Here is a 288,358-nt window from a genome sequence, read left to right on the forward strand (position 1 = left end):
TTTCATGTCTTGGCAATTGTAAATAATGCTGCTATGAACATTGGGGTGCGTGTATCTTTTTGAACTAATGTTTTTGTTTTTCCAGATACATACATAGGAGTAGAATTGCTAGGTCATATGGTAGTTCTATTTTTAGTTTTTTAAGAAACCTCCATACTGTTTTCCACAGTGGCTGCACCAGTTTGCACCCAGCAACAGTGCACGGGGGTTTCCTTTTCTCCACATCCTCACATTGTGGTTCTGAAATAATAACAGTTTTTGGCTCCTCAGGGAGCCAGACAGAAGTAAGACAGCAGGGCCCATCCAGGACATCTGTAATTGGCCTGAATTTTCAGCTCTGAGTTCAGATCAGCCTTTGGGCCACTAAGTGGTCACCCATTAGCCAGATCTGACCCACAGAAGTGTTTTGTTCGGCCCATGTTGTGTTTCAAGCATTCTGATTTGAATTTCTTTACGGTCTCTAGTCTGTTAGCGCTCCCACTGATCTCTATTGTTTTATACCGCATTGTCTTCACTCTTTTACATTATCATCTGGCTCCTGGGAGTATTTGAGTGTGCACATCCTGCTTCGGATGATGTCTTAGTCATATGGTTAATGTCTGGGCAATTATTAAGTAGAATGTCGTTGCCATCACTCCAAAGCAAATAGTCACGTATCTACACTGCATTGTCAACAAGAAGCAGTAATTAAGCAGATAATTGTGCAACATGCTACGTAGAGAACAATACATAGACGGGACCTGTACCTACTAGGACCTTAGAGACTAAAATAAACCACACTGACACAGACAGACATTCATGTGGCCGACAGAGAATGGAAAAAGACATACAGACCATGAAAATAGACATGATGGAGGTCAGCCCTGGGCCCGACAGCACAGCCAAACCTGTGACAGGGCTCCTGCTTACATGTGCATTCTAAAACCGGATTTCTTTACAAAAGATACTCTTCCCAGATTATTCCTATCACGATTTGAAAGTATTTGCTGGTTATAACTCCATAATATGATTTGCAAGACTTGTGAAATTCCAACACTCTTCAGTAATGCAAGCATGTTTTTTTCTTTCAGAGTTCTCTAATGGCAGGTGTAGCCACTAAAATGATCAGCTGTGTGATTAGAAATGCATTCTGAAGCAAAGTCCTTGCATCCTTAGGTGCTACTGGTGCCCTGACCAGTTCTCCTTACCTGCCGGTGTGCCCATCTCAGGCTGCCATGAGCGTTGGTTACCAAGGGCTCACGCCACACCCTTCTCCAGAGAACTGCCCTCGCCTGAAGGGAGCCTCCTTGCCCAGAGATGCCCAGAATGTTATGCTCCCCCAGGGAGGAAGATGACCTGCGGCTAATGAGTGATTAATGCGGGTTCTAAAAGTCCTGGACTCTTGCCTAAGGAGAGGGCAGTCCTGTCGTGCTATACACACTCCAGCTCCCCAGGCTGAAGCCAGACTTCATGGAGCCTTCATTTTTTCCTGGCTTCTTCCCCTGCACTGTCCTGCTTCCCTTATTCCTACCAGATTTCACTTGAGAGCACTCTGCCCCCAAAAGTCACCTGCATCAGAAACCCCATCTCAGGGTCTGCTTCTAGGAAACCTGATATAAGACCCCCGACCTATCCCACAAAGTTATCCTCATGGAGTCAGATTTTTAAATGGTTGTTAAAGTATAATACACGTGACATTAGGCATGTAATGGTTAAAAAGTAACAGCCCTGAACTGTGGCAGCCAAGGTGACCCTCTAATAGTGTCCTTAAGGCAGCTTTATGGCATTTATGCTTCTGCTCAGTGGAAGAGCGATTTCAATTCATACCCTAATCATAAAATTACTTTTCCATCAAACCAGAGTGCTTATAGCCCCCCCTCCCCTTTTTTTTTACTGAAGTGTGGTTGGAACCCAGAGGGAGAGAGAGAGAGAGTAAGCTATAAAATTATGAAGACAAGTCGTGAATCTAGACTTGCTTTATCGATGTATAAAATTTACATAACATGTGAGCTCTGCATCTTATGGAAAAGTACATTCAAATAAAAAGCACTGCAGTTTTGATGAGGAGAGGTGTGTTACCGTATCACTGTAGCTTCCACCACCCACAGTATACTTAATCTTTTCAACGACTTTGTACAACTCTTTTCCCAGGACCTAAAATGTTTGAGCTGCATGTGTGGCCTCTGTAACAAATGACCACAAACTTGGTGACTTAAAACAGCAGAAGCTTATTCTCTCACAGTTCTAGAGGCCAGAAGTCCAAGTTCAAGGTGTTGACAGGGCTGCATGCCCCCCACTTCTGTAGGGGCGGATCCATTCTTTACCTCTTCCAGCTTCTGATGGCTGTTGGTATTCCTTGGCTTGTGGCAGCATCTCTCTGCTCCATCTTCACATGGCATTTTCCTCTGTACGTGTCTCCTCATCTGTCTGTCTCAAATCTCCCTGTGCTTCTCTTCATAAGGACACTTGCCATCGGATTCAGGGCACAATGGGATAACCCAGGATCATCTTGTTTCAAGATCCTTAATCACATTTGCAAAGACCCTCTTTCCCAATAAGGTCACATGCACAGGTTCATAGGTGGATATATTTTGGGGGGCCATTTTTGGGTCTACCACAGTACGTACATGTGTGTACAGACACAACCACAACAAGATAAAGAGAGACATGCATGTGGGAAGAATCTGATCAGGGCAGTGCTTGCACACTTATATGGAACACCCACAGTCTTTAGAAGCAGTCCAGAAAGTTCTTGACATAGTCCTGGTTCATAATTCTGCCAAGCACAAAAATGCATCACATGTGTGATGTGGTTAGTGCACGACATGGAAATATGCACTTGATCATTGAGTGGCCTAACCAACTACCCAATACCCACATGTCAGTGTGACTTTGGCATTCTCTAATCATGTAGATTATTCTCATTATACTTATTGAATTTTATGGAGTGGCATAACATGCTATAGTAGAATTTGGAGTTTAAGGATTTCGAAAGCTCTTGGGCCTCTTAAAAATGCCAAAGATTGGGAATTCCCTGGCAGTCCAGTGGTTAGGACTTTGTGCTTTCACTGTCAAAGGAGCAAGTTCATCCCTGGTCAGAGAACTAAGGTCCCGAAAGGCATGCAGCCAAAAAAAGGAATGCCAAAGATCAATTACCTATGTGCAATTTTCAGATGGACAGTGGCATAAGGCACATATGAAGGACTGAGTCTGTTGGTGACATTAGGAGACAGACCTGTAATTCCACAGCAAATGCCACTCCTCTTTGAATGATTGACATCTATTTCTAAGTTAAATATTCTTTGGACAATTGCAGCTGAAACAGAAAAATACTAAAGAAGTCTTTGAAACAGTTTTTAAGATACAGATGTTCTGACAGCTTTGAAATATTAAAATTTTTAAAAGCCTCACATATTGCCGGGCATATTTTTCCTTGCATATCTTTAAAGGCACTTAAGGAAAACAAGCAAAGAAGCTTAAAAAATTAATTACCAAGCATAAAATGATATAGAGCCATGATGAAAGAAATAGTGAATTGTGAAATAAATCACTTCACTAAATTGCTTTTTTCTTATATTTACTTAGATAACAAATTAGGCCTTGCACCTTCTTTGAGGATCATCATGGTAAAATATATATACATGTTAGTTATCTCCATGCTATAACCTAGGTACAAAGAAACTTACATTGAAAAATTCATTCTGGTGACAACAGTGGGTTAGTCTGCAGAATTACTTTTTCTGGGATGTTAGAAAAATAGCCCTGGTGCTCATTGTCTCTGTTGTAGCACTTTTCATACTCTACCCTGAAAAATTGGTTATATAAGTAATGTTCTCTCCCACAAAACTTAAGGGCCTTAAGTTCTCTCCCTCTCTCTTTCTAAAAAAATTTCCACATGCTGCCTGGCACTGTGTATTGCACATAATAGGCACTCAATAAATTATGACTGAAATGCAGCCCACATCTCAGGACAATAGGCGGCTAACTCACAGAAGGTAGGCAAGTTACAGCTTTTGTTTCTAAAGAGCATCAGCTATTTCTCTAAGTCCTTGTTATTCAAAGGATGGTCTGCAGACCAGCAACAGGGGCATCTCCTGGAAGCCTGCTGGAAATGCAGAATCTCAGGTCCTGTTCTGCAAATGCCCACATCCAGGTTTGAGAAGCCCTGTTGTCATTCATGTGTACTAATCTTGCCTCTCCAACTAGATTCTATTCACTGAAGGAATAGTTTCCATACTGCCTTCTTCATCTTTGTAATCCTTCATTCTTTTCCTTACTCTGTGCCCAGAACCTAACACAGGGTTCCATACATAATAGGTGCTTCATAAATGCTCACTGAACATTACCCCCAAGTTGGACCCCTTCCTGTTGCAGTTTCCTAGCATTGTTCAGCCATTTGCCATCCAGTTCAATTTGCCACAGGTTAGGGGCAGAAATATCCTGATTCTGTTCACCTATGGTATACAGCCTGTCCAGGACCCTAGGGTGAAGCATACTTTATTGGTCACAAAGTGAACTTGCTATCTTCTGGGATTTCATTGCTAACGACTTGGTCTTACCATTTAGTGTTGAGAATGTTTTATAAGAGATGTCGCTAGAAGGGTCTAGAACTGGGATCAAAAAGTACAGCCTGTAGACCAAGTACAGCCTGCTGCCTATTTTCTTGTAAATGAAGGTTTATTGGAACACAGCCATGCCCATTGGTTTATGTATTGTTTATGGCTACTTTTCATCCACGAAGACAAAGTTGAATAGTTTCAACAGGCACACAGAGCCTAAAATATTTACTATCTGACCCATTACAGAAAAAGTTGGCCAATTCCTGGTCTAGAAGCTATATTTGATGTGTGTGTGTGGCAAGTGCAGTCCCCCTGGATCACCAGAAGTTGCAACAACCCTGTGATAGGCACTTTTCAAAGGTGGCCTGCAAGATCCCTGCCTTCTGGTATTCATGCCCTTGTGTCATCCCCTCCCCTTGAATGTGGGCTGGACCTAGTGACTTACTCTGAACAAACAGATTATGGCAAAAGTGATGGGACGTCACTTCTGTGATGCGGTTACAAAAGACTGTGACTTCTGTTCCGCTGCTGGTGCTTTCTTGGCCTGCACATTTTGATGAAGCAAGCTGCCATGTTGGAGAGGCCTATGTGGCAAAGAACTGAGGGCCACTTCCGGCCAATAGCCAGCAAGGAACCAAGGCCCTGAGACCACTGGTCTCCAGAAAGAGAATCCAATCCTCCAGAAACAACCACGTAAGTGAGCTTAGAGGTGGATCCTTCCTCAGTCGAGTCTGGAGCTAACTTTAGCCCCAGCTGACACCTTGAATGCCCATGAGGTTTCTGAGTCACAGAAACTATATGATAATAAATGTTGTTATTTTAAACCACTTAGTTTGGGGGTAATTTGTTCAGCAGCAATGGATAACTAATACAGACCCTAAAGCAGTACTACAGACAGCACACTCTGCCATCCCATTTTCCAGTACCTAGAAGGATACTGTCATGGACACCTACTGAAACTGGCTGGCCAGTGTCTGAGCCTCTTTCCTAGTACTGGAAAATCCTTGACTGTGGGCGTCAGTGGCCACTGTCCCATTAGGGCAGTGTGTTCTAACATTTTCATGTCATGCCAAGCATAGAAAATGCACGAGACGTGTAAAGTACTCTGTGAACGCACGGGGCTGCTCACTGCCAGAAGGGACCACAGGTTCTAGCCACTCCAGGCCCAACCTGAGTTGAAGGTCTCAATAACTCAGTACCTCTATAAGCTGGGGATATCTGCTCACTGGCAGCCCCTGGCATGAACATGCAACCTAGGCTTGGCCAACTTCGAAACTTGAGTGAGTGATAAAAAGACTGGGGGTCAGAAAGGTGACAGTCTAGATGGTGGAGGTGGCATCTGATGGTGGCTGATGTGACCAGAGGTGGAGCCAGTCTATTTGTGCTGCCTGAACCCTCTTGGTCTTTGTTTTAGGCCTGGTTGTCTAGCCTTCTGGTCAATTCTGAGACCCACCAAATATCATTCCAATAAGTTGCTTCTGCTTAAGAGAGCCAGAATTGGCTCCTAACTGTTCACTACTGAGAACCTCAGCAGATATGTGTGTATCAATAGTACAGCAATACGTGGGAAGGACTGAAAATATAGGTGCAAAAATGTTGTGGACAAGTTCAAGGCTGGTGGATTTTTATCATTTAGATCTCTATGTAAAAGTCTAATATTTTGGTAATAAAATTTTAATTACGTATTATAATTGCCCATTATAGAAACATTTTGTGATTTTCCTTCATGCCTTTTGCTAACAGCTTTGGCAGTGTAAATTATTGTATAGCCTTTTTCCATTTAGAACATCAGAATCATTTTTCCACGTCTTCATTTTTAAGAGGGTATATAATATTTATTTCAGGCTGTGCTTGTGCAGGAGACCTGGAAGGAGTGGGTAAGAAACTGGGCCCAATACCCACTAAGTCAAGAGAAAGGAGTGCCTTTTCTCTAAATAGTTGGCCCTGTCTTTTGGCGATTCCACTGTCCAGAGGGGATGCATTTAAAAAAAATTCAAACAAATTTCCCCTATGTGCTCCTGATTCCACTGAGTGGAATTTCGTCAACTAGTCCCTTCATGCTGGGCAGTTAGTTTGCTTCTATATTTCATCTATCAGTAGTATCTGTTGAAGCTTTTTACGCCTAAATTTCTTCGACACTTCAGATTTTGTTACTCGGTTTTGATTTTTTGGTGGGAATAAGTCAAAAGGCATGAACACCTTTATGTCTCTTTATAAATATCATCATTTATGTGGCTTTCTAAAATGAAGTTGATGTTCTCTGCAACCTTCAAGTATGAGGAAGTGCCCGTTTTACAGAATCCTCCTCCACAACTGAAATCATTAATTTCTTGAGGTTGCTTGTTTGGAGAGCAACTAGTCACTCCTACAAAAAGCTTCCAACAAAATATCAGAATTTTTTTTTTTGAAGAAGGCATTGGGTCTTTTTTTTTTTTTTTTTTTAATTTATTTTTGGCTGCGTTGGGTCTTCGTTGCTGTGCGTGGGCTTTCTCTAGTTGTGGCGAGCAGGGGCTACTCTTCGTTGTGGTGCGCAGGCTTCTCGTTGCAGTGGCTTCTCTTGCTGTGGAGCACGGGCTCTAGGCACGCGGGCTTCAGTAGTTGTGGCACGTGGGCTCAGTAGTTGTGGCTCGTGGGCTCTAGAGCACAGGCTCGGTAGTTGTGGCATACCGACAGCTTAGTTGCTCCGCGGCATGTGGGATCTTCCCGGATTAGGGCTCGAACCCGTGTCCCCTGCATTGGCAGGCGGATTCTAAACCACTGCGCCACCAGGGAAGCCCAATGTCAAGATACTTTTATTCTCTCTGCCTTTCCTAGGATATGTAAAGTTCTAAATGGTTTTTCGGTGTGCTGACAGAAGAAAGTACACCGTCATAAATAAAACCTTGGTGACTATTTCAAGAAAGTTTGATGAGACTTGGAGCCCATTTATTCTACCTTGGCTAGCCAACATTTAAATAGAGCTTGGTTTACATTTAACTCGTTACTGTAATATAAATGACAGTCTTAGAACAATTTAAATACAATGACATCATGTAATTTAAAGTGCAGTGGCTTGAAAAAAGTCATCAAACAGCAGGTTAGAATTATCGGATATTTTTATTAAAGAACAACAGGGCATCTAGTTGCTGGGTAATTGAGGGAGAAATTAGACTAAATGACTATTAGCTCTGGCCAGCCGTTGAGGGCCTTCAATTAAATCACCATTTACCTACCCTCTTCAAGACAAAATAATTCTCTATTCAGCAAAGAACGCTCCTTGCTTATTTGGCCAAACAATTAGCACCATAATATCTTTGGAAGCAAACAAAATACCAGAATTTATATGGTGTAGATTACACGTGTAAAGCTCGATTTCGCCAGCTAAGGAAATGATAACCTAAACAAAGAGATGTGATGAAAACAAAATAGTAATGTTAGGACGGGTCAGAGAGCAACACTTGGCGAGTTGTGCCCAATTAGTCGACCAAGCAAAGCACTGTTGGGAATTGCAAAGTAGGAAGTCCTATTTTTGACTCTGCTGACCTCAGTGAATATTTCCTTGTTTTAAAAATGGGCATAATTCTTTGCTACGTAACAAAGAGGCCTGTTATGAAAACTAAGGAGTCTCTAAAATGTTTTGACGCCTCCAGAAGCCCTGCGTAAATACACCTTGTATTCGTACGGTTCGTGTTCCTGCCCTTTGATGAGATGCCAGTCTTTATTAGCATTCCTAATAAATTAGTGACACCTTCTGCCACCCTGGGTTCACTTTAAGTCCTCATAAAATTAATTATCAAAATGCTCCCTGTTTTAAGTGGGAGACTTTCCCTTCAGAAATGGTTATGAAGTATGCAGAGCAGTTGGTTCCTTAAGAGGGAGGCGGCAAACAGGGACCTGTACTGGTGCACGAGCTGGAGCCCGAGCAGCCCGTGGGCGCCCCCCGGACGGCTCTTCCCGGGGACCCGATCTGGGATCCGGGAGCCGGAGCCGCCCCGCTCGTCCCTGGGGCCCGCAGACCGGACTCGCGGCGGCCCCAGCGGGGCTCGATTACTTTCGCCTGGGCGAGAAGCGGCCCCGCCGCGCCAGCGGGAACCCTACGGTTGGGGAGGTGGGGCGACGACAACAAAAAGAAGTAAAGTAGGAGGAGATTCTCCCGGGGAGGGCCCGGGCGAGCGGGGCGAGGCGGCGGGCTCCCGGCAGAGGCGGGACCCCAGCGCCCGGCGCGCGAGCGGCTGGCGGACCCCGGCAAAGGCGGAGTCCGCGCCTGGCCACCCGCCTCCCTAGTGCGGTCTCCCGGCGCCGGGACCCCCGCGGGCCCGCCCTCCGCCGCCCGCGCGGCCACGCCCCCCGTGCGACCCCGCCCCTCGCGCCGAGCTCGCGCCTCCGGCCCCGCCCCTTCGCCCAGCACCGCCCGCGCGCAGCGTCTCGCGCCGGCCCGGCCCGCCCGCCGGGAAACAGCCGCGAGAGCAGCGGCAGCGGTTGCTGCCACCGCGCCTCCTCCTGCCGCGCCCCCGCCTCGCCCCCGCCGTCGGCGCCTCGTCCCGGGCCCGCGCCCGCCCTCCGGCCAACGTTCTCTCAGGGCTTCCCCGGGCCCGCCGCCCACTCCCCCGGCTCCGAGCCCCCCAACCGTCGCGCTCTCTCCCTCTCGGCGCGCGGCCCGCCGCCTGCTTCCGGGGCGGGCGGACTGGGCGCCTGGTGCCGGCGGCCTCAGCGACAGCGCCCCCGGGAAGCGGAGGAGGAAGGAGAGAAGAAGTGGAGGTGGCCGCAGGCTGAGTCGCGGCCGGGATGTCCGGGCAGCCGCCGCCGCCGCCGCAGCAGCAACAACAGCAGCAGCAGCTGCCGCCGCCACCGCCGGCGGCCGTGGCCCCAGTGTCCGGAGTCGTCCTGCCGGCGCCCCCGGCCGTCAGCGCCGGCTCCTCTCCGGCCGGCTCGCCCGGCGGCGCGGGCGGCGGTGGCGGCTTAGGGGCCGCGGCGGCCGCCTTGCTCCTCCACCCGCCGCCGCCGCCGCCGCCGCCCCCGGCCACCGCGGCCCCGCCGCCGCCGCCGCCGCCGCCCCCGCAGCCCGCCTCGGCGGCCGCCCCCGCCAGCGCGCCCCCCGCGCCCCCGGGCCTTGCAGCGGGCCCCGGCCCGGCCGGAGGCGCCCCGGCCCCGGCCGTGGCGGCGGGCAGCAGTGCCGCGGCCCCCTTCCCGCACGGGGACTCGGCCCTGAACGAGCAGGAGAAGGAGCTGCAGCGGCGGCTGAAGCGACTCTACCCGGCAGTGGACGAGCAGGAGACGCCGCTGCCTCGGTCCTGGAGTCCGAAGGACAAGTTCAGCTACATCGGCCTGTCTCAGAACAACCTGCGGGTGCACTACAAAGGTACTGGGCGTGTGTCCTGCGGTGAGAGTGGGGCCGCAGACCCTCGGGCCGCCCCCGCCCTCCCGGGGCCGGGTGTCCTCGGAGGGGACTCGCCGCCGGCTCTGCTGCTCCCAGGGTGGGATTGGGGTCGCGGGGAGAGGTGCGAGGGAAAGCGGGCGATTCTGGGAAGGGGAAGGTGAGTATAATGGTCCTGGGTAGAATGGAGCTGGTAATCCCAGGCCAGGAGCAGGACACCTCGGGGGAATCCAGGATGACAGGACATAACTCGCTTTCTGATTTCCCTTTGAGATAAATCGTAGGGCTGGGATGGAGGAATCTATGGGCTCGGAGTTGGGTTACATTGTTCTCCAGGTGGTGTTGGGTCAGGCGCTCTCCTCTTACGTGGGGGGAAGAGAGGCACGATTCTGAGGGATAATTTCTAATTAAGGGAGAGCAGGGATGTATAGGGGGAGGAGTAATCAGTGGAGGATTTTGTCCCAAATTAAGCTAGAGATTGTCTAGGGGAACACAAGGGCCGGGGCCCTAAGTTTGCCGTCAGGGTATCTTGCTAAAAGCAACTGGAGGGTGCGAGAGGTGAAACCTCAGGAGTACGTGTTTTCTTAGGGGAGCAGAAACCTACCACGACTGATTGGATATGCCCTATATTTATGTGTTGGCATTATGAAAGTCTCGTTGAAAACAGGGATTTGTTAAAAACGTTATTTAGTATTTTAAAGAAAATTGGCTCCTATTTTCCACCTGCAGTTAAAAAAAAAAAAGCCTTAGGCAAGTGTTTGTTCCCCTCCTCCCTCACCTACCTCTCCTGTGTTAAAACAAAGCTTTAAGCAGATCAGTTGTATATAAAATTATAAATTGCTATGGGAGTTTTTGAAATGTAGCCCACATTAATAGCACGCATCAAGTTTACTTGTCTGGGGGAAAAAAATCAATCCAATGTGTCAGTCTATCTGGAAACAAATCCAGTTTTTTAGGCCCCAAACCTGCTGCTTTTACATTCAGAGCAGCCTCATTTTGATTGGCTTCAAAGGGAGGGTCTTTATCAGATCCTAGTGACATGGATGTAGAGGGTATAAACAACCATTGTGGTGAAATTCTTAAAGTTTACTGGACTGAAATTTGAGAAGAACCTTGATAAATAAGTTACTATTTAATCAGGAAGGAGAATGGCCACAGAAGTCTTCCAAATGATTTGGCTGCAAAGAGTAACGCACAAAAATAGGCCTTGTTGAATATTCCTTCCTTTTATGCATAGATCCAGAGAAGAACTTTCAATTTTAAGTGTTATGGTTCTTAATCTAAATGGCTGAAATTTTCAAAATATTGGACCTTTGGTTTTTCTTAAGTTAGGACATTTTGTGAATACCCTGTGAAGGCTGTTGTTTAATTTTGTGTTTTAATTTGTGTGAACAGTGTGCTGTGCATGACGTGTTTGCTTCTGATCTGGCTACCAGAATGCTGTTTGTTGGACTCCACAAAACTTTACTTTAAATTTTATGGTTGATGGTTGATGGTTAGCTTATAAAATCAGGGGGAGAAGATACAAGAGACTATTGAACAAAGAATTCTAGCTTTCCGAGTCCTGCCATCATTTGTGATTTTAGGCATGTTACCAGACAGGGTCTCAGTTTCTTCCTCTGAGTGATGAGGGAGTTGAGCTGGGTTGGGTGTTGGTAAGGAGATTTCCAGCTCTGAATTTCCATATCTAAGATTTGTGATTATAGTCTGTTTAGCACTGTAACATGCCTTGACTAGTTTTACTAACTACTTTTACATAAAATTGATGATTTGGGTCACGCAAAAGTGCAGCTTATGTGAAATTGGTTGGAGTTTGGAATATTTATGACACTGCTGTCTCAGTTATTTTTCCTCTTGGCCTCTTTATTACTTTCTGTTGTGTAATACTAAGATTCACTTTCTGGAAACTTCACTCTTTTGTAAACATAAACCATTATTTCTGGAAGAACAGATTTTGCTGTTTGTCATTCTTTTTCTTTCCTCTCCCTTTCTTCTATCTCCCCTTTGTCTCTCCCTTCCCCCTTGTCACAAACACGGGCCCTTTTTCCCCTTCTACTGCCTCTTCCTCGTCTTGTTATTTTAATATGTGCCTGTGTGTTTTTCCTGTTGTTTTTCTGTGTGCCTTCAGAGTGGACCACACCAGAAGTTACTGGGCATCTAAGCAAGGGGGAAGTGTCTTAGGTAGTGGTAAGCAAATTTGAAGTCACAAAATAACATTAAAAACTATTGTTCATAAAGTATTTTTGCATATTACAGAATTTCAAAAGATTGATAATTATTTTCCATATGAGGATTTTTCTTACCTTTGAAATATAAATTTCTTTTGCTCTGAACGTATTCTGTTTTCAAGATGTTATTCTTCTAAATTGGAGCTACTCTTTTGGAAACAGTGGGGTTCCTTAAATGATTTGAAGGGATTAATGTTAAACAGTGTCAGCCATACAGACCAAGTTGATTGGATTGCAGAGGAATTGGGTGTGTTTACTACCTGTTAAAATTTTTTAAAAGACTTTTTGCTTAGCAGTCACACACCAACTGTTGAAATCCTCAAGCATGGCCCCTTTTATTTTTGAAATTCTTGTCAGCTTTGAATAAGTATAAATGTGACAAGTTTAGACCTAGTTATAATGATCACTTTATTCCAATTTAAAGCATTTTAATGAATATGACAATGGGTTTGATTAGTCTAAATGTTTCAGTTACAGGTTGCATTTTTATATTTGTGAAGTTACCGTGATTTGTTTACTTTGCAAAGCATTTTGATACATTCACTCAGGAGCATGTTAGTGAATTTGGATAAGATGGTGGAATTCTCATTTAAGATGAGAAAAAGTGGGAGCACCTGGAAGTTAGAGCTTCCCAGTCACAAGTAAGCCAGGATTGGAAACTAATTTTCATTGATTTTAAATTTAGTGTTCTTTCCACCACACTGTATTGCCTATTTCAATTTGTATGAGACTTAATTATCTCAAGTAGTTAAAATCCGGTGATCACATTTATAAGTTTTTGAAGAATAGTTGACTTTGAAGAATAGTTGATGTTGAAAGTACTTCCTCTGGGGAAAGTGCTACCTGGAGCACACTAATGCCATGGAAAAGTCCAGACACTTTGATTATACTGATTTAGGGCAGCTTAGAAGAAATGTAAGATCAGTGAAAGTTGGGAATGATAGGAAGAAATGAATACTGAACTGCACCTTCTAATTGAAGTATTATTAACAGTGACCAAATAGGTTGAACTTTTGGTATGCCCAGCTCCCCTCCCCCTCTGTATCACCAGTCACTAGGCCTTTAACGTGTCCTCAGTTTAATTGCTTATCTAATTTCTTGCACTTCTTTATGTAGAACAAGTATCTCAACACATATTTGCTTGCTTACCAAATCTCTTTAGAGATTTATGGGAGGTGGTATAAAAATGTGCTTCAAAATCAAGGAATTTAAAAACCAGGCTTTTCCCAGGGATCCCTTTGCCAAAATTGAGCTTTAAGAATGCTAGTTGATAACTGCAAGGATTAAGTGATTCTAATAATCATACTTAACAGAAGTAGACAATAGTAATGATGATTTTTTTTTTTGGTAATGATTTATTGAGCAATTGCTGTAGGGCAGATGTTCTTCTAGACAGTTTGTATATATACCTTACTCTCTATTTATTCATTTTGTTTATTCAACAAGCTTTCAGTGAGTGTTTACTTTGTGCCAGGTTCTGGATACTCAAAGATGAATAAGACACTGTCTTTGAATTCGCAGAGCTCAAAGGACATCAGGCAGTGTGGGTAGCAGGGAAGTGTCATAGAGTACTGTGGAAGATGGGGGGGCATCTGCTGCAGGCTGCCCTTGGCAGGGGTGAAGTTGGTGGGTCAGGGAAAGCTTCTTGAAGGGGATGAGGCCAGCGGTCCGTCTTGAAAGATGAGTATGATATAGGGGAGGAGGGGCTGGGCATTACAAGGGAAAAAGCATAAACAAAAGCATAGAGGAGAGAATTATTCTATATGTTTGGATCTACAAGCAATATGGGGTTGTTGGAATTTAAGTGTGTGACAAGGTGCAGCTGGGAAAAGATCGTGCGAGGCCTTATAGAATATTTTATCGAGCTTGGATCTTATTCTGTAGGAGACAAAGAATCATCTAAGGATTTTAAGTAGGAAGTGACTGGCTCATTTTCATCTTTGTCGGATTACACAACTAATTGGGAGGTGGACTCAGGGACACAAGCCTGGAAATAGCAGACTCATTTAGAAGGCTGTTGCAGACCACATAAGAAATAAGGACCTGAACTGGTCAGTGGTGGGGGCAGAGAAGAGCAGACATACCTGTGATCTGTGCTGAAGTAAATCTGACTGGATATGATGGAATGATGGAGAAATCAAGGCTGATGCTGGGTTTCTAGCCCTGTTAGGTTTTTGCAGTGAACCGTGAAGCAAATAATGATCGCAAGGAAGTATTACAGTATACTTTGAGGTAAGTAAAAATGGGAATCTTAGCCATGTGATCTGACTTCATGTAAATCAGAAGAAGACAAAGAAATAGCATTGGAGAAAGAACAGAAAGAGGTCTTCTGGAGTTAAGGTGGCTCTGTGTAATCACCACAGCTGGAGTTCCTGATTTTTCACTTTATTCTAATGTTCAGATGTCTCAGCTACAGTGCTAGTTTCTGGTGGTTTTCTTTTCTTTTGCCTACTAACTGGTTTATCCCTTTTCCTATTTTAAACTCCCAAGAGACTCAGCAGATTGGCGTAGCTAGTTGCCATCTTTCTTAGTTGGGCAGAGCTTTTCATTCTGTGCTGTGGAGTGAATTGGTGGCCTTCTCGTAGATGCTGACCTGTGTTGAATCAGCTGTAGGGGTGTGAGGGTTGTTATGAAATACAAAATGTCCTCCTGGTGGAAGGATAGTGTGGGCCCCACTCCTCTCAGTAGGGACAGTGTGGGGGGCAGTTTCTCCTAGGAGGGGCTGGCACGTACCATCACTGACCTGAACCTGGAGGAGAGGTTGAGGTCATGACTGACCTGGGAGTCGCCTGTAGCTGGTAGTTGAAACTCAGAGTGTGAGAGAGAGTGAGTAAAGTGAGAAGAGCAGTGGGCCAAAGCTGGAACCCTGAGCAAGACCAACATTAAAAGACTGCAGGGAGCCCAAGAAGGAGTAGTTAAGAGGCACCTGGACAGCGGGGAGGGTGGTGTCACAGAAGCTGATTAGAGGAGTGTCAGAAATGAGGAAGTGAACTTGAGTGTCGAATGCAACAGATAGGTTTAGTGAGATCGGCACAGGAAAATTTCCACTGGATTTGGAAAGTAGATCGTTGTGACCTTAGGTAGAGCAGTGTGAACTGAGTGATGGGGGCAGAAATCAGGGTCAGTAGAAGGGACCAAGCAGAAAGTATAGTGAATATAGGTTATTCTTGAGAAATATAGATGAGGAAAGAGATGAGTCAATACCTGGAGGAGAATGGAGGTTAGGGCAGCTGTGGGTTTTTTTTTTTTTTTTTTTAAATGGTTGATATTGGAGTTACGTTGTATCTGGAGATTAGCTTATAACATCAGCATGTAAGATGAAAAATCCACATACTTAAAATTATCCCTAGAAAACCCTTTGGAAGGTACTGTGTTAGAAACTATTGTATCATTTCTAAGTAGGCCTACTTTTAGTTTGGCTGCGTGGGTAAAACTGAAGTGACGTAAGTTAGATGACAGTATGATGTTAGTGCAAGGTATGGAGTTTCAATAAATGTCTACAGAATTTAACGTGTTTTAACAAATGAGATAAATAGTACCAATACCTGGTTTTATTACCTTAAAGTTAAAAAAAAAGCTCATTATACTAACCACCAACCCCAGTGCATTATTGACAATGATTTATAACACAGAGACATATAATTTTATGAAAAGGATATACATTTTTGGGACGCTGTGCCCTTATAGGTCGAAGGGAAGGAGAGTAAAGAGGGAAAGGATGAAAGTACAGGCTTGGGAGGCTGACAGAGTAAGGGCTTGGAGGGAGGAAGGTGCTTCAGAAGCTTGAGATGCTTGCCCTTGAAGAGGAGAGGAGTACCTGCTGTTCCTTTGATAACAGTGGGCGAGGTGGGCGGGTGTAGGCAGACGAGTTAGTAACGCACGAGAGCAGAGTAGAACATAGCCGTGTATAATGGTGGAGTCCCATCTCAGTCCCGTTTTGTGATGAAGGAGGTGAGGTAGTTTGCTCACTGAATTCAAGTGGAGGACTTAAAGCCTAAAGTGAATGATGGAGATGTGGACCATCTTCATCTTTCTGAAGATTGCTGTGTGGTATTGATAACCATGGGGGATCCCAGCTGACATCATTAGTTCACAGTGGTGACTGTTTGCAGGATGGTTGGACTTTATTCCGCAAAGGCCAACTGCCCAGTGCAGGAGTAGGGAAGGTGGATTATAATGTTGATTTAAGGCTGTGGTTTTACTGGCTGGGTATGATGGAAGGATAGGCATATGAGGGAAATCAAGATATTTGGGAGCTTTTAAATAATTACCATGTACACCATCCCGGAAGAGGAAGGAGAAGAACAAACGAACAAGAAAGGGTTCAGTGCATTGGAGTTCCTTGAATTTTGAAGTGCGGAGTGAATTCTTTAGACAGGGGAGAGGATAGGAGGGTGTGTCCTAGGGGAAGATGTCGATATTTCCACTGTAATGCCAAAATTGTGTTGCTGGAAAAACCTCATGTTTGTCACAGAATTGCGCACTAAAAGTAACAGGGCTTATGGGAAAAACAGGGCTGGGGCAGACCACTTAAAACCTATGGAACTTTGTAACCAGAGCACTACAGAAATAACAGTCCTAATAAGATACAGGCCCAGTTAAACTTCCACTCCCGTGTGTGCCCAGTGTCACAGGATGCTGATCCTTCACAGCCTTCAGCCCTGGGGTTTGGTCTTCCTTGTTAGAGATGTAAGTTCTTGGCAGCTGTTTAATCAAACATAAAAATCTGATTCAGGGTTTAGCTCTTTTCACCTTTTTTTTTTTTTTTTTTAAGCCAATTGGAAATTCTTACCTTTAGCTATTAGAATGGCTAAAATCCAAAGAAAACCTGGCCATGACAACTGTTGGTGAGGGTACAGAGAGCAACAGGAACTCTCATACTCTGCTGGTGGGAGTGCAAAATGATACAGCCACTTTGGAAGATGGTTTGGCAGTCTCTACCAAAGCTAAACATAGTTTACCATATGATCCAGCAGTTGAGCTCCTAGGTATTTACCCAACTGGTTTGAAAACTTACGCCCATACAAAAACCTGCATGTAATGTTCATAACGGCTTTTCTCATAATCACCAAAACCAAGAAACAACCAGGATGTCTCTCAGTAGGTGAGTGGATAAACTGCAGTACATCCGTACAATAGAATATTATTCAGAGAGAAAAAAGAAATGAGCCATCTATCCACACAGAGACACATATGGATCTTAAATGCATATTGCTGAGTGAAAGACTCCAATCTGAAAATATTACATACTGTATGATCTCAGTGATATGACATTCTGGAAAAGCAAAACTATAGAGCTAGGAAAAAGATGAGTGGTTGTCAGGGGCTTGAGGGGACGGAGAGAGGGCGAGTGAGGCAAAGAATGGGATTTTTTAGGTCAGTGAAAGTATTCTGTATGATGCTGTAATTGTGGCTACATGACACTGTGTGCGTATCAAACCCGAAGAATTTTAGGACATAAAGAGTGAACCTTAATAGGTACATATTTTTTAGAAAGTAACTTGGTGGGGGGGATCCCAGTATAGAATGTAGAATGTGACAAAACAGTGTAACTATATTACAAATGTATGAAACAGTCTCAGAAGAGGAGGGAAAAGGCACTGACCTAAATAAGTAACTGGAAATCAGTGGAGTCTGTAGAACTAAAGGTAAAAGAAACTACATAAGCACTGAATTCTTGTTGATAAGTTGTATCCCAGGGGGATGTGAGTTAACAATTCTGATACTGCTATCCATGTATACTGGAATTTAACAGTTAAATCAGTGGACGGTGCACAGTGGGAGCTAGGTTTCTCGCCACTGGAGTGGTTAGAATGATCCATGTGGTAATGGATGAGAGTCGGAGACAGTAGTATGAACTCATGTTTAGTTTAATATGTACACAGATGATTAAATAAAAAGTACGGATGTGTGTATATGCAGGGGTTTAGTATACACACATATATTTCTTCGCTCTTGTCAATGAGAGGGCCTAAAAACAATGACACCCCAGTAACTGTGAGCATACCTAGTACCTAGATCTTGGATTCTAATGCCATTTGCCCATAAAAGGAGCCAGGGCTCCTTGGAGAAATGGCTGAGTCTAGGACTAGGGCAGGAAATGCACAAGATGAGCTTCCAGAATCTTGTAGTGCCAGAAAGTAACAAACAAAAACAAAAAACACATAATGCAGGTATGTCAGAGTGCCAACTGAAAAAGCTCCCAATGGCTAAACGGGGAACAGTTTGAGCAACAAAAGAAATGAACTAGTCTTGAATTATAACCCAAAGTATAAAATAAATATGCATGAGATGCACGAGTCCATACTGAATATAAACAAAGAGGAAGTATCTTAGCACTTTTTGATCTGTACTGCACTTGAATTTTCCCCAGATGGGTTAGTACAGTGGCAGGTATAGCAGTTCCTGAAGCCACCAAACACTGGGCACAATGGGAATGCACTTCTGGAGGAATCCCAGCTTTTGACTTAGGGCCTCTGTATATTGCTAACATTTTCTCTTTAATTCATTAATGTACTGGGAAAAGCTGTGTTATGAGCTGAATGACTTCTTTATTATGCTGATATCATTGCCATGTTTATCAAGTGCATGTGGGCTAATTTGTATTCAAGAAATGTGCTTTGTAGCAAAACAGACTTTACTGGAATTTAATATTACTGAGGTGGAGTAGCTTCAGGTGATGTCAGCATCCAGAGTGTGGCTCTAGGAAGAATGATTGAAATTAGAATGGAAGTCAGTGGGAATAAAGAGGTCTGGGAATTAAAATGCAGAAACAATAAAATAATCAAAAATAAGTGCTAACGTGTGTTAATCTTGTGTGGAGGGCATATAAAAAAGGTTAGACCGAGTCATAGAGACTAGAGAAAGAATAATTGAGGAAGTAGAACTTGAACTAAGATGGAAGGGCTGAGTAGGACCCGGCCAGTCTGAGAAGGAAGGGTACACAGCTTTCCAGTTAGAGGGAGTAGCTTGGGCACAGCCTGGCCTGACCAGTGTGGCTGGAGCAGAAAGGAGGAGGTGGAAAATGCAGAGGGAGGGCAAGATCAAACAAGGTTTTCAGCAAGTTTATCTTTTTCTAGGCTGAATGGGAAGGAATGGTAGTTGTCTTGAGGGCTAGTGGTACAAGGAAGGCTGATTTATATTTTCAGAAAGGCACTTGGCTGCAGGTTGGAGAGTGGAGGGGTCTGGGGGAAGGCTTTATTCAAACCCTTTCTGTTTCAGTTAAATGCAGTCAACAGATTGTTTGAATAGGAGGAGCTGACCTTGCTAGCCTTAAGAGTCCTGAAGCAGTACATGTATTGTCTTCTTAAACCATCTAGAAAACACTTAACATTGAAGACTGTGGTTTTAAAAATGTACACTTCAGTAGTGTGAGGGTTGTACTTTGGTCACCACAGAATTTAAGGTAATAAACTTCCTGCTGATGAACATTATTAGAAATAGGCTCTTCACTCTGATATTACTAGTCCCACCTAAAATTAGTAGGAATCCTTTTAATCTTATATCTCAACTTTTTCTTGGGTTTTTACATCTTAAGGTTAATTTTAAAATGGAACAAATCCTTTTTTTTTTTTAAATGGTGTCACAATCACCCCCCCTTTTTTTTTTAAACTTTGGGTTTATTTATTTATTTACTTACTTACTTATTTATGTATGTATGTATGTATGTATGTCTGTGTCGGGTCTTCGTTTCTGTGCGAGGGCTTTCTCTAGTTGCAGTGAGCGGGGGCCACTCTTCATCGCGGTGCGTGGGCCTCTCACTGTCGCGGCCTCTCTTGTTGCGGAGCACAGGCTTCAGATGCGCAGGCTCGGTAGTTGTGGCTCACGGGCCCAGTTGCTCCGCGGCATGTGGGATCTTCCCAGACCAGGGCTTGAACCCGTGTCCCCTGCATTGGCAGGCAGATTCTCAACCACTGCACCACCAGGGAAGCCTGGAACAAATCCTTTTAACATTTACAGAATTTTTCTATAGTGTCTTGGTAGAGCATAATGAATATACTAAAACCTTGAAGATTTATGACTCTGTAGTTCTTTACAGTTATTTTTGCATAATGGTAAGATGTAGGGGATTTTAATTCAGACATGGATTTAATGCACAGTTCTACCAATTTTGGGCAAGTTATATAATCTCTGTAAGAATTTCTCCATTTTTAGAAATGAGGTTAAATTATACCTATTTCACAGATGTCGAATGAGAAAAATCTATACAGAAGCACCTAATACTTTGAGAGATTGTTTACCCTCAAATATTAGTTTTCTTTCTCTTTTCCCACAGAAGTAGCTAGAATAGGAGGTGAGAATACATGTGAAGTGATCCCAGAACGCTCACTGTAACTAAATCCTTCCTGTGGGTTCAGAGCTCGCACTGGATCAAGCTTCTTGAATTTAAATCCCAGCACAAATCCTGGTTTGGGATTCTCACCCAGCAGTACGACCTGAGTTTCTTTATCTGCCCTTGGCTTCCTCAACTGTGAAATGATAATAAATAGTACCTACTTCATAAGTTGTTTTGAATGTGAAATGAGTTAATAAATACAGTGCTTTTATTTATTTATTTACCATTTTAAAAATTGAAGTACAGTTAATTTACAATGTTGTGTTAGTGTCAGATGTACAGCATAGTGATTCAGTTATACATACATACATATGTATTTTTTTCAGGTTCTTTTCCATTGTAGGTTATTACAAGATATTGAATATAGTTTCCTGTGCTATATAGTAGGTCCTTGTTATTTATCTGTTTTATGTATAGTAGTGTGTATATGTTAATCCCAAACTCCTAATTTGTCCACCCTACCCTCCCCCCCCATCACCCTTTGGTAACCATAAGTTTGTTTTCTCTGTCAGTACAGTGCTTTTAGAATGGTGCCTTTCACCTAGTATTAAATGTATGTCAACTGTTATCACTTACTATTATTAAGTATGCTTTGAGATTCCCTTATCCCTAAAAGTTTTGGTCACTTCTCTTCAGAAAAACCAAAACCAAAAATAAGGGCTAGTTGATTTAAGATTCCTGGGTTAATTGGGGTTTTCTTTAGATTTATTTTTAACTGTCTAAATTTTAAAAATGCTTTTAGTTTACATGACCTTTTCCCAGGCAGCTCAATTATTTGAACATAATGTTACTGAAAAATATATTTTGCTGAAACTGTAATTTATTAAATGTCTGTTTTTAAAAAGTGATTAGTGTATCATTCTGCAGATTTATGCCGTTACTTTCTTCTGCTTAGCTCCATGTAAATACTACCTACATATGTTAAAGCAGTTTTATCAGCGTCTATACATTGCTACTTCCATTTTTATCTTCCTAGCCAAGTTTATCACCTCTCAGTGGTCATCCTGCTGAGAACTTCTGCCCATAAGACATATACTTAAGACATCTATGAATGGTAATAGAGTGGCTGAGTTCATTTAGTTTCTTTTAGGCTACGTGAACATGTGCTAATTTGCATTGCAAGTGTAAACTTAACAGTTTAATGGTAGGATACGCATTGATAATTTGACAGAGTGTATGGTAAGGGAAGATGTGATCTCATTGGTGTGTGATGGTTCTTGTATAGACAAGATATAATTTTTGACCTATGAGAGGTGTTTAGTTTTAAAACAGTCATGGTAAATTTGAGAAGGGGAGTTCTGCTACCCATGAAGGTAAGGGTATAGTCTGACTGAAAGATTAATGACATAAGTTCGAATTGGGTGAAGCATGTCTAGCGAGAACACCTGAGTAATGATTTGGAGCACCGTTTCTCATACAGCCCTTTTCGGGGTTGTGGAGCCTGTCGCACTCACTCTCTCTGAATACTCTCTGACACGCTACTTCAGCTTTATTCTTCTGGTGGTTTTATGGGCATATTTTCTCTAGCTCACATGGTTTTGTTCACATGCTAGCTTTCAAGGTAATTTGTGTCTTGGGTGATGGACAGGGGAGGTGATATTAGTGAGTAAAACTCTGGGTTAGATTGAGGAATAGCTAATTTAAAAAGTTTAAAAGCCTTTATCTAACAGATTCCCTAAAGATGTCAGCATTAGTATGGTATTATATTGCTTTCTTAAAAAAGAAAGAAAAGACAATGAGAGGTTAGATATGTTTCTCAGAAGGCTGTAATTGACCAAAGAAATTTTATGGATCAGCCTTTGGATAGAATTAATGATCAAAGATTAATGATTTTTTTTTTTTTTTACATATTAAAATTTTTAATTTTTCTAAACACCAACAATGCAATTTTGCTAAAGTTACAATTTTGGAAAATTGGCCTCAAGACCACTCCCAGGCTTTCTGTCAAGTGTATCTGGGTCTCTACCATCTCAGGGCTGTGTGCATTTCTCCCAGGACTTGGGGTGGGGTAAAGGTGGGTAGAGAAGATTTTCTAAAGGTCTGCTGGAGTATAGAGCCCAGGAGAGTCCTGGGTGAGGCCCTGGGCTCCTTGAATGCTGTGTATAGTAGCCTCTCTCTGCCCTTGTCTCCCAAGCTCTCTTTTGCCTTCCTCAAGTTTGATATCTGGGAGGTTTGATTTTCCAGAGGAAATTAAATATTTTTATATCGAATTATATTACAATAAATATTGCCAAATGCTTTCCTTTTGCGTTGTTCCCCATCTAACTGTTAAGTTCAGGCAGTTGAAATGTGGATGATGAAGTGAGTGAAACCATCAAACTCTATCCAAAGTTTGGATCTAACCAACAAAATTGTAAATTCTTAAAGTAAGAAAGCTGTTTTGCCAGTTCAATCTAATTATAAAATTTCGCTTTAAAAAATAGACTATGAGGGCTTCCCTGGTAGTGCGGTGGTAAAGAATCCATCTGCCAATGCAGTGGACACGGGTTCAAGCCCTGGTCTGGGAAGATCCCACATGCCGCGGAGCAACTAAGCCCGTGCGCCACAACTACTGAGCCTGCGTGCCACAACTACTGAAGCCCCACTCACCGCAACTAGAGAAAGCCTGCGCACAGCAATGAAGACCCAACGCAGCCAAAAACAAAATAAATTAAATAAATTTAAAAAAATAATGTATGATACAGATGCTTCTGGTTTAAAAAATTAGGCCATTTGGCAAAAAAATGTTGTTTAGGAATTTGATAAATTATATGCAAATTTAGATCTAATAAAATTAATCATATTCTCATCTTGTTCTTCAGGTGTATGCTTTTGTCTCTTAAAAATATCGGCTACCTTAAAATACTTTATATAATTTGCATAAAGGACTGCTAGGTTCAGTGTGCTTAGATTCTGAAATTTTATCAAAACTCGTAATAGTGTGAAGAGTTCCATGTTTAACTTGGGCTATTTTGCATATTGGATTAATTGTGATGATAAATGTGTTATTAAGTCTTTGACTATTTGTACTGATGAGCGCAGAAATGTATATCTCATTCAAAAACCATATTGGTTCCTGAATTATTTGTTAAGATTTTCATTTGATTATCTCTCTTGGTTTTTTCCCTTCCTGTCCCTTATGCAGGTCACGGCAAAACCCCAAAAGATGCAGCTTCAGTTCGTGCCACACATCCAATACCAGCAGCCTGTGGGATTTATTATTTTGAAGTAAAAATCGTCAGTAAGGGAAGAGATGGGTAAGTGTACACTTTGATGGGAAAGATCGTTTGCTTATGGGTAATTATTTTTGCTTTGATTCATAACCGTTTATGATGTAATTGGAAAATTGGAATTTTTGGGAAATTTTGGTAATTGGAAAAGTGGAATATGAATATTCTAGTATAGCATGTTGTACCTGGCTCTGCTTAAATACTAGTTGAAGTTAACACTTGAGTTGGTGAAATTACCAGGTTTTTCTGGTAGGTTTGTCGTTAAAGTGGAGAATTGGAATAAAACAATAGAGAGAGAATGACTCATTTTCCACGCCTTTCTTACACTGCCATTTTCTGAATTCTGCTGAGAAGTTAAATCTTCTCAAAGGTAGTTAACCAAAACCAAAAGGTGATTCATAGATATTTTACAGGGATGGGGGCTCAGAATTTTAGGTTTAGATCAGGGAAATGTATGTTTGTACGCTCTCAGTTGGAGGCGATTCCCAAGTATTAGGATGTAGTTTAGAAGCTTCCAAATGAGAACTTCATGTAGATGCTAGAACCAACTTTTATATTATTGCTTTTCAACTTGAGATCACTGGTTGTGTGTGTGTGTGTGTGTGTGTGTGTGTGTGTACACATCAGAGTCACTTAGGGGACTATTAAAAATATAGTAGTTTGGGTCTTACCCCAGAAGTTCCTTAATCAGCATTTTCAGATGTAGAGTTTGGAAGATAGGCATTTTGAGAAAGCTCAACAGGGAATTTCGGTGCATCCCTCTGATTGAGAGCTAATTACATAGAATCATTGGATCTATCCTGTGGTATTTCCTGATAACTTCATTGTGGTATCAGAGATCCTTTAAAGCATCTATAGAGTCATTTGTTCAACTACCAAGGTAAATTTATGGGGCTGTGTAAGTTTACCTGTACTTGAAGCGAGTCATTTAACCCCTCTTGGTGCTTCTTCTTTGTTTAACTGACAAAATAAGTGTGTTCAGTAGATCATTCCTGTTTATTCGCTGAATATTCTCAATGTCAACAATATGGAAAGTACAAAGTGAAACCTTGGGTTCAATGATAACTTTTTAACTACCTCAGTTTTCCCAGGGTGATCAAACCAAAGGTAAAATCAGAGAAGCCAAGGATAAAGTGGTTGAGAGACCCCAAATTGAAATAGGCACATGATTGTAACCATTTCTAACTCTGCTGCTGCATACTCAGTAAGCCAGTTCTTTTATACTTCAAGTTATATCATCAACTCCATAATGCTGGTGTTGCTCAGGATAATTCCCAGGATTCTCTTTACCTTTCACTCTACATATTGTATCTTTGCATGAGCTTGACCTTATATTTTCATGGCTGCAAATTCCCTGACGAGTCTCAAATCTAAAGCTACATCTCAGGTCATTCCCTTGAGGTCTAGATCAATATATCTGCCCAGATGTTTGTATCTGAATGTCCCACAGGCATTTAAATTTAGCTTGTTTAAAATCTTTTTCTCAACCCTAGCTTGGTTAATGGTTTCACTGTTGCTAGAAACTTGAGAATTTCTTGCCTTAAACTTTCTCTGTCCACTTCTACAGTTTCTGCCTGAGTCAGGTCTTGGTAATTTGTCCCCTAAATTACTGAGGTCTCCCAGTTGCTCCCTGTTTTGCCCTCACTCCAGTCTATAACTATTGCTCATCTTCTTTCTAATACAAAACTCAATTGTGTCTGTCCCTTTCTTGAGATTATTTGCTACACCTGTTGCTTTGAGATTAAAATCTAAAGCTTCTTAGCAGGGTCCTTCATGATGTGACCTTTGTAATTTTTCAGTCTCATCTTTTTGTTGCCAGAATCCCTCATTTTTTTTAAATTAGGTATATTTTACATGTAGTAGAACTTACGTTTTTAGTATGCAGGCCTGTGAGTTTTGACAGATGTGTACAGTCTTATAACCATCACCACAGTCAATATATAGAACAGTTCCATCACCCTGCAGAATTCCTCCATACCCCTTTTTGGGCAACCTTTCCCCATCTCCAGCCCCTGGTAACCACTGATTGGTTTTCTTCCTTTATAGTTTTGCTGTTTCTAGGATGGTATATAAATGGAATCATAGAGTATGATGAGTAGAGTAGCCTGTTAAGTCTGGCATCTTTCACTGAGTATAATGCATTTGAGGTTCATCTCTATTTTTGTATGTATTGGTAGTTCATTCCTTGTTATTGCTGATTATGTGGGTGAACCAACCACAGTTTGCTTACTCACTCTTCAGTTGAAGGACATCAGATTATTTCCAGTTTTTGGCAATTAGGAATATGGCCACTCTAAACATTGATGTATAGGTTTTTTTCGTAAGTTTTCATTTAACTCGTAAGTTTTCTTCGTAAGTTTTCATAAAACTCATTTAATGAGTTTTCATTTAACTTGGGTGAATACAAAGGAGTGGGATTGCTGGGTCCTTTGTTAAGTGTATTTTTAACTTTATAAGAAACTGACAAATCGTTTTGCAGCATGGTTGTACTAGCTTACGATCCTACGAGCATCGTGTGAGGTTCCTGTGGCTCTGCCTCCTCAGTAGCACTTGCTGTTGTCAGGGGTTTTGTTTTGTTTTGTTTTAAATTTGTAGCCATTCTAATAGGTATCTAGTGGTTTCTTTTTGTGGTTTTAATTTACTTTTCCCTAATGACTAATGATGTTGAAGACATCATTAATGTCTTCATTAATTCTTATCTGTCCTGTTTTTTTTAAACAAACTCAATAGTTCCTTTATTTCGATTTTATTTTTTTTTAAGATTTTTTTTTTTTTTTAATGTGGGCCATTTTTAAAGTCTTCATTGAATTTGTTACAATATTGCTTCTGTTTTATGTTTTGGTTTTTTGGCCACGAGGCATGTGGGATCTTAGCTCCCCAACCAGGGATCAAACGCCTGCATTGGAAGGTGAAGTCTTTAACCACTGCACTGTCAGGGAAGTCCCCTATTTCGATTTTAAATTAATTACTTGTCAACAACTGTGGACATGGTTAAGAAATGACTTAACAGATACACTTTAAGATACTGAATTGACAGCTCAATTGAACAGAATGCTTCTTAGGACTGTTCTCATTTTGGCATTCACCCTGATTAAATTTAAGGTCCTTATTCCTCATCTCTTTTCTGAGCTATGGGAGCTCTAACTGGGGCATCCAGTTAATCTCCATTTCCATTTTTCTGCCAGCTTAGGCTTGGAGAAATAAGCCCCAGAAAATAGAAAGTAGGATGTTAAACAGAGTTGAATCAACATAAAGTGACCCCAAAGGAGAGGGATGGAACCCCAAAGGAGAGGGGTAGGTTAGAAAATACTACCTAACCAAACTGGGGTCCACTTGCCCCGCACCCAGCAAAGCCAATCTACTGACACTGGGCTGTGGTGAAGTACAGTGTTTATTGCAGGCAGCAAGCAAGGAGGATGGGCAGCCCATGCTAAAAAGACCTGAACTCTCCAGTGGCTTTCTGGGAAGGGTTTTTAAAGGCAGCATTAGGCGTGAGGGTTGTAGGGTGTGTGATCAGCTCGTGGACTTTCTTCTGATGGGTTGGTGGTGAGGAAACAGGGTGATGTTTTGGGAATCTTAATCATCAGCCTCCTGGTTCCATCCTATCCAGGGTCTACATGCTTGTGATCAGCACGAAGTCACCATCCACCTCTTGGGAGGGAGTCTTAGTTTCTGCAGAACTACTCAAAGATATTTGTCGGATTGTTACGTATATGCCTTGAGGAGGAACTAGGACTCTGTTTTGTGGCTGCACTGTTGTTTAAAGCTATCATTACTTTTCTTGCTTGACTGCTTTTCCTTTGTTTCTGCATTCCCTCACTTCCCTAATTAGTAACTGCTTGAGTCTGCTCTTTGGAAATCAGGGAAGGCCTAGGAGACTAAAGCCTTTTTCCTACAAACAAGAAACACGGAGGGGCTTTTGTACCCGGGAAGGTCTCGCAGGGGCCTGCTGGGTTTCAGTCTCCCTTTTTCTTTGATACTCCTCAATCCTGAGGGGAACAAGGGTGGGACAAGAAAGGGAATAAAGTTTTGGATAGAGAGGTTAACCATAAACCTGGTAGGGGGTCTTGGTTTCAAAAATACCCCCATAGACCTTTTACTAATCAGAGTTGGCATCTGTGGAAAGTAGATGGCAGGTATGTAGTGCCGTAAGGTACTCTCTGTAGTTCTCTGATGGTACTTGCTGGCTCATGTTTCTAGTTCTGTGTGCAGGTTCTTTCCTTCCTCCTTATATTCACCTTCTCTTGTCTCTTTCCCCATTTGCCAAGCTTAACTAATTACTCTTCAAGTCGTAGTTTACAGTTACTTTTTTTTGGTGGCACTTTCTCCTCCCCAAAATAAGATTGTGCCTTTATTATGCTTCCTTTGCTTTTTGGGCAGACTGTAATTATAATATTTATACAGCTGATTGTCTGCTTATTGGTAATGTATAACGGTACAGATTCAAGGGTGAGGGACTATTTTATATTTCTGTAATTCCAGTACTTACTTTTTAGCTAGCACTCATATGAATGAACAAATGGTTGGATGAGAAACAGTACCCACCTCCTGTATATTCTTGGAGAAAACTGTTGTGTTTCTTTGGTCTGATTTTGTTTATTTCTGGTAATCTTTTTGAACACAATTTTAGGTCCAACCCAATGCTTTTGGAAGGAAAGAACAAACAGTTCATTTATGGGAGAAAAGCAAGTCATGTAGCTTATTTTGGCCAAGTAATGTCTTTCTGGAGATATATTGAACTGTATCAAGAGATATAAAAATTCCTTCCTAAAATCCTAATGTCGTTGTAGAGACTTGACCAGAAAGCGCAGCTGTTAGTTACCTTCATTTGCAGTGATACATGCTCATCTGAGAGTTTATTACACTTAATTTAAAATGGAATTTTCTTTTAAACAGTGTGTTTATCCAAGATTAGGACAGGTAAATAAATATTTGGATCCAAGATGTCAGTTTTCTCACGAGAAACTGTCATTGTAGCAAGTTTTCTCATGAAATGGCGAGAGTTGGGTATGAATTGCTTCTCAGTTTATTTGTAAAATGCATGATTTCTAGGTCTGCTTTGGAAAACTAGGAATATAACTCTGATGATTGGTACTTGTTTTCTTCATTGCCTAAGAAGTGAGGCTTGGGGGCTTCCCTGGTGGCGCAGTGGTTGAGAATCTTCCTGCCAATGCAGGGGACACGGGTTAGAGCCCTGGTCTGGGAAGATCCCACATGCTGCGGAGCAACTAAGCCCATGAGCCACAATTACTGAGCCTGCGCGTCTGGAGCCTGTGCTCCGCAACAAGAGAGGCCGCGATGAAGAGTGGCCCCTGCTTGCCGCAACTAGAGAAAGCCCTCGCACAGAAACGAAGACCCAACACAGCCATAAATAAATAAATAAATAAAATTTAAAAAAAAAAAAAAAAAAGTGAGGCTTGAAGGAAGTTCCTTTTATTGAACGAAACAAATAATATGTTCTGTTTTCTGCCTTGGATTTTCATTTAAACTAAACATAACTTTTGTGTATGTTCAGCAAAATAAGCTTACTTTATTAGGAGAAAATAGCCTGTCTCAATTTTTTGATTAATTTAAAAATGAATTCCTAACACATTTTGGACCCAAAAAATTAAATCACCTTATCTGCATGAAATCATTTTCTTTAGGAGACATATTTAAAGGGTATATATTTACTTTATGTTCTTGTTAATTCTTGTTGACTGTCAAGATGAATTTCTAAAAGTAGTCTGTGTCTTTTGAATGTACCTTCAGTTCAGGAATTTTATTCAGGTTTTCAATTATGTATACTGATACAGGCAATGGAGATACAGTTCATTATAAATGTGAGAGATAATAAAATTTCTATTTGGACATTTTTAGAATTATAATTTATTATGAGTGTGATATTTTTAGCTCTTCAAACAAAATATTGATGCCATTCTGCCAGTGTGATTCAGGAGAAATCAGCAAGTAATCCAGTCTCTGTTCTGTTCGTAAATTCTGCTGATAATAAAAGCATAGAACATTCCTTCTATGCTTTCTGACTTTCTGGATTCTTTCTTGGGGGAGTGGAAGAGAAATAAAGGCCTTTCTTCCCATCTAGCTATAAAAGGCTTTACAAGGTCTTTCCTTCTAGTTTCTCTTGGTGATAAGCAGTAAGTGGAAACACAGATGGAAAATGTGAACAAAGATATCAAATAAACTATGTATTTATTAACTTAATGAATATATATTGAACAGGTATGGTGTATCTGGCATTGTCAGCAGCTGAGCGAGTATAAGAAATTATTTTATTTATCTCTGTCTTAGCCATAGTTTCTAGTAGAGGACCTGACACTTAGCAGAAACTCAATAAATGCATTGAGTGAACTGAATGTGCGTTCTTGTTCTCAAGGAATATTGAATTCAGTATTTGGAGGGTACAGTGGGGCAGAGCAGGGAGCAGACGTATGCAAATAACTCTAGATTAAGACATAATATACTAAGTACTTAGAATGAGAGAGTATATGGGAGAACTGAGGAGATGATGATTAATTCTAGCTCAAGGAAATAGATTTATAAAGGAAGTAGTGTTTGATAGGCCTTAGAAAATGAGTAAAAATTTGAGACACTTCGTTGGGGAAAAATATTCCAGACTGTGATAAATGGCTGGACTTGTCTCATGGGAGGAATGGAACTGTATGGTGTCTTTGGCTGAGGTAGATGACTCAGTATTGCTGGAGACTTGAGGGCTTATAGTGAAGAGTTTACAGAAGTAAGAGTGGAATTGGAATCATATTAGAGAGCCTTGATGATAGTTCTAAGGGCAAATGCTCTATAGGTAGGAGGGAGCCTTCAGTCTTTTTAAAATTTATTTATTTTTGGCTGTGTTGGGTCTTCGTTTCTGTGCGAGGGCTTTCTCTAGTTGCGGCAAGCGGGGGCCACTCTTCATCGCGGCCTCTCTTGTTGCGGAGCACAGGCTTCAGACGCGCAGGCTCAGCAATTGTGGCTCACGGGCCCAGCCACTCCGCGGCATGTGGGATCTTCCCAGACCAGGGCTCCAACCCGTGTCCCCTGCATTGGCAGGCAGACTCTAAACCACTGTGCCACCAAGGAAGCCCCTTCAGTCTTCTTGAGTAGGGCAGTGATACAGTATCTGTTTTAGGAAAACGGTACTGGGTGGGGGGGGGATGCAGTGTGTGACGGCAGTGTGGAAGATGGCTGGAGACAGGAGTCAGGCTGCGAGGCTGTTGCCTAGGGGTGAATTGTGATAGAGGTTAAAAACATAGAGGAGGAGGAGGTAGTTTAACTTGTTGGGTGGTACCTATTATGTACCAGATACTGTGCTAGGAACCTAGGGTTTACAAGGAGGGATTGGCCAGGACGGGGTCTCTGCCCTCCAGAAGTTTGTAGGTAAGAATAGAAATGAACGTGTCAATAAATAATTAAATATAGCATAAAAAATGTATAGTAATAGCTATATGAACAAAGTAGAGAAGCAGTATGGTGGAGGAAGTGACCAACTCTGTTGGAAGATGGGGTGGCAATCAAGGAAGCCTTTAGAAAGCTTGCATACAGTTATGGCAGAGGAAGAACGTTAAACATAAGTCTCTCTCACTTCCCTGTCCTTCAGCTACCTATTTACCCTCCTTAGACTGATTTCCTAGGAATTCCTCCAGAGATACTCTATGAGCAGAGTTTTCAAAGATGAATAGTTGTTTTTGAAGCTGATTTAGTTACTTTTGCTAAGAAATACAGTGAAGTACTTTGGGACAAGAAAGATGGAGATTTGAATATTGGCTTTGCCACTTACTAGTTCTGTGGCCTTGTACTTTTCGACAAACTCTTTGTTTCCTTTTCTGTAAAATGGAAACAGCAGTGCCAACCTCATAGGATGAGATTAAATAGTTCACTTAAAGCACCCGTTAGAGTGCCTGGTGCACGGCCTTGATGCCGCTGTTGCTGATGGAGAAAGCAGCACAAAGGTTTGTGGCATGAATGGGTCTGGAGGTGGTCATGGAGGGACTTCTAACGGATAATCTTTATCTTTTAGGCACTAGCTTTAAAAGGGAATGATAGCGATTGGATTTGCATTTTGGGGAGGTTACGCTGATACAGAAAAGAGAGGTCTGAGAGACACAAGAGGACCAGTTGGGCTATTATGATTTTGAATTGGCTTAATCTGTGTAGTGGAGTTAGCGAGGAAAGTAGACAGATTTATTAGCTATTTAGGACTTTAAAGAAAAAGAAAAAACTTGACTAGCAGGTGGGAATGGTAAGTGTAGCTGTTGAAAGGGAAAGAATGAAGGGTGACTTTCACTGTTCTGGCTGGGACGGTCGATTATATAGATGGTGCTGTGACTGAACATAATAAAAAATATTGGAGAGAAGTGGAACTTTGAAATTGCAGATGATGGGGGCATTGTTTGAACTGCTGTGAGACATCCAGATGATGAGTTAATAGTAGGGGCTTTGACTGAAAATAAATGGGATTTGGTAGAGAGAAAAGTTGTTAGGTGTATTTTGGAGTCATCAGAATGTAACTTGTTGAAGCCATGAGGATTGATATGATCACCCAAGTGTGTGGTGTAAAAAAAGAAGAGGTCTGAGAATGGACATCTGAAACAGCATATTTACTGGAAATGTAGGAGGGAAGAATCTAGCTAAGGATTCTGAGGAGGAATGGTCCTAGTTAGAAGGAAGATTCTAGAGAGTACTGTGTGTTAGAAGCCAAGGAAGTCAATTAAAAGGAGAACTGAAGTGTCCGCTGGTTTGTCGCTTAGGAGGTTGTTAATCCTTGTTCTGGCAATTTCCTTAAAGTTGGGGTGGGAGTGAGTGCAGTGCATCAGAGAGTTAGAGGTAAGGGGTGGAGGTGGTGGAGCCAGAGGACTGCCTAGCTGTGCTGCACTTGTGGGAAACAGTATTTCTCCATCCATTCAGGAAAATCAGATGAAGAAAATTATATCTTGTATAAATTCTATTAATTCAACTTGTTTCCTTCCAGTTTTTATATGTACACTTTTTATTACACAGCTGTACTCTTCTTACACATTTTTACATCCTGTTTTTATTATTGATTTACCAAGACATATTTATTACTGTGTATTTTTTAACCTAGTTACAGGTATAAGCGCTTTACTATGAGATTAAAAGCTCTGACCATCTTTTTTCTTTTTGTTTTATTTTTTTGCTGCAACATAGTCTGTTGTAAGTGTATTAGGGCACATCCATAGCTATTCTCTTGTTTTATTTAAGTTGTTTCTAACTCTTTTCACTGTTATAAATAATTTTTATGCATGGTGTCTATTTCTTTGGGAAAGATTTCTTTAAGTAGAATTATTGGATCAAAAGAAAAAGTATGTACACTTTTAAGGTGCATGAGGCACTGGCCAAATTACTCTCTAGAAAGATGAGTCCAGCTTCCGTTTGGGCAGGAGAAACTTGGTCATATGTGTAAATTGAGGAGAGGAAATCACTAGGGAATCCAAGGCAAGTTGAGGAGGCTAGTTCCTTTGCTGAGGGAGTGGGGTTGAGGGGTTAAATATAAGTTCGGAATGTGGGCTGGAATATGGAATTGATTAGAACAGAAACATCTCTACTTTGGGAAGCCTGTCTTGACAACCTTTCCACCTCCAAAGTAGGTTAGACTCCTCTGTTACCTACTTTCATAGCACTTTTACTCCCCCTTTATAGCATTTCGTCATATTCATAATTATTTATGTAAGATCTGTCTTCCTTGTTAGAGTGTCAGCTCCACGAGAGCACAGACTTCTATTTTCACAGTTTAGTCTATGTTGGCCAACACATAGTTACTTAGTAAATATTTATTGATCAGAGGAGTAAAAGTATTGAGAACTGCGAGATTTTAAACCATGAATTTGTAGTGACAGCAGTTTACATATGTAAAATAATTTTTCTGTATGTACTCAGCTGGTTGGGGAGGAAAGTTGAATTGTATGATTGATGCAGGATGGGAAATCATAGTTTAGGTAAGTTAGAAGGGCAGTTGTAGTAGTTGAGGTTACTGGTGAGGGAATGTTTAAATGGACAGTTTTTTAGTTCAGGCTGGATTAGGAGGAAATGAAATCAGTAAAGAGCGGGTAAAAGCAGACAAAATGGAGAAATTTGTATGTTGCTGTTTCTAGTGAGGTTTAAGAAGAGGTGTGGTGGGATCTCTGGAGATGCCAGGTAGGATGTACCAGTGAAAGACAGCTTATATGAAGAGAAGCAGGAGGGATTTTGGGTTGATGTTGTTTGCTGCTGTCTCCTCAGTGCATAGAACAATGCCAGGCACAAAACAGGTGCCTGAGTGGAGGCAGTGGGGTAACAGCTTTGCCTCTGCGTACCCCCAGCTCTGTGCCTCGTACAGAGTATAGGTATTGGTGTTTATGGAGTGAACAAAGTGAGCCTTGGATTTTGGATAGTTTTTTACCGACATTTTGAAACCAGCAGAGATGGTTCAGAGCTACATTTCTGTTGGTGAGGAAAATGTTGTTTAACAAAGTACCCAGTGAATGTGGGAAAAGTGCCCTAGAGATATATAACCATCACGTTTCTTAAATTATTCTCGAGTTGGTTGTCCATCTTCATTGTAGTTGAAATCCCAAATCACCCTTGCCCCTTACTCCATCACTTATTCTTTACCCAGTAAATGCATGTGGATTTTTTTAAGAACCTTTTCTCCAGCTGTAAGGTAATGTATTCTTAATGCAAAAGGGAAAATCAAACAGATCCTGTGAAATAGAAAGAAGCATAACTATTTTTAAAAGCATGTGCAGTCCTACCACCCATACTAAAGTACAGTTGACATTTTGGGGTATATTCTCCCTGCCTTTTTTTTCCTCTATTCAAACAAATTTTAACATTAGTCCGAGAAAGAAAAATTGGTTTAAGATGTATGTGAATCACGTAAAAGAGATTTAAAAAATATATTATGCTGATGTGTCCCACTACCTATACTTAATATGAGTTTAATTAAAAATTCAGAGAGAAAAATCCCATTTTAATGATGTCTTGAAGATACCCATAATCTTTCAATATAGTGTTAAGGTTGTATAGCTTTGTCATAATGAATATATTACTTGAAATCGTATTTCAGTTTTGCAGAACCAGAAAAAGTTTGTAACCAATCTATTTATTTTTATCTCAGATACACTGAGTGCTTGCTGTTTGCCTTCTTCTGGAATCACTTATATGAAGTAAATGTTCCAAAATAAGGAGACATGGTCTGTTAGTCCTGGACCTTTTGATTTTCTGTGGATGATTTGGCAGTTGGGTAGGTTTTTCAGGGGGAGTGGCTGAGATGTTTAAAATGATTACAGAGTAGTAACTGTTTTGGAACAGAAACACAGGCTGGTGAGGAGCTGTGCTTCATCCCAGTGCTGCTTTCTCTGTGATTGAGGTGCTGTGGAATCTCAGCAGTTTTCCTCCCCAACGTTTTCAAGCATGAAGAAGAGTTAATACAGTGAGCAGCCACATGCCACCTTGATTTTAGAGTTAGGATTTCGCTCTATTTGCTTTATCGCAGATCTGTCCATCCATGAACACATCTTATTTTTTAATGCATTTCAAAGTCAGAGTTTCCAAATCAGTTTTATTTAAATTCTCTAATTTTACACTTGTATCTCTTTTTTCTTACTCTGAAAATCTTTGTTTCTAATGCTTTTGACATAATTTTTTATTTGCTTTGTCCTAGAACATTACTATACATTTCTAAATTAACATACCAATATTATTACTAAAAATATTGAATACTGTATGATTTTTTTTTTTTACAGTTTTACACCAACTTGACATATTATTAGTTTCACTTATTTAAATTTATCTTCCGTTTATAGGGATTGCTTTTTTCTTTTTGATTTTTGTTTTAATTAAATAAAACATTTGAACATTTACATTGTTCCCAAATTAAAACTGTACAGGAAGGCACTTCACAGAAGGCTCACTTCATCCTCGTCTTCCCCCCATAGGTAACCATTTTTACTAGTTCTTGTTTTTTCTTTGTATTATTTCCTTTTGAAAATATAAATAAATATGCCATAGAAAAGTGCGAACAGATCTCACAAGTAACTGGTGACAGACACTAGTTGCTTCTAGACCGAGGAAGTGGTTAGCTGGAGATAGGAGTGAAAGGAAACTTTAAACATTTTTGTCACTTTTGAATTTTTTTTTTTTTTTAATGATGTGGTCTCTTTGCTTTTTTTTGGGGGGGGGGTTAGTATATTTTTACATTTAGAAAATTATACTAATACCTGTAGTCTCCTCTTTTAAAGATATCCTCTGTTGTGAGCAGTGATGGAATTAGCTACTAACCACTTCTTGACCTTCCCTTCCCTCTTCCCTAGAATCTTTTTTTTTTTTTTTTGGTATTTAAAAAATTGTTATTGATTCACATGCAGTAAAATTCACTTTTTTGAGGGTGGTGGTGTAGGTCTGTGAGTTTTGACAAATGCATAGAATCATGTAACAACCTCCATAATAAGATCTAGAAAAATTCACCTCCCAAAATTCCCTCTTGATATCTCTTTATAATCAAATCCTCCCCCACACCCTAACTCCTGGCAACTGCTGATCTGTTTTCTATTCCTATAGTTTTTCCTTTTGAAACCAGAGTGTATTTTGTCATATAAGTGGAAATGTCATATAAATGTATCCTTTAGAATATGGCTTTTTCCCACTTAGCATGATGCATTTGAGATTCATCTAGGTAGTCTAGTGTATCAGTAGAACATTCCCTTTTTGGTAAACTCTCCCCTTCTCCATTTTGTTACTTAATTGTAATATATATACATTAAAAGTACATAACAGTTGCATATGCAACTCTGTTACCTCATCATTAGTGTTAGTTCTAAATTCAGTATATTTAATACTTACCACCAGATCTTATTTCAAAGCTTCTCTTAGGGTTTTTTGGTTGTCTGAAGCTCATTCTTTACTAGAGAGCTCAGGAAGAGCTCATGGGAACAATATTATTTAAGTCCTTTCTGGTTCATAACTTGTTTGTGACCATTACACCCATTATATTTGAAGGTTTGGTTGGATATAAAATCCCTGGTTTACATTTTCTTGAGCTTTGTGGACTTGGATATGAAGTATCACTGTCAAAGTCTTATGCCGTTTTTTTTCCTTGCAAGAGATTTGGTCTTTTGCTTGGATGCCCAAAAGATTTTTCTTTAAGGAACCAGTATTGAATATGTCTTGGTGTTAACCTTCATGTATGACCTTAAATAATAGGTTCAAGTCTTCTTTTATTTCAGAAATGTTTTCTTCTGTGATAATTTTCAGTATTTGCTCTTTTCAATTACACAGGTTTCGTTTTTGGGGACTCCAATTTTGAGTGTATGTTGGTCTTCTTTGCCTAACTTCTGTATCATTTACTCACAAAATTTTTTTCTTTCCTTCTTTGTTATTTTAAAAATTTCCTCCATTCTGTTCCATCTTTTCTTCTGGTGTCTATTCACTCTTGTGTTCCATTTAGTTTTTCTTCATTTCTGATTTAATTTTTCTTTTTTCCTAATTCTCATATAATGCTAATAAAAACACCATTTTCCTACTTATTTATATTTAAAAATGGAGACTTCCCATGAAAAAGTTAAGTTAGAACACTGGTGGAGAGAAACGTTATTGCTGAAAAACAGTAAAGTACACCCCAATCTCCAGAGTTATATTATAGGTACACCTCACTTGGTATGATGGATAGTATCTGTAAAGTTTATAAAATTGAAGTGAGACAGTTTCTTACTAACTTCTTTTCATGATTTGGAATTACTGCTTTTCATTCTTCATCAATTTTTTAGGGAGATGATGAGAAGTAAGAAGATTTTAAATATGGGTTATAATGTAAAGAATTAATTTTATTAACCAAAAACTTCACTTTATTGGAGTTGTAAATAATTTAGTGCCTATGAGGTGAAAGTAGGATGTGTTTTATACCTATTATGTGATAAATTATTTTCATTATCCTACGTTTAACACTATAACAGGCTACTTTAAAAAATTGATTTGTGGCTGTTGTAATTAACTACAGATCAGATTCTTAGATAGAGAGTTATTAGAGAAACTCTCAAAATAGTGTTCTGCTTTTGTTGATCCTGGAGTTTATTGTCTTAATTATTACTTAAAAGGCCGGATAAATGAATAGGTACTTGAAGTCCATCTTAGGAAACATAGCCAGGCCTTAATTTAAGGTATTTTGTATTTATATAGCTATTTGAGAGGTAGTGGAAGAAATGTGCAACTCAGGGGTTGATGTATATTATTGTGGACTTTCCAAAGGCAAGAAGTAGAGCCTGTTAATTTTTGTTTTCTGTGATCCTTTTGCTTTGGGAGAAATGGGCGAGGGGTAGTATGGTATACTATAGAAAGAAGTAGCTGCTTTACTGTCCGTGTAGAATTAGAATAAAAATTTTTTTACCACAGACAAGAAATCAAAATGCTCTAGGTTTGAATAGTAATATTGAGAAAAAGAATTTCTATTTTCTGTAATTTCAGTTGTAAAATTTTTACCTCCATTCTGTTGGCTCAGATATCATTTAGAGATTACTACTTAATTTGTAGTAGTTTAGATATGCATATTCTTGAATTTTTTTTGTATATTAATAGTGCATATCTAAGAATGTGCATGTTGGATATGGTATGGTAAAGTTGTTGGGACAGCAGAGGCTTGGCAGGAAGTTTATTATACTCACAGGACCCAGAGGGGAGTTATGCGTGCCACGCAGGGTCACAGGAGAAGCACCAGGTTTCAGTCAGGTGACAGAAGATAGTGGGGGAAGGCAAGGCCGAGCCAGGGTAAACAGTTTAGGATTGGCTGTTTTGAATAATATTGGCAGGCCTTGCGCCATAGGGGTGGTCTCTAAGTTGTTTGGGACTTGACCTGAGATGATTTAGGGCAGGAAAAATTGGCTTGTGTGTGAGAGTAAAATAAGGAGATGATGGGGGCTATAGACTCAGAATCAGTTGGTTTGTATATGAGAGGCATATTCCTGGCCAGGCCCTTTTTTATCTCTTAAGAAAAGGCTTGCCTTGGAAGGGGCTGGTCAGAGATGGGGAAGGAGCAGTCTCTGACCAGCAAGCTCTTTAAGATGTCAAAACTTCATATAAGTTACGGGAGATAAAAAACATGACTTGTGCAGCAGCCCAGTGAAGTTTATCTGTTTACTCTGTCATATAATATCTGATATATTCATAATCTTAGCTTTCTAGACAATTGCTTTCTTTTTGTTTGTTTGCTTTTTCATACTTTTTAAACCTTTTGGTTAGTGATTGCTTTTTTTTCTTTTACCCCTGAAATATGCATCTTTTAAAAACTTGATTAATGTATTTTCACAGGAGCATCTGCAACTTTTGATGAAATGATTTTGATTTAATTTTATAGCACTACTGTATGAGTCACCAGTTGGATATATGTCAGCAGTTCACTTTTAATGGTTGAAAGTAGACATATGTTTCTTCTTCTTCTCCATAAAGAAGACATAGGTGTATGTTCATATCTTTTTTAAATGTTTAAGATTGGTAGCTTGTGAGTTGCAGGTAAGTGTCCCTGAATTTCTATGTAGAAATATTACCTAGATATACATACAGCAGTGAATCTTGCAGCAGTACTTATCTTTTGGTGCTCTTATTTGGAGTCTTATTTCATTATATTTATGACGCCATTTGACAGAAATAAAACGTTTTATTTCAAAAGGTATTAAGTAATTTTAAAATCCTGTAAGACAAAAAGATCCCTCTTGTACCTTGAGTAACGTGAAGATACTATTCAGAATTTGAAATTTAAAAATTAAACATCAGGGCTTCCCTGATGGTGCAGTGGTTGAGAGTCTGCCAGCCAATGCAGGGGACACGGGTTCGAGCCCTGGTCTGGGAGGATCCGACATGCCGCGGAGCAACTAGGCCCGTGAGCCACAATTACTGAGTCTGCGCGTCTGGAGCCTGTGCTCCGCAACAAGAGAGGCCGCGATGGTGAGAGGCCCGCGCACCGCGATGAAGAGTGGCCCCCACTTGCCGCAACTAGAGAAAGCCCTCACACAGAAACGAAGACCCAACACAGCCATAAATAAATAAATAAATAAAACCCAAAAGTTTAAAAAAAAACAAAGAACGTCAAGCAAGAAATTTGATAGATGACCATTAGGCCCATTAGAGGAATGCTTACTGAGCAGCTAAGTTATTCAAATTCATATAATTTGAGATTTTCTTTATTTCTGAAATTCCTAAACACTTGTGTTAAGAAGTTACGTTCGTATAATTGCTTTTGAGTTTCAAATAACACACTGATTCAATAAATTACTTTGTAAATTAAAAGCTAACTCCAATCCTATAGGACAGAAACGTCTTTTCACCAGTCTTTTTGACATTGAATTATTTCACTCGAAAGGGCCATATCTACCCCATATTTACCCTTTTGGAAAGCATTGTTTCTTTACACACAGTAGAAGCTGTTTATAACATACTTCCCCCATTATTGTTTAATGTCTTTACATTTTATTAAATACTATTTTTATAACAGCATTTATAGTGACCACATAGTACATTCAAGATTAAAACCATGCTGGTGCTTGAACCAATAGTTCAGTGCTTTTAATTACTGGGTAGTCGTCCATTGTCAAGAGGTACCACGTTTCATCATCCCTTCACCAGTTGAAGGACTTTGGGTTGTTTCCAGGTTATGTCAGTTATGAGTATAGGTGTAGTAAGTATTTGCAAACAGGTTTTTGTGTAGTTTACCTATATTCTTGGTTTACTGAGAGTTTTAATCATGAATGAGTGTGTTACGTTTTGTCAAGTGCTTTTCTATTATCATATGATTTTTCTTCTAAGTTATTGATGAAGGATTATATTAAATTTCAAAGGCTGAACCAGCTTTGCATACCTGGAATAAATTGCACTTGGCTGTAGTGTTTAATTCTTTTGTATACATTGTTGGATTGATATGCTGATATTTTGTTGTGGATTTTTTACATCTATGTTCCTGAGAAATAGGTCTGTGCTTTTCCTTGTAATCTCTATCTGGTTTTCATATTAGGGTAATGCTGGCCTCAAAAAATGACTTAGGAAGTATTCCCTCTGCTTGTATTTTCTGGAAGGGATTTGTAGACAGTTGTATCATTTCTTCCTTAAATGTTTTGTAGGATTCAACAATTAAACTACCTGAGTGTAGTGTTTTCCTTTTTGGAAGGTTGTTAATTATTGATTGAATTTCTTCAATATATAGAAGCATATTCAGATTATCTGTTTCTCCTGTTGTTGGTCTTGGTAGATTATGTCTTTTAAGGAATTGGTCCATTTAATCAAAATTATTAAATTATTATCTAAATTATTAATTATGAATTGGTCCATTTTATCTATATTATTAAGTTATTATTAAATTTTTTTCCTTTTAATGTCCATGAGATCACTAGTGATATTGTTACTGACAACAGTAATTGCTGATTTCTTTCAGTTCTGATATTAATAATTTGTTAGTTTGGCTAGAGGTTTATTCATTTTATTGAGCTTTTCAGAGAACCAGCTTTTAGGTTTCTTTTGGTGGGGGGAATCATTCTGTCCTCCTTTTATTGGTTGATTGAAGTATAGTTGCTTCACAGTATTATGTTGGTTTCAGGTGTACAACGTAGTGATTGAATATTTTTATGGATTATACTCCATTTAAAGTTATTATAAAATACTGGCTATATTTCCTGTGCCGTACAATATATCCACATAGCTTATTTATTTTATACATAGTATATGTATAAAATATGTATTTTATACATAGTAGGTTATACCTCTTAATCCCCTACCCCTATCTTGCCCCTCTCCCGTCTCTCTCCCCACTGGTAAACACTAGTTTGTTCTCTGTATCTGTGAGTCTGTTTCTGTTCTGTTATATTCATTTGTTTTATTTTTTAGATTCCTCATATAAGTGATAACATACAGTATTTGTCTTTCTCTGTCTGACTTACTTCACTAAGCTTAATACCCTTCAGGTCCATCCATGTTGTTGCAAATGGCAGGATTCTTTTTTATGGCTGCATAGCACTCCAGTGTGTGTGAGTGTGTGTGAGTGTGTGTGTGAGTGTGTGAGTGTGTGTGTGAGTGTGTGTGTGAGTGTGTGTGTGTGTGTGTATCACATCTTCTTTATCCATTATCTGTTGATGGACACTTAAGTTGCTTCCATATGTTGACTATTGGAAATAATGTGACTGTGAGCATTGGGGTGCATGTATCTTTTCAAATTAGTGTTTTCATTTTCTTCAGGAGTGGAATTGCTGGATCATATGCTAGTTCTATTTTTAGAACTGTTTTTTAATTGGCTACCCCAAGTTACAGTCCCATGAACAGTGTATAAAGGTTCCCTTTTGTCCACATCTTTGCCAGCATTTGTTATTTGTGGTCTTTTTGATGATAGCCATTCTGACAGGTGTGAGGTGATATCTCATTGTGGTTTTGATTTGCATTTCCCTGATGACTAGCAATATAAAGAACAAGCTTTTAGTTTTGTTGATTTTCTCGGTTTTCCTATTTTCAATTTCATTGATTTCTGCTCTGATTTTTATTATTTCTTTTCTTCCTAAAATCTAAAATATTAAGAAAAATTAATATTTTTCTTAATTACTGGTTTCCTAAGGTAGAAGCTTAAATTATTGATTTTAGATTATTATAATATTCAGTGCTATAAATTTTCCTCTAAGCACCTTTTTTTAAAGCTGCAGCCCACAAATTTGGTAAGTTATGTTTTCATTTTCATTTAATCCAAAATAATTTTAAAATTTCTCCTGAGAATCTTCTTCTGTGACCCATTTATTATTTAGAAGTGTAATGCTTAATCTCTAAATATTTGGGATTTTTCAGCTTTTACTGATTTCTAGTTTAATTTTATTGTGGTCTGAGAGTGTACTTTGTATTCTTTCAGTTTTTAAAATGTGTTAAGGTATGTCTTAACACAGAATCTGGCCCTTTCTTGGTGAATGTTTTTGTGAACTTGAGAAGAACGTGTATTCTGATGTTACTGGATGTAACTGTCGGTGAAATCCAGTTGATTGATAATGCTGTTGACTTTGACTGTATCCTTACTGGTTTTCTGCCTGCTGTGTCTGCCAGTTACTGATGCAGGTTTGTAGATGTCTTCAGTTATACTGGTGGATTTAACTGTTTTTCTTTGCAATTCTATCAGTTTTTGCCTCATATCTTTTGATACTTTGTTATTAGGTGCATAAACATTAAGAATTAATATGCCTTCTTCAAGAATTGACACTTTACATAGTGCTCCTGTTTATCCCTGATAATTTTCCTTGTTCTGAAATCTGCTTTGTTTGGAACTAATACAGCTAGTCCAGCTTTCTTTTGATTAGTATTAGCATGGTATACGTTTCTCCATCCCTTCCTTTTAATCTACCTGTGTCTTTATATTTAAAGTGGGTTTCTTGTAGACAACATATACATGGGCCTTGTTTTCTTATTCAATCTGTCAGTTTCTTTTAATTGGTGTATTTAGACCTTTCACATTGAGAGTGAGTATTGTTATAGTTGGGGTGATATCAACCTTGATTATAACTTTTCTATTCATTGCGTTTGTTCCTTGTTGCTTTCTTAAAAATCTTTTCCCCCGTTTGGTTTTAATTGAGCATTTTTTTATGATTGCATTTTCTCTTCTATCTTAAGATATCAATTACACTTCTTTTAAAAATTTTATTGGTAGAGTTTGCAGTAGACATTTTCAACTGATAAAAGTCCATTTTCAAGTAACACTTTACCACTTTACAGGTAATGCAGGTGCTTTGTAACAGATTGTAACCAATTTCTCCCTCCTGTCCCTTATAATATTGCTGTCGCTCCTTTCACTTATCTATAAAATGTAGTTACATAATTCATTGTTGCTGTTATTATTTTGAACAGTTATCCAAGATCAATTCAAAATCAGAAAAATAAAATATTTTATCTTCATTTATTCCTTCTCTCTCTTTCTTTATGTAAATTTGAGTTTCTTACCTATGTCTTTTCCTTCTTTCTGAAGAACTTCTTGCAAGACAGGTCTATTGGCAATAAATAGTCTCAGTTTTCGTCTGATGAAGTCTATTTGTCCTTAACTTTTTTGAAGGATAAATTTCACTGGATATCAAATTCTAGGTTGGTAGACTTTTTTTCTTTCAGCACTCAAATATTTCACTCCAGTCTCTTCTTGCTTGTATGGTTTCTGAAGTCTGATGTAATTCTTATTTTTCTTTCATATAGGTAACGTGTTTGGTTTTGGTTTGGTTTTTTTTTGTTTTTTGTTTTTGGTTCTTTAGCTTATTTTAATATTTTCTCTTTGACTTTCTGCAATTTGAATATGATAAATTAGGTGTTGATGTTTGGGTATTTGTGCTATTAGTCTTCTCTGAGCTTTCTGGAATTTTGGGTTGGAAAAAATTCTCAGCCAGTATTACTTAAAATACTTAAGTTTCTCACTTCTCCTTGCCATAGCCTCATTATGTGTTACACCTTTTATTGTTGTCCCACAGTTCTTGTATATTCTTTTCTGGTTTTTTCATTCCTTTTTTCTCTTGCCATTTAAGTTTGGGAAGTGTCTGTTGACATACCTTCAAGCTCACAGATTGTTTCCTCAGTTGTGTTTAGTCTAATGATAAGCCTGTTGAAAGCATTCTTCATTTGTGTTAGTGTTTTTGATTTCTAGCATTTGTTTTGATTCTTTTTTGTAGTCCATAGCATGTTAATCACAGTTATCTTAAATTTTTAGTTTGATAACTCCAAAATTCTGCCATATCTGATTTAGTTGTGGTGCTTGCTCTGTCTCTTCAGAATGTAATTTTTCTTTTTAGCATGTAGTGAATTTTTTTGTTGTTGAAAACTACATGATTTATTGGATAGCAGGAACTCAGGTAAATAGGTCTTTAGTGTCAGGTTTTATAATTATCTGGCTAAGAGTTAGGCTGTGTTTAATGTTTGCCAATTTGTTTGTATTATTTGTAGGTGTCAGAAGCTTAATTTACCTCTAGTTTCCTTGCTTTTGTTTTCCCTGCTGTTTTGGGTTTCCCTAGAAACTCCTTAAATAGAGTCTGTGTCTTTCAGCTGTCTCAGTTTTAATTTGTTTTTGTTTTGTTTTGTTTTTTTAAATTTTTTTTTTATTTTTTAAATGCTATTCTTGTCTGCTTACATTCTTTTTATGTATGTATGTATGTATGTATGTATGTATGTATGTATGGCTCTGTTGGGTCTGTTGGGTCTTCATTTCTGTGTGAGGGCTTTCTCTAGTTGTGGCAAGCGGGGGCCACTCTTCATCGCGGTGCGGGGGCCACTCTTCATCGCGGTGCGCGGGCCTCTCACTATCGCGGCTCTTGTTGCAGAGCACAGGCTCCAGACGCGCAGGCTCAGTAATTGTGGCTCACGGGCCGAGTTGCTCCGCGGCATGTGGGATCTTCCCAGACCAGGGCTCGAACCCGCGTCCCCTGCATTGGCAGGCAGATTCTCAACCACTGCGCCACCAGGGAAGCCCTAATTTGTTTTTATACTGGAGCCTTGTTGATGTGGTGATAGGTACTGGGAAGAGAAGTGTTCTGTAACTTATGATTAAATACCAGTTGTAGTTGTTGTAGTTGACCAGAGTTCCTGGGCTGTGATCTTTGGAAGAGTTTTACCCTTTTTTCCTTCTCCCCTTACTTCAATTGGGAAGGCTAGCTGGTACTGGAGTTGTCTAATTACCCTCCCTCTAGGTCAAAAAGGCTCTGGAAAGTAGTTACACTTGAAGGCAGGTCTTTGTTAAAGAGACCAGATTGCTCTGGGCATATCTCAAAATGGTTACTTTTCCTCTCCCCAGCACAAAACTGGAAGGGTTTTGTTTGTTTGTTTAATGATAACATGGTGGAGCTCTTGAAGGTAAAACTCAAGAGTTATGTGGAAACTTCTCTAAGAGCAGGACCCTAAGAGCGGGACCCTAAGAAGTTTAAAGCTCAAGCTAGTTCACACTCCGCCTCCAACAATTCATTCACCTTTAAAAGTATTTCTACCAGTTAAAGTCTCCAGAGACTCCTACTCCTGGTAAGCTCTCATTCTCTGTGTTCACTTGTCTCTTCAATTTTCCTGGAGGCATTTTGTCCTGTGAACTCAGTTTTCTGACGAACCTAAGAGGAGTGGTTGCTTTTCAATTTGATCACCTTTTTTTTTCCTGTTGTGAGGAAGTGACAAATTTCAGTCTCTTTACATATTGGAGCTGAAGCCAGAAGTCCTCTTGTTTATGTTTTAATGAGAGTTTTATGGAGACATAATTCATATACCCTTAAAAATGTACCCTTAAAAGCATGGTTTGGTAGTTTTTAGTATATTTACAGAATTGTGCAACCCGTACCACTGTCTAACTTTAGAACATTCGTATCACCTGAAAAAGAAATCCTATTATATCTGTTAGCAGCCACTCTTCCCAGTCCTAGGCAACCACTTAACTATTTTGTTTTTGTGGATTTGCCTATACTGCACATTTTATATAAATGGAATCATATAATATGTGATCTTTTGTTTCTGGTTTGTCTTAGTATAGTGTTTTCAAGGTTCCTCATGCTGTAGCATTTATCAGTACTCACATTTCTTTTTGAGGTCAAATAATATTCCATTGTAAACATATTACATTTGTTTATCCATTCATTAGTAGGTAGAAACACTTTTTTGGCTATTAGGAAGAATGCTGTTAGGAACATTTGTGTAACGTTTTTTTGAGTCGATATGTTTTCATTTCTCCTGAATAGATACCTAGGAGTTGAATTAATGGTTCATAAGGAAACTATGATTACCATTTCAAGGAACTGCTAAACTGTTTTCCAAAGTGAGTGCACTATTTTACATTGCCACCAACTATGAAAGTTCTAAGTTCTCCACATCCTTGCCAACACATTTTCTTGATTTTAGCCATCCTAATGTGTGTGAAGTGATAGTGGTTTTGATTTGCATTTTCTAATGACTAATGATATTGAGCATCTTTTCATGTGCTTATTGGTCATTTGTATATCTTTTTTGGAGAAATGTCTATTCAGATCCTTTGCCCAGTTTTTTAGTTGGGTTTTCTTTTTATTGTTGAGTTCTAAAAATTGTATATATGTTCTGGATAGAAATCACATATCAGCTATGTAGATTTGTATATATTTTCTCCTGTTCTGTGGTTTGTCTTTTAATTTTCTTGACAGTATCCTTTGAAGCACAAAAGTTTTAAATTTTTATGAAGTCGTTTATTTTTCTTTCATTGCTTGTGCTTTTGCTGTCATATCTGAGAAACCATTGCCTGATCCAGGGTCATGAAGATTTACTCCAGTGTTTTTGTCTAAGAGTATGTGGTTTTAGCTCTCCCTCTTAGTTTTTGATTCCATTTTCAAATTAATTTTTGTATATGGTGTGGGGTATTGATTCACTTTCCTTGGTTTGCATAGATATATCCAGTTGTCCCAGCACAGTTTGTTGTAAAAACTATTTTCTCATCCTTTGAATTGTCTTGTCCAGCTTGTCAAAATCAATTGATCATAAATGTAAGGGATAATTTCTAGATTCTAAATTTTATTGCATTAATATTTATGTCTGTTCTTAAGCCATTAGTAATATACTCTCTTGATTACTGTAACTTTACAGTGAGTTTTAAAATTGTGAACTGTGAGTCCTCCAATTTTGTTCTTTTTCAAGATTGCTTTGGCTCTCCTGGGCCCTATTACATTTCCGTAGGAGTTTCAGGATCAGTTTGTCACTTCCTGCAGAAAGGCAAGTTAGACTTTTGATAGAGACTGCCTTGAATCTCTAGATTAATTAGGGGAATATTGCTATCTTTTTATCTTTATTTTTTTATATATATTGCTATCTTAACAGTATTAATTCTTCCAGTCCATAAACATGGTAGCCTTTCCACTTATTTAGGTGTTCTTTAATTTCTTTCAACAGTGTTTTGTAGTTTTTCATGTTCAAGTCTTGTACTGTCTTGTTAAGTTTATTTGTAGATATTTTATTCTTTTTGATTCTGTTGTAAATGGAATTGTTTTCTTAAATTTATTTTTAAATTGTTTATTGCTCATGTGTAGAAATAAAATTAGATTTTCATATTGAACTTGTATCCTGCAGTCATGCTGATTTTGTTTATTAATTTTTAATAGTATGTTGGTAAGGATTCTTTTGGATTTTTTATATACAAAATTATGTTGTATGTGAATAGAGGATGTTTACTCCTTCCTTAACAAGCTGGTGTCTTTTATTTTTCATGCCTTACTGCCCAAGCTAGAACCTCCAGTACCATGTTGAAAAGAAGTGATAAAAGAGGGTATCTTTTTCTTGTTCATGATTTTAAGGGACAAGCAGTCTCTTACCATTAAGTCTGATGTTAGCTACAGATTTTTTTTTTCATAGGTGCCCTTTATCAGGTTGGGAGTTTCCATTTTATTTCTATTTAGTTGAGTGTCTTTATCAAGAAAGGTGATGAATTTTGCCTAATTCTTTTTCTGTGTCTGTTGAGATGATCTTGTGGTTTTTATCCTTTATTATATTAATATTATATTAATTATATTAATATTACATTGATTTTGTTTCTAAACCAGCCTTTTATTCCTGGCGTAAGTTCCCCTTGGTCATGATGTGTAATCCTTTTTGTGCGTTACTGGGCTTCATTTACTAGTAATTTGTTGAGGATTTGTGTGTCCGTGTTCTTAAAGGATATTTTTCTGTTGTTTTCTTGTGATATCTTTATCTGATTTTGGCAGCAGGGTAACACTGGCCTTGTAGAATTAGTTAGGAAGTGTTTCTAACTTTGGGGAGAAGAAGAGTCTGAGAAGGATTGGTGGTCATTTTTCTCTATATGTTTGGTAGAATTCATCAGGGAAGCCACCTGAGCATGGGCTTTTCTTTGTGGGAAGTATTAAGATTGCTTATCAGTTTTGGTAGTTTATGACTTTCTAGGAATTTGTTCATTTTTAAGTAGGTTATATAATTTGTTGCTATATAGTTCATAGTATTTTCTTATAATCCTTTTAATTTTTTAATCTTTTTTAGTTTGGTATTAATATTTTTTCTTTCATTTCTGATTTTTGATAATTTGAGTCTTTTTTTCTTGCTTAGTGGAACCAATTTTTTGGCTGATTGATTCTGTTGTTTTTCTGGTCTCTTATTTCCGCTCTAATCTTTATTATTTCCTTCCTGTTGCTTGCTTTGGGTTTAATAGTTTGTTGTTCTTTTTCTAGTTTCTTGAGGTTGAGAGTTGGATTATTCATTAGAGATCTTTCTTTTTTTATTTTAGGCAATTGCAGCTATAAACTTCCCTCTAAGAACTACTTTAGCTACATCTTATAAGTTTTGGTGTATTGTGTTTTCATTCTCATTCATTTCTGTTTTAAAATTTCCCCTGTTATTTCTTCTTTTTGTATTGGTTTTTTACGAGCATGTTTAGTATCCATATATTTGTGTACATTCCAAATTTCCTTCTGTTTGTGATTTCTAACTTAATTTTCTTGTAGTTGGAGAGTATACCATGTATGATTTCAATTTTTTTTTTTTAAATTTGTTGAGGCTTGTTTTATGGCCTAATGTGTCTTGGAAAATCTGTGTGCACTTGAGGACCATGTGTATTCTACCATGGTTGGTGGAGTGTTCTGTAAACGACTTAGTTCTGGTTGATTTATAGTTATGTTCAGGTTTTACATTTCTTGTTGATTTCCTGTCAGTTGTTGCATCCATTATTGAAAGTAGGTTATTGAAGTCTCCAACCATTATCATGAATTGTGTATTTCTCCCTAATTCTGTGGGTTTTTGCTTTAAATATTTTAGGGCTCTGTTGTTAGGTTCATATTTGTATATAATTTTTATGTCTTCTTGATGTATTGACCCTTTTTATCATAATAAACGATAAATATATTGTTTTGTTTCTAGTAACAAATTTTGTCTTAAATTCTATTTTGTCTGATGCAAGTATAGCTATTTCAGCTCTCATTTGATTACTGTTTGCATAGTATTTCTTTTTCCTTCCTTTTAATTTCAACCTATTTGTGTGTTCAAATCTGAAATGTCTCTGTAGACAACATCTCTTTGGATCTTTAAAAAAAGAAAAATGTGTTCTGTGAGTCTCTGCCTTTGAATGATTTTATCCATTTGCAGTTATGGCAATTACTGATAAGGGAGGACTTACGTCTGCTATTTTGGTCTCATGTCTTTTTGTTTTTCTGTTCTTCTGTTGCTTTCTTTTGTTTGAAGTAGACTTTTTAGTGTACCTTTTAATAAGTTTATTGTGGTTTCTTTTCTGTAGTTTTTGAGTTATTTTCTTAATGGTTGCTCTGGAAGATTACTCATATAATATCCTAACTCAAAACAATATAAATTGGATTAATATCAACTTAATTCCAACAGTGTGTTAAACCTAGCTTCATAATATTTTCATTGTCTCCCCTCTCCTTTTTGCTATTATTGTCATAAATTATATCTTTATACAGTTTAGGCCCAGAGAGTTATAATTATTGCTTTATGTCTTTTAAGCTAGATAGGAGAAGAAAAGAGTTACAAAGAAAAATACACTTACACTGCCTTTTATGCTTACCTATGCACTTATCTTTACTGATGTTCTTTATTTCTTTGTATACATTTGAGTAACTGACTAGTTTCTTTTCCACCTTATTTCTTATAGCGCAGGTCTGCTAGTGACAGATCCTCTGTTTTTGTTATTTAGGAACGTCTTAATTTCTCTTTTGAAATATAGTTTTAGTGGATATAGAATTCTTGGTTTATATTTTTTTTCTTTCAGCAGTTGCAATATATTATCCCACTGCTTTCAGGCTTCCATGGTTTCTCATGAGAAGTCTGTTGTTGATCTTTCGGGGTTACATAGCATTAGTTATATAAAGCAATAATAGTAACTTGCTTTTGTGGAGTTTGTGACATATAATGAAGCAAAACATGACCACAGTATCAGACCATGTGGGAAGAGGTAAAAAGGTTTTTAAAAGTTGTGTGTTGCATTGCCAGCATTTGATAAATATACTAATTCAATCAAGAATATGACATATTAAACGTGCAGTTTTTTAAACTTATGTGGTACTCAATACAATGCCAAAATATATAGCAAAAAGCTAACAAAGGTCATAAAATACAAAAATACAAAGAACACAGAAAAGGACGAATGGAAAGAACAGATAGGACAAATAACAAGTTAGTAAACTTAAATCTATCTATAATAGGAATTAAACTAAACTAGTCCTCTTGGTCTCTGTTCTTTGATATTTGGCACACTATTATTAACAATGCTAATAATGTATAATTTGAAATTATTTGTATTGATATATTGATCTAAAAAATTTAATGTCCATTTCCCTTTCTAAACACAATAAGTCCCCTACATATGAATGAGTTCCATTCCGAGAGTGCATTTGTAAGCCCAGTTTGTTCATAAGTCCAACAAAGTTAGCCTAGGTGCCCAGCTAGCACAGTCGGCTGGCTATATATTACCATACTGTAATAGGTTTATAATACTTTTCACACAAATAATACATAAAAAACAAAAAATAAAACGTTTTTAATCTTACAGTACAGTACCTTGAAAAGTACAGTACAGCGGCTGGCACACAGGGGCTGGCATCGAGTGAACAGGCAAGAAGGGTTACTGACTGGAGGGGGGAGAGGAGGTGGGAGGTGGTAGAGCTGAAGGATCGTCAGCAATAGGAGATGGAGTGCAAGCTGCAGTTTCACTCACGCCTGACGTTGGTGGCACAGGCTCTGGTTCCTTGCTGGATTCAATTTTATCTGCCCTTTTGAAAAAACGATCCAGTGTTGTCTGGGTAGTAGCTCTTTTTTTCTCATCATAGATGACACGGTGGCACTTGATTACATTCTGAACGGCTGCTTCGTGAACGGTACCTTCGTGTACTGTTCTATGTTTGGGTCCTGTGCCTCAAAAACTAACAGTGCCTCCTCAAATAAAGAAAACCCCCTTGCCATTTCCTGCATTGTGAATCTCTTTGGTTTTTCAGTTACTTTTTCTTCCTCTTGTCTCTCTTCGTCCTTTCTCTGGGCCTCCAGTTCCATCAGGTCTTCATTAGTAAGCTCCTTGTGTTGCACAGCAAGGAGTTCAGTGAAGTCGTCCTCTTGCAGATCTAGCTCCAGCTTCTTGCTGAGCATCACTTGGTTGCTGAAGACCTCTTTGGACTCCGCATCCACCTTCTCAAATCCACGAAAATTGTGAACACACTGGTGGCAAAGGTTCTTCCAAACCCCATTCAGGGTGATGGCCATAACCTCACGCCAAGCAAAGTCAGTGTTTTTTATGGCCTTGTAGATGTTCTAGTCCTTCCAAAATTGTCACAAGGTTGTTCCTGATTAGTCACTCGCCTTTACTGTCTGACGAAAAGTGTGACGTAAATAATACTTCCTGAAAGTCACTATAACTCCGTGGTCCATGGGTTGGATGAGCGACACAGTATTCAGTGGTAGATGCACTACTTTGACATTGGGATGAAAGTTGTCCCCTGAGTGGGAGGGTGGCCCGGAGCACTGTGGAGCAGCAAAAGAATGTTTAATGGGACGTCCTCCTCCAAGCAGTATTTCTCTACCTCTGGGCTAAAGTGGTGGAAAAACCAGTCCTGGAAAATGGCCTTTGTAACACAGGCTTTGGGGTTACTCTTCCACACACCAGGAAGAGAGAGCCCTTGGCTATGTTTTTAAGGGCTCTTGGGTTCTCTGAATGATAAACTAAGAGAGGCTTCAGCTTCATATCACCTGAAGCATTGCCACCAAACAGCTGAGTTAGCCTAACCTTTGCTGCTTTATATATAACCTGGCATCAAATTTTCCTCCTTACTGATGTAACTTCGGTCTGGCATCCTTTTCCAGTACAGTCCTGTCTCATCCACATTAAAAACCTGCTCGGGTAAATACCAGCCTTCATCAATAATTTCTTGAAGCGTTTCAGGAAATTCCTGGGCAGCTACCGTATCTGCCCTTGCTGCCTCACCACTTATTTTTACGTTGTGAAGGTTGGCTCTAGCCTTGAACCAGTGAAACCAGCAATGGCTGGCATTAAAAGATGCGCCCTCTGATTCTTTGCCGTGTTTCTTCTTCAAGTCTTCATAAAGGCTTTTAGCTTTCTCTTGAATCAGCATGAAGCTGAGCAGCTCGACACTGATGCTGATCCTGCATCCACACAAGTTTCTCCGTCTCCTCCATCACTTTCCCACGCTTCTTCGATACTATTGTCGACATCATCGGCACAGCAGACTTCACGTGTTCCATGATCTTGTCCTTATTCTTCAGAATCGTGCTGATGGTTGAACGATTCATGTTATAAGAACGAGTGATGTCTCCCATCTTTTCGCCTCTTTCCACTCTCTCAATTGTTTTCACTTTTGTTTCCATTGTTCTCACTTGGCACTTCTTAGCAGTACCAGCTACATCACCACTGCTTTTACGCTTGCTTCCGGACATCCTGGGCTTGAAGTGAAGATACTGTACTCTGTACAGTACTGTACAGTAAAGTACCAAAAGCACAACCACTCATAGAGGATGCACTCACATGACAGTGTACACCAGACACGTGAACTAACTTACGTGACTGGACATGCGAACGCACGTTGGCATCTTTGAAAGTTCGCAACTTGAAGGTTCATGTGTAGGGGACTTACTGCACATAATACCACAGTAAGTTTCTTGTCCGTCAGATCTTTCCACTCCCTCACTGCTACTGAATTTGAGCGTGTTTCTGTACGTCATGCAACATCTCGAGCACCTGCCAGCTTTCTTGGTTCACTGTTTGTTGGGAGCCACACCCGTCCACATCTGACGTTGCATATTTCCCCTGTCAACCCCTCCCACCGCTTCACAGTAACTCACAAGCTGCAGCCCTGCTTCACCTACTTCCCCAAGTAAACGTCAGGTCTTTTTCAGTGTAAGGTACCATATTTATTGTAGTGTTTATGTATTTCTTGACAATTCAACCTGTGTAAAACCATTTTTATTGAATTTTGGTGGTTTTTATTGGATTCTTATACTTTTTTAAAATATGTTACTAATGAAGTTTTTGACTGTTCTGCTCTTAACCCCACTTCCCCCATAAGCTCTGTGGTTTTTATTGCATGGTGTTGTATAGTGCAGTGATTTTAAGGAACTCAAATGTCATGCTGTGGTAGAACTGACGGTAATTGCTCTATCCCATATCTGCCCATTCCTCTGTCCACCCAGTGATCCATCTTATTTTTTGATGCATTTCAAAGTAAGTAGACTTAACTCCTAATTACTACACCATGCATATCACTAACTAGAATTTGATACTTGCTTATTGTTTTTTTTAATCATCATAAAAGTTACATACAGTGAAGTCTGAAGTATACCATATGATGAGTTTTGCAGATGCATACACCTGTGAAATGCAAGCTCCCATCAAAACATAGAACTATACCATCATCCTTAGAAGTGTTCCCTCATACTCTTTCCCAGTTAGGCCCTGTCCTCACTCTCTCAGAGGTGACTGTTATTTTCATTTTGTCTGTTCGGAACTTCATATACAGGCATACCATGGAGAAATTGCAGGTTCAGTTTCAGACCACCACAATAAAGCAAATACAACAAGAAAGTGAGTCACATGAATTTTTTGGTTTCCCAGTGCATATAAATTATGTTTACATTATACTGTAGTCTGTTAATTGTGCAATAGCATTATGTCAGAAAAAGTATTTACATTAAATACTTTATTGCTAAAAAACGCTAATAATAATGAAAAAGTTTGAAATATTATAAGAATTACTAAAATGTGACAGAGACACGCAGTGAGCAAATGCTCTTGGAAAATTGGTGCTGATGGACTTGCTCGATGCAGGGCCGCCACAGACCTTCACTTTGTAAAAACACACAGCGTCTGTGAAGCTCAGTAGAATGAGGTATGTCTGTAAAAAGAATCATATAAGAAATCTTAGTAAGATTTCTTGGATTCAGGGTAACATTTTTTAGATCATCCATGTTGTGTATGTCGGTAATTCATTTTCCATTTTATTTCTGAGTAGAACATACGACAGTTTGTGTATCCATTCATTTGTTGATAGGTACCCAGGCTGTTTCAGTTTTTCCTCCATTGTGAAGAGCTCTTATGAACGTATTTGTACAAGTCTCTAGGTGCACATAGTGCCTTCATTTCTCTTTTGAGTGGAATTGCTGGGTCTTGGGGTAAGTACATGTTCAGTCTTTTGAGACACTGCCAGCCACAGGTTCCAAAGGAGTTGTCCCGTTTTACATTCCCACCAGCAGTGTATGAAAGCTCTTACTTTGCCAAATCTGTGGCAGTACTGGTGTGGCCAGTCTTACATTTTAACCGTTCTGCGTGCATGGTGGTATCTCAGTGTGGTTCTAATTTGTGTTTCTCTAGTGACTGACTAATGCTGTGTAGCAGTTTCATGTGCTTCTTGGTTATTTGCAGTATTATTTTGTGAAGTGTCTATTCAGATCTTTTGTCCATTTATAAAAAATGGATAGTCTTATGTCTTTTGAGCAGAAGATTTTAATTTTGCTGATGTCTGATTTATGAGTTGGTTATTTTATGGTTCTTGCTTTCTGTGTCCTGATAGGTATTTGCTTTATCCCGAAGTCATTAAGATATTTTTACATGTTTTCTTTTAGAAGCTTTATAGTTTTAACTTTCGTGTTTAGGACTATGATCCGTCTTCAGTTGAGTTTTATATATTGTGTGAGGTAGACATTAATGTTTACTTTTCCAAATAGGTATCAGTTCTATCACTGTTTGTTAGAAAAACTTTACTTACTCTTTTGGATTGTTTTGGCACCCTTGTAAAATATTAAATGATTGTATAAGTGTGGATCTCTTTTTGAGCTCTTTCTGAATCCATTCCATTGATTTATTTGTTGATCCTTAATTCTGGTACCATACTGTCTTGCTTACTCAGGTTTATGGTAAATCTTGAGGTCAGATGGTGTAAGTCCTACATCTGTATTCTTCTTCAAACTTTCTTTGGATATTTTAGATCCTGTTTATTTCTGTATAAACGTTAGCATCAGCCTGTCAGTTTTTAGAAAAGCCTCCTAGCGTGAGTATAATACGGATCGTATTGACTCTAGAGATCAATTTGGAGAGATTTGCAGCCTTAATAGTATTGAGCCTTCTAGTCTGTGAATGTGATATATCTCTCCGTTTATTTACATCTTCTTTAACTCCCCCCGTCAATGTTTGGTAATTTTCAGCAGAGAAATTCTACACGCCTTTTGTTCAGTTCTTAAATGTTTTATGCTTTCTAGTGCTATTGTATACATAATTGTTTTTTAAATGTTATCTTCTTAGTGTTTACTGCCAGTATATACAAATACAATAGATTTTTTGATACAATAACTTTGTATCCTGCAGCCATGTTAAATTCACTTATTCGGATTATTTTATGTTTTTTAAAGATTATCTCTTGTTAAATTAATGTTATCTACAAGTAAAGTCAGATTTATTTCTTCCTTTTTTTTCCCCAAATAGGATGTTTTTATTAGATGAGTATATTTATATGTCTGTATTCAATTTTAACAATAAGCTATGTTGGGACTTCCCTGGGAGCACGGTGGTTGAGAATCCGCCTGCCAGTTCAGGGGACATGGGTTCGATCCCTGACCCAGGAAGATCCTACATGCCTTGGAGCAACTAAGCCCGTGCGCTACAACTACCGAGCCTGCGCGCCACAACTACTGAACCCGCGCGCCACAACTGCTGACACCCACGTGCTCTAGGGCCAGTGCTACGCAACAAGAGAAGCCACTGCAATGAGAAGCCCGCGCACCGCAACGAAGCGTAGCCCCCACTTGCCGCGGTTAGAGAAAGCCCGCGCACAGCAACGAAGACCCAACGCAGCCCAATAGATAAATAAATAAGCAAGTTATGTTAAACTCTAAAAATATGTCATACCATTACTTTATGAGATTTTTTTTTTAGTCAAACTAATCATTCATTTATTCATTCCTTCAAAACTGTGCATTGAGCACCTTCTATGTGCCAGGCCTCCACTGGGTACAGAGAATAAAATGCTAACAGTCACAGTGACACAGTTCTTGTTATAAATTTGGCACACCTCTGAGTTCCTTGCATTTGCAAATATACTTAGCCCTCACAACAAGCCAGTGAGGTAGTTTCCGTTATTATCAGCACATTGTTCAGATGAGTAACTTGCCCAATAAGTTCTGCAACTTATTAGCTGTGTGACATTGGGCAAGTTATTTCTTCCTTTTTTATTTATGCCTTTTATTTCTCTTTATTGCCTTATTGAAACGCTTAGGGTTTTCAGTACAGTGTTGAATAGAAATGATGAGAGCTGGCATTCTTACCTTGTTCTTGATCTCATGGGAATAGCTTTCAATATTTCACTATTACGAATGCTAGCTGTAGGTTTTTTTTAAATGTAGGTTGATGAAGTTCCCTCGTATTTCTGGTTTGCTGAGAGTTTTTATTGTGAATAGGTGTTGAATTTTGTCAAATGTTTTTCTACAACTATTTAAATGATCATAAGAGTTTTCTCCTAATTTGATGAAATATATTGATTGGTGTTTTAAATGTTAAACCAGTGTTGTGTTCCTGGATTAACACCACCTGGTCTTGATATATTATCATTTTGATATATTGCTAGAATTCTGTCTTAATTTACCTATTGGCTTTTTAACTAATATATCTGTAGTTTTTTAGTGGCTACTCTAAAGATTTTAGTATATATCATTATTTTCATAACTTACTAAGAATTAATGTTTTAGTATTTCACATAAAGTACACAAACTTGCAACCATATACGTCCATTTACTGCCTTTTCCTGTACTTTTTGCTGTAGTTACCCATATGTATTACATCTACTTATATTATGAACTGGGCAGTACATGTTATTTTTGCTTTAAGGAGTCATACATGTTTTTAAGGAAATTAAGAGTGAAAACAGTCTTTTATTATGTACCCATGTGTGTGCCATTTGCAGTGCTCTTCTTTCCTTCCTGAAAATCCAGGTATCTCTCTGATATACCTGTATATGTTATATCTGGTATACCTTTATATATATATATATATATATATATCATATATCTATCTGATGCCTTTCAGTTTGGCAGATTTTCTTTAGTACTTAGTGCAGGTGTGCTGGCAACACATTCTTTTTCTCTTATCTGAGAAATGTTTTTATGTCGCTTTCATTCTTGAAGGATATTTCCTTAGTATAACACCCTGTGTTGGCATGGGTTCCCCTTCCCCTTTTCTGCTCTTGTAAATATTTTGTTCAGCCATCTTTTGGCCTTCATATTTTCTTCTGAGAAGTCAGTAGATATTCAGCTTAGTGTTCCTATTGAAAGTAATACATCATATTTTTCTGGCTGCTTTCAGTATTTTCTCTCCATTCTTAGTTTTTAGCTGTTTGACTGTGATTTGTGCCTATGTGTGCTTTTCTTTGTACTTAACCTGCTGAGGTTTCTATGCTTTTTTTTTTTTTTTTTTAATTTTATAGCTACTTTATTTATTTATTTATTTATTTATTTATTTTTGGCTGTGTTGGGTCTTCGGTTCGTGCGAGGGCTTTCTCTAGTTGCGGCAAGCGGGGGCCACTCTTCATCACGGTGCGGGGACCGCTCTTCATCGCGGTGCGCGGGCCTTTCACTATCGCGGCCCCTCCCGTTGCGGAGCACAGGCTCCAGATGCGCAGGCTCAGTAGTTGTGGCTCACGGGCCCAGCTGCTCCGCGGCATGTGGGATCTTCCCAGACCAGGGCTCGAACCCGTGTCCCCTGCATTAGCAGGCAGACTCTCAACCACTGCGCCACCAGGGAAGCCCTATGCTTTTTAAATGTGTAAATTTTTTTCTTTTGCCCAATTTGGGGAATTTTTCTCAATTTTTTTGTTCCATTCTCTTTCTCCTTGTGGGACTTCGGTTACATGTATGTTAGACCTTTTGCTACTGCCCAAGGGACTCTCTTTTTATTCCATCAGTATTTTTTCTCTGTTCTTCAGATCAGTTCTGTCATTGTTTACTTACTCATTTTGCCATTTCCAATGTGCCATTAGGTACATTAGTAAATATTTATTTCAAATATATTTCAGCTCCAGAATTTCATTTTTTTTATTGTTTCTTTTTCTTTGTTGAAATTTCCTATTTCATTCATTACAAGCATATTTCCCTTTACATCCTTGAGCATATAGTAACAGCAGCTGCCTTAAATACTTTAGCTGTTAATTCCAATGACTTGAGGCTCTCAGGGTCATTCTCTTGTTTGTCTTTTCTTTTGAATATGGGTCATGTTTTACTATGTCTTTATATGTCAAGTAATTTTGAATTGTATTCTAGCACATTATAACTGGATTATAGATTTTTAAAATTATTAATAGCATTTTTTTCAGTAATTAATTTTAATTACATTTTATCATTTTCTTTTCTAGTGGTCATTTCTTTGTCCAATGCATTCCTTCTGTTTTCACTTGTCTTCCTCCTAAAGTCTATTCTCATATAGTTCTTTTGTGAACATTTGTGGATAGTAAAGTGTTAGCTTTATTATGCCATAAAATATCTTATTTTGCCCTCATTCTTGGATGATGCTTTACCTGGGAATTAAGTTCTAGGTTGACAGTTCTTTACTTTCAGTACTTCGTGCCATTGTTTACAGTCATCAGCTGTTGCTGGGGAGAAGTCAGCTGTCATATTAATCGTCATTCCTTCTGAGGTTATCTGCCTTTCTTTTTGGAAGCTTTTAGGATTTTGTTTGCATTGATAGTCTGTGATGTGTTTGTGAATTTATTTTTATCTTTCTCTGTTTGTGGTGTGCACTTTCAACTTACCAACATACTTTTCAGTTGTGGACAATCACTAGCTAAATTATCTCAGTAAGTATTGGTGCTCCACTGTATTTTTTTTTTTTTTAATTTATTTATTTTATTTATTTATTTTTGGCTGTGTTGGGTCTTCGTTGCTGGGCGCAAGCTTTCTCTAGTTGCGGCGAGTGGGGGCTACTCTCCGTTGCGGTGCACGGGCTTCTCATTGTGGTGGCTTCTCTTGTTGCGGAGCACGGGCTCTAAGGCACGTGGGCTTCAGTAGTTGTGGCACACGGGCTCAGTAGTTGTGGCTCGCGGGCTCTAGAGCGCAGGCTCAGTAGTTGTGCGCACGGGCTTAGTTGCTCCGCGGCATGTGGGATCTTCCTGGACCAGGGCTCGAACCTGTGTCCCTTGCATTGGCAGGCGGATTCTTAACCACTGCACCACCAAGGAAGCCCTCCACTGTATTTTTTAGTGATGGTGATTCCTTTTTTTTTTTTTTTACATAATCCTAAATGTATTAAAAAAAATTTTTTTTGTCATACTCTCCATTGATTGATGTCATCTAGAATGAATTCATGTTCCAGTGTGTATTTTGTTGGTCTTATAATATATATTTGGTATATTTTAGAATTTTGTTTTTGTGGCCTCACTTTAATTAGAAAGTTTAACATTTTTCTCCATTTTGTTTATCTAGGTCTATACTTGTTTTCCCTTTATTATACTTTATAGTTGCTTTCTAACTCCTGGGTCCCCAATCTAACACCAGGTCTACATTACAGTATCCAGCTTTTTTGTTCAAAGTGGTATTGGGAGTATTGCAGATTCAGTCAGAGATCCATTCAGTAACTTTGTTCAAATCTTGGTTAAGAGGCTATTCCTTCCCCCTTCCCTTCAGCTAGGCAACAATGTCAAATGAATTTTAGTCAAGGCAGCAGGTGGTATCAGTGTTTTCTTCCCCTTCAGGAGGGGAAGCCTATTCCAGCTGTTGGCTTTAAGCAGTGAGCATAGCTAATGATCCCCTTGTGGAGCCTCTTTAGTCTTTGCTTCCTCAGGAGAAACTCCTACCCATTAATGCGTGCTCAAGGACCCAGAGCTTTGCAGGGCCAGAGCTGTACCCCTGCTCAGGTTATCTTGTGACTTACTACTTTTTTAAAAAATAAGTAATTACATTGTATACTGTATTTGGAACAAAGGGGCTGAGTCAGAATACCAACTTGTATGAGTCTTGACTAGACATCCAAAATGCTGTTTCTTAATGTTTTGTTATTCTTGTGTCACTTGACTCTTATTCTTGTTAGTAATATTGTACTTGTGAATTCCATTGTCTGAGTTTTAATATCTAGTAGGACAAACACTAAGTTATTTTTTTAAAATTTTGTCTTGATCAAAATTCTCTTTTTACATATGAACTTTAAAATCACTTTTTCTAGTTTTAAACATTCATTTGGAGTATATCGTGAACCTCATTACATGTTTATATTAATTTTAGAAAGATTGCTATTTTTATGCTGTCAAGTTATCCAGATACCTAGAATACTCATTTATTTACCACTTTTAAGATATTCTGGAGCTTTACTTGAGCTCTTTACTCCTGTTTTATAGTTTCTGTAGTTATTATGACTGATATGTCTATATATTCCACTTCCTTTCTCTAGCTGGTTATTACTAGAAAAGAAGTTAAAATGTTTTTCTTAAATTCAGTCATTTTTCCAAAATAACTAGTTAATTCTAAAAGCTTTTAGTATGTTCCATAGTTTCCTATGTATATAATCAGAGCTACTACAATTAAGATAATTTTATGTCTTGTAATATTTATACTCGTTATTTAGTTCTCTTATTAAGCTTCCTATTTTCTTATTTTATTAAACTAAAACCTTCAAAACAATGTTTAACAGTTGTAGGAATCTCTGTGTTCCTGATTTTAATGGAAATGACTTCAGTGTTTCACTGTTGAATGCCTTGCTTGCTGTATTAGATTTGGAAAAAAGTGTGTCATATTTAGGTAGTTTCCTTTTATTTTTATTTGAGTTTTTATTAGGAGTGGTAGCTGAAATTTGTCAAATACCATTTTAAATCTTGATACAATCACTGACAATTAGCCTTTTAACAAATTGGATTCAGTTTGCTTTTTTATTTAGTTCTTCTTTTTTGCATCGATACTTATAAATATATTTCTTTCTGCTTTCCCCCTTTTGAACTGTCTTTATCAGTTTTGATTAGTATTTTATAAGCTTTTAAAATAAATTGCATACCTTAATAATTACCTTTTCCTCTTGTATTTCTTTTGTGGAGATAATTTTGTTCTGGTGTTTCATAAGTTAATAATTGAGTCTCATATTTAAGTCCATATTGTCAATTTGCCAAAATACTTTTGGAAAACCAATATATAGATACCCCATAGCACATACTTTATAGTATAATTCTGTTAAGTATTTCAGATGTTTTTATATGAATTGGATATTTTTTCAGTATGTCTCCATGTCTTTGTGTGTGTATGTGTGTGGAACTAGATTTTTACTGTATCCTTTTGAAAACACATTTGTTTCTTATTTAGTATTTCGTTTTTCTTCCACAAGTCCCTCTATACTTTTTGTTAGAAGTCTTAATTCTAAATATTTGTGTAGATACGTTGGAAAGATTTTTATAGTTTTTAGAGTATTTAAGTATTAATAATAATACTTTGGGTATATTTATGAATCATTGCTACAGGAATTTACTGTGAATCTGGGTTTTGTTGTTGCTTAATATTGCCCTTTTTGCTATTTCATGAATTCTAGTAACTTTTTTGTAGCTACCCTGTGAGTTTGATCTTGGGCTTGGTTCGATAATGTTTGAGAGTGTTTGGTAATTTATACATATATGACTATAATAACCAGCTTTTCTTCCTTCCTTCCTTTTTTTTTTAAACAGTTACATGGGAATTGGTCTTTCTGCTCAAGGTGTGAACATGAATAGACTACCAGGTACACTTGTAATTGAATTACAGTACAGTCTTATGGCTAACTCTGGCTAAAAATGTCAAGTAATAACTTGGAGATAGTTAAGTACATTAATCTTCTATATTTTTAATCACTTATGAGATCAAAGTCGAGCTGAATGGTTTTAATAAATTTTATGCTATTTTGCAAAACATAACAAGTATACCATGCATTGTTTTGTTTTGTTTTGTTTTGCTTGTTTTTGTTTTGTTTGTTGGTATTTTTAACTTCCAGTACATAGTCATGTCAACTACTTTAAATGTTTTAATGTGGTTGGTTCTGTTTCCCAGCCAACACATTCCTAGCTTTTAAACCATTTTTAGTTGTTTTAATATTCTGGGAATGTAGGCTGATATTAAAAGTAAACTAAGAAAGGTGTGAATTGAGATAGGAGAACTGTTTCCTAAAACCATTAATCATATGGAAGTGATTCTTCGATTATATTTTCTGGTATTCTATTTACTAATGTTAAAAATTAACCTTGGAGGAAATTTTTTGAAAATTGAAAGAAAAATCTTTTGTTATATTAAAGTGTGTGTGTGTGTGTATTTGTGTGTGTGTGCTTAAACTCAATCAAAGCAAAATTCCTTTGGTCTATTAGCAAAGGAAATATGCATGGAAAATGTGTCTTGCTATGTTTGTTTGCATTTTCTGGTAGGAGTCCTCTCTGTTTAAGATATATTTTAGCATTCTGTGTGGCGGATTTATTTTCCTTAATGTGGTAAGCAGTGTTTTATATAGAAATTATGTACTGTAATTGTTGAGAATTTAAATGTACTTTTGGGAATTTTATCTTTGTACTATCTGTTGTACTGTTCTTGCTTAGCTTGTTATAATCTTAGTGAATAGCTCTAGTATAGAGGAACCTTACTTTTCACTGTAAATATACTGGAACTTTCTCTTTAGGCTGGGATAAACATTCATATGGTTATCATGGTGATGATGGACATTCATTTTGTTCTTCTGGAACGGGACAACCTTATGGACCAACTTTTACGACTGGTGATGTCATTGGCTGCTGTGTTAACCTTATCAACAATACCTGCTTCTACACCAAGAATGGACATAGTTTAGGTACTAAGATAATGAATTGCATGTTAAATAACCAGATGTTATGATTATTGTACTTACATCATGGTAGTAATATTTTTGTGTAATTCTCCTTTATGAGTAGATGCCTCTGGAAATTATTTCTTTGCTCCTTCTAGGTGGAAGCTGAGGAAATGGTGACAATTTAAATCCGAAGTATAATGGACACATACTCAACTAAAAACCCTGATTTTTTTACAGTGAAGGCCACATTGTATCACATATATAGGACTAAGTAGAAATAACCTCGTACTAGTAGTAGAAATGCTAAGTGTTTTCTGCTTTGCTTTGAATAAAGCCTGTCACAGTATGATCCAGTTCTCTAGGTAACAGGTGCTTAGAAAAAAGAGCTGTCAGTTTTTAGTATAGTATGGGGGTAACGACAAAGCGAGAAAAAGCTTGATGCCCCCAACCAAATGAAGGGCATTGACATACTGAAAAATCAGACCAACTAACAAAGGTTGATAAAGGATGGTGACTACAAGTTAGTTCTGCAAAAGGGAGCAGAATTAAAATGAGCAAATAACAGCAAAACTTCTAAAAGACAGGTGGCAAATAAGTAGATTAAGGAAAACATGAGGAAATCTGTCCATTGTAAGACTAGTAGGAAATCAGGGGTTTTAGTTGAATACGCATAATACTTCAGATTGAAAATTGTGTATAATTGTTACGCTCCCTTTTCTTAGAAGTTGTTTTTGTTTTGTATTAAAGAAAGTATAAAGGATAGCAAAACTGATGCTTTAGAAGTAAAAAAGTTTCACATTATTTTACTGTTTGAAACATCTTTGATTCATGGCAAATTATTTCTGATGAGGTAAAGTGAAAAAAGGCAAAAACTAAGTAACTCCAGAAGGCAGAAAATTCAGTTTGCTTATAAATAGTATTTAAAAATTAAGCTGCAGATAGTATGTTTAGACATATAGTAAATGTTCTTTAATATAATACAAAAACTATTCTGTAATTTCATAGTAGAAAATTCTAAATTTTTGGCTACATTGGTAATAGTCTTTTTTTTTTTTTTTTTTTTTTTTAGTGTCTCAACATACTCCTTATATAAAGTTACTGTCTTCTTCGTATTTATATTCGGCTTAAAACTTTTCCTTATTATTATTAATATTGATTCTGAAGTCCTGTGCTATCTAACTTAAAGGCTGTCACAAAGATTCTTACGTTCTTTTTGGTACAGGAATGTTGATAAAGGTCACCATGCAGATTATATGTATTTGATTTGATTGCTGTGGCAAACTGGTTTCCAGAAGGATACAGCCATTTTAGTGTATTTGTTGTTAGTGCTCAGCTCTGACTTACCAAAGCAGTTCACTGGCATAGTGTGCATTGGCTTGGCTGCTTAAGATACTTGCGATCTTAAAGTAAACCAGGAGAAATCTGCTTTTAGGTATGACCTTTGGTTCAAAAATGCAAAAGATGACATTTTTAAAACCAAAATTAATCTTTTTACAGTTTTCAAACTTTATTCCAGAGAAGAAATTTTATTTTAGGAGATGAGAAGATCATAGGTGATGTGATACCATTTTTTTCCTATTAGATTTTCACAAGTATTTACATTGAAATTTTCTTTTGAGTAAGGAAGCTGTTTTTAAAATGTGAGGTGCTGTTTAAGAAAAGGGTACCTAATGTTAGGATCACAGTCTAGAATTAAGTCACTTTGAAACATTTGGCATTATTCATTCATAAATTTAGTAAATATTTATTAAGCACATACAGAGGCAGTATAACAGTGGTCAATATGGGTTCTTCAGTTGCCTAGGTTTATCTCCTGGCTTGGCTGTGTGACCTTATGCAAGTTACTTAACATTTCTGTGCCTCAGATCATAAAATCAGATCACTATAATACCTACCTTATTAAAGTTGTTAGAGCAAACCGAAGTAATGCATGTGAAATTCTCAAGTGATTGCCCGACTCATAGTGAGTACTCACTAAAGGTTATTTATTATCATTGGCCAGGTGCTGGGGGTGCAGTGGTAAAACATTGATGAGCAGAAAGTGTTCCACTGGAACAGAGGCCAGCAAGCTGTGGTGGCCCATGGGCCAAATCAGTCTCCTGTCTGTTTTCTAAGTAAAGTTTCATTGGAACACAGCTACACCCATTCATTTATGTACTGCATACGGCTGCTTTCCTGCTACTGTAGCAGAATTGAGTAGTTGAAACAGAGACCACATGGCCTAGAGAGCAGAAAATATTTACTCGCTGGCCCTTTATAGAGTAGTGTGCTTATCTCTGGTCCAGATTCTAGCATCTAGAAGATAAGAAATTACTCAGTTACGCTTCCCTTGTATTTTCCAAAGGGGATAATTTCTGCCCCAAGGCTGATACAGCTTTAGTTTCTGTCTCATGAAGGTTTTCAAAATATATATTTACTTACCATATAAAGAGAAATGGAAAGGTTTTTGAGAAAATAAAGGAGAAACATTTCAGTATGCAAGTTAATTTATTTGAAATTTTAAAATTTTGTTTTATTGATTATCATTCATCAATTGAAGATAACTTTTCAAAAAGCCTCTTGATAATCAGATTAGGAAATTGGGGAAAAATTATTTTCTGTGTAAAATTTAAATAGTTACACAGCTTGTTAAAGTGCCATCTTTGTGGTCTGAATATGTATAGGTTGTGGATGCTGTATTTGGCAATGTTCAAAAGTATTAATCTATAGAATTAAGTTGGGTTTTTCATTAGAGGTTTTGGTAAAGTGAGGATTTCAGTAATTACTGACAGAAGGGAATTTTTGCTAAAGCAATATGGATTTAGACAATCTTTGTCAATAGACATTTTTGAGGAAAATAATTGATTAGACTGCTGTTTTATGAAAAATGGTAGAAATATGTATGGTCATATTTATTCTTGCTGCTTTCTGTGTTCTTTTTAGTTTTCTGAAGTTTTTAGAATAAATTCTCATATTCGTTTGGCCCACAGTCAGTTTGCTTTCTATTTATTAATGAAGCTGAAGGTAATCCAAATGTTTTACGGAGGGTGGGGGGAAATCCAGCTTCGCTTTTTCTTTTGACAAGCTAACATGAGTTCACTAGTTTTTAAAAGTCATAAAAACAGTACTTTAATTACAAAGCACTGTTTTTACCATTTATTTAAAAACATGTACAATAGAGATTTATAGTCACTTTGCCTTTTAACTTTATTACTTTAATAAATAGAGTCAGATAGTTGTGTTTTCTGGAGATACAGCACAATTATAGAGCCATAGACTCTCTAGTGGGAAGAGACCTTGAAGATAATATAACAGAAGGGCCCTCATTTTTTAGATGGTGATCAGCACCACAGAGGTAGTGGTGCTGGCGTGGTTGTATTTTGTTTTAATGTGTGTTTACACTGGAAGAATTTTGATTAGCCGGCTCACCAACACCACCCCCTCCCGTTCTTCTAGAGCTCAATCTTTTTAAACATATGAATGAGGTCCTGCAGAAATATTTGGTTTCCTTATTACCTTATTTTCAGCTAAGTAATATATTTGAATATTTGGAGGGAGATTACACCATCACTTTGGGATGTCAGTAGATTTATTCCAGTGATATTGCCATTGTTCAAGTGTATTTGGTACATGACTGTTGAAACTACTGTCAGCGGACATTTAAGAGACATTCTCAACTGTTTAAATCTTTGTCCTTTGAAGGAGGAATTAAAATTTTTTGTCCAGAGTAGTCAAAGCTTTGAGAATGTACTTTTATAAGATTTTTTTTAAAAAGGAAACAAAAGTACTATATTTTCTATTCACCCCCCCTTTTTAATAGAAAATCTTTCCTTTCCCCTCAAAGTTATTTAAAAGATAAATATAGGTAAGGAAGATTAAATAATAAGGTTGGATAAAGCAGCTTAGGTGTTAGTGAGAAAAAAATTAGTCTTATTATATTTAGCTTTTTAATTTTTTTCTTCCTTTGCTATTTTTTCCCTTCTTTTTAGTTAGAAATTCAGCTTGTCACCATACTCTGCCTTTGAAAACAGCTTCTAATGCCACTTTTTTTTTTCTTTTTAGGTATTGCTTTCACTGACTTACCGGTAAGACATAATTTCTTGTAAAAGTAGTTTTGTATTTTTAATTAAAAGTATATAAGAACTAGTACTAATCATGTTTAAAATGCAGACTTATTGGTAATTAAGTTTATATGCCATGCCATGCATAGGCTAGAGCTCCTTTCTCAAGCTACCATTGGTCTGGACCATCAGAAATTAACCTCCAAATTGCACTGGACACCATTGCCCAAGGGAACTTAGCTGTAGCTAAAAACGAAATGGGAAATGATTATGTAAAATACACTTTTTAGTATCACTGTGGATTCATTCGAAATATGTCTCTTTGGTATTGTTGGACTTTTCAGTAAGTGGCTGTACAGCAGTTCTAGTCATTTACTAATTCAGTGTATATTGCGTGCCACCGTGCTGCAGGCTCTGTGCCTGGGGTACATTATTCAACAAAACAGATGAAGGTCTCTGTCCGCTTGCAGTATTCAATCTGAGGAACTTAGAGAATAAATAATGCATTAAGAATATTTTTAAAGGATTGAAATACTTTTTAAAGAAAGAGAAACAGTAGGGCTTGGGAGTACCAAAGACAGAACACACGTGGTACAATTTGCTCACCTTTGCTCAAGGTAATTCTTGAGCAGAGACTTTTGAGGAAGTGAGGGAGTTAACTAAATGGATACAGAGGACAAGAATGTTCCAGGGAGAGGGAATAGTTAGGGGAATGGTACTAAGGCAGTAGCACATCTGGCGTGTTTGAAGAATAGCATGAAGGGAGGTAGAGAGACGTGAAAGCAGTAGGAGGTGAGTCAGAGATGATGACAGGGAGGATGAGTAGATCATCTAGACCTTGAGGGACATTGTAAGGACTTGGGCATTTACTCTGAATGAAATACAAAGACACTGCAGAGTGTTGGTTATTATGAGACACTGGGATGAAAAATAGACTGCAGGGGGAGTAAGGGTAGAAGCAAGCCGACATGTGAGGGGCTATTGCAGAAATTCAGGCAGGAGATGATGGTGACTCAGCATCACTAGAGATGTAAGAAGTAGTTTGATTCTACATACCTTATTCCCCAAATATAAGGCTCTATCAATTGTAATATGCATCATATATAGCCCTAAGGGCCGGGGCAGGGGCGGGGGTGGTGGTGGAAACGAACAAACTAATGAACTATGATGAAGTGCTTTCTTATCATTTAGAATTTATATTTTATATTCACTGAATGATCTCTTCAGGTATTTAAATTTTTAATCAGTATCACTTATTACACACCTAAAAATGTTGCAGTAAATGATACAAATTGATCAAGGTTTTCCCCAAACTTCTTCATGTTCAGAGTCCACACTTGTTCAGAGTTAATGTCTGTGGTTTTCTACATGATATTGTCTTCTCTGCCATTAAGAACATTTCTTAAGAGTTCTCCATTATGTCTCTGGCACTGTCTTCCAAGCTCCTGACAGCATTGTGCAGGGTTTCACATGCTCACTTTCTTCATGTGACCAGAAGGTATTAACTAAAGCTTTTCTGACACAACCAGGACTCTGACATTCCTTTCTCAGTTGGTCCATAGTGGCTTGTTGACTAAAATGTCTTAGGAATTGCATTTATCCAGCTGTTTGACCAGGAAAAACAATCAAGACTCAAGAGTTTTTGGTGAGCTCATCCTTCAGCAAATTCACACCTATGCAGGTGGTGACCACTGCTGCCTCATGACAGCTGCCGGAACAGACGTAAGGTGCCAGTGATTATAAGATACATTCCAGCTCTAGAAATTTTTTGAGAGGGATGACAGGAGACTCAAAGGCAGAGAATAACACCCTATCTATAGGTTATTAATCTTCCTGAAGAAAATCCTAGAAAAACCAGAAGAAATCCAAGTTATAATAGAAAACAAACCAGGGAAAATTTGGAGTCTTACAGATCAGAATTTTGCTCATCAAGAGGTGTTATTTGATAAGCAGTGATGGAAGAAGTGTTTATCTTTTGAAAAAATATATAGTGTTAGGATTTTGTCTATATACTACAGTAGGTTCCAAATGGATTAAAGAGTTAAACGATTGATAAATAAATAAGATTTTTTAGAAATCTGAGAGCCAAGAGAATTTTCTGATGGATTGGATGTGAAAATGTAAGGAAGAGGATTTGACTTCAAGATTTTTGGCCTGAAGAATTGAAAGAATGGAGATGCCACTTACTGATATGGAGAAGGCTGTATTTTAGGTGGAGCACTTTTTTGAGGGGGGAAATCCGGAGCTCGTTTTGGATAAGTTAAGTGGACTTGTCAAGCATGCGGTTGGCTATACAAGCCTGGAACTCAAGAGAGTGATCTGGGCTGGAGATGAAAATTTGGGAGTCACTGGCATTTCAGTGTTTAAATTTAAAGTCATGAGACTGTTTGAAGTCAACAAGGGAGTGTGTGCAGGTAGAGAAATGGAGCAAGGACTGAGTTCTGGGGCGTGCCATGCTGGGGAGAAGAGAAGGAACCCGCACCAGGAAGGTGAGGAGCAGCGATCAGAGAGGTAGGAGGAAGACTAAGAGTTGCGTGTCCTCAAAGCCAACTGAAGAAAATATTTCCAGAAGGAAGGAGAAATTAACTGTGCCAAATGCCACTGTAACGTATCACATAAGACAGGGCTGTCGATCAGTGGGTTTGGCAGAGTGGAGGTCACTGGTGACCTTGTCGAGAGAGTTTCAGCAGAGTGACAGAGAAATCCTGACTGGGACGGGTTTAAGAGAGAATCGGAAGAGAGAAGCTGTTATAGAGTATGGACGGCTTTGGAGGATTTTGACCACAGTGAGGAGTAAAGAAGTGGGATGTGGTAGCTGGTGGTAGAATGGGGGACAGTAGGAGATTTTTTGTTAGATTCAGCAGGGTGTTTGCTGATGAGAACGATTCAGTAGCCAGAAACACAGTTGATGTTGTATACAGAGAGGAAAAGTAGCAATGATCGTACCCTCGACTGAACAAGGGAAGTGACCCAGTGTGTTAAGTGGAAAGGGGAGGCTTTAGAGAAGAGCGGCTGTGGTGGGGGCAGCGGGGTGTAGGTGTGGGCGCAGGTAGGCAGGTTCACGTGGCTCAGTATTGTTGCAGGGGTTTTGCTAAGGCTCCGTTTCGGTTGGAGTTGGTTAAAGCAGGGGTCCCCAAGCCCTGGGCTGCGGACCGGTGGCGGGCCGTGACCTGTTGCGAACCAGGCCGCAGAACAGGAGGTGAGCGGCAAGCGATCGGCGAAGCTTCATCTGCCGCTCCCCATCGCTCTCCATCACTCCCCACCGCTCCCCACCGCTCCCTGTCACTCCCCACCGCTCCCCGTCGCTCCCCACTGCTCCCCGTCGCTTGCATTACCCCCTGATCCCCCCCCCCAAGTCTGTGAAAAAATTGTCTTCCACAAAACCAGTCCCTGGTGCCAGAAAGGTTGGGGACCGCTGCGTTAAAGGGCCTACGTAGCTGGTTTGCTTTTCTTTCTTCTCCCTCTTTTTGTGGCACTGAGCAAGTAAAAACAACTTGTCAGTTAGCAGATTTTGATCCTCACTGATAGCTAGTGGGGATCATTTGAAAAAGGCTTAGCTAGTTGTAGACGTGTTGACTATTTTTGTGTTGCCTTCTGATTATTTTTTGTCCCGCTTTAGAATCGCCAGTTCTATTTTTTGCCTTGTCTGTGATTAACCAAGGGTGATACTCAGCTCTGTAGCAGTGGGTAAAGTGGTGGTTATGGTGGTAGTTGTAAGTTTTCTTTTAACAATACAGTGGCTCTGAGAGCTCTTTATTTTTATGACTGAGATCTGGGACTTCCACGTGTAACGTATCATTCTTCTACTTAAAAAGGAAAGAAGAAGTTAGTCTTTCTCTTAAAGGCGCCACCAAACAAGTGTTTCTATGTTGTGTACTGTTCACTAGCCAGTCGTAGCATTCAATCCCAGTGGAGAGTATGTTCACAGAAAAAAAGTGTACCTATTATGGAACACAGGGTGCTTCACGTCTCGGAAAACCTTAGATGTTTTCAAAATGATCTTTCTTCCCCAGCTCACCTCACCAGTTTGAGAAATGTCCACCTATAAGCTGACGAATTCAGTTGGGATTAGATAAATTCTTTTGTTATGGAAGCTGTTCACGTTTAAAATGATGCTGCTTTCCAGTTCCTTGGCCTGATTTGAAATCTACCTTTTATAGAAAGCATTATTTGCTTCAATTTTCTTTAGAAAAAAATCTTTTATATATAAAAGAACAAAACTATGATATTGAGGATATAATTTTATTGTGTATACTTAGCTTTTGAATAGCATTTTTAGTAGGTGTTTTCATCTTTCATGGGTTAATAGAAATGAGACCTATGTATTTTTCTATTCTCTTCATAGAGACTTAAATTATTCTCACTTCTAATTCTACATAGGCAGGAGTGCTTTTTTTTTTTAAATTTAAAAACAGTTTCCCTGAAAACATTGTTTTACATGTATCCATAATCTAGATAGACGCTACAGCATGGATGCACCTTGAAAACATTATGTGAAGTGAAAGAAGCCAGACAGAAAAGACCACCTATTGTATAATTACGTTGATACGAAATATCCAGAATAGGCAAATCTGTGGAGTCAGAAAGTAGATTAGTGGTTGTCAGCGGTTAGGAACTGGGGGGATACAGAGAGCGACTGCTAATAGGTATGGAGGTTTTTTCAGAGTGATGCAAATGTTGTAAAATTAGATAATGGTGATGGCTGCACAACTCTGTGACTAAGACCCATTGCATTGTTGTATTCTGCTTTTAGAAATCTATAATTTAGCAATTTAAAAGTCTATTATATTTTTTAAAATTTGTAGTTTAGTCAGTTAAGGGCTGTGTCCTTAATCTCTCCCTCAAGTTTTAAGGTGGAGTAAGTGGTATAAAAGGTACAGTTAGTTACTTTTCATTGAGCCTAAACTGACTTTGTCATTTTTAGTTCTTTATCACTTTATGATTATAGAAGGCAATATAGAGTGTTAAATAGTCAAATAATAAATATTTATAAATACAGGAATGTATAAAAGAGAAGTTCCTTATAATCCCAGCCTCTATAGATACAATGATTGTGTTGAGTGTATACCCTTCTAGATCTGTTTTAAACTTATGTTAGCCAGTATCTCCATGATTAAATGTAGGATGGAAGAAGACAGGGTCATAGTTGAGGCACTATTCTATAGCTTGCTTTCTTCATTTAGTAATGTATCTTGGGCCTCTTTCTGTGTCAGTATACACATTTGTAACTCTTCTTTTTGCTTGTTTTTATAATATCTTATTATATGATATACTACCACAATTTGAAGATGTACATTTTTCCATATTTTAACATTTATGATATGGGATGCATCTTAGAATCCATGGCCTGTCAGAGTTTAATGGGCAGTGTTTTTGCTTAGACATAAAATAATGGTAAATCTTGTAGTTAGTGGGGTCTGAGCTTCAATGATTGTGGTATATAATACCACCTGTGAATAGACATGCTTTTTAATTTTTTATTTGCTATTACAAATCATGCTGTGGGACATATATCTTTGCACATGTTTGTTTTTCTGTGGGATTAATTTCTTACAAGTGAAATTGCCTTGTCAGTTTTAATAGATTTTGCTGAATTTCTTTCTTAAAAGGTTATATGGGTTCACATTGGTGTGTACAGTGGATGAGAGGGCTTATTTTCCCAACGTTCATCAGCACTGGGTATTCTCAGTCTTTAAAATCTTAATCTGATGTGCAAAAATATCTTTATCTTAATATGCATTTTAAAAAGTGCAGTATGTCTCTTCATATTTTTATCATCTTATATTTCTTCAAATTGCCTATCTCTTGCCAATTAAATTTTTTTGAACTAGTAACCTTTGTCCTCCTATACTGTGAGAATATTTTTTAATATTTGGAACATTGATCCTTATATGTGTGGCAGATTGTTTTCTATAAAGTCTAGTTTTCTTGACATAAGAGTCTTTGGCTTTATATATTTTTGTTTTAAAGTATGTCACAATTTTATAATGGGTTTTCATGAAAAGAATACTGTGCTACGAGTAGAGAGCCATGAGTTTTTTCCTTTATGTGTGTCATTAACAAGCTGTGTGCTTTTGGAGACACCCCTTAAGCTCTTTAGGTCTCAGTTTTCTCATTGGTCAAATGAGAAGGTTGTAATAAGTATCTCACTTGTCTTCGGCTTAAAATTCTATTAACTTGCAAGTTTTGTTGATTGTTAAGAATCAGTACATTTGTTCAGTACCTTTGTGTGCATTGTGTTACCATTTATTTCCCTAATCCAGTGTGAGTATATTTCTCAATATTTTGACACAGTACTCCTTCTGTTTGTGATTTTGGTTGCTTGGTTGGTCAACTGATTTTAAAAACACCCTCTTAGCTTTTTGCAGTGAAATCTATCTAAGCACCTTATATGTACACACGAATTATACTCAATCTTTACCTAATTTTGTACTGAAAATACTTGTGATAACCATTAAAGCAAAGAGATAAGGCATAAATACAGAGACTGAAGATGAAGTAGGATTTGGAGTTACAGAAAGAAAAATTGAACTTAGATTTGGTGTTAAATAAACCTGTGTTCTAATCCCACCTCTGCCATAGTGTAGAACAACTGTGAGCAAGTTAATTTACCCGTAATCCTCAGTTTCTGTATCTTTGTAATGCAAATAATAATAATAATGATTTAACAGGATAATTATAATGATTAAACCTGGCCGTTTAGTAGACATTCAGTGACTTATGCTCCCTTTAGATGTAACAACTAGGGATAGAGCCAAAAGAAAGACTCCTGTATTTTTTGTACAAAATTTTTGAAGCTATTAAACTTGATTGTTTTACCTCGAAATCTTAGAGTATATCTTGGAGTAAATGCATTTCTTCATGAATCTGAATATTTAAATCCATCCTTTCCTTTTCTTGAAATATGCGCATTTTATTTTTATGTAAAGAATCTCTATTCTTAATGGCACTGTTTTGCTTATAATTAAGTTCTTATCATGATCCCTTAATAAAGGCATCCCAGATGTACAGATAAGTGAAATTATAAAATAGTACATGCCCAGTTAGGATGTACTTTCATAGTAACTAGCTTTCACGTGCAGTTTCTAGAAATGCATCGCTTATATCATACATAAAAGGATAAACCTGCGTTATACTTGAATCTCTACAACTATTATATGACATATTCTTAAGAGCAAGAATGGTGTCTTCATTTATTAGAAGTATAATGCCACATGGTCTCTGTGTATTTTTTTTGATGATTAGATTACAGGAAGTGATCGTTTTCATCCAGCATATAATGTATTTTAGATGATTTGCTTTAGTCTTCCTCTACTAGTTTTTGGTTGAGATTTTAAAATATTTATGAAGTAAATTTGTAGTTTTGTAGCATTTGAAAGAATGAATAGATGTTTAGTAAAATGTGTTGTCTTACAGCCCAATTTATATCCTACTGTGGGGCTCCAGACACCAGGAGAAGTCGTCGATGCTAATTTTGGGCAACATCCTTTCGTGTTTGATATAGAAGATTACATGAGAGAGTGGAGAACCAAAATACAGGCACAGATAGACCGGTTTCCTGTTGGAGATCGGGAAGGAGAGTGGCAGACCATGATACAAAAGTAAGTGAAGAAATGTGAACTGACATTTTCCAAAGTACCTTTTTTATAAAACATCTCATCCTTTTGGTATGAAAGACTATTTATTGAAGCTTTTTAATCTCTTAATATATATCCTAATGATTTTAATGTATTAATAATGTTTGATTTGGTGACACACATACCAAATTGTATTTTAGTCTGATTTATTAATTTGCTGGAAGACATAAAGTGACAGTAGATCTCTTAGGTTAATGCATTTGCTATCCTTAGTAACAGGATTTAACGGTTTCCGTAGGTTATGTGATTCAACTATTAATAGTGCCAATGCAAAAGATAAATTCAGAAAGATAATTTAGATTGTATAATTCAGCATTGTGGTATTTGGACATGAACTTGGCTATGTTGTTCAGCAGTAATGTCAATATTTATGAAGAAAAAATTATTGCTTAGTAAGAATAAGCATCAAAATAGTGGTGTAGTTTACATACTGGAATACAGACTTGATGTGTACATTTCACGTTTCAGGATTTGGCTGAATTTTTCCAGTGAATGGTTTGCTGTGTAAGAATAATACCAGCTATTTTTGTTTACTAGGATCCCTTTTTTCTTGTCTGACTAAAAGCCTCCAGCTTAAGGAATTTTTAAAACTCCATTTACTTATTGTATATTCTATAATTAGACATTTAAGAGGAGCTAAAGGGAATAAAGACCAAGGGACAGCGAGTGTGGAGTTAGGACTCCTCAGTGCGGGTTAAATACTTAGGAATCGGTAATAACAGTGGTAGAGGACGGGCAGCAGCAGAGCAAACAGTGGGTGTCAGTCAAAGTACCGCTTATCTCAACTCATTTTTACCCAAAATTTTCAACTTGTTTTTTTAGGCAGCTTTTTATGAAAAGGTAGAATTTCAATATGGAAGTCAGCAGGAAAATGTAACTCCTGTGACAGTCAACTTTTTAGACTGTGCCTTTGCTTGAAAGGCTAGCCATGACACGAGAATGTCAGTAATACTGAATAGTAGCTCTTAGAACTTGAAATAGTGCAGACTTTAAAATAAATACCAGTAAGTTTAAATTGTCATTCTTGCTACTGTAATCTAACCTGAGAAAATTAAAGATACCATCAGCTTGACACAGTTCATCTTAAATGTCTGTATAATTGCTTTGAACAGTCTTAAATTTACAAATCTAATAAAACTTTGCATATTTTTTGGAGGAGATAATTTTGGACATGATGATGATTCTGAAAACAAGCTTTTTCCCTAGAGCTGTTATCAGAGCCTCAACACTAGTATTTTGTCCTGCACAGTTGAAAGAATAGTGAAACTGACTCAGAATCCCATAGTTGCCATGAGTTAGAGTTGGAGCTAGGATAGACTGCTGTCTGGGGGGTCACATCTCTTAATGCTTTGAAAATGGTTACTACTGAGCATCATGGCAGGATAGTTGTAGAGGAAGCATTGTTTATCTTAATCCTATAGCCAGAGTTCAGTTGAGGGCACCCTCCCCTACCCCATGCTTCACAAAATTGATACTCACCATGACCTCCTGGGAAGTCCATTTTAAGAGGTTCTCCCCTACCCTCTTAAATTAATTTGAATAATTAGATGAAATAAAATGAAAAAAATCTGGTTCTTAGAGATCCTCCCCTCTGCCACCTCAGTCCCCTTTTCCTGAACCACTACTTTGCACCGTTTTCTCATGGGCCCCTTAGTTGTGCTGGATGGAGGCAGGTTTAAAAGTTGGGTGTTTAGAGAGAGATGAGGTATTTGAGTTAATATCGTTTAGTCAACAGTTTTTCTAACGTTTTGTGGTTAGATGTAAATGCCAACACCACTTGGTAGCTTTTTTAAAAAAGAAACTTTCTCTTTGGCAGTGTCACTTACATGTAAATCATATTTGAGGAATTAATGTCCTGTGCACGACCATACTAACTGATTTAGATTAGAAGGCTGACTCCTCATTGATTAATATTATCACCCTCATAGACTTTGTTCCGGAGGATTCTCTCTCTGGGTTCACCTTAGTATTTTTTGTGTTCACACCTTGTGATCCCATTTTATGTAACTGACGGATAAAGAAAATGGTTCAACTACAGAACACAAAGTTAATCTGTTGTTTTTAAATTGTTTTATTTTACAAAATGGCAACACTTTACTAGGATAAGTCATATGATAAAGGTAAAATAGAAATTATGGTTAGTACGATTCAATAAGGATGGGAAATAATAGGAAAGGACCTGGGGATAATGGAATGCCAAGAATCAAAGTCATTTAATGTCCTTGATTCTCTGGTAATACTTATTTCTAGGGAGAGTAGTCTCACCTCAGCATTTGCATTTATCTTTTTTGAAAATACTACATGAATAAGACAAAATGATTTTTTTTTAACTTATTTTAAAGTTGAGGTACTTAAAGCCTTAATTGTTCCAAGGGCATAGGTTGGTCTTATAATATCAGAGTAGACCTTGTTTATATAAATTGTAGTATGAACCATGTATTCTCTTGACTAAAAGATGTGTGTTTCTTCTTTTTATTTTAAGAATGGTTTCATCTTATTTAGTCCACCATGGGTACTGTGCCACAGCAGAGGCCTTTGCCAGATCTACAGACCAGACCGTTCTAGAAGAATTAGCTTCCATTAAGAATAGACAAAGTAAGGACCCTGTGGTGCATGGCTAACACTTGTTTTCAGATTATAGGTTTGGTTACATTGATTTTTAGAAATTTTATTTTTTAAATTAAAATTTTTTCAAATATATTAACTTGAAATTATGCCTCTGAAATTTATTTTTATTGACATTTTTGAAGATTACATTAAAAATTCACTTATTAGCATTCTGGATGTAGAAAGATACAATTTTGGAGAAATTTTTGTAAAAATGTTTGCCATTTTTTCTTAAAATAAAATATATTTTCTTGAGCTTTCAGGAAGTAAACATTTACTAAACAGTGTTTTTTTAAATTGGTAAAGTAGTCCACGATTAGATGTTAGTGGAGATAACGTGTAAAATAAATTTAAGTATCTTTGCATTTAAATTGCTATCTAAATTTAAGGTAGTATTGATCTTAAGTATTTATTGCTTAGGTGCTGGTGCTTGTGGCCAGAGCTGTGGAGTCTGTTCTGCCCAGGGCAGGTCAGCACAACAGCGGGTCCACAGTAGCCACCCTGAGACTGGTGCGGTTAGGCCATTAGGGAGGGCATGGCTTGATGAAAGTACAGGGATAAAAACAAGACGTTACGGGTGAGATCACGATGGATGAAAACAAATGTTTTATAGGTCAGACTGCTGTGATAGCACGGATGACACTGCGTTGTAGCTAACCGTACGCCTGCCTGTCTTTCTCACGGCGTTGTAAGCCCTGGCAAGCAGGAGGCGACCGCTTACTCTTCGTATCCCCGTCATCTAACCCACAGGGCCTGCTCACTGGGTAGCTACTGGATTCAGGTCTTACTCAAAGGCTAGCATTCGTTTAGTACTGGGTTCGAAAGGTTATAGTATTTGATAAGACACTTGGAATATTATTTCTTTAATGTTTCCTATGGTCTTTTTTTTAAAAAAAAAAAACACTTTTATTGAGGTATGGTTGACATGTTAAAAACTGTACATACTTAGCGTATATACCTGGCTGAGTTTGGAGATAAGTATATATCTATGAAATCATCACCACAATGTATGCCATAACGTACCCATCTTTTTCATTTTAGTGTTCAGTACATCAGTATTGCTTAACAGGTATTTTTCCTGTGCTACTTGTATGTGAGTTTGTGGGGTTTTTTAGTAGTTTATTAAAGTACTTGTTTTTCTAATTTTTTAATTTGTCTGAAAATTTTCGTTGAAGTAGAAACTGAGTTAGAAAAAGAAGTGGAACGTAATCATGATAATTTATTTAAAGATTTTGTACTAAATTTTTTTTGAGGGTCCACTAAGTTTCTGTTTCTATTCTTTTTTTAAAAAATTTATCTTTTGCTTTCTTTTTCTAAATAGGAATTCAGAAATTGGTGTTAGCAGGAAGAATGGGAGAAGCCATTGAAACAACACAACAGTTATACCCAAGTTTACTTGAAAGAAATCCCAATCTCCTTTTCACATTAAAGTGAGTTTAATGAAATGTTATATTAATTATACATGTGCGTATTATATAATCAAAATTATTTTCATGCTTTAGTAGTTTTAATTTTTGTTTTACCTTGTTTCAGATATTTGGATATAATTTTGTAATGTAGCACCTTTAAGTAACAGGTTATAGGATATGCTTGTGTGTTGAGGACTGTAGGCAGAGGGCATCTTTTACTTTGTGTTTTGCTCTCTGTCATTCTATCCCTGTGTTTAAAAACGTGAAAATCTTACTTAGAAGATGGGTGTCTATTTTTCCTCCTGTATAGAACCTTATAGTAAGTTTGGGGCATTTTAAAAAACTGTGGCAAAAATATACATTAAATTTGCCATTTTTACATGTACAGTTTTCTGGTATTCACATTGTTTCTGGTACATTCACATTGTTTTTCAACCATAACCAACCATCCCTTTCTAGAACTTTTTTCATTATCCGAGACTGAAACTTAGTACCCATTAAACACTGACTCCCCATTTCTCTCTCTCCCCACAGCTCCTAGCAACCACCGTTCTACTTTCTGTCTCTATAAATTTGAATTTGACTGCTCTAAATACCTCATATAAATGGAATCATAAAATATTTGTCCTTGGTAACTGCCTTGTCTCACTTAGCATAACGGGTGTACAAATATATGTTAGAGTCCATGCTTTCAGTTCTTTTGCGTATACACTCAGAAGGGGAATTGTTGACCATATGATAACTTTGTGTTTAATTTTTTGAAAATTAGTCCTCACAGTTCCATAGCCCTGCACTATTTTACATTTCCACCAACAGCGTACAAGAGTTCCGTTTCTCCACATCCTCACCAACACTTGTTATTTTCTGTTTCTTTGCTTTTTTTTTTCATAAATAATAGCCATCCTAATTTGGCATTTTTTAATTGGTCGTATGAATCTTCGTTATTTTAAAATTCAGGTGTTATTAGGTTTAAGATTTAAACTCTTTAAGCACCAGAAATTCTAAGCCCAGTGTCAAAATTGTCTTGCTTTAGAATCAAAGTTTAAACGTGGCCTGTTTTGGTTAAGAGGAATGAGGAAACTTGGGGACTTAGGCTCTTATTTTGTATGTAGGTAGGTATGTATATAAAAGTACATGTTTGTAAAGCAATTATACTCCAATAAAGATGTTAAAAAAAAAAGTACATGATGTTCTTATGTACTATTTGGTTTGCTTCCAAGTGCAAATATTATTTTGATTATTTTAGCTAAAAAAAAATGAGGTCCATTTTGGTTTGTTTATTATAGCTACAGATAGATTTTCATTTTCTTAGTAAATCTTGATTAAAGGCGATACAATGTCTTTTGCATTATACTCTCATTTTTCTGGAAAATTTTGAATTCTAAGCAGTACAGTATATGGAACCATGTTTAGTATTTTTAGCATACTATCTAAAGGCCACATTTACTGATAAATACAAGTTCTTAAAATATTTCCTTTCAGAAATCTGTTGCTATTAAATAAACAAACAGTAATTTGAAGATCATGTAAGTAAATTTTTCTTTTCTCTTTTTAGAGTGCGTCAGTTTATAGAAATGGTGAATGGTACAGATAGCGAAGTACGATGTTTGGGAGGCCGAAGTCCAAAATCTCAAGACAGTTACCCTGTGAGTCCTCGACCTTTTAGTAGTCCAAGTATGAGCCCCAGCCACGGAATGAGTGTCCACAGTTTAGCATCAGGCAAAGGAAGTGCTGCACATTTTTCTGGTGAGGTTCAGTCTTACGACATTATCTTAAAATTTTTATCCTTCTTCGTGGTTTTGAACCAAAATAAAATTTTTTAAAAAATCTAGACATTTCTGCTAGGCGTTTGGCACATCTGTATACTTGATCTCAGGATGTTCTGGAGGAAGAATTGTGGGTGGGTCAGATTCATGTGTTCTTAGTACCAGGAAGCAACTTGGAGACGGGCTGTCTCTAAGAACAGGTGATTAACGGATCTCTGGAAATGAAGGGCGGCGTTCAGGTTGTCTCTAGAAGTTAAATCGGAGATGTTCGGTGATGAGAAGGTAATTGTGTGTGTTAGGAAAGGATAACTGTAAAGTCGCTGACATGGCTGTGCTGTCTGAAGCCACCGATCACCACACCCAGCTACCCAATGCCTCTCGCTCATTCTTTCCCAGCCAAGCTGCCGGCAAGAGTCAGCTCTGCCTGTTCATTTCCTCCTATCCTTTTCTGGACTCACCAAGGCCTTTGGTGTTCTCTTAATTAAAATAAAATTCTCTCCTTTCTTGGCTTTTATGACATCACTTCTGCAGGTTTATTTCTGATCCTTCTCAGTCTTTTTTCTTTGCTTGTCTCTTTAATTCTGTTTTTCCCAAGGTATTATCTTTCCTCTGTACATTTAACGTTCTAAAGCAGAAGTCAAATACTGTTTCCTGTCCTTTCCAAGAGTAGAGCAACACCTTTGCTTTTTCTCACTCAACATATACCTTTCTACGTTGCTGCCTCTCAGCCTGTTTACATCACCATCCTGCACAGTGTGCGTGAATCTCATGTTTGTGTCCTTAGTCACCACCCCTCTGACACCACGTGTCACGTCAGGCTTGGACAGATTCTTAGCCTCTGTGTATTCATATGTAAAATGGGGTTATGATAACTCTGGGCTTCATGGGCGGGGGCTGGGGGGTTGTGAGGATTAAATGACACCCATAATTAAGCCTTCAATAAATATAGGAGGAGACCCATAATTAAGCCTTAAATAAATATAGGAGGAGATGACAGCTCACAATTAAGTATCCTTATGTTCTTTCAAAGAAGTTATCCATTTGTTTTCTATTTAAGTAGTCCATTGACTTTCCTGCATTATAAAAGTCTTAAATACATGATCAGAATATGGTACATCTGTTACAACCTTATGTGTTTGTTTCTATTTTTATAAAGTTTTTTTCTTTTTTCCCAGGTTTTGAAAGTTGTAGTAATGGTGTAATATCAAATAAAGCACATCAGTCGTATTGCCATAGTAAACACCAGTCGTCCAGTTTGAATGTACCAGAACTGAACAGTATAAACATGTCAAGGTCACAGCAAGTTAATAACTTCACCAGGTAATGATATCCCTAGCTTTTGCGTTACTATAAATAACCTTAATTATAGGTGTCATCATTTTTAATAATATGCAGAAATTGAGGTAGATGGTCCATAGTGGGGGTCTGAGAGTTCCCAAGCCCCCAGAGGTTAAAAGGGTGGGGAGTAAGTTACCCAAAGCTTTCTGTTCTCCTAGTGTTCATGGAGGCTTCTCCTTCTGTTCCTTCCCCTTCCTCTACGTCACTCTTCCCTCTAGTGGGGTGATAGGGACACATCCAGGGTTCTGCATTTCATCTTCCTGCCACCGCAGACCCGTACAGGTGGTTACATACATGCCACTTGTTATGTTTCCAAGTGAAGTCACAATAGTATATTTAACCTCTGCGGTTAACATATGATACAGTTACAACTATTTTTTTTCTTTGTGTGTGGGTTTTTTGGTGTAAGTGTGTGAAGTGTTTCCTGAGTTCCAGATAACTAACTTTACAAAAAATATTTGATGAGAACCTATCTTTAATTTAAGTAGCTTGCGTATAACAGATGGTTAAGTCATTTAGTGAAAACATACAGTGTGAGGAGAGTATTGAGAACCTGTTGGATGTCAGACACTGCTAGGCATGGTCTCCACTTGAAGAGCTTTGAGAGAAGTCTCTGTCAGCATACTATGACATACTCAGGTTTACTATTCATGAAACCGAAAGGTTTCATTTGAATTGAATGCTAGTGTGTGACAGCAAGTTCTTATGGATTTTATCAATTTGATGTTGGTTTGGTCTTAGAACATGAATTGATTGGTCACACTGCGTTTTGGGGGAATGTTTATCAGTGCAAAATTCTCCCATTGAAGGAGAGAGAACCTAATGTTTACCATGACTCTTAATGGAAATATGACTCTGGAGAAAGAAGTATGTGTAAAAATCTGTTTTCACAAATTTGGAGATTAATCAGAATTTCCAGGTTATCTGTCACAAATGATAAAAATGTACTGAAGTAATGGTATTGTGTGATACAGGTGATAATGAAGTCCACAAAAATGGTATGAGAAGAACAGTAGGAAAACGGACTGTCTTGCTGAGGAGGTCAGGGTAGTCAGTAGAGATGACATAACTAGAAAATATAAGATTAGAATATTGTAGTGAAACTTTTGTATGGAAATTTAAAAGATTAAGCCTTTAGTACATCATTGTACTTTATAGTATATTAGTACTTTATCATTGTTAGAGGGTTCTACCATAGTTTGAGGGTAGGATTGCAGTTTCTTCGTGAGTTTTTCTCTTAAATACTATCCTTCTGGCAGGAAGTTGCTAAAGAGACCTGTTATTACCTGAGTTGAGGGAAGCAAGCTCAACGGAAGGGGCTGATGACACGGCATCCTCTTTTGTGTGCAGTATAGAAGAAAGTAAGCTTCTAAACTGCCTTAAACTGTTAAGCAGTAACAGTTATTTTCTAGTTGGTAATGGCTTTCCTTACCAGCGGTATTGTGAAGTAGGCAAAGATGGTATTAACTGTGAAAACCATTTTACAGATGTAGAGCTGAGTACCAGAGAAGTAAATGACTTTTTTTTTTTAAGGTTAATAATTAGTAACTAGTAAGCTGCAGAACTGCGACTGCTTCCCAGGATGTCTGACTTCTAGACTTGTGCTTTCTCCCTTATACTCCCCCATCAGAAATGCTCTTCTCCCTGCTCTCCTTCTTCTCCTCCATCCTAACTTCTATTCAAGCTGTAAAACTCAACTTCAGATGTTTCCTCTTCCAGGATGTTTTCCTTGATTTATATCCCCGCCAAATGTTGTGTCACTCCTTGTGATGAACTTTCATCACAGTACTGATTCTCTGTACTATAATAACTTTATTAGCTTTTTCTGGGCTGTTCACTCCTGGAGGGCAGGGGCTGTTTCATTATATCCTTAGCACCTAACACAGAGGATGGCCCAGAGGCTCTTAAATGTGTGTTGAATGAAAGTATCCCTCTCAAATATTATATTGGATTATGAAAAATGCACTTTAGTATATTAATAAGATCACTAAAAGCTACGATCTTAACGATTTCCCTTAAACATTATTTTTAAAGTTTGATTTTTCTTATCAATTCTCAAATTTCATCAAGATACCAAACAAGCTTTCTGACTGACAAAAATGTCCTGGGGCCATTGCCCTCTTCTTCCTAGATCTCTGTGTGCCTTTTTACCCTGATAGGTCTTACTGATAGAAGTGTGTATGCACCCACGCGTGCCCACGCGCCCAAGCTAACCATTGGTTACCTTTGCTAGCGTTATGCATAAGGTGCTTTTTGCTTATCTGCATTTGATGTTTTTTTTTTTTCTACAGACATTGCCTTTTTAATGAGAAAAGATCATTTTTATTTAAAAATTTTCTAAATTTTCATCAAGCGTTTCCTTCTGAGCTGTATAATCATAACCTAGATCTTCATAGGAGAAATTTGGATGGTTAGATATTGTTGCTTGGGGTGTGGAAGGACCTGAAGGGCAAATATTGACGAGTTCAGCATGGCCCTGTAGAACTGTCGGCACATGCTATTCGTTCCGTCAACGTGACGTAGGTGAGAATTGGAAATGCCCTAAGTATCTCCAGAACAGCATTTTAAAAATTAAGATTCAGCAATATTTTAGAATCTTCAGCCAATAAGAAAGCCTGTGAGAGAAAAATAGTGTTGGGTGCTGGGAAGGTATGAAGGGATGAGACTGAGTAGTTTTTCAGGTTATTATTTGCCTTTGAGAAAGAGTATATTTTTGAGTAGTGAGGACAAATGCCAAAACATCAAGGCCGTTAATGAAAAAAATAGTCTAGAAGCGACTCGAGTATGAGCGCGGGGAAAGAGGTGAAGAGAGGTGGGTTCCAGGAGTAGTTTGAGAGGGAGGGTTTCCCTTACACGCTGCCAACTGAATGCTTGGGTGAGGGTCAGGGATTCTGGGGCAGGAGTTGATTAACAAAGAATGGAGAGCAGATCTGAGTTTGAAAAATAGCGGGAAATATGTGCTGAAAAATGATTTCTCCATATTGATCGGAAGTCATAAAACCACTACATTTTAGTACATGTACTTTTTTTCCTCCCTTATCTCCAGGAGTACAGATTTGTTAAAGGTCAGCTACAGATTTGGCTTTGAATACATTCAAGATGTAACTAAATACCTTTTTTCCAGATTGCTATTGCCTTATGAAGTCAGTTTATAAGTAGGCTCTGTAGTTGAGTAGTAATTTATTTTAAACTAAGCTGCAAGTATGCTATTTCTAAAATTAGGTTTGTTTTTTCATTTTCAGTAATGATGTAGACATGGAAACAGATCACTACTCCAATGGAGTTGGAGAAACTTCATCCAATGGTTTCCTAAATGGTAGCTCTAAACATGACCACGAAATGGAAGATTGTGACACCGAAATGGGTCTGCAGTGATATTTCTTACATTTTTAATAAAAAATGATGACTACAAGGTTATGTTTTTACTTGTACTGATTCACAGCTGATGAGCATAAATCAAATTTAAAGATGTATGAGCCATTGGATTTTATAGTGATACGTATTACTTCTCGTAAAATTTCTTGTGAGAGTGGGTTGCTAAAGAGAGTAGAGTTTAATTTTTTGGTATCTTCTTTGCTGAACTGTTTCTGCACAACTGTAGTGCTTTCATTAATGTAGGAGTACTAACTTATTAGTGTTAAATATCCTTTAGGATAGCTAAGGTTGGAGATATGAAAAGTTTTTACACCTATTTCAGTATAGCCAATAAAGGCCAGATGGGTAGAGATGATTTTATAAGTTCTAATCAAACTGTCTTAAATTCATTTAATGTGAATATATGTGACTGTGCATAGCCCAGTGCCTGGCAGTAGGTGCCTACATTTGACACCCCCTTGGCTCCTCCCCCCTCAGAACTATGTGGCTGACAGATATATCAGCATGCATAATTTTACTTTGCTGACAACTTGTGTAGTAAATTGTACCAAAAAGTTAAACCATCAGCAAACTTTCCCATCAATTGGAGAGTGAAAATTATTGAAGCTTATAAATTCTTATTAGTCAGAACATTAGATTACTTAGTATTTTGAGATTAAAAGGTACTTATTCAAATTGTTAGAAACTACTTTATAAATGCAAACTTATATTACACAACCACCTTGTTGTTGAGGATTGTGTGTTCCAATGCATAATTCACTCTTTCAAGCAAGGAGTATGATTGAAAAGGCAGCCTAGCTTCACTCTATCAGATATCAGCAAGCAACCTCAACATTCCAAGAGTAATTTGAGCATAGTGATTAAGAGCAGGAGTTCTAGAGCCGGATCACCTGGATTTGAATTCTGCAACTGCCACTTACTAGCTGTGTAACCTTGGTCAAATTACTTAGGAGCTCTTTGCCTCAGTTTCTTCATCTGTAAAATGGGTATAATAATAACGGCCTCATAGCTGATCTGTGAAAAGCTAATAGCACAAAGTAAGTGCTTCGTAAACATTAACTATTATCATCGTCATTAGTGATTTATAATGTTGTTGTTATTAGTGACTTATATTGTTTGTTATTGATCAGTGATTATTGTCAGTCAAGATATACACTGTAAAATTTTTTCCTAAAAGTAGTATTTTTCTAAAAGTAGTATAATTAACCCTTTTGATTAGTATGTGGTGTCTTCTGTGTTTTTACTGGAGTCATTTAGTCTTTCTTACCTTCTATCTCTGTTCTTTGTCAGTTAAAGTAGCCTGAGAAGCATTACTTTTTTCTTTCTTTCTTTTTTTCATGTTGCTGTAGTTTTAGAAAATCGTGCTTATTAACCTTTCATAAAATTTTCCCTGAGACATATGTACATCCTAACACTGAAAGGTTGTCACCTGACTTTCAACTGCAAGCTGGGTATTGGATCCTAGACTCTTGAGGCCTAGATAAAGTATACCTTTTAGCTACAAAGGTCCACATTAAATTAAAAATCTGCATATTTAGGTAAAATATTAGGAAGTAGTTACTAAATGAAACGTCCAAAATGTTGTAAGCAGTTTATGTTCATTTCTCCATTGTACTCCAGATGTAAGGTAGTAAAATACCTGTTTGTTTTGCTTACAGAAGTTGATTCAAGCCAGTTGAGACGCCAGCTGTGTGGAGGAAGTCAAGCCGCCATAGAAAGAATGATTCACTTCGGAAGAGAGCTACAAGCGATGAGTGAGCAGCTGAGGAGAGAGTGTGGCAAGAACACAGCAAATAAAAAAATGCTGAAGGTAAATTTGTTTTCCCTTGAAAACTTATAAATGTGTCAAAGGAACGAAAATGTAGTTTTGTACATTGAGCAACACTGGAACTCTTGTTGGGAAACTTGGACGCGCGCTCCTCCCCGGCGTCCTGCCCGGCCGAGAGTGAGAACGCGTGGCCGGGTTTGGCAGCCCTGCTCTGCTGGAAGGAGCGCTGGACTTCTGTGAAACATACAGATTAAATCTCAGTTCTGCCACTTACCAGTGCTGTGTGCCCCTTGTCAACTTGCTTTCTTAGTTTTCTCGGCTATAAAATTGGCAGAGTTATTAGGAGAAATGTGAGTGTGCTGATAAAACTATAAATTTGAGATATTTTTACTTTAGTAGAGATTGTTCAGGGTTGCAGCAAATTGAATGTGTGGCTTTTATTTTGAGATTGGTGAAGGGTTGGGTCATCTTTCACAGAAGAGATAAAACACGTCTTCAAGTCTCTTCTGGATTGATGCCTGCACTGGATATAGTGAGATGGAGAAAAGGGAAACAGTTCATTAAGTTAGCCACAGTTCTGTGTAGCAGTTAAAGATGGAGCTTTGCCTACCTTAAGTCAGCATTGCAGTTAGTGGTAGAGATGAGATTTTTTTCATGTTCATAGAAGTCCCACCAGCCCTGTACACCTGTGAGACATGAACCTAGCCATTGTGGTTTTTTGTTCTGTTTTGTTTGTCCTGCATGAGGTTGGGCTCAAAGTTGGTTTGTTACAAATATTTTCTCCTGAATGTTTTGAAATAAGCCCAAAAAACGAAGGGGAGATGCATGTAGTGGCCTTGACACTGATGCTTGGGTATAGGAGAGGGCGAGACTCAAGACTCCTGCCATCCCTTCCTGACCTAGACAGAGAGAGGGCCAGCGAGCAACACGTAGTAGTGCTAAATATGGCATAAAATCCGTCCCAAAAAAAAAAAAAAAAAAACCCATCCCAGCTACATGCGCTGTAGCCTCAGTAGAGCACCTGTCTAGTCTAGGATGGGTTAACAAGCCACCTGTATACACCTCCAGAGAAAAAGGCATGCGTAACTGGATTTTTCCAGACTGGGAATTTTCATTATTATACAACTTTGAGAATCTTTTCTGATATCAGCAGTGCTAAGAAACTTCTCAGGCTTTATTATTATTTCACGTATCCAAAGCTATCCCTTTGGGAAACTTCTTTGCTAGGTACTGGGGTTGTTTTAGGGCAGTGGTTCTCAACCTTTTTGGTATCTAAACACTTCAAAAACTATTAAAGATTCCCAAAGGGCTCTTGTTTGTATAAGTTATATTTATTGATTTTACTCTACTAGAAATTAATACTAAAAATTCATTTTAAAATAATGTCATTGTTATTTTTCATAAAAGTGTTATTTTATCTTCCTAAAATAAACAAACAAACATAATGAGAAGAGTGGCCCTGCTTTACATTTTTGTAAATCTCTTTAATGCTAGGTTTAATAAATGATAAGCTGGATTCTCATACCTACTTCTGTATTCAGTCTGTTGTGATATCACACACATGTAGCCTCTGGAAAACCCCACTGTATAGTTGTGAAAGAATGAGAGTGAGAAAAGAGCAAGTAATATCTTAGTATTATTATGAAAATAGTTTTGCCCTCACAAGAGACCCTGAAAGGGTCTTTGACCCAGTTGTCCCTGGATCATGCTTTGAGAACTGATGTTTTAGGAGATATTTGGGGATATGAAATGTTTTTAAAAAAGAATTCATAGGCTTTTTTACACCAGGTCATCTGACTCTGTTTTCTTGTTAATACTTTATGCTAATGGAGTATGATTTTATGTAGCCCCTTTGAAAATTTAACATTCCACTCCATGGCTTATTCTTTGATTCTAATTTGCATGAAGCACAGGAAATGGCATTACATGGCCTATCCTCAAAGATATTCCTTGATTATATATTGAATTAAGTGAAGATGTAATTCATCATCTAAAGAATGTGGATGGCTTTGAGTTTGTCCCTCTGACTTCTAAGCAAATGCCAACTACTTCAAGAGATTGTCTTAACACTCTGAGCTGCTTCTCTCCCATTCCCCAAACGTATCTTGATCCAGGTAAGAGATAAGATGGGTGGCGGATCCGGCTTCTAAGTACCTAAAGAACAATGCTGGAGGATTTGAGGGTAACACAAAGAGAACTTTTTTTTTTGCCCTGGTTGAGAAGGTTTAGAAATTACTGTTTTCTTTTCTTCTTCACTTCAGGTCATGGGTGGTTGAAAGGGGTTTTTTTATCTTTAGTTTTGTTTGAATTTGCACAGACTTCTGAAGCATGCATACACGTGTAGAGAGACAGGATTTGGTTAAGGCTGGCGTGAGACTTAGCGAAGTTGCCGTAAGGTACACGCGTGTTTTGCTTCCCCTCAGTCGTGGAGTAGCACGCGCACTGCAGACCTCGGGGTGGCCCACCTGTGCTCAACACGGGCTGGGGGTCCTGCTGCAGCCGTGGTTCTCCTGACCTTTTTCTGACTTTCTCGGTCTTCCTTTCCTGTTTTCCTGTTGTCTTTGTGTTTGTTGCTTACCTGCCTGAGTCTGCCAGTGGCTCCCAGGAGAGCTACCTGAATTGTTCAACAGCCGTTTACTGCAGTTGCGCAGAGCAGCAGGGCACCTGCTGGAGGACTGGGAGAGTCAGGTTAGAACGAGCAGCCCCAGCTGCAAGTAGCTCTTAATCCAGTAACTCTAGACACACCCTGTGTAGAAACTGCTACAGATTTTAAGCCAAGTGTAAGTACAGTTTGAGAATCCTACCTAAATGTCACATTTCCTCAGAAATTATTCCCACTGAAGTAATGTTTTTTCTAAAATAAAAAGTAACCCATAATGCCATGATATTTAACAGGTATTTTCAGTTTTGTGCCTTAAATCGCATGGGCATATATTTTATCTGATTGGTAATTGTAGTTATCCTATTTGTATTGTTCTTATTATCATAAAAAATGTATTTCCAGTTTCTATACATTATTGACAATTATTTTTAAGTGGCTACATGATATTCTAGTGTGTTGCTATATCAGTTTATTTAAGCATTGCTCTATTTTTATTTATTTATTTATTTTTTTTTTTTTCATTGCTCTATTTTTAGATTTTCTATTTGCCTTTTAAAAAATGCTTTAGTGAACACCTTTATACATGTATCTTTGTTTCTTCCTTAAAATTATTCCACTGGAATAAAGTCCCAGAAATAGAATTATTGAGTCAAAGGATACAATTATTGTGGCTCTTGCTACGTGTTGCTGTGTTGCTTTCCAGAAACGTCTACCAATTTATCAGCAGTAATAAAGGGATGTGCTGGTGGCACTAGTACCTTAATTCTACTTTAGTGGGTTTAACATTATCTCAAAATTGCTTATTTGCATTTCTTTGGTTACTTTCACCAATTAGTCTTACAGCAGAATTTAAAACATTAAGGTTGCTTTGCTGATTTCATTCCCCTTGTAAAGAAAGACCAAGTTCTAGATATTTACTCCTGGGAACTTGATCGTGTAAACCGGTTTTTTTTTTAAAGGGTTTTTTTAGTTTTCTTGCTTAAAGCTTCGCTCTACTTGCAAGCTGTGCTTCATAGTGTTGTTGTGTGATCCATCTAAAATCAAGTCTAATCCATATCACTCCGTTATGTAAAACTCTGTTGCCTTATTGGAACAAATGGAAGCTTTTTAGTGCGATTTTTAGGGTGTTTTAGGATCTAAGCCCTTACCCATGGTTCCAACCATGCCTTTTCTCCTTTCCAGCCTCAGTTTCCATGTAGCTTGAGCCTATTTCTGTGATTGCTTCTTGTGACACAATACACTCTGTTAATAAGCAATAGACGGTACATCATTTACATGTCTGCCTTCCCCATAGGACTGTGTGAGTCCTCAAAACAGTGATGAGGTCCTGGTGGTCCCCGTCTGTGTCCAATAAATATTTGTTCAGCTATACTGAAAATATGGGGGCAAAATTTTAGACTTTTTTCCTCTTAATATTTAGATTGGTAATTAAAAGAAAGAAACTGTATCTTCCTAAAAGAAGTACAGTACTAGCTGTGTGGTGGTAATCTCTCACTGCCTCAGTTTGCGTCTAAGATGGGCATAGTAGTAACCACCTCCAAAGGTTATTGTGAGGATTAAATGAGATGATACACATTAGCGCTTGAAACATTGCCTCACACAATATTAGTGCACAGTAAATTACTACCATCATTATCTTTTTCTGTGAATTTTGTTTTAAATGCTAGAAGGTGTATTTGACAGAATGGTCTTGATTTGACTTTTGGGACTGCAACATTTCACCTTTTTGGTAGCATGTCAGGATGTAGACGCAAGAGGATAGTTTTGTGCTTAAAATTTTATGTAGCAGTTATTCCTTGGACAGATTCTTTAGTCTGTCTTTTAAAATTTATCTGCACTATAGGGATGGTACCTCATTAGATGGTTGTGGGGTGAATTAAGTCTTGAGCAAAGCTCAGTCTTTAGAAATAATGTGATTGATTAGAGTTAGCTTCACAGGATATCAGATATTAATCTTTCTCCATCAATAAATTTGGATTGGGGGGAACCAGAAATAGAATCTAGTAGCTTTGTGAGATGCATAAAATATCTTAAATACTGTTAAGAAGCAGGTCTTGCAATCAGCAGGTATATGAAGCTTTTTTTTTTTTTCTCCTTGTATCTACTAGCACCTGTGAGTAGCTGCAGGGGGTTCAAAATAGTATAAGTTCTTCAAAGAACTTTCATTAATAACTGTGGCAGGAAGTCTAATGTGAATGAGATACTCAGCAGCGTAGGACAGTGGAGGTGCCACGTGTATCCCTGTCTGTAGCCTCAGGCCGCACAGCTCTGCTTTATGGGCGGTTGTTCTCCAGTCGTCACACCGTAGAGGCCAATTCAGATGAGCAAGGGCAAGAACAGGCTTGACCAGGAAGCCTTACCCCCACTAATAAGATTACTAGAGGGGTGCCGGAGCAGCTTCACGTGGGAGATGGTATTCTTTAGGAATTTCAGTCTTCCACCTTTCAGTGACCAACATTTTGAGTGTTACGCTACTGAATTCACTGATTTGGTTTCCTCAGCACTTCTCCATGTATGCCATCTGAACTGGGAAGGTGTCCTGTGTCTAACTGTATCTATATCTGTATCATACTGTTACTCTGGATTAGGGCATTGACTTTTGGCAAAACAATAATTTATCCTTTACTGAAAGATTAGAGTGAGCTGACATTACTCATTTTGTTCAGCTCAGTTAGTCCTCATAAACTGTGAAATAGGACCTCTTATAATCCCCATTATACAAATGATGAAACTGATACTTAGGAAGGTTGTTCTTGCCCAAGGCCACTCTGGTGATGCAGCTTAACTTGAAGCCAATGTCTGGTTTCACTGTAGTTATGTGCTCCCCACAGAAAGACGACAGGAAGACAGAGCCATCGTCTGAGAAGAAGACTGTGTGTCAGTTACTTCAGGAGGGGCGGCTTAGGATGGTTGGAACTACTGAATGTTCCTGAAGGGGAGCCAGTTTAATTTTATTTTGTTGATTACTGAGTTTGAGAAGATGACATCCAGTGAGATATGCCCAGTTCCCACATCTGTTTAAAAAAATACATGGGCTGGTCCTAACCTTTTAATGTCAGATTCATATTAGTGGTCATCAATTGTAAAGCATCCGAATGTTTTCTCTTTCTCTTTACTTTAACCAGTAATATAGCCCATTCCACAGGAATTAAGTTTTTTCCATTTTTTATTTCTGTTCTGCATGTGTTGTAGGGATAAGGGGTAGATGATGAAAATGGCTGTTTACAAGAAAAATGAAAACAAATTAGGCTTTGCTGCATAATCTAGTTATTAAAAAATATATAGCCTCCTAGTCACAGGGGTAAATGGGCTTGTGTTAGTCTAGGGCCTTAAAGCCATATTTTACCTTTCTCTCAACGTGTAACCATGGTGAGCACAGTCGCTGAACTGTTTGAATTAAAAACCAAATTGCTGTTTTCAACAGGATGCATTCAGTTTACTAGCCTATTCAGACCCTTGGAACAGCCCGGTTGGAAATCAGCTTGACCCACTTCAGAGAGAACCTGTGTGCTCTGCTCTGAACAGCGCAATATTAGGTGAGTGAGGCCGGAAAGCACGTCGGCTGGTCTCTTGAGTGTTTGAGATGGTGTTTGTGCTGGCGTTTATATTTTGGCAAAATCATAAGGGAAATGTTTTTTACATTTTAAAAATTAAAATGACCTTAAAGTATAGAAAACTTCCTCTGGTATCTCAGTCCCAGATTAAATAGATTCAGATGGAGTAAAAGCAGTATATTGGGGTGCATCTTGTGATTCTGGAAGACAGAAGTTTTTGTGTCAACGTGTACATAAGCATTTCCGGCCCGAGCCACCGGTGTCGCAGCTCCCACGGGGCTCGAGTGCTGTCAGCATCAACCCTTGGAGACACATGACATTCTCATCAAAGTTCAGCATATTTAACTACATGCCCTTACCAAGTAAAAAAGGGAGGGAAGGGGAGAACAGCGGGCTTAGCCAGGGGGAGCACCAAGTGAGAAACTGGGATGTGCTGCCCCCTGGTTGGTTGCCATTCCTGTGAGCAACTCACTGCAGAGTAGGACTGTGGTATTTATGTACCGAACAACTACTTTTTTTTTTAAACAGAGGACAATTTTTTTTTAATCTTTATTTATTTATGGCTGCGTTGGGTCTTCATTGCTGCATGTGGGCTTTCTCTAGTTGTGGCAAGTGGGGGCTACTCTTCGCTGTGGTGCGCGGGCTTCTCATTGCAGCGGCTTCTCTTGTTGCGGAGCACGGGCTCCAGGCGCACAGGCTTCAATAGTTGTGGCTCGCGGGCTCCAGAGCGCAGGCTCAGTAGCTGTGGCGCATGTGCTTAGTTGCTCCGTGGCATGTGGGATCCTCCCGGACCAGGGATCGAACCCGTGTCCCCTGCATTGGCAGGTGGATTCTTAACCACTGAGCCACCAGGGAAGTCCCCTGAACAAATACTTTTTATATGAATTCGGTAACTGCACATTTTGTGCGTTTATATATAAACTATAGGGTTGATTGTTTACAGAAAACTTTTCATATCTGGGCAATTTTTCTCAGAGGTAGTTTAGATGAGAGCGATTTTTCACCTTTTTAGAATGTAATTCCTCAAGAAAAATGGGGACTACCAGTTTAGAAGTCTGTTCTGTGCTGTTTGGCCCTGTTAGGTTTATGTCTGAAACAATCTTAGATAGATGGGATCAGTGTCACACAGAGAGACTTGGAGTGAAGGCCAAGGCTCATGTGGCTGGAATGTAAAGGAAGCAATTTAAAAGTATTCATGTTTGGGCCTTTATCTGCTTTGTCCTTCTGAAATTCATTATTAATTCATGGTGTTATGGTCTAATACTGAAGTTCTGGAATAGTAGTAGTGTTTTTTTGTGTTAATACTTTTCTTATACAAATTCAATGTGAATTTTCTTTGGGTAATGTGTATTTTCTTTGGTTATACGAAATTCTTTTAGCTTTACTGGTAAAAGTAAGTGTACTTAGTAGCAGTGCTGGGATTGTAGGGCAAATAATGGTTTACTATAATTGTCTTTTTGAAATGACTACATTATAGGTAATCATGAAGCCCTAATTGCTTTGTATCTAGGTAAACACTCAGACTTGGAAGGAATTTTTGAAAAGTGAAAAGTTTTCTTATGACAGTTAAAAATCTTGGGTTCTCCAGGGGAATTAAAATTTTCAGTAGTAAATTGCTTAGGACCATTATCCAGGATGTGTGTGTTCTTACATATTGTGCCATGTATTATGTAGTTCAGCTGTAAACAGCGCTTAAACTATATTAAATGTATATAATTCCTGCAAAAGTAATGAGACTTACTGCTGTGGGTGTATGTGTGCATATTTATAAATACTGTGCTATATTATATAGCTTCATCTCTAAATAGTGCTTAAAGTTATATTGTATGTAATTCCTGTGAGTTTCATATGCTAAAAAAATTTAAAGATGCTTACAGATGTGCCTCCCTTGGCCAAAATAAAACTGTAATGAAGTGCTTACCTCTGAGCAAGGTTACTTCCCTGTGAACCTTCAAGAGAGATTTTTGAAAGGATGGTTTCCTTTTCATTGTTTATTCTGTTATGTTGATTTTGTGTAAAAATTAAATTGTTCTTGATTCTAGTTGAGGCAGAGTTAGTTTATAAAGTCATTCCTGCTTAGAGTTGACAAAAAAATGTATCACAATCAGAATTTAGCTGAATAGCGTCTTGCCAGAGAACAGCTAGTACTTGAATAATCTTAACCCACAGACCACTTTTCACCAGCGTGTGCATCTTTTCTTGCGTATCTGTATTCTAATATTCTTCATCCTGTGTCACCTCCCCTTACACCTTTAAGTCCGGAACCTGCTCCCTTTATTTCTGCCTCATCCCTTCCGGAACTTCTCTTTCTCCCACCGCCATGTGCGGCCTCAGAACCAACCCACATGGAGCCTTAACCAGCCCTGGATCACTGTTCTTGCCCTGTTGCCAGCTGTGCCTACAAGGACTGATTAGTAATTTTACTAACTGGGAATCTGCATAAAATTAAAATTTGGACACCTCCACACAAGGAGGAGTTATCAGCTTCTATGGGTTTGGTCACTTTTATCATTAGTTCAGTTTCTCATTTCTGGCAAAGAATGAATTTTGATGATGGTTAACATTTGTACTACAGCTGTCTGACATGTCTGGTATGTAGGACCCTGAAAACTTTCATTTAATGGTGATTTTTACAAATGTTTATCCTATCAATTGTAAATTAACTCCTCAGATTATAGGGTCGTTTGGCTCAGTGGTCTCTCATGGTCACCCTCACCACCTGCTCCCTTACCAACCCAAATGACATTCACCAACATGCCGTGGAAAGGATTCGGCAGCCTCTGTTGGGTCCTGTTCCCAGAAGGGGAAGAATCCATCAGTGAAACTTGTACCGAAAACCTGGTGCCGTTTTCTTTGGTAATGTCAATTGACCTTGGAAAAATAGAAGGGAAATACTAAATATTCCTTACTCCCCACTGCACACATTAGATAATTACATCGTTTCCATCATAGTACATGTGGAAGTAAAAGTTTTTGAGTGTCTAACACCTTGAAAGTCTAATTCTGCAAGAAATGTTTCTTATTACTTGAACACCCAGTAACCACAGTACCTTGTCAGAGTAGCTGTCCAAGGCAGTCACTGTTTGCTTAAAACCCACCTTTGCTAGTTAGGTAGTTAAGAGCAGCATAGACACTGGTAATTTTGTAAGTAATGCAGTATTTTCCCGATTGAGAGACGTTGTTTAAAATGTATTGCTAATTGCTATTTCCATTTTTAATCATTTTTCCTCAGAAACCCACAATCTGCCAAAGCAACCTCCACTTGCCCTAGCCATGGGACAGGCCACACAGTGTCTAGGACTGATGGCTCGATCAGGAATTGGATCCTGTGCTTTTGCCACAGTGGAAGACTACCTACATTAGCTATGCATTCACGGAGCTCACACTTATATTGTGGCATATAGTCAACATGGAAGTAGACCAGTTCTGCTGATTTGAAATTTAGATTTTTTTAAATTATGTACTGGGGACAGGTTTTTGTCGCTTTACATTGCTTCCTAGTTTACAGCATGATGCAAATGATTTTCTAACTTAGTGTTAGGAGAAATTATTTTCCATCTTTAACCTCTTAGTTGTCTAAGAGTTAAATATTACTGAATTTCAGACGTTCAAATTGATCATCACAAATCCTTTAAAACAATTACCTAAAAGAAACCAAAAAATTCTGCCTTCTTTGTTGGGGGGAGAGAGGGGGGAAGGAAACGGAACAAGTTGTGTTTGTGTTAGCATGTGGGTGATGTAAACTTCAAATTGGGAGGTGTTCTGACCCCCGCTCCCATGTAAGCAATTCAATCAGTGTAACTTGCAAAATGCATAAACATCTGACAGTTTGAATTTATAGTGTTGATGGAAGAAATCATTTTTAATGTGTACTGTAAAACTTGAAATACTCAGGAGCTGAGTGAATATGTTTGTTGCTACTTACAATCCCGACCTGTAAGTCCCAGTAGTTTTGTTTTAACATGGTCTTTTTCAACTTTGTTTCCTGTTTAACTACAGATGACTTCTGTTGTAGACTCACAAGTTTAACTGTTGTATTATAACAGTATTACATGTCAACAGTGTGGTCATGACCTTTATTTATATAAAAACCAAATATTTAGTCAATTTACCGTGTCTTAATTTAATCTTTGTACACCTTCCATTTTTAAGTGCTTAAATGAGTACTATATTGCAATAAAAATGTAGTGATATAATTAACCAGCCATTAAAAATTTACTTCTACAGATACTAGAGTGTCAATTGAGTTTATATATTAGGTACTTGCATACTTCTCATGATTAATATAAAGTTAGAACAACTAAAATGAATGGTTGCTACTATAAATCGGAGTTCTGCAACCTAAGACTGCCTTGAGTTACTGGCCTCCCTGGATTAGGGTCAAAGCTGATACTGTGGGTGATGATACAAAGCAAGCAGGAAATGAATCTTGTTTTCATAATCAATCAGAATATGGCATGTGACTTGCCATTCTTAAAGCAAACTCCCAACTGGTTACAAGTAAAACATAAGCAAGCTCTTCAACAGGATAACAACAAACCACCATATCCTTTGGTTTGGCAAAGGTGATTGATTGCTGGCTGTATTTTGTACACCGAGGCTTAAACCTTCTTTTAAAAAAGAACAGATTACCTGTCTACACTTAGATACTGCACTCTTCCTCGCATTCTGTGACATTCTCATCAATAATAGCACAAAAATATCCGAGAGACTAAAGCATTGGAGAGCTGTAGTGGAAGACTTTTCCTGCCACACACCCTGCAGGGGAGGGCGGAGGGGTAGCAGAGGAGCCCTACTGGCGTGGGCACTGCTTGTGTTCAATAAAACGGGGAAACGATTATAAAAAGAAAGGAAAACAAGTCCTTTTAAACTGCTTTTTCTCCCAGGATGCTCAAAGACGATAAGGCACAATTAATTATACTCCATGGATGAGATGGGACTGGGTACCACCCCAAATAGACTTAAGATTTTTTATAATGACCCTTAAGTAAGTCTTTTATTCATTTTTTCAAAAAAATTAAACGCTCTAAACTAAATATCTATAAGTTCTATACATACAAAGTACTCATTCTTCATTTAGCTTTGATTTACTTCTTAGAAGTTTTCATCTTTCTGACCATCCAACGTCTTCTAAACCTCTTGGCATTTTGTTTTTTCTGGGATCCTAGAATAGAAGGTTTTGTGCAGTTAAGAATAATAAAGAGATAAAATTCCCAAGAAACAATTCCAAATTTTCTAGATAATACATGAGTGTAAATATTAAAATTAATTAGGTATATGTTCATACATACTACACTGACCTATTCTTCAGAAGCAACTTTAAAATAGTAATAGAAGCCATTGTAAGAAAAAAATCGATACTTCATGAGTATTTACTATCCCCTTAAAAAAAGAACATCATTCAGGGACTTCCCTGGTGGTCCAGTGGTTAAGACTCTGTGCTCCCAATGCAGGGGGCCTGGGTTCGATCCCTGGTCAGGGAACTAGATACTACATGCTGCAACTAAAAAAAAACAAAAAGAGATTCCGCATGTTGCAACTAAAGATCCTGCACACTGTCAACTAAGACCTGACGCAGCCAAATAAATAAATAAACTTTTTTTTTTTAAAGAACATTATTCAATATATAAAACTATCAGATTCAGAGAATAAAGCTGAATCTTACCCCAAGCATTATTCAAAAACTGGGCTGCGGCCTTTTTCACCGGTAACCTCTTGCTGTCAAGAGACAGGAACTTGTTCACTAGGAAAGAGAATTATTTATCATTGCTTTGTTTTACTTGCAGTTAAAAGGGAGAAAAATAGTCCATAAAGAAATTACCAGTAGTTCTGTTGGTTCCAGGACCATATAAACAATTTTGTATGAAGGCTTTGGCTGCTTCTTGCCTTGAATCTCTCAAATCTTGGTCTTTTAGCCTTACAGCCAAGTAGCTTTTATTCTGGCTGGTAATCAATACAAAAGGTCAAAATGAGGCAGTGCTTATTTTCAAAATAAAGTATTTGTTAGTTGACTCAAATAGTGGAAAAAAAATCCCACATCCTAATTTTGTATATGCACAGGTAAGATTAATAAAACTAAATTACAGGACTATTTTACAAGTAATGTTTACATCTTAGTAGAGCAAATAAATATTTTTTTTTAATATAAATACCAAAAACTTTCCACAGAGGATCCAATCTGAAACTGCTACTAATTAAGCCAATACTCTCCTCCAAAGGTCACCTTTACATCCTACACACAAAAAAAGAAGACTCTTCTTACCCAACAGTCTGTACTTTTTGCACTTTTTCTTTAGCTTTCTTAGAGTCACTTCCTTTCTCACATTCTTCATTTTTCTTTTGCAAATTAACTAAAAAATTGAGTTATATTTCTAATTAGCATTCGTGTAAAAATAAATCAGGAACACATACTGGAGTTCACTTTAAATACCCACTACACACCAGTGTGTGGTTTTTATTTGTAAGAAATAAGCTAAAACTGGCCAGGCCTGTTCCCATGCTCTTTCTAAGGGTCAGTAACATTTGACTACAAATATCTGCAAATGTAGTTGACACTTAATGAGAAGTTATTTAAATTAGAATAGTTCATACCTTCTTTCAACTTTGCCGGTGATTTCTTCACACTAAGGAAGAACAAGAAAAACACTAACTGGGATAGCAGAGAGCAAACATGACTCAACTTGTTACAGAATTTCATCTAGTTTTACAAATAAGATACCCCTCCCCCCCTTTTACTACCACCATTCTCAGTTTTTACTTAGGATCTTTAGAAAGAAAGAGTCACTCCCCAGTGAACTGCTGACAAGTTTAAAAGGACTTGTTTTCCCAATCAACAAACTGTATACTAGGTTGGGAGTATCTTCTCAGAATTTAAAATCTGGAAATATATTAGCAGGCTTCCAAAGAAGCAGACTGTTGTGGTTAACAGAGTTAAAGTGAAATATTTAAGAATTATATAACACAGTATTTGAAATGCAAAGTGAAAGGTGGTAGGCCTGCCTCACTTTATTTGGAGAGATCTTGAAGGATTAATTGAACAATTTAGACACAGACGAGGACAGAGACAAGAATTTAGCCTCAAGAAGTGCGGTCTAATGGAGAGAAAGGTAAATGGCAAAATACAATGAGATATCTATACAGAAGCACTTGCACACTGGAAAAGCTAGACGGTGGGGGGAGCAATGGGGTGGAGGGAGTGAGAAGAAGACAGGTGACATTTGAACTTGGTTTTGAAAGGTGAAAAGGACTTTGTCACCGTCATGTATTCAGAAACCGAGTAACTCTCTGGAAGAAGTTCTTTTACTGAAAATTTAAGAACCACTGTCCTAAGCCGAAGATGCAGGGCTAAACTTCTGAACTGAAAGCAGTGAGAGAGGAGACAAGGGGGAATAGGAAAAAAAAAAAAAAAGGCAAATATTTAGAAATCTAAATTAAGTACGGTTTGATTGATTCCGTGGCATAGATGAGGAAAAGGAGCTTTAAACATCTGGTGGATGGCAAAGCTGCTAAATGAAATGGGGAATCTAAATGGGATGAGGAGGGAGGACAGGTTGGTGGCAGATTGGGACAAGCTTGAGTTTTAAGGAGCCTATGGATAATTGCCTGCTACTCCACTAAAGGATAAATTTCAAAACACTGTTTTATTCACACCATCTAGTCACACCTGCCCCTAGTACAATGACAGTGGCCCACAACTTATTGAATGAACCCACTTGGATCAGCAACTCAGAAACTAGAGTTACCTATGGGAACAACAACAAACATAATGAAAAACAGAAGACTGGAAAAGAAGTGGAATATTTCCCTCCACCTGTCCCACCAAATTCAAATACTGTGTAGCTTTTTAATTTAGACTTTACAATTTCTTCAGTTATTTGAGTTCAAATAAATGTACCAATTTGTAATTCAAAGACTGTATGTAAGGCAAGTAATAAAACGAGATCCATTACTTACCTAGTTTGTGAAGCTGTAGTTAACTTCTCTAGAATAGTATCTGGAAGAAGTTTTCTTTTCTTAAAGACATTTTAAAAATCAATTAGAAGTGAGGCACATGACAATATGCCCTGGATTGCTTTTGAAAGTTACCATTTTAAGGACGGCCCTACCTCTAGGCAAATAAATGAAATGGGCTGAACACTGCCCTCCACTATCTCTAAGCTGTGGGAAGCCTGGGACCAAGCATCTCAGAACCTATTCCACATTCTTTGGAAGATGTGAAGAGTGGAACCCTCAGGTCACTGTCGTACACTGGAAGCAGTTAATATCGCGTCCATATGGAGTCAGTTCTGTGGCCAATCTGCTAAACAGCAGAGAGCACATCAATCATCCTCTGTGTTGGAACGGCCCTTAGTTTACAAAGCACCTAATGCTCACGGCGACCCAGTTTCAAATAAACTACCTCCGCTGAGCGTCAGAGGTGGGACTGACCCTACGATGTCAGGTTCACACCTCTTCCCACTCCCACTTTCAATCGGTGGAGGGCAAGGAGCACGAGCACCTTGTCACTGTAGTCAGAAGAAAATATTAGCGACTTTGCTCTACCCCACATCCCAGCAACTTTGAATTCTACCCCGAGCCGCGTTGTGAAACGCCGCCCTCCCCTCTAACCTTCTGTTCGATGAACAACTCCTCGCGTCGCTTCCTCTTCTCCTTCAGAAGCGTTTTATCCCTGGGAGAAAAGGCGACAAGTCAGTGCGGGCAGGGACGAGCGGGACGGGAAGGGGCGCTTCTCCCCGCCCGGCCGCGGGCTCCGAACCTGCGCACGGTCTCGCGAACTCGCCGCTCCTCTTCTTTCGCTTCCGCCTGGGCGCTGGCGAAAGTCAGCTCCTCCGGGGCCTCGTCGTCAAGCTCATCGTCCCCTTCCTCGTCTTCCTCCAGCGGCTCGGCAGCCGCGCCGCTGCTCGGCTGCCCGAGCAACAGGCCGTGCTCCGCCTCCTCCTCCGAGGCGGGCTGGCCCTCGTCCACCATCGCCGACGCCGACACCGGGGCGCGGGACGCGCGCGGCCTGAGCTGCACCATGACCCAAGCTACGCCCGACCTCTGACCCGGAATCAGCACGCAAGCGGAGCGTGACGTAAAAGGCAGGCGCCGCGGGTTCTGTCGCCCTCTGCAGGCTCCCAGGCCCCACTGAGCTATGCAGAGGCGCATGCGCAGAGCGGGGAAGGGCGTGGCCTGAGGGAAGCGGGGGGCCTTCCCTTCCGCCCGACTCCGAGGCTGCGCGCAGCAGGCCTCGCGGTCCCTCCTCGCTCACGGCTGCGAGAGCTGGTGGCCGTGGTGCTTGTTTCTAGGCAGGAAAGATACATCCTGCTGCCTCCTTGGCGGGGATGCCGAGAGCAGGGTTGGCTGGGTCCTCGCGCTCCTTGAGGCGGACTCGCAGGTCACGCCATCCGGTGACCACAAGCCCCAGTCGCCCTATCGCCGCCTTTTTTTAGCTCCGAGATCCGCTTGGTCGATCCCGTTAATCAGTATTTGTACAAGAGATTTCGGCTTTCCGCACTCCCCACAGAAGTGCAGTTTCAAAAGGAAGAAGTGCGCTATAGCGGCAGGACCCCATGCCTTTCAGCCCTGTTGTCGCCGACGAGAAACAAAGTCGACAGACTCGGACTTAAATCGATCCTCAGCACCAAACGTGTGCCTGGCGACCTCGGCCGCCCTCTCACGGGCATCCCTGACCACCAGCCCTCGGCCACTGCCTGTTCTGTGTCCATCACTGACTCCTCGCCCTAACAGCTTGTTGTCTGACTCTCCCGTTAGAACGTGAGCTCACTGAGAGCGGGGGCCCCCCTCCCCGGTTCCCTGCTGTAACCCAGGACCTTGCACGGTGTCTGCCCATCCTACCGTCACTTAGTGCCGCAACCCCCGTACTGTGTATATTTATGCCCCTGCCCCCGCCCCAAGTATACTTATTTCATTTCCTAGCATACGTGGCCCTTCATGACCTTTGTGTTTATCTTCTCTCACCCATTATATGATAGCAAATGGTTCATCTTTCTCTGAACAAACCAAGCTATTTCATACTTACCTTGCATTTGGACATGCTCTCGTGATACACACTCCGCCCTTGGAACTCCTATTTATACTTCAAAAACTCCCACCCAGGCTGACTTCTTCTTAAAGACTTCCAAGCACCTTAAGATCGACCCCATCCCCACTCTGCTCATCTCTAATTGCATTCTCTGAATCTTGAACAAATTTCTGTAACTATAGCTTCCACGCTGTTTAACAGCTTATATGACAATCATCCCAACCCAGTCTTTGTGAACTCCTTGAGGGACGGTCCATCGCTCTCTAAGCACTGGATTTCTAATGTCTATCATATGGTAGATGTTCAGTAAATATTAAACTGAATTGAATAATCCTACCTCACATAAATTTTGGAGTATTTTCAATTCTCTTTTCCTCTTCTCTGATTTGGAAGCAATTCCTAGTTTAAAAACAAGACCAAAACATGAACAAAAATGACAAAACAGAAACAAAAACAGCTACCGGTACCAACAACCTAGTAGGAAGGGAGTTGCAAAGAACAGCTCTGAAGTATCTGGATCTTGGTCAGACAGAAATTAACAAATTAAAAATATAGTCCGACTCCCTGAAACAGTGTTCTGACTTCCATCACTGCTAACACTAGGGAATTGTATAGAGTGCACTTTTGAGAAGCCCTACAACAAACCTACTAGAAGTGAATGATGGTATTTTATGTACAAACACTGCATTATAAGTATTCCAAGTCCCCTCAGTGTGCATGCTTTGACCCACCCATGTAAAAGTATATGACAGGAGCCCTCAGGGTGCCTGGCTGATCCTTCAGACTCCCTGTGGGTTATGGGCACCGCTCTTGCCCATGCAAAGGATACTTGGGATTTATTAAAAGGCATGACTTGCAAATGCAGTACAAAGTTTTATGTCACAGTGTCTTGTCATCTACAAACGCCAAGGGTGTAATATTAAATGCAACTTTGTAAGGGGTGGGGATGATGTGGCCCAGCTGCATTATCACCCAGGGAGCCCACGTGATCCAAGGGAGCTAGTTATGTACGACCTTCACGCGCTGTTTACTGAAGGCCGCTCCTCCGTCAGGCCTCTGATGCTTGCCTTGCCCGGCATCCCTGGGTGCTGCATTAGGTGGTGGGACTTGAGGAGAGGGCTGTATTCTTCCTACTTTACGCAGAGGTACTATGAGCATGAAACTTTCAAGTCCCACGGGAAAAACTCCCTTCAAACTTCAGCGTCGGGGGAAGCGTGTGTTTATGATCGTGAGAAACGTCCTTCTGTGTTTATAATATTGAGGAACGACCAACCATCACCTCTCCCTTTCCTCCTTGGCTGCTGGGAAGGCCAGTGCTAAATTTTAGGCAGCTGTGTTTACCCTTGGAGTCCATATATTTGCATTATTCTTTTTTCTCATCCTGATTTTCTACCTTATTGCTCATTTTCTCTTCCTTCCTTGCCTGAATTCTTGTTGTAAGCTAGCCCCCTGGAACTGAGGTTAGGCAGCCAAACAAGATAAACATTGACAAGAAAAAGTCCCCAACAAAGATATCTCTTGGGGTAACATCTTTATACAGTCAATTACCTGCTGTAGAAAGGGATTTTATTTTCCACCAAACCCTGCACAAAAATCAGAAATACCAGGCTTTTACCCCTCTACCCAAATAGCAAAAATAATTACTTTTTTTAGACAATCTAATTACAAAGTTGTTTCCTTCCCGGTAACCAACCAAACACATCAGAGGTATCTTATGTTTAGGTTCAAACCAAATAACGCGAATTGACTTGAGAAGTTCTGTGACTTCTCCTTCTAAACACGTTTACTACTATTTCTTCTAAGTCCCATCACTTATCAGCAGTTTGGATTCCAGAAGATATATTCAGACCTTTCAGTATTCAGCTCACCATCCACAAGACTGTTTCTCCTGTTGGTGGCCTGGTACTTAGATGCGCTGTGATTTCTTCCTTCCTCAGGGCAATTAAGAAACAGTTTCAGTTTCATGAGGTGCAAGGGCTTCAGGAAGCATCGTGCCACACGGCCCCTGGAAATGAAACCTGAAATAGAAGGATGATCACAGCAGAGTTATGAGCAAAATAAACATTCTGCTTCAGCAAGTCAACTTTCTTAGTTACAACCAGAGTAAAATTCACATTCTCACAAATGCGGTCTCATGCGTTTTTGTGCCCAGTTCTTTCATCTACTTTCTGAAAACTCCAAATGCAGACACTTCACTATGGGTTGGCCCCCATCACCAAGGGAATTTGGGAAAGCAATTGCCTAGAATTTAGGTGCTATAAATAAGGATTTTCTTTTAAGGAAGAAGGGGAGACATGGTTGTATTTTGTGATTGCTTTGCCAAACTCATAACTGACATATTGTAGGTTTTACAAAATCTTACTCACAGGTAATAAGGACAAGAGAAAAAGAACCTCATGCACCATACGGACCATACAGATTTTAACTGAGTCAACAGGCCTCTCAAGCCGTCCACTGGAATTCGTGACTAGCCCTGACTTGTAGTCAGAAAGTAGGAAAAAGAGAAAGATGAAGGAAAGAGGAGGGAGAGAAAAGAAGAAAAACCAACGACTTCTGCTTCCTTCAAGGGAAAACATTTAGGACAGGGGGAAAAAATACCCAGCTAATTCTAGTGTATTGTTAATAAGAAAATCAACTAAGCACAATTAAAAACGAAAAAAGCATTTGGTCCTATTACTTATTCTTGATACAACACAAATCATGAATGCCTTAGCCCTTGAATAGTCTGTTCTCTGTGCCACGAACAGACATCCCTGACCAAATGGCCTCTCTGATCCTTCTACCACTGGCAGCGTGTGGGACACTGGCCACTAGAAAGCTCCGCCCAGCACAGTCCCTCGAGGACTTTCCGGGAAGCACAGCCAGGCACGGAGAGCCTCAACTTCCACATGTTCTTCCTAGTGCCCCTTTCCACGTTCACCCTCCTCCATGTTTACCAAAGCAAGCTGCACCTCACCTCACCTCACCATCCCAAATCTTACAATGGCGCCTTATCCCAGAACGTGAAAAGAAAGGGATGTCTGAAATATCGGCGTGGATCTGAGAAAACAAACGGTTTCTAAAGACCGGGTAACACATGCAGGCAGGGCCGTTTCATTCTTGCTTTCAGTAAAACTGAAAGAGGGTCTTATAGATTTGTCAATGAACAGATCACTAAACGTGATTCAAGATTACTATGGGTATTTCAGCATACAACTTGGAAGGAGGTCCAAAATCTGAGTGGCGATGCCATAATGAAATTCCTTTCACGCCCAGGGTTTATGTGGCCCAGGTTTCTCAGTACTTTCATCTATAAAAAGCAAAAACTGGGACTTCCCTGGTGGCGCAGTGGATAAGACTCTGCGCTCCCAATTCATGGGGCCTGGGTTCGATCCCTCATCAGGGAACTAAATCCCACATGCATGCTGCAAATAAGGAGCCCACAAGCTGCAACTAAGGAGCCCGCCTGCCACAACTAAGGAGCCCACGTGCCACAACTAAGGAGCCCGCCTGCTGCAACTAAGGCCCGGTGCAACCAAATAAATAAATATTTTTTTAAAAAAAGCAAAAACAAAGGATTACCATTGACATTGGACATTGAAAAGGTAAAATTTAGCTCGGCCAGTAAAAATCTGCCCTGCCATCCCTCAGACTGGAATTAGAGACACAGATACAGCCAGCTGCAAAGCTAGTAAGAAACACAATTTTTCCCCCCCAGGACAAGCTGCACAATATCATAACAACTCCCTTCTTTGAGCGACCACTGCTTTGTTACTCACTGAGTAGGAATTCTGTCCTCTAAAATCATACATTACCAGTATGATGGCAGTAAAGAATGAAATATCCTCTGTGTCTGGAGGACCTAAGCCACTTTGCCTCCGAGAAGCAGCCTTACTTCCAACCCAGGTGCAGAGCTCCAGGTAAGGGGTGTCTGGGACCAGGGTTCCACATCTACCTTCAAGGAAACAGGACCTTGCGGCCACTTTGCAGCCAGAGCAGATCTGACCCCTCTCCACACCCACAGCCCTGCTAGTTGCTGAGTCTATCAAAAACTGCTTCATTTAAACTTCACCTAAACTCAACCCTCCTTCCAAATCCTATAATAACTCCGTCTTTTCCTTTGTTTGGGGACATGCCCCACGGCTCCTCTGGGGTCTTGCTCACTGCAGTGGGTCAGGAAACCTGATCTTCTCAGAATACAGGTTTGTTTCCTGTGACCACAGGCCAACTGGGCTACAACAACATGAACTCTGTCTCCTTCTAACAATACGTAATACTCAGCCGTGGATACCCGAACTAATTCAAAAAACTCATGCCCCATGCATCTATTAAGAGATGCATTTCCCATAGTTTTACTTTTATGGAATTATTCATCAAAATGTATCATTTGTTGTTTTCAACAACTTAGTACTATAAATTACTGCAGGGATAATTCCATCTACAAGAATTTTTCAATGGAGCAATTTTTTAGTTTTAAAGAACTTGAAAATAGTTAAGTAACTCATATATTTTACAGCAGAATAGGATAGTCAACAAAAGATTTTCAAGCATAAAAATACATTAGTATAAATTTCTACGGTAGAAGTCGGATGGGAATACAAGTTCAAAGAGAAAAAGAAAAAATGTGAAGGTTCTCATTGTTAAAAAGGGCTTGTATATTTATTCTGTAAATGGATGATGTGGGTATCAAGTAGTTGTGACATTTGGATTTGACTGGATACATTTAAATGGCAGTTTAGGATAATGGCAGTTTTATTTTTAAATGTCGGTATTTTATTTCCAATAATTCGGAATCACATCTTTTTCAATGATTTTGATAAATTTTAGACGTCAAGTTTAAAAATGTAAATGCGGTGGTACAAGAACAAAGGTGTTTGAAGACCCCTGTTCTAGCAGCCTGGTGCCTTCCCCTCATCCCTCCCATTGTAGGATAACCAAGACCACTGTGCTTCGCCCAGAATATGTTCATGCCACTTTTATTGGTTAATGTAATGATGCAATTTAATTAAAAATTTAATTAATGCAAAAATATAGCTATTAAAAAAGGGTTATTTCTAGGAAAATTAGCTGAATGCTTTGGAAAGACATAACAAGTTATTAAAAATAATTCTGTCAAATTAGACGTAGGTGGAAAAGATGAGGTGGATTGCTTCACAAGTTTTTTTTTGTATGTTCTTTCTCCACTTAAAAAAAGAAAAAACAGGGAATTCCCTGGTGATCCAGTGGTTAGGACTCTGTGCTTTCACTGCCGAGGGCGTGGGTTCAACCCCTGGTTGGGGAACTAAGTTCCTGCAAGCCTCGCAGCGTGGCCCCCCAAAAACACAAACAAACAGAAAAATATCTAAACCAGGAGTTGTATTCCAGTGTTTTCCAAGATTTCCTGATGATAAGAATCACCTAGGTCACTTGTTAAATATACAAATAAACAGCCCTCTTGCCCTGAATATTCTGACTCAGGAAGTCCAGACTGGGGCCTTGAGATCTGATTTTCTTGGTTATCTGTTTTGTTTTATAAAATAAAGGCTGAGGTGATTTTTCTCTTCAGGGAAATTTGAGGAACACCGGGAGGATTATGCATATGATTTATGCAAGAAAGGTGAGCTCCAATCAGTGGATTCCTACTCAAAGAAAAGGCCTTTGGCTCTACCAGAAAAAAAAAAGGCAAATGAATGCACATTTATGCTTTAAATGAAAATGAAATACTTATGTGTCCTTTTTTTTTTATTATATTCTTGCTTTAAATGACTTTGGTTAACAGACCACAGGGCCCCTTTGCCTGGACTAACAGGGCACCTACCCCCTACCCTGATAATCCAGCCTGGGAGAGCACTGGCCTTCCCTATCAAATGTGATCAACTGTAAATTAAAAGAACTAACCTCTTTATACTCTTGAGGAGTAAATACATAAATAAGACAAGCTATAAAACCATCTTCTAGCTAAGAATTCCTGAGACTTCTAAACTCCACCTGCAGTGAGCTTCCTCTGGGGGCACTTCCCCAGCACAGGTCACTTCCTCACCGTACTGACCTCTCTACCTCTCCTGGAGCTCCTCCCTGCTCCTTCCTCTCCAACCATGCTGGCCTCCCTGCTTTCCCTCAAACCTCCCAGGCTTGCTTTCCCCTTGGGGCCTTTGCTCCAGGTGGTCCCGGCATCTGGAAAGCTCTTAGCCCACATATCTCTTTAGCTAACTCCTTCCCCTCCTCCAAGTCTGCTCAGATCTCTTCTCAGTGAAGCTCCCCGCAACTGCCCACTGAATCCTGCGACCCACCTGCTCTGCCCAGCTCTACCTTTGCTTTTCCCACAGCCTAATCCCCACTTCTCATAGGCCACAGAATTTGCACATTATCCTTATTGTGTACTATTTGCCTCCACCACTAGAATGCCATCTTCACATGGTAGGGTTTGTGTATTGTTTACTAATATATCCTATCCTAAGCACCCAGAGCAGTGCCTAGTACATAGTAGGTACTAAATAAACATTTATGGGCTTTGACTAAATTCCAAAGTTTAGAGAAATGCAAAGATGAGTAACAGGTGGTCACAGGGCGTGGAGGGCCCAGGGTGCTTGGAAAGCCCTGCACACCAGTGTCTCTCGGGAACACAAATCCCATTTCTGCCTCAACAAATGCACGCAGACCCTTACTTGCCAAGGACCTCTGGAATTGAGTAACAGCCAAAACCTTGAAGCCTAAATCTGAAAATGCCTAGTGTAATGGTTTTTCAGAAATCATCTAAGACAACCATCTGGGACAGGGAAAAAAAAAACAAAACTGGAACTAATTAACACCTTGAAAATATTAATGCATTTCAGTGGGAGGTAAATTCTACACGACTTAGTCTCTAAATTAGAATTGGGGCAAAGAATCCAAACAACTTGTACAAGGTCGAAGGAGTCTTGTGAGATGCAAGTTTAAAACAGAGGCAGCATTCCCACTACCTATTTAGATAACGAAGAAAATCAGGTTAAAAGGAGGTATCATTCCAATTTTCATTTTTCTTATTAACCTAGAGCAGGGGTTGGCAATTTGCTTTCTGTAAAGAGCCAGAGAGTAAATATTTTCATTTTTGCAGGCCAGACAGTCTCTGCTGCAACTCCTCACTTCCGTTGTTTAAGTACGAAAGCAGCCACAGGCAATACAGGAACATGTGGCGGTGGCTGGGTTCCAATAAAACTTTATTTACAAACAACACAGTGGGTGCATTTGGCCTACAGGCAGCAGTTTGCTGACCCCTTGACCTAACTAAAGTTCAGCCAACATCCGTTACACATGAGACGTGAGAAATTTCTGCCTTTGTTGAGCCGCATGTTTAAACAAGCCTCTTAATTACTCTGGGCTTGGTTCCCCATTTGAAAAACTGAGTAGGATGAGAAGATGATCACCCATGTCTCTTCTAAATGTCAGCTTTGATGACGCCTAGATAAAAGCATCGCTGGCTTCACTGGTCAGTTATACTCATCTGGGAAAATTCCCAGACTTAGTGGTACAGAGAGTCTCGGCTCCCAAAGAAGCCCACAAGCATCTGTTCTCGTGGTTCTTGCGGTCGGTGCTGTCCAAATCTGATCGAAGTCTCTGACTAGCAAGTAGCCTGTTTGTCTAAACAGAGACACGGCAGGTTTTCAGGACGTGAAGCTGAAGAATTCTGGTTGAAGAAGAGTAGCAGCTGAAGCAGGTCTGCGGCTTTAGGAGGCCCAACTTATGAAGTGATATCATTAGTACATGCCAAGAATCTCTTCTTAACTTGCACGGAAAACCACCAAGTTCCATTTCCTTTCACGTGAAGTCTAACGATGGATGCCCAGTCCTCGCTGGTCAGTCCTGAGCGTGAAAGGCAGAGGCCGACTCTTATCTTGGGTTGTGGAAACACTCGAGTTTTATTTTCTTCTTTTTCCCTATCTGCATTTTACTTTTCTACACTGATGTGTACTTTTCTGTACAGTTATTAGAGATGAGCTGGAGATCAAATGACTGAAAATAAGCCACATTAGAAGAAAAATAGAATTTGGGGATGAACCGCATTTCCTCCTTCAGAAAATTTACCCTGTCCCCACATGGGAGTGTTCTGATGCTCTTTCAAGCAGACAAGAGGCTTGGGTTACCTGGCTGCGATGTTACTTTTGATGATGCTAAGTAGCCCAGGTGCTACACGTAAGTGCCACAATGTACCAATATTTTAGTGGATAAGTTAGAAGACAATAACTTTTTTTTTTTTAATAAATTTGTTTATTTATTTATTTTTGGCTGCGCTGGGTCTTCGCTTCTGTGCAAGGGCTCTCTCCAGTTGCGGCGAGCGGGGGCCACTCCTCATCGCGGTGCGCGGGCCTCTCACCGTCGCGGCCTCTCTTGTTCTGAAGCACAAGCTCCAGACACGCAGGCTCAGCAGTTGTGGCCCACGGGCCCAGCCGCTCCGCGGCATGCGGGATCCTCCCAGACCGGGGCACGAACCCGCGTCCCCTGCATCGGCAGGCGGACTCTCAACCACTGCGCCACCAGGGAAGCCCGACAATAACTTTTTTAATAGAACAACTTTGAGATATAATTCACATACAATCCACTCATTTAAAAGGTATAATTTAACAGGTTTTTTTGTATATTCACAGAACTGTACAACCATCACCACAAGCAACTTTAGAACATTTTCATCATCCCAAAGGAAACCTGTACCCATTAGCAGTTAGTTACTCCCCATTCCTCCCTACCCCAACCCTAGACAACCACTAATCTACCTTCCGTCTCTGTTGATTTGCCTATTCCGGGTATTTCGTACAAAACAGAATCATACAATATTTGATCTTGTGTGCCTGGCTTCTTTCCCTAAATATAATGTTTTCAAGCGTCATCCATGTTGTAGCATGTATCAGTACTTCATTCTTTTTGTGGCTGAATAACGTTCCATTGTATAGATAACAAGTTTTGTTTATCCATTCATCAGTTAAAGGACATGTGGGTTGTTTCCATTTTTTATTATGATCAATGCGACTATAAACATTCATGTACACATTTTTGTGTAGACATATATTTTCATTTCTCTTGACTACATACCTAGGAGTAGAATTGCTGGGTTATATGTTAACTGTGTATGTAATCTTTTGAGGAACCACCATACTGTTTTCCAAAGCAGCTGAATCATTTTACATTCCCACCAGCGGTGTATGAGGGTCCAGTTTCTTCACCAACACTTGTGATTCTCCATTTTTAAAATTATAGCCATGCTAGTGGTTAAGTGGTATCTGGTTGTGGTTTTAGTTTGCATTTCCCTAATGATTAGTGATGCTCAGCATCTTTCCAGTGTGCTTATTGACCATGTATATATATATTTGGAGAAGTGTCTATTCAGATCTTTGGCCCACTTTTTAATTGGGTTATTTGTCTTTTCATTATTGAGTTGTGAGAGTTCTTTATATATTCTGGATACCAGTTCCTTTAAAATGTTAGACTTGCCAATATTTTCTCCCATTCTGTGGATTGCCTTTTTCATTTTAGTGGTGGTGTCCATTGAAGCACAGAAGCTTTAACTTTGATGAAGTTCAATTTATCCATTTTTCTTATGCTACTTGTGCTTTTGATGTCATATCAAGGAGGCTTTGATTAACCTAAGGCCGCAAAGATTTACTCCTATATTTTCTTTTAAGAAATTTATAGTTTTAGCTCTTGCATTTAGGTCTGTGATCCACTTTTGTTTATGGTGTAATTAAGGGGTCCAATTTCATTCTTTTGCAGGTGGCTATCCAGCTGTTCCAGCGCCATTTGTTAAGAAAATTATTCTTTCCCTTACTGATTTGTTTTCACACCCTTTTCAAAAATCAGTTGACTATAAACATGAGGTTTATTTTCTGGACTCTCTTCAGCTGTGTCCTTCCATATACTTAGGTCTTCTGTATTTCTTCCAGCAGGATTCTGTCATTTTCAGAGTATAAGTTTCACATAGAAGGCAATGTTTTAAAAGGTGCCTTCCTAGTTCCCACCACTTATACACAAATGAAGAACTATGGTCTAAGCACATAGGCTGTAGCTGATTAAAAAGACCTGGAGAAGTCTAGGAAGAAAGCCAGCTCACTCACCTGAAGAGGATTATATTTAAGTGTTTCCACACTGTCTGGGACACAATTTTATCCCAATGAAAAAGAGCATTGGTTCTCATCCTGGCTGCACATTAGAATCACCTAGAAAGCTTATATAAGTCATGGGGCTCAGGCTATACCTCACACCAATTACACCAGAATCTCCTGAGTCATCATCAGATTTTTAAAACCTGAGGTAAAAACCACTGACTAAAGTAATGACAAGAAGCTTCAGTGACGTTTTCTTTTATTTATTCATATTTATTTATTAGTTTATAGTCTACCTTATTCTGGAAAGGAATTAAACAGACTGACAAGAATATATAAACTACATTAAAAATGAAGAGAGAAAAGCAGGGGTGAAAAAAAGCAAAACAAAGGTGAAGACATAAAATGGAACCTAGAATGAGACTACAAATGAATACTGCGATAATCTACACTTTCCACACAAATTTGGGAAACAGTATCAGTATGATAATATGGCCACAAGTACAAATATTCTTGACAGTAAGACCAAAGAGGAATTTTCCCAGGGGGCCCCACGGTGAGAACAGTGCATGATGGAGTTCTGCATGGGTATCTCCTGGGCTTACCTGCTGGGTCTTCAGCTGACCTACCTCTAAATGCCATTACTAAATCTAGCTTAAAAATACAAATAAAAGTAAAGTCTAAAGAATCAAGGAAGAACTTTCAAAATGTGAAAAACAAAAGCCCTATGGCAAACTTCCTGTAAAAAGACACAGCTACCTTCATCTAGGTTTGATACTTTGTTTTCTTCCATCAAAGCAACTATAGGCCAAATAAGAAAACACAAACTCCGTGTTTTTAAATTAGAATAGTAAGTAAAATCTGCTTGGATGACCACGTCCAAACCTGCTCAACAGCGTGCATTCCCACCTTGGTAGTCCCGGTACCTGAATCTGTTCGCTGCTGGGGTGACTTCCATGTTAAATTCAGCCACCGGTACCCCCCGGGCAGACACCTGGGGGGCAAACATGGCGGCGGGGTAGACCACCGAGGAAGTTCCCACCTACAGAGCAAACAAACGGAAACGAACAAATGACCACACTATGGAGAAGAAACAGCTTTTCAGAAAACCTATCAGAAACTTGGGCCAGTTTGTGGTGGCACGTGTGAGGACAGCTAAGCTGGATGGGATAAATGGAGAGCGTCTGAGGGACAAACAGGGAGGCAGGAGGCACCCCTCTGGCTGATCCCTAGAACTCGGGAAGGACACGCGCTACGAAGAGAAGAGCTGCGCACGTGGAGAGAATGGCAAAGAAATGACTCGATCGTCACCCAAAGGGGGTTAGTTTTAGTTTTGCTTCTGCTCTTTGAAGAGGTGCAAATAATCCATGTTCCTTTTAAGTTAGAAAATTCAAAGAGAAACACATACATGTCATTCCTAACCCTACTTCTACCAAGATTATCACTGTTCACATTTTGATGTATATTCTTTCAGGTTTTTCTCTACCAATATATATTTATAAACATTCTTTACAAGAGCAGGGAGACCAGACCAAGTTTTATGAGCCAGCTTTCCTTGCTTAACCGTCTATCAAGCACATTGATACCAGATTCAACAGTGGGACGCGCTCAAGAAATACCAGCTGAATGAACACGCACCCACGAGAGGCCGCTTCTGCTTTTAGAGATGTGTTAGGAGAATCTGAAATGTGCATGCCCTTTGTCCCATTAATTCCACTTCTAGGAAACCTGCCCTCAGGAAATACCTTGAAGAGCACGCTAAGAGTTACATCTAAGGACGTTCATCACAGCACTGTTTAAAATATCAAAATCTGAAACAGCCTAAGTGTCCGACAGTGGAGGATTGGTTAACTATGTCCTTTTATATCCATACAACGGAACACCACGCAGCCAGTTAAAAGATGATGTGGATTTGGACGCACTGACATGAAATAGGCTAAGTGAACTGCTATGTGAATAAAGCAGCTTCCAAGCAGAACACATAGTATGAACCCACTTTTGAATTTGAACATGTCTACATCTGCGTAAGAAAAGGTCTAGACCAGGGTGGGTAAACTTTGTGTAAAGGGCCAGACAGTAAAGTTTTTAGGCTTTGCAGGCCATGCAGTCTCTGTCACAAATACTCAACTCTGCTATTATAGTGTGACAGCAGCCATAGGCAGTACAAAGAAGAAAGGGTATGGCTATGCTCCAATACAACTTTGTTCACAAGATAATGTACATTATCATCGTTTGCTCCCCTCTGGTCTAGAAGAGATCACACCAAAATGCTAACAGTGACTATTTTTGGATGGTGGAATTACTGGTGATCTCTAATTTCTTTATAATTTTATACTTTTTTGTATTTTCTCAAATTTAATAACGAGCATGTGTTACTTTCAAAATCAGAACCAATAACATGCTCTTTTCATTATTTCTCTTCCAGGGGGGAAAGGCTTTGAGAAGCCCAAGACATGGTCTTCCATAGTTTCATATTTTGAGATTGTATCTTTTTTTTTTTTTTTGAGATTGTATCTTATTCACTGTTTCTTAGTTTTTCTGTAGGGCACCCCCAGACTCTCAACACACCCTTAAGAAAAGGAAGGAAGGAGGGAGGAGGGGGAGAGAGGGCGAAGGGGGGGAAGAGGGAGGAAGGAAAGGAGGGGGAGGGAGGGGGTAAGCAACACCCACCCCCACCCCCCCGCCTGGTGTTTCAGAGCACCCCGAGGATCAGGGAAGGGCATGACCTACCACTAGACACAAGTCACAGAGGGCCAGCTCCCTGTCAACCTCCTCCAGGATGGCAGGGTCCAGGTTTTCTCCAAACCACACCACGTGAGGTCGCAGCAGGCCCCCGCATGCTGCCTCGTCACACCTGGAAGAGTGTCATCCTTAAGCCAACCCCGAGACCTGCTCTCAGGAAGGCCTGCCCAAGTGCATCAGGGGCAGCCAGGAGCTGCACCAGGTCCCGTCTGTCCGGGTGGGTCACTCTGAGCCTTCCTAGCCCCCATCCCTTCCCTCCAGCCCACATGAGCTTGTCCTGAAGGTGTAGCTTTACCTGCCCTTATAAAGTTTCTATCTTGTCTGGATGCACTGGGTTGACGTGCTGGTGAATGCGTTTCAGCCAGCCTCGATGTCCTCTTTCTAAACGGCTGTCTCTTTCCCAGTTGCTTCCTCACAGTCATGGGCACGGTCGTGCTCACGGTCAGCCAGGCCCAGGAGGAATGTACTGGGCTGAGGTTTGCCTCTAACACGTCAACGGCTTGCTAATTTCATCAGTGACCTCCTTCTTTCTTCTCTCAGATTCACCTCTCTCTTGCCCTGTCTCTAGCCAAGTTCTCCAGTGTCAATTCCTAAAAATCTCTCAACTTTCATTCGCTACTACCCCAGGTCATCTTATAATTACCTTCTAAAATAATCTCCCCCAAACACCATTTTCATCATATTAATCTCCTACTCAAGATTCTTTTAGATCAAAACTTTCAGGTCAAAACTTCGGAATTTAGTAATGAAAACTTATTCTTTTAGAGCGAAACTTTGAATTTAGTAATGGAAACCCTTATTAAGAAAAATGAAAAAGGTTAAGTCAACCAGGGAAATACTGAAATAATCACTTTTTAGAGAGTAACAGTGTGCTTTCACATATTCAGTGCTCTGATTAGTCCTGCAGTAAAGGGAACATACTTTAACTTTGTTCAATCTAGTGTTTCCATATTTATTTGAGCACATGACATCTTTTTTTCAAGTAATGCCTATAACATCACATGGATCTAGTGCTCTCAGAAACACTTTTGGAAGCGCTATTTTAATGTCTAGTTTTGAAAAACTGACATAAGAGTTTTTGTTGTTGTTAATCTACAAAAATTCTATTTGGTCCTATAACTTCACCTTTGCAAGACCTCTTTCTGCCTCCATAACCCTGGATTAATAACTCTGATGACGAGGAGGAGGATGGAGAGGATAGCCGCTGAGGCTTACTGACCAGTTAGTTCCGGGATGCCAGCCGCTATGCTTCATATACACTAACTGGTAAGCGTCTACAACATAACAGCTGCTGAAACTTTCCAGACCTGAAATGATCCCGCCATAACACCGAGGAGAAAGGGATGGGACAGAAGCACTTCTCTTAAGCCTGGCTTGGTTCACCTTTTGTCCTTTCGCCCTTGGCCTCATAGATCAGGGCTGGGTTCGGCATTTGCACATTTAAGAGGCATCTCACCAAATGAACTTAGATTTTGACCCCTAATTTTCTTTTCTTTTGCAATCTGGAACACCAAATACAGATCAAAGATCTTTACCCACCGGGGAAGTTTCTCCACTGGGATTCTGGCATCTTGAGTTTCAGGTTCTGGAGCCCTGAAGTAAATAATATCAGAAAAGAAAGAACGTCACTGGTGTAATCGAAGAACAATGAAATAAGATAACCCAATAAGACTGTCTCTTTGCCTGGCAGTATATGGTACAAAACTCCTAATGAATACACACTGACTTAGAAGGGTACCAGGAGGATGGATACCAAACAATTGATTACCACTGGTTCTACCCCAGGAGAGGGAATTTGTATGTGGGGGGCGGGTGGAGTAGCTGTTGTGCTAAGGAGAGTTTCATGATTTGCACGGTATACGTCATCCTAGTTGGAATCATCTGCAATGACATTATGTTAATAAGTTACGTGTATAATTTATACTGATTTAAAATGGCCAGGTAGAATTTTTCTCAATATTCTGAGTCTACTCTTAATTTTTTGCCCTAATTATAATAATAGTAAATGTTCATCATAGAAATGTTGGAAAATTCAGAAAGATATAAAGAAGAAATCAAAACTGTCCATAATCCTACCACTCCTGTTAATATTTTGTTGTATTTTCTTCTGGACTTTTATCTATATAAAGATACATCAACATGGTGTGTTTGTGTGTGTGTGTGTGTGTGTTTACAAAGTTGGGATCATACTGTATAGAGTTAGATTCTGTTGTTTTCACTTAACATTGTAAATTGTGAGCAAAATACTTCTTTTATCATATAGCTGTACTGTACCCAGTTTTATTTCTCATATATATCCATGGGAATCTTAGATGAATGTTCAATTTCTTCGCATTTATATTCAACTTAGACAAAACGACATACGTCTATTTTGTAGTGCAGTATAATTACCCTTTTCCTGATAAAGCTGGACAAATTGGACTCTTGTAATTCTCAGCCACAACTCCACAAGAGGTACATCGAGTTTTAAATAAGCTACCTGAAAAACGAAAGTTAAACAAGACTGGAATTTAGTATAATCAGGAGCAATTGTCTCCACGTCTAAAAGGGTACGAAATAATTTAGTTTTTATACATCGTTTTAACAAATGGGCCTACGCCAGGTATCACAGGAAACATAAAGGCATGCAGTACTATTGAACAAGCCAGAACATCTGCCCTCCTGGACTGCATAATCTGTAGGAGAGAGAGGCAGATGAAATAACATACTGCATGACTGAGGAGCTCTCTGATTACCCTGATGTTCAGGTGGAACTGAAGTAGTCAATTGGGTAGAAGAAGCCAATCTAAACCTAAGGGCAGCATTCACTAAGTATATGACTGATAAAGGCTCAGTAGCTTGGGATGTGTTTTACAGAATCTTAATTTTGACTTAATAAAGCTTGAATCTTTTCTACAAAAGCAGCTCAATAAATAATCAACTAACAAATGAAGAAAATAACTGTTAAAACTAGCAATGACTTATTGACCTTAACCAATAAAAGGTGATCTCCATTCACTAACCAGTCACCCCATGCCCAGTTTGAGCACGTCACACTGCAGTGGACACACACTGTTCCATTCTGTCCAGGATCCCTTCTTTGGGGAGCCACCTCTCCTCTATCCCATGCCAAGCTGACGGAGCTGTCAGTCACATCCCCAGATACAAGCTAGGGCACGAGTTCCAGACTGGTCCAATCGTAGCAGCCTATCCTTCTAGCAGTAGTGTTTGGTCAAAAGGGAGGTATGGGATCCAAGCAAGGCCATCCAGAGACTTATTTTCTGAGGAGACAGCGAAACTAGAGGGAGCCTGGAGCCCCACTGGGTCACTGCTTCTGGAAATTCCACAATTTGACATGCGTTTCTTGGGATTGAACTTTTGTAGACTATTAAATGCCCTTAGGAAGAAATTCCTGCATACCCATTTATGCTCTTGTATGAATGAATTGATTAGATTTTCGGTGAGAGCAAAAAGGGGAGAGGATTAAGAAGAGGGAAGAGAAGGGTGTCATTAAGCGCAGAGAAGGGAAGCCAGAGGGACCCGAGACAAGCTCCGCGGTGTCACAGACCTGGTGGGCTCGCTGCAGCGAAGGCCACTGAGCTGGCAGCTCCCTAAAGGCTCGAGGGCTGAGCAGAAGCACAGCCTCAGCGGACAGGGCCGATCGGGGACACAGGGAGAGTAAATGGTTCCCCAGGGATGCCAGGCCTTTCCGGGGCTGAACCCTGCTAAAGCCACAGCTGTTCAATGGCCCAAACCTCCTGCTTCCCTCAGCCCAGCTTGGGGGGCTGTCTGGGAACGTGAGGCCCCTCAGCAGGACACCCAGGGAGGGGAGAGCACACAGCGGAGCAGACCGGCCTTCTCCAGGCAAGGTGGTCTGCATTCCAGGCACCTGGGGTCTTGTTAAGATGCAGCGGGCCCAGCTGGGACATGGCAGCACCTGTGTTTTCAGGTCTGGTTCCCCCCTCCCACGGAAGACCGAGGGTCCCTCACCATGGATTTCCAGAAGGTTCTTGGTGCCAGCCTTGCGGTGCAGCTCATCGATGTTCTGCGTGATGACCATGACCCGTCGGCCCTGCCTGCCCAGCCGGGCCTCACACTCAGCGATGGCCAGGTGCCCGGCGTTGGGCTCCTTGCTCTGCACCACCTCCCGCCGGTAGTGGTAGAACTCCCACACCTGGGATGGGTTTCGGGCAAAGGCCTGAGGGGTGGCCAGGTCCTGGGGGGCAGAAAGGAGGCAGGGGTTGGGGAGGGAAAGAAGCTCTGATGCTCCAGAAGCTGGGCGGTGGGACGCTCCCAGGCCCCCTTTGTTCTAAGCAGAGAGGCAGCTTTGGGAGGTGCCCGCAGGAACACGTCCGTGTAGGTACACGTGGCATGGCAGCCGCAGGGCGGGGCCTGGGGCTCACGAGGGACCTTGGAGAAATCGGTTTAACTTCCCCAGTGATGAGGCAGGGAGACTGCAACCTGTCTCATCTTCCACTCAAGTAAGTTACGAATGTGAAGTCGAGTAACAGGCGGGAAGGTAATTTAGTCTGGAATCCACTCTTTCATGGAGCTCCACATTACAGGATGCCAAGCTCATTTAATCCAGGAAGAAAAGTAAAATGCAAAATGCCCAACTGAGGTATAATGGCCACAGTTGAAAAACTCGGTTTTTATAACTATAATGATAGGTACACACACACACACACAACTACACATATAAAAAATAGTATATACATTATAGTAACAGGATATATATAAAATACATATTTTTTAAAGTACGATTCCTCTTCTGGGAGAGGCAAATCTCATCGACGGTGGAAGAGCAGTGTGGTCGGTAGCTGTCTGGGGCTGGAAGCTCGGGGGAAGGGAACCGTCGGCAATGACTGAAATGTTCCATAAATTGATTGAGGCGGGGTTGGGATTATGCATTTTATTTTACTATAAAGGTCACCCTTCAACCTGGTGGTAAAGTCAGCCTGCGTCTGGGGAGTGGACCATCTGTGCCGTGGATCACCCACATCAACCCTGTACTTCCTTCCTTCCCGTCCCCACTTAGACCTCCGTTGGCACGAAGCGGTCACAGGCAGCACATGAAGCTGCAGCCCTGGAACACAGGTGGGGTCAAACAGTCGACTGACTTCTTTGGGTCCCCCCAAACCCTGAGCTGCTCTGACACCACTGACCGCCCCTCTGGAAGCTCCTCCTGATGCCCTCTGAGCAGCCCCGCCTGCCCCTACCCCGCCCCGCTTCTCAGATCCAGGGACTGCTGTCCACAGCTGCTCCTTCTTGTGGGACCCTAAGGGCCCTCTGCTCTTCTTCCTCCCCTCCCTCACCTTTAAGGTGATGATCCCCAGACTCGCCCGGAGGGCAGCAGAGAGGTGACAAGACATCCTAAACATCTGCCAGCCTGAGACATTTAATAGGGGAAGGAAGGGCAGATTCATTAACCCTTCACTCGATAAGAAATTACCTATGAAATTTGGAAGTCATGTATTGAAGTAATTATTCATGATTGCCTTCTTTCGACCAACAGAAATCTATTAAGCATCTACATGTGCCAGAGTTCTGGGAGCTGGGGATAGAGCGATGAAGAAAACAGGCACATTTCCCTGCCCTCCAAAACCAGGGATTTCCTGGGCCAGGGCGAGGGGAGGAGACTGCCTACAGGGGCCTTGAGGGAATATTCTGGGGCACAGAAACGTTCCACACGGTGATCCTGGTGGCGGCTGCACCAGTGTGTACATTTATTAAAACTCACTGAATTGTACACTTGAAACTGGCAAGTTTTATTGCATGTATTGGGTTGGCCAAAAAGTTTGTATGGGTTTTTCCCAATATACCTCAATAAAAACTGAATTAAAAAAACTGCATGCCCCCAGAGAACTTACATCCTAATGACCTTCATATAAAGTTTTGAGCATCAAGGCCTAAGCCTTTAACAATTCAACACTGCTTTTCACATGAAAAGTTCAGAGAAACTTTTAAAAAACGTGTAATTCTTAATCTCAACATCTATAGAAAAGTAATGAATTACGCTAACCAAAGTTTTCTGGTTCCACTTTAGTTACTGGAAGAAATCCAACTGTTATCTGAATAAGTGCAATCAATACATGCCTAGAAAGAAAGGAAAGAGGCTGCTTTGCTTAAATCTGAGATCTTAATCATACGGACTGTGTGTCGATGCCAAAACAAACAGGACAAAAGGGTCATGGTAAATTTCAAAACTTTCCTCTCTGGGTTTCAGGAGTAGGTATAGGTTCCGAGTCAGACACTATTATGGCTTCAGGCAGAAGAGCCTCTCGGTGCTCTGGAGACAGGACTAACCTGAGCTTTCCATTTTCTCCAGTAACCTCCCGCTCCTCTGAAAGTCGGCACCCCACTCTCAGCACTGACGCCAGCCCCTGAAATGATGACGATGTGCTTGGCTTTTGCAAAACACTTCCGGAAGTCAGCCATACCTAAAGAGAGAATAAAATCTTGGTCAATTCAGTGTACCATTTGGACATTTACATCCCAAATCAATTGCCTGTATTTTGAAACTTGACCTTGCGTGAAATTATACTTTAAGATAAGCAAATAAAAATCATTCTCGTACCATGAGGACGCCCCCGTGCACCTGATGTGTGAGCGTACAACGTCTTAAGAAAGAGATGGGGGCTTGGGGCGCACAGCACTGGCCCTGCATCCCACCCCATCTCCCGCAAGCGAGATCTTATGTGAATGACTGACCCTCTGCCATCCTGGGTTTCCTTGGCTGTTTGACGTGCACAATAGTGCCTTCCCTAAAGGGGGGCTACTATGAGGATTAAAAAACGCTAATGGACGGGGATGCAACTTCCTTCTTAAAAGTAAAAACAAGCTTGTGTGTGTGTGAGGGCTGACCTCAGGCCCGCTGCACCCCAAAGCATTCCCTTCCTTTCCAAATTCACTTCCCTTTGAGGATCTTGCTAATTCCAGCTTCCCTCGGCATCACTACCGGGGTGAGGATGAGGGCCCCTCCTCTGTGAATAGATGCTCTGTCCCAATCTGCACCCATGACCTTCTCCTTTACGGCTCGAGTAAGAGTTGGTCTTTACAACAAGACGTCCCCAGAGACTTGGGGTAACAGAAGGGAACTGAACGCAGAGAATAACATGACCGCAGGGAGTCGTGGTCACAGCCTATGGCTTGCGCTCCAGGATCCACGGCCTAATCCTGCACCTCCGGGCACCCTCCCGCCTGATCTCAGACCAACGGGGGCAGCAGCCCTCCTTCCGTGAGGCTCACTGCGCCCAGGCGCTGCACCAAGCACTTGATGGGCATCACAAGGCAGACTCTGGTCCCGAAACGAGTGTCATCATCCCAGGATAAGGACGAGGAGCCAGACTTGGAACTGCCGTTGTTTCTCCAGGTGGCAGAGATTAGGCTGAGAGCAACACCCTCTCTCCCAGGCGCTGCGGCTCTGCAGCCCTCGTGCCTGGGGTGAGGAAATGCCATGGCCCCGGCAGGCCAGGCCTAAGCAGTGCAGCAGAGCCGAGCATGCGCTGTGGGAGAAGAGACTTCCTCCAGCGCCCCTACCCGGAGAAGCGAGTGTGGACCAGCATGGCCTGCGGCTGGCCTGGGCCACCGGGGCAGGGTCTGCCGGGCACGGGTATCTTCCGGGAGTGGCCAGTCTGTGCTGAACCTTCAGTGGAAGCAGGTTCCTTGGCTGATGGAGCAAGCTCTCTGGTCTCCCCCGGGAGGAATGGCAGCCGAGGCTAATCAACCCTTGGACGGATCGAGCGCCCCTGAGACATGGAACCGGCGATGGAGGAAGGGAAGGAAGACAGTTGGGATGGGGGCTCACAGACAACGAAGTGAACGTTAAAGGGAAGGTGACGTCATTGTGTACCCCAAGCTGGTGACATGGATCGTACCAGTTTCTCATGCTTGATGGCTCCTCCAGGCAGGGCAGGGCCCTCCTCACCCTTGTAAGCTCAGAGCTGCCTCTATGGCTAGCCCAGGACAGAGAATCTCAAAAGAGGCTCAAAATCTCTCCTCCCCTTCCCTTCCTCTCTGACGACTGGTAAGAATAAACAAAGAATAAAAGCAGAGCCTCAGAAACAAAAGATGCAGAGGCTCCCGCTCCCTCTCCCGCTTGGCCCTGGAGCTCTGGGACCATGCTTTCAGCAGCATAAGCTCAAAGGAATAAAGACGGTCTAGGCACACTGTTCCCTTGGGTGTAACCAGCCCAGCGACCTGCCAACCGCACTAGCGCTCTGCCGGAATTCGCATCCCTTTCAGAGACAGACCAGTGTGAAAAACAGGGCCCACTAGAGCTGTCCAAGGAAGAATTCGGAAAGAGAAACCCAGTCTGGGTGGGTTAGAGGTTGTAGTCTGATCTAATCTCCTGAAAGAACAAGATGTTTAATAAGAAAATACATCAGTACTTTTCTAGGAACTATTTACATGACTCCTGGATTCAAAACCTACAAACATCCTTAAGGACCTAATGTTCACCCATAGAACTTTCCCCTAAAAGTCTTTTCTATCTCAAATGTAAACTCTGTCATCCTACTGATGAATAGATTCCTAGGTCAGAGTTGACTTGCAGGTTTTTGTCAGGTAGAGATACAAATCATTTGTCTAGTAGAAAATTTAACCCCATAGTACCCCATAGGACGATCACTAGCTTTCTTGCCCTGCCGAGAGGTGAGGGGTTTAAAATACAAATCATGTGTGAAAAGCTTAAATGCAAACATTCTGAAGAAGCAACAGAATGTCTTAAATGGACTTAACTTGGCTATTGAGAGAGAATTCTGACCCTGTCCTAGAAAGGGCTTCCCTAAGGACAACAGGACAGAGTGACTTTCTCCAGCATCCTGCCCCGTACCCACTTCAATACAGACATTCCCCCTCACAGGGCAGGAACATTCAGGTATTTCAAATTCCACTGGAGATGAGATGGCAGGCTACGAAGACCTACTTGAACTTGGACGAGCCATTGTTAGGCAAATCTTGGTTTGCACAGAGGCTGGAGGCTTCAATCCGCAATACAGCTGGGAAAGTAAACGGCTTGGGACAATCCGGAGAGGTGGCATCAGGTTCTCTGTGTCACACTAATTATTGAGATGGGCTTTAGAAAAATTACAAAACAAAGAGAAACAATCAGAAAATACTGGTATTTCTGCAAATATATACATACACACATACATATATATGCAAAAGAATGCCCTTAACAAAAATCCTCCATAGCAATTTTCATGGTGTTCATCCTCTAAACCAGCTGTTTTCATTCTGTGTTCTAAAGCGCTCCTAGGTGCCCAGAATAGTGGTTTACAAAGTATGGTCCCCAGACCAGCATCAGCAGCATTCCCTGAGATCTTGTTAGAAATGCAAAGTCATGAGCTCCACCCCAGATCCACTGAATCAGGAACTTTGGCAGTGGGCCCATATCTCTCTCCGGGTGATTCTGATGAGTGCTCAAGCTTGAGAACCACAGCCTTAGAGGCTTGGGAAGGGGTCAGATGGGAGAACTCATTTGAAACACAGCTTCTGATGCTTTCAAAACGGTATGAAAACCACTGGCTTCTCAACTTTGCGTCAAAATATAGCTTCTAGGGCTTCCCTGGTGGCGCAGTGGTTGAGAATCTGCCTGCCAATGCAGGGGACACGGGTTCGAGCCCTGGTCTGGGAAGATCCCACATGCCGTGGAGCAACTAAGCCCGTGCGCCACAACTACTGAGCCTGCGCGTCTGGAGCCTGTGCTCTGCAACAAGAGAGGCCGCGATAATGAGAGGCCCGCGCACTGCGATGAAGAGTGGCCCCCACTTGCCGCAACTAGAGAAAGCCCGCGCACAGAAACGAAGACCCAACACAGCCAAAAATAAATATAAAAATAAATAAATAAATAAAGATTACTATAAAAAAAATATAGCTTCTGTGAGAATGTAAATTCTGAGAACTGCACTAGGCAGGGAAGATATGCACTATGACAAGAAATAGGGTTAAGATGACATCGTCTCAAAGAAAACTGCAAGTCTTAAAGCGCATTTAGTAAATCTTTACCTATCCCTGAGGAGTTATATAAAAGAAAAACAGACACAGAGAAAGGCCATATTCAGATCCATGACATCAAAAGGGTAACTGACATAGCTGACTTCTATCTAGTGGATCACACTGTTGGCAGAACTCAGGATTAAAGGTCTGTATATACAGGAAAAATAGAAAAATAACACATTTCCCAAAACCTTACAATCCTTTTGGAGGACAACCTATCAAAAACAAATGTATTTTCCCTTTGACTTAGCAATCCCAAGTCTGGATATTTTTACAACAGTGAGACTTGCACACATCCAAAATGACATATCTACAGGGCTGTTCTTTAGACTACTGTGATTAACAGCAAGAGACTAGAAACAACCTACATGTCCTTCTGCAGGCAATGAGTTCAATAAACAATGACACATTCACAGTACGCAACATGGCTGCTATAAAAAAAGAATGCACGTATGACTCTACGTATATGATATTCTGGACTAGATAAAACTATGGGGACAGAAAACATATTAGTGGCTGCCGGAGCAGGGAGGAGTGAATACACAAAAGGGCACGAGAGGATATGGGGGAGTGACAGAATTGTCCTACATCTTGATTGTGGTGGTGGTTACATGATTGTGTTGTCAAAACCCATAGGACTCTGCACTAAAAAAGGGTTAATTTTACTGCATGTAAACTATAAAATAGTTTAAAAATAAAAATAATGGGTTTCAGTTTTGCAAAATAAAAAGAGTTCTGGAGACTGGATGCACAACAATGTGAATGTACTTAACACGACTGAATCGCACCCTGAATAATAGTTAAGGTGGTAAATTTTACATTATATGTATTTTACTACAGTTCAACAACAACGACCCAAATGAACAAAGTCTAATTCAAAGTCTAATTAAATGTGATTTGCTGGTTGACTCAGTATTTATAAGCAGACAGCTCGCTGGCTTCAGAAGTGAGTGTTGATATCAGTAGAGCAGAGGGTATTCAGAGAGGTTAAAAATAAATGTCTGGAAGATGAGCCTCAAAACTCTGTTAGTGTCAAACCAGATTATTTAATTCCATACATCTTTCCAATGTTCAGATTTCACATGTTAAAAAACAGAATGAGTTTTTCCCTCTAATGCGATAGACATCTCCAGAATAGGGACAAAAGTCAGGTGCAAATAGTGTCTTGTAAGAGAAAGGAAGGGGGATACAAGTTATACCATAGTACTTACTTGCATTTGTGTTTTAAAAAAAATGGAAGAATTCCCAAGAAATTAGTAACAAGAATTGGGGTGAGAAGTAGGATGTATGGCGACAAGAGTGGAAGTGAGGCTTTTCAACAGGTGTGTTTATATATTGTTTGCATTGCCAGTGCTCTCCGGCAGAAGTCTAGAACACACCTGCAGCTGAGCAAGTGCCAGGACGGAGCAGCTCACGGTAAGGAGCTGCAGGCGACCTGGTGATGTGTTGGAAAGGATTTATTACAGGATTTGGGCTTGTGCTGGGTAAAGCTGGGGAGGGTCAGGAAGGAGGCTTTGATCTGGATTGGATGCTGTCAGGAAAAAGTATACTTTAATTGGATAATTCAGTGAGTGTGATCTAGGAGGAAGGAGTGAAGTGAGGCTTGAGCTGGGATTGGTCAAGAGGCAACAGCCCTCCTATTAGCCAGGATAGGAGGGTGTTTTGCCATTTCTGTGGTTTAGACAAAGTTCTTATTTATGTCTGGGTTCAGACCTAATTATGGAGTTGTCTTATTTTTGTCCGGATTCATCGCGATCACAGGGTGGCCTTGTCTGATGTTGGTGTTCTGTGAAATTATTTATGTTCAGCAGGCCTATCAGACAGTGCCAGGTCAAAATCTGGAAGCAAACCAAATGTCTATCAAATTTTAAAAGGGTAAACAAATTGTGATTCATCCATACAATGAAATCTTATTCAGCAATAAAAAGAAAAAACTGGTAATACATGCAACATGGATGCATTTTCAAAATATTACACAATAGTAATACGACAGTGGAGAAGCCTGGCAGATACTACCTTAACCAAGTAACCAAAGTTAACATCACCAGTTCTAAGACATACTGACTTCATCTACCTCCTTCATACTACTTCATCTTCATCTATCATATGATGCCATGAGAAGAGCAAAACATCACTTGGGTGGTATTTTTCCCCAAAATGCATTAGCTCAATTTAATTGTAAGAGAACATCAGACAAACCCCAATTGAGCAAGCATTCTATGGCAAAAGTGGCCAGTACTCTTCAACAAAGCTATGAAGGTTATGAAGGATAAAGACTGGGGACATGTCCCAGTTTGTAGACTAAGGAGGCATGACAACTAAATGCACTGTGGGATCCTGGACTGGATTCAAGACATGAAAAGGGACATTAGTGGCAACATCTGAATGAAGCCAGCCAATTAGTTAACCGTACTATATCAATGTAAACGTCCTAGTTTAGATCTAAACTAGTACTAAACTGAGTAAGGTAAGATGTTAACCTTAGGGGAAACTGCGGTAAATGGTATATGGGAACTCTGTATACTATGTCTGCAACATTTCTATTAACCTAAAATTATTTCAAAAATAAAGTTGCGCGGCTTCCCTGGTGGCGCAGTGGTTGAGAATCTGCCTGCCGATGCAGGGGACACGGGTTCGAGCCCTGGTCTGGGAAGATCCCACATGCCGCGAAGCAGCTGGGCCCGTGAGCCACAACTACTGAGCCTGCGCGTCTGAAGCCTGTGCTCCGCAAAAACAGAGCCTGCGATAGTGTGAGGCCCGCGCACCGTGATGAAGAGTGGCCCCACTTGCCACAACTAGAGAAAGCCCTCGCACAGAAACGAAGACCCAACACAGCCATAAATAAATATTTTTAAAAATAAAGTTGCTTTCTTTTGAAAAAAGGAAAGCATTATGCTAAGTGAAGGAAGCCAGACCCAAAAGGCTGCCTACTGTTTGAGACCATTTATATGATATTCTGAAAGGGCAAAACTATAGGTACAGAAATCACCTCCATGGTATCCAGGGACTGACGGAAGGGGAAGGCAGGTAGGGCCGCGGAAAATTCTATGTCTTTATTTTGTGGTGTTTTTACAAAACTCAGACTGTATAACAAAAGGGTGAATTTTACAGTATATAAGTTGCATTTCAATAAACCTCATTTAAAAACAACAAGAAGCAAACAAACTTTCATGCAAACAAAATGTCAACCAATTTTCACTGTAACCTGTCTCTGCTTTAATCAAAAAGACTGGACAAGTAGCTTGGAATTCTGAAAAAGAGAGTAGGTTAGAGAAAAATAGTGTAGTGTTGGTTTCCAGAACAACCTCAGGGGACAAGACCCTCTGGAGTCATGAGGTCAGAGGCAAAGATAGTGCCAAAAGAGGCCCCTGGCTGACAGGCTGCCAGGGGGAGAAGGTAGGCAGGCTCAGATGCCCAGTGGCCAAGGAGGGCCACTCTGGTGGGCAGCCTGCAGACTACAACAATGGGGATGCCTGACTATCCTGAAAAGCCCCCCAGTGCTTTATTTAAAGGAAGCATGAGGAAAACAACTTGGCAGGATTTTCCACCAGCATGGGCGTAAGCTTCTGACAAACTTCAATTGATTTGGAAAAACTAACTACTTGAACACCTCAATAATGGTGTAACTATCTACAGTTTATGTTTTATTTAACTATGGAAAAATTTAAACATATACAAAAATAGAATAGTATTACTAACTCGTATGTATGTTCCCATCACTCAGCTTCAATACTTATCAAGAAAAGGGGTTTTTCTCAGATCCGGCTGAGGCTTTAAGATATTGTCATAGATGATAAATGTTAAACTTGCACATCTTCATGAACACTGTAAAGATTAATGTTCCCAAAACTGCTTCACTTTACTAAAAGCTCCTTATATGTTGCATGAAGTTACTTATGCTATTTTGTGCTTAATATGTTCAGCTATTTCTCTCAAAGATGTTTGATTGCACTGTTGCTTTCTAATATTTAAATCTGGAGACATCAATTTGATCCAGAACATTATTTTCTTCCCCTGTAGGTTTTTAAATGTTAGAAAACATTACCACTTATTTTCAAAGAATTCTAGACCAACTCCTGAGTAAACTGTCATATTTTTTCTTAGACATGAAGGTAGGATTTTTAAAGTCATTAAGAATTTAAAAGGATTTAAGGATTTAAAATCCAATCAACAAAGGCATCAACATAAAGCTATTGACTATACTGCTATATGTACAGCTCTTCTGCATGAGCGTCTAAATGGTGGGTCTTCTGCTGGATAGTTGTGAAATGAAGACAAACCTTCATTCTACTCTGAACTTAAGTATTGAATTTGTTGCTAATTATAAAGAGTTGTCAAAAATTTGAGAATATTAAGAAGGAGTTTTTAATTAGAATTGACAAAATTAAGACTTGTATTATCTGGGTAAACTGTTATTAATTTTTCATCTAAGTTTTTCTATTCAAATGTTCTCATTATTGAGTAATAATAATTACTTTCACCATAATACTGAACTCAAAATAATAAAATGGAAAAAAGTTTTCCTTGCTCATGTTTCAATATTTCCAAAAACCACTAGTATCTAGATTGTTTGTCTAGGAAATGCAATGAGCAAGTACTTTGGGGGAAGACAGCTTTAGCTCTCATCTTATGTGAATTATAATGTCTACTGACATACACTTATATTTTATATATATATAAACATATATATGCATATAAACAAACTCATGAATTGTATACAATTAAAATACTCCTTTTGGGCTTCCCTGGTGGCACAGTAGTTGAGAATCCGCCTGCCAATGCAGGGGACACGGGTTCGAGCCCTGGTCTGGGAAGATCCCACGTGCCGCGGAGCAGCTAGGCCCGTGAGCCACAACTACTGAGCCTGCGCGTCTGGAGCCTGTGCTCCGCAACAAGAGAGGCCGCGATAGTGAGAGGCCCGCGCACCGCGATGAGGAGTGGCCCCCACTTGCCGCAACTAGAGAAAGCCCTTGCACAGAAACGAAGACCCAACGCAGCCATAAATAAATAAATAAATAAACCCATAAATAAATAAACCCAAAGTTAAAAAAAAAAAAAAGTTGTGCCACTTAAAAAAAAAATACTCCTTTTAAATATGTATATTCTTTTTATTTCAAATCTTTTATCATACTAATTTATTAGTGGAGTCTAAGTTTTTCATGTCTATCTGAAGTAATGCATCAGTGAGATAATTTTGGTCTTATGGGTTACAAAAACTAAACAGGTCTACTGCCTGTTTTATTAGTCATCACATGACTTTTTTTTTTTAAATGAATGTAGGAATTGTTTTGCTAAATTTTCCATTAACTTACAAGATGTTCTCCAAGTCTCTCAGTAAATGTGAAAACAAAGGAGAGATTAAGAACAAAACTTTTACGTTTTAGAACAGTGCCACCTGAAGTTTATCTCCATGATTGTAAATGCTCAGAACATAAGTCTATTTTCAAGATGCTACCTCAAAGTATTCATCGGAAGCATCCTCTGTGCCAACATTTATCTGCGATTCTGAGGGATCAGGGTGGGCAGTGGTTCTAGCTTCCACAAGCTCACAACCTGATTCAAGTGCAAAAGCAAACACCTGGGTGGTGCAGTGATAGGGTAGAAGGTCCCCACTGTGCTGAGTCAGAGGAGGAAGAACTCAGGTTATCTGGTCCAAAAGCCCTGAGGGGTGAAAACTGCCCTGGGTGAAGCCCCCAATTATCCTGCCTTGATTTTACCTTCAGGTGGGAAGAAAGGCCTCAGGAGAGAAAAACTCATTCATCACAGTCATTGGGAGCTTTCTGGGTGCAGGATAGGTTCCCAAACACTGATATTACTCTGGGTGAATGGCAGTACCCACTTAACCAGGCTTTCTTGTGAAACTGGAAACTCACCTACCCAATTAGAAAAAAAGAAAAATGCCTCAGGTTCCCTGTTGATAAAGGGGGCACCCCACCAATTCTGAAAAATACAATAAATGTAAGGTTATATTAGGAATTCGAGAGAAAAAATAATTTACAAAACATTAATTTGAAATACATGATAATGGGCTTTCCTGGTGGTGTAGTGGATAAGAATCCGCCTGCCAATGCAGGGGACACGGGTTTGAGCCCTGGTCCGGTAAGATCCCACATGCCGCGGAGCAACTGAGCCCATGCGCCACAACTACTGAGCCTACGCTCTAGAGCCCGCGAGCCACAACTACTGAAGCCCATGCGCCTAGAGCCCATGCTCTGCAACAAGAGAAGCCACCACAGTGAGAAGTCCGCACACCTCAACTAGAGGAAGCCCACGTGGCAGCAATGAAGACCCATCGCAGCCAAAAATAAATAAATAAATTTATAAAAAATAATAAGATACACAGTAAGTACATTGCAAAGGAACTGCAAAAACTTACACAGGTGTTCACTAAATACTTTTTGAACACCTATGAGCTAAATAAATGCAATGCTCTAGCGCCCAGGTATCGACGCTGGCACACTCACTCCCTCTCCCCTACTACCACCTGCTCTTGTCAAGGTCACCAGCCTTGCTAAACCCAAGGCTCCTACTTGATCACGTCCAGCCTCTGACCCATTTGATCACCTCTCCGGGAACCACTTCCTCCTCCCGGCTTCCAGGCGCCATCTTCTCCTGGTTTTTCTCCTACCTCGCTGGATCTCCCAACCTCCCAGGGTTTCAAGATGGCACTCCCCACCTCCAGCGCCCAACACATGGTTCCCACCTCATACAGCCAAGCCCGAACTCCGGAACGTTCCCCAAAACTTCTTCCTACAAAGCCTTAGGGCACCATCCTCCTTGGTGCCCACTTCTCCTCTCCTTCAGCATCTCGCACCCACAGCCCGACAGCTCAGCAAATCCCGAGGGCTGCGGCTTTACACTACCTGCGGATCTGGCCGTTCCTCCCACGCCCACCAGCAGGCCTAGGCCACCTCACATCTGCCACCCGGGCTGCTGCAGTGCCCAGAGTGACTCTACTCCAAGGGGACGTCCTGCCCGGGGCCCCCAGGGGCTCCCCCTTCACAGAGGCCTACCAGGCCCACCTGCCCCGGCCACATGACTTTCCGACCTCGTTTCCGCCCCTCCCTCGTCTCTCGGGCCGCAGCTGCCTGTGCTGTGCCAGGAAAACACCGGGCCTCGGGCCTCCGCACGTGCGGCTGCGGCCGGGGCTGCCTCCCGGGTCCACCCGTGGAAGTTGGGGGCGCTCCCCTCCCCCTCGCGCTCCCCCTCCCCCTCGCGCTCCCCCTCCCCCTCGCGCTCCCCCTCCCCCTTCGCCACCATCCTGGACCCCGGAATCAGCGGGTGCGTTTGAGCCGCGCAGGCGCGCCGCTGGCCGGCTGGCCCCGCCTCCGCGCCCGGCCCGGTGAGCCCCCGGTCTACACCCAGACGCTGAGCTCGGCCCCGCGGGAACGCGTGCTCCGCCGGACCCCAGGCCGGAGCCCAGGAAGGCCGCGCAGACGCCGGCCTGGCCCCAGTGCTGACGCACCTGCAGGAGGCCCGAGCAGCGGCAGCGGCTGCGGCTCTGGCGCGGGGGCGGGACGACGAGGCCGGGGGCGGAGCGGCTTGACCCACGTGTCCGGCCTTCCGCGGCCCCTGCCGGAGACGCGCACCTGGCCGGGTTCCCAAGCCTTGGTGGGCTCTTCCCTGGGCCTGTTCATCGTCGAACAAGATTGTTCTTTTGCATTTCTTTCTTTGGGGGACGGCCGGCCGGGGGGAGGGGACAGGATCTTACTTCGTCTTTGTGAGCTTCCCAGACGTGTTGTGAATGACGAGCTGGTTTCCTCCTTGAGCCTGCAGTTGATCGCACAACTTTGCGACAGAGCACTTGGAATTATAGGTCGGCTTTTTCTGAGACGCTATTTCCAATGATGGTTAGCGGGGCTCCCAGGCCAGCCCACCAAAGCTGAGTGCCGGTGCTGAGATCCTGACCCCATGTCCGAAGGGAACAGTTTCAGGTCCTCGAGGACTCTGTGACTCACGTGGCTCCACGTGTCTGATTGCCCGTAAAATCACTCATCTTTCTTTGTCTTTGATTCAGGGTTACCACCAGCACTAATTTTCTCAGAATAGAATTGCTTCTGGGTGCGCCAGTAATCCTAAAGGCAAGCGGTCTGAGAACTCGGTTGCATAGAACGTTATGGTAACATTTGTTTTCCCAACTCAGACCTCAACCACTTCCCTCGGTTTGGCTGGAAATCCAGCCCACTTCGGAGCCTCTCTTGCTCCTTGCAGGCTGTACCAGCCTTCAGGGCCCTATGGAGTCCAAGAAAATTGGAGAAGGGCCTCACGTCTGGCTGCTGTATTTTCCTAACATGTATATGGCACGTTGCACCAGACACCTCTAAGAACTTCACATGTATTAACCAATTGAAACCTTCCCCCCCACCACTCGATAAAATATATAGGGTTATCCCCACTTTCCCCTCAGTGGGGAAACTGAGACCCAAGGAGGTCAAGTAACTGCCCAAGATGGAAAGGCTGTTGAATAGTAGAACTGGGATTTGTAAGCGCTTTGGCTCCAGACACAAGGGTCCGTGCCACCACATATACTGCTACTCATTAAAGTGTTGTTGTTTCGTCGCTTTTCGTGCTTATGGTGTTAGCCATCAAGTGTTAATCCTTTCCTTCATTCAGACATTGGGGGAGGAGGGAAGGCAGGCTGTGGGGAAGGCCCAGTGCCCCTCGCTGCAACCTTCCGTGGTCCAAGGGCCCAATGTGTAGCCCTCTGCCACCCCCCACAGGTTAGGCCGCCTCTGAGGCATCGCATCCCATCAAGCCCCAGGGGTCACCACCCACAGCTACCCAGCACACATCCCTCAACCACATCCCTTCTTCCAGGCTTACAAAAGCTGACTCTTCCACCAGTGTCAGGCTACTTCCTCTTCTGGAAGCATCAACCACCATCTTTTCCATCCTTAGAGCAACTCCAGCTTAATTTCTTGATGGCCTTGTTCTTCCAAAACAAAGGCTGGTCCCTCTTCCTGGAATGTTCATTTTTCATTCCTTCCATAGTAACTCCTCTCATCCTTCCAGCCTCAGCTCAGTTGTCACTTCCTCAAGGAGCCTTCTCTGACCCCAGCTCCCCCTGCCTCCACTTGGTGAGATGCAGGCTCTTACAGCACCATAGCAGTTAGCCCAATGAAGACTTCAAATAGATTTCTGTTCATGTGATGAAATTTTCTCTCCCCACCAGGCTGTAAGTTTCCCTGAAGATGACCCTTTTGTCTCTGTTTGCTCACCGCGATATTTCCAGTCCCTCACAGTGCCTGATAGGAGATGCTCAATTTATGAATTCATTTAATATGTATTAAATGAATAAATGAACAAGCTCGCAGGAAAAGCAGCCCAGAACTCAGAGGATAATGGCTTGGCTGTCTTTACTAAATTGAAGACGAAGCAAATTACTTTTTCTTTCATGTTGCTTGTGGGTCCCTAGCAGCACAAAACAATTAAAAAATAAATAAGCAAAAACAGTTTATTGATAACTCACTCTATCTACAGAGGTTTTTCTGGGATAACCAGGGAGGTGATGTAAGAGTTTAGGAGCACATATACTGGGAGTTGGTTCTGCCTCCTTCCTTTAGTGAAATTCAGACATGCCAAGCTTTACCTCTGGAAAGACAATCTTCCCCCACCCTGACTTTTACGTCCTCTTGGGGCCATTCACTTTGCTGACTACCATTCTGCCCCTCAGGCGTGGACTGTCCTCTTTAAGCCTCTGGTACAAATATAAACTTGGACATAAACCCCTAGGCTTGGTGTCTTTCACTGATTGATTTTGACACACTAGGAGAAGGCTAAAACTTTCTAAGGGAGAGCAACAAGAAAATAAGCATCAAGATCACAAAACTGCAAGAGACATAAACGCAATCCAGAGATTGTGCAAAATCCCAGCCCCACTCGATTCTATATTTCTCAGCTCCAACCTGCTTCCATGAGATCGTGCCAATGTAACATCAACACCACGAGGCCACTCCCACCCCCGTGTGTGTTGGGTCTTTCGTGGAGGAAGGCAAGAGAGCAAGGCCCTCTCCGCACAGCCCCTCAGGTTCTTTAGGCTCCAGTGTGAGTCCTGAGGGGTGGCTAACACAAAGTGTGACCCTGCCCTAAGAGGGATCCACATACACAGCACCCAAGGCTTGCGGCTCTTACCCCCTGCAGCTGGTCAGTGCATGCGCATAGGATAGGGCTACATGTATTATAGCAACCGCGCACACAGCCCAAGCTGAAGAAGTAACATTGACACGAATAGGTGAACTGAGTGGTGGTGGACAGGAAATGGGGTTGCAGGTGTTTGCGGGATGTGCGGTGAGGAGTGTAAGGTTGTGAGGACAAGGCTACATCAGACAGTCTGGAGCAATGAGAAGGAAACAGTCTTTCAGGGTTGGATGGTGAGGTGTGGAGGAGCCCATACCCGTATTCTTAATGTCTGAGAGCCCTGTCCTCTTCTTTTCATGTTTAAAACATCCAGTTTGTTGTTGGTTTTTTTGGTGGATGCAATACCTTTATCTTTTTAAAGATATTGGAAGAATGACCACACCCCTTCCCAAAGAGAATTTCCCCATTGGGTCTCTTCCATTCCACCTTTATCTGAAGATACAGCTCTCCTTTCATGCCCCCATCCATCTCCAATAAGATGTCTGCGTTCTCCACACTTAACGAGTGTTTACCACCAAATGGAAGGCTGTTCACACTTATTGAGTAGGGGGAGGAGAGGGTTAAGTGGGGAAGGTCCATGCTTGAGGACATCTCTCTTCTGAGACCTCTCCACCCTGCTACCTGGTCTCCAGGGTACTTCAGAGATAAGGATCAAAGTCCCAGGAGCTTCCAAATCCTGATTCATCCTGTTGTGGGCGACCTGTGTAGTTTGGGAGGGTTCGTTTATCCATAGTTCCCTTGACATAGTCCAAGCCCCCTGAACCTCTGCATCTTGGTGTGTTTGAACCTTTTCTGGCTGAGGCCATCTCTACCCTGGCAGAAAGCCTGTGGGACAGGATATTTTCTATGAAAACTACCAGCCAACTCCCCTTCCACGGGGCCACATTCAGCTTACAAAAAACGTCCATGAAAAACCTTTCCCTGCCAAACTCTGGAAATGAAGCCATTCCCAACACGATCCTAACTCTCTTTGCTCTGCCCCTTAGGTCCCTCTAGCTGCATCATCCCACCTTTGGGCTTTTTCAGGTACATGCTGGATATCAATCCCTGAGTCCCTCCAGCTCCAGGGGGACACAGGTCAAGCTCTCTGGGGGGTTTACTGAAGCCCTCCTCACTTGGCTTGAAGTGAGGGCAAAAGCTCCCCTCTGTTCACCCATGAAGGTACAGGAAAGACACCTACATTTTAACAACTATACCCAAAGAATATTTTTCCTTTTATACACCCAAGGGTGGGTGAGGGACTTATGATGCTGTATTCTTAATTGTCAAAACCTAGAAATAACCCAAATGTCCATCAACTGTGAATGGATAATCATATTGTGGTACAGCCTTACAATGAGATACTACTCAGCAATAAAAAAGGACAAATGAATAACATATGCAACAATATGGATGAATGTCAAAAGCCTTATGTTAAGTGAAAAAAGCCAAACTCAAAAGGCAACATACTGTATGATTCTATCTATATCACATTCTGGAAAAAGCAAATCTGTAGACACAAAAATCAGATCAGTTGCTAGGTGATGGGGTGGAGCAAGGGATTGACTACAAATGGTCATGAGAAAATTTGGGGGAGAGAAATAGTCTGTATCTTCACTGTAGTGAGGATTATATGACTACATATATTTGTTTAAACCCATAAGACTGCACATGAAAGAAGGATGAGTTTTAGTGTATATAAATTATAACTCAATAAAACTGACTTTAAAAAATAAGAGCTCTCAGTACTTTATAAGCAAAGAATGAGGACACAGTTTTATATTAGTTATCTATTGCTGTGTAACAAATTATGGCAGAACTTAGCAGCTCTAAACGACATTTATTATCTCACAGTTTCTGTAGGTCAGGAATTTGGGAACAGCTTAGCTGTGTAGTTCTGGCTCGGGGTCTTTCATGAAGTTGCAGCTAATATGTCAGCTGAACTGCTATCATCTGATGGCTGGATTGGGGCTGGGATACAACAACCTTGGGATACTGTAGTTACACAAGCTGTTTGACTAACAAAATAAGTGTCTAACTAGTAAACTGACCTCAGCTTTTTTGTACCCTCAGCTGGTGAGGTCTGGGGACATTCCAGGTATAGAAGAATAGTAGTTTGGCTCTTAATTGCAAGCAATAGAAACCAATTCTGGCTGGTTTAATAAGAAAATTTATCTTATTAAAAAGATATTGCATAAATAACTGTTCCTACAATAATTTGTTAATGGATAGTTTGATATAAATTGTGACATCAAAAACATAAAATGTGTAAGAGGTGCAAATTACTATGTATAAAATAAGCTACAAGGATATATTGTACAGCACAGAGAATATAGCCAATATTTTACATAACTTTAAATGGAGTATAATCTATAAAAAATTTGAATCACTATGTTGTACACCCAAAACTAATATAATATTGTAAATCAACTGTGAAAAAAAAAAAAAACACCATAAGAAAACATAAAATGTGGAGTGGGGAAGTGTAAAAATGTAGAGCTTTAGAATGCATTTGAACAAGTTGTTATTAATTTAAAATAGACTGTTATAAATATAATTTGTTTTATGTAAGCCTCATGGTAACCACAAAGCAAAAACCTATAGTAGATACATAAAAGATAAAGAGAAAGGAATCTAAGCAAACCACTACAGAAAGTCATCACAAAGGAAGAGAGCAAGAGAGGAAGAAAGGAAAAAAGGAATTACAGAACAGGCAGAAAATCCTTAACAAAATTGTAATAAATCTATACCTCTCAATAATTACTTTAAATATAAATGGACTAAATTCTCCAATAAAAAAAAATAGAATGGCTGAATGGATAAAAAAACAAACCCAACTATATGCTGCCTATAAGTGACTTGCTTCAGCTTTAAGGACACACACAAACTGAAAGTGAAGGGAAGGAAAAAGATATTCCATTCAAGAGGAAACCAAAAGAAAGCTATGCTTATAGCAACATATAGAAATCAGTTGCTTCTGCATACACTGAAAACAAAATATCTGAAAATGAAATTTAAAAATCACATTCACAAAAGCATCATAAAGAATAAAATACGTAGGAATAAATTTAACCAAGGAGGTGAAGGACCTGTACACTGATGCAAGAAATTGAGGAAGACACAAATAAATGGAAAGATACTCCATGCTCAGGGACTGGAAGAATATTGTTAAAATGTCCATACTACCCAAAGCAATCTATAGAAACAGTGTAATCCCTATCAAAACTCCAATGGCATTTTTCACAGAACTACAGCAAGCAATCCTAAAATTTGTATGGACCACAAAAGACCCCTAATAGCTAAAGCAATCTTGAGAAAGAACAAAGCTAGGGGCATCACACTTTCTAATTTAAAACTATATTACAAAGCTATAGTAATCAAAATATTATAGTATTGGCATGAGAACAGATACATCAATGGAACAAAATAAAGAGCCCAGAAATAAACCCACACATGTGTGGTCCATTATATACAACAAAGGAATCAAGAATATACAGTTGGGAAAGGATAATCTCTTCAATAAATGGTGCTGGGAAAACTGGACAGCCACATACAAAAGAATGAAACTGGACCCCTATCTTACACTGTACACGAAAATCAACTCAAAATGGATTAACGGCTTGAATGTAAGACCTGGAACCATAAATCTCCTTGAAGAAAACATAGGTGATAAGCTCCTTGACATAGGTCTTGGTGATGATTTTTGAGGCTTACACCTAAAGCAAAGGCAACAAAAGCAAAAATTAAAAAATGGGGCTACATCAAACTAAACAGCTTCTGTACAGCAAAGGAAACCATTAACAAAATGAAAAGGTAATCTATGGAATGAGAGAAAATATTTATGAATCATATTTGTGATAAGGGATTAATATCTAAAATACAAAAAGAACTCATACAACTCACTAGCAAAAGAAAATCTAATTAAAAAATGGGCAGAGGAACTGAATAGACATTTTTCCAAAGAAGATACACAAATGTCCAACTGATACATGAAAAGGTGCTCAATGTCACTAATCATCAGGGAAATGCAAAGCCAAGCCACCATGAGATATCACCTCACACCTGTTAGAATGGCTATTATTTTAGAAAAACACACAAGAAATAACAAGTGCTCTTGCGGGTGTGGAGAAAAGGAGACCCTTGTGCACTGTTGGTGGGAATGTAATTTGGTGCAGCCACTGTGGAAAAGAGTATGGAGATTTCTCAAAAAATTAAAAATAGACCTACATATGATCCAGCAATTGATCCAGCAATGATGTAAGTCATATTTCTCACTGGCAGGCAAGGGAGTCACAGCAAAGGGGAAAAAACTAAAATAAACTCTGTAGTGTTGGTTTGGAATTGGAGGTACTGGTATAAACTAATAATTTTCATTAGATAGATAGGTGATGATAGATGACACAGGAAGGAAGGGAGAGAGAGAGAGAGGAAGAAAGGAAGGAAGGAAGGAAGAAAAGAGAAGAGATAGATGTAATGATGTGTATGTGTATATACGTATATATTTTCCACTGAAAGACTGAGAGCAGCAGTATCCTGATATCAATTAACATGCCTGGCACAAGGAAAGAACAAGATGATCCTGGAACATCTTGTAGGGCCAGAAAGCAAGAACATGCTCCAAGAATGATGGGGACATCAAAGGACACAGGAGCCAGTGTGAAGGGGCTCCCAACTGGCCAAATCTGGGACAATTTGAGCATCAAAATATGCAATGAGAATAAAGGATTATAAACTATTAGGTAAAACAGAAAACCATGGGAATGTAGATACCTGAAAAGATAAACAGTCGGCTCTCCATATCCACAGGTTCTGTATTCTCAGATTCAATCAACAGCAGATTGAAAATATTCTAAACCTGCGCCCCCCCAAATTCCAGAACGTTTCAAAAAACAAAACAAATTCATGCCACTCGTGGGCAACTATTTACATAGCCTTTACATTGTATTCGGTATTCAAAGTAATCTGAAGATGACTTAAAGTATACAGGGAGATGTGCATTGGTTATATATTGGTTATATGCAAATACTACACCATTTTCTATAAGGGATTTGAGCATCTGTAGATTTTGGTATCCATGGGGGTCCTGCAGCCAATCTTCCACGGATACTGTGGGACATCTAGATCAAGATCTAGACCTAGATCTAAACTTTGATGCAGAACAGGATATCTAGATAGTTTACAAGTACCACCTCACAAAATACTTTTTAAGCCTGGTATATACCACCTAAATCAAGGCATCAAAGTGAACATCACCAGTAATGGGACAAAAAAAATGATAGGATACAATCACTTCCAAAAATGATAAAGCTTAATTTAATCAAGAGGAAACATCAGACAAACCCAACTGAAGGATATTCTACAAAAGGACTAGACTGTTGATTTTTAATGTGTCAAGGTCATGAAAGCCACTGAAAGATCGAGGCACTGTTCCACATAGAAGGGGACTAAAGAAACATGACAGCTAAATGCTCCATGTGATTGTGACCTGGATATTTTCGCTATAAAATTCATTATTGTGTCAACTGAATAAACTTGAATGGGTCTGAGGATTAGGTGGTAGTGCCGTATCAAGGTTAATTTTCTGATTTTGATTGTTGTGCTGTGGTTATATAGTAGAATGTTCTCGTGTGTAGAAAATACAGACTAAAGTATTGGGGGATCATGGGACATCAGATTAGCAATTACTCTCAAATTGTTTAGAAAAAAAGTTATTTGTATAGTACTCCCAACTTTTCTGTAAGTTTGTTTCAAAATGAAAAATATTTTTTAGAACATGAAAAAGGATATTGGGTAGCAGCTCTATTCATAATTGTCACCACCCCACGCCAACACCCCACAAACAAAACAAAACAAAATAGAAACAATGCAAATGACCATCAAGAGGTGAATGGATAAACCAGCTGTGGTATATTCATACAACAAAATACTTCTCAATAGAAAGGAGTAGACTATTAACACATGCAGCAGCTTGGCTGACTCTCAGAGGCATTGTGCAAAGACATAAAAGACTACCTATCGTATAATTCCATTTATATGACATTCTTGAAAAGACAAAACTGTAGAGATGGAGAACAGAGCAGTGGTCTCAGAGGTCAGAAGCAGGGAGGGTATAACCATAGATAGCAGAGGGGAGTACTCTGGGGTGATGAAAACTATTCTGTATCCTGAGTGTGGTCATGGCTGAACAAATCTATACATGGGTCAGAACTCCTAAAACTGTATACTAAAACAAAACGAAAATGTCATGAGATGGGGGTGATGGTTATATAGCTCTATACATTTACTAAAACACACTGAGTTATTCAACTACGGTGTTTGAATACTCTAGTAAGTAAATTCTACCAGGAGGAGTAGACAGTGGGCAGATGGAGGATTTGTATATGTTTGGAAATATTCATATTAAAAAGGTAATAACAACAAAGGGGTACTGGGTATCTCACAGTGTCACTGGCACAGGGACCTCCAGGCAGGAGCAAAACTCGAAATCCCACTGCAGATCTGCTGTAGAAAGAATATCTGCAGCCACCACCATCGAGAACCACCTCTGAACGTGGACCATGGACTCTGGTCATTGTGGGTATGTATGCTGCCACAGCACCACTCTCTCTGCTGCCCAAGAACTTGGGCTTCTGCATCCTCTGCCAACGTCAGACAGAGTTACCTCCGATTCTTTCTTTGCGTCACTAGTTCTGTTTTCAGAGTCCGGGGTAGGTACCTCTGCCTGCCAGGCCTCCGTCCTCTGGCTGTGCCTTGGGAAGGCGAGTATCTTGCATTTTCACCTTCTAGAGTGAAAGGCAGACTCTGCCTCTCACCAAAACTCCTCAGGTGGGAGGATTCCCCAACCACGGGGCTGGGTTACAGATGCTGATCAGCCAAAAAGAAGGACACGTCCACTGTGACAGTAGGCACCATCTCTTTCAAGTATTGACTTAAATTGGCCTCTTTTGGTCTAGAAATGCTTCATATGCCAGTACAGTAAATTCTCCAGATTTACTACACAAATGTTTACTACACATTTTCCAAAACACTAAGACGGTTGACAAAGTATCTACTTGTCTGTCCACCTCTCCTTCCACATGCTCCACCACAGTTTCTAGACAGACCCTTACACGCTCCAAACCTCTTAGCATTTTCTGCTCCAACATGTTTAATAACACAAGCTTTGTTTTCTTCATTCTTGGTCAAAAAAAAAAACCAAAGGCAATGAGGAGACCCCAGACTGTTTGACACATAAAGACAACTTTGGGTCACATCAAATCGTTACAGAATAGCCACAGGGAAATAAGTAGAAGTCAAGTTTACAAGCGTCCACTTACTTTGATGTATTTGCCCTTTGGCAAAACCTCTGTGGTGGAAAAGGGCTATCCTCCTTTGCTTAAATTTCACAGAACACCAAAATGGCACCTAAGTGGCTCATTTCCACTCTGGAACTGGCTATCATGCTTTACTTATGCTATCCGTATATTATTGCAGGAAGGATTTTTACAGTGCTTTATAGGTCCTAAGTGCTCTCAAATCATTAATAAGTTATTCGTCCCTGAATCTTCTGGTCAATGTTAACATCTTCTGTTTGAAGTGCAGCCACCTGGACGTAGAGGTTAAGTGCCTGGCCCAAGGTCAGGGGCTGAGGCACTGCCAAACCTGGGATTGCATGATTTTATAGAGAAAGAATCCAACACTATGTCATTCATCGGAAGAAGGCTTCTCTTGACCCAGGCCACTTTAAAAGTCAAAGGAAAGATGAATTAAGTGCTGAGCTGGTTTGTTTCAAAGCTTGCTTAGGGGAGAACCAGCCAAGGACGGGTCAATTACTTTGCTGTGATAGGACTTCTAAATCAATCCATTTCAGCGTCTTGACCACCGAAACTAAAACTGTCACTTGAGATGTCTCTCTCTGTGTTTTTATATATTCACACTCATGTTCTAAAAATGACCTTCTGAGGGATTAATGGAAGAGGTGATTTAGACCCAGAGTCACTAAAATTGATAATGAAAGAATTTTAGCTTAATGTAGTAATTTCTTAAACACGCTCAGTAGCTAATATTCTATTATTCTTTTCTTAATAGTAGGGTCAAGTTAAAATATATTTGGCAAAAAATATGATACTTTTTTTTGTAGGACTCTCCAGCAAGGGAAGGTTAAAAGCACTAAGAGGAATCCTCGGGCATTGCCATGCAAAATCAATGGTTGCTACCTCTGGGCTTCAGCATCAGAAGATTGCCTGTCTTCCAATTCCCCTTCTTACGTTCCTCAGAGAGGCTGAAGAAAAGCTCTAGAAGGGAATTCAAACTCAGTTTCCTTGGCTTTCCAGAGATCCCTATAATTAAGCAATAGTGATTTAATGAGAGAATCTAAGAAAAAGGATTCATTCTTCAGTCTCAGTAGAAAAAGCTTCTGCCTAAACCAACTTCTTTGTTCACTCTTGCATTCTGTTTTCTCAGCACCTACGTATCTTCTCAGCTCTTTGCTGTGAGTTATTTGTGAGGCAGCATGAAGCAGTATTTCTAGAGAAAGCAAGTATATGATTATTTGACCCAGAGCAGGTGGAAACGGAGCCTGATGAGTGAATCACTGGGGCCAGGAGGCTGGAAGATGGTGATTGGCCAGACTTGGGTCACATGCCCTCCTATGGACTAGAGAGGTGGGTCAGCTCCATCTGAGCCACATGTGCTAAATAAGAGCAGAAGAGGATGATCACCCAAGAGAAAATTAAGATGCTATTAGAAGACAAAGGAGAAACAGATGCTGGGCAGGGAAAAGCAACAGGTGGCACTACAGAAGTCCATTTTATATATGAGGAAAATAAGGCTCAGAATGTTTAAGAAACTTAGTTGATGCCATGTAGCTAGCGGTTCAACCAGGCTTCAAACAGCTCTGACCAAAGGTTAAGAGTCTAAGCTTTGGAATCAGACAGGTTTGAGTTTAAATCATGCCCCACTGCTTATTGGCGATGTCGTCTTGGCAAAGTTACTTAATTTCTCAGAGTCTTGGTTTTTTCTAGTCTGTAAAATGGGAATAATAATACCTGTTTCATAAAATTAAATGACACATAAAGCACTTGTCGGAGTGCTTGGTACACAGAAAGCTGGTGGTAATAGTAATAGTAGTAGTTACAAAGTTATTACTAGTATCAATTTTGGCCTAGCTTCAAAGCCCATAACTATCACAAAATATGAGTATAGTTTGGCAAGAATCATTTGTTAAGTTTAGAAATATATAACTAATTGATGTTTTAGGATTTTAAGACTTTAAAAATAAAGGTTAGAAGTTTAATTCTTATTACATGCTTTCTCCTGTTTTCTTGTGACCATCTTCTGGTGGAAATACTACATATCTTTTCCCTGATTCTACTTTTTCACCTTTTTAAAAACTAGGATCTTCCTGTTCTGTCCGTAAGCAGCTGTAACCTCAGGGTTAAGGCACCAATCTGTTTTTGGCTTATGTTGGGAATGGTTTTCACTTGTGAGCAAGGTTTTTTCACAGCTTCTAAGCTCTTCCATTGCTCGTTCTCAATCCGATTTTAGTCACGACTAAGGTTTTCAACATTGAAAAGAGAAACTTCTGACGATTTAAGACTCGAACCACGCACAATCAGTTTTGAAGTAAACAACAGATAGCACTCAAGGCCCCTCCCTTTTCCAGTCTGTAGCTCTTATTCCAAGGTAGCAGGGATGACCTCTACCATCTGATTACCCAGATACAAAATGACACAGAAACAAGGCTTGTGGCACTATTATTTTTATTAGTCTGATTTTTTTTTCCTAAGGATATTTTAAGGACTGGGGAATGCATCCCATTCTCAGAAAATATCTTAATCATTTTGAGAGTTACATACAGTCACTAGGACTCTTTGTTGACTTTATCATCTTGCATCCATGACAAGTATTTTCACTGCTAATGACAATCCGTTATTGTTGAAACTGGCTAAAATTCAATCCAATGTCAGCTTGTGAGCCACAGTTAGTTACTGCTCACACCTAGCATTCCTGGACCTGAGGGCTCAGTTCTGTCCCCAGCCAGCCCTGTCCCTTCTGGCCTTACATCTTTGACTCAGCCTGCATCTATAACAGGGAGAAAGAGATGCTTAAGGACCATCTACACCACATCTCCGGGTGAGCCAAACTGCCGGTGAGGGTGCTAGTGGCTCTCAGCCCACCCCTGAGAGCTCTGGGGCAGGAGTGACCAGAGGACACAGACTTTTCTGTCTCAGCTTGGAGACTATGCTTCAAGAGGGCCAGGAACTCCCGCAAGTAAGTTAGAGAGACACATAGAGATGATCCAAGGGGTTAAAAAAAAAAAAGTAGTTAGCTCATTTAACTTGGAGAAAGGAAGCCTGAGAATAGTTCTGATTAGAGATGTTAAATATCAACTTTATTCAAGACATATTTATCGAGCCCACCGTGCACTGGGCCAGGGCTACCCGCGAGGAATACTTGCCTGGGGAACGATGCCTCGCTGTTCCGTCGCTGCTGAGGATGGAACAAAGGAAATGGATCTGTGTGGCATAAGAAGAGCTTCAAAGTAGCTGTAATGGAGAATTTTCGACATCACATAATGAGAGCCTTTTAAATACAGGGCTGGCTCGCCAGGCGGATGCAGGGGCCCAAAGCGTGCCTGGGGCAGGCTTGCACAAATCAGTTCTGGCTGGTTTGAGATGTGTAGTTTACAGCAATCAATTGTCCACATAGGGCTGGGGTTGAGATAGGATGATGTCGTTTTTCTCTGTGTTATTTTGAACCTTCATTTTAATAAATACTACCAAGAAACTTCTCAGAAGTGTTCAAAACAGGTTACTTGGAGAAAAGAGAAGTGAGTATCTGAACTCTACATGAAGGACGTTACAATGGAAAACACCCAGAGGTTTAAATAAACATTTTCAAATGTTGTCAGGAAAAGCATGCAAACCTTAAAGGAAGATAGCAACCTGAGGGCAATACTGAAACTATGACCATTGACAAAATATTTGCTATCTAATTGTTCATTGCAGTTGGTTAGAAAACATTAAAATCCCAATAGATAACTGGATAAAAAAAAAAAAACTCATAAAAAATTTATATCTGGCCAACAAACGAATGAAACAAAATTTTGACCTGACTACTTATAAAGCAAAATTCAATTTAAACAATGTACTATAAATTCTTTTCTAAAAAAATCAGCTAATTTTTTTTTCAATAATAATTTCCATTGCTGATGAAGACACTGAAAAAGGAGCCTATCTGGATATCAATGTGACTCTTTTATAGGTAAAACTCCTTTAAAAACATTTTTAGTAATTCCATTTTTGTTTTTGGAAATCTATCCCTAAAAATATTTAAATCCAAAAATAGCTTTGCTCAAAAATGCTCATTGCATCAGCCATAATCAAGAATAAAAACGTTTAACATCACCTGCAACCACAAGAGACTGGACGTAACCCAAATGTCCAATGGTAGGTGAATGTTTCCTAAATTATGATGTAACAACTCATAATACTGGACAGCAATTAAAAATTTTTAAAGTTGAGTTATAACATGGAAAAGGTCACAGTCAACGTTAAGTGAAAAAAGTAGGATATGCCTAGCTCTGCTACTTACTAACTCTGTGGCTAGTAAGAGACTCAGTTTCTCATCTGTAAAATGGGGAAGTAACAACAGTATCTTCTTTATCAGGTTGTTTTGACCATTAAGTGGAATTACATACATAAAGTGCTTAGCAGAGGGTCTAGCAAGTAGTAAATGCTCAATAAACGATAGTTTCTATTTTTTGAACATGAGATATAGCCTTGTATTTAAAGAGTCCTCATCACAAGATTTTAAGCCAAAAACTAAGCTTAGAGTGAACCTTGGAAAGAAATATGTCAATGGCAGGGGTTGTCTCTGTGAGTATTCAACTATGGGTCAAATATGGTTCAATTATTATTTTCTCTACTTTTTACTTTTTTTGTATATTCTGAGTTTTTCCCTTGGCTATTTCTACTACTTTTATAATGGATGAAAAGACCAAGTTTTAAAAAAAAATTTAGTTTAATGGAATGCTTATTACTCAACCATAAAAAAGAATGAAATATTGCCATTTGCAGCAACATGGATGGACCTAGAGAATATTACACTAAGTGAAGTAAGTCAGACAAAGACAAATACTATACAGTGTCGCTTACATGTGGAATCTAAAAAATAATACAAATGAATCTATATACAAAACAGAAACAGACTCACAGACGTAGAAAACAAACTTCTGGTTACCAAAGGGGAAAGGGACAGGGGGTGGGATAAATTGGGAGTATGGGATTAACAGATACAAACTACTATACAGAAAATAGATAAGCAACAAGGAACTTGTTGCACAGGGAACTATATTCAATATCTTGTAATGACATATAAAGAAAATAATCTAATATATATGTATATACATACATATATATACATATATAACTGAATCACTTTGCTGTTCACCTAAAACTAACACGATATTGTAAATCAACTATACTTCGATTAAACAAACAGTTTAGTTTAGAATACTTTCCAAAGAGAAATAGAGTAAGTCACTAAAGTTCAGACAGAAATTACAAACATTAAATTTGACAGTAAAGTCAGTGACTTTACTGGACCAAAAGCACGATGTCCTGGTCATCGAGGACAGAGGGGTTGCCTCTGTAAGGCAGAGGAGAGATATCACCTCCCTCCCAGCCCCCATGCCTCACTCTCCCCATTTTGTTGTCTAGGCCGTGCTAGGCCACAGCTGAGCCTAAATGGGGCTTTTCTGGTGTTTATAAAGCTGTCTGCACGGCCCCACTTCTTATGCTTCTTGCATTCTTTTCTCCAGCAAGCAGAGAACTGCAAAGACAGATTTTCCATAAGGAGCCAAGCTTTTATATAACCAAAAGCCTGATTCATCTTGCTTGACTTAAAGAATGCCTGAATGGAGTTTAATTTTTGAATTCTCCAAAACCGTGGTCTCTATCCTTGAGTCAGCAGTTAGTGGCTTTTAAAATAAAGTTTTTATACTTCTTATGCTAAAAATTAATCAAATAAAGGAAAAAACCTACCAGCAATTTTTGTCCTAGGGCCATCAAGTTCTGCAAATTGGGTGGCTAAGGGTGCACGTTCATTCTTTTGCACATACAGCCACACGTGTGACACACGGGTCTGCTGGGAGGGAAGGAAATGGGGGCCGGATGTTGCAGAAAGGAGCGATGACCCCTGAATTCTAATGTTCTGGTATTCATTTCAGGGCCAACTGTGAATAGGGCTTGGGATAAACATCCTCAGATAACCTCCCATGAATTTATGCACATCTCATGACCAGAAAACATTCAGAACCTTCCCTACCCCTGTGCTTCCTTACTCTCTTGTTCTTTTAAAAGTCGTTTGATTAACAGCTGTGTCACGCCATCCCCACCTTCGGCTGCCGGCTTCCCTCCCACCCCAGGGCCTGCGAAGAAAGCGTCTCTTCATGAGAAATGCAGCTGTGCAGCTCACAGCCCTCTCCTCCCAGGCAGGAAGGTGGAAGTCTCGCCTGAATGAGATGGGCCAGGCCCCCTCCATCCCCACCCCCAGCTCTTCAGGGCTGCTTTTCGAAGCTGGCCCTCATGCCCCTGAACTTAACATAAATGCTGTCTTATCTTGGCCAGCTCTTCCTTGGTCTCCTTATTAGCTACAGAAGAAAACTAAGAGGAAAGAGTGCTTGAGTTTTTGCTGTGAACGTGGATAATAGGTCATGCCAAGATTTTAAAACTAAATGAATGTGTCCCACTCTGGGCACAAAATGGCAGGCAGGAGCCTGGAGCTTTATTCTCTGGAGAAGCTGAAAGGAAAAGGCTTTGCCTTAAAGCAGGATTTCTCAGCTTTGGCACAACTGACATTCTGGACCAGATAATTTTTTGTGGTGGGAGACTTTCCTGGGCATTGCAAGACGTTTAAACAGCATCCCTGGCCTCTCCCCACCCCTGGAGTTGTAACAACCAAAAATGTCTCCAGATGTTGCCAACACTATCCCCTGGGTACCAGCAGGTTACCAGATAAAATACAGGATGCCCAGTTAAATGTGAATTTCGGATGAATAATGCAGTATTTGGAACATACTTAAACTGACAAATTATTTGTTGTTTATTTGAAATTCACATTTAACTGGGGACCTTCTGTATTTATTTGCTAAATCTGGCAACCCTACAGGGGGAACAAAATCACCCCCAGTTGAAAGGCACCCCCACTGCCTTGAAGATACCAGAAACTGGAGGGGTAGTCTTGAGGCTTGGGGTTGTCTTCAGGGGATCAATTACCTAATCAATCTGAGAGCCTGGGAAGGGAAGAGAAATTAATTACCATGGCACTCTGTTTACTATGCCAGGAGATAGGGGAGAATTCCACTGTATGTCCAACTCTTTCTTTTCAAGGAGTAGCATTAAAGACATCCTTACATTCTTGCAAAATTAATTTCTCAGTAGAAAGAGTCTCTCAGAGAAACGTAAGTGCACAACTCACAGATTCTAGATAATTGGGATTAACTGGTTTTTCCCTGGCGAGGTTGACATCAAGACTGTCTCTTTCCTCTCTCAACACTCAGCTATCCATCCCTTTGGCAACATCGACGCATTGGTTTCTCAAACATAATTTTTGCCTGGATAGCTGCCCTAAGGACCACAGTTTGGCTTGGTTTTTGTGTGTGTTTGTTTTTGTTTTGCCAATGAGTAGGTATGGGGCCAGGGCCACCCACAGCCTTGCCTCCTGTGGACACTCTGGACTTTCTGAAAAGAGCTGTGATGGATGATGTTTCAGACTTCCTGAAGAAACACAGTCACTCCAGGCTGGCTCTCCTAGATGGAGTCTCTCCATCTACCCAAGGCACCAAGATTCCCTTTGGTTGGAACTGAGTAGAAGAAATTGGGGAAAGACTGTAATTTATTTTAAAATTAACCCAAGGAATTTGGACTTCACACTTAACTTACAAGGGCAAAAATATTCGATTAATTCCTTTGAAACTGAACTTAAAAATTCTGGACTTCAACTTCTTTGGGATTTTAGTCTTTGAACTTTAAATCCGTGGTGGACATCATGATAGGAAAAATGTGTTGTTGGCATTTTATTACCATTATGATACCATTTAAGCTCATGGCAGAACCTCTATAATAGACTACACTGAACAACCTGACTGACGATTTGGGATGGGAAATAGACTAAGGAGAGGATTTTTTAGCTTTCCAGTACTTTGGAGTTAATTGGAAAGGGGAGGAGGGAATGGATTTAGGTTTTACAAGGCCTGATGCTTATACACTACGGTGACCCTTTTAAGAAAAAGAACAAAATTATGAATATGAAATTATATGTGAAAGTATCTATTTAGAATGAGAAAAGAAATCACAACAAATTATAATTTTATAAAGCTGACAGGTACCACAAATATCACAAATCCAGAAAGTAATATTAATATTATTTTAAATAAATTGCTTGATCCTCCTCTACATTTTTTTTTCTGCCTACTCTTTGGTTATCTCTTCACAACAATGATTTCTAATATCATTTTATGTAGAAAGATTAGAAAGATAATCTAGTCCTTCTTCTGGCATGGTTAATTAAATTTTCCTCAATTGCACATTTTTCCTTGGCAGTGAAGGTTCACTTGAAGAAGTAGAGCTTGATCATAAAACGTATCTAAAAAGGTGAGTGCTTTCTGCAGAACTCAGCTTCCCAAAGAGAAAGGCACAAGGGATGACTTCTTCCAAAATCACCAATCTAATGAGTCACTGCTCCTCCCCTGAGGGTGAATGGGTGGATGGGTGAAGACTGTTTAGGGAAAAATCCCTCCTCATAGAACCAGAAAAATGGCGGTGATGTAGTGAGTGTTCTCTCCTTCCTCCCCCAGCTTTTTGTTGCTGTAACCCTTTGGGCTTAACCATTCAATCTGTGGCCAAAAAGAGTGGGGTTGGCCCCCTTCAGGGAGAAGACCTAATTGATCAGGGAAGTCCTGCTCCCACCTTCCTTCAAAACCAATCCCTAGTCTCCCGTAGCTCCTCTGAGAAATGCTGGCGAACAGCATTGATTTTGTCCTCAGAAAAGTTCCCAAGTGCTCAGAAGCCCAGAGGTGGGTTGACCTTGAAGCGAATGAGATCTAAGCTCCAGGGCCTGTCAGTTGTGCAGGCCTCTCCGGGGGCTCACCCACGGTATTCTGCAGAGCCCGCAGTGGGATCTTTATTTGCCTTCTCAAAGACCAACAAAGATCTGGGCCTCAAATTACTCAAGGCATCTTTTTTGCTTGGGGGAAAGTAGAATCTGCTACAGAAGGAATAGAAAGAGAAAGATGATACTCTGTTTCTGACATGCCAAATAGGATTATGCAGCAAGATTTCAGCTCTGGGAGGCAGCCTAGGGTCTTAAGGGGTAACTTTCTAAATTCCTTTATCCACCACCCTCTCCCCTCACCCTGTGTCTTCTTCCTGCTAAATTCCTAGTGCTTCCATGGCTCCTAAGGCACAGCTGGCACTCAGAGTCCAATTGTGCACCAAAAGGGTGTTATCAAGAAAAGGAAAAACAACCCACAAAATGGGAGAAAATATTTGCAAATCATACATCTGATAAGGGACTGGTATCAGAATAGTGTATATAAATAACTTCTGCAACACAAAAGCAAAAATAAAAACAAAACTTCTTTTTTAGATTCTTTTCCCTTATAGGTTATTACAGAACATTGAGTAGAGTTCCCTGTGCTATACAGTAGGTCCTTGTTGGCTATCTATTTTATATATAGTAGTGTGTATATGTTAATCCCAAACTCCTAATTTATCCCTCCCCCTTCCTCTTTGGTAACCATAAGTTTGTTTTCTACAGCATGTCTGTGAGTCTATTTTAGACCATTTTCATAACCTCAAAAAGAAACCCTGTACTCTTTAGCTATCACCTCCTTACCTCCCCCTCTTGCCCTCTCACCCCCAGCCCTAAGCAACCACTAATCTACTTTCTGCCTCTATATGTTTCTCTGTTTGGGGTATTTCATATGAATGGAATTACATAGTATGTGGTCTTTGTGATCTGCTTCTTTCTCTTAGCATAATATTCTCCAGGTTCATCCTTGTAGCCCGTATCAGCAATTCATTCCCTTTTATAGCTGAATAATATTCCATTGTATGGATGTACCGCATTTTATCAATTTGTCCATTGATGGGCATTTGGGTTGTTTCCACCTTTTGGCTATAACAAAAAATACTGCTATAAACATTCGTGTAGAAGTTCCTGCGTGAACATATGTTTTTGTCAACCCCCCAACCCCGGACCTACTGAATCAAAATTCTGGGGGGTCGGGCCCAGCAACTTTTCTAAAACAAGTCCTCCGGGTGCTTCTGATGCACAGCAAGTTGAGACTCTCTGTTTAATAAAGTTTGTGAAGGCAGGAACCATACTTGTCTCCCCACTATTGTGTCCCTAGCACCAAGACAGGTTGGGGTAGTGGTGCCAAGCATGGATTAATGATCAGTGAATATTTGTTGAATAAAGAAATGATGTGACTTGCCCAAGGTCACACAGCCAGGAGGTGAAAGTTTAGAAGTAAGTTACCTCTTTTTGCCCTGGTTGCCTGGTTTATGGTGTGAGGTTGGTAAGAATATCCTAGTCCATTCAACAGCACCTGTTGAGGAATTACTATCTACTCAACATTTTTCAAAATTTGTCCAAATGTTCTAGCTTTGGTAATAATTTGTGAGGCATCAATGGATAGCTTTTTAAGATAATTAGAAGCAGTTAGAGTCCAAAAAGAATTGGGGAAAAGTTGGACTTTATTAAACACCAGGGGGAGCTTTGTGAAGTAAGTAGCAGACCACATTGTAGGGCAAGCCATCTCAACATAAGGCACTTATTATTTTCAAGAATAAATTTGTTCAAAGGTGCCCATAGACTGAATTTTTTATAGATAAACCCTTTTTCCTCACTAGACTTTATTAACTGGATATTTTCATTACTTAGGCATAATAAAATCACTTAAGATCGCTACAAGTCTAAAGAACACATTTACAGAAAAACAATTATATAATTTCCTGAAATAATAAAATTCAGTTAATCACAAAACAAATGCATGGTAGCTAGGGATACTTATGTTTTACACAATAGTTTTAAGTTCTACAGGGAAAAATGAAAGATTAACTAAACAAAGCACATTGTTCTTCCAGAATTTTGAATGGTTGTGTGGAGTTCAAGAATTTCTATTTCAAGAATTATTAGAACAATGATGCTTTTCTGATAAATCCTTGAGAGTATTTAAAGTCTATTCTAAAAAATATTAGGCACAGTAGAAGGAAACCACTCCTGTGAGTTTGATTAGCTTACTTTAAGAAGGCAAAGGTTATCATTCCAGAGTAAATTGAGTTATGCGGAAGGGAGAACACACAGTTTATGGCCAAGTTCAGCATCTACACGTGGAGTCTCATTACCAAGGAAAAGCCTTCCTCAGTCGTCCAAGTTTTATTTGACAATACTGCTTTAGTAGAAGTTCACACTCTTCTGCTTTATCAGAAGTGGATCTAATTCTGGGAAAGTGCCAGTACTTTGTGGGTGTCCAACAAGCAGCAAGTGAATGGACTGAATCAACCACAAGTTTTCCCTTGAACTTCCCAAGACTTCTAGCTGTGCTCAAAGGGGAAGACCTACCGTTTTGTGTGGATTGGCTGCTGGTAAGGCAAGATGGATAATACAAAGTGGATGCAAATTTAAAGCTACAAACCATGGACTCTCAGATCAAAGCCCAGTGTCCAGCCAGTTATTCTGGAAATATTCCACCATTCGATAAGAAAAGGTTATTCTCGGGCTTCCCTGGTGGCGCAGTGGTTGAGAATCTGCCTGCCAATGCAGGGGACACGGGTTCGAGCCCTGGTCTGGGAAGATCCCACATGCCGCGGAGCAACTGGGCCCGTGAGCCACAACTACTGAGCCTGCGCGTCTGGAGCCTGTGCTCCGCAACAAGAGAGGCCCACGCACCGCAATGAAGAGTGGCCCCCGCTTGCCGCAGCTAGAGAAAGCCCTCGCACAGAAACAAAGACCCAACACAGCCATAAATAAATAAATAAATTAATTAATTAAATAAAAAAAAAAGAAGAAGAGCCTAAAGCAGGAGAGAGTCAGATCTGACATGTGGACCCACATTTCCCACCATGCACTGCGTGAAAATACCAGTATTCCCTCAGGAAGAGCCAGAAAGAATATTAAAAAAAAAAAAAAAAAAAAGGTTATTCTCTAAAAATTTAACTATAAGGTTTTAATTAAAACAGGGACTGAACGAATGAATGGACTTAGGTGATTTTAGGCAAGTTACTTAGCCCACCCATGCCTGTTCTCTGATTTTGAGCATGAGAATAGTAATAATACTTATCTTGCAAGGTTATTGTGAGGGTTATGCATGCCCAGAGCTTTTCAGAATGTCTGGCAAATGCTCACTGTTCAGTAATTGTTCGTTATTATGTACATACATTTATTTCCTTTGACGTTCAGCTCCACAATCCCTTATGTGCAACTCTAAAATCCCCCAAAGCTCTGAAAACCCCAAATTTAGTGGTACAACCTTACCTGAATTGGTAAAAGTCTGATCTGAGGCTTCTTGACCCGTTTAGTGAAAATATTAATATGTTTTGTTACAGAAATAATTTCTAAAATCTGAAAATTTCTAAATTCCAAGCCACTCAGGCCCCAGACGGTTCAAGTAACTGATTAGGGGCCTATTTCAACACGATGCCAATACAACTCAGAGAAAAACCAACTAACTTCGGATTCACACACCTGGCTTTGAATCCAGGCCTGGTCATCACTCTGCATCCTCGGGAAAGCTACTTAACTTCTCTAAAGGCTCAAGTGGTTGTTTGATAGATAATTCCTTTTATCTTTTTATATTTATATTTATTTATCTTTTATTGGATTATAGTTGCTTTACAATGTTGTGTTAGTTTCTGCTGTACAGCAAAGTGAATCAGTTATATTTACATATACATATATCCATTCTTTTTTAGATTTACTTCCCATTTAGGTCACCACAGAGCACTGAGTAGAGTTCCCTGTGCTATGTAGTAGGCTCTCACTAGTTATCTGTTTTATATATAGTAATGTATATATGTCAATCCCAGTCTCCCAATTCACCCCCTTCCCCCTCTTCCCCCTTTGGTAACCATAAGTTTGTTTTCCACATCTGTGACTTTATTTCTGCTTTGCAAATAAGTCCACCTGAACCATTTTTCTAGATTCCACATATAAGTGATATTATATGATATTTGTCTTTCTTGTTCTGACTTACTTCACTCTGTATGACAATGTCTAGGTCTACTCCTGTTGCTGCAAATGGCATTATTTCATTCCTTTTTATGGCTGAGTAATATTCCATCGCATATATGTACCACATCTTCTTTATCCATTCCTCTGTCGATGGGCATTTAGGTTGCTTCCATTCCTGGCTATGGTAAATAGTGCTGCAATGAACATTGGGGTGCATGTGTCTTTTTGAGTTATGGTTTTCTCTGGGCATATGCCCAGTAGTGGGATTGCTGGGTCCTATGGTAGTTCTATTTTTAGGTTTTTAAGGAACCTCCATACTGTTCTGCATAGTGACTGTATCAATTTACATTCCCACCAACAGTGCAAGAGGGTTCCCTTTTCTCCACACCCTCTCCAGCATTTATCATTTGTAGATTTTTTTGATGATGGTCATTCTGACTGGTGTGAGGTGATACCTTATTGTAGTTTTGATGTGCATTTCTCTAATAATTAGTGATGTTGAGCAGCTTTTCATGTGATTTTTGGTCATCTGTATGTCTTCTTTGGAGAAATATCTAGTTAAGTCTTCTGCCCATTTTTGGATTGGGTTGTTTGTTTTTTCTGATATTGAGCTGCATGAGCTGCTTTTATATTTTGGAGATTAATCTCTTGTCAGTTGCTTCATTTGCAGATATTGTCTCCCATTCTGAGGGTTGTCTTTTCATCTTGTTTATGGTTTCCTTTGCTGTGCGAAAGCTTTTAAGTTTCATTAGGTCCCATTTGTCTATTTCTGTTTTTATTTTCATTACTCTGGGGAGTGGGTCTGGATAATTCCTTTTAATACACAGGATGTGAACCTCCTCAAATTCCTGCACCGCCCCACCCCCACATGTATCTTTCTCTTCATTCATCCTCAGTGACAACCCATTTTTGGAGACTGCTGCGTGCCTGGGTTGTTTAAGGCCACCCTGCCCCTGCACACTTCACCAGCTGTATCACAGGTGGATGGCATATGAGCCAAGTGAGAAAGATCTATGGAATTTCAAGAATTAAGAGAATGGTTCAGATGAAGGGATTGGTTTGATTTGTGGGTGTTTTCCTATTTGCCTTTCACTGACCTTCTGCCACTAGCAGTCGACGAGTTAACTTCCCAAAGGGTTGCTGAAAGAAGTGTATAAATGCACAAAGGTATAAATGGCTGACAGCTTAAGGTGGCATTGGTTTTAACTCACATATAGACTAGAAGGGGGGAAAAGTGGAGTTTCACCTCCTCCTATCATTGTTGGCTGCAGAAAGCAGCAGTAGAAAATTGGAGGACGTGTGAGAGGCAAGATTCATTGGATGGTTCATTGCCTGGACTGATTTAATTAAGGGAGCAGCTTTAGGCTAGAGATTCTCAGTTCTGGTTGCACAATAGATTCATCTGGGCACCTTAAAAAAATGCCCAGGTCCTCTGCAGATCAGCTGGGGCAGCATCTGTGAGGAGGGGGCCCAGGCGTCAGTGTTTTAAAAAGTCTCTTCGGGTGATGCTATATTCAGGGCTCCCTTAGGCTTGTGAAATTCGTTGGAAACACTTGAGAGCTTTAAAATATTAATACCCAGGTTCTGCCCCCAGAGATTCTGATCCAACTGGCCTGGAATATAATTGCTCTGCCCCTGATGGGGCAGAGCAATTATATTCCAGGCCAGTTGGGGCATCAGGATTCTTAAAAAGTGATTGTAATAGTGAGAAGCGCTGCCTGGGTAATCCAGGTGTTCTTCAGATGTGCAGTATTCCTCGCTCCTTTCAAATAGGTTTCCTAGAATTTTTATTAAGAACTTCAGATATAGTAGCAATAGTGTTCAGATAATACAATTTAAATGCTTATTTGGCTCTTTGCTGAAAATTCACATTTTCAGGAGACGATTCCATTTTTGAAGAGCCTAAAATAAGTTGGGCACATTTTAGTGAGAATGGAAAGCATAACTCACAGTCATTGAATTGAATCAACTCAATTGACTACCTGGCTGGGTATTTTTCCTGTTGCTAAGAATCACTGTTATCAGATGAATTAATACCCTGACACTGAGAAGGAATGGAAAGAACTGGGGAATATAGAATATGCAGTGAGAATAACTTAAAATTTTTTATCTATGAAGTTGGTGTATATCACAAGCACGATATATTTTCACAATCTACTGTATGTTTGATAATTGAGAAATGTTTTTTCACCAGCAGCCATATAGTCTATCAATGTCGCTGCCTTCATAGCACTTTACCCAGCACATGAGACCCCAGAATGAGGGTGACAAGCCTGGATTCTCAGAGATGGGCAGTGGAGACTGAACTCACGGCTAATCATCCTGCTTCATCGCCCTTTGAATAATTCTTCGACTGTGTTTCACACCCGCTGTCGGCAGCCAGAAGGGCCAAGGGTGCTTTCATTGCCCTGACCTTCAAGGGCTCCCCATTTCCTACGAGATACTGTCCAAACTCTTTATCTGGGCATCCAGGGCCTTTCCCCACCTGACCCTCACCCCCTTCCAGCCTCTTCTCCTGCCCAGCCCTTACCATGCAAGGAGGCGGCAGTGGGCAGCTCACTATTCTGCCAGGTCACCTGAACCCTGACCTTTGCCATTCTCCACCTGGCACTTTGCAGTACCTTTTACCATCAAATATCACCCCCTTTGTGAAGCTTTGGGGAGCAGAACCCCTCTCTCCTACCATGCTCTTTTTACTGAGTCAGGTTCATTTTGCCCGATGTGCAGCAAGCCGAGGTTGCAGCAAAGAGAGAGTTTATTCGCAAGGCAGCCAGGTGAGGAGATGGAAGAACAGGTCTCAGATCCACCTCCCTACAGGCAAGGGCCAGGGTTATTTGTGGGATAAAGAATAAAGAAGCAGGGTGGTCTGAGGCGTGGGGAGCATGGGGAAAGGCGACTGGAAAAAGTTTCGGTAGTCGTCTTTCTGCGCAGGTGTAACTAAGCTATGGCCTCTGCCCCTTCAAAACTGGAGGTGCTTAGTGTGATCTGAGGGTGGAGTTTTCAGCCCTCCGATGTCAAAAGGTCACCAAGAGGACACTCGCCCATGCCCAGTTGGAGGGTTGTTGGCCCTACCCATTCTTAACCGGTTCAGCTTGAACTAGACACAGCTGACTCCAAGTTCCTGGAGAATAACTCAGGCAAACATCTTACTGTTTAGGTTAAGTGCTGCCTGGGGGACATGCAAGTCTTTTGTAGCAACAATGAAAACAATCTTGATTAGTGAAGACAGGTGAAATGGATTTGACTAATTATTACCCACAGTTTCGGTCTCAGAGTAGTTTAGCTTCTAAACTACTGGACCAGCCATATCATCAGTGAAAGAGAATGTTCCCTGGGTCTGTGGACAGAGGAGCTGCCCAAATAGAGGGAGACCATTTTTTTTTTTTTTAATTTATTTATTTATGTATTTAATTTATTTATGGCTGTGTTGGGTCTTCGTTTCTGCGCGAGGGCCTTCTCCAGTTGCGGCAAGTGGGGGCCACTCTTCATCACAGCGCGCGGGCCTCTCACTATCGCGGCCTCTCTTGTTGCGGAGCACAGGCTCCAGACGCGCAGGCTCAGCAATTGTGGCTCACGGGCCTAGTTGCTCCGCGGCATGTGGGATCCTCCCAGACCAGGGCTCGAACCCGTGTCCCCTGCATTGGCAGGCAGACTCTCAACCACTGCGCCACCAGGGAAGCCCAGAGGGAGACCATTTTAAAATTTCATGCGTTCTTTCATCCACCCATTTAGCAAATACATATTAAGTACCTGTGACCTATTCAATACAAGATAATATTGTAGGTATGGGAGATACAGCAGACCTCTATTTTCATTTGGGGGTTGAGAAGATTGAGTGTGGGAAATAGATAATGCACAAAAGACAATTTTAAAAGATAATTTCTAAGAATACAGATAAAGAAAACAAAACAGAGTGATGGCAGGGGCTGCTATGTGAGACACATTTGAGCTGAGAGACCTGAGGAAGGAGTTAGCAAATGAAGATCTGGGCCGAGAAAGCTCTGGGATTGATTCTAGAACTTTTGTAGAGGGCTGGGTCAAAACATCTACACGTGCCTTCTCCCTCAGCTGAATTCAGCTGAGTACACAGCTGGGGGAGCCCTGGTCTACAGACGTCCCCACTGTCTAACTGTGGCTGCACCCTCACGATTACTCTTCCCCAGCTGAGGCGAGGAGATGAAGATGCGGTAGCCCAGAGAGGCCACAGGATGTTTCCTCCACTCAACCTTCCCACACTTGGGTGATAGCCTGAAAACACCCGCCTCCCCAGGATCCCCCGACCGCGTGGGTGCCGCTCCCCAAGTTGTGGACTTATACTTGCCGTAAGTGTGCAAAGGAGACCAACAACAAGGCTTGTCTCTTCCTCTTCTGAGTTTTCACAGCAGTTTTAGTCATTATCTTGTTTCATCTTCAGAATGATCAGCTAGACCAGACTTGTTTAATCCCTATCTTGTCGAGGCCACGGAGTAGTTAAGTGTGGGAATTGCAAGTCAGGCAGGTCTGGTTGATAATCTTGGTTCTGGAACATTCTAGTGTGTGACCCTTGATAAGTTCCTTTATCTCTTTGAACTTTGGTTTCCTTGTCAGTTCCAGACATAAATTCCAGCTCACAGGTTGTAGGAAAGAGGAAACGTATAAACTGTTTAGGAAAGCCCCTGGCACGTAGCAAGCATCTGTTGCATGTATTCATTACCACTGGTTGAGGGATCTGAGACACAAAGTGCCCAATCACTGGTTATATAGCCGGCGGACTCCAGTGTGGGCTGGGCTTCCTCCCAGACCTCTCTCTGTTACTCCTGAGAAGACAAACACTACTGCATTCATGTGGCGTCCCCTGACCTCCCCCCAAAGGCACTGGATTTTATTCCCTTCTGGACCAATAAAGAACAGTCGCGTATCGTGGGTTTTGGGTAACAGGCAGGGCCTGTTAACTATCTTCATCTAAAACAACAATAACAATCATTGAAAACTGGTTGAGTCAACGTTTTCAGCCGGTTTCTAGAGGGAATAAATTATCCCCCCAAATAGATTAGTGGTTGGGTCAAAATGCCAAGTTAGGACCATCATGGACTCCTCTGAGGTCATTTGTTAGGTTCAGAAAGCACTCTTTGATAGACTTGGTTTAGAAAAAATTCCCTTCATACCTGTAGTGTTTTCCTGCCACAGAGAAACGAAAATTGCCAGCTCCGGGGCACCTCGGCCAGGGAAGGTGGTTTGGGGAGATCTCGGCCAGATCCCAAAGTCTTTCAAATCACAAGCTGGGGGTTCCCCATCTATGAGTCAGTCCTCTCTAAGCACTTCAGTTAACCAAGATTTTGGTGAATTCTGCTAACATCATCGGAAGCTGAACACTTCTCACCAGGCTCCTCTGGCTGCCGAGCCCCAGCTGGGTTTCCAGTGAGGGTGAAGCCCTGCCCGTCTCCTCCATGGTGACTCTGTAGCTGAGTCCCCCTCTCTCCCATACTTCCTAGTCTTCCTTCTTTAATGCCTTTCTCCATAGGTCCGGAGCATGAAGACATGTCTCTCTCCACCCTGAGACCCCTCCAGCTCAGGCACAACCTCTCGTCTTTTCTTACAGCCCAACTTCTGAAAGGAAGCCCCCACTAACTCACCTCCTACCCACTCATTGAGCCCTTAAGATCTGATTCTGTCCCCACAGCTCAGCGGAAAGCTTTGCCCAAGGTCACCAATGTCTTCTTGTTGCCGCATCCAGTGGGATTGTCTCAGCCCTTCTCTTGCTTGCCCTCTCCGCAGCACATGGCGGTACTGACTACTGTTGCTTTGAGTATCTTCTTCCCCTTGTTTCCAAGACCCTGGACCCTCTTGATTTTCCTTCCACCTACAGGAGCCCTTCTCAGGTGGCTTTGCTGTTTTCTCCTCTGCTCACCCTTCAGTGATGCCATTTCTGGTTACCTCCTCTTCTCTTGGAGCCCGTCAAACCCATACCTCCAGCCTGGGTCTCTACCCCTCTCTCCAGGACCTTGAGTAAGTCATGCATCTCCCTTGCCCTAACCTCCTCATCTGCAAAATGGTGGGCTGGACGATGCCTAAGATGTGACCCTCAATGTTTTAAGGTGTTAACTGTTGTGTTTAGGCAACCATAGCATGATTTTTATGGATGCAGAGCTTCCTAAGGTAGAAAAAGTCTAACCTTGGAAAATTGCCAGAGCTCCGCCATGCTAAGCTTTTTGGCTTATCTTAGAGACCTGCCTATGGCTGGGTAAGCAGGGTTGAAGTGCACGCACGTGTGTGATGCATTCACACATGCCTGTTGGTACATATTGATACCTCTTTGGGGGAAATAAGAATTAAAGCCCTGGTCCCTCTATTATTCAACAAGTGTATACAGGTTTGCTTAGGGGACGCCTGGTTTGTATCAACCTGTGTTGACATTTTAGCTTTCCTAGCACAGGAGGGTTTTATATTGATTTTACTTGATAAAAACATAAATCAGAATAGTAGGCAGAGCCATTTAGGAACCTCTGAGTGATCTAACTCATTGGTCAATTACATAGTTGAAATAAATATGCCTTTTTGGGTGAGAAATCATTCTGCCTCTTGTTTACAGGACTAAATTAGCTAGAATTATAGCATAAAACTCCTTTCACATCTAAGATTCCTTTCTATCTGGTAAAAATGCTAATATTCAAAGAATGACCATTGCAGATTCTGAGAAGGAAAGTCACTTAAGAAACTAGAGGAGTGTCCTGACACGGGGGTGTGTGCAGGTGCTGAGTCGCCTGTGGATCTGGTTTTGAGACTCATCCTTTGAAATTAGTCCACACACCTTCTTCCTCCCTCTCATCTCCTAGCCTTTATTTCTCTCTGTGACCTCTCTGCTCACTAGGCCAGGCTCCAAAATCTCCAGATACTGCTTTTAAAAATAGAACACAGTCGGTGTGTGAGAGAGAGCACGGTGCAGGGGTAAGCCCACAGAGCGGAGCCCAGATGATTTGGGTTCCAAGCATGGTTCTAGAACTTACTAGTTCCATGACTATAGATATACATTTCATTTTTTTTGCCCCAATGTGTGTGTGTGTGTGTGTGTGTGTGTGTGTAAAATGTAGGCTTCAAAGTCTAAGAGCTAATGAACTGCACATTTATAAGTCAGGGTGTGGTTAAAGGCTTGTCATTCTGGTTTCCAAAATCTTTCCTCTTGTGCCGTCTATCACACCCCATCTGCAAAAGATGCGCTACAACCACATGCCGGAACCCAGCTTCTGCCCTGAAACTCACTCGCTATCCCACCCAGTGACGGAGCTGGAAAACTAGAGCAGCCTGGGATGGCCACTTACCTGCTTCTTTCTCTGAGCCCCACATGGACCCCTTTGGGTTCTTAAAAGTATAAGGCATTGCAAACCCAAATGTACCCCAACCCCAAAACAGATTCCAAAAGACCATTGCCCCAAAGCCCCCTTCCTAATATCTATTAACTCTTATGATTATTTCTCTCCTTTCAAATGTCTTCTCCTCAGCCAATTCATTTATTCAACCAACCAACCAACAAATAAACAAGTTTACCCGAGCTCCACGTGCTCTGTGGAAGCCAGTTCCCCTGGAGAGTTATAAGTGACATTTTAGTAGTGAGCTCTGGTATGTGGGAGCACAGCAGAGGGACATCTAGCCCAGCTGAGGGGTCCAGGGGTAGAGTAGTAGGGAAGGAGTCTTTCCAAAAGAGGTCCCTGTGAACTGGGTCCCAAGGTTAAGTGACAGTGAGCCACATGAGAGGCTGGGGTATGCAAGACATCTTCTAGGTTAGACACAAAACAACTAGATTGGGAGGGAGGCAAGGCTTCTTCCCAGGGCAGCAGAGCCTGAGTTCAAACCTTGGTTCCACGACTTCCTTGCCATGGGACCTTGAGAGTGGTGGACAGAATAATGGCCCCCTAAAGATATCCCTGTCCTAATATCAGTATCCTGTGACTGTTATCCTACACGGCAAAAGAGACTTTGCAGATGTGATTAAGTTCAGGATCTTGAGATGGGAGATTATCCTGGATTATCCGGGTGAACCCCATGTAATCACAAGGGTCCTTATAAGGGGAGGCGGGAAATCAGAAAGGAGAGAAGGCAATACGACGATGGAAGCAGGTCAAGCGACGTGGCCATGAGGCAAGGAATACAGGCAGTCTCTAAAAGGCGGAAGAGGCAAGAAAATACAGCTCCTTGGGAAGAAAAGCAGCCTTGCCGGCATCTTGATTTTGAAACTGATTTTGGATGTCTGTCCTCCAGAACTGAGGGTAGTGAATTTGTGTTGTTTTAAACCACTAGGTTTGTGGTAATGTTTTACGGCAGTAATAGGAAACTAACACAGAGACTAGTCAGTTAACATCCCGGTGTCTGATTACCCCGCTTACATAATGGGGTTATGAAAGCACTTCCTGAGAGGTGAGTTAAATAACACAATAGAAAGTGCTTCGAACACTGCCTTGTACGTGGTAAGTATTCAATTATCTCGTCATGCTGAAAGTTTTTTTATTCCATGAAATAAGGAGCTACAGGAGCATTGTAACGAAGAAAATGACATAAGCAGATTTGCATTTTAGGCGGATCCAACGGGGCAACGTGAAGAACGGGTTCATGGAGTGAGGGTGGAGGTGGAGCAGGCCGGTGGCTGGAAGGCCAGTTAGGAGGCTACGGCCGTAACCCCAGCCAGTGGCAACGGGGTGAGATCTAAGCCCGCCTTTCCTGACCCCTCTGTCGTTACCCCATTTAATTTTGAAATGTCCTTTTAATATTGTGTCAACACTGTTGGCTGCAACCCAGAATGTGTCCGCCTCTTCTTCCTTCCTAAAAAGAACCCTAACTTTGGTCCGATAGCGCCCTCCCACACAGCCCCTTGGGGCAGAGACTCCGTTCTCTTTGATCTAAAGGGAATCCCATTCCCTCCGCCTGCCTTGGCTCTGGAATAGGCAGATGACCCAATTATAACTAATGAGACTTGAGGGGAAGTCTAGGGGGGTGGTTCTAGTGAAGGGTCCCTCTCTCCTTGGATTGCCACAGGAGGAGAAGACCTCTCTTCTCCCTCTGGCTTTGGTAATATCTGAATGGGATGCCCATTGCTGCTGCAGCCCTCTTGCTTCTGGCTTTAGGATAAAGCAAAACAAGATGGTGGAGCAGAAAGATGGAAAAAGACCTGGGTCCTTGATGACATTTTTGAACCACTGATCATAAATCTCCGAAGCCTTTGCCAGAATGGGAATTAAGCCAGTTTCTTATACCCAACAGACAAAAACAGTTTAACACCCAATCTGAGATGACTTTGTTTATATATTGATTCCTATCTCACCTGATAAGCTTGTAAGCTTCTTGACGATGAGGTCTGTATGCCTGTAGAACTGCCTCCCACCAGCTACCTCGATTGTGCTTGGTACATCAGAGGTGTGCGATAAATATGTTTTATTTGACTTTTCAATCAGGCCTGGTGACTGTTGGAATATGGGATGTTGGGGGAAAGGGAAGAGTCCAAGATGACTTCCTGGTTTGGGGCCCAAGTGACCAGGTTAACAGGCCTGCCATTAATAGAGCAATACCGGAAGTGGAACAGCCCAGACTCATGACACCACTGGGCATTTTTATGGTGATTTTTTGGACCTCTATCTCCACCACATCCCTGGTTGCTACCACGGACCCTTTGTGAAAACAGTTAGTAAGGGAAAATGGGTGGGACCCCCAAGACCAAGACTAAGAAACATGGGTTGGGCCACTTACTGTTCCTCATGCCTTCTTTTCCCCACACCCCAGCGTATTTGGAACTCAGGTATCTTTCAGTGTGGGTCTCCTCCTAACGTGCCGTTTTGTATAATCATTCTCCACTTGAGAGAAGTTCTTGTCAAAACTCATCAGGATTCTGATCTTCCAGGTGCCGTGGGAGATGAAGCTGAGTGGCAGGTCTAACAGGTAAGAAACCCCCGCTTCCCACAATTTAAATAAAATCCATCTTCATCGCTAAAGAAAAAAGATACAATATAAAAACTCCCCTTCCAACCTGCCCACTCCCATCACCACGCGAAGGTTTCAAAGCAGTTGTCACTCAAGCCTTGCGATTCTGGGTCTTCAAAACGGCCGGCCAAGTGCTGGGAGGGCCTTATGATCTGGCCGCAAGAAGTCCCTCTAATGAGGGTATTTTGTATTCAGGCCACGGAAGTTGCTCTCTGCTTTGAAGCTTCCTTCTTCTCTCCATGTTTTCCTGGTTATCAGGAGAAAGCCCTTCCTCTCCTCTTTCCTTGGTAACAGATTGAGCTCCCGGGGTGCCACCCACCCTCTCCTCCCCTCCTTCCTCAGCAGAAATCCTTGGCCAACATGTGTACCACCCTCTGTCACCTCTGCCACAGAGACAACTACGGTGCTGTCTGCTCCAGGACCATGTCTGGCAATTGATCTGCTCTCTGTTGCTGCCTTCCTCCTGAATTAATTAAAAAAAAAAAAAGAGAGAGAGAGAGAGATGCCAAGGGTTAAAAGACTGGCTCAGAGAAGAAAAACAGCCCTTGGATGTTGCTTCTGCTTGTTCTTGATAAAGGTTGGGGAGTCGGGAAAGAACTCTCCTTTGTTAGGGGAGGCTAGGCTGGAAGGTTCTGCTGATTGAACCCCGGGGCCCGTCCCTGGAAGAAGAAACACAGGAGATGGTGATGGTCCCTTCAATATCCGGTCTGCTTAAAACAGTTGTGTTTTTGGAGGAAGCACGAGCCACTACCCGTTGGCTGGGTTAGAGAGGCAAGAGGCGTCCGACAGTCCGGGAGTGGGCGGGGTCAGGATGAGAAGGGTGGGTCACTGGCTGATGCTCCCCCCCTTGCTTCCCCTGCCTCTTCATCCTCTGCCCTCCTCCGCCCTGACTGTGGTCCGCAGCATCTATAGGCAGCTTCACCAAGGTCCCTCTGCCCCGGGGCTTCCTGGGTTTTCTGCTAATGGCGGGCACCTGCAGGAGATGGAAGGGGCGGGGCCGTCGCATGGGTGGCTCCAGCGCTCCCTGAGTTCTGGTGACCCGGTCCCTCCATCAACCCCACAGTCCGAGAGGTGGTGACAACTTCCGGCATTTGTTGTTTCCAGGGCCTCATCACCCCCTTGCTGCTTCCTTCAATCCTGCCTACCCTCTGTAAATAGTCCTTTCATTAAATTCTTTTCAGTTAAACACTTTGGATTGTGCCATCTGCTTCCTGCCAGGGCCTGGCTGATACTGTCAGTAAACCTTCTTTTCCTTCAGGCTTAAAATAAGTTGGTGCTGCCTGTCTATCCAGAGTTAGTAGCAAACACCTGTAGCAGCTGACTGCTTGTGGGCTGAGCTTTTGGTTGTGCACCCCTGTCAGTGTCCTAAGTGTTGGCTCTGCCTTTCCCAAGCTTTCTATTTGGGTCATTATCTGTTTATTACTTTGCTTCCTAGCCTGAGTTCATGATTTGTAGGGAAGTAGGAATAGGAAAATTGTAGGCAGCTATAGGATAGTGTGGTATAGTGTGTGACCTTGGACAATGACACAACCTCCTTGTGCCTCAGTTTTCCTCATTCCTAAAATGGGTAATATTAGCATCGCCTTATCTTAGAGGGTTTTCATGAGAGTTAACTAAATTTAAGTGTGTAAGGCACATAGGATAGGGCATGGCACAGAGTAAGTGCTCAGTAAATGGGAGCTATTTTTATTACCTTATTAGAGAAAGAATCTTACTTGGAATTAAATGACAAGGTTTGGATTCCAGTTCTGTCACTGAGTAAGTGGGTGACTTTGGAATGATCACTTAAGCTCTTCAAGTCAAAGTTTCGACGTTCCTAGCATGGGACTCATAATTGCCTCACTCAGTGGGAAAGGTTTTTGTAAACTTGCAAGCACTATACAAATATGAGGTAGTCTAACCACATGGTGGCAGAAGATTCCCTCATGTCATATGTGGGTCTTTGCTCTGGTTCATGAGTTACCATCTTGCTAGGAGGGATTCCCAAGAGAGAAATGGCATTGTTCCCCATCTGATATCTGTGGGGAACGAATTTTTATCCAGGGAAGAGAAGAGAAAGGCAGGGTGATGGTTACGGAGGGAATCTGTGAGGGGTATGGTGGGGTATGTGTGTGTGTGTGTGTGCGTGTGTGCGCGCGTGTGTGTGCGTGTGCGTGTGCGCGCACGTGTGTGCGTGCGTGTGCGTGCGCGTGTGTGTGCGCGCGTGTGCGTGCGCATGTTTGTGCGCGTGCGCGCGTGTGTGTGCGCGTGCGTGTGCGTGTGTGCGTGTGTGTGTGTGTGTGTGTGGTACTCGTTCAGCTTTCAGAGGAGCCATGTTCTTCAGGAGCACAAGGCCAGCTCTCCTTGGCTAAGGGTGAGGGTGTGCCTGGAAACCTGGGTGACTGGGAAGGACAAGGCCCAGAAAAGACCTGGAATATTTGGCCATCAGGATAGAGAGGGCACAGCCTGGCTGGAATGGAGGGGGCTGCAGAGATCACTGCTGGTTACCAAAGGGCCCAGCCCAGTGGACCCTGAAACCCTGTGGGAGCCTAAGGCTGTCACATGACACTTGTGTTTGCATTTCCTCTTACCTGGGCCCATCTATACCAGCCAGTATTTTGGTTGCTGCCCATCTGGTAGATCCTCCCTCCTCTCCAGGGTGGTCCTTTCTTTGTCCCTAGGCATTTCTGGTTAAAAAGTGCAGAATGATGATTGCTGTTACTTTGTTTCAGATTACCCGCCCCACTCTGGACCCCGACCATCCACAGTGCTCCTTGCTCTAGGCGGTTTCTGGAAAATCCTGTTGGCTCAGCGTCGGCAGAGCCCGCGTGTCTCCCCTGTGACCTTGCTGCTCCTTGTGGCACGGCCTGAGGCCCAGCAGACTCCAATGCTCCCAGCCAGCCTCCTCGGCCTGATGCAAATGCTCCCCTGGCAGTGACCCAAAGGCTCTTTCTGAGGCCCTCCCAGCATCAGTGTCCAAGGGCGACTGTGCCAGCCTTTGAGGGACCCACGTTTCTCCGTCTCCAGGCTCTCCTTCCCTCTCCCGTTGTCCTCTTTTCCTAGCAAATTACTCCTCCGTGACTTTGACTTGGTCTCCCTGTGGTGCTGGGGTATTTCTCTGCCCCAACTTGCGTATTTGTAGATGCTGACAGACTGACCCACTCCCCCTTTGCTGAAGGTTTTGTTTTGTTTTCTTCAGTTTGCAGAGACACTTGCAGGCACTGGTGTCCTGTCTGCCTCGCCTGTCACTCAGCCCCAGTGAGTCCACACGGTTTGGGATTCACTGCCGTCAGGCCCGGGAGACCCAGAGCACCAGGGCCCCTCCCAGCAGCCCGGACAGACTGTCAAGGGACCTGGCATCTCAGGGGAAGCTTGGCTCTCTCCTTGTCCAGCTCACTCCTCTCAGAACAGAAAAGGACAGTCAGAGGTCTGGAATCCTGGATTGAAACGTCAAATCAGGGCACCCAGTTGACAAGGCTCTCATTATACTGGTCAAGATTTCGCACCAAACAACTTCCCTAAAAATCTGATTTCTACTTTCACTTAGAAACCATTATGCTGAGTCCCATCCTTCACGCCTGCTTGGGCCCCACTGATGAATTATTTGGGGAACAGAGCAGATGGGAATTTCTTCCTTTCTGTCCATTTCAACAAGTTCTCTGACCCAGTTCTGCCGGTGCTGAAAAAATTTAATGATTTTTTTGTTTGCAGATTCCAGTACAGAGTATGAGTTTTCTGAAAATGCCTATTCTTAAAATAATCAAAATGCTTCAACCTTCAAAAGTGCATTTATTATTAGGTGAAAAGGTTCCTGTTATTCTTCAGAAAAAAAAATCAAATATCCTAAATAACAACCTTGGTTCTGGCTCTATTTTTTTTCCTTTTTACAGATGAAACCACTTAGCATTCCTTAGCTAAACAGAAATGTAGTCAGAGGAAGCTGGGTGCAAATATTTGCATTTATATATGATTTTAGTAGAAAACATTCTAAGCTTTTCCCGGGCAAAGTGGGAGAACTACAGAAGCATACCAATGGTAATTAATGCATTTTGAATCTTGTAACAGGGATTTATATGATAATGTGGTACATTATCTAGATCTTTGGAAGGCAAATCTCAAAATCCTTCATCAGGGGACTTCTCTGGAGGTCCAGTGGTTAAGACTCTGCCTTCCAATGCAGGAGGCGTGGGTTCGATCCCTGGTTGGAGAACTAAGATCCCACATGCCGTGGGGTGCGGCCAAAAACTTTTAAAAAAACAAAAAAAAAACCCCTAATCAGCTACTGTGGTTTCAGTTGCAGGAAACCCTGAATGACATGCTCTGGTGGAGACAGGGAATTTTTTTTGACAGTGTTCTTCCCACCATGTGATATGACGATCATTTTAATGAACTCCATGTCCTTGAGTCATATCTTAATAAGAACTTGCTGGCTGAATAGGAAAAAGGAAGCTACAGATCAGAGCTGGACAAAAGTACTTAAAGAATTTCATTATTAAAACCTTCATCTTCCAAAGTATAAAGAAGGTGTGTGAATTCTTCCTGTCATTATTGGGTTGGGACACTGTAGTCTCGTGAATATTTCTTTTAAATGGCTCATGATAGAAAATTTCAGACAATAATATAATGAAATTCCACTTCTGCAGCACCCAGTTTTAACAATTATCAACATTTTGCGAACCATGTTTCATCTACCCTCCCTGGATTAGTTTTTAAATTAAAAAAAGATTGTTTTTGAGTATTTTAAAGCAAACTCCAGGTAATACAAGTGCTTGTGTGATGATTAATTTTATGTGTCCGTTTGGCTGGGTCACTGTATTAGTCTGCTAGGACTGCCATAAGAAAATACCAGAGTGGCTTAAACAACAAAAGTTTATTTCTCACAGTTGTGGGGGCTAAGTCCAAGATCAAGGTGCCAGCAGCATGGGTTTGATCCTGAGGGCTCTTCTCTTGGCTTGTAGGCAGCAACCCTCTCGCCATGTGTTCATGTGACCTCTACTTCGTGTGCACTTACTAAGGTCAATTATCCTATTGATCTGGGCCCCACCCTTATGACCTCATTTAACCTTAATTACCTCCTATAGGCACTATCTCCAAATACAGTTGCATTGGGGATTAGAGTTTCAACATATGAATTTGGGGGTGGGGGGGAACACAATTCAGTCCATAACAGCCACTGTGCCCAGAAATTTGGTAAAATATTCTGGATGTTTCTGTGAAGGTGTTTTTCTAGATGAGAATAACATTTAAGTCTGCAGACTCAGAGTAAAGCAGATTGCCCTTCATAATGTGGATGGGCCTCATCCAATTAGTTGAAGGCTTTAACAGAACAAAGACCAAGCAAGAGGGAATTCTGCTAGCAGACTGCCTTTGGACTCAAACTGCAGCTCTTCTCTAGATTTCCAGCCTACCATCCAACTCTGCAGATTTTGGACTTAACATCCTCCAAGATCATGTGAGTCAGTATCTTAAAATAAATCTCTCTCTTTCATATCTATATCTATATCTATATATATATCTCCTGTATCCATATCTATATCTATATCTATATCTATATCTAATCTCCTATTGGCTCTGTTTCTCAGGAGAACCCTGGCTAAAGATCTTGTAAAGACTTCAGTGTACCTATGTATCTCTAACAAGAAGGACCTCAAAAAATAAAAAAAACCTCTCAATCACATCAAACAAAATTAACAATTTGTAATATCATTCATCACACATTTCATGGTCCATTTGCTTCAGCTGTCTCAAGAATGGCTTCTTATCATTTGGTGTGTTTGAATCAGGATTTAACAAGAGCTACACATTGTATGTGGTTGATATATTTCTTGAGTCTCTCTCCCTCTCTCTTTTGCATTGAAAATATTTTTATTATTATGAAAAATTCAAACATACACAAATGTAGAATGAATAGAGTAGTAAAGCCCCAAGTGCACATGACCCAGTCTCAATAGTTATTGATATATGGGTGATCTTATTTCATCTATACCCCCTTCCCCACCTCCATCCCACCCCTATATATTATTTTAAAACAAGTCTCAGACTTTATATAATTTTAGAGGTAAATACCTCTGTATATATATCCAAGAAATAAGGAATATTTTTAAAAAGTAGAACATCTACAAAAGTATTAACAATGATTTCTTAACATCATCTTGTATCTAATAGATAATGTTAAAATTTCCCTGATTGTCCCATAAATGTCTTTTTATAGTTGGTTTGTTGCAATCAGCATTCAAACAAGGTCCACACATGGCGTAGGGTTGTTGCAATCAGGATTCAGACCAGAACCACCTCTACTGTGCTTACCTTATGTGCTATTGACTGAATGTGTCTCCCCTCCAAATTCATATGGTGAAGCCGTAACCCTTGTGTGGTTGTATTTGGAAATAAGACATCTCAGAGTAATTAAGGTTAAGTGAGGTCATAAGTGTGGGGATCCTAATCTAATAAGATTGGTGGCCTTATAAGAACAGGAAAAGAGATTTCTCTTTCTTTCCATGTGCACACAGTGGGGAAAGGCCATATGAATACATAGCAAAAGGGAAGCCATCTGCAAACCAGGAAGAGTGTTCTCATGAGAACCCTGATCTCAGACTTCTAGCCTCCAGAACTGTGAGAAAGTAAATTTCTGTTATTTAAGCTACCCAATCTATGGTATTTTGTTATGGCAGCCTGAGATGACTCATATAATATACTTCTAAAGTTCCTTACACTCCCCCGCTATCAGCCTTTTTTATGCAATTCACTTGTCAAAGAAACTAAGTCATTTGTCCTGTAGAAATTCTCACATTCCAGATTTCACTGATTGCCTTCTCTTGATGTCATTTAACGTGTTCCTCTATCCCCGTGTTTCTTGTAAACAGGTAGTGAAACCTAGAGTCTTAGATTCAACTTCATTTGGCTAGAATCCTTTAAAGGAAAGGTAGTTCAGTGTGTATTCCTATTACGTCATATCAGGAAATATATGATGTCCTGCATTTCCATTTTTCATGATTTTAAGTTGACTGGTGGTTCTAGAAATTGTCAGCCTGACCTATTCATAATACAGATCCCCATGGACCTTTCACCTAATGGTTTTAGCAACCATTGACATCTATGGCCTAGATCCATTAATTCAATAGGGATTTGAAAGTGATGATTTTCTAAATCTGTCATTTGTTTTGCTTTCATTAGCTGGGATCTTGCTATAAAGAAAGAATTTCCCATATCAACAACTAGGTTACCCTGAAATACAATTTATACAGAAAAGGCAAAATAAGATCCTTTTATTTAACATCATGTCAGGGAGTTGGTGCCTTAACAACCTTCAAAGGAGATATTAACTTTGTTTTTATCATTGTATAAGCTATTGGATTTTTATATATTTGATGTATTTCAACCTTTTATGATTATTACTTTCTTTGGTGTTCAAATTGATCCAACTATGGACGGGAAGAGCCCCTTCAAGTTAGTTTCAACATCCTTTTGCCAGGAGTCTTTGATAGTGGCTTCGCTCTCAGATATAACAACATGTTCCAGCCTTATCTTGAACAATTCCCGCCCCACATCTTGAATCAGTTGTTTCTCCAAGGAGCCCTGGTTTCTTTTAGTGAGAAATGGTTTTCAGAAACCATTATATCTGGTGCTAGAATTGCTCATTGCCACTGAATTGTCATGGCTTCCATGTCTGATGAATAATATTATATTGAAAATATCTTCAATAATGAGTGAAACTCAATATTTCTTAAATTAAGTTACTCAAAGGCTTTTTCAGAGATTTTTTTAAGAGAAAAAATAATAATTGATAAAACTGAATATTAGTAGAAAATAAGTGTTAGTGGAAAATCAAACTATCAACTTGGATAGATAAATGTTTTATAAAAATGATGACAAATATTGAATTAATATTGGTTGTATTTCTTTTCATGTTATTTAAGTCTTTCTAATAATGGTGGCTTATTCAATATAAAAATATTATTTAATTGTATCATTACATAATAACATAACATTAATTATATAATTTTAAAATTATATTACTATATAATAATATAACATTATACAATTATTTAATCATATCATTATATCATTATTTAATAATATCATTATTTAATTAGTAAAGTCCAATAGAGACAGCTAAATAGATGAATGACACTCATAAACCAGGTTAGGGTTCTTTGTTAAGCCCTGAATCCTGACTTTGGGCTCAGAATATATGCTCATCTCTAGTGGAGAATGATGCATCCAATGGTCAGCTGCATTGTTTGACCGGGAGGCTTTGTTCCAATTCCTTCTCCCCCATTAACCTGATGGGTATTTGACCTCCCCCGTGGACCACTTTATAGGGAAGGGAGCATTCACTGACCAATAGACATGAATATTTCAATTAGCTAGGCAGTTGCATTTCTTACGACAAAATTATATATAGGCATTTTGATTTACACGTCTGTTTTCCATGACTTTGGTCAATGTGAGTCAATCCCCAGAATACGACTGACTGGATAAACTGAAAAAACGGAATTGCTGGACATCCTCAGATCAAACTCTGGACTAATAACCCTGCCAAGATCCCGTCACTGAGGGAAGCCCTGCCTGCAAAGCCTCTCTTTTTGAAGTAGCATTTTATTTTATTTTATTTTATTTTTTGTCCTCTTGGGAAGGGAAACTTTCACCATCAAGAAGATTGAATGGGGCATTAGCCTTATTTTCTTTGATTCTAATCACTTTAACTTTGTTTTTCCCCCATTGGGCTCAACTGTATGTTCTGTGCCTTGCATTCTTCAACCTCATCCCTCCATGGTTCTGCCTCAGAGATACTGCCCTGCTGTTTCTTCAGCCATCTACCCCCTCAACATACACGAACATAATTACCTTCTATTCATTTTTTAGATCTCAGCTCAGTTATCACCTTCTCAGGGAACACTTGCCCAGCCCTCAGACTGGGTGAGATGTCCTTCTGTTATATGTTGTCACGGCACACAGTGCCTTTCCTTCCTAAGACCTGTCACAGTTTGTAATTAAACATTTATTTATGTAATAATTGGATTAAGGTTGAGAGATAGGGACCACCTGTACTGTGCTTACCTTCATATCTTCTGTGCCCATCACAGGCCCAGCACAGCAGTAGGTGCCAGTTACTGACATCAGTGACTAAATGAATGACTGGCGTCTCCCCAGGAGAGGACAGTGAATTAAGCACACTAGGAATCCAACACACTTGGACACACGCGATGGATCAAGTGCCTCATCCAGACTCCTCCTTTCTCCACCTGCAGCTCAGCGTCCCTCAAACCTGAACCAAGGCTGGACATTTATTCTCAGATTCACCAGTTGGCTTAACCATGGAGCGTAACCCTTCCTCCTGGGTTAGTCAGGTGCTGTAGGCTGGTGTCAGGTGTGTTTTGGAGGTACTCATCCCCATGCAGTCTTGTACTCACACCGTATTGGTCCTTGGTTTCTGACCACCTTCCCTCCTTAAACTCCAGTTTTCTTCTGTGATGGGGGCTCTGCCCCAAATGCCAGCCCCCTTGATGCCCTGCTCAGCATCCACCGTTCTGTCCCTCGAGGGGACCAGCCCACTGTCACGTGACTGAGGTTTTAGCCTGTCACTTACTGGCCGTGTGATCTTGAACATGCCTCATTAGCTTTCTGAGCCTTAGTTTCCTTAATGAAAATATTGGGCCTACAGCCCCGTCTGCTACTCCCACGCCAGGGTGCTGGAGGAACGAATTAGAGAATACAGATAACAGTACCTCCTCACCGAGAGTAAAACAAAAAAGAGAACCTGACAACAAGTCTAGATGTGGGGAAAGCATCCCTGAAGAGGAGACATTTGAGGTGAGATCTGAAGGACAAATGGGAGTTACTCTGAAAGATATAAGGTGGCTGTAATGACAACTGAATTCATTTCAGTGAGTATTTTGGGGAGCAATTGCTCTGTTTCCAGAATTGGGTTATTAGTTTGGAGAATGCAAAAAGGCACGATATGTTCCTGGCTTCATGCTGCTTACAGCTGTGTTATCAAGACCACATATACACACAGACCAGTGGTTCTCAACTGCAGAAGATTTTGTCCCCGTAGGGGGAACAATCTGGAGACATTTTTGCTTGTCATAACTGGGAGAGAGGGGTGTGCTACTGGATCTAGTAGGTAGAGGTCAAGGGTGCTGCTAAATAGCCTAAATTGCACAGGACCACCACCGCAGCTAACGTTCATAGTGCTGAGTGTCTGGTCTGACCCCACCAAAGCACTTATCCAAAACACCGTGCTGAACATCAAGTGCCAAAATGAGGGCTACAGACATTTCCACTTCTTAAAATCCAACTTATTTTTCAAGATTCATCTCACATCTTATCTCACCCTTGAAGCCATCCCCAGGTGCCCCGAGTCAGCCTTACTATAGCCCATCGTTTAAGAGCACGGACCGCAAAGGCAGGTACACCTGAGTTCACAGCCCGCTGCACGCTGATTGGCTGGGTGTCTTGGGGTGAGTGTTCTCACCTGACTAAGCTTTTGCTTTCTCATCTGTAAAACAGAGATAATGTCCCTGCCACACAGTATCGAGGTGGTGAACAGGCATGTAGAACACAGTACCTGGCATCTAGTGCACATCCAAGAATAGGTGACAATTCTGCCTTGTATTCCCACAGTGGTTTTCTTTGTAAGCTGCCCAGGTAACCTGGCTAATTTCACTTTGTACTAGATATGTCTACTTTTACTCTGTACCAGGTATTGCTCTAAGCACTTAATATGTTTCAATTCATTTAGTTCTCATAACAGCCATTATAGGCTGAATATTTGTGTCCACCCAAATCATATGTTGACGCCCTAACGCTCAATATGATGTTATTAGGAGATGCGACCACCGGAAGGTAATTAGGTTCAGAAGAGGTCATGAGGCTTGAGCCACCATGATGGGATTATTGCCCTTATAAGAAGAAGAGATGCCAGAGCTCCCTCTCTCTTCACCAAGTTAGGATGCAGTGAGAAGGTGGCTGGTCATTTGCAAGCCTCACCAGGTTCTGAATCTGCGGGCACCTTGATCTGGGACTTCCAGCCTCCAGAACAGTGAGAAATAAATGTTTCTTGTTTAAGCCACTCAGTCCATATTATAGTAGCCTGAACTAAGAGAACAACCTTATGAAACAGGGATGATTTTTACATTCTTTTAACGAATATGGAAACTGAGAGAAATTGCATGTTCTACCCATGGGCACGCAACTAGTAAGAAGATGAGTTGGGATTTGAACCTGGCTTCTTTGCTTTGACCCCCTCTTCCCTGCCTCTCAATCACAGTTGGTTATTTAACATCTAGCTAAGAGGGGTGCAGGATTAGTATGCGTTGATTCATCTCTATCAGGCGAAGGAATGGGGATATACAATCAAAAAGCCTCTGCAAGTTCTCTTCACCATCTAGTCAGGGAGACATGCAAAGAAGTCATTGATTACAGGAAAGTGTGATAAAGCCAAAGATGCCATCCCACAGGGAGCAATGGGGTAGCAGAGGAGGGCTGTGGGTCAGAGGGGGAGGAGAGGGGTTAGGAGAATTTGAACCCAACTTTGAAATCCAGCTTGACCTCTTACTACCGTTTTGACCTTGAGAAAACCACTTAGCTTCTCTAAGCCTTGGTTTCCTCGTTTGAGGAAAGGGGAGAGCACTTACTGGCAAGTTATTGTGATGATGCAATTAAATGGTGTGTGTGGAAGGGATTCTCTAAGATGAAAGAGTGAGAGCCTGTGGCCTCGTGTATCTGGGAAGGCTTCATGGAGGAGGAGAGGTGTGTGTTTGGTTTGAAGAGGAGTGGGTGCTCCAAGCTGTGATCATAGCAGCTGGGTAGAAGGTTGTGGTTCATCAGGGTTTAATCACTAATGTGACCCTGAGTTGAATTTACCTCTCGTCTTGGACACTGTCTGATGTGGCCCCTCGTGAGCTCACAGGTGGGCAAGTCTCTACTGCACGGTGCACCCTAATTTTGCCGTAGGCCCTACTTCCTCTGCCCTGCAGCAATGGTGAGTCAGGGGGCCTTCCTAAATGGCTGGATGACGAGGAATAAGGTAGCATTCGGATCTGGCCCTGGCACCGACTAGCTGCGTGACCTAGGGAAATGGTTAAACGTCTCTGAACTTTGTTCTCTTATCTGTGCTCTGGGGACAACGTTACCTATTTTGAATGTTTGTTTGAAGGCCTGGAAATAACGTATGTACAAGACCTTACACAAAGCTTAATACATAGCTGTTATTCCATAAATTGGTAATTATTACTACTAAAGATTAAAAAACAAAAATTTAAAATTTAAAAAATTACTACTAAAGATTTAGGAAGGCTTTGTGCTCCTGAGCAGGGAGTGGGCTACTTAACATTACCATAAACTGTTGGACTGCTTAAAAAAAAAATTAAGGTCAGTTAAGGTCAGCCTACCTTTTCTCTCAACAGCAACTTTATTTTTAAAAAATTCTGAAATACACAAACATAACAAAAAAGTGCACACATCATAAGTACACACCTTGTTAACCTTTTACGAAATGAACACATCCATGTAACCAATAGTCCGATCAAAAGAGAGAACGCGACCAGCACACCAGCATCCCGCCTCGGTCCCCCTCCCAGTCAGCCGCTGCCACCGGCACGTTATTCTCACTTCTGTCGCCATAAAAATTAGTTTTGCCCGTTTTTGAACTTTTGTGTCTGACTTCTTCCACTCCACGTGAAGTCCGTGAGACTTGCCGGTATTGTTCCGTGTAATGTTGTCCTTTCGTTCTCATCGCTACATAGTATTCCATTGTGTGAATATTCACAATTTACCTACCTGTTTTAATCGCAAAACTCTTGAACAATTTTTAATGCAGGATATCCGGACAATTTTCTTAACTGGCTATTTAGCCTTTATGAACTTGTACACACAAAAATGTTAATTTGTTAACTCTGGGACCTTGCTGATCTTGGCAAGAACTTGACGGGCGCTGGCGAACCCGTTCTCTGACAGTCCTGCCAGAGAGAGAATTACAGACTTCTTACCCGGGAGAAAGACAGCTCTACACTGAATAATCAAGTTGGTAGAGGACAGCCCAATGGGCATTGCAGTGTCCTTTGAAAAACAACTTCTGTTTCCAACTACAATTGTTTGTTTCTGTCTGTCTTCCGTATCAGGGAGAAGGAAATTTCCAACCTCAGAAACTTGGAAAAAAAAAAAAAATCTTCAAAGCTGCCCCACTTCTTGGTGGAGCTATGGCTATATTGAAAATGTTTGCTTATTTGCTTAAGTTCATGGGCCTGATATTGCTTTTATACTGGGGATCCTAGCTTCTGTTTTGTTTCTTTTATTGAAAACCCCAGGTGAATATCAAGTCAGAAACTGGCCAGCCCAGCTGTGGATGATTTGAGCTGAGCAGCTGGAATCACTTTTCAGATATCTTGACAAGGAAATCCCAAATGTATTTTGCCCCAAGCACTTCTGCACTTCTTTAAAAAAAAAAAATTTGTAGTGTAGAAATAAATTTAATCTCTGAACCCTTAATTACTTTAAACTTGACTCATTCAAATAGTGTTTATAAAAAGATACTTTGTTCCAAGAAACCTGTAAGACATTAAAAATCCTTCTCACTCTACTTTCTGTTGCCAGAAGTAGAAAAAGAGTGACTGCCAAGAATAAATGAAACTTCACAACCACTTTGTAAAACTGTTTGGCATTATTTCTCAAAATCGAACATTCATATAACCTATGACCCGGCAGTTTCATTCTTGGGTGTATACCCAACAGAAATCCCTGCAGAGATATGCACTAAAAGACACGTACCAGAATGTTCATACCAGCACAATGTCTAGCAGCTCCAAATTATAAGCAAACCCAAATATCCATGAACAGTAGCATGCGCAAATAAATTGTTGTAGAGTCACACAATGGAATATTACATAGCAATCAAATGAAGGAACTACAGCTTTACAAAACATCCTGGGTGACTCTCCAAAACGATATGTTGAATAAAGGAAGTCATACAAAAAATATATATATTACTCCATTTATGTAAAAATTTTAAAACTAGCAAAACTAATCTTTGTTGTTAGAGAACAGTGGTTAACTTTGGGGAGTGGGGAGGGGATAGCAATAGAGGGGGTTAGAGGGGCCTTTCTGGGGTGCTGGCAATGTTCTACTTATTGACCTGGCAGGTGTTACCCAGATGTGAGCCCCTTGGGATAATTCACTACCCACTTTTGATTAATGAACTTTTTAATAAACAAGTTTTTTAAAGTAAAAAATGCATTATAAACCTCATAAGTTTTAATATTTTAGGAGAGCACTCTAAATCTGAGAAAATATATTCTTTTTCCCCAAATCTTATTCCCATTGCTTCACCTAATTAGAAGGTAGCCTCCATTATAAAGTACATAGTTGTATATCTGAATCATTTGGAATATCCAGAATGGACATCAGTATTACAGTTTAGGTTAGAAGAAAAATAATCAGTTGGTTTTCTGATTATAGAGTAGATAAAGATTCTCATAGCTCTTTTTACAGATAAACTGCAGTTTTCTTATAATTCATTAAAAATATCCATGTCTTTATTAGCTAAAAAGAAAAAAACAAAAAGGATTCACCTTTAGAGAGCTCAACTCTTTTCTAGTGCAATATGGCTTTCTGAATCCTGACACAATCTTGACATGGGATTGGAACTCAAACATATGAATAGAAAATTTCCAAGTCTTCAAATGATAAAAAATGTTTTCTGTGTATTTCAGTTTGCTTACTGGTGAGCTACATGCTCCTGCTAAGAGTAACTACTTGAGTTCTTTTTTAAACATTTATTTTATTAAAGTTTGGTTGATTTACAATGTGGTGTTAATTTGTTTGAGTTCTTGAAGGATTAAAACGAACCATCCAACTTTTCCTTTCAAAGCCCCTGTGTCTTTAACATCTTATGAATGTTAATGGGGTTGGCATAGCATCTAGTATGGGCGTATTTGGGTATTAGATCTTCATGCAATGGATATAGTAATAAGTACTTCCATTGTTCTCAGAGAAAGATGTGGTTACTGAGTTTTGGAGCCAGTTTTCAAGGAGTGTTCTACTTTAACCACAAAACCTACCCACATATATTATAACGACTATGCTATGGTTAATGAGAGTCACAGGGAAGAAAAGTAAAGGCAGCATTCTGCCTTCTAGATCCAGACTTGGACTGGTCTGTAGTTATACCACAGTGTACTTATTTGTGTGGACATTGTAAACAAATCTATTGGAGCAGTTATTTTTCAGTTTCTCTTCTCTTTTCCCCTATGGCACAAGTACTTCTAGAACGGTCCAGCGCAGTACCTGACAGGTATGAACAGGTTCATGGAATAAATGGGTACAAGACAATGGACACTAGCTTATGCAAACTGGGTAGGACCTTTGTCACTTACTCACACAGTCCCCTCACTTTTCAGGGAAGGAGGCTTCAGTCCAGCGGAGCCAACAGTGACCAACTGTTGAGGTGGAGAGTGGCTGTGGGTCCTTCTTTGTCTTGTCTACTCTCTCTTACCCTCTGGCTGTTAGAATAGGGCTGTTGTCTGTGGCTCTATGTAGCAGAACTTTGGATAGGGAAGCTGATCTGAGAATCGGAGGCCCTAGCAGCAGGTTTCTCAATTCTTGTCACCCTACTGCCCACTTATCCATGGTATAGCTGGCATTAGAAACCTGTTACCTCATCCTTCCATCCCAAGGGCTCTACCTGAGCCTCTATTTCCAAAGCTTGGCTTTCAAGTTGCCCTCTCAGATGTTGCCATAAAAGCCCCACACTCATATCTCTACTGGGAGTTCTAAATAAACTCTGGGATTTCCATTTGACTGCTTACTTGTCTCCATTCTAGTGAGGGTTTTCTCCCCAGTGTTGGACGGGTCCTAAGATGCTTCAGTGGCTACTCTGAACTATTCTACTGATTCTCTTTACAACATTAAAGAAAAATGTGTCCTCATTTATGTAAGCAAGAAGAGGCAGGTCACCTGCTCAGCACTCAGCCCAAGCAGAGTCCTTTGCAAGTGGAAAATGACTGAAAATGAGAGTTATCCATAGAAGGAAGAAATCCTGAGCAGATGACCGCCAAATAATTAAAAATGAAACTGGCGCTTCTACCTCTGAGACTCTTGAGTAACATGGTAATGCCACCACTGGGACAGGCCCTTGCCTTTAGTTTAGGTGCTCACTGATTGACGAACCCAGCAGCAGCAGGTCCTGGTAACTTACACAGATGCCACCTTTGATACCTTGCACATCCTGTGACTTCCATGAATGCAGGTCTCATTTCATAAAGGAACCAGAATTTGGTTAGCAATTCTGGGTGCCTTCCAAGAATGTTTGAATTTAAAATACGTGGCTCCCAAAACAAAAGGAAATTCCATTAGGCTAAGGGGAAATGGGACCTGAGGACAACCCTAAATATTTATATATAAATAATGTATAGATGGTATTAACTTGATACATATCATCCATTCTTGAAATATATATCTATAACTGTAGTTTATTCCTTTAGTGTAATGTTTGGCTTACATATACCATCTTTTATTTATTCATTTTATTAATGAACATTTAGGTTGCTTCAAATATTTCTCTACCATAATCAATTCAGTAATAACTACCCTTGTATGGGTCTTCTTGTGCAATGGTGCCAGAAATTCTCTCTGGAAAGTCTACAATTGCTATATGTGGAGTTGTCAGATCACAGTGTATGTACATGTTTAGTTTTACTACAAGCTGCCATATTGTGTCCACAATGGCTCTAACAATTTATAACCCCACCAGCAATGTATGAGAATTCCCATTTACCCACATCCTGGTCAACCCTTGATAATTTTAGATTTGTTAATTTTTGTCAGTCTGATGGATGAGAAATAGAATCTCATCCTGGTTTAAGTTGCATTGTTCTGGTTACCAGTGAGATGGTTTAAAGGTCATTTAGGTTGCCTCTTCCATGAATTACTTATTTATTACTTTTACCTATTTTTCTATTGGGCTGTTTGTCTTTTACTTACTTATTTGATGGGGTTCTCTATTTGTTCTGGATACTAGAGGTTGCAAATATCTTCTCCCTGATGGTCATTTACCTTTTAACCTTGGTTATGGTGTTTTTTCCTTTATGGCATATGTCTGCATGTCTGTGTCTGATTTAAGAAATCTTTTCTATAATCATCGATATTGTCCCATATTATCTTCTAAAAAAATCTAAAGTTTTGTGTGAGGAGGGATCCAATTTTATTTCTTTTTGCGGGTGAGAGATTTTGTCAGTTACCTATTGCTACATCACCAGTTACTCCAAAACTTAGCAGCTTAGAACCACAAACATTTATTACCTCACAGTTTCTGAGGGTCAGGAATCTGGGAGTAGTTTAGCTGGTGGTTCTTGTTCAGGGTCTCTTCTGAAGTTGCAGGTGGGGTGCAGTCATCTGAAGGCTGTGCTTCCAGGATGGCTCAGCCACATGGCTGTTGGCAGGAGGCCTCAGTTCCTCCCCATAGAGACCTCTCCTCGAGGCTGCCTGAGAGTCCTCATGATACGGAAGCTAGCTTCCCCCAGAGCACAAGATCCATTCGAGAAAGAGAGAGAAAGCGTGAGCAAGCAGGAAGCTGCAATGCCTTTTATGACATAACTTCTAAAGCCACACATTGTCACTTCTACTTTATTCATCAGAAGTGAGCCCACTTCTATTCACTAAGTCAAGCCCACACTCAGTGGGAGGGGAATTTACACTCCACATCTTACAGGGAGGCATATCAGAGAATGTGTGGCAGTTGAAACCCACCATACGTATAAAAAGTCGTTTGTCCCATCCCTACTAACTTGTAAAAGCCCTTCTAATCTATAATGACACTTTTATCATTTATCAGTTTTCCACATAAGTAGACATTTGTTTCTGGGTCCTCTATTCTAATCCATTGATTTATTTATCTGATCCTACACCAACACTATACTTTTTAACTTTACAAATCTCGATGCATGATAGGTCATTTGCGGTATGTAGCCGATGAACTACACTACCTGTATACAGACCTATGTAGTCCCCAACTCTTAAATCTATTGACAGATTGGCCTTGTGACTTGCTTTTATCTTAGGATGGGATAGAGGTAGTACTATGCCCGTTCCTGGCCTAAACCTTAGTCCTGTAAGCTTTTGTCTTGTGCTCTCGGGAGCCAGACTAGTTACCCGTGTAAGTAGTCTGGCTACCTTGCTGGAGAGACACCACAGGGAGATATCATGCAGAGAGGGAGAAACTCAGAGACTCCCTAGAGAAAGAGAGAAGACTAGTTCTCTTAGCAAGGCAGCTGGGCCCAGCCCTGAGCTGAGCCCCCAGCTGAACGTAGCCACCTGAGTGACCACCTGCAAGGGCAGCAGAACTGCCCAGCTGGGCTCATCCCAGGCTGCAGTCACGGTAGTTGTTCTAAACCACTAAGTGTTGCAGAGGTTTGTTATAAGTCAGTAGATTACTGATACCACTCTTTCCCCATCCTTACACTTCTTTTTCAAAATTGCATTATATTGAACTTATAGATTCATTTGGAGAAAGAATATTAAGTCTTTCTTTTTGTCAATGTATTCAGCTTTTCTTTTTTAAACACCTTTTTTTTATTTATTATTTTTGGCTGCGTTGGGTCTTTGTTGCTGTGCGCGGGCTTTCTCTAGTTGTGGCGAGTGGGGGCTTCTCTTGTTGTGGAGCACGGGCTCTAGGCGCGCAGGCTCAGTAGTTGTGGGACGTGGGCTTAGTAGTTGTGGCTCGTGGGCTCCAGAGCACAGGCTCAGTAGTTGTGGCACACGGGCCTAGTTGCTCCACGGCATATGGGATCTTCCCGGACCAGGGTTCGAACCCGTGTACCCTGCATTGGCAAGTGGATTCCCAACCACTGCACCACCAGGGAAGCCCTAAACACCTTTTTATATTGAATATTTTCCCTATAAAGTCCTGAATATCATTTGCTTAACTTTTTCTTAGATTTAATATCATTTCTATTGCCACCATGAATGAGAAGTTTTTCTACTACCTTTTCTAATTGGTTATTGAAGGTATAAAGGGATGCTAATTTTTTATGTTGATCTTGTTTGCAGCAATCTTGCTAAACCCTCTTGTTTTTTCTTATAGTTTGTCTGAAAATTCTCTTAGATGTTCAATGAAGACAAATTGCAAATAATGAGCATTCTATCTCTTTCTCCCTTATTCTTTTGCCTCTTCTTTTCTTGTCTCCTATCATTGACAAGGACTTCCTGTCCAATGTTGCAAAGTCAGGGTGAAAATGGGCACCCTGACTTGTACCTGAACTTAAAAAGACTTTGTTTAAAGTTTCATCACTTAGTATGATATTATTATAGGGTTTTGGGGGGGAAATATTTTATCAAGTTAAGTTCCTACTGATTTTTTAAAGTTTTATTATTTTTTTAATGAATTTTAATTGAATTTTATTGCTTACATTTTCCTATATTTTTCTACATTTGTTGATTATCATATGGTTTTTATCCTTTTTATATCTTCATATTTTATAGTAATATAATTTTCTAATGTTGAGTCATATATATTTTTACAGGATAAAATCTACTTAGTTATGATTACTTTTATTACTGATAAATTAGATATGCTAGTTTTTTATGTAAAATTCTTGCATTTATATTGATAAATGATATTGGTCTATACTTTTGTTTCTTTTTCAAAAAATACTATTCTTTTTACATATATTAACCTCATAAAATGAATTAGGTAGCTTTTCCCTTTTTCCTGCTCTCTGCAACTGTTTGGCTAAGATAGGAATTATCTGTCCCCTAAAGGTCTGGTTAAATTTGCCTGTCAAGTTGATGAACCTGTTGCCTTTTTTGAGAAGAGGGATTTGACTAGCCATTCAATTATTTTAACAGTTATTGGTATATTCAGATTTTCTGTTTCTTCTTGGGTCACTTTTGTAATTTATATTTTTTTGTAGAGTTGACCATTTCATGAAAGTTTTTTAAATTGTAGGCAAAATTTTGCTGTAGTATTTTTTGTCTTAATATTGTTTATTTTGCTTTCTCGCCTTTTTCTAATCACTTTCTGGTAGTGTATTTTATTATTTTAATTCGTGATCTTTTGGTTTATTGATAATTTTTATATTCTTGGTTTTAGATTCTATTATTTGTGCTTTACATTAATTTTCCTTCAGTTCTTTCTTTCTAGATTATTATTTTCTCTTTCTAAATCATTCAGTTGAGTGCTTATTCATTAATTTTCAACTCTCTTGTTTTCTAAAAAAAAAAAAAATACATTTAAGCTCTCAGTTTTCCCTTGAGTATAATTTTAGCTGTATCTCAAATGTTTTTATGTGCATGTTTTCATTGTGTATTATTTCTAAATATTTTTCATTTTCATTATGGTTTCTTTTATAATCCAGAGATTATTTAGAACAGTATTTTTTTATTGTCAAATTTATGGGATGGGAGAATACATGTCTACTGTTGTTTTCTATTTTCGGCACATTGTGGTAAAAGAACATATCCTGTATGATATCATTCCTCTGGAATTTGTTGTGATTTCCTTTGTGGCCTAACCAATAGTCAAATGTGTAAATGCTCTGGGTGGGCTTACAAAGGATGTGTAGTCTTTATTTGTTGGGTGAAGATTCTTTCTGAATAACTATTATTATTTCTAAATATGAGGTATTGTTTTCATAATAAATATACACTTTGTTTGGAAAACAGGATTATAAAAGAGTCTGTCTTTCAGGAACCTCCTCTCATCAGAAAGGGAGGAAGGGTTCCAGAAACAGAACCTGAGGAAGAGCCTGGGAAACCAAAGGCATCACCTAGTCCTGGAGAAACCAGCCCTGCCACCCCAGGCTGCGGAAGGTCTAGTGTAACGCTCCTGCCCTTGGACATGCCAGAGCACGTTAGGATGGTGTGAATGTCAGCTGTGTCACCGCCTCTGTGACCCGCTCCTAACAACCAGAAAGGTTGATGCAGAAGCGGTCTCTGCTCAAACAGCACAGTTAGGACCCATGGTTAATCGGGCCCTTCCTCTTTTGGATATTTCTCCTTTGCCGATACCTGATAGGGTTCCTTAACTTGGCATATGATCTGATTAGATCAGAGTGGATTGACACGAATTAAATTAAAAGCAATTGGATATTCATTTAGCTTGGCCTGAGGGTTGGTGTTCTAGCTAGGGAAGGTCTCTATCCTATAACTAGCCCTTCCTTTAGCTCCGTGTGAGTACTTGTGGGGCTGGTTCTTTCTTTCAGCTGGTAGAATTGTCACCAGAAATTCATCAACAGGAACGTTTGACTTCTCTCCAGTTTTCTAGGTCTGGACTCTCTTAGCCAGGCTTTTCTCCTTTCTGTGCTCTTCAGTAGCCAGGGGCTCCCTTGCTTTCTCTTCCTGTCATCTCTCCGACTGTGATCTTGCACATTCACGAGTGCCACTCCACTGCTAGATGACATTCTTCTAGCTGGGGCACAAGCAAGCTTCCCAACCTGCAGGCAGAGGGCCCAGTGACCGCCAGTGAGTTAAATTTCTGCTTGAGAGATGGTCTGTCCTCCCCCAGGGGACCCGAGGGCCCACAGGCAGATCACCCCCACCCCCATGAGGCCTTCCTTGGTTTACCCCAGTGTGCTGTCAAATACCGTTGATCCGTGTACCACGAAGCGGCAGAGGTAGGCAAGCTCTGTGAGCTGAAGGTAAATATGCTTTAATTTGTAAGCCACATTTTCAAGTTTCATGTTATGCCTGATATGATTTAGCTCCCAGCCCTCTGCAAAGTTTTGTTGAAAAGTTGCAGTCATGTCTTCGCTGTGTGTGAAGAGGAAGGACAAAAGGTGTGCGCGAGCGGCCTGGGCTTCCAGTGGCGGGGAGGTGGGGAAGGACAGCCGGGTTATTCTGGTGGTAGCAGGAGCTGGTGAGAGACTTCACAGGCAAAGAGAATTCCAGAAGAATCAGGGCTGCCCCCCTGCCCCTGTGTGGACTGTCCCTCCATTGCTTACTAGAGAGGGTCTAAATTCATTTTATTGAGGCGAGGAGCATTTCCTATTCCTTTCTCCTAACTTGACCACCACCTCTCCTCTGCCTCTGCCTCCCTCCCCCGTGGTTTGTGTGTGTGTCACAAACTGTAGTTTTATGCTCCTCACGTACTACATTGCAAGTGCCTGTTTGCTTGTCTGTCTGATGCCCAAGGCCATGAGCTCCCTGAGGGACACAATGGCACCTTTCTGCTCTGTATTCCCAGTGAGCATCTAGGGGACCCACACAGAGCAGGCAGGAAATGACCCTACATTGAATGTAGGGCCGCTGGTCAGCTGGCACGCACGTACCCAGCATGGTTGTATGGCTCGTGGAAACGGTCAGCGGCTGCCCTGAGCTTTGAGTGCTGTCACCCCACAGCCCTGACCTCTCCACCAGGTCTCCCGGGCCTGACCAAGACTCAGCAGCTAACATGTTGCTGTTTGATCTAGCAGGGGGCCTCCGAGACCCTGCTCCAGAGGTACTGGCGTTTGTTTGGATTGGTTTGTGCCCATGATATACCAGATATTAAATAGTTTTACTATCATCCCTGGCTGAGTGAATGAATGAATGAATGAATGGCCTTGGTTTTCTTCTACTCGCATTGTGCCTGAGTTGCATGCCATGTCCTTTCTGCTATTATTGTCCCAGGCCACAATTTGCCCCTGATTCCCTCTGTGTAAGAACAAGCCCTGTGTCTCTCAGTCCTTTGGACCACGTAACTACAGGGCCACAGTCTACATTATGGTATCTCTGCCCCGATACGTATAGCTCAGGTGATTGACTTTTGGGTTCTGTATGTTGCCTTGATGAATAAATAGTGACTTCTTTAAAATGGAGCATATATTGTTTTATGTGCTTACCCTTTAAACCAGAAACTGTTACTAAAATTTGAATTGCAAAGGCCACATCATTCTCTCCCCAATAGTATTTACTTTCTGCCAGACTGTTACAAGGGTTATTTTTCTAGTGTGCTAATCTGTGTAGGTAAGCAGTGTGTTAATGATTTGGAATGCTGAAGAGTTTTCCTATGTACTTATTGATCTGTCCGATAAAAGCACCCTACATACTTTGTTTATTTATGGAGCAATTCTACCATCTGCCCCCATGCCTTCACATGCTGACGAAAGTAGCAGAAAGTTGCACAGAAAAGCATTACTCCAGAGAAATCATGGGCCTGAAGAGGCTAAGTGTCCTGAGGATTTCACACATCAAGAAGAAAAGTCCTGTATTTTCCACTTAACCTTGCGATGCCCAAGCACCAGCGTACTTACGTTAAACCCATTTCCACCCTCCAAGAGCCACAGATTTGGTGGTGGTGGTGCTTTAAAGGGCATCTGAGTTTCTCTTGGCCTGGTGAGCAACACATAAGAAACCTGTTGTTAAACCACCTAGTTGAGTCAACTCTTCTTTTTGTATTTCAGAGGACTGGTAACTAGCTAGACGCATGTAGGCTCCCTCCCTCAATGAGTTCATTTACTCAGAGTTGGACCTGGAGATGAAAGAAATTTCTGAGCATGTGACCAGAACAGTTAGTTCATTTATACCTTTACATGTTTTTTTTTCTTTATTTTAAATGTAAGAACAAAAGGAAAATACAGACATGTAGAAAGAAGCAGTTTTTATTTCATAGGTTATTTCTTCTTAAAAATATGTAGTTGATCGTATATATGGAATCCAAAAGGATAAAATGGTTCTGATGAACCTAGGGGCAGGACAGGAATAAAGACACAGACACGGGGGACATGCCGGGGAGGGAAGGGTAAGCTGGGACGAAGTGAGAGAGTGGCATGGACATATATACACTACCAAATGTAAAATAGATAGCTAGTGGGAAGCAGCTGCATAGCACAGGGAGATCAGCTCGGTGCTTTGTGACCACCTAGAGGGGTGGCAATAGGGAGGGTGGGAGGGAGACGCAAGATGGAGGGCATATGGGGATATATGTATATGTATAGCTGACTCACTTTGTTATACAGCAGAAATTAACACAACATTGTAAAGCAATTATACGCCAATAAAGATGTTTAAAAAATATGTAGTTGAATGCACAACAGTGCGAATGTACTTAATGCCATTGAACTGTACATTAAAATGAAAATGGAAAATTTTATGAATATTTTACCCCAATTAAAAAAATATAGAGAGAGTTGCAATAATATATATATGCAGTGTTGTCTTCTTGGCTTTTTAAACATAACATTATGCTATAATCATTTTTCCATGCCATTGTGTGGTATTAGAACATTTTACTGTCTGTGTGATTAATTATTCGACAAAGATTTATTATGTATCAGTAAGGTACCAAGTACTGTTTTAGGCCATGGAAACATAGCAATAAATGAGGCCAACAAGAGTTTTGGGTGCAAAGAGCTTATATTCCAGCCAGGAGAGACAGGCAGTGGTCAAGGAAGCAAACTCCAGAAGATTGTGTACATGGCTGAATTGAATTAAGAAGGGCGGTGTTGGAAAGCAGCCCAAAGCGGGTTGGAAAGAATCTACCATCATTGCAGTGGGGAGGATGCCACATGTGAGTTGAGCCCAAAAGGCTGAGAATAAGCCAGCAGGTGAATGGAGGGCCAAGGAGCCGCATTGACAGCAGAGGGAACAGAAAGTGCAAAGGTCTTGAGGCAGGAGAGAACCAGGCAAGGATGCAGAATCAAGAGGAGGCGAGTGTGACCGCCACTCAGCTGGAGAGTGAGTGGTATCAGACACGGAGGGGAGGGGCAGAGCAGAGAGCCTCCCGGGACACATAGAGGGGTTTAGATGGTGCTGCAAGGGCAGGAGGAAAGCAGCAGAGGGTTTGAAATAAGTCAGTGACGTGCTTTGCAAAGTTCTCTCTGATTACTTACAGATCAGAGGTGTCGAGAGTGTAAGGGTCAGTCCTGTTAGGAGGCTACTGCGGGCATCCTGGGGATGACAGTGGGCAGGACTGTCCCTGGCCCTGTTCCCCCAGAGCAGCAGCACAGCGGGGCACCTCTCTCCTGACCTGGATGGCAGCTCTAATGAAGCCCTCCTCTGGGGGTCAGTTGCCCTTTGTTAGGGGAAGGGGACAAAGAAGAGAAAGGCAAGTGTGTGTCCGTCTCTCCATCTTCTCTAGAGGGCCAAGTGCCCCATTGTCAGGGCAAAATAGGGGCCGTGGTATCTAACCAAAGTTAGATATCCACCCATGCTTAGTGGTTCCATGCTGTGATTTTGGAATCAGGTGATTTTAGTCAAATGCTTGCCTTTATGACCACCCTCAGGCAAATTACTTTTTTATGTAGCAGTTTCTTTATTTGGAATAATGGGAATAATTGTACTTACCTCAAAAAGCTCTGAGGAGTAAAAGCATACAACGGTGCTTAGCTTCTGCCTCATGTATAGCAAGCACCCAATAAATGGTAGCTATTAACAACAACAACAAAAACCCAGAATTGAAAGTATGATGATAAACAGGTACTTTAAAAAAAACTCTACTGATGGAAACAAATTTGGGTATAAATTTCAGCATGATGCATATTAGAACTGTTTAGTAGAATTGCTCTAGAATCTTCGGCAGTCATAACTATGCTAGTTTTTCAACTTGGCAAAGCTCTATTTCTACAAAGAGCAAAAGGATTTCATTCCACAAATACTAAGATTTATAAGGATATTGGGTATTTATGGATACTCACCTAAAAATATCCAAAGCCTGTTTCTACTTTATATCAGAGGAATACACAAATCTAAATAGCAAGACTTTCTCGTTTTCATTAAAATAGTTCCAAAATTGTGGAAGCAAATAAACAAGCTTATTTACAGCAGCTATGTAACGATAGAGAGATTAAGGTAGGAGTCATCTTGTTTTCTGAAATTTCTGTAATATGTATAAGTGACTTTTATAATGAAAAATATTTTAAATTATCATTAAAACTAAATTAATATGAGAAAAATTCCATTTCATCATCATGCTAGGGCTGTGAATAAAAAATAAATCCTTTCTATTTTTATTTCTAAAAGAAGGTTTAGAATGTTTTTTTGGAAGTCACATGACAATTATCTGAAATTAAAATGGGGCCTGAAATCTTCACCCAAATGCAAATAGTAGAGGTTGGCAGCTAATCCATGGATTGAGAGGAAAGAGAATTCTAGGCCTATTTTCAGAACTGTTTTAAAATGTCAAAATGTCAGGTTGTGTTGGGATTCAGGATCCACGTTAAAGAGGGTTTCACAGGCAGAACGTGAGGAATAACCACAAGATGTGTCGGAGGGTATCGTGTGTATAAGCGCTATGGTTCAGAGGTCCGTGTTATCAGAAGCTCAGAATTGATGTGTAATCCTCCCCAGCTCAGTGCTGATCAAGCAAGACCTGCCGAGCTGGTGAGAAACAAATGTCTACCCAGCTTCTCTGTTAGTCCCAGGCTGCGAAGTTGCCCCAACTCCTACTCACTTACCTCCCAGGTCCAGTTAGCAAGGAGGCCCCGGAGATTTCATCCCCTTGCTGTAGCACAAAGTGCCCTGTTTTATCACAGGCACCTGTGCCCACATTCTCAGTCCCCTGCCTGCCGCCTTTGCTCAGTCTCCTTCCTTCACGCTCGGGTTACTGCAGTGGTCTCCTTGCGGGGCTGCGATCGGTGCAATACATCCTCCATCACAGAGCCTGAGTGATGGTTCTAAAATGCCAATCTGATAGTGCACTGTCTGCTTTAAGTCTCTCAGCGATTCCCCAGCACATCCTGGCCTCCTCCACACAGACCCTCCCACCTTGAGTTAGCTTGTTTTCAGCCTCCCTCCCCTCTTTCTTCTAGCTAACTCCAGCAAGTCTTTCAAAGCCTGGGTCCAGCCCACTCCTCTCTCTGAAAGCCTTCAAAGGCTTCCCATTCCGATTTCAAAGCCTTTCTCTGCTCCCAAATCATCCCCTGCAGGCCCCTACTTGGCCTGAGTTGCTGTATTGCTATCATAATTCATGTCCCCAGTCAACAGGCCACCAGGGGCAAGGGCTCTGCTGTCCTCAACCTTACTTCTCCAGGGCCTAAACCATTTTGCATGTGGCATGTGGCATGTGGCACAGTTCTAAGGAGTTCATAAATATTAACTCATACAATCCTCATAATAGTACATGGTTATTAGAAGAATGCATAAACATTTGTCCAACAAATATATATCATCTAGCAGGCACCAGATACAATTTTAGGCACTGGGGATACAGCAATGAACAAGACACACAAACTTCTGATCTCAATAAGTTTATAGTTTATTGAGGCAAATGGATGATAAACAGATAAATAGGTATCTAATACAATGTGAGGTGGTGAGAGGAGCTATAAAGAAAAATAAAGCCAGACAAAGGGATGAAATTGACAGAGGTCATTTTAGATAGGATGGTCAGGCAAGGAGACCTGAGGAGGGGACATCTGAGCAGAGGCCTGAGTGAAGTGAATGGGCCACGTGGATACGTGAGGGGGTGGTGGTGGGAGTGGGCAGAGGAAACAGTGAGTTCAAAGGCCCAGGCTCAGTCTGTATAGTGCCTCGTGAAGAGGCCAGTGTGCTGGGATGTAGGGTGTGGGGAGGAAAGTGGTAGGACATACACGAGGCAGGGGTGGGGTGGGTAGGTCAGGTAGAGCTCTTCAGGCCATCCTGAGGCCTTTGGAGTTTACTCACTGGTAGGTGTCAAGCCTGGTGGGACATGATCTGACTTGTCTTTTAAAAGATCACTCTGGCTGCTGAGTGGAGAATAGGGACTATGGTGAACAAGAGTGGAAGCAGGTAGAGCGGTGAGAAGGCCAATGCTGTGGTCCAGGTAGTGATGATGGTGACTCGGGCTCCCCACCATGGCAGAGAAGCAATCGAACTCTGGATGTACCATGAAAGCAGGGCAGACGGGACCTGCTGATGCTTGGTTGTAGGGTGTATAAGAGAGAGAGGAGTCCTGAATGGTTCCAAGGTTTCTGGCCAACTGGTGGGTTGGTGGTGTCATTTGTTGAGATGGGGATAATTGAGGGAGCAATGGTCTGGGAGGTGGGTTGGAAATGAAGCATTCTGTTTTAGACCTGTAAGCTTGAGTTGCTGCCAGGATTCAGTTTTACCTTCTGTGAAATGGGGATCATGTTTGTTTTACGCATTTCTTATGCGAGTCAAATGTGATCATTTTCTTTTCATATTATGTAGATGGAAGGTTTATTTTTATTCACACTGCAGCTAGGGATAGAGTTCCCTTTAGAAGAACAAACTCCCTCTTAGTGTCCAGATGTTGCTGCCCTTGTACAATTGTCTCTCACATCAAGGAATGATGTTGATAACAGACCCACTCTCCATAATTATTTAACATGTATGTAGAGCTTACTACGTGCCAGACACCATCCTAAGGACTTTATAAAACTAACTCATATAATCCTCCAAAATCCTTGGCAGTATACACCACTTTTACTCCAATTTTACAGATGAAACTGGCCCAGAGGTGAAGTAATTTGCTTAAGAGCCTACAGCGAGTAAACAGCACAGCCAGGAGTCAACCCCAGGGGCTCCAGCTCTGCTTCCAGCCCCAACACCACGTTCCACATCCCCTGCTCCATGTAAGCGGTGCCATCTTTGACATGTGACCTGGCCTCTGGGTACTGAGAGGGTACTCCTCTTGTCTGACCTCATTGCCTGCACCCCTGCCCCCGTGGGCATTCCTGCCTCAGTTCTTCGAAAACCTCTGCTCTGAAGAAGGCTGTCGGTATTGATGGCAACACCCCTTGTGTCTCAGCCACCCCAGCACTCAGTGTCCTCTGTGCCTTTCTTCTAAGGCCCTGAGGTCAGCCTCATCCCTGTATTGTTATACACACGCATTTTTGGTAACCTGCTCTCTCCACACGCCCCGCCTCATTGCCAGCTGTTACAAGTTGTTTTATTTTATTTATTTTTATTTGTATTTTTTTAAACGTCTTTATTGGAGTATAATTGCTTTACAATGGTGTGTTAGTTTCTGCTGTATAACAAGGTGAATCAGCTATACGTATACATATATCCCCATATCTCCTCCCTCTTGCATCTCCCTTCCACCCTCCCTATCCCACCCCTCTAGGTGGTCACAAAGCACAGAGCTGATCTCCCTGTGCTATGCAGCTGCTTCCCACTAGCTATCTATTTTACATTTGGTAGTGTATATATGTCCATGCCACTCTCTCACTTCGTCCCAGCTTACCCTTCCCCCTCCCCGTGTCCTCAAGTCCATTCTCTACGTCTGCATCTTTATTCCTGTCCTGCCCTAGGTTCTTCAGAACCATTTTTGTTTTTGTTTTTTTAGATTCCATATATATGTTAGCATACGGTATTTGTTTTTCTCTTTCTGACTTACTTCACTCTGTATGACAGACTCTAGGTCCATCCACCTCACTACAAATAACTCAATTTCGTTTCTTTTTATGGCTGAGTAATATTCCACTGTATATATGTGCCACATCTTCTTTATCCACTCATCTGTCAGTGGACACTTAGGTTGCTTCCATGTCCTGGCTATTGTAAATAGTGCTTCGATGAATATTGTGGTACATGACTCTTTTTGAATTATGGTTTTCTCAGGGTATACACCCAGTAGTGGGATTGCTGGGTCATATGGTAGTTCTATTTTTAGTTTAAGGAACCTCCATACTGTTCTCCGTAGTGGCTGTATCAATTTACATTCCCACCAACAGTGCAAGAGTGTTCCCTTTCCTCCACACCCTCTCCAGCATTTATTGTTTCTAGATTTTTTGATGATGGCCATTCTGACCGGTGTGAGATGATATCTCACTGTAGTTTTGATTTGCATTTCTCTAATGATTAGTGATGTTGAGCATCCTTTCATGTGTTTGCTGGCAATCTGTATATCTTCTTTGGAGAAATGTCTATTTAGGTCTTCTGCCCATTTTCGGATTGGGTTGTTCGTTTTTTGATATTGAGCTGCATGAGCTGCTTGTCTATTTTGGAGATTAATCCTTTGTCAGTTGCTTCATTGCAAATATTTTCTCCCATTCTGAGGGTTGTCTTTTCCTCTTGTTTATGGTTTCCTTTGCTATGCAAAAGCTTTTAAGTTTCATTAGATCCCATTTGTTTACTTTTGTTGTTTTAAAAGCTTCCAAGTATCACACTTTTCACTCTTGTGTTCAGGTCGACCTGTGTCACATTGAGCTGAGTGCTGAAGATGAGAGATGAACATGACAGGACGTCTGACATCTCCAGAGACTTTGGACTAGAGGCCAGGTCCCCTGCCTTTCAGCTCGAGTCACCCCCACCACCACCAAGTGGGGGCAAAACGGGCATTCAGTGAACATTCATTCATTTATTTAGCAAATGTTTATTGAGCGCTTACTACGAGCCAGGCAGGCAGGATGAGAGGTGCCGATGATATGGCAGGAACCCAGACGTGCACAGAGTTCCCACGGCTCCAGGGGCGCTGGGCGAGCCTCGGCCTGGCCCGGCAGCTTTTCCGCCAGGGCTCGGGAAGGGAGCAGAGGATTGAGGTGGGGGGACAGGAGAGTGGAGGCCGCGGAAAGGGGCGGCGAAGGAACGAAAGCCCGAGGACAGAGGCTGGCGTGGCTTCTGGCCCAGCGACCCCTCCGTCTCCAAACCCAGACGCGACACACACGTGCCGCAGCCGCTTCGGTGACCTCTACGCCACTGGGGCCGCCCAGCACAGCAGCGTCTAGGCGCGCGCCGACCTCCGGGGGAAGGAGAGCTTAGCAAGCCAAGACCGTCCGCGAGGAAGGCGGCTGGACGGTGCGTGCGCGGCCGGAGAGGGTGGCGCACGATCGGAGGCTCTCTTAGAAAGAGAGGGGAGAACTCCCCCGCTCGCCACCCAAACTCCGGAGCCTGGATTCCGATCCCAGGCCTGCTGCTTACCTGTTACGCGACCTTGAGCAAGTCCCTGAACCTTCCCAGGACTCAGTTACATCATCGGTTATATGGGTTTCCTATAACCTCAGGGTTGGTGCGAGGAGTAAGGGAGAATGCAAGGAAAGCTTCTTTAGCGTGATGCCCGGCACGGAGGAAACGCTCCCGGAGCGGAAGTGGTAATTACCCGCTGCTCACACCTGGCCTCGTGCCCCGGCCTTCTCGGGGCCCGGGCGCCCGCTGCCCTCTTGCAAGGCACAGTGACTAGCCTATTAGGGCGCGCCCTGACTCGATAGATGTATTGGCTTGTTTGGGGCGGGGCTTGGAAAGAGGCGAGGGGAAGAAGGAGGTGGTGGACGGCGAAGAAAGGGAAGACGCGAGGGCCAGGAGGCGAGCTAGGTGGGGCGGGGAAGGAGCCGGGCGTGTTCTGGGCCCGGGCGCAGCGCGCACCCCGAGCCCGCGGCGGCGGGGGCGGGGGCGGCGCGCGGCGGCCAATGGCGCGCGGCGCTGCGGCGGGGGCGGGGCAGGAACCCCCGGCCGCTGACAGCCAAACTCGCCAACTCCGCCCTCCCGCGGGATCCCGGAGCCCTAGCCTGCCCCCGGGCCCAGGCCGCCCGAGCCGCGCGGCGAGCGAACATGGCAGCAGAATGAGAAGGCTGGCCCCAGGTCGTGGCCGCCGCCGCCGCCGCCGCCGCGCTGCAGCTCCAGACGCACGCCCGGCGCCCTCCGAGCCTCCAGCTTAGCCGGCCTCCTGCTGGCCGCCGGTGCATTTCATTCGGAGCGGCGGGCGGGGAGGAAGGGGACCCCCGCAGCCCGGCCGGTCCGGGTTCTGGCAGTGTGTCGAGGCTCCTGCGTGCGACTCGCAGGCTGCGGAAACGACGCGGGGGAGAGCCGGTCCCGGCTGCGGCGGCGCGGGCGCGGGGATGAGCCGGCCATGGAGCGACCTCGGCGGGGCGCACGCAGCCGGCCCGCGCTGCGGCGGGGACGCCGCCTGAGCCCGGGCTCCGCGGGGCTTCGGGGCCTCGGGCGCTCCGGGGGGGTCCCTGCCGCCGCCTCCAGGAAGGACGGGAGCCCCGCGTGGCGGACACTGCAGCAGTCACCGTACTGAGGCGCCCGAGCCTGCTCCGCCTGCGGCTCGGTGCGCTCTGGGCACCCGGGCGCCTGGCCCGGTGCACGGCGGCTGGCGCACCGCGGCGAGCCGGCTGCGGGACTGGCTAGAGGGCTGTGCGTGCGCGTGTTCGACCGGAGATCCGAGCTAAAAGCAGAACCAGGCGGGCCGGAGCAGCCATGCTTCCCGGGGTGGGCGTGTTCGGCACCAGCCTCACGGCCCGTGTCATCATCCCGCTGCTGAAAGACGAGGGCTTCGCGGTGAAGGCGCTCTGGGGCCGCACGCAGGAGGAAGCGGAGGAGCTGGCCAAGGAGATGAGCGTCCCCTTCTACACCAGCCGCATTGACGAGGTGCTGCTGCATCAGGACGTGGACTTGGTGTGCATCAACCTGCCGCCGCCCCTCACCAGGCAGATTGCAGTCAAGACCCTGGGTGAGCGACCCCTCCCCCTCCCCCACCCCATCCCCAGCCTCGCTCCTTTCATCCCCTGCTGCTTTTCTCCTCTCGCCCTCTCTTCATCCCGGAAGCTTACATGGCATCTACGCCGACCCGGGCACCTGAGATCCCACATCCCACTCGGAGCTTTCTCCTTCCTCATCCCTGGCCTTCCCCACACCTACGCTTCCCCACCACCTGGGCGCGCTTTCACACGCGCGTGGCGCCCAGGCTGCAGGAGGCGGCGTGTGTTCCGGGGAAGTCGACCAGGCTGAGGAAATTCTTAAGATTGGGGACGGGCTGCTCTGAGGGAGACAAAACTAAGTCGCCGGCTGAGTGTGCAGTGCCCGAGTGTGTGCGTGCGTGCGTGCGCGCCTGCGAGAGGCGAGTGCGCGCCCAGGAACGCCGGAATAAAGGGCCCACACGTGTCTCGGGTTTTCCTGGGGGCGATCGACTGCCTGACCGTCAGCAGCTGTGGCGCCCTGCTAGGATAGTTTCTTTCTTCCTGCTGGGAGTTAGTTTAGTGGGAGATTATAGAGATGTGACAACTAGCTGGAATTATTTCCTCTTCGCTGAAAGCAAGGATGGTGAGAGTGGTTGGATGGGGGCGGGGGATCTATTAGGACGTCTTCGTGGCGGGGGGGATGGTGGTCATAGGATAGTAAAGACTAATTTGATAAAAGCAGAGGGAGTTAACTTTCGAGTGCGGCAGCCCAAGAATTGTCTTCCGCGCAGATTTGGAGTATGATCTTAGAATTTTAGGGGATGAGAGCAGTAGTTCCAGAGGCACGGATGCTTTGTGTGGGGAAAGGCCCCATGCTGCCAGTTTCACGTGGAAGCATGCAATAGTCCCACCTTAATTCCCCGCAGGAATAGTTCATAGGCCTGGTGACAGGCAGGTTGGGGGTGAGCTTACCAGCCTTCACCGTCGGGTTCCCCCACCTAACCCAGGCCGACTGGACCATCTCAGAGCAGAGTATCGGAGTCCCTGCCGTGCCCAGAGGAAGAAGTGCATGTTTTGTTCATCAGCGGTCCTCACACGAACCAGGAAGGCTGCTCACTCCTTAGGTCCCCAGAAAATGTTATTGCCCACCCTTGGAAGTTGGAATTTTTTGTTGGCCAGGAAAGAGACAAAGCTTAGAAGGCAAAAGAGTTAGAAGGCAAGAACTGGGAAGGAACAGAAACCAAGGGTAATTTATGCAATCTTGGAAAGGATGTTTTATTTTTAAAAACAGGCATGGATTTAGGGTAGGTGACATGTACGTATATTTTAATTCTATCTTCCGAGAACTATGACCAGGATGTTGAACTCTTTCTCCCTAGAAAACCACTTGCATCAGGCCATTCTGTTGTTGACTCGGATGGGACATCCGACAGATTCCTAAGGAGACCGTCCAAGGCTGTCCATTTTCATGTTAATTTTATTAAGCTTCTGACCTTTGTTGCCTGTTTTCTTTGGCCTTGAATGGAATGTCATTAGGTTCTGGCCAATATTTCTTTTCTGTTTGATCGAATATATACGTTCGGTAGCTTACCTCTGTGCTCACAGTGGATCTCTGCATATTCAGTAGATGATCACCATCTTATAGCATAAATCTATGAGGGCAACTCATGTAAGACGGGTCCGTCTTGAGCCCGGTCTCTGCTAGAGGGCTTACGACCTATCACATCAGAAAGACCTGGTTGTCACATTCCCCCCGGGACCCCAGCACAGCCCTCCAGGTCAGACCCGCAGAGCAGCCCTAGAGCATGTCTCCTGGAGGGTGGCAATTTGGGAAACAGGGATGTTCCTGTTTTCTGACCATCTCTGGTACTTTAACCATGAAAGCATTTGGGGGCTCTGGCTTTGGGGGAAGTGGCACAAATTATACCTTTCTAGATACTTCTTCTGTTCTTGTTTTCAGAAACCCCTATGAGTTTTTTTTTCCTTGACAAGACTGAGGTGGGTTACCTTTTCAAAACCAAGTGTCAGAGGCATAAGAAATAGCCTTGGTTTAATCATCATGACTGAGGAATAGGGGTTTGTTCATATTTTCATGCTAAGTCTTGGGCTTTGTAATTTTTTTTTAATTCCTGATTTCACAGGTAATCAGACTACCTGATTCTGAGGTAGTCTCTGCTTGTAGGAAATGTGGAGGCTTTGGATTTAGATGTGGCTGGACCATAGGCTGTTCCAGGCTTCATCTTCAGTGGAAAATCCCCAAACATGGCTCTTCTTCCCATTGTACCTGCGAGTACCCGGTGGGGCGGTCATCTTGGTGTGCTGTGCTGTCACAGTTAGAGGTTCAACACATATGACACAGGAAGTGAAAAACCCCAAACAGTTATTGGGCTGGTCTGGCCGTTGGAGGTTTGTAGATATTAGTGGTTGCCTGGAATTGAAACAAGCCAACCTTGATTAGTCCTGGCCTCATCGTCTTGTCCTTCACTTGCCCAGCAGTGGTGAGAGCTCTGTGGCCCTGGATCCATACTGGTCATGGGCCTGTCGAGGTGAGGGGCTGTGACCAGTATGGAGGCATAACACTTGCAGTCAATTGAATCACAACAGCCTCCTTTGATTTCTAAAAATTTCCTTGAAATCCCTTTCTAAGCGAACTAGGCATTTCTCTGTTGGAGAGACTTTTCTGCAATGTATAATTTCTACAGCATCCAGGGCTGCCTCTTGTTATGTACCGAATGTGTGCAACGTGGTAAGTGCTCTATATGAAATGTTTCATTTCTTTTTTTTTTTTTTAATAAATTTATTTATTTATTTATTTTTGCTGTGTTGGGTCTTCGTTTCTGTGCGAGGCCTTTCTCTAGTTGCAGCGAGCGGGGGCCACTCTTCATCGCGGTGCATGGGCCTCTCACTATCGCGGCCTCTGTTGCGGAGCACAGGCTCCAGACGCGCAGGCTCAGTAGTTGTGGCTCATGGGCCCAGTTGCTCCGCGGCATGTGGGATCTTCCCAGACCAGGGCTCGAACCCGTGTCCCCTGCATTGGCAGGCAGATTCTCGACCACTGCGCCACCAGGGAAGCCCAAATGTTTCATTTCTTGACTAAAATAATCCTCTAAGGTAGCTGTTTGCCCCATCTTACAGATGAGGCTGGAGTTGAATTGCTCAAGGACATGTGTCTCCCCCCAAGTCATTGCTTCCTCCCCCATCCCCTAAACTTGCTCCTTTGCCTCACTTCCTTCTCTCAGAGAGTGGCAGCCCAGGTGAGATGGTTGGAGGGATCCTTTGTTGTGTGTCTACCCCACTCATGGAATCAGTTCCCAAATCTGGTTGATGCCAACCCCTCATCCCTCTTGTATCTGTTCCCTCTTCTGCATCATTGCTTCCTCCGTAGAAGGAGCTAGGCCCCGACCGTATCTGAAATAGGCTTCAGTCTGCCCCTCGCCACCCTTGCCTCTATCCACCTTCCACTCTGCTGCCAGAATTACTTTGAAGAACTGCAAACCTGATCACATTACTGCTCCCCCATTTCATCACTTCTAGGAAAAGCCCCAGCTTCTCGGCCTGACCGGCAAGACCTGGCCTCTGACGAGCCTGCCCAGCCTCATGTCCTGCTGGTGGTTCTGGAACCCCACGCACTTCAGCTAAACCAAACTGCAGGTGTTTCCTGGAAAGGCCCTTGTTCCTCCATGTGTCCACGCCTCTGTCAGGAGTACCCTTCTGCCTCGTGTGTGTGATGGACGCCTGTTCACCCAGCCTCAGCCCCAGGGGTACCTCCTCCCGGAATCCTTCCCCTTCCTCAATCCCGCCCCCCCCACCCCCGTACCCATCTGTGGTCTCACCACTGCGTGCCTCCATCTGTTCTTGCACTTACTTTAATGCATTTGCTTAAAAAGTAGATTTTATTTAGTTATTATAAATAGGTTATAGATTCACGTGGTACAAGTTTCAAGTGCTCGTTATTTTTCTTGAAATAGTACACAGTGAAGAGGAAGTGTTCCCCAGCCCCATCCTTCAACTGGAGGCAATCACGGTTATAAGTTTTTTTGTCTCCTTTTGATGACTTTTCTAAGTATGGACTGGTGAATATGTGTGTTGAGAATTTGAAAAATATTTTTCACACAATTAGGAACATCTTATACTTACTGTTGTATACTTTGCTTTCATCATGCAACAATATGATCTTGAAAATTTGTGTATATATACACATAGATGTATGTTCAAAACTCAGAATGTAAAAGTATCCTTGCTCCTATTTTTGGCTGCGTAGTATTTCACTGTATGGGATAAACCAAAATTTAGTTAAACAGTTCCCTATTATTCAACATTTAGGTTGTTTCCAACCTTTTGTTTTTGTTTTATTTTATTTTTTTATACAGCAGGTTCTTATTAGTTATCTATTTTATACATATTAGTGTATATATGTCAATCCCAATCTCCCAGTTCATCCCACCATGTCCCCTCCCCCTTTCCCCGCTTGGTGTCCATACAGTTGTTCTCTACATCTGTGTCTCTATTTCTGCCTTGCAAACCGGTTCATCTGTACCATTTTTCTAGATTCCACATATATGCGTTAATATACGGTATTTGTTTCTCTCTTTCTGACTTACTTCACTCTGTATGACAGCCTCTAGTTCCATCCACGTCTCTACAAATGACCTGATTTTGTTCCTTTTTATGGCTGAGTAATATTCCATTGTATATATGTACCACATCTTTATCCATTCGTCTGTCGATGGGCATTTAGGTTGCTTCCATGACCTGGCTATTGTAAATAGTGCTGCAATGAACATTGGGGTGCATGTGTCTTTTTGAATTATGGTTTTCTCTGGGTATATGCACAGTAGTGGGATTGCTGAGTCATATGGTAATTCTGTTTTTAGTTTTTTAAGGAACCTCCATACTGTTCTCCATAGGGGCTGTATCAATTTACATTCCCACCAACAGTGCAAGAGGGTTCCCTTTTCTCCACACCCTCTCCAGCATTTGTTGTTTGTAGATTTTCTGATGATGGCCATTCTAACCGTGTGAGGTGATACCTCATTGTAATTTTGATATGCATTTCTCTAATAATTACTGATGTTGAGCAGCTTTTCATTTGCCTCTTGGCCATCTGTATGTCTTCTTTGAAGAAATGTCTATTTAGGTCTTCTGCCCATTTTTTGACTGGGTTGTTTTTTTTAATATTGAGCTGCATGAGCTGTTTATATATTTTGGAGATTAATCCTTTGTCCGTTGATTCGTTTGCACATATTTTCTCCTGTTTCCAACCTTTTGCTTATACAAACTTGTAATGAATAATCGAGAGCAGATGTCATTTTGCACACACGCCAGTGTGCTCGTAGAATGACTACGTGAATTCTTTATCACAGTTGGTGATAATCTCTTTCATTTGTTTGCTTGTTCTTCTCTTTGTTATTTGTCTCCCCAGTTAGAATGTAAGTTCTTTGAGGGGGTAGAGCCTTTGTCTGCTTGGCTCACCCAGTTGCCTTTTCTCCCCTAGATAGTGCCAGGCACTGAGTCACCTCATAGGCACACTATAAATATTTCTTTTTTTTTTTTTTTCAGTAAATATATTTATTTTATTTTTGGCTGCATTGGGTCTTCGTTGCTGCACGTGGGCTTTCTCTAGTTGTGGCGAGCGGGGGCTACTCTTCATTGCGGTGCGCAGGCTTCTCATTGCGGTGGCTTCTCGTTGTGGAGCATGGTCTCTAGGCGCATGGGCTTCAGTAGTTGTGGCACGTGGGCTCAGTAGTTGTGGCTCGTGGGCTCTAGAGCACGGGCTCAGTAGTTGTGGCACACGGGCTTAGTTGCTCCGCGGCATGTGGGATCTTCCCGGACCAGGGCTCGAACCTGTGTCCCCTGCATTGGCAGGCAGATTCTTAACCACTGTGCCACCAGGGAAGCCCTATAAATATTTCTTGAATGCCGAGTGAATGCTTTTCATAGAATGAATGAATGCTTGGCTTATCAAGAGGGTGTGTCAATCAATACAGAACATTTTTGTCCTGCATGCAATAGCACGGTACCTCTCAAACTTTAATTTGCGGTTGCATTACCTGGGGATCTTGTCAAAATGCAGATTCCAGGGTGGGACCTGAGATTCAGAATTTCCGTCCAGCTCCCAGGTGGTTTAGATGCTGCCGCAGCCAGACACAGAGGCGTGATGGCTCTCTGCCTTTGGGAAAAGAAGATATCCACGGCCTTGAGTCGTTCACCTGGCAGGGGAGCTGTGTTAAAATACCTGTTGCCTTTGTGTGTCATGTGGCGACATCTGTTTTCATGGTCCCTGCCCTGGTTTTGGAGATAGTAGTGCAGGCTCCCTTGGGAAAGTCTCTCTGGGGGATGGATGATGCTTTGGGGATAGTGGATAAGGCTGCAGAGTTTCAGTGAGCCTTGACCTTGCTGCACACTGATCTTGCCCCAACTTGTTTGGCATCATTAGCTGCAGACTGGGAGCGCTATGTCCTTTTCTGCCCTACTTCACAGTGTCAGCAAATTGCTCAAGGTTGCGGAGGACTGCTGGGACAGGCCTGAGAGAGCGGGAAGGAAACGGGGCCGCACTGGTCATGGTTGCCACACTAGCAGATATAGGGCTGCAGATAACGAAATGGTGTATTTGGACTTGACAGTCACCATCTGAAACTCCAGCAAACCCTGCATTTCCTGTTCTTCCTTCAAGTCTGTTCTCCATCTATGCCTGTCTGAAGACTGTAGTAAATGTGATTGCATTTTTCTCCGAGTTTCCGCCCCTGAACGTGGAGAGAAATGATTTCGGTCTACTGATTTCGTTTAGAGTTCAGGAAGCTCTGGGGCATTATGTAAATGAAAGAAATGTCTCTATTTACTGTTAGGAAAGGTCAAGCATCACCAGCCTCATTTTATCTAATTGAAATTAGGCTCGGGTGAGTGATTATTTTGTTGATGGTATCTGGTTTTGCAAACGTACAATTCTGCAGAAGTTTATATTGGAGAACGGAGAAGCCAAATGAAGAAGTTGGACATTTTGATACCTGAAACTGGGAAAGAACAACAAAAAAAGGGAAAGTAAATAGCATGGTTTAAGGGTTTCATTGAGAAAGTAATGTACAGGCAATTAGTTCTATATTTTGATTCAGGGAAATCATGGTCCAGCAAAGACAATCATGATTTAAGATGTGGTGATACACAAAACTAACTGGGAAAATTCGGCAGTTTACAACTGTATGGCTTTGGGAGAGGTAATGTCCTTCCTGAGCCTCATTTTTTTTCATCAATAAAATGGAGCTAAAGATACTATCATATAGAGTTGATATGACAGTTAAAATGAGGGGGATAGATAAAGACCTAGTCCATGGCCCCCCTTTAGTTGTCTGCATAGACTCAGTAAATGTTAGTTCTGCTTCTTCCCACTGTGGTCAGTTATTTAGCCTATTCCAAATGGTGCTTCTGAAGATTTATTTTCCCTCGTTTTTCTGATGAGACGATTCCTTTCTGCTAGACTCAGAAAATACAGTTAAAAGTTTTTTTATTTTAAAAAGGGAATATGCATAAGCCAAGCTTCAGGTGCTGTCTTGGCTGAAAATCTAGTACTTGCTTCCCAGATACGTGATCTAGAAAGTGCTGATGGTGTTACCAGGAACTCACCGTCCTCCTGTGAAGCTTTATCATCACCATGGGGAGGATGCAGGGCTGTCTCATGGAACTCGGGGCCGGGATGTAGCTGGGTCTCAGTAGTACCTGGAAACCATGAGCTCCTGGAATTTTACCATTTTGCGTTCTGCTCCTCTCCATGTGTCGCCCTCGTCACCCGTCCCTCTTCAGAGCAACCTCCTCTGCTTCCTGGGCTCGTGTGACGGGCAGAACACTGTCCGCATGTAGCTCCCAAACAGAAATATTACTGGTTCAGCCACCTGAAAAGTGCAGTCCTCGCCTTGCTTCCCCCCACCAGGTGTCCCTGCTTGTGCCTGATGCTGTCTGCCAGCTCAGCCTTTTTGGAGATTCTCTCGCAATGTGGGGGACCACTCTCCTGGAGGGCAGTGGGGGTGGAGGGATTGAGTGGTCATTCTGAGCTGGGCCACGCTCCACAAAGGTGCTGATTATGAGAACATAGACTTGGGTGAAGACTTTACAGATGTGGACATTTCTTGATTACGTAGGTTCTTTGTCTACTTTGTGAAATACACATTTGGCATTTGCTGCTCTTCTAATGACCGTAGTAAAACAGCAGAGAGAAAAATATATGTCATGATGAGATGATGCCAACCTTGTTAGGATTATTAAATTGAGGGTGTGCATATGTTGCAAGTCGGTGATGGGAGAGCAGATAAACGTGACCGACTCCATGGAGTTTAATGGTCGTCTGCCTTATTGAGTGCCACCTCCTGTGTGGCATGTGCCAGCAGAGGACCACCAGGAGACAGAGGCCCTTTGAGTTCAAGTATTAGCTTAGGACCTCTAAGGAGCCAGGAAAGACTGAGGTCCCGGAGGAAGAAGGATTTCTGCTTTCAGGCTGTTTTCCTGCTGGAAACTGCCACGTCAGCTCTTCCCGGGTCTCCAGCCTGCTGGCCTGTCCTGCAAATTGCCAGTCCCCATCATGGCATGAGCCCCATCATGGCATGAGCCAATTCCTTAAAAATAAACCCCACCCCCCCCTCTATGTATACATATCCTATTGGTTCTGTTTCTCTGGAGAATCCTGACGAGTACAGATTTTGGCTGGATCAAGGCCACCTGGCCAGGCAAGCTGGGCCGTGAGACACCTGGCAGACATGTCACACAGACGTGGGCTTGGAGAGACTTGCTGGTGGAGAAGCAGCTCTGGGGAGCTCAGCTGATGGGTGTGGGCCCCTAGGAGAGCACTCACTGAACATTGTTCTCTAAGCCAGGAGACCTGGGGGGTGGGGGGTTCTTTTTATTTCAGACTCAAACCAAAGGGAATGTTGGGAAGAGACTTAGCCACATTCACCGCTGAGAGCCACGCTGACCCCTCGCCCTGATGGTTCTACACCTGTCAACAGGGCTTTGGGGGAGCTCGTCTCTCAGGTTTGGGCCAGTCTGGGATGCCTTGGGGTTTAGACTTTCCTTGAGAATTGTTAACGAGTATGAAAGAACTTGGAAAAATGACTTTACATTAAAATGACATGAATTGTTTTTTAAATTTCCAATTTCCAACTATAATAGCCCTTAGGGTATTGAGATGCTCTTGTAGTTAGCATAATATCCATAAACTGAAACTGTAGTTTTGAAGCCCAAAATTAAGTTGGTTTGCAGCTTGAGGATTGCTTTTTAAAAAACAAAAAAAACAGCTTAATTGAGATATGCTTTATATATCGTAAATTTACCCACTGTAAGTGATTTCATGATTTTTAGTAAACTTATGTGATTGTGAAAGTATCACCACAAAAAGTTTTAGAATACTTCCAACATCTCCAAAAGTCTCCTCATGCTTGTTTTTGGCCAATCCCTGTCTGTGTTCACTCCTAGCCCCAGGCAACCACTGACCTGCTTTTTGTTTCTAACATTTTGCCTTTCCTAGCAATTTCATATAAATGGAGTCATAGAACATGTAGTCTTTTAAGTCTGGCTTCTTTCACCTAGCATGTTTTCGATGTTCGTCTGTGTTGTTGCATGTATCAGAAGTTTATTCTTTTTTTATTGCCAAGTGATATTCCATTGTATGGCTAGAACACATTTTATTTATCCATTCACCATTCAATGGATATTTGTATTGTTTCCAGTTTTTAGCTATTGTGAATAATGCTGCTGTGAACATTTGCATACAAGTCTTTTGTAGACCCATGTTTTCATTTCTTTGGAACAGATATCTAGGAGTGAAATTGATGGGTTATATAGTACGTATATTTAATTTTTTAAGAAACTGCCAAACTTTTCCAAAGCAGCTGTACCACTTTATATTCCTACTGGCTAGGTAGGGAATTCTAATTTCTCTACATCATCACCCACACTTGATATTGTCAGTCTTCCTGCTTATAGCCATTATAGATAGTGCATAGGGGTATCTCATTATGATTTTGATTTGCGTTTCCTAATGACTAATAATGTCGGGCACCTTTTCATGTGCTTATTAGCCAGTCATATATCTTCCTTGGTGAAATGTCTATTCAAATCTCTTGACCATTTTTAAATGGGGTTGTTTGTCATCTTGTTATTGAGTTAGAAGCAGTGGTTTTACGATTTTGTTACGTTGTTAAGTTAGGGGTAGGTTTATGGGGGGTTTTAAAGACTTCTCTCTATTTTTGATTTTGGAACTAGATACAGCTGAACTAATTCTCCAACCCAGGTGAAATGAGCTTTGCCAAATAGTCATTGAAATGGTTCACTATTTAAAAGAGCGAGACAATCATGTGAGCGGATTCTGATGACTAGCCCTCCCGCGTTGCCCTGGGCCCTGATGAGATACAGAACACCCTTTGAGGGACATTCCCAATGTGAAGATTTTCAGAAGTGCTCTAGGACCTTTCAATTACTTATTTTGTCCAGTGTCTGGAGAGTGTTTCCTCTTTTTTTTTTTTTCTTCATTTATTTTTCTTTAATGGCCTTTAAAGAATGGCCTTTGTTCTTGAGAGAAGATAAGCGTACGCAAGCACACAGCAATGCAACAAAACATATGATTAAGTACAGTATGAATCTTTATACTGCAATGGCAGGAAGTGTTTGCTTAAGGCAGTTGAGTAACCCCAAAATATCAGTATTGGGTTAAGGGTTGGCTACCTGGGTAGCTTGACAGTGCCAGTCTGTAAAGGGTGCTGGAACAAAGGGGAAAAGTAGAGGAAATGTTTGAACAGAATTCTCTTCATAAAAAGTGCTGTGTGGATGGAATGGGAGATGCAACAGAGTGAGACTTGGAAGGGGCTTCCTCTAATAGGGGGTGAAGTATTGCCATGTTGTCCTCTAGAAGGGCTGGCCCAGGTTCACTGATGAGCTTTTGGTTTGATGAGGGAGGAGCTTGAGTTTGAGGTTAGAGCTAAAATGCACAGCACCTGTGAGAAAAGGCCACACTGGTCCCCAGCGCCCATCCCCTCAGGCAGCCTGGGTCCCTGAGGAGGTGGCCTTGCAGATAATGGTTGTTGCCTGAGAGCTGAGGACAGAGGAATTCCTGAGGGCTGAAGGGTTTGGGAAGAACCTTTGGAGGAGGTGGGGCTTATAGGGGACCAAGAAGCGGGGTTGGATTTAAATAACTGAAAGGGAGTTGTAGGAGCCTCTATGATGTAAAATCCTCTTCAGGGAACCACCTGGCCCTGTAGCAGCACTCTGAGGAAAAATTATGTTTCCTGCAGTCGACCACTGTAGGTCGTGCTCAGGTTCTGGTTTTGTGCTGTGGCGGACGGTGGGCGTCTTTCGGTTACACGGTCGAGGCCCTTGTGGTCCAAGGGGCAAGGCGGGCTGGGGCTGGGAGTCACCGTGTGAGAAGGGATGAAGGATTCTCCTTGGAGAAGGACACTCAGTGCATGAGAGGTGGACGTGCTCGGCAGCATTAGGAGGCGAGAGCTCGTGGAGATGATGACCGCGAGGCTTCGGCAGAGGAGACCGCCGCGTGGGAGATGGTTTCAGGGAGCGGCCCCGGCGGCGGGATGTATAGTTAGTTCTTGACTTGGGACCCGGAGTCAGTTAACAGGGCCTTGCTAGGTGAGAGCGCTGGCTGGGCTCTCAGAAGATCCCCACCCGTGACACGCTGCGTACTCATTGCTGTATTTCATAAGGAAAAGTTCTTTCCTTTTCCAGGTTTCCAAAAAAATGTTGAATTTGGTGTCATCTGTAGAAAGTAAAGTGAGGTATCCAGATGCTTTTGTCATCAGGGGGAAAGTTGACTGGTTTTAAGAGGCTGCCCCGTCCTGTGGCCTGGCGTTGAGTCTCGGCCTTGCCACATTCTACGTGGCTGGGAGTCCTCCGCTTAACTCTCCTGAGCCTCTGTTTCTTTATGTGTAAAACAGAGATAATAAACATGCCGAACTCAGAAGGTTGTAGACATAAACAGGGATCTGTTTAAAGTAAGTACTCAAAAAACATGGGGGGACTTCCCTGGTGGCACAGTGGTTAAGAATCCGCCTGCCAGTGCAGGGAACACGGGTTCAAGCCCTGGTCTAGGAAGATTCCACATGCTGTGGAGCAACTAAGCCCATGCGCCACAACTACTGAGCCTGCGCTCTAGAGCCCGTGCTCCACAACAAGAGAGGCCACTACAATGAGAAGCCTGCGCATCACAACGAAGAGTAGCCCCTGCTTGCCAAAATTAGAGAAAGCCCGCGCACAGCAATGAAGACCCAACGCAGCCAAAAATAAATTAAAAAATTTAAAAAAAAAAACAAAAAAAACATGGGAATCCTGCTTAATCAGGACTTATTATGGTGAGCTTCCGTCCATTCATTCTTCCCTTGAACAGATCTTCACTGAGCGCCAGCTGTATACCAGGCACTCTCTAGACCTATGCTTTGCAATGCAGTAGTGACTAACCATACATGGCTCTATGAATTTACATAAATTAAAACTAAATAAAAGAAAGAATCCGGGTCCTCAGTTGCCCTAGCCACATTTCAGGTGCTCGAAAACCACATGTGGCCGGCTGGAGGCTACCATACTGGACACTGCAGCATAGAACGTTTCCATCATTGTAGAAACTTCTATTGGACAGCCCTCATCCCTAGGCTGGGGGTTCGGCTGTGAACAAAGCAGCCATTTATGCTTGATGTAAACAGGGAGTTTTGAGAAATCCAAACTTTTGGGTGTGTTTCCCTTTTTTCCAGGATTGGGATCCTAGGGAGTCCATAGTGTGGGTTATTGGAGTCTCATAAGTAGTTAGTGGATGTTTAATGACGTGTAGGTACCACTTTCCCTATTTATTAGTAAGGACTCTTATTAATAAGAAGGAGAAGTGCTGTGGGAAGTCTCCTAAAATCCCCTTTAAATGTCGGGAACGCACAACCAGATAAGTGACACTATGCCCCACCTTGGGGTCCTCCCAGAGGCTTTGGGTAGCAGGTGGCACAGATGAGGCTGAGTGATGCCAGGTCAGGAATGCAGCTTCTCTCGCTAGAGATGCTTCCTTAGCCTCTCAGCAACCCCCTGAGGTTTTCCTTGCTTTTGGCCAATGTAGATCCCAAAGCACGGAGAAGCCAAAGGACTTAGAGTCTGCACCTGGGGGTAGTGGGGGAAGGGACTAGATCCAGGCCCCTTAATCCCGAGAGAACCCAAGAGGACACTTCCTGCCGGTTCTGGGGCCTGGGCATGGGGGAGAATACCGCCTGCCTCCCCTCTCCACGGCCAACACTCTGCAGCTCTGGGGGAAATGAACGTTCTGACTCAGTTCCTCCTCTCCCCTCCCTCCGTCCTCCCTTCCTGCGAGGGAAAAGGCTACACAGGCACTCAAGCAGGAAGCCTCAGCGAATAGGTAATTACTATTTTGGTAATTATTATTGCTTTTTTTCCCCTTCAAGTCCCATTAACTTTGTGAAAGCAATACCTATCTGTGTGAGTGTTCCTTAGGGAATCGGGTCTGTGAAATTCCAGCTAATTGGAGCTTGGAGGGAGCGGTGAGTGCCTTTGTGAGGGTGTGAGCACACACATGCCTCCCACGGAATGTATCTTGACTGAAGTCAAGGGCAACGTCAGGATTTTAGAAGACTTGTCATTTAAATTTGTCACTGGCAGCGCTCTCATCTCCTACAAGACTATGAATAATCGAAAGTGGGTGGTGGAAAATGAGATTTTTTTTCTCTGCTCTGCCTCTCCTCCTTTTCCAATAGAGCTGGGGCACCAGAGGAGAAAAAAGCAGCAGGTGTAAACATTTTGGGGAAAAAGAAACCAATGCCACACGATTCTGCTTGTTTGAACTTTTGTTCCTTCCAGCACCACCCACATGGGACATTTGCGTACACGGCACAGTGTTGCTCTCAGGGAGTCCTGGGGACAGGTTTAGAGCCCCTGGGGACATAGCCTGTCTGACTTCGTATGCACAGCCGTGCACATCGAGGGCACAGAGGCAGCCCGGCTTGCCCCGCGAGGCCTGCGGGTACCACAATGCCGCGTTTGTCTGTGGACCTGAGACGTAGCCACGGGTGCTGACCCCAGTGCAGTGGGCCGCCGTCCACAGCCTGCCCATGGGGGAGTTCCACGGGGATTGTGCACCCAAGCACCTGGCATTTGCTTTTCTCCTTTCCAGCCCCTGTGACCCAGGATGACACGGCCAGGTGTGCTCATCACCTCCAGGTGCTGGGGGAGCCAGTGGGATTGCAGGGGTCACACCCTCCAACAGGGGTTCCCTGAGTGGGTATTTATCAGTTTTCAAACTAGTTCAACACTTGTATTCACAATCCATTTATTAAGTGCCTACAATGTGTGTGGCATTGTTCTTGGTCATTGGGGGTGAGAAGAGGTCAAAGACATATAAGATATGATAACTATTCTGAAAAGAGCTTATAATCTATCTAGAACCTACCCATCCCTTTTGGAATGAGAAGAGGAACTAACATTTTACTGAGTACTTCATACCAGGTCCAGAGTCAGGCACACGTGTCACCTCATTCCCACCTCACAACCAAGCTTCACAGTGGGCATTTAGCGTCTCCATCTTACAAGTGAGAAGTTTAATTGGAGAGAGGTTAAATGTCACAATCATTGATTCTAAGACACATTTTTTTTTTTCACACTTCAACATCTAAAATAGGGACCTGACTTATAAACGATGTCAGGTCATAGTTTAATTGGCAGTGGCTTTTCTTTCTTGGTAGTAAGTAAAATCATCATAGGTCTTGGCAGTGGTGGCTTAGATTCTGTGAAATAGGGTATTTTGTCAGGTTCACCCAGCTAAGGAGAAGTGGAATGAGAATTTGACGTAGGACTGCCTGACTCCGAAGCTTGTGTCATTTCCAGCACAATATGCTGCAAAATCCGTGCGCCATATGCACAAAGTCCATGGGGCTTTCGCAGACGTAGTATGAAAAGGGGGAAATGGTGACTAAATTGGAGCTCACGTCATCTATTCCATCACTGTGGGGACACTAGCTGGGGAACTGCACGTGTCAAACAGGAAGTTGAGAGATTGAGAAAATGTTGTCTCATTGTCTTCCTTTCTCTGCTGATTATAACTCATTGTTGAAAGAGGCCAAAAATAAATGGCAAACTCTTGTGTGGACAAGGTGGAAACAGGAGCGAGGTAGTCCTCCCTCGGTTCCGTGTGTTCTGGGCTGAGGGCCATGTTTTCACCTGCAGGGACCCATGGGGGATGTGACTAATGGTCGCAGGTACAGTGGCCTCTTTAGTGTCCTGGAGAACCCTGATAGGAGACTCAGGCCAGCTCCCTCCCCTGCATGGCTGAATTCTGGGAAGTCCCCAAGCGCGGGCCTGGGTGTGTGTATTGTTGTCACACTGCCCTCTGGTCAGCTCACTCAGGTATGAAGGGAGGGCTGTGGAATTCCACAGCTGACCTGGATTCAGCAAGCAGTGCCAAGGACCGGGGCAGGGGGAGAAACAGCCGATGCGGCTGCCGCAGTTTGCAAGTCGTAGGCTTGGCCTGCGTGGCCCCGTCTGCTTAAACGAGTCTGGTCTCACGATGGGCTTTGACCAAGTCATTCTCCTGAGCAGCTGGTGTGAAAAGCAGACAGATAGAAGGGAGATGGGCCGGTGATTTGGTGTCTCATGGGAGGCTGTGTGGAATGGGGGACAGAGACCCCGTGACATGTCTTGAAGGGACCGATCCCCTAACACCCAAGGGAAACTGAGTCTCAGAGGAGTTGACTGGCAGCTTGGTGGCCACACAGCTAATCGTTGACAGCTGAGTCAGGATGGAAGCCGGGTCCCTAGAGCCTGTTCTTTTCACCTTCTCAGACATTTAATCACTCGGGGCCTGTGTTTCCCCAACAATGAAAAAAATGGGAGGTTGACTTCTGGGAAGCTCTCCTGAGGAAATAACCTCGAATAATAACGATGAAAACTCATGCACACACAATAGTGTTCAGTGAAGTCTTATTTACGTTATAAAACACTAGAAACAAACATAAATGTTCCACAGTAGGGAAGCAGTTAGGTAAATATGGTAAATATAGTTGATTAAATACTAAATAGCCATTGGAATCGTGTATAGGAGAACTGTAGCAATATGGGGAATTTTTATGATGTAATGGTAGGTAAAGAAAAAGGATACAGAAGTATTTGTATATGATGATGATAGCCTTGTTTAAAACACACAGGCCCAGAAAATTAAAGCCTGGTAGGTAATCAGCCAAAATCCTAACGATGGTTATCGCAGGGCTGTGGGATTATGGATTTTTATTTCTTCTCTAGATTTTCAGTTTTCAAAAATATAGTCTTAATGGAAAAAATACATTGATTTCTTTTTTTTTTTCAACAGAAAGAGACAGTAACATGGGAAAAAATGTTTGGTTGGAATGACCCTCCAGTTCTTATATTCTGAGATCCCTTGAATCTGGGACAGCTGTCTCCAGGCACATGCAGACGTTTGTGATGTGTAAAAATTAGTCCAGCATTGGCTGAAGGGGAAAAGGCAGTCTTCCAGGAAGTGGAAGTGGATGTATGAAGGTATAGAAGATCTGCTGTTGTTGATAATTGGAAGTGACTGAATCTGGGGAGAAGCCATAGGCTCTTGGTTCTAGGGTGATTTATTTGTAATTCTAACCTTGTGCAGCCAAAGGCCAAACGCTGCTGGAAAGAGCTTGGGCAGCCCCATCCTTTTCTGCTGCCTCCTGACTTTGCCCCGGGGTGGGAAGTGAAGCTCTTCTTGGCCTCAGCCCTCCAAAGAAATATAGGCATGGTGCAGTGGAAATATTTCCAGTTTTCACTTACCCTTTTCTCTGCAGGAAATTTTCGCTTTAGCCAAACCTGTGCTGGTGTAGCCGGTGAGCAGCTTCAGAACCATTGTTCAGGGAAACGCGTCACTGTCTTCTGGAACTCCTTCCTGGGCTTTGGTGGGGATGTGGTGCAGCCAGAGGGTGTTGGCCTGGGGGCCTGGACAGGCCATTCTTATCCCGACAGCACAATTAATTAGCTGTGACCTTGGGTGAGTGACCTCTCCTCTCTAGACTTTTCATTACCTTCACTGTAAAATGCAGGCGCCGGAGTCAAGTTTATAAGAGTTCCCACCTGGTAGATCTATTCCAACAACTCGCTTTAAAAGCATGGCACTGATTGAGCAAAGTGATTTAGTTTGGTAAATATTTTTAAGTGCTGTTTCATTACTCCCGCTGTCATGGTTGATTACTCTGACCTGTTGTTTTTTAATCTGTTACACAAATTCACACAGCTCTCCTTTATACCAGGAAGATAAAGTTTCCCTTTATCTGCAAGGGAGATGTGTTCTGGGGGCAAAGTGGCCCGACTGGTGTGGCTTGGTGGGAAGGCTGTTAGCCTAAGTTGTGTGCGCATCTCTGTGTGTGTGTGTGTGTGTGCACGCGCGCATGCACACCCGCCCGTGTGCATTGTGCCCTTGATGGTGTGGGTTTCTTTTTTTTCCTTTAGTATCACTGCTGAGAGCACATCTGTAGGGGTAGCTGCTACTGCCCGCTGTCAAGGTAGTAATTCAGCGGGTTTGGTGTGATTTCTGGGCACAAGTTTATCAGCGCACTAGGTTCGGTTAGCTTTGTCTGCAGGTGCCTCCTGAAGCAGATCGTCCTCCACGGCACTGAGGGAAGATGTAGTTTTGCCCAGGAAGAACTACTGCACTGTCAGCAGCAGATCAAAGGCATATTCCCTCCAAGCAACTCCAGGCCAGAGCTTGTTCTGGGGACAGTTTATAGCAGGCGGTTATAGAGAATGTCACCCTGTCATTTGTGAGCAATCTTCTGGGTGCAGCCACTTTTCACGCTGGTGTCCGCCCTAGACGGGCGCCCTCTGCACCTTAGTCACCCTTCCTAAAAGGTAGAGCACGTGATGGGAATAAACTGGGTGGAAAACCTGGTGTTACGGATCATAACCCTGGCAGAGGAATTAGTGGGCTTCCCCTGGTTGGCGTAAAGATAAGCACAGAGAGGGTTTGAAAGGAAAATAGCTCTGTTTACTTCTCCCATCTTTTCTTCCTGTTATCTCCCAACTCAGATGAAAAATCCATGCCATATGGGAACACTAAGCAGTGCAATAATATCATCTTGTACCTTCCACAGGAATTACGTAAGCAAAGAATCAGGGACCGGGGGAAGATAAAGGCGCCAGTAGAGGCAGGATCTGTGTCTACGTAGGACATTTTTGGGTCACCCTAGACCAAGGTGACTCCATCTTTCCCAGCATTGATTTTACATTTGGTTTCAGTGTTTGACAGTCATTAAAAATGGGAAGGGTTCCTGAGATCCAGCCTAAACTGAGTGGTTCTTTGTGTTCATAGAGGATCCCGCTGGTTCCTCTTTACAGAGGAGCTGCTTGGCGTCATGACAGTGTCTCGCGTCCGCTGGGCGTTGGATGATCCAGGTTTCGTTTTAAATTCGCTGACAGTGCATATGGATCTTTTTCTCTTTCCTTTACGTTTTTAGGGAGACAGGAAACCTTGCGGGGGGGCTGGTTCCTGCTGCTAACTCACTTTGCAGCCTGACCGTCTCTTGACTTTTCCGGTCTCAATGCCTCTTATAAAATGAGGGGTTTGATGAAAAGATGCTCAACGTCACTAATCATCATAGAAATGCAAATCAAAACTACAATGAGGTGTCACCTCACACGGGTCAGAATGGGCATCATCACAAAATCTACAAACAACAAATGCTGGAGGGGGTGTGGAGAAAAGGGAAACCTCTTGCACTGTTGGTGGGAATGTAAATTGATACAGCCACTATGGAGAACAGTATGGAGGTTCCTTAAAAAACTAAAAATAGAATTACCGTATGACTCAGCAATCCCACTACTGGACGTATACCCTGAGAAAACCATAATTCAAAAAGAGTCATGTACCACAATGTTCATTGTAGCACTATTTACAATAGCCAGGTCATGGAAGCAACCTAAATGCCCATTGACAGACGAATGGATAAAGAAGATGTGGTACATATATACAATGGAATATTACTCAGCCATAAAAAGGAACGAAATTGAGTCATTTGTTGAGACGTAGATGGACCTAGAGACTGTCATACAGAGTGAAGTAAGTCAGAAAGAGAAAAACAAATATCGTATATTAACGCATGTATGTGGAACCTAGAAAAATGGTACAGATGAACCGGTTTGCAGGGCAGAAGTTGAGACACAGATGTAGAGAACAAACGTATGGACACCAAGGGGGGAAAACCGTGGTGGGGTGGGGATGGTGGTGTGCTGAATTGGGCGATTGGAATTGACATGTATACACTGATGTGTATAAAATTGATGACTGATTAAAAAAAAAAAAAAAAGAAATGTAAAAAAAAAAAAATGAGGGGTTTGTTTTATATGATGGTTCTCAAGCTTGGCTACACAGTAGGAACCCCTGGGAAGGCTTTCAGCATCCTGGGTGCCCAGCCTGCATCCCAGACCAATTACATCAGAGCCTCTGATGGTAGCAATTGATATTTTTAAAAGCCCCTCAAAGTTATGGAGCTTTGTTTAAAACAGGGCTTCTCAAACTTTAATGTGATATGAACCACCTGAGCATCTTGTTAAAATGGCAGATTCTGGTTCCCTAGGTGTGGGATGGGGATTCTGCATTTCTGACAAGTTTCCAGGAGATGCTGATGCCGCTGGTTCATGGACCAGGCTTTGAATAACAGGATTTAGATTCTAAATCTTAACGATGGTACAAGGCTAGTTAAGAATTATGTTTGCAAAAATGTGCACAAGGAGCGTACTACAGAAATGAGCACAGAAGAAGCAGCAATTATGTTGGCAGAGGAAATCAGGAGTTGCTGCACAGAGGAGGTGGCATTTGAGAGAATGCCTTGAACAATGAGGAGAATTTTTTCTTTGGGGTAGAATATTGAGTGTGTATTAGTTCGGGAGACTTCTCTTTCTCCAGAGAAACAGACCAACAGGATGTGTGTTCGTGTGTTTGTGTGTTTGTATGCGGTTGCCCCTTGAACAAAGTGAGGATTAGGGGTGCCAACTCTCCGCAGAGTTGAAAATCTGCATGTAACATATAGTCGGCCCTCCATCTCCACAGTTCCTCTGTATCTGCAGCCTGCATGGATTCAACCAACTGTGGATTGTGACTGTAGTATTTACTATTGAAAAAAATCTGCATGTAAGTGCACCCACGCAGTTCAAACCTGTATTGATCAAGGGTCAACTGTATGTGTGTATATATGCGTGTGTGTGTGTGTGTGTGTGTATGTATATGAATGAGGGAGAGAGAAAGATTTAAGAAATTGGTTTATGCAATTGTAGACACTGGCAAGTCTGAAACATGCAGGGCAGGACAGCAGGCTGGAGACCCAGAGAAGAGCCAGTTTTGCAGTTCAGATCTGAAGGCCGTCTGCTGGCAAAATTCTCTCTTCTTAAGGGGAGATCAGTCTTTTCCTAGTAGAGATCAGTCTTTTCCTAGTAAGGGTCTTCAACTGATTAGATGAGGCCCACCCACGTTATGGAGAATAATGCACTTAGAGTCTGCTGATTTAAATGTTAATCTCACCTAAAAAATACTTTCACAGGAACATCTAGAATAATGTTTGCTCAAATATCTGGGTATCCTTTCCTAGCCAAGTTGGCGCATAAAATTAACCACCTCAACGAGGGAAAGGGTATTCTAGTTTCTTTTGGCCTCTGTGAACAACAGAACTACAGCTGCAGTGGGAGGACTGTGTGGTCCAAGGGAGCAAGAGTGATTTCTGGGCATTTCTTAATCTTTGCTGTTGATGATCTGACAGTTCTTTGTTCGGCTGTAAATGTAGCAGAGCCGGACTTCACAAGCCACAGAATCGGCGTCGGCTTGGCTGTGGGTCTGTCTGCCCACCCTGCCCTCTGCCCCTGCCCGTGTGTGGGCCCTGGAGCCCAGACAAGTGCCTGGGCCTTCCAGCGTCTTGGCTCGGTGCCCAGGGGAAATGGATTAATAGGGAAGAGCACACAGGGTAAATCAGGTCTGGAGGAAAACTCATGTGTAAAGCTCTGGAGCAGACACTCGACCTCACTCTCTCGTGATCTGAGTCATCCAGAAAAGGGGAAGGTGAGTGGGGATAAAAGCACCCAAATATCGACGAACAAGGAGCATGCTCTGGTGCAGAGGGTCTAACTTCTTCTGACCCTGACCGCAGGAAGAAATATATTTTACATCGTGGCCCAGTAGATATAAAACTATAAATATATCGATACGCAGAACATACATGTGCTTGTGTGTGTATGTAAAGAAAATGGAATCAAATTGAAAAAGTTTTATCACCTGGCACTTCCCCTTATGTCATTAGCACATGATATTGACATGATATTTTCTATTCTCTGCTGTTGCATTAAGAAGAAAAGCTGGTCTGTCCCACTGACCCAGTTTCACAGTGTTTAATGGATGCATACCTGTGGTGAAAGTGAGACCCAAACCCTGGTGGAGTGGAAAGAACTTGGGGAGTCTCGTGATCGGAAGGGGTGCTGTCCAGTAGAACTTTCTGTGCTGACGGAAACATTCAGTTCTGCGCTGTCCAATGCGGAAGCCACTGGCCCCATGTGGCTATTGTGTACGTGAGATGCAGCCAGGGCAAATGAGGAACTGAATTTTACATTTTATTCCATTTTAATAAATTGAAAAAGTCTCCGCCGGTGGCTGGTGGCTCCAGTGGTGGACAGCCCAGATCTGGGGGACTGCCCTGCCCCTGCTTCTAACTAGCTCTATGGCAGTGAGCGCCTACCCTCACCACACCCCTGGGACACCCACACCCACAGGCTGGCCAGCTCCACCTCTCTGGAGTCTTGGTGGTCAGGAAAACCAGGCTAGATGCTGACTTGGGGCACGTAGTTAATTAAGTGCCCTGCCCGGTGTTACAGATAACGTGCTTTGCATTTTTAAATGGTCCTTAAGAAACCTTTCCCTTCTTCCCTTTCAGTTGCTTAATTGCTCACCTGTGTGACTTGGCAGTTTGAAAAGAGAGATGCTTTCTGCTTAATGAAATCTTAGCAGCCCATCTTCACCGACTTGCTGGGCTCCGGGTGGCATTTGCGACCTGAACACGAGGTGCTTTTCTTCCATTGGTTGCTTTCTTGGCTTTCTTCTCGAGTGGAGGAAACCTCTCCCTGGACAGGTGTAACGGCCCAAAGCAAGACGACTGTGGGAATTGGGGTGCAGAGCTTAACCATCAGGCTGTGTTCTTTTTTTTGTATGTGGTTTGCAAAGCTAGTGATTACAGTTGAGGTTTGGTGGACAGAATTTGTTTAAATTCAAGCAGTTGGGATTGGAAAAGACCCTTTACTTCACTGACCTCAGGGCACTGCTAGAAAAGATTAAGCGACCTGGGAAAGGATGGGAGGATGTCTTCCTCACTCTCCAAAAAGTTCCGGTAATTAAGAGTCAACCTTGACTGAGGTGGGGTTTGGTAGGGCACCTAAGTCAGCTTATTTTACTTTGCAGAAAGCGGTTTCTTCTCCCAGGCAGGTCCCCCCACAGTTGACCAGACTGAAGGTGAGCCGAGCGAGCAGCTCAAGCGTGCTGCTCTGTGTTGAGCCCGGATTTGAGCTGAGATGTTCTGCCAGTGCATTTCGGCTCCGATGGGAGGGTCAAAAGAGGGACAGAAATTCTAGGAAGAGCCCTAACTCGTGACATTCAGAAACTGGGATCAAAAGAACCAGCCCCTGATTGGAATTACATGGTGCAGGCTGCTAGGAGCGTTCATCTTGTTTACTTGTTGTTTTCTCTGTGGATAAGGTAATGAGAGGAGTTTTCAGTGACAGCAGTGAAGATGAGCTATATCAAATGCCACTACACATAAATGCATCCCTTTTTGTTAAGAGTACAATATTTGTCGTGTGCCAGGCATCTCACTTAATTCTTAGCACCACATTCTGAGGAAGTGACGGTCTTCATATATAGATGGAGAAACAGAGAGGTTAAGTAACTTGCCCAATGTTACACAGCTAGGAATTGGCAGACTCAGAACCCAGATCTGCTGCTGGGGCTTTAAGCTTCAGGCCTGACAGGCGGAAGGTGGCCTGCTGTGCCCTAGAACATTGATGACTCACTGCACCATGCGTGGTACACGCCGATGGTGCATGAGGCACACGATGGCGTCCTTGGTGACCAGCACCCCGGGAGCTGGGAATGCCAGTCCTCCACTCGTTGGCTTTCTTGGTGGAGACCGAGCCTGGCTCGTGTGTTTTCTGGGAAGAGCTGAGCCTGGGGTGAGGTGGAGCGATGGAGCAGGAGCCTTCTTTCTCTCTGAAGGCGGAGGGAGGGCTCATGGTGAAGGAGAGAGGGTACCTCATGCATGCCAGATAAAGGGGAAAACAGCAGCACACCCCTGGCCGATTCAGCTGACAGGAAGCAGCTGCCGAAGGAGGAATGGCAGCGCGAGGGCAGAGTGGCACCGCCCCGCTCTGGAGGGTGGAAGGTGTGAGCTGACAGTGGATGGAAAAACACGAGGGGGATGTGGCTTTGGGTCATTAGCCTACCGAGGATGCGCTGGAGGAATCACAGCTGTTGTGGCTGACTCAGGAGAACCCGGGACGTTTCAGATGGCATCGTGGTGAGGGTCTGTGCAGGGCTGGGCCTGTGGGTCCAGATGCTTCCTGCCCCCTCTGAACTGGGGCACCCTCCCTCCTCCCAGCTGCTCCGGCTTAGTGACACAAAGAGATGCCCGCTAGGGGGGCAGGGGGCTGCCCATCATCATCGCCACGGGAGCAGCATTGATGGGCTGGGGGGGCCCACCATGTACAAGACACTCGGCCAGTGGCTGCAGGGGAGACCCAGAACGTGATGAGATGGAGACCCTGCTAACAAAGAATCAAGTTGGGAGATCAAAAATAGACATTATACAGCAACAGAACAGAAGGAACCAGAACAAAACAGAAACTGTCAGAGTCGAAATTTGAACCTGCCATTTGGCCTCTTAGGTTGCTCTGCTGAGCTGTCTGTCAACTTCAAGCATGACAAGTTCAAGGTGACCCGCTGTGCCTCAGGTATTTGTGACTCACTGTGTACCTTTGACATCCCTGGAACCCGTAGACATGGGCGTCGCTGGTGCCCACCACCCAGAGGCGGGAAACAGAAACCTAAGGCAGATTCTGGGGCCGGCCAGAGCAGTGATGGAATTCCCTTTTTCTCTCCAAAAACTCTCCATCCAATACCGGCCATCTGTAGCCTCGGGGGAGGCCCACTGGAATTACTTAAGTTGGGCTCAGCAACGACTCAGCGATGGTTTATTTCGAATCTGTTGGAAGCAGAGTGAGTTGGGGTCCCTGCCCCCAAAGAACTCTCAGTCCCTCGGCTTGGAGGATGGGATAGGCTGCTGGGAAGGAGTGAAATCATCCCTTTGAACCACTGACCCCAGTGTGACCTCCAGGAATCGCCTGGATAGAAAATGCTTCTTGCTTTCCACTGAAGGTCGTCATGGAAGGAGCCCAAGCGAACGATGTAAGAGCACTGAGGACAGAGCCAGTGAAAGCTCTGTGTTCATTTTTCTCATGAGAACAGGCCAGCGGCCACTTCCAAAGAGCATAAGTTATAGAGTGCAGTTTAGAACAATGTTGAGGTTGTCTTGCTTACTCTGAATCACATCCAGCTGCAGGCATTTGTTACAGATGGTTGCTAACACTTAGTGGGAAATACCTGCTCTCCATCAATAATCAATAATGTTCCTGGCCTAGAAGAAGTATCAAGTGTAATGTTATCCAGACACAGGCTCTGGTCCCAGCTCTGTCATTCCCCGGGCATGTGACTTTATTTTTTCTGCATCAGTTTCTCAAAGTGTTTCTGAGGATCCTGGGTTGGGGGTGGACGAGGGGCTTGTTAGAAATGGAGACCCTTGGCCCCTACCCTGCTGTAATGGGGACTGGCGGATGGGAGGGCCGAGTTCCTTGGTTGGCTCTTTGCTGGCGGCAGGTTCTTAATCACCATCTCCGAACACTGACTGAGCACCTGCTACCTGTCAGGCATAGTTTTACATGCGGTAGAACTTTCTAGAGACCGTTCTCCATTTTAGGCTCGGGAAGATTTCGGGAATTCCAGGTCACCTCTCACATCCCTAGCAGGTGCCCATTTGCTTCTGGCAAGTCTGACTCAGGATCCATGGGAGGGAGCCTGTTGTGGGAGGTTAAGCCCCCCTTGGTCTTTCCCACTTTCCATTCGGGCAGCTGTGTGTTTGGTCTACACAGCTGTGTGCTGTAGGCAGTGTTACCCCTCTGCCTCGTGGTTATGTTGGAAAGAGACCCATCTTTGATTTTGCCATGTGGGTCACTGAAGTCACCTGTTAGTCATGGGAACAGGGAGGAGTGGGAAGGTTCCCCCATGTGTCAGCAGGCCGAGTACCCTGCACGGTGCTCCCCAAACTCCTTGGCTCGGGTCCCCCAGGGGAGGGGGAGGGGCAGAGCTCAGCATCTTCTGCCGGGACGGTCAGGTCTCTTTGAGGTCTCTTGTCCTTACTTGAAAAATTCATGGGAACTTTTCATTCCATTCAGTAGTGTCCCGGTGATTGTCTGAATATGAAAGCTTTTATTCCCAGGAGGCTACCATATGCCTGGTGTGTGTGTGTGTGGTGGGGGGTGCAGGCACGGGACCTCACATTCTGTTCAGGATTGACCATGGGCAGCAAGAGAGCCATTGCGCTCTTTCTACATATTTATTTCGAGTCTTGCTTATTCTGGAAAGGATGAGAGGTGGCTGCAGTATGTCGTTTAAAAGTTACCGTGTATTTAAATGGGCAAAAGAACGTGGAATAAGCCTCCTCTGTTATGGCACAATTCATTACAGTTTTTTAAAAGCTAAAGCATCCTATAAGAAGCCTCGCTTCCTCTTGACCCTTTGGGATCTTGCTGCGAGGCAGGGTGGTTGCACTTTGGGCCAACCCTGACACCCCTGTCTGTTGTGGCATCAGGGCCTCCCCGGGCTGAGCCAGGGGAGTCCCCAGCCTTCAGTCCTGCTGTGCCCAAGTCTTGCCTTGCACTGCTTTAGGAGTAAGCAGTAGTCAGGCTAGAAGAATGGTCCTATGGGACTCGCGTGGAGCTTGTTTGGCAATGCCGTCCACAGAGGGCTGATCGGGCAGATGTTACACCCCGACCAACCGGGGGATCAGGTGAGGGTGCTTGGGGTGGTCAGCCTTCCTTCCCCCTTAGGGCAGGTTCCAGTGGGAGGGTGTACAGACACAGATGCGCAGGAAGGCTATGGGGCACTTTGACCTTCTGTGTTCTTCCTGATCTGATGTGGCTCTTTGTGTGGGTATCTGTGCTGAATGTGGCTGAGACGTTTCTCTTCTGCACGGGCTTCCTTGGTTCAAACAGGAGGCGAGGCGGCCCGCGCAGGGCACTGCTGATGGGCAGTTAGCAGGGCCTCTGGTTTGCTCCTGGTTTGGCTTAAGGATAGCCCTTTGCCTGCAATTTCAGAAGTTTCCACGTCAATCTGTGGTGCGGTGTCCTGAGGGTTTTCCCTTTAGAAATAACACGTGTTTGCATCTCGGGCATTTCTACAACCAAATTCAGACCAGAGACAAGGTTGCTTTCCCACACACGGCAGCCCCCCTGCCTGGGACGATGCCCCACGGCTTCTGTGAGCTGGGCCTGGCTTCCTGCTCAGGAAACAAAACCCCGATGGGCGTCTGGAATTACCAAGGTGATTTAACGATAGGAACTTCTGAAAGAACTAACCCTCAGCGTAAAACTCAGTCCAGATGAGGTCAGAAACCTGACCCCCCGGGTACCTCTCGGGGTGTACCCGCTCACTACCAAGCTTCCAGAATGCCTAAGGAGGCACGTGCTTCAGCTCGGATGCTGGCAGGGGTCTGGGGGGGGGAAGGCGGAGGGGGGATGTGTGTGTGCAGAACCCCCGTGTGACGGGCACACGTGCACAGAGATTCAGATCAGAGGGCCTCAGATGACTAAACCGTAAACTCTAGCGGGAGCCACAGTATCAGATGGTATAAAATCTCACCCAAGTGCATTTCTGATCTACTTGAGGTTTTTCATGTCGGGGCAGCCGATAGGAGGTATACTGTGAGTGACAGCCAGAGGATGAAGCCAGATCCTGAGGTCTGAGGCACCCCTCTCGCTCTTCCCCAGCACTGCTCTGGTCTCCTATGTCGGGGGCCACCTCTGTCTCCCTGCAGCCCCCAGAGGGCCTGGGAGGCATTGGCTCCGTCCCCGGCTGTCAGCTGTCACCTCTGAATCACCGCAGGCTGCGCTCTGTGGGAGGTGGAGAGCTCAGCAGTGGCCTTGCACAGCGGAGAGGGAAGTGCTGCTTTGCGGGGGTGATGTGGGTGCGACAGCACGTGTGCTCCTGGAAGGGGCGCGTGCGCTGTTGCTCACTGCAGGGAACCAGTGGGTAGCATGGAAATGTCTTCTCTTGGTTTCTTTTTGGTTGGTTTTATTTTTATTTATTTATTTATTTTTTGGATTAGGATTTTTATTTTTATTTTTTTTTAACATCTTTATTGGAGTATAGTTGCTTTACAATGGTGTGTTAGTTTCTGCTTTATAACAAAGTGAATCAGTTATACATATACATATGTCCCCATATCTCTTCCCTCTTGCATCTCCCTCCCTCCCACCCTCCCTATCCCACCCCTCTAGGTGGTCACAAAGCACCGAGCTGATCTCCCTATGCTATGCAGCTGCTTCCCACTAGCTATCTATTTTACATTTGGTAGTGTATATATGTCCATGCCACTCTCTCACTTTGTCACAGCTTACCCTTCCCCCTCCCCATATCCTCAGGTCCATTCTCTAGTAGGTCTGTGTCTTTATTCCCGTCTTGCCCCTAGGTTCTTCATGACCTTTTTTTAGATTCCATATATATGTGTTAGCATACGGTATTTGTTTTTCTCTTTCTGACTTACTTCACTCTGTATGACAGACTCTAGGTCCATCCACCTCACTACAGATAACTCAATTTCGTTTCTTTTTATGGCTGAGTGATATTCCATTTGTATATATGTGCCACATCTTTATCCATTCATCTGTTGATGGACACTTAGGTTGCTACCATGTCCTGGCTATTGTAAATAGAGCTGCAATGAACATTGTGGTACATGACTCTTTTTGAATTATGGTTTTCTCAGGGTATATGCCCAGTAGTGGGATTGCTGGGTCGTATGGTAGTTCTATTTTTAGTTTTTTAAGGAACCTCCATACTGTTCTCCATAGTGGCTGTACCAATTTACATTCCCACCAACAGTGCAAGAGGGTTCCCTTTTCTCCACACCTTCTCCAGCATTTATTGTTTCTAGATTTTTTTGATGATGGCCATTCTGACCGGTGTGAGATGATATCTCATTGTAGTTTTGATTTGCATTTCTCTAATGATTAATGATGTTGAGCATTCTTCCATGTGTTTGTTGGCAATCTGTATATCTTCTTTGGAGAAATGTCTATTTAGGTCTTCTGTCCATTTTTGGATTGGGTTGTTTGTTTTTTTAAAAGAAGTAGTCACTGAAAGGCCAGGAAGTAGGATTAGGGGATGTGCCCGTGAGCAAGAAGCCCCGCCAGCATCTCTCGCTCTCCGGTCCCACAAGCATGCGTCACTGTGTCAGTCACTTTATTACTGCAGGACTATCCCTGAGAAGGAGACATCAGCCTTGCTGACTCCAGCCTCCTCCTTTTATTAGCTTGATGGGCTTCTATTAGTTTCCTGAGCCTGCCCTAACACGGTACCACCAACTGGGCGTCTTAAACAACAGAAATTAATTTTCTCACAGTCCTGGAGGCGGGAAGGCTGAGATTAAGGTGTCGGCAGGGCTGGTTCCTTCTGGGGCCCGGGAGGGAGGATCCATTCCGGGCCTCTCCCCCAGCTTCCGGGGGGTTGCTGGCCATCCTTGTCATTCCTTGGCTTGTAGAGCATCCCACGTTCAATGGTGTTCTCCCTGCATGTGTGTCTCTGTGTCTAAATGTCCCCCTTTCTACCAGGACACCAGTCATGTTGGACTAGGGCCCATTCAATTACCCCATTTTAACCTGATGGTCTGCGAAGACCTCCTTTTCTGATAAAGTCACCTTCACAGGTACAGGGGGTTGGGACTTCAACATCTTCTGCTGGGGGGGGGGACACAGTTCAACCCATAAGAGGGGCAGAAGGGGTTTTGTGCTCACCTTACACCAGAGGCCACGGGAGTGTGAGTTACGGGGTCTGATGGCCTGGAATTGAAAGCTGCCACTAAGTAGCTGTGTGTCTTTGGGCAAGTTGTTGCCTTGTTTCCATCCAGTAAATTGGGCAAATTAGAAAAAGATGGTTGACGGATCAAATAACTTAATACACATAAAGTTCTTTAAACAACACATGGCACATTTAGCTCTCACTTATGTAAGTTGCTTCTGCTATTACCTCTATACTATTCACTTGTTTAAAGTTATGAGCCTTTTGTGTTACTGAAGATGCTTTCAAAAGGGTGAATTGAAAGAGTTACGGATGTTAGCACCTGAATTTCTAGATTCATACATCTTCAAATGACGAAGTAATTGTCCCCTCCAGGGAATTTGCTAGGATCCATTGTGCTTTGAATACTGAAAAAAATTCGTCTTTGAAACTAGGTTTATTCACTTAACAAACATTTATTCAAGCCTTGCTGTGCACAGAATACTTTGCTATGTGCTAAGGTGGATTTAAAAAAAAAAAAATGACTAAGGTGCTGTCTCTGGGTTTTCAGGAGTTTGCAGCCAGTGAGAGAGACATAAAGCAAGGCATTCAGGCAGCAACGGACGTCCTGCCTGGAGCTGCACCCGATTAACCCGTGTAATCTGTACAGTGATCTGATGAAGCGGATACAGGGCTACAGTCCCCAGTCCTCCATTCTGGGGGAAAAAGAACAAAACCAAAACCCTCAACTCTGAAAATTGAACTTTTTCCTTGCTTTGGTGCAAACTCATTCGATTACAGTACCTGAGCTGAACTGCTGTGGGGCAATTTGTTGTTTAATTATTTTCCCACATCACGTGAACATTCACACATTTCTCTACAGGAAAGCATGGGGGTGATATGTAACATCCAGCAGACGCACCATATTACCTTTTTATTTATTTATTTATTTATTTTTATGGCTGTGTTGGGTCTTCGTTTCTGTGTGAGGGCTTTCTCTAGTTGTGGCAAGCGGGGGCCACTCTTCATCGCGGTGTGCGGGCCTCTCACTGTCGCGGCCTCTCCCGTTGCGGAGCACAGGCTCCAGACGCGCAGGCTCAGCAATTGTGGCTCATGGGCCTACTTGCTCCACGGCATGTGGGATCTTCCCAGACCAGGGCTCGAACCCGTGTGCCCTGCATTGGCAGGCAGATTCTCAACCACTGCACCACCAGGGAAGCCCCATATTACCTTTTTAAGACCTGGAATCTGGGGCCAGAGATTTTGGAAAAGAGCTGGTGGGCCTGTACAACTAGACATGTTACGGACAAGGAACGCTGCGGTTCAACTGTGTGGTCAGGGCTCAAGCTTCGAAGGGATGGAGTCGGCCTTGAGAGCCACACGGCCTGACTCCAGGGCCCTGAGCTGGGTCACGCTTGATTCTGAGGTGGAGGGTCAGGACTGGGGAAGTGCTGAGGGCTGACGTCTGACCCCATGGGCCCTGCCGTCCCCGGCCCCCATCTCTAGACTCCTTTCGTCTGGAACATTCCCACAGCCTTTCTTTATCATAGTGAAGAAGTGAACTCTGCAAGCTTGGGTCAGCTGTTGCTACCCATGTTCCTTCAGCCTGTGTTGCTTGCAGGTCCCAGAAGCAGCTCCGGGAGCAGGCCTGCAGGGGCCAGGCTGGGTGAGGTGTGCTTCGGGTACATGGTGTCTCCTGGAGCCCCAGACGGAGCTGTGGCTCAGCCTTGGGGAGGGGTCCAACCAAGGGCGTAGGAACCAGGGAGCTTTCTTGTTTCCCATCGGAGCTGCTTTCTGTACCGTTGACTTTTCCTGTTTCCCAATCTGCATGTTAGAAAGCAGCTGCCGCCACCCAAACCTGCCTTTATTCCTCGTCCATTTAAGACAGTAGGCAGGCAGAGCTAGTCTCTTCAATCCTACTCACATCCCCACGTGTGTGCTTCCCTTCTGTGTGTGAGAATGAAGAATGGGGGAGGTGGGGTCTGTTTAAGAAAACACAGCACGTAGGTGCCCTCCCTCCAGGCGGATTTAATCTGGGATTATTATCAGCGACGTTGGGGGACCATCCCCCTGACCTTGGTCCTTACTGCTCGGGTCTCATACCGTCTGTTCTGTTGCTGATTCGCATTTCTGCTGCTTTGGGATGACAGTCCCGCCCGTTTGCTTGGGGCCAAGGGGAGCTGCTTGGCCTTGGCCACCCTTGACCCCCAAGCTCCTGGCTTCAAATTGAGCGGCCTCTGGAGCTGTCACACCACCACTGCTTGGAGGGCTTTGCTGATGAAGTCTCAAGACACCTGCCGGCGGGCCCCATGTTGATGTGGGTGCCCTGGGCTTGAGCTGCGTGCTCCGTGGCCTCTTGTTCACCAGGACTGAACTGCTAGGCACCCCTCCCAGACCTCACCAGGCCTGGTCACACAACCAGGCCGCTCCCTGGGCTCAGGCCTCCACATCGCCCATCTGTTTCTCACCTTGTAGGTCCATGGGTCATGGCTGAGGGCCATGGATCAGGGCCGGCTCAGTGTCAGAGGTCGGGAGAGTCTGGCAGAGGAAGAAAGGCTTTCAAATGCAGACTTATTCTGGGCAAGTCACTTACCCTCCCTAAGGGTCTCTTTCCTCATCTGGATCCTGAGGGGAATGAACCAATGTTCTTTTAGGGCCCTTCTCGTTCTGAGAAATTCTGTGATGTCCATCAGGGACTCTGGCAGGAGTTGCCAAGGCTGCACAAAGAACGGACATCACAGCTGATGGAGAGGAAGGCATGCGCGTGGAAGCGGGCTAGCCCTCAGGTGAGAGCCATGCTAACGCCAAGGCTGGCAGGAGGAGCCCGGGCAGCTGTGGTCTGGGATTCACGTACCTCGGCCTGAGTCTCAGTTTACTCACTACGCAGACCTGAGTCTGCTCGGCTTAGAAAGGCCGGCTCGCAAGGCTGACCCTTGGCCAGTGTCTGGGAGCTTGACTGGTAAACAGTTCCCTACGCTGATAAAACTTTCCCTAAGGAATAATCGTGGTGCACTGTGCCTGTTTGTGCAAACAGTATGGTTTGTACTGAACACCAGCTTTCCTTCTGGGAGTCTGGAATGTTGGCACGTGCCAGGCAGAGGGTGCCCCTGTGGCCAGCCTCCAGTAAAACCCTGGGCACTGAGCCTCTGATGGGTTTCCCTGCCTGTGGTCACCGTTCGCTGCTGGAGGAATTAAGTGCATCCTGTGACACTCCACAGGGAGAGGACTCTTGGAAACTTGTGCCCAGTTCCCCCAGACTTCACCCTATGTGCCTTTTCTTTTTGCTGGTTTTGCTTCGTATTCGTTCACTGTAGCTGTGGGTATAACTATGTGCTGAGTTCTGGGAATCTTCCTACCAATTCACCTCTTTCCAAGCCTGGGGGCGGCCTTGGGGACCTCCATACTCATGGACTTTAAAGTGACTGAAAACAAGTAGAGACAAGCCCGACACTGCAGTGTAGCCCCCAGTGCTAACTCATGGCACACCGGTTCCGGGTTCCTCTACCTGCTCTAAGAGGAGCTTCAGCTTAGTTAAAATCTGTAAATATTGCCTCCTTAGCGCTAAGGTCCCCTCCAGCCACACGGAGAATCCAGATGTTGCACTGTCCATTGAGAGGCCAGATCATGCGTGGTCCAGGTGTAAAACATCAGCCAGGACCTCTTGGCTCAGCTTGACATTCCAGGATAAGGAGGGAATTTTCTGAAACAGGATTTGGCTGGCATGCCGGCTTATCAGGGCAACTCTGGCAGCAAGATTCTTCATCAGATGAGGTTATAGATTCTCTAGAGCCAAGTCAGGAAAGCCAGTTAGTCTGATATGTTAGGGAAAATTCATGGATGGGGGAAAGATCATTGGAGAGGAAATGCAAGGTCTTAACCTTAGCATATTTACACTGTTTATGTGAACTTTGAATAGAAACCACATTGCTTTTCCTGAACGCTTTAGGAAAGCATTCTGTTTAGAGTAGAGTTCTGTTCTGGGGAAGTCAAGTCTTGCACTCTTAATGGCAAGAACTGTGAGTCTGTAAGCAAATGGAGGAGAGTATGAACTCTTGTGTTTGGCTGTCATATCTTTCATGGACCGTGAGAACCCAAATCACGGATTTTATTCTCTAAGCAGCTCTCTTTTCTGCTTGCAGGTAGCCTGGGTTGCCTGGGTGGTTGAGTATTTGGCTCTCTAAGGGCAGAAGATGACTCTACCACATTTCATATTCCAGCATTTAAAATTAGCCCCTGCTTCAGGGATGCTTTTGGCCTGGTCTCTAGAGGCAGAGTTGGAAGTCAGCAGCTGTAGGAACAGAGCATCTCAGGAGGTGCTCCAGGCCTCCACCCACTGGAGCGTGGTGGCTAGAAGCATAGCTGTCAGAAGCAGTACTTAGAGTCTGTAAATCCCCTGGCAGCGCAGTGGGGTGAGACACTGACTTTACCCGCATGTGGCGTAAGCACGTTTCTCCTTATCCTTAGACGAGCGGATTCAAGGCATTGAATCATGCAAAAAGCAAATGACATGCGAGGAGTAGGCAGATCTTCTGCTCCTCTTGGCTTTGGTGAGGAAGTCTGAGTGTTGCTATGGCATTTGGAAACTTTCATTTTCTTTTCAAAATTGTTCACATGATCCCTATTTGGTGGAAGACCAATAAGAACACCCTTTCCTTGGGGCTAAAATGACAAAATGACAAAAAAGGCAACTGTGGTGTCATCTCCTTTGAGCAGAGAACACGCTATGCCACGCGCCTGACAGGGCTGGGGATGGGCACCGGGGAGACCAGCCTTCTCCTCTCCCTTCCAGGGCTTCCCTTTGGGCTGGGTAAGGGGGCAGCCCTGCAGCTGCTACCATTACCTGGGAGGAATGATTGATGGGCGCTTGCAAAGCAAAAGTATAAATGAATGGAAAATACCTGTGTACATGAGCACATTTCCCTTACATAGGATGGCTTGTAGCCAGAGTCAGGCGTGGCCAACTAGAGATGTTATTAAGAAAGAGGTTTTCGAAGGAATCGTTAAAGCCAGATGTTTATTCAGAACCATCTCCTTTTTCCTGCCAGGCCAGCTGGCTCTAATCCCTTCCCTGGCTCTGTTCAGGGCACCACGAGGCCCCCCAGGCTCACACACCTGAGACTTGGAGGTCATTCTAGCTGTCCCTCTCCCCCATCCCCACAAATCCTACCAAGCACCCCAGATTTTACCCCCTCTCCTCCTCATTGCTGCCTGTGCTGCCCCAGTGCAGGCCCTCAGCATCATCTTTTTCCCCGAGTTTTTATTTGGAATTCATTTCAAGCTTACAGAAAGGTTGTGAGAATGATAGTGCAAAGAAGAGCATCGACCCTTCACCCAGATTCACCGACTGTTAACATTTACCCCTTTTGTGTTCTCTTGCTTGTGCTCTCTTTCTCTCTGCACAGACACCCACCCCTCTCATCTTTTTTTTAACCATTTGAGGATAAGTTGCATACATCATGGCCTTTAACTTCCTAAATATTTCAGTGTGTATTTCCTAAGAACTGGGGTGTTCTCTTATGTAACCACAATACATTTATCAACTTCAGTGACTTTAATTATTGATACCATGCTTTAATCTACCTTCCATATTCCAGTTCTGCCAGCTGACCTGATAATGTCTTCTATGGCATTTCCTCCTCTACACAGGATCCAGTCTAGGGTCAGGCACTGTATTGGGTGGTCATGTCTCTTTAGCCAATGTCAATGCCAATGTCTGGAACATGGTCAGGCCTTTCTTTTATGATATGATATTTTAGAAGAATACGGTTTCTTCTTTTTTTTTTTTTTTAAATAGAATGTCCCTCATTTGAGGTTTATCTGGGTCTCCTCATGGTTAAATTCAGGTTACACATTCTCAGCAGGATCACGTCTGGAGACGCATGATGCCCATCTGCCCAGCGTTGGCGATGTTAGTTTTGATCACCTGGTAAAGGCATGCCCGATTTCTCTTGTGTGCGTGACTGCTTTTTTCCACTGCAACTGAGAAGTGATCTGGGGGAGACTGTTGAAGACCATTTGGCTCACCATCAGCATTTCTCCCGGGATCCCGCATCCATCAATGGTGTGGACCTCATCCAGTCTGTGTTATCATGGCTGCAAAATGATGATTTTTCTGACTCCAGCGTTACTGTCATCTTTTGCCTGGATCAATGAAATAGACAGACGCCCTCCTGACGGGCAGCCCCGCCTTTATTCTCACTCATTCACCCCTTGTCTGTTCTGGTTCCATCACTCCCATGTGTAAGTGCTTCCAGTGGCTTCTCTCACCCTCAGGGTAATCCTCAAGCCCTCCTTAGCCCTCTGTACCGCTTCCTCTTCACCTCCACCTCACTCGCCTTTTCCTTTATCATCTAGGAGTACTCAGCTTGTGATGTTGCCTCAAATGTGTGCTGGGTTATTACTCTTATTTGCTTTCTTGACCAGAATGCCTTTTTCCTGATGACTTTGACGGGCAAACCCCTATGCACTCTTCAAAACCCAGCTGGGTTTCCCCTCTGGGAGGCCTTCTCGTACACCTTCCCCTTCTCCTCCAAGGCTCAGGTAAGTTTCTCTCCTCTGGGCTCTGTCATAGCACTTACCACAGTGCTCTCCCATCCACTCTCCATCACCCCCCAAACCTGATTCCTCAGATCTTATTTATTTTTGGAGTCTCAGAGCCATAGTCAGTACCTGACATGGAGGAGGCACTTCATAAGTGTGTCTTGTAATATAACGAATCTTTAGGATAGGGTTGGAGCATTTCTCAAACATACTGGACCAGAGGATTCCTCCTTTCTCTTTTATATATATATACACACACACACACACACACACACACACACACACACACACACACATACATATATATATCTCCACATATATTAAATATATTTTATTTTTTAAAGCACTTTATTGACTTATGACTAACATGTAAAAACCTATAATATTTAATGTATACAACTCGATGAGTTTGGGGATAACTATATACCTGTGGAAGGATTCTCTTTTTGCAGAGCATTTTTAAAAGCTGGTGTTCCATAAAACCCCCAATACTTCAGAATGTGACCTTATTTGGAAATAGGGTCACCCAGTTAAAATGAGGTCATTCAGTGGCCCCTAATCTAGTATGACTGGTGTCCTTATGAAAAGAGGAACTTTGGAAACACGTACACAGGGAGAGCATCATATGAGATAAAGGCAGAGATCGGGGGGATATATCTATAAGCTGAGGAAGGCCAGCAGTTGCCCACAAACCCCCAGAAGCCCAGGGAGAGGCAGGGGACAGATCCTCTGTCACGGCCCTCAGAAGGAACCAGCTTCGTTAATATCTTGGTCTCTGACTTCCAGCCTCCAGAACTGTGAGACAGCACACTTCTGTCATTTGAGTCACCCCAGTGTGTAGTCCTTTGTGGTGGCAACCCTAGCAAACGCGTACACCCTCCAACCTGAATCTTTGATCTTTTGTAGTGATGGTGAAAGAGTGGTTTGTTTACTGTAACATCCAGGAAGGCAGAGAGGTTCCAAAAGCATCCCTTAAACACTCCCTTTCTGATTAGCAAATTTTTGCCAAAAAAACTTTGACACCTAGTGTGGGTGGACCCAGAATTTGGGATGCCACCTCTGTTTTGGGCCCCTAGGAGGTAGGGGTCTGGTGAGGATAAGGGCTGGTCAAAAGAGGAAAAGCTCAAATGTGTGCCTCCAGCCTCTAAAAGCCCTTTTCACCATCAGCAGACCGGTGAGTGGGATCATGTTGGCCTCTTCCTCTTTCTTAGGACCCCCAGTCCTTGCAAGGCTTGCTGTAACTGGCTGCCACCTGCAGAGCTGTGTTTGGGGGAGTGCAGCCTGCACATGTGATTCACGGCCAGTCTCAGGGGCGTGTGTGCTGACACTGCTTGAGAACGTCACTCTGGGATTAACAGGTGGCCACAACAGGCCTGGTTTGACTGTCACTCACTCTCTCCCAGCTTCGTCCTCCTCCTCTCCTGGGGCTGCGCCCCCAGACTCTTCCTTTTGAGTGGTTTTTCCAGAAGGATGGTCCTCCCCACACTGTTGCCTCCAATTTAGAGATCAAGGCTGCGAGGTGATATAACTAGTCACCCTACCAGTGGTCCTCAGAGTTCTAACAAATACAGCCTCTATTTTGATGCTTTAGCCTCCTTCTCCTGGGGTGGCCTGGGAGTGCTGGTTTTTAGGATTCAATTTTGGGAGTCATAGGTGAATAGATCTGAGTTTGGAGGTTTTAAAGATGATTTGACATAAATCCTGTTTAATGATATGGATACTTCAAAAGCCTGTCCCCTGCTGTGTCACAGTCCCCAGAGCTGTGGCTTCGTTAACTTTCCGTTCTTGGCCTCATCATTATGCTAGGAATGGGGCTGTGCTTGGTAGCAAAGTGGGCAAAGTGGGAGGTTCAAACTCCAGCATGGTGGCTTGTGGTCCCCTCTCCCTCTGCTAGTCTTTTTTGGTCTGCCAGCAATTGAACAGACATTCTCCAACCTTCCCTCTGCCACCCTGTACATTTCTTTTAGTCAAGGCTGCCATACTTGGCTGGGTCCTTGGTGTGATGCTGTATTAAGAGATCAGACCTCACTGTGGTGTCCAGCCCGAGAGGCTTAGGATGGCCACAGGTTGGACGTGTGGACCGTGCAACCCAGCAGGACGGGCTGTGCCACACGTGGCCTAAGGCTACCGGCCTCTTAAAGATGAGATGTGCACTTTATTACGTTGGTGCATCCTCTGAGCTGCAGCATTAGGATGTCTCGTATTGAGTACATCTCTTGATTTCAGAGGAATAAGGGAGAAAGCTTTCTTTTGAAAGCAAGCTTGTTAGGAAGAACAGAGATGCCGGACCCAGCTGCCATTCCTGCTGGTTCTGTGGGCGGAGGAATCTTCTCTCCGCTTCAGACTGTGGTTTTGAGAGGATAGAATCCAGGCATTTGCCAAAGGACAAGATCTGCTCGTCTTTGCCTCTGAAAAATGTCAAGCAAGTGTTTGTTTTCCTAAATCATTTGCATTCTATGGTTAATCTGATAGGAAAGGTGGGTTTGGAGCTGCTGCTTTTAGATTACTATGATCAAGTAGGAGATTATGATCAGGCGGTCTTGGATCTCATTGAAATGCATATTAGCTCCTCAGTATTCACATATGAATATAAGAAGTGGTGCTCCATGAACATCAGGAAATCTGGCCCTTTATAGAGACAGGAGTTATGAAGCATCCGCAGGCTTGGATGGCTGTCAGCTGTCGCCTTTACCAGAATTCTGCTTCCCTCCCCTATCTTCCTCCCCTTCACCTTCTGCCAGAGGCTGAACTGCTTCTTTGCCTGTTTAGTGCCCTCTCTGTGTGCGTAAGACAGGATGTCACCGTGTTACTGGTGATAAACATGCTGTTCTAGGAGGACTGTTACTTGTATTATTAATTTAGTTACCTTTTGGGGGGTTCACTCAATAATCAGAGTGATTTTTATAGTGGAGCTGAGAAGATTCAAAGATAAATTCTTTGCACAAAGTATGAAATTGAAGAGAACTCTAAATTCAAGTATTTGCCCCTTTGCCCTTGGGTTAAGTGTGTGTCTGTGGGATGTGTCCACGATGAGAGCTGCGTTTCATTTGAAAGAGACCTATCGTTTGCAGTCATCTCAGATTTGTGGTTTTCCAGGAAGCTTTTCACCAAAAGTCCCACCAGTTCAGAAACAAGGGAGGTCAAAACACGTAGGGTTGTGGTGGCAGCATGCCTGTGAGCGGACACAGGAGGAGAGGAGATGCCCGCGCTGGCGCCCATGGACCTGCAGAGCAGGCCGGGGTCTCGGTACATAAGGAAATGAGGGCCCCGAGAGTCCTTAGGTCTTAGGTCGCTTGCCTGAGGTCACAGCTGGTTAAAAACCACAGTGGTCGTGAGATAAGCCTCCTGGCTTCTCAGCCCAGTAGAGTCTGTGACACCATGGACTTGGCCGGTTCTCCATGAACAGGGCACAACATGTGAACCCAGGAATGGGCAGTATTGGTCTGGGCTACAGACGCACGCCCGCTCACCTCTCTGTCCTAGGAGCTGACATCAAACGTGTTGCTCTCTAATGTTGAGGGCGCCACTGTGGGCACATTGCGGCCTTCGCCTCTGTAGGGAGGGCTCTGGGAGGAGAACTTAATGCTAAATGCTTATCATTCAATGATACCAACATTGGTTGTCGTGGATCGCAATGGTCTGATTACTTTCTGATTAGCTGATGCAGTAATCAGTGTCCTGGGCCAAACCATATTCTTTTTATTCCTGTCCATCTGAAAACCCAAAGGTTTGCAGTGGTTCCCGTCTGTCACATGGGGAGGAGCCGTAGAGAGGAGAAAAGAGGAGAGAGTGTTTCAAGAGCAGGGCAGACATACACCCGGGCCATTTCGACAAAGCTGAAGCTTTTTTGGAAGATAACAACATAAGCACTTATTTTAAAGTATTTAAAGGGCTCTTTATTTCTTAAAACGAACCAGGGCTGTTTGGGTAATAACCCAAGGACTATTTACATAGAAGGCTGTTCTCTGATTTAATAGGAAACAGATCTGGTTTTGATTTTTGAAAACATTTGTTGGTAAAATTGCTGCCAGGAGACCAAGCCAGTCCGGGGATGGGAGGAAGTCTGAGCTCTTGGTTTTCTAGAAATGAGGAGAGCTGCCCAGGGGCAGCTCTGAGAGCAGACGTCGAAGACTGATTGAATACAGTCCAGGAGGTGGGCACGGTTCACAGAGAACTCGTGCTAACCCTTCAATTGAAAGACCTGAAATGGCATGGAAGACCTGGACAGCCTGGAATGGTGGAGTTGGTCTTGTTTGGATTTCCTGTAACGATTATTACTGATTGCCAGCACCTAATGGTCTTCATTTCACCATGGAGTGTCGTCTAGGTAAGCAGTTAGGATTGCAGGCTCTGGAATTGGAGAGACTTGGGTTCGTATCCTGCCTCCTCTGCTTACTCACCCTGGTGCTGTGGTTCTCAATCTTGACTGCACGTTCGAATCGCCCAGGGAGCTCTTAAAACTCTGGATGCCCAGGCTGCATCCTAGAGCAGGTGTATCAGCATCTCTGGGAGTGGAAAACAGGCACGGGTATTTTTTAAAGTATTCGCCCTCTCCCCCCATCATGGGTAACTGTGTTGAGAACCACGGCTCAAGTAAGACCTTGGAGAAGTTTACTAGCTCAGTAGCTGTGTTTCCTTGCCTGTGAAGTGGGGATAACGTTATCTAACATATATGGTTCCTGGGAAGATAAAAAGAGAGAACACACGCAAGCCAGGTGCTGAGCCCAGCGCCCAGGACGTAGTCAGAGCTCAGTAAAGGACGGCCTACATCACTAGCTCAGCTGTTCTCCTTGCAAAGAGAACTCTTGAAATGCAGCTGTGACACTTCTCACATCCACAAAGGAAGGCTCGGATGACAGGTCTTGCACTTATTTGAGACAGACAGACAGGCGTGCTCTAAGCTGGTGCTGGCAGCCGAGGACTGTTGAGCGTCGGAGCCCCTCCGGGTTAGGTCTGCACAGCGTGGCCGTGCTGCTGTGGTCTCACTTTCTCAGACCTGCAGGCACCCCAAATCCATTGGAAACCACAGAAACACACGCTCTTCTTTTATCCTCAATTGTTTATACTGTCCTCTCCTCTGCCTCGGCATTGCGATGGCTGCTTCAAAACCAATTCAGCGATGTGCTTGACCAGCAGCAGTCTCCAGAAAGCCAAATGTGAGGAAAGTTTGGGTCCTATATCTCAAATCTTCTGCCTGGCACATCTGGAACAGTTAATTCCCAAGTACTGGGACTGCAGGGATGGATGTCTCTAGAAGTCAAGAATCCAAATCAGTCTCTGTTTCTGTGATGTTGTTCTCACTCACTGATAGAAAATCACATCTACTTGTGTGATGTACTTATTTCTACTTAAGTAGAAATTCCATCTACTTATGGAATAAGTACTTATTTCTACTGAAGTAGAAATTCCATCTACTTATGGAATATTAATCTGCGTCTTTATCACCTCCATAAGTATTAATTATAAAATTAATACATCATGTCTGGGTTAATTCTGCTCTCAGAACATGACCAGCACCTGCCTTCACCTTAGTACTGGCTCCGACACAGATTCACTGGTTCAGGGGGTTTGACTGGCACCTGCGTGGTGCTGGGGTGTGTATGGGGTGCTGCAGAGCCGAGGGCTCCCTCGGCAAGTGAAATAGAGGGGACCACACGTCAGTGAGGCCACGAGGAGTGTGGAGAGCGTGGACTTCAGGCCTCAGGAAGTCTGGGTAAGGATCCTAGGTCAGAACTGAGCCACCGAGACTCAGTTTCTTCATCTGTAAAATGGTGACCGTGGTGCCCATATTGCAGGACGGCAGGTGATACAGATTAGAAACTATATGAATTATATATGTCAGGCCCATAATAAATGCTCAGTAGTGTAGGCAAATCTATTAATATTATATATAATAAATATATATTTAATATATTTTGTTCTAATATAATTAATATATTACTCATTGCAACAAGTCATACATGTTTTTACATTTAAATTTATTATTTCCTATTCATTTTTGAGAAGGTGTAATTTTATATTCATAGGTGGCACTGAATTTTCTCAGAGGCTTGTGAGCTGGTCTCGGGTGGTTACAAGATGCAGTAAAAGCCCATGTGTGATTGCAAGCGGTTTTCCTTGGGAAGAAGGTTATTGCATCCTAGTTCCTCAACATTTTCGCTGCCTCGCCTTCGTGTTGAAATGAGCTTTCTTTTCTGCCCCTCCTTATGGAAACACTATGTGTGCAGTTTCTTTATCCCGGGCTTTAATGGAAGAGGCACAACGTTGGGCGGGGGTGGGGAGGTGCAAGGGTGTCCAGCACTGGGAGGTCAGTACTGCATCTACAAAATTCCACTTTGGATGGAGGTGAAAGCTCAACTCATGCCCTTTGAGTTGATAGCCCATCAATATTTTCCTGATTTACAGACGGAGAAAATAAAGCCACAGAATGGTGATGTGCCCAGCAATTCAGCAATGGTAAAGTTAAAAACATGCCCACCCTTCACCCCTACAATTCCACTTCTGGGGATTTATTTAGCTATATTAGCATAATTATTTATTGCAGCATTATAATATTGAATAACTAGAAACAGCCTAGAAAGTTACTTTAAGGAACTTTTTTTGTACCTGCTAATAACTCAAGAAGTGAGGGGTGGGGGGGAGGGGTAGCGACCAGCATTCCAGGCAGAGGGAACAGCATGTGCAAAGGTAACTTTCTCATGATGCAAGGAGAAGATTTATAGCACCCTTAGCACAACCATCGTTTTACAAATCAAAATTACATTCTCCAAGGGCCATCTGTTCCTCTATGTGCAAGTTTAGTCCTTGGTTTTCTTTACCAGCACTGTCCTCCCAGGTAGGTAAATAGAGATTGTAGCCCAAGGCTGCAGGCCCCCAGCCCCTTAGATGAACGGGGAGGGTGGTCATGAGTGTAGCACAGCACGTGCTTGGAGGTGCCCCAGAGAGAAAGCCCTAGAAAGGGGCAGCTGTGAGGTTGCCCTGGGGGGTGTTTGGTTGGAGACGTGTGCCCCTCCCTCAGGATGTGTGCGTTTATACAGTGACCTTTTGCTGTTACGGGGGGCCTGTTGAAGTGAATCAGATGCTGGTGAACGTGCGGCAAATCCTCCAGGCCTCTGGGTTTCCAGCCACACTTTGCCTTGTCTGTTTGCTTCTGGTGCTTCTGATGCACACTGGCCTCCAGCTTGTTCTTCCGAGAACCCACCGCACTTCCCTCCGCCCCGTCTTAAGGAATGCCGTCCCGCTCCGTCTGCCTAGCTGATTCCCACTGGTCTTTTAAGGTTTGGCTTGAACATCGCCTCTCTGGGGGATGCTGACTCCTCCCTTTTCTCCCCCAAGCTGAGTTGGGCATTGGACTCCTGTGTTTCCATGGGGCCCTGCACTTGCCCTGCGCGATTCTGTGAGGCCGGCTGCCTGTGACTTCCATGCTCTCCCAGGACGTGGTACTTCTCAGGGCTGCACATGCTTCCTCTTGGCGTTCAAGGCCTGGAGTGGCCATACAAGAAGGCTCCAAGGATGCTTGTGAGTGAATGGTCCGCAGACAAGCAGCTTTAGGAACCAGAGCAGCTGATGCTCTGCGGGCTGGAGGGACCCGTACGACTCTAAGGGAGGCATCTCTTCTCTGCTCACCCTCGAGGGAGGGTGAGAAGGAAGCTACAGGCACCTGGGTGAAGGTGGTGGAAATGCACTGAAGACAGAAGGTGATGTGTGGTGGAGCTGGGGGGAGAGACGTGTAGGCACAGTGTGAAAACTCCCCTGTGGGCTTCCCTCCGTGGAGACCCTCCAGCAGGTCAGCCCAGGTCTCTGACTGGGGGAGATTTCATCCCCAGGGAACATTTGGCAGTGTCTGGGGACAGTTTTGGTTGTCCCAGCTGGGGAGGTTGACTAGTTAAGTGGACCGTGGCTTAGCCACATGTTGATTATGTGGACTCGGGCCAGGTGAATAAGTGTTAAATGTTTCTAGTTAACTTGTCTATCTGACCAGTGCTGTTGTACAGGGAGTGTTTTATGACCAGAGATCCTGAGAGGAGGTGGGTTTGGGGGCACATGGCTGCTTTGTTCATTGAAGCTTTCTGCCTCTCTCATTATGAGGACCCAGGTTTGGTGGGATTAATGGTTGAGGGTGGGATGAGGGAGATGCATAGGAGGCACAGTCTGCAAATCCTCTGTGCTGCCCACTCCCAAAACAACCGTGGCTGCTCGGTCCCATCGTGCACAGGCCTTTGACAGGAGTGGATGCACAAGGGGAACTGTGTAGGAGGGTGTCCTGATAAGAGGAAGGCGCTATGGACAGCCTGTTGTGCCCCACCAGAATTCTTATGTTGAAGCCCTAACCGCCATTGTGATGGTATTTGGAGGTGGGCCCTTTGGGAGGTAATCAGGTTGAGATAGGCCATTAGGGTGGGGCCCCATGATGGGATTAGTGCCCTTCAAAGAAGAGACAGGAGAGGGATGATCTCTCTCCCCTATGTGCGGATGTAGGGAGAAAGCAGCCATCTGCAAACCAGGAAGAGAGGCCTCACCAGGAACCCAAGCATGCTGGCACCCTAATCTCAGACTTTCAGCCTCCAGAACTGTGAGAAAATAAATGTTTGTCATTTAAGCTACCCAGTGTATGGTTTCTTGTAGTAGCAGCCCAAACTGACAGAAGGTGAAAGGACTGGATGGGGACACTTTATGACCCTGCCTTCCCTGAGTTTCCCTTTGGCAGAAGTGTCATTGTGGACATGGAAATAGGAGTTCTGCCTTGTCTCCCTCATCTGTTTTCTTCCCAAGATTCTTATTTCTTTTGGACAACATTCAGCCAGGATGAAACCTGGTTACCCGTTGTGTGGCGCTGGCTGTCTTCTGTTTCTGGACTGATCATTGTGGTTGCATCTGTAGCTTGCTGTTTTGACACTGGCTGCTCAGGGTGGGTTCTGAAGCCATCGGGGGTGCAGGGGGGCTTGGCTGGGGCTGAGTCAGTGAGGGGTGAGGAGGCTTTCTTCCTTGAGCTACGTTAAGAGAGCAGAGAGAGGGTGCTACTGGGGGAAACAACTTTTGTCTTGGTGATTGTGAATATTGAGTGTGGAGAGAGCTGCTCTTTCCGTGAAATCTGCTCTTAGAAGCACAGATTCTGAATAATCAACTATTTCTGGCAAGCTCTGGGTTTTGAAGGCAGGCAAAAGGGAGGCGGAACCTGGGGGAAAGGAGTTTGATTAGAGGTTCTTAGCTGGCGACGTTCCATACTTGGTGGCAACCTCGGAACGAAACATAAATGGTCATTCAAGTTTGTATTGAGATGCTGGGTTATTGCTTGGGGATGTTCCCCATTATTAATGATATGCTTTATTCTTAAGATGCAGTTTGCATATTGCTACTTAGAGTAGGGTCGTATGGAGAAAAGAGTGACTGCAGGGTCTTCTGGTACCACCAGAAAAGTGCCACCGAGCTTTGTGGTTAAAAGGCATGTGGCCCTACTGGTGTGGGTGGGAATTGCCTGGAAGGAGTGCTCTTTCTGCGTAGGACTGGGATTCAGGGAGTCTGGAGTTGAGGCTGGGCAGGTCCATTCGCCATGTGGTTTAGAGGTCTGGCAGCCCACGAGAAGGCAGGAGATGAGGTTAGGGCATGTGACTTTAAAGAAAGAGCACAGAGGACATGAAAGTCTGAACAAGCAACGTGAAAGTGCAGCTGTTCAAGGTGGGGTTGGACCGTGCTCTTCTTGAGTCATAGGAGGATGTGAGCAGAAATGTGGAAAGAAAAGTAGGTCTGGCTAAGGGAACTTGGAAAAACTGCTTCAAGTTTCTGAGCCTCAGTTTCCTTTTCCTTGGCTAGACTGGTGAAGATTGGAAACCATGACCAAATAGCCTCACCACAGAGTTTGGTCCTCCCACCATTGTCACCACCGTCACCACCCCTGGGAACTGAAGGTGTCAGTTCCCTTCTCCAGCTCACTTTCCTTCATGGAGTAGTTTTTCACACAGTGATTCAAAACAAGCAGTGCAAAACCCAACTGCCCCAGTTCAGTCCCAACTCCATCACTTAGCGGTTTGACCTTAGGCAAATGTCTTAGCCTCTTTCTCTATGCTTCAGCTTCCTTAAGTATATAAGTTGGGTTGTGAATATTAAACAGGTAAAGCGTATACAAGGTTTTAGCACAATGACCAGAAGTTAAGGTTTGAAAAAGTTGGAAATTGAGACTCCTTAGGGTGGGGGTATCCTGATGGGAGGGAGGGGTCCTGCTGGAGAGGCAGGAGAAGGTGGGAGGGTGGCGTTTGGTAGCCATCCTGGAAGGAGGAGGTGGAGGTGGGGCGAGCACTCCTGAGACTGGCAAGTGACCCTGGTTTCCGCCGTCTGGAGGTTGTGCTGGAGGCTGCAAGGCTGATGGGCACAAGGACCACTCCTTCCCCACCTGCTGCCCCATCAATCCTGCAGCAGGTGGGCTCCAAGAGCTCCTTTCATTTCCTCTCATTACTGGTGTCCTCTCTATTGTTCACCGTTTGCCAGTCTCCTTGGGAGCCCTGTATAGGAGCATTGGGAATATGGATAACAATGCAGATAACAACTTGGCAAATCCCTTCCCTATGCTTGTTCTTGAAGGTCACCATCCCATACTGTGGTTCCCATTCCTTTCAGAATAAACTTATTTTGGTCTGTTACTAAATCCCAGACAGGGCTGTTGGAGTGTGGTGGGCTGGAAAGAGGACCAGGCTGCTGACTGGGGTATTGGGATTTTGGTCCCAACCTGGCTATGTATTAGCTCCGTAAATTTGTGTTTTCTGGAATCCGATTTCTCATCTGTAGAAGGAGGGTTTGGGTTGGATGATTTTTCAAGCCAACTCTAAACTCTAATAAGTTGTATGAGTTCTTGAAAGCTTGCCTTTTATGACAGAGCTTCTCCAGGAAGCAGCCTTCTCTGTTGCATCTCCCCATGGAAAGGTCAGCTCTTCTTCCTCGTCTCCCCTTGCCTTACTGTTGCCCTGAGCAGGATTGAGAATTCATCTGTTGTCTGGGGTCAGGGACCTCACTTGTTCTCTCTCTGTTCAATAGGAACGATAATGAGGTGGGCTCTCCCAGGGTTGCTGGGAAGACTGAATGAATAGCATGTAATATGTCCAGCATCGTACCAGGCTCCGTAAATATTTGTAGAGTAAATAAGTGAATGAATGAATATAAAGTGAGTGATGGTCTAGTTCAGTGTTTCCCAAACTTTTTTGATGTGAGATAGATGTAGGAGCTACATTTTATATTGCAACTCAATGATTCTGCTTCTCTGTTGCTGCATAATGAGTCACCCCAAAATCTAGCAGCTTGAAACAATAGCAGTCATATATTTAGCTCTTGAATCTCTAATTTGGGCAGGGTTGGTAGGGAAGCTCATCTCTGCTCTACACTGATCATCTGGGTGGCTCTAAAGATGGGGAGAGGCTGGAGTCGGCTGAAGGCTCATTTGCTCATTTGTCTGGTAACTGACATGGCTCTTCACTGGGATCTCAGCTGGGCTGTCGGCACAAACACCTGTGTGCAGCTTGGGCTTCCTCACAGCATGGTGGCTGAATTCCAAAAGTGAGCATCCAGAGAGAGCGTGAGTCATCTGGAAGCCGTATCGCCTTTTATAATCAACCCTTGGAAGTCACATAGCGTCACTTCCACTGCATTTTTTTTTTTTTTCTCATTGCGCCAGTTACAAAAACTAACCCAAATCTAAGGGAAGGGTCATAGATTCTACCTCTTCATCAGGAAGTGACAAGATTCTAGAGGAATATGTGAGATCATAAATACTGCAGTCACGTTTGAAAAATACAATTTGCCACACCAATATATACATGGCTGTGTATATCTAATATAGGTATAATAGCATATTCATATAGTAACATGTGTATTACATACATATAATACATGAATATATAAAATGAATGAACTTATTACACAGGATAACACTCTATTTTCTGTTCTATTCGTTTAAGAAAGATGCTCTTTACCAACCCACTCAGTCAATTTCACGGCACACTATTGTGTTGTGCCCTGGTCTGGTTCTTCCAGAAACTCCTGGGCAGAGAGCTGTTTCTAAGAAGCCCAGTGTCTGAGTTATGCCCAGGGTCCCGAGGCACCACCAAAGTTTCTGGCCAAGCTTTTTGTATCAGCAGTACCTGAGTGACTCCAAGATCTTGACCAGCAGGAAACACATACTTTTCTGCCTGCGAGGACCATGGAACTCACCCCTGAGAGTCTCTGAAATCTTCCTCCTTTGAATCAAATAGGCAGTGGGGCAGTTTTTGAAACAGCACCAACTGGCGGAATGTCCTGGCTGATGGTATGTGAAGGAACCAGCTCCCGAAGGTAGCCACGCTTTCGTGTTGGGGCCACTCAGCCCTTTGACGGTGCTGTGCGCGGCGCGCGGGGACCACCTCTGTCCTGCAGCCTGTTGTGTCGCTTCCCGGCCCGGGCAGCCGAGGCCGGTGACTGGGAGGTGGGGTGTGTCTGGCCGGAGCCTTGCATCCTGCGTGGAGGTACCTCTGCCTTTCTCTCTTTCCTGGAATGAACAGATCCCCCACCCGCCTTGATTTCTTCTGGGTCTTTCTCTGCGTTTCGTTTGTGAGGCAGCCGGGAGCACACCTTTGTAGGTTCATGGCTGGGCTTATGTTGTTAGGATCTTGCCTGGGTTTCTAGCGAGCTAGCATCCCATGTTCAGGCACTTTGGTACTAATTAAGAGACTTATTTCCACTTTCTGGATGATCAAAAAGATGGATGTCTCACAAGGTACTTGTGAACCAGGTCAAAGACAAGGCAGGCAGTAAGCTGGACATGGTGGGGTCCCTGGTGGACCTTCTTTAGTAACTGAGTAATCGGAAGGTCCTCTGCTCCCGATGGGGAGACGGCAGGCACGCTGTCAGCTTAGAGCTGGGCTGTGGTGTCACAAGAGGCAAGCATCCAAGAGCAGGTAATGGAGAGTAGGAGGAGGCCTGGGGATTCCGTCACAGAAGGTTCTCGGTGCTTCAGTTGGACGTAAAGAGAGAACTCTCTTCCGGCTCCTCAGCTTCATGATTTAAACACGTGAGCCTTTATTTTTTTTCTTTTCTTTTTCTTGAAGCCATCTTTAACGTGCCGGGTGTGAAAGGCAGGGGGAAGTAGAAAGCCAGCGCCGTCTCCCTGGGTGCTGGAGATGAGAAGGTGACAGGGAAATGACAACGTCAAGTTTGCGTCTCCACTGCTGGCCGTGGGCTTCTGCGGCACCTCCTCCCCCTCTGCTTTCTCACGCTCCCCACTTCCTCCCCAGCCCCCGGTTTTCACACCGCTCGGTGACGAGTGTCACCCTGGCCCAGGGCTCACGTTGTGTCACAAGAGGCACCAAGACCAGAGCAAGGGCGTTCAGCCCGGCTTGCGAGCCAGAGGAGGGACCAGCCGTCTACAGACACTGGAAGTGGGCTGCTTTCCTTTTTCTAACGCCAAGAAGAAAAGGGAGTTCAGCGCTGACACGTGGTTGACAGAAGGGGCAGTTTGTTTCCACCTGGATCTCCTGTCAGTATGGTGCCCGGGATTCCCAGGCCCGCATGTGTCTGAATGTTGATCGTGTTGCTGTAGGTTTGTACGCTGCCAGGCTTCCGTGATCTGGCCGGCCGGGAGCTGTCATCAGCTTCCCATCAGGGACTGGTCATTGCTCTCTTTGGGCGGAGTTGACCTCAGAGTTTAGTGGGCCCTTCCCATGCTTAGGGGCTGCAGTGTCCTGAGGCTCATCTGGTGTCCAGTGACCTGCCAAAGACGGAGAGGTGCCCATCGGGACCCCCGGCATGCCCGAGGTGCACCATCCAAGGGCACTCCCGGCCCAGCACAGGTGGTGGCATCAACCCTCCTTTATTATCGAACATGATGGTGGCGTCTGTGAAAGGCAGGAGCTCAGACCTGTGTCAACTGGTGTCCCAAAGACATCAGAGGAGTTGGCTAAGAAACAGTACTTTTAAAAATTGTGTTTTTAACTCTTGCTAGTTCCCTCAGGTCTGTTCTCTCCCTTGAGTCTCCCAGTTGGTAATTTGGATTTTTGCACAGTTATTGGATCTTCTGACGGCCAAGGACCCTCTCTGCCCTGCCCCCGGCACACAGGCCCATTTTCTCTTCCAAGGCTTGAGGTGAAGACCCACGGCCTGGGTCCTGGGCAGACTCTGCAAAATGTAATGTCAAGATGATTAAGGCAAAGTGGAAAAACTCAGTGTGCTGTGAGTTCTGTGGGTTCCCACAACACACGACGTCAGGGCCATTTCCAGCTTGCTTGTGGTTTCAAACACTGCTTTCCCCGGGTTTTGCTCATCACAAGCGCACAAAGTAAATATTGTTCTTGTCCTGCTTTGCAGAGGAGAAACCTGAGGCCCAGAGACAGTAAATAACGTGCCCCAAGACACAGGGAATGAAAGAAATTGCTGAACTTGAACCCCAGCCTCTGGCTCCAGAACCATGTTCTCTCCCAGCGGACTCGGCTGCCATCCCCAGAGCAGGAGAAAGCTGCCGAGAACTTGCCGCCTTTGGTAGAGGGCTCTCTGCCCTCTGCTCTAGCTTAGTTCCGGTCCCCATCTGGCTTGTAAGGTGCTGAGTTGTCCCTTGCCCGGGGTCTGCCGTGTCCATCTACCCAGAGTTCTGGGGAGCTGCTCTTCTGCCTGCTCCAGGCTCTCGTGACGTGCCCTCCTTGGGTGCCTGTAGGACACCAGCAAGATGCTCATTCAGCATCCCAGGGGCAGAAGGCAACTTCCCAGGCTTTGAAGGAGCAGGCAGTGCCCCTGGGACCTTGGCAGCTTCAGGAGGCCGCAGGAGAGGTGGCAGTCATTTTACTGGGAGTTGGCAGGTCTGTGTCTCAGCCCCAGTTAGAGCTCCCACCCCACCTTGTCACCCAGAAGACACAGTAAGAGCTGGGGGAGGATGGACCCGAGGTTGTTTGTGGGACATCGAGCCCCATCCTTGGCTGTTTCTGTGGCTTCCTGCTGCTTGTGTCTTCTGCGTCGTAGGAGCAGGCAGGCTGGACCTGAGGCCTGCCTTGTTGTATGTGGCCTTCTCGGCCCAGAACCCTCACACGGGAGGCGCAGTGGAGGCAGGTAGGAGGGAGAGAGCTGGAGACCCAGACTCAGCCTGACTCACCTGCTTCCCCCATCGGATGGCGCCCATCAAACTTGGTGACGGGTGCCCGTGCCCACAGCTATGTGAGCGGGACGGCTCAGACCCTTTTCCTCTTTTCTGGGAAGAAGTGGTGAACATGGCTGTCATTTTCAGCTTAATTTCTAGAAGAACCACCTGGAGCCTACTTCTGGTTGGCTTTGTCTTGGCAGGGGCCAGGGTGGGAGCGCTCAGGCCATGTGTACTGGTCAGGAAGATGCATGGAGTGGAGACCTGGAAGCTTTCAGACCTGAATGAGGACTGTGACCCCAGTTTCCGTCTCTGAGTAGCCCCACAAGCTCACAATCTTCAGAAGGTTTTTATTCATTTTGAACTTTTCTCCCAGAATTTTTTTGTGGTAAAATATACATAACATGAAAGTTACCATCTCAGCCATTTTAAGTGTACAGTTCAGTGGTATGTATGTATGTATTTATTTATTTATTTTTGGTTACGTTGGGTCTTCATTGCTGCACGCGGGCTTTCTCTAGTTGCGGCGAGCGGGGGCTACTCTTCGTTGCGGTGCGCGGGCCTCTCATTGCGGTGGCCTCTCTTGTTGCAGAGCATGGGCTCTAGGTGCGTGGGCATCAGTAGTTGCAGCACGCAGGCTCAGTAGTTGTGGCTCACGGGCTTAGTTGCTCCACGGCATGTGGGATCTTCCCGGACCAGGGCTCGAACCCGTGTCCCCTGCATTGGCAGGCGGATTCTTAACCACTGTGCCACCAGGGAAGTCCTCAGTGGTATTTAATACGTTCATAATGTTGTGCAACCATCACCGCCGTCCGTCTCCAGAACTCTCATCTTGTAAAACTGAAACTCTGCCCCTATTAAACAAAAACTCTCCATTTCCCTCTCCCTCCAGCCCCTGGCAACTACCAGTCTACTTTATGATTTGGACTACTCTAAGTACCACATGTAAGTGGAATTATATAATGTTTGTCCTTTTGTGACTGGCCTATTTCACTTAGCATGATGCCCTCCAGGCTCCTCCATGAGGACAACTCATGTTGTAGCATGTGTCAGAATTCCGTCTCTTTTTAAGGCTGAATAATATTCCATCGTGTGTGTGTGTGTGTGTGTGTGTGTGTGTGTGTGTGTGTGTCACATCTTCTTTATCCGTTCATCCGTTAATGGGTATTTAGGTTGCTTGCACCTCTTGGCTGTTGTGAATAATGCTGCAGTGAACATGGGTGTGCAGATATCTCTTCAAGATCTGGTTTTCAGTAATTTGGGATATATACCCAGAAGTGGATCAGGTGGGTTTTTGAGCCATTTTCTGCTCCTCTGAATCCTGTCTTAGCTCAGGTCTGGTAGAACATGGGCCTTAGAGTCGTGGCCAAGAGCCACGCCCCTGGGGTCAGACTGCCTGCATTTAAAGCCTGGCTCTACCTCTTACTAGTTCTGGGGCCTTTGACAGGTGACTTAATCTTTCCAACCTCAGTTTTCTCATCTGTAAAACGGTGACAATGGTAGTATCTAACTCAGAGGGTTGTGATGAGGATTGAATGTGTTAATATGTATGAAGTCCCAAGAATGCTGCTTGGTTTGGGGTAAATAACGTAAGTTTTAGAGCTGCTACAGTTATTATTATCATTACTACTGTTACTAATATTTTAATCTTTATATGAATGTGCTCGCAGGTAGTTCCCCTAGGTTGGATGGTTAAGTCCAAAACATTTAAGAAAGAAAAAAAAAACCTTTGTATAATTTCGAAATGATGCAGAAATATGAAAGGAAGACATTTTTAAAAGCCCTCTGCATTAATCAAGGGTGATCACAATTTTTTTTGGTATTTCCTTCTATACATTTTTATGTTTTCAGTTTTATTTTTGTTTGTTTTTTACAAAATTGCGATTATACTACTTTCATAATGTTCTCATTAACCGTACGTGGTGGGCATTTTCTTATGGTTGGGAGTATCCTTTGAAACCTGATTTTAATGGTATTATGATATTCCACCATTCAGATGACATAATGTATTAAGTTTTCTCTTTTGTTCACATCCAAACATATCCCATATGTACTGGGTAGGGTGTTAGGTTTGAAAGGGAAGCCCTTGACATCTGGCTTCTCTGGGTGACGAGGATTTAAGAGGAACATTGATGCCATCGCTGTCATCATCATTGTCAACATCATCTTCCTGATGTTTGCAGAATCTGTTACAGAATTGAGCACACTCAGGACCCATGGATCCAAGTTATGTGAGCGCAGCTTTCAGCCCAGTGTAGAGACAGGACTTTTGACAGTTGGTTCACAACTCAGCCATGGAGGGGCAACTCTCTGAGCCCATTGTCACTGTAATTATTTAAGCAATGGGTGAATGACCGTCCGCTGGGGACATCCCTGCTTTGGGTGGGAGGTAGGTCGTAAAGGATCTCCGAGGAAGGAGCCATCTCTGAGATACTTTCAGAAGGTCCTTCACGTGAGGCAGTGGAACGGAGCGGGAAAAGAGCGCATCCTGGATCCAAGTGGCTCCAGTCCTAGCTCTGCTACTGACTTATTGAATAACACTGGCACCTCAGCATCCTCCTCTGTATGGTAAAGTGGGTCTGGCTGCCTTGTCAGGGAGACTTGCGACGCTTACAAGGAGCAACTGGACTAGTGCTTTGCACACAACAGGTTCTCAGTAAAGGAACCTGGCCCCTTAGGAGTGTCACCGTCACCGTGTGTGAATTTCAGGTGTTGACGGGAATATGTTCTCAACGAAACACTGAGATTTATGTCACTTTCTGTCTGCCAGGTTCTATGTTGGGCACTTTAGATTTACTCTCTACATGTGGGGTTTCCTTCCATTATTTTCTTTTGGAAGTGAAACAGACTTTCAAAGGCATTCTCTTGGTTGGTTTTCAAGACTGTTTTCAGTAGATCAGCCGTGACGGGTATCGTGGTCCCTCAGACACCACATCTGTGTGAGAATCACATCTGTTCCCACGCATGTGCTTCATCTGGGAGGATCTGCATTTAAAAGGGCATTAGATGTAGAGGAAATAGCCAGCTAAAGCAAGCTGGATGTAAACTAGTTCCTTGGGTAAAACCGCTAGTCACACACATTCACACAACTTACCCGGCTAGCTGAATGTCCAGAATTGTCAAACCAGGGTAAGGCGTTCCCACCAGAGCACCTCCTGCTTTCACTAAGAGAAAAACTCTTGCTAAGAATCCTCGGCCTCTGGTTCCCTGTAGCTTTCAGGAAAGCCTTTGTTTAAACAAAGGAACCAGCCCACTGGTATCTGGGTGAACACATGCTTCCTACTGAGATGGAAATGATCTGCATCAAAAGGAAGGTGGGTTTCTTTATTCTGTCTTTTTCTGTGTTCACATCCACCTGAAACAGCTAGTGACTTACTTGCGAAGGGTCACAGTGTAGATGTGGAAGCACGTCTGCTTTTTGGGAAGTGTCTTCTTCTGTCCAGTGGAGGCATGATTTAAACCAAGTCCCGAGCAAGTGGGGAAGCGGGAGGATGAAGGAGGGGATGTATTGGGTGGGGACTGGGGTTGGAGCTGCGGAGGGCATGGCATGGGGACCCTAAGCATCACTTGGTAATACTCAGCATCCTCCTCTGTGGGCGGCGGGGGTGGGGGGGATCTCTTAAGTCCCCTCCAGCCATGGCCTTCTCCGCACCTGCTGTCTTTTACTCTTCGGAGCATCTGGCTGGGTGGTATGAGTTCCATGGGCCTCTGGTTCCACCTGGGGTTTTCACAGCATCACAAACCATAAAAGTGAACTTCCTGTTCTTTTTGTTGTCATTAGAACCTAAGGACTGAATCGCAGCCTTAACTGCGGAAGGGTATGATTAGAAGAAAGGGAGATCATGTGCGTGTGTATATGTGTGCATTGTGTATTCACATGTGTTTGTGTGTTTGCAAGTGTGTGATTGCCATGTAGGTGAGCAGGTCTGTGTGTGTGAGTGTGTATGTTCCTGTATTGTGTATATAGAGAGGTGAAGGAGAGGGGTCCCAAGCAGTCCCTAGTTTTCTGAAAGCCTACCGAGTTGTGTTCTTCCTTCCTTAGAACTATTTCTCCTCGAAGGAAGTATAGCTTATCATTTCAGATTTTGCCCCTTGGTGCTGCCCAGAGGAAGAAACCAGTCATTGATGTATCTGTCACAGGTTGCTGTGTCTGTTTGATTGATGGCCCTGGAGAAAGGCCGTACTTGCCCAGCAAACCTTCTGGACTCTCACTGGGGAACCTCCTTAGACAGGAAGGGCTTCTGACCCAATAACCTACATAGTCCCTCCTGTGACATTCATCTCAGTGAAAGCACAAAACGTGATAGATGTTAAAAATGCTGACTGAATTACAGAATGGTGGGGTTTTTTTTCCCCATCTGCCTCTCAGAGGGAAGGCTGAAAAAGACTGATAAAGCAGCAGTTCAGGTAGAAGGAACAGAGCTTGTGGGTGGCATAGCCTTTTGTGCAGTTGTCAGATACAGGGCTTGCGGTGGTAGGAAAAGATAGATGGGGCTTTTCTGAAAATACAGGTGGATAGACAGTCTCCTGCTGAAGGGTAATTGTCTATTTTTCTTTTCCTTAGATTTTTGTAGGCATGTGACTATACAACAGGGGGAAAAAAGCTTAAAAAAGTACCCATCCTACAGTGTACCACACTTTCTTTAATTACTCACAATAAAATGTTATATCTCCTTCTTACGGAGCACTCACTGTGTGGCAGGCACTGGGCTAAGAATTTTTGTTTTGTTTTTATGGTTTTTAAAAATTTTTTAATTTTATATTGGAGTATCATTGATTAACAATGTTGTGTTAGTTTCAGGTACAGCAAAGTAATTCAGTTGTACATAAACTTGTATCTGTTCTTTTTCAAATTCTTTTCCCATTAGGTTATTACAGAATATTGAGTAGAGTTCCCTGTTGGGCTAAGAATTTTACATGCATTATCAGTCTTATTCTGAGATATTTAGGTTGTTTCCAGCTTTTTTCTATTATCGTGCTGAGATGAATATCTTTGCAAGGAACTTTTTGCCTGATTTGTGACATCCTGTTTAGAGTGAATTCTTCTAAACACAATTACTGAGCATGGAATTTAAAACAACCACTCTTAAAACACATTGCAGCGTAGCTTTAGTGCCATGTCACGCTCCCACACAGAGGAGGGCGGCCCCTGCCTGCTTCTTCCTAGACTTGGAAAATCAGTCCTTTGTTGAAGTTGAGGCATCAGCCAGCTGCATAAATAGAAGCCCCAGAAGTTAAGATAGACACCTGACCAAGTTTATTCCAGAGACTTAGAAAAAAAGACAGCAGCTCTTTTATTGCGTTTCCATGTGATACAAATTAGAGGCATCGTATCGGAAAGAGAAAACACATACCTTTGTTCTCACAGAGTTGGGATGTTTGCAGGAGGGCTCTGGGGTCGTCTTGGTTTATGGCAGCTTCTGGCTGTCCTCTGCTTTTCTCTGCTTCTCTTAACTTCCTCTGCTCTCCGCATGTAAGTTAGCTGTGTCTCAGAACGAGATGCGATGGGATCTTCCGCACAGAGATGCCTCAGAGTCGGGGCTGTGCTTGGGATCTGAGCCCCGGGTGGCCCTGTCCCTCTGGGAAGTCGTCGGCTGACCCCGCTCCCTCAGCCTCCCTGCCAGGCCTCCCTGTCGCGTTCCCTGAGGCGTGAGGTTGTCACTCTTCAAAAGCAGGGCTACGTGGACAGATGGAAGGGTATATATTCAGAAACAAATCTATACGTACAAAGAAACCAGAGGGTCCAACTGGCCTTGGGTTTTCCAGCAGAAGTGGTGTTCTCTCCATCCAGACCAAGTTTAAAGGCATGGGTTCAGTTCCACGCAAGCCAACGAGTATGTATTAAGTTCGTTCTGTGTGTCTGCTGTTGACCCAGACAGGAGAGCAGACAGACAGACCGAGTCCTGCCCACATGGTGCTCAGAGCTTCCAGCGCGGGGAAGAGAAACAGCGAAGGAGTGACTGCAGCCCCGCAGCTGGGGTGAGTGCATTGTCCGGGAGCAGAGTCGGGAGGGGACAGAGAGGGACGGGGCAGGTAGGGATGCGGGAGGGGCCGGCTCCCCTCAGGTGGCCAGAGACAGGTCCTCTGACGTTTGAGTAGAGATGTTTAGGAAGCGAGACGGGTGACTGTCTGGGGACATTCACAGGTTGGACGCTCCGGGTGGAGGGGTGGCCAGCTCAAAGGGGTTGGAGCGAGTTTGACGTGTTCTGTGACGGGGGAGGCCAGGGGACCATGAGGAGGTGGGCAGGGGGAGAGTCAGGGGAGGGAGGCACCGTGGACACTCGGGAAGCCACAGCGAGGACTCAGACTCTGTGTTAGATGTACTGCAAAGCCGCCGGAGTGTTGGTAGCAGGATGACAATGTGACCTGATGTTCTGCTTCCCACGGCTGGCTGTGGCTCTGGCTCTGGCTCTGGTTTAGCAGAAGGCAGGGGCGGGAAGGAAGGAGAGCAGCAGCTCCTGCCACAGTCCGGGGGGCAGGAGATGGAGGCAGAGTGGGGCGTGAGGAGTGGTCCCCAGGAGCACGCAGTGTAGGGAGGTCAGACATCATTGCCTTCATTGCATTCCTTGGAGTAGGGCTCTGAAAGCTTTCCCTCCCCCGGGGAAGAGCAGGAACTTCTAAAACAGGCTGTTCCTCTTTGAAATTGTGCTCTCCAAGCCTCAGTCACATCCATCTCTTTTTGGAAAGATGCTTTCCTCTCACATGGGCACGAATCTTTCTTTCCAAGTTTTCTTCAACAGGAAATGCAGTAGAAGTCCAACATGGCAGCCCACACTTGAGCCAGAGCCATCTGTTTCTCTCCATCCATGCCAAGCCTTCTGCTGGATGGGAACTTAAGAAAAAACCCCACAAAACCAGGAACCACCTGCCAGAGCTCTGCAACTATACAATCCAGCCAGGAAGCACTGAACAAGACAATCGTCAGGATGCATTTTGAAAGTCCCATCAGCTTCAGCACCTGTTGGACTTCCTTCTAGAGCTTTGCATTATTGATAAGTTTAGTAAAAAGGGCTGAGAAACATTTCCCAGTCTAACAGGAAGGCGCTCACTAGACCAGGGCTCAGGAGACCTTACTTTTCCTTCTAGCTCTACTAGATGTGTGCCTGCGAGCACATCCTTGCTACTAGGTCTGTTGCTTAATCTTTTTTTTTTTTTTTTTGGCTACATTGGGTCTTCGTTGCGGCGAGCGGGGGCTACTCTTCGTTGCGGTGCGTGGTCTTCTCATTGCGGTGGCTTCTCTTCTTGCGGACCATGGGCTCTAGGTGCACAGGCTTCAGTAGTTGCAGCCCGCAGGCTTGGTAGTTGTGGCTCGCGGGCTCCAGAGAGCAGGCTCAGTGGTTGTGGCTCACGGGCTTAGTTGCTCCATGGCATGTGGGATCTTCCCGGACCAGGGCTCGAACCCGTGTCCCCTGCACTGGCAGGCAGATCCTTTTTTTTTAAAGGTTGATTGATTGATTGATTGATTGCTATGTTGGGTCTTCGTTTCTGTGCTAGGGCTTTCTCTAGTTGCGGCAAGCGGGGGCCACTCTTCATCGCGGTGCGCGGGCCTCTCACTATCGCGGCCTCTCTTGTTGCGGAGCACAAGCTCCAGACACACAGGCTCAGTAGTTGTGGCTCACGGGCCTAGTTGCTCCGCGGCATGTGGGATCCTCCCAGACCAGGGCCCGAACCCCTGTCCCCTGCATTGGCAGGCAGACTCCCAACCACTGCGCCACCAGGGAAGCCCTAGCAGGCAGATTCTTAACCACTGTGCCACCGGGGAAGTCCCCTGTTGCTTAATCTTGAACGTGAGCCCTAGACAGCTTGGTTTCTAAGATGCCTTTCAGCTTTAACATCTTACAGTTCCAAGGAAGAGTTGAATAAGAAATAAGGAGCAGCAGTGACTGATGAAACCAATACTCTGGGCTTCTAGAGAGAAATTCCATGTGGCGGTCTGGGTTTGAATTTAGGGCAGACTTCTCTGTGCCACTTTTTATGGCCTCCACATTCATAATTTTCGAGATGTCAGGGGCTGCATGACTTGCCTTGTTCTGTTAAAGGAAGGATGAACAAACTGAAGGCTGGAATAAAAAAATAAAATTTCTTCCATGCAAGGGGAATCATCCAGAGGGCTGCATGTTCTGCCGCAGACTCTAGTTTGATCAGCTGTGTGTCAATCAGACTGTGCGTCTGGGTTGGACTTTTGCATCTCAGAAGAGAGATTAACAAGGGAGGGACAGTTACCCACCCAGAAGATGACTGTTTACTGCAATTCCAGCCTTCATGTTTTGGAAGGTGCATTCCCTGTTTTGTTATGATTTATAGTCTTGCCTGTCCCCTGCAGTGGCTTTGGTTTAGACTTTAGAGTAGGGGAGTGGCTGGCTTCTAACAGTGACAGCCTTAGTCCAGGTGTGGGGTGGAAGCCAGGTCAGGTAAGCCTGATTGATGCCTTTCTCTCTCCTTACCTACAAGTTAACCCATCCTCCCAGGCTCGGGCATTCACCCAAGGCATTCACCTTTAGAAAGTCCCTTTCTCTTCTCACTTTGTTTTCGTTTCCTCAGTACACCTGCTGCATATTGTGGTGTAATTCATCTGTACATTGATGAACGTGGTCCACGTCTTCGCAAATGCATTCTTACTAAAATGAGTGTGTGTGATCCCCACTGCGGGTGGATTATACTCTTTCATCTTAATCATTTCCCAGCAGGTTCCCAATCCAGACATGCATTATTGTTTCAGTGATGATGTAGCTACTGATGGCGTTATTCATGCTGTGGTTGAAAGAACACCGTGTCCCAGCGATTCTTTACTGCTGCCTTTTTGAGAAGCTGTCCCTGGGCTGAGGGCTTTGTGTGTTGCTGTTTTGAGCTGACATTGTTCCGGGTCTTTGTCTGACAGGCTGCTTGACGCAATAAGAAGCCTTTCACGCTAAGTGACGCCATCTGTACTAGCGGCACCGTTGCATTGGTAACAGCACTGGTACTTTGTGTCTTTAGGTTTGTCCCCTGGCTTTGCTCTTGGAGCTGACTTAAATCAACTGGACCATTGAGCAGTTGTCAGGTTGTTTTGGAAATTATTTCTAGACTCAGCCATTGGCAGTAAGTAAAGCACAGAGTACTAGAGTACGCCAGAGTGCAGGGTAACCTAGCACGTGCTTCTCAGTGAACACACTGTCCTTCAGAGTGCCATGTTTATAGTTGGTGCTCTATAAATAAGTTGACTGAGTTAATCTTGTCCTTTGGTTAAATGATAATCGTGCCTGAGAGATGATAATGATGATGATGCCGTAGTTGGAGAAGCCAGTGGCCATGTCTGAGCTAGTTTCTTCCCTGAGCCCCATTCATTCTACCAGCAAAGCCTAACTGCTCTCTTTGCTCTTATGTACATCTCAAATCTGTCCACTTCTCTGTCCCTGTCTCCATCACCCTAGTACCCATCACTGCTATGTTGCTTAGATAATGCAAGTAAAATTCTTATCACAGAGGCTGGCACATACTGAGTGCTCAATAATGGACAGATATAAATGTTTGCTGTGAATAAGTGAAGAAAGTGTAATACATCTATTAAAACCGTTCAGAGACTCCCAATCCCTTAGGATCGAAATTAAACTTCCTTCCGAGGCCGACAGCTCTAGCCCCTGCCCAGCTCTCCCACCTCACCCAGTGACACTTTCCTTTGTGATGGCATGCCAGCCATACTGACCTTCTGCCATTTTTTGGACCTGCCAAGCTTCCGCCCACCCCAGGGCCATCATGTGTGCTATTCCCTCCACTCAGCGTACTCAGTATCTCCTCTCTGACTTTTTCTCATCCTTAAGATTTTAGCTTAAATGTCACTTCATTGAGGACTTCCCTGGTGACACTATCGACAGTAAGTTCTCTCTTGTTATTCTCTGTCACAAACTCCATTTGATTCCTTCCTAGCCCTTGCACAACCTGAAATGATGTCTCTCTCTGTTTACTTGTTTATTGGCTGTCTCTGCAGCTAGATTCTAAATTCCAGGAGGGCTGGGACCATGTGTGCCTGGCACATGGTTGATGCTAAAAAAAACATGGTCAATGTTTGTTGAATGAATGGATAGAAAACTGAACACTAATCATAATAAACATACAGATAATAACACTAATGATCGGGTAGGCGAGTGGCCATTGTGTGCCAAACGCTAAACTGCGTGCTTTGTGTTCATTATCTCATTTAGCTCTTTCCATGGTCCAAAACAGATCTTCGTGAGCCATCAAATAAGTCAACTTGCCCAGATATTGAAGCCAAACCCACACAGGTGCCGGTCTGTTACTTGATGCCCTGCAGAGGTGAAGCCAGGTCCTCACCACCCCCCCCCCCGCCCTGGTCCAGGACTTGGACAGATGCCTCACCTTGAGGAAACATGAGGGTAGGAAGGCATCCCAGGTCTGTAGCTACCTTCAGGGCTGGACCACGCCCAGTAGCATCCACGTTCTGAGGGCTGCGTCTTGTGTTCTGAGCCTGGGTGGCCAAGACAAGGTGGGGGGGGGCGGAGGGGGTGACTCAGCCGTACTGCGTTCATTTCAGGAGAGGGAATGCCCTCCCTCGGTGGGGATGTCAGTGTTGAAGGGGCTCAGTGGGCGGAAGGGCAGGGCAGACGGGCTGGCAAAGGAAGGTCATGTTTCCTGTGATCGGGCATGTTCTAGAATGATCTCATGAGGAGGTTTGTATGTTCAAGTTCTGGAAAAGGTGCAAGAGGGGAGGGGACTGACTTTTAAGAGGACATGAGAAAGGGACGGTGTCTGGGTCTAGCCTCTGAGGAATATTCTGTGTGTTCTCACCGAGAAGGGTGACAGCACTGGGGAGTGGCCTGAATCCAGGCAGTGAAGAGTGAGTCCTTGCAGCAGGCAGTTGGGCTCGTTCCCTGCCGCTAGGTGTTCTGGGACGTCGTCGTGATGCCCCTTGCCTTCAGGGTTGACTTCAGTTCCCTGCTTGGGCGCTGCAGCAGCTGGTCACCCGCGGGAACAGCAGGCAGCCTTCTGTTCCTAACCACATGGGCTGGGGTGACAGTGGCCTTCACTCTGACTTACAGCCTCTTCTGACTAATGCCATATTCATGGCACTCTAGGGCCTCTCCCTCCCCCCTTTTTTTTTTTTTCATTGAAGTATAGTTGACTTACAATATTACATTAGTTTCAGGTGTACAGCAAAGTGATTCAGTTATATATATATACATATATATATATATGTGTGCATTTTTTAAAACTCTTTTCCGTTGTAGGTTATTATAAGAGACTGAATATGGTTCCCTGTGCGTTACAGTAAATCCTTGTTGTTTATTTTCTACCTAGTGGTGTGTATCTGTTAATCCCAAGCTCCTAGTTTATCCCTCCTCCCCCACTCCCTTTCCCCTTTGGTAACCATAGTTTATTTTCTTGTCTTGGTTTTCTGTGACTGTGAGTCTGTTTCTGTTTTGTAAATAATCTCCCTCCCTTGTCTTGTTTAAAATTAAAATCTCTTTCTGTTACCGAATCTGTCTTTTGCCTCAGACTGAATATCCTGACTCCTGCCATTAGCTGGAGGGAAGCCCTTTAGAAGTCCAGACCCATGGTAGTGACAGCTGACACTTATCAGGCACTTGCTGTGTGCCAGGCACTGTGCAGAAGCTCTTTCTACGACAACCCAGTGATGTGAGTGCTGTTTTTCAGTCTCCACTTACAGCTGGGGCTGTGGAGGCCCAGGGGGATCCTGTGAGGGGCCCAAGGTCACGCACGCAGCAAGTGGTGGTGCCAGAAGTTGCCCTCAGACTCACTCTCTCCAACTCTGTGCTGGGCAGCGTGTCCGGCCAGAGACAGCCCTGACGACCCTGAGCCACCAGATACATCACCTGCCCCATTTCAGACCAGCAGCTCGGCTCTTCGGCCTCTCCGGTCTTTGCTGACTAGTTTTGTTTAGTTGGTTGGATGTGCAGTAGGGCTGGGTGACTCTGGCACTCTCCAAATTCTTAAGCACTGACACCTGTGTCACGGAATTTGGCCCTCCATCCTGTGTGACTGCACTGCCATCTCCAGTCATTTCCAAATATGCACATCTTTTCTCCCCATCCAGATGGCAAGATGCTAATGAACAGGGGTCGTGCTTTGTTTGTCTCCCGTGGTCTCCCCAGAGCACCTGGCATATCAGTGGGTGCTTAGAAGTGGTTTAATAACACTTAGCCTGACTAGGAGACAGGGTAACCTCCTCTTAAGTGGCAGCCTTCTACAGGTGGACAAAACTTGCACTGGACTGGTATTAACAAGCCCTTCTCTGTATAACAAACGTGGTTTGCTTTGGCAACTGTAAAGCAGAGGAAAACATCAACTGTAAACTCCAGAACCTGATTTCTGTGATGGTTTTAGGGGCTTAGCCATCTCATGCATTTTCTGTTGGCCTCTTTACAGCGAACATCTTTGTGCTGTATAATTCCCGAAGGTGTTGCTGTTCTCAGTAATCTGTTCAAGAGACAGAACCAAACTGAACTATGAGATTGGACCTGGTTCGCTCAGCAGAGTCTTGGGGGCTGATCTGCCAGGTTGTTTGTTTGCTTTTGCTGTGGGTTGGTTCACACACGTGCTAGTTTGAGGGGAGCACAGGCTGCTTGACGTGCCAGGCAGTGGTAGTTGGTGTGGCCCTGGTGGGGGGGGGCAATGCATGCTTCAAAGCGGTGCTTCCTCCCACTCCCAATTTGGCCAAAGAATGCTCAGACATTCTTTTCAGGTTTCCTCACCCTTGGCTTACTTTAGATGTGGAGAATAAAGAGCTAAATTCCAGCCACGTGGGAGCTCCCTGCCCTTCTGGACTGAATGCCCCTGTGGGTACCTTCTATTAGAAGAAGATCGTATTAGTTTTTCTTGGACCAGACCTCTTCTTTTGATTACCTTGGCTGAGGAATGCATGCTTGTTACTCCTTGTCGTCCTTGCCGACTCCGGCTGGGCTCACGTACCGTGGTGGCAGGAGAGAGTGGAGACCAGTAACAGCTAAACAATCCCTAGCCAGTGGTGACCCACTCCCCACGCTGCCTATCCGCAGGCAGATCCGTGAGACTGAAAGTTCACCTCTGCTCCTTTCTCCTGCTGCCCGAGAGAGCGTGAAAGGGTCAGGGCACTGTGGGCAAATGCTCCACCAAATCTGTGTGGCCAACAACCTTACAAGAGAAAGAGAATGCCAGGTGACAGCAGAACGTAGTCTCAGGGGCAGACCTTCAGGGGGACGTGATGGCCATGGCTAACTTGATGACAGAGCAAGGGGGGCCATCAGCCTGGGTGTACTCAGTGCTCTGGTACAACTTCTTTCCCAGTTCAGATCTCCCCGGGCTTCTTGCGTGTACAGTGGGTGGCACCGCACCGAGCCTGCCTGGAAGACTGTGAACGGTGCTGAGCAAACAGCGTGCCGTGCTTGTTGTCATAGCAACCCGGTCACATCCCTCAGACGCTACACTCTCTGAAGCAGGCAGGAACCCGAGGGCTCCTCAGATGAGGATTTGGTGATGGCCTTGCTCAGAGGAGCCCCCTTCACCCCTTCACTGTTGCAACTTTCATGCTTCAAGGAAGGGAGGCAGAGATGCTCAGAGGGTGCAGAGCCCTGGACTGTGTGAGCCCGGAGGGGAGGCAAGATGCGGGGGGCAGAAAGCGGACCCGTTCTCACTGATTCTGTAGCGAAAGGCTGATTCTCTCACACAAGGGTGAGCACCACTGGGATAAGACTAACACGAAGTGGGGCAGATGTGAAAACTATTTTATAACTGATATCACCAATCAGGTGCGACACTGGCTCTACTTCCACGTGGGTTCACACTGGCTGGATGTCAGTTCTGCTAAAATGATAGTCAACCTGTATGTGTTTTAGTTTGCTGGGGATGCCATAACAAAGTACCATAGACCGGGTGGCTTCAACAACAAAATTTATTTCCTCACGTTCTGGAGGCTAGAAGTCTGAGATCAAGGTGTTAGCAGGGTTGGTTTCTTCTGAGGCCTCTCCCTTGGCTTGTAGACGGCCGCCTTTTCCCTGTGTCTTCACGTGGTCTTCCTTCTATACACATCTGTGTCCTAATTTCTCCTTCTTATAAGGACACCAGTCATACTGGATTAGGGCCCACCCTCGTGACTTCCTTTACCTTAATGACCTCTTGAAAGACCCTCTCTCCAAGTACAGTCACATTCTGAGGTACTGGGGGTAAGGACTTCAGCATATGAATTTCCAGGGGCACAATTTAGCCCCCAACACTTATTAAGGGCTCAGTGGTAGTAAAGGTCCTCATGGCCCTTCCTGTGTCCTGGAACTGTGCTCAGGGCTCTGCGTGGGCCAACTCCTCTAATCCCTGCAGTAGCTCTAAGGTAGCTATGAATATTCCTCCCATTTTACAGATGAGGAAACAGAGGCACAAAGAACTTGAGAAAGCAGCAGAGCCAGAACTGGGCATCCTGGTTCCAAAGCCCATGCGCTGAGCCTCTGTACGCAGCCTCGGAAGCAAAGGCTTAGCCCAGGTCTCTCACCGGAGGCTGTGCTAGTGTCAGGTGAGGAGACGTCTAATCTCAGTTCGTTGAGAGAAGAAAATGCCGATGTGCTCTTTCACCCTCAGGCCTGGTTCCTGTCACAGGCTGGGAGGACAGGCCTTCATCTTGGGGGCCAACCGCTGACCTCTGTGGGGGGGGCAGGATGTCTCCCAGGTGACACTCTGTCCCTGCATCTGAGGAGAACAGGCCCCCCGTTGCAACTGGATAAGAACGGACAGCTGGAGTCTCTCTGGGTCCTCCCCTCGTAGTGGAGGAGGCTGGCCGACAGCCAGAGGTGTGATTCCTTCAGGGCCTGGAGCCACTGGCATTTTCACAGCTGGCGTCTCTGACTTAAGGTGTCCCCTTGCCTGGAACCTTCTTTCTGTTCCTCCTCCTTCCTTCTGGCAGTGCTGGGGGGCAAGGACAATGGCCGACAGGGCTACACGTGAACTTGGCTCTTCGTAGGGCCCTGGCTCTTCCTGAGCTTGAGGCTTTATCATACACCTGGGTACGAGGCCCTGGTTACTTTGAAAGTATTTCCCACTGTCTCCTTGAGGTTAAACTGCTTCGCTGCGTGAATAATGATGTGCCTTCCGCTGCCCAGACAGAGCGTAAGGGGTGGGGTTAGGGGTAGATAAGGTTTTGGTTTTCAGCGTCAGGGTTGCCAGATGTGTCTTTTTCTCCCACCCCCCCGCCTTCCTCCGTCACTCTTTCTCTTCTCTTTTTCATCTTTCATCCAAACTGGTCAGACCTCCGTTGGTCTATCCTGGGAGTCCCCTGATACGAATTCTGAGCTTTCACATTGTTCCCCGCTTTTCTCCTGCCAGCATACTCAGTGACTAACAACCTCCTTTCCACCTTCATTGTGACTGTCAGAATTTACCAGCACTAGGTAGATGCTCCCTTCTGAAGAGGTCAGATAATCTACGCAAATGTAGGGTGAGCCAGCTGCGGTGTTAAAGCCAGGCCCTGGGCTTCCAGAAAACTGAGTCCAGAGCAGGCCACCCTATCTCAACTGATGGCATCTCTCCAGAGGGCCAAGGAAAACAGTTCAAATCTCTTAGGGCTTGGGGTTTTATTTCCCCGTGCTACCTGCCTTTCTGACGTCATTTACCTCAGTTGGCCTTGGACGTTCACCCTGCCTTCAGAATCTCCTGCCAGGCTTGAAATCTGTATCTTTTCAGAAATCCAGCAGATTCTGTTTCATTTCAGTTTCTTTCTTATCTGTCAAGTTCAAATACTGAAAGGATAGTGTGTGGTAAAGTCCCTTTTAAATTATTTCTTACCTATAAATCTACCCATCTTCCTAACCGTACATGTACAGAAAGATATAACTCAATCGCGGTCACCTAACTTAAGGATGGTTGCTTGATGGCTGGTGGGGTTTAGAAGTTACATTTTCCTCTTCAGAGTTTTCTGAGTTAAGTAAAAAAGCAAAAAAAGGAATATGTGTCATTTCTCCAAAAGGCAATAAAGTCACCCCCAAATAAATGAACATTTAAATAAACAAGTGTATCATCCCAACTGAGATGGCCATTGAGCACCGATGGCCAGGAACACAGTGAAAGTAGGGGACCCAAGGCCTGTGTCAGCACCACACTGTCTCCTGCTTATTAAATCTTTTGCTTGCTTGTGGCAGGATTTTATTTCAACCCACTGGCCTACTTTTCTTCAGGTTCTAAGTTGTTCACCTGAGCTCCTTTTCATGGCTGCTTTCTATTTTCTCCCTGCCAGGTCACATGGGGAAGTTCTCACAGGCAACTGTACATTTTTACTGGAGGAAAAAGTACTTTCTCCTCACAATTAACAGTGTTTTTTTTTTTGTTTTTTTTTTTTTTTAAAGTGAAATGTGCCGCTTATCAAACTTCTACTTCAAACCATAGGGAGGAACCAGGGGAAGCTTTGGCCTAGCTGCCTGCTGCCCGAGATAAGGTGCGTGCTGTATTGTGCAGAAAATGTAATTAGGCACAAGAAGACAATCAGCACTGGGTCCTGCCCAAGGAGGAAAGGAAATTAACCTCTGCCTGCCACAGCTGGGGCCCAAGGTCAGGTTCAATTGTGTTCTGACCAGGCAGCTATTTCCTGAGCTGGAGAGCGAATGTGTCAGTTCATAAACATTCTCCACATGGAGACAAACAGTCCCGTGACAGGCTCCGGGCCACTCTCCCTTCTGCAGTGTCGCGTAGGGAAGGGCACGCTTCTCACATACCTTCACCCGATCACGGTTTTCCTGGGAGCAAAGGCAAGTGCTCCCATCCTCTGGGAGCTGACCCAAGAAGAGAGATTCTTTGAACTTCTGCTCTTTGTCTGGGCAATCTCGGGAAGTCGGTTGGAAGGGTGTGAGGAGGGGAGGGGGTCGAGTCGGAGTCACCCTATTTATTTCATCACCAGCTACGTTAAACAAAGGGTTTGTGTCTGCAGTTCTCTCCTGATGAAATTCAGTGACTCAGGAAAAGCCATCTGACTAAATCTGGTTGCAACAGTTTATTCTCTGAGCCCCATTTGATCTTAATTTCCCCCCAAATTAATTTCCCCCCAATTTTCCACTTTCATTTCACTGCATAGAACATCATGGCTACACAGAAGATGTTTATACAAAAACCCAGTCTCTGCTTTGAAGAAGGTTTTGATGCTAAGATAAGCCGTTTGAACTTGGCCATCTTGGACAGTCTTCTTGGCCATTGTAACAGGGTGTTTCGAAAGCACTCCAAAGAGACAAGACAAAGGGCTTTGTTTTCTTTTTTTTTTTAAATTAATTAATTAGTTTATTTTTGGCTGCATTGTGTCTTCATTGCATTCATTGTCTTCATTTGCTGCGCGCGGGCTTTTTGTTTTTACGGCGAGCGGGGGCTACTCTTCGTTGTGGTGCGCGGGCTTCTCATTGCGGTGGCTTCTCTTGTTGTGGAGCAGGGGCTCTAGGCACACAGGCTTCAGTAGTTGTGGCACGTGGGTTCAGTAGTTGTGGTTCACAGGCTCTAGAGTGCAGGCTCAGTAGTTGTGGCTCACGGGCTTCGTTGCTCCGTGGCATGTGGGATCTTCCCGGACCAGGGCTCGAACCCTTGTCCTCTGCATTGACAGGCAGATTCTTAACCACTGCGCCACCAGGGAAGTCCCCAGGGGCTTTGTTTTTAATATCATCCTTTATTCAAGTGTCTGGTCATGGAGTGCTTCTCTGTTCCAGCCTAGAGTAGGCAGCATATAGAGGGAGGTGGAGACAAAAGAAGGTGATGAGAAAGATGAACGTCTGTAGCCCAGGAGCATGTAATCTAGTCACGGATGTAAGATTCTTCATCAGTAAGAGAGGTAGGAAGAACCAGAGGCTGGCTGTCCAGAAGGAGAGCCAAAGAGTGAGTGTATTAGTTCAGGGCTCTCTGGAGAAACAGAACCAATTGGAGATATATCTAGATCTATGTCTATATCTATCTCTCTCTAGCTCACAGTATGGTGTAATTAGACAACGCCTTGTCTGTCTCCCCATTGACCACTGGCAGGATCGCATCTTATACACCACTTTACCTCCAGCGCCTAGCACGGGTCTTAGCAAATTATAGATGTAGCACAGACCCCCGGCTGCCCCTCTCCTCCCCCAAATCAGCTCTCCTCTTCTCTAGTAACAGAACCATTAACTTTCAGCTGAGCCCATGTTTGCCAAGAATAAAGAAAGAGATTTATCATAAGGGAATAGGTCATACAGTGATGGAGGCCGAGAAGCCCCAAGGCTGTGGCCGGTGAGCTGGAAACCCACTGGAGCCAATGGTGTATGCAGTTCCAGAACAAGTCCAAAGGCCAGAGAACCAGGGAAGCCAATGGTAAGTTCTAGTCTGAAAGCCAACAGCCTTGAGACTCAAGAAGAGCTGATGTCTCAGTTTTAGCTCAAAGGCAGGAAAAGACTGATAGCTCAGACAGCTGGGCAGCAGGAGGTCCCTCTTACTCAGCCTTCAGACCGAGGTCTTCAGTTCATCGGATGAGGCCCACCCACATTAGGGAGGGCAATCTGCTTACTCTGTCTACCAGTTCAAATGTTAATCTCATCCAGAAACACCCTTCCAGATACTGCAGAATAAAGTTTGACCTAATGTCTGGGCACCCTGTGGCCCAGTCACATAAAATAACCATCACAGTGGGGTTCTCTGTTATAGGGGTATCATCCTTTCTTTGCTTCAGCAAATAAATCCTAAGCATGTAATTTCAGCTACCATAACCCAGTTCCAAAATAAGTTTCGTTCTCACACAGCAGCCCCTCCAAAAGCAGTCTGACACTCCACACTGTCTAGGCTCCAGGAACCTGTCTTATCACACCACCATCCCTGGGTGTTGTCCTTGACTGCATGGCCCAAGATGACCTCACCCTGGTCGGTATTCACACAGGAAGAAGGGAGATGGAGAACTGCACCATGGGAACTTTATATTATATATATTATATATATAAAATCACTTCTACTCATATCCTATTAGCTAGAACTTAGTCACATGGCCACACTTAACTGCAAGGGAGACTGGGAAATGTAGTTTTTATTCTTAGCAACTGTGGGTCCAGCTAAAAATGAATGGTTCTGTTACTAGAATCTTTGGGGAGAGGGGAGGGACGGCCAGAGCTCTGAGCTACACCTGTGCTTTGCCGAGACCCATGCTCGGCGTTGAAGATAGAGGGGTGTGTAAGATGCTGTCCTGCCAACGGTCAGTGGGGAGACAGACCATGTTACCACAGGGGTAAACACAGGCAGCCCAGCTAGAACAGGACTGTCAAAGATGGCTTCCCAGTGAGCTGCCATAAATCATTTTAAAGGGCAACTGTGTTAGGTCCAGTGGGTTGAGAGTCCATTTGCTTAAACCCCAATTTCAGCTGAACTTGTATTTTTCCCTTCTTTGGCAGTCAGAAGTCTGAATTCAGAAGTTGAGGTTCAGATCTTGGTACTTCATGTCAAATAAAGAGATCCAAAATATCCCGGGAAGCATGAATTAAAAGCAAGTAGGATTCCTTTGCTTTTCTCTCGCTCTCCTTTCTGCCTTCCCCAACACCCCGCATTTGTTTAGTCTAGGATTAGGGAGTTCTGCAGCCCCAGCAGGAACACAGGCATCCTTTCTGTGCATGTGAGGCTCCTGCCAGCTTTGCGCAAGATGCCCTTTCAAGGGTTTCAGGCTGGGGGCCGGGGGAGGAGTGGTGGGAGCGAGAGCTCTTAAGAAATGAGGTAAACAAACAGCAAGCGGGCGTTCTGTCTCCCATTAGCTGGAGAGGCATTTTATTTCCACTAGAAATGGGAGCAGATGTGAAAGCAATTAGTGTTAGTGGGTTTACAGTGATGTCCCTGGAGCCAACAAAATCCTGAGGCCAGGTGTCTGTACTTTCCTGGTTTCTTGTTCAGAGAACATTTGTGAGTTATTTCCACCCCTGCCCATCCCACCTCCTGCCAAAAACACCTAAAATATCACAGTTGGGAGAACATAATATTCCTTGAAGAGCAGAGGCAGAACGCCTGTTCTTTGGAGATAGAGAAGCTGCCTCAGAAGCTGGGGAGGGGAGGTCAGGAGTAGCTGGAAAATCCTCACCCCAGGACCCTTCGGGCCACCGCTGAGTGGGGGCCTGAGCTCAAAGCAGATTTAAATATTAGGAGTGGTGCTCTCTCAACCCCACCTACTCTTCTTTGCTTTTTCTTCAACCCTGTCCTATCCCACCCCCAATATGCCTGGAGTAGGGAGGATGGAAGTAGAAACCACAGCAGAAAAGGAAGCCCTGAGTATCCTCTCCTCCCACTCCTGCACTGGAATCACATGATCTCCGTTTCACTCCATCTCGAACTTCAGCATGACCATTGTCACCACCGTGACCGCCAAAGCCCCAGAATCTGCCACTTAAATAGTTTCTAATGTCAATGTTCTTTTCCTGTAGACCCCCACCTCTTCCTCTAAGGTCTTACAGCGCATGGTTTGTCATTGGTTTCCTATATCTGCGCCGTCCAGTTCGAAAGCTGCTGGCCAACCGTGGCTATTGAGCACTTGAAATGTAGCCGCTCCAAATTGAGATGTACTCTAAATGTAAAATACACACCGGATTTCAAGCACTTAGTTTGAAAGAAGAATATAAAATATGTTTTTTTGACTTTTTTCATGTGACTATTAGAAAATTTAAAATTATGCAAGTGACTTGCATTTGTAGCTTGCGTGATACTTCTGTTGGGACAGTGCTGGTCTATGTTACCTTTTAAAATATTTTAGCGCCATATTTTTTAAGTTATTGAAAATATTAAAAAGAACCTTAAAACCTTCCAAAATTTTAAGTCTTTTTTAAGAAAAAAAAAAAAAAAAAGAAGAGGCTCTCCAAACATTTGTAAGAAGAAAGTTGGATAGCCAACAAAGATTTCACAGCATTTGAGATAGAGGGTAGAAACAGTCATCTTCAGGAACCAGACTATGATGTAAACAAGTGAGATATGCCTGAGGTTATACAATAAGGAATGGTTGGGCTTGTGGTTCAGTGGAAGGAGGTGCCCCATGTAAAGGCATCCAAATTCAAAAATTTTAAATGCTGGTTCCTCCATAAGCAATGTCTTCAGGTGGAATTTGATCCAGAGGACTCCAGCATGCTACTCTTGGGACCTTTGAAACAAACTGTTTTACACTACAGATCCCATGAAAATTACCCATTGTAGAGAATTCACACCAAGCTTTGTAAATTGGAATTGCTTTTTTAAATCTGGAAATGGCATTTTACATTTTGCACCCAAGTCCATACATAGGCTTCACTCTGTAGCTTACATGTTCTTTTACTAAGAACATGGCTAACAATGAACTCACATAGACTGAGTTCATGTTCTGGGAGATGCCAGTGTTGCCTCATATAGTTCTTGTAACAGCCTCATGAGGCTGATTGTATCTTCATTTTCGCTGAAACTAAGCGAAATTAAGCCGCCCACTTGGCCATAACAAGGAAGTGGCAGACTGAGGTTCAAGTCCATGGAGTTTGGATGCCACGGTCGTAACCTACTAACACAAGGTCTCAAAGTTTTACTCCTATGTTTTCTTCTAAAAGTTTTATAATTTTAGCTTTTACACTTAGGGCTTTGATTCATTTTGAGTTAATTTTTGCATATGGCATGAAGTAAAGGTCCAACTTCATTCTTTTGCATATGGATATCCAGTTTCAGACATCACTTGTTGAAAAGACTATTCTTTCCCCATTGAATGGTCTTGGCACCATTGTTGAAAACCAATTAGCCATAAGTGTGAGGGTTTATTTCTGAATTCTCAATTCTAAATATTTCACTGATCTATTTGTCTATCCTCATGGCAGTACCACACCATCTTTTTTTTTTTTTTTTTTAAAAGAAATTCATGTTCTTTTATTTATTTATTTATTTATGACTGTGTTGAGTCTTCGTTTTTTTTGTGTGTGAGGGCTTTCTCTAGTTGCGGCAAGTGGGGACCACTCTTCATCGCGGTGCACGGGCCTCTCACCATCGCGGCCTCTCTTGTTGCGGAGCACAGGCTCCAGACGCACAGGCTCAGTAATTGTGGCTCACGGGCCCAGTTGCTCCGTGGCATGTGGGATCTTCCCAGACCAGGGCTCGAACCCGTGTCCCCTGCATTGGCAGGCAGATTCTCAACCACTGCGCCACCAGGGAAGCCCCTACCACACCATCTTGATTACTGTAGCCTTAAGTTTGAAATCATGAGGTGTTCGTCTTCTAACTTTGTTTTCTTTCAAGATTGTTTTTGCTATTCTGGGTGCATTTCCATATGAATTTTAGGATCAGCTTATCAATTTGTAAAAAAAAAGAAAAAGGGGGTGGGCAGCTGGAATTTTGATAGAAATTGTGTTGAATCTGTAGATCAACAGATTGGGTAGTATCACATCTTAACAATATTAGATCTTCTGATCCATGAACATAGGATATCTTTCCAATTATGTAAGTCTTCTCTAATTTCTTTCAGCAATTTTTTTGAGTTTTCAGAGTACAAGTTTTGCATTTTTTAAATATATTTCTAAGTATCGGGTTGGCCAAAAAGTCCGTTCAGGTTTTCCCATAAGCTCTTACGAAAAACCTGAACGACTTTCTGGCCAACCCAATATTTTATCCTTTTTGATGCTGTTATTAATGGACTTGTTTTCCTAATTTAATTTTTAGATCATTCATTTTTCTGCAAAACTTTAAATATTTAAATACCATCCAAAATACTGATATGACATTCCACATGTTGTAAATACCTAAATTAGCATGTGTTAGTTCCCTTCATTTCTCCCTTCCTTCCTCCCTCCCTCCCTCTCTTTCCAATTAGCCACCAGGCCACTATTGGACCCATAACAATTAACAAGAATTCCTTGCTCTCATTCACTACACGACCCAGATTCACATCTCTTTGATTGTCTCTAGAGTGTCTTCTCATGGTTGGCCTTCTCAAATCAGGATCCAAACAAGCCCTCCCCTTAAACCTGGCAGTGATTATCTTTCAAGTCCCCTTCATTTTCTAATGGCTCCTCTTTTCTCTTTTTCGTGCACTGAGGATTTCAATTTATATAATTCAGGCACAGTGAGTCTCTGACCTCATACAAAGCTAACATCTACAGTCAGATAATCCTCATTAACTGGAATCTGAATCCTCCTGCTTCATTTCAGATAAAAAAACTTGAAACATAGAATTATTTCCTCTGGCAGTAGGTCCATTGGTCTACACAGTGTATGACGCTGTTGTTAACTCTCCAAGCACCTGCGGAGGAGAAATAATCTCTGCGGAAGATACTGGACACAACACCATTGTTTCCTATCCCCACCCCCCATACTTGAGCAACAAAGACTAATTGTTCTCAGGAGTGACAAAGAAGGCTCTCACTCTTCTCAGTTTATTTAATAGGGTGGAGAGCTAGATTCTCCCAGCCCTGCGGAAGAGTTTCTCACTCAGGGCCCCTTGTGTTCCCATTTCTCATCCCTGGCTTCCAGTCATCAGATGTGGTTTTCTCTCTGTTCTTCCAAGATTCTTCCCTCTTCTCATCATTTAAAATGTTTATCTGGAAGCGAGACACAAGTCTGCAATTAGGGTCAAAGCCGGGCTTACAAGTGGAAAAACCCCTTAAGAGTTTTTACATGGCGTGTGCCTAAAAAAAAATCCCACTTGTGTGTTTTTTCCATTGGCAGCAATTCATTCTGACAAAGTGTGCTCTTTTAATCACTATATGCTTGTGGATTACTCTTAACTCATATTGTTCTTGCAGGGGAGGCATTAAAAATATTTCCCCTCCAGGGTGCCCAGGCACCAGCCCATCAGCCCGGAAGCCACCTTACAACTGGAATAGGGTCTTGTCTGTGTAGCTGCCAACCTTCAAGTTGCTGGACCCTGGGGAGGTGGGAAGGCGTCCTGGATGATGGGGAGATGCTTAGAAATCTCAGGGCAGAGGCTATTGACCAACTGATAGATACATGTTTTAATTTTTTTCCACCTCTAATTGGTTGTGTACTGGCTAAATCTTGGCCCCAGCGTTGTGCACGTTTCTGTGTAATAAATAGCCTGTGCTGTGTCCATTCTAGAGCTTCCGCCTTCCATCAAATCTTTACTCTCTCCCCAATATATCAGAAGACCAGGGGTCTCTCCTTTTAAAAATAAAAATCAGCATTCTCATGGTTTCATAGATAATAATCCCTTTAGGGTGAAACTCAGCTTCTTAGTGATTACGTGATTTACTGTGGAGGATTTTAGGAGAAAGAGAAACAATGCATTGGCCTCCTCGAAAGGGAACATGCCATCGAAGACATCAGACACCTCTCTCTCTCTTTCTCTTTCTCTCTCTCTCTCTTTCTCTTTGTCCCTTTCTGTTTCTCTCTCTCTTTACTTCATGGAGGTATACTTTATATACAATAAAATGCATTCGTTTTACGTGTATAGTTTGATGAGTTTTAATAAATGTATATACCTATGTAACACCACCCCAGTCTCATGATGTAGAATATTTCCATCATTCCAGAAAGTTTCCTGAGTTTACCTTGGGGTCCATACTCTACCCTCCCAGCCTCAGCCCGGTACCCACTGCTGTGCTTTCTGTCATGATAGCTTACTTTGCCTATTGAACAAATCTCATAGAAATAGAGTCATAGAGTATGGGCCTTTTCCCATCTGGCTTCTTGCACTCAGTGTAGCACGTCTCAGATTTCTCCACATTGCTGCATGTCTCAGCAGCTCATTTGTTTTTCTTGCTGAGTAGATTCCATTTTATGGATGTACCACAATTCCTTTATCCATTCAGCTGCTAATGGACATTTGGGTTGTTTCCAGTTTGGGGCTTTCATAAATAAAACTGCTATGAACGTTCATGTTCAGGTTTTTTATGTTGACAAATGTTTTTATTTCTCTTCAGTACATTTCTAGGAATGGAGTTGCTGGGCTTTAGGGTCGATACATGTGTTGTTATTTTTAATATATATTTTTAAAATTTATTTTATTTATATTTATTATTTTTGGCTGCATTAAGTCTTCATTGCTGCACGCGGGCTTTCTCTAGCTGCAGTGAGCGGGAGCCACTCTTTGTTGTGGTGTGCAGGCTTCTCATTGTGGCGGCTTCTCCTATTGCAGAGCGTGGGCTCAGTAGTTGTGGCACGCAGCCTCAGTAGCTGTGGCGCATGGGCTTAGTTGCTCCGCGGCATGTGGGATCCTCCTGGACCAGGGCTCGAACCTGTGTACCGTGCACTGGCAGGTGGATTCTTAACCACTGTGCCACCAGGGAAGCCCTCGCTATATGTTTTACATTCTTAAAAATCTGCCTGTTTTCCAAAGTGCCTGTATAGCCCTTTTCTTTTAAATGCCCAACATTATTATTAACTAGCTCGTGTTTTGTGCTAGAAGAAATAAAGAGAATGAGCAGAGTCAACTGGTGTCCGTAGCATTTTTGTCAATAGAGAGGCTTTTTAAAAAGACCCTGAGCCCCTGAATGGCCCTCGGTGGTTCCTGTTCTGGGGTCCTGCTCTGAACCCTGGCTGGCCTGAACCCTGGCTGGCAGGAAAGAGAGAAGGTGCCATTGATTGAGAAGCGCAGGAAGGCTAAGTTTTATATATACATAGATAGATAGATATATGTGTGTGTGTGTATATATGTATATGTATATATGTGTATATATATACACATACATACACACATAACATTATATAATATATAATAGTATATAACATATATTACATATACTGTATATTATATATAATACATAATATATAACATGTGTTATATATACTGTATATGCTATATGGTGTTATATAACATCATATATGTTATATATATAATATGTATAATAAATATTATATCACATAATTTATCACAGTACAGTAACTAACGTGATACAGCTAGTGGCTAGCTGTGCCAGGAGTCAAACACAGCTATGAAGGCTCCAGTGTTGGCACTTTTCCCTAAACCCGGCTTCTCAGGCTTTCTTCTGAGATATTTGTTAAGAAAAGGGAGTACAGACTTAAGGAGACAGAGTATCTGGGGACATGGCCTATAGTCGGAAATTTCTTCTTCTGAAACTTAATGCAGAATTTGTATTTGGTTCCACATGTGTCTGTGTTTATTTTAATATAAAATATATTTAATGTAAAAATGTTCACCCCTTGGGACTTCCCTGGTGGCGCAGCGGTTAGGAGTCCAGCTGCCAATGCAGGGGATGCGGGTTTGAGCCCTGGTCCGGGAAGATCCCACATGCCGTGGAGCAACTAAGCCCGTGCGCCACAACTACTGAGCCTGTGCTCTAGAGCCTGCGAGCCACAACTGCTGAGCCCGTGCTCCACAACTACTGAAGCCCACATGCCTAGAGCCCCTGCTCTGCAACAAGAGAAGCCACCGCAATGAGAAGCCCACGCACCGCAAAGAAGAGTAGCTCCCACTCACTGCAAATAGGGAAAGCCCGTGCACAGCAACGAAGACCCAACACATCCAACATCCAAAAATAAAATAAATAAATAAATTTTAAAAAGATTCCCTGTATTAAAAAAAAAATGTTCACCACCGCCCCCCCCCCCCACCAATGGTCAAGTCAAAACACTCCAGGGAGATGCACGTGGGCCGGTGAGTCCTGACACGCCCACTGCAGGACACCACCGTCTTCTCACGACTGCTAGGGCTGAATTGCTATCTGGCCAAGTATATTTCCTGTTCCCCACCTGCTCTCCTGTTTTGCGTTGGCTTCTGACGTGGCGGATGGAGGCGAACGTTTGTTTGCCCTGCCAGGTGCTGTCGGGGCCCTCGGTCTCTCCCGTGGTCCTCCTCTGGGTTTTATGATATGTTCTGTCTCCCATCCTTCTGGTTATGGCCGGGGCTGCCCCCGAGATGAGGGAGGGCCTGGGAAGTGAGGAAGTGAAAGCAGGTAGTGACAGTGCAGATGAATTTCTCACAGCAGGCTGGCTGTCCTCCGATGCAGAGCAGAGGAACCTGAAGCCAGACACCCCTTTCCCCTTTGAGGCCAGCTTCCGCGGGGCTCCACGGCCCCCAGTCACTGCTGGGTTCTCCCCTGAGGAATCCTCCCCGGTCACTGCTGCGAGCTCGCGAAGTGACGGTCATGGGTGCCCTTGTCCTTCCCTGAGCACTTTCCTCACCAGGCCTCTCTGTGCTCTGAAGGTTGGGTCTTCCAGTGGATCACTGCATACCTGTGATCACTGCCACTCCAGAACTTTTTCCCTCCTTCTGGGAGGTAAATATCCCTCCTTCTGACATGAAACATCTGGTGTATGAGTTTCCTATGGCTGCTGTAATAAATGATGACAGTCCTAGTGGCTTAAAATAATACAGAGTTATTCTCAGAGGTGAGAAATCTGAATTCAAGGTGCTGGCAGGGTTGCGTTCCTTCTAGAAGCTTCAGGGGAGAATCCATTTCCTTATGTTTTCCGGCTTCTAGAAGCTGCCTTGGCTGTGTTTCTTGATGATGACGTTCTCACATCACTCCAACCTCTTGCTTTTGTGACACGTCCCCTACCACCCATTCTGATCTCTTTCCTCCTTCTAATAAGGACCCTGTGATTACATCAGGCCCACCTGGATAATCCAAGCTAATCTCCCACCTCTAGATCCTTAACTTCGTCATATCTGCCAAGTCCCTTTTGCCATCATATAAGAGAACGTTCACAGATTCTGGGGATTGGGATGTTGACCTTCAACCTGCCACCACAGGGGACATGGAATCTTTAGCATGCACTCTTGGGAAAGGCCACCTGTCCTGTAGGGGACAGTGCTGCTGGTACAGCTAGCAGACACTCAGTGTGGCACTCACGTTGAGAGGCGCATTTGAAAGAGGGTGGCCACTCAGACCAGAGTTCAAATTCTGACCCTCTTGTTGGTGTAGTGAAGTTGTGACCTCTGGCAGCTGAAATATACTACCTCCGAGGCTCCGTTTCCTCATCTGTAAAATGCAGGCAATAACCTAACTTTGCAGGAAAGATCAAAGATAAAGCATCTAGCACTGCGGCTGCAAAGAGTAGACATCATCAATAAATGATGCCTATAATTATTTGGAGAATGTCTAGTGAACTACCTAGAAGTGGGACTGATACAGTTCCCCAGCTTAGTTTGCATGTCGGGTGGTTTCATAGATACGTCTGTGGTTGTGAAAAACCTCATAAACATACAAATGCTGTTCCCCAGGCTCCCAAATTCTAAATCCTCTTCTGCAAGTTTGTGAAAAGGGCAGGCAATGGTGACCTCCTAGGATTACCTTCCTGCGTTCCCCTCCGCCTGCCCTTCTCACCCCAGGCTCAGTGACCGGCACGTTTAGTCCCAGGATCAGATCTCTTTGGAATGAATGAACCCCAAGCTGGGCCTGGAATTGTCCCAGCCCCCCAGACCAGGTATGACACAAGCCAGAGTGGGCCCTCCCTAAGGGAAGGCCCCCAGCTTCCCCTGCTCATGGCTGAGGACTCACTCAGGTGGGAGTGATGCTGGCTGGTATTTATGCCCAAGAAGTTTCTTTTTAGTGGGGAGCAAAGACCAGGGAGCTCAGGAAGGCTGTCCCAGTGACAGTGGCTTCTGGGCCCTTTCTTGCTCACTTATGAGTGAGGGCTGGCCGCTGGGCACTTTCCATAAGTTATCTTTATTTGCTCCTCAGGATATTACTGCCTGCATTTTGCTGATGAGGAGGCTAAACCCCTGGGAGGCTACCGCTCTTATCTGAGTTCGCACAGCGACTGGAGGGCAGGCCTGGCTTCTGCCCAACTTCTAAGCCGGCCAGCCCATGACACCGCAATCTCTGAATTTCTGGATAACTCACGAATCTCTTGTATTACAGGAAAGGAAAAACAAGATTCCCCTTTCAGAGGCCAGCCATGACATGAGAGTTCTTTCGAGTGATTTATAGGCTCGTTATCGTGTACCCAGTGCCTCTTGGTAGAGGGCCCTGTCCAAGGCCCAGCTGTCACACTGCTGGATGTGCCCATGACCCTCCCTCCTGAAGCTTAGGCCCCTACCTCCATCCAAAGGACGTTGTAAGGTGTTTTTTTTTTCCTTTTCAAACAAAAATTGTAATTTTGTCTATTCATTTTAAAATTTATAATGCACTCAGTGGATTTAAAATTCAAAGAGAACAAAAGCAGACATGCTGAAAAGCCCCCCTCCCATTTCTTGCTCTGAGCCACCCATTTCCTACCCAGAGGCACCCAGCGTTACTGGTTATCAATGTTCCCTTCCAGAGATATTTTACATAAATACAAGCAAATATACATTTATTCTTTGCTTTCTATACAGATGGTAATATAGCAGGCACGTTTTTCTGCCCCTTGCCCTTTTTGTATAACTTTCCATATCATATATGAAGAGCTTTCTCATTTTTATGTGAAATACAAAATTTACATAGAATCATGAAAAAGATCATGTTTAATGATAAAGTAAATCTTTTAAAAACAGTTTATATACTTATCAGTTAGCTAGCTAGCAAAATACCTATACATTATTCCTTTAAGAAACTGTCCAAGGAAAATAATGTACTATCTTGTAGAGTCTAAATTAATTGAATAAGTAATGATGCCTACACACACAAAAAAAGTTGTTTTGAATCAATTTTTAAAAAAATTTTGAAACTCAAGCAGCACGAGTTGGCATTATTAAAAAGAAATGCTTCAGTAAGTTTTGGTGTCACCAGATTCCAGAGAAACGAGAGAGGGTTGTGTTTTGGGGGAACCCCATTGCTCCACCTGGATGGAGAGCCTTGATGCCAGTGTGTTCCTTCAGGGCTGCATTGGACTGGTCCATGGGGGCCTTTCTGCAAAGATGGTGAGCCAGGGAGTATGGCCACAGAAAGCCCGTGTCACTTCTTTTCTTCCCTGGAAAGCTCCCTGACTTCATTGCTCCTATCTATCCACCTCATCTACTTACCCTGTCTCCCCCAATATGAAATGAGTCAATTATCTGAGCGGACCCAGGGGCAAAACACACTGACCAGAAGCAATTTTGTTTTTTAATTGAAGTGTAATTGATTTACAATGTTGTGTTAGTTTCACGTGTACAGCACAGTGATTCGGTTATACACACACACACACACACACACATATACATACATATATCCTTTTTCATATTCTTTTCCATTATAATTTATTACAAGATATTGAATACAGTTCCTTGTCCTATATAGTAGGACCTTGTTGTTTATCTGTTTTATATATAGTAGTTTGTGTCAGCTAATCCCAAGCTCCTAATTTATGTCCCCCTCCCTCCCCTTTAGTAACCATAAATTTGTTTTCTATGTCTGTGAGTCTGTTTCTGTTTTGTAAATAAGTTCATTTGTGTCATATTTTAGATTCCGCATGTAAGTGATATCATATGATATTTGTCTTTCTCTGTCTGGCTTCGTATGATGATCTCTAGGTCCATCCATGTTGCTGCACATGGCATTATTTCATTCTTTTTGAGTAGTATTCCATTGTGAATATATATACCACATCTTCTTTATCCATTCATCTGTCGATGGACATTTAGGTTGCTTCCATGTCAGAAGAAGCAATTCGTAATGAGGATGGAAGTACGCTGCATACCTGGTCAGCAGAGTTGTTTTGCCTCCCACCCCTGCCAGCCTCCCACCCCAGAGTTGTTTCTGGTCTAACAAATTTCAGAACCTCAAGTAGTTATCTACAAGACATGAGCAATGGGCCAGCCTGTTCCCCAGCTATCTACTAAAAGTAACTGTTTATAACCATTTTAAAGAAACTCCACAACATCCCTTGGTACAATAACAACATGATCATCATTACTATTTATTGAGCACTTACTATGTTCCAGACCCTGTGCTAAGTTTTTAAGATGATTCTTAAAACTCTCCAATGAAGCTGATACTTTTTTCAGCCCCATTTTACAGATGAAGAAGTTGAGGCTTACAGGCATAAAGTTACTTGTCCAAATAAGTGGTAGAGCTCTGAGGTCAGACTCAGTCCTTGGTCTGGCTCCCCTACATGTGACCTTCATCAGTATTCTTTACTGCAGCTTCACTGGTGTCATCAGAAAGTTTCAGCCAAGATTACTGAAATTTAAGTCCAATTGTCATCTTTTGCCTTCAAGGAGACAAACAAAAAGAAAATCTAATGTTCATCATCCTTTGTAAAAATAACCTTTTATATCCTTGAAAACCATAATTAAGTATCCTTTCAAACTTCCTTCTTCTGAATTCTTTCCTCCTTCCCCCTTGGGTTAATTTCAAGGAATAAGGATTTATTGAAGATGGTCATTGTGCTAGGCCATTGGAGGACACCAGGAAATAGAGATGGTTCCTGGTTGTTCCAAAGGTTTCACTGGTTGGTTAATAATAGCACTTATTAAGCACTTACTATGCCAGGCACTGTGTGAAGTAGCTTACCTGCATTATCTCGTTTAGTCCTCATAACAATCTTTTAAGGTAGATACTATTGTTACCCACATTTTATATAAACTGAAGCCCAGAAGGTTTGGGGGAATCTTGCTTACAGTTATAGAATTCACAGATGGTTGGCAGCTTCAATATTACACGTGAAAATATGGCTAAGAATCCCAGATGTTATGTAATGAAGGTTCAGAAAGTTATACCTGATGCAGGCAGCAAATTAGAGATGGAGAGATACCTGAGGCTTGGAGTCCTCAGGGAAGATGTCTCAGAGGAGACAGCACTTAATTTGGACCTTGGAGGGGGGGTTGGCACAGTGGAGACTGGAGAGGAAGGGAGCAAAGGTCTGAGGGTGGGAAAGTGTACAGTGAGGCTGAACCTGTTTGAACTTGAGGACTTAGCAGAGGGGAAGTAGAGAATCCCTTTAGAGGGATAAATCATGGCCAAGGCATGGAAAGTCTCAAAGGCCATACGATGGGTGATGGCAAAGATTAAGTTTCTAAACAGGAGGGGCGTGTATGTGTGTGTGTGTGTGTGTGTGTGTGTGGTATGTGTATCATTGTTTGGAAAAGACTAATAGATAGATTGGAAAAGGGATGTTAAACATTTTTTAAAGCCACTGTATTGACACAGTATGGACCTTTAAAAAATTGATTGCATATCAGCAGTTGGCAGAAGCTCCTCTATTTGAATTTTGCAGTGAGTCGTTTAGATGTCCAGTTGCTGAGAATTTTTCTAAACAGTTTACCAAACCTCTTTCTTTTCAACTCACTCAACTTAAAGGTGTGTGTGCAATGGAGGTTGGGCAGCAGGTGCTCCGCAACGTGTCCTTGAGTGCTTTCGCACCCCTGAATTGTAGCTTCTAGAAGGACTAAAGTGCTCTCCTCCCTTGAGGCCGTGTGGAGGGCCAGCTGCAGCACCACAGGTAGCCCTGACTTAGCACCAGAGCCCCTCTGGCCCCCCATCTTCTCTCTATTCCCCCCAAATAAATGCAGATTTGTGATTCACTTAGCAAGGCACCGTATGAAGAATATAAATCGTGGATGTTATACTTGGAGCCCCCCTATGGAACATCTAGTCCAAACACTAGCTGTCTGTCTTCTCTCCAACATGCTTTACTCTAAAGGGGAAAGGTTGGATCACTGGGGGGATTGTTCCAGTGTCGTTGAATCCTTGGAGATTCGCGCAATCATTAATGGCTCAAAGAAGTACTACATTAGAGAAACCTTTTGCTGATGGAGAGGGTGCTTGCAACTTGTACTTATTGTGTGTGTGCCTGTGTAACAGGGTGCTTAACATTGCTTTAAAAACCATCAAGACAAGAATACACAGAAGCATACAGGGCGAGGGTGGTGATTGGCAAGTCGAATCTCTGCTGGGGCAGTGAGGAATGAGATCTAGGCTGGGGCTGGGGATGGAAAACAGAATTGCAACCATTTTGCATTTTTAACAAGCACTTCCCAGACTTCTTAACCCTAGAAGCCTTTTCTCGTGCATGGCAGGGCGATGAACACCCTGGGGGGCGGGGCGAGTGTGCCTCAGAAGAGGGGCTTGAGCCCCGCCCCTCACTTTGTGGATGAGGAAATGCACAGGGGCAGAGTTGGGGCCGGGGCATGGGAACAGGATCCGCGTGATGTCTCCACCCCCCGTCCCCGGCCTCGTGCCCACAGATACTGACTACTCAGCCTCTGATAGCGAGGTGTGTGTGGAGCGGGACACTGCCTGTTGAAAACCACCAGGCAGGGCAGCAGGATAAAGGGGGTTTGGAGAGAGGAGCTTTGTGCTGCCCACGCACTGGTGGGGGAGTGGGTGATGGCCCTCGAGAGCAGGCTCTGCCAGGTGAATGACGCTTCTGCTGGCTCTGGATAGCAGGGGACAGCCCCATGTCCCCCAAGCAGAACAAGGTTCCTCCTCAGTGTGGGCGGAGCCACTGCCTCGAGTCAGCTTTCCAGGCAGTGGCCCTAGAACTGCTGATTCATTGGCGTGTGTCCAGCATAAACACAGTGCAGGTTTGTTTGCCTGGATTTAACAAGGGGGTTTGGGGTGAGCTGGAGACTCTCTGGGACATCAATGTAGTGACACTTTAGGGCCTGGGAATAAAAGGAGAACCGAGGTCCATAAACACAAAGCTGTTGTTTGAAAAAATAAGGATAATTGCCCAAACTCACTACCCTAAGGTAACCGATAAGGATAGAGAGTCTTATAAACTGGTGTTTGATGGAAACGAGGTATGAAAAGAAAGCTAAAGGAGAAGTGAGCTGCATAGACAGAGCAGACATGACTGAAGAGGGAATAGTTCATGACTTTATTCTTATATATTATTATTTATTGTTATATTTGCTATTATTATTCTGCTCTATGAGTGCTTTAACTTTCGCAGAGACCATTCTTTAGGCTTTACACCGGAAACAAGGGTGAATGGCTCTGTTTCAGGCACGGTGCTTTACCTGCCCCTCACCTATACTACCCCACTTAACACTTACCTCTCTTCTCTCACCCTCCCACCCCCTCAACAGAAATTGAACTGCATAAAAAAGGCACTCAGCTATTCAGTGAGCTAATAGCATAAGTTATACTCATAAACCCCTTGATGACTGCTTAACCTTAATGCACCGAAAGAAAAGAAAAATGATTCTGTTCTTTCCTTTTCCAGCCTGGCAGAAATGCACGAGAGGAATCTTCTCTAGGTCCCAGACCCCTGTCTTCCTCTCCCCAGCCCCAAGCAGGACAGCAACCCTTCCTTGTTGCAGAACGATTGGTTTTTACAGAAGGTTCCCACCATCATCACTTGCCAGTTTTAAAGGCCGTTTAAAGACCGTTGCATGAGCTCCATCGGCATTTTTAGCTTGCTGATGTCATCTCTCGTTGATTGGGACCAGAGCCCTGTGGGAGCAGGTGCCTGGGTGGGTCCTCTCCTGCCAGTCCTGTCTGGAGATGCTGACACAGGCCTGAGATGAGAACGTCAGCCTCCCGGTGGACCTCCTCTGCTCTTCTCCCACCCCCGCCAGGGAAGTGTCTGCAGCTGTTGCTAAGCACCAGTTTACTCTGCTCTCCTGGTCAGCAGATACAGAAGCAGCCCTGCAACTCCTGCTGGAGAGTTCCAGCTGGGAGATACCCAAGGGCTGGACTTGAGCTCTGCTGCTGCCCACCACCTCTGACCCTGCCCTCTGTGCTGAGGGGCCCGTCTTCCTAGAGGCGTGGGTTTGCCTTTTGAGACTAGAAAAAAATCACCTAGATCATTGACATGATCATAGATTCAGCTTAAATTAAACAGAATCTCAGAAGTTTAAAGTGATGTATACCTAAAGTTTATATCTCCATGTGTCCTTAAAACCCTTAAGAGGCAGTTGATTGTGTTACTTTGCATCAGAAAGCTCAGAAAGTTTTATTTATTCTCTAAGGTCAGGAAGGTGCCCTACACGTCTCTGCCCCCTAGCTGGTGGGACCTGTGAGCTTGGAGTATCAGTAGCCCCTGTATCACTCACACCTCGCTGGACCTCTGTGGATCTTTAAGGGCTTCTGCAGGCCAGGTTCAGACGTTTTTTTCAGGTTCAGACTTCTATTGTAAATTGTGAACAGGTACTACAAAGTATCTACAGGAAGCCAAGAACTATACCAAGGAGAAACCAAAGTATTGACCAGTATAAGATGGCTCCTGCCTTTAAAGAACTTCTAATCATGGGTTAGGGGAGAGAGTACATAGAATGTTCTAGAACAAAGGTTCCCAAACATTCTTCATTCATGGTGCTCTTAATGTCTCAGTAATTTTTTCATGGTGGTCCTAGGCCAAAAGAAAGACCTGGCAATTCCATTTAGTAAGTCCAAATAATAAGATCCAAATAGTATCCAGTAGACATATATAGTATGTCTCAACAAGATACCAGATACTTGAAAAACTAACACATAAATTGAAGGAATAAAAATATTTGTATTGCATTCTTAAATGATCAGAATGAGTTACACTGGGATATGTGTGCCCACTGGGCACCGCACAACTTCTCAAACCACAGAATCAGATAGAACACACCACCCTCATTTCCCTTCCTGCCTTGATTAGTTTATTTGCTTTTCATCACAGCAACTGCCGATAACCGAGCTTCACAGAGACGGCATGTTATCGAAAGGAATGTAGTGCAAGTCAGTATTGAAACTGTGAACTTTTTAGAGCGAGTATCTCCCGCGGCATCCGATAGACGTCGAGTACCACTATGTCTTCCTCAAAAATTAAAAATACACTGCAGTGCCCCTGCGAGTTCGGTGTGGGGTCCCTAGATGCCTTGGGTGCCGAGACGTTCAGGCTGGGAACTGTGGTTCTAAAGCACAGAAACTAATAGTGGAAAATACGAGACCAGGTAGAGCCTGGGCACCCCCCTCCCACTGCTTCCCCGGGAGGCCCTTACTCAGTGTTTGTGGGATGAGCAAATAATGACATGAAAATCCATGATTACAACTGGGTTCCTCGGCAGTCATGTTTTACTGCCTGTCAAGTTGTATTTAGAATCGCGATGTACTTTTCAAGATGAGTCATGGGTATGTGGAGGGAACCAGAATATGTGGGTTTGAATCCCGGCTCTACCACTTACTAGGATGTGAATTTGGGCATCGATTCTCGAGGGTTTGGCTTCATGGTTCGTGAAATGGGGATGACAGTGACTCTCCAGGGTGTTGGGAGGATCTGATGAGCGCAGCTGCGCCTTGCCGGGTGCTTTGTATCCAGTGCACTCGTCAGTCACTACATGGTAGTTGTTTCCATAACCCTTCCTCCTGGGGTGGACATTTAGACTTCCTGCGATTGAGCACGACAAGCTTTTCTCAGGAGGAGGGGTTAATGAGAGGTGGGTGGGTGAGGGCTGTCGTGGAGGAGGGACGGGGACAAGCCACACCTGCCTGCTCTCCAGGGCCCTTAACGACACCCACCCCACTGTGGAACAGAGCAAACCAGGCCTGGGTCTCTGTCCTTGTTCTCTGTTTCTGGCACACCTTTAGGGCTCTGCTGTGTCTAAGATATCTGGACATCTCCCCACCGTTCTGTGCAAGTCTGATGTGTGGCCGGGTGTTCACGAGCCCCAGGCCAGGCTTCTTCCAGCGCTGTGCCCACGTAGAGCCCTCCTCTGGGAGTCAGAGAGAGCCCCTTCTGTGCAGCACCAACCTCCGGACGTATAAAGAGCCGTTATCACCTGTATGCCTGTATCCCGCCTCCTTCAGGGCCTCACAGTAGTACTGTGTGGGAGAGACAGCATTAAGACTTGACTCAGCCCATCTCCTCATCTGCAGAATGGGGCTGCTTCCTCCTGACATCACCAGGCAGCCCACGAGCTTTCTCGCTTTTCAGGCGTTCAGCTAGCATTGCTCAGGCAAACACAGACTCAGGTACGCCCAGTTTTCTGGGAGTTCCTGCCAGCTAGGTTTTTGCCTTTACAAGAACCTGCATTGTTTGCAAATTGTTGCCCAAACAAAACAACAACAACAAAACCGCCAGAGCTCTAAGACTCACCCTAGCCAGCACCTGGGCCTTTCAGCCACGGTTGACTAAATTTGCTGAAATCTTCATCTGCTCAATGCAGGGGATTGTCATCTGGACCAGAGATGAAAAACTGAACACTGTCTCTTTAAGAGAAAACGTTGGTGGAGGGAGGATGTGGCAGGCTTGTGGGCTGCTCCAGGGAGGACTGGATCTCTGTGTTCAGTCAGGGGCTTTGTAAAGTCCCCCTGCCAACCCCACGCTCCCCGAGTCTTGCCCGTTTCTGAGGTTCTGAGTTCTGTGGACAGGGCCCTCATCCTGGTGATGACGGTAGCACAGATCCGTGCAGACATCAGCTGCAGCCAAGGGTGAGGGGTGGTTCTCAGAAAAGGGATTCCAATCTGCAGCCTTGGTCACTAGCTGAGCTTCAGTTACTTGCAGGAACAGCTGATGAGGTGCTCAGCCGAATGTCTCATGCTGCCTTTGCCTTTCCATCTGCCTGGCCTCGCCTCCCGGGCCACCCCACATAGCCAGGGATGCCAACGGAAGTCCCTGCCGGGGTGTGCCCCGTGTCAAGTGAACCAGCACCCCAGCCGGTGCCTGTCGGCTCTGTGTTTTGTTTTCATTCACGAGAGCGTCTAGCATCCAGCCCGGGATTCCAGGCAGAGCACGCTGCGGCAGATTTGTTTTTTCGGGGGACTTTTTTGCTACTGCATCTCAGCAGTAACTTCATTCGTGCAATAGGCTTTTTCCTTCCAGCAGACTTTGTCCTAAAAACTATTCATTTCGTATTCTCAGCAGTCCTATCAAGCTGGCAGGGCCAGGTATCAATCAGTCCCATTTCACAGATGGCTTTTCTACATCACATCAGTGGCAAAGCCAGACTTAGGACCCATTTCGAGTTCAAGTCTTGGTACCTTAACCACTGCCAAAACCACACACCACCACACCCACCCCTTGCTGTGATGCACTTACCTCCCTGCCTCTGATCTCTTTTGAATTTTTGTCTCTCTCAGAGCTGACATGAGCTGTTTTTATTTGGATGTGTTATGGAATTCAGCAGACGTTCATGAGCACTTTTCATGTGTCAGGACAGTACCTGTTGTCATTTCATCCTCAAGGCAGCCTTTTGAAGAAGCCGTTATTCTTCCAATTTTGTAATAAGGGAACTGAGCTCCCTCAACATCAAATGGCTTGGGTCACACTGTTCCAAATGCCAGAATCAGAACCTCAGTCCACGTCCCCCCGACCCCCATTCCACTTCCCTTTCCAATAAATCACGCCGGATCTTGGGCTGCTTTATTTATAGGCCCTCAGTGGTTCCTCCGTGCCCAAATCAATCTTTTCAGAAAGGGGTCCAGAAAGCTTGTAAACCTGTTGTACTAGAGAAGCATTTTAACTGCCAACAACAGAAATTGCCTGGCCGATTTTAGCAGAATGGAATTTTTTGAAAGGACATTAATTCGTCACAGAAATGTTCAGGCGCCTGGGGAAGCAGGCTTGGAAAACAAGAAGAACAAAGAAAGGCTTGGCAGCTGGAATCGGTCCAGATCACACAGAGAAACCCACCCAGTGTCGACGGGGACCCTGTTGCTTGCGATGATGCTGGCCCTGGGCCGCGGGTGCCATCAATGGCGTCACTGCCACCGCAGCCCTTGGAGACCGATGTTGCCGTCCCCACTGCCAGCCTGGACTCCCCACCTTTCTGCTTCCTCGCGTTCCAGGCCCAGGTAGTGTCCCTGGTTGGCCAAACCCAGGTGTGCCTGTGCCTTCACTGCAAAGGCTGCTGGGAAAGCAACCCCTGGCTTGGCTTCCATAATGGGAAGAAGCTCTGCTTCCCACCAAGATGCCCACACGGGAAATTCCCACGTGGAGCAGGGAGGTGCGGGTGCTGGGCAACCCCTGAACGTTACGAATCTCCAGCACACCCCGCCCAAACATACACACACACCTAGTTAATTCTCGGTTACTCCTCTGTTTCTAATCATCACCACCTTCCCACCGCTCCCTCCCCGCCCCTCGTCACAGATTTGGTCTAACACGCAGAGATGCTGTAGGTGAAGGTGCTTTGGGAAGTGGTTTGTGAATGATGATCCCGACCTGATAATCCACAGCCCTGGATCCGGTTTGCCTCCTGGCTGTGGGAGAGGTTTGTTACTGTTGTCT

General features: G+C 43.0%; 4 protein-coding genes across 21 annotated transcripts in view; 2 read left to right on the forward strand and 2 right to left on the reverse strand.

Annotated features, from left to right (window-relative positions):
* The first annotated feature begins 9,164 nt into the window (after positions 1 to 9,164).
* On the forward strand, positions 9,165 to 97,704 carry RANBP9 (RAN binding protein 9). Of its 2 annotated transcripts, XM_082344456.1 has the most exons (14): positions 9,165 to 9,876; positions 23,579 to 23,690; positions 62,258 to 62,310; positions 63,232 to 63,399; positions 67,420 to 67,442; positions 74,835 to 75,019; positions 77,538 to 77,650; positions 78,984 to 79,092; positions 80,627 to 80,817; positions 82,013 to 82,157; positions 85,418 to 85,539; positions 87,209 to 87,360; positions 93,345 to 93,456; positions 96,707 to 97,704. In XM_082344456.1, exons 1-14 carry the CDS (start codon positions 9,303 to 9,305, stop codon positions 96,835 to 96,837), a joined length of 2,190 nt encoding a protein of 729 aa, XP_082200582.1. In that variant the 5' UTR covers positions 9,165 to 9,302; the 3' UTR covers positions 96,838 to 97,704. The 2 variants fall into 2 exon arrangements, with proteins under 2 accessions (XP_082200582.1, XP_082200583.1); XM_082344457.1 differs by lacking the exon at positions 93,345 to 93,456.
* Positions 93,987 to 103,328, reverse strand: NOL7 (nucleolar protein 7). 4 transcript variants are annotated; one of them, XM_082344467.1, is made up of 10 exons: positions 102,230 to 103,310; positions 102,082 to 102,142; positions 101,428 to 101,486; positions 100,066 to 100,097; positions 99,737 to 99,824; positions 99,296 to 99,417; positions 99,140 to 99,217; positions 98,566 to 98,638; positions 96,225 to 96,345; positions 93,987 to 94,287 (listed from the first exon to the last, which is right to left on the reverse strand). In XM_082344467.1, exons 1-10 carry the CDS (start codon positions 102,619 to 102,621, stop codon positions 94,210 to 94,212), a joined length of 1,104 nt encoding a protein of 367 aa, XP_082200593.1. In that variant the 5' UTR covers positions 102,622 to 103,310; the 3' UTR covers positions 93,987 to 94,209. The 4 variants fall into 4 exon arrangements, with proteins under 4 accessions (XP_082200593.1, XP_082200592.1, XP_082200594.1 ...); XM_082344466.1 differs by having other exon boundaries at positions 93,987 to 96,345; positions 102,230 to 103,309; XM_082344469.1 differs by lacking the exon at positions 93,987 to 94,287 and having other exon boundaries at positions 96,212 to 96,345; positions 98,533 to 98,638; positions 102,230 to 103,261.
* Positions 103,329 to 105,012: 1,684 nt separating this feature from the next.
* SIRT5 (sirtuin 5) lies at positions 105,013 to 133,799 on the reverse strand. 11 transcript variants are annotated; one of them, XM_082344476.1, is made up of 10 exons: positions 133,608 to 133,705; positions 132,124 to 132,186; positions 125,174 to 125,323; positions 122,554 to 122,687; positions 120,238 to 120,463; positions 118,660 to 118,747; positions 117,808 to 117,861; positions 116,257 to 116,380; positions 114,436 to 114,568; positions 105,013 to 105,516 (listed from the first exon to the last, which is right to left on the reverse strand). In XM_082344476.1, the coding sequence occupies exons 3-10, from the start codon at positions 125,286 to 125,288 to the stop codon at positions 105,314 to 105,316; spliced, it is 1,077 nt and encodes a 358-aa protein (XP_082200602.1). In that variant the 5' UTR covers positions 125,289 to 125,323; positions 132,124 to 132,186; positions 133,608 to 133,705; the 3' UTR covers positions 105,013 to 105,313. The 11 variants fall into 11 exon arrangements, with proteins under 11 accessions (XP_082200602.1, XP_082200596.1, XP_082200599.1 ...); XM_082344470.1 differs by lacking the exons at positions 132,124 to 132,186; positions 133,608 to 133,705 and adding an exon at positions 133,712 to 133,799; XM_082344473.1 differs by lacking the exon at positions 132,124 to 132,186 and having other exon boundaries at positions 133,608 to 133,717.
* A 64,061-nt stretch (positions 133,800 to 197,860) lies between these two features.
* GFOD1 (Gfo/Idh/MocA-like oxidoreductase domain containing 1) overlaps positions 197,861 to 288,358 on the forward strand; it is a 109,183-nt gene continuing 18,685 nt past the window's right edge. Inside the window, exon 1 of one of the 4 annotated variants that reach the window (XM_082344504.1) lies at positions 197,861 to 198,805. In XM_082344504.1, the coding sequence (XP_082200630.1) occupies positions 198,553 to 198,805 (253 nt within the window). In that variant the 5' untranslated portion in view covers positions 197,861 to 198,552. Of the gene's footprint in view, positions 198,806 to 198,853; positions 199,396 to 268,803; positions 268,900 to 288,358 lie in introns of those variants that run through there. The other 3 variants (XM_082344503.1, XM_082344506.1, XM_082344505.1) reach the window with 3 other exon arrangements.

The sequence above is a fragment of the Balaenoptera borealis genome (assembly GCF_965194805.1).
Source record: "Balaenoptera borealis genome assembly, chromosome: 12".
In the NCBI taxonomy this organism is placed as follows: domain Eukaryota; kingdom Metazoa; phylum Chordata; class Mammalia; order Artiodactyla; family Balaenopteridae; genus Balaenoptera; species Balaenoptera borealis.

Bases quoted from the DNA above. Each gene is read 5' to 3' on its own strand.
- RANBP9 (XM_082344456.1), top strand. From the start codon at position 9,303: ATGTCCGGGCAGCCGCCGCCGCCGCCGCAGCAGCAACAACAGCAGCAG. The intron at 23,691-62,257 runs GTAAGTGTACAC...TTTTTTAAACAG, and splicing joins GTCAGTAAGGGAAGAGATGG to TTACATGGGAATTGGTCTTT. The intron at 85,540-87,208 runs GTCTGCAGTGAT...TTTTGCTTACAG, and splicing joins AGATTGTGACACCGAAATGG to AAGTTGATTCAAGCCAGTTG.
- SIRT5 (XM_082344470.1), bottom strand. From the start codon at position 125,288: ATGCCACCTCTCCGGATTGTCCCAAGCCGTTTACTTTCCCAGCTGTAT. The intron at 122,688-125,173 runs GTAGGTCTTCGT...TTCTCTCTTTAG, and splicing joins AATGGCTCGTCCAAGTTCAA to GTATGGCTGACTTCCGGAAG. The intron at 105,517-114,435 runs GTGGGAATGCAC...CTTCTATTTCAG, and splicing joins CAGGTACCGGGACTACCAAG to GTTTCATTTCCAGGGGCCGT.
- NOL7 (XM_082344467.1), bottom strand. From the start codon at position 102,621: ATGCGCCTCTGCATAGCTCAGTGGGGCCTGGGAGCCTGCAGAGGGCGA. The intron at 100,098-101,427 runs GTAAGTAATGGA...GTTCTTCCTTAG, and splicing joins ACTACAGCTTCACAAACTAG to TGTGAAGAAATCACCGGCAA. The intron at 96,346-98,565 runs GTAAATCAAAGC...TATTTTTCCAAG, and splicing joins AAGATGAAAACTTCTAAGAA to GTCAATTGACATTACCAAAG.